This window comes from Pogoniulus pusillus, chromosome 5, assembly GCF_015220805.1.
Source record: "Pogoniulus pusillus isolate bPogPus1 chromosome 5, bPogPus1.pri, whole genome shotgun sequence".
NCBI classification, from domain to species: domain Eukaryota; kingdom Metazoa; phylum Chordata; class Aves; order Piciformes; family Lybiidae; genus Pogoniulus; species Pogoniulus pusillus.
The window spans coordinates 45,460,502-45,748,859 of NC_087268.1; the positions used below are offsets into that span (position 1 = coordinate 45,460,502).

A 288,358-nucleotide genomic window follows, 5' to 3' on the forward strand; every position below is an offset into this window, starting at 1 on the left:
TCCTTCTCACTGTGAAGAGGGTCAGGCATTTTCAATGGGCCTCAGAATCATCGAATCAACTAAGGGAGTGTATGCAGCCTTCAATTTGCTGCTCCTCCCAATGAGCACCCTGCCATCTTTCCAGCTGATACTCTCATTGTCCAGGAAAGCTGTGATCACAGAAGCATAGAATCAGCCAGGTTGGAAGAGACCTCCAAGCTCAGCCAGTCCAACCTAGCACCCAGCCCCAGCCAGTCATCTAGACCATGGCACTAAGTGCCTCACCCAGCCTTTGCTCAAACACCTCCAGGGACAGTGACTCCACCACCTCCCTGGGAAGCCCATTCCAATGCCAATCACTCTCTCTGCCAACAACTTCCTCCTAACATCCAGCCTAGACCTCCCCAAGCACAATTTGAGACTCTGTCCCCTTCTTCCGTCACGAGTTGCCTGGCAGAAGAGACCAAACCCACCTGGCTACAACCTCCCTTTAGGTAGTTGTAGACAGCAATGAGGTCACCCCTGAGCCTCCTCTTCTCCAGGCCAAACAAACCCAGCTCCCTCAGCCTCTACTCATAGGCCTCGTGTTCCAGGACTCTCACCAGTATCATCGTCCTTCTCTGGACACCTTCCAGCACCTCAACATCTCTCTTGAATTGAGGAGCCCAGAACTGGACACAGCACTCAAGGTGTGGCCTGACCAGTGCTGAGTACAGGGGAAGAATAACCTCCTTTGTCCTACTGGCCACACTGCTCCTGATACAGGCCAAGATGCCACTGGCTCTCTTGGGCACACTGCTGGCTTCCGTTCAACATCATTGTTTGCAAGTTCCGGGTAAGTTCTTAGAAGTGCAAAATAAGGTTTAAGTGGAATGTGCATAACTGTATCTATCATTGTGATTTAAATGCCTGGTTCAGCTCCTGTCCATTAGCACAGCATTTATTAATATAACACTAGTGTCCCTGGAGCTAAAGAAAAGTCACACTCTGAAACCTCAGATAAGTATGCTGTCAGCAGTATCTTGGCATAAACATAAGTGGGCTTCTGCAACCTTGTCATCCCATCCAGGAAAGTCATTATTGTAACAATTGTCAAAGCATTCCTAGAACTGGAGTAAATATTTTAGTCCATCAAAATGCAGTGTACTTGTTTTCTTTCATACACAGCTGGGCTCAGTCTCCTCTTTTATAACTGACTAATAGAAGAAATATTTGCCAGGCAAACTGCTGCTTTTCATGACCAAAGGCATTCTAAGCTCTAATTTCCAATAAATTATTTGGTAGCTAAACAATTGTGAAGCTTGAGGAATAAAGCTTTTAGAGTAACAAGACCTACACAAGGAGAACACAAGTCCAATGGCTACTAAACAATATGGGAAACACAATCTTTGTTTTTCAGGTACAATTCCCTGAGCTAGAGGATGCTGAAGGTATGAGAATTTTCTGCTTTCTAATTCTACATTTTGCCCTCTAAAATATTAAATTAATAAACTATTTTAAACTGGGAATTCTCAGGTACAGAAATTAGGGAGTAATGCTTTTCCTTCTTCCCTGTCTGAACTAATGAACCTGAAACAATTAGCAACAGAGCATTAAAAACTCCAAGGAAGGAACTTTTCCTATGTCCTGTAGCTGGAATAGCATCTCAGTTAAGACAATCTCTGGAAAGATTGGAGAATTCAGTTTCTAGCCCCTGACATTTTCTTTGGGAAATGAACTTTCATCCCTAATTTGCTAAGTACAGAGAAATGATGCAAAGCATTAACCTACTGTACAAAATTAAGCAGGTAATGATTTTTCCATAGTATTTGAATATTATTGTTGCTAAGGTTGCAGGTAGATGCCTAAGCGATGGCCTAAGTTCATAGAATCAACTAGGTTGGAAGAGACCTCCAAGATCATCCAGTCCAACCTAGTAACCAGCCCTATCCAGTCAACCTGACCACAGCACCAAGTGCCTCATCCAGGGTTTGCTTGAACACCTCCAAGGATGGTGTCTCCACCACCTCCCTGGGCAGCCCATTTCAATGCCAATCACTCTCTGGGAAGCACTTCCTCCTAACATCCAGCCTATACTTCCCTTGGCACAACTTGAGACTGTGTCCCCTTGTTCTGTTGCTGGGTGCCTGGCAGAAGAGACCAACACCCACCTGGCTACAGCCTCCCTTCAGGTAGTTGTAGACAGCAATGAGGTCACCCCAAGCCTCCTCTTGTCCAGGCTGCACACCCTCAGTGCACTCAGCCTCTCCTCATAGGGTTTGTGCTCCAGGCCTTTCACCAGCCTCGTGGCCCTTCTCTGGACACCTTCCAGTTGTGCCTAGCAGAAGAGATGCTGACAAACTGCAGAAAAATATCCAGTAAGAGAAGCACTTCTGTTCCCTTTCTAGGTTTATTTTCTTCATAAACATAACAAAAAATACCTAACAGATATCCTACTTTGTTAAATATTAATCAATACTTGTTCATGTTTTTGGCACTTGAACTTCTTATCATTTCATGTTCTCTTTTATTCAATTTTGCTTACAGTTACAAATTGTTTTTCCTCCCTGAATATTTTTGGGTTTGTCTTCCCCTTATTTTAGGAGTTTTGTAGGTTTGTTTTTGCTTTGATTTTGTTTCAGCTTCTTTTATTGTTTATCAAAGTATATACTAAATACTTAAGGAGATAGAACATCTGTTTTTTGCTAGATAATTAAATTTAGTGTCTGTCAGCCTCAGCAGTATGGCTTAGAAATGTTATACCAGCACATTTTTCACCCAACTTGAACAGGGTAGATCAAAGAAAGAGAATAACTGAGAATTGCAGTTTCCTAATTTTTGACTATTTTACCCCAATGCAAAATAAGGAGACTGGTTGCAAGTTCTAACTCATTCCTCAGAGAGCATTACACTGCAGTGTTCTAATCTTCCTTTATGCTGTCTATCAAGATGTTCAAGTCTCATCTGTAGTGTTTCACTGGAGCAAAAGATAACACATTAGGCAGGAAATGAGGGAGTGAATTCAAAACATCTTTTCTTAAAACACTGCATCCAGTTCTGGAGCCTATGTTACAAGAGGGATGCAGACATACTCCAGCAACACGAAGGGCCACAAGGATGCTCAGAGGGCTGGAGCACCTCTGCTATGAGGACAGACTGAAGGAGTTGGGGCTGTTTAGTCTGGAGAAGAGGAGGCTCCCAGGTGACCTTCTTGTGGCCTTGCAGTATCTGAAGGGGGCTACAAAAAGGCTGAGGAGGGACTTTTTAAGCTCTCAGGGAGTGACAGGACTGGGGGGAATGGAGCAAACCGGAGCTGGGGAGGTTCAGGGTGGACAGGAGGAGGAAGTTGTTGAGCATGAGAGTGGTGAGAGCCTGGAATGGGTTGCCCCAGGGACATAGTTGAGGCCCCATGACTGGAGGTGTTCAAGGCCAGGCTGGATGAGGCTGCGGCCAGCCTGATCTAGGGTAGAGTGTCCCTGGCCATGTGAGGGGGGTTGGAACTGGATGATCCTTGTGGTCTCTTCCAACCCTGACTGATTCTATGATTCTGTGATATTATGTGTTGCAATAAATACTTCACATCAGGACAAAGATGTACATTTGTTAGTGTATTTTACATTTGCATGTAAGTATAAACAGAAAGATATGAGATAGTAATTTTAATATTTTTATTAAGAAAAAAAAAATTTCCTAAATTAAGGTGGTCTGGAAAGGGAAATTATAATAAAGAAAAAGAACAAAACCAAAAAAACCCAATCAGTGTTTGATTAGAAATCAGATGACTAAATAACATAGGAGGAAAATAGTGTTCTTAAATTATTTGTCATAAGGAAAAAAAAGCAACATGAAAATTGCATAACACTAAAATCTTGGACAACTATGGCTATGAAATCAAATTAATTTACTGATGTCACAAGACAGTGTTTCACCAAATGGGTCTATATGCACATACACTCTTTTAAATGGAAAAAAAAAAAAGAGAGTCAATATCAAGGAAGAAAGAAGCTTTTGCTTATGTAAGACACAATGAAAGAAATCATAGAATCATGTAATTAACCAGGTTGGAAGAGACCTCCAAGATCATCCAGTCCAGTCTAGCACCCAGCCCTATTCAGTCATCTAGACCATGGCACTAAATGCCTCAGCCAGGCTTTGCTTCAACATCTCTAGGGATGGTGACTCCACCACCTCCCTGGCAGCCCATTCCAATGCCAATCACAAAAATGTTCACCACTAGAGTCAAAGAAACACTGTATCAATATATATCAGAGAATAGTCCATAGAATAATAGAATCAATTAGGTTGGAACAGACATCCAAGACCAGCCAGTCCAACCTAACACCCAGCCCTAGCCAATCAACTAGACCATGGCACTAAGTACCTCAGCCAGGCTTTGCTTGAACACCCTCAGAGATGGTGACTCCACCACCTCCCTGGGCAGCCCATTCCAATGCCAATCACTCTCTCTGACAACAACTTCCTCCTAACATCCAGTGTAGACCTCCTCTGGCACAACTTGAGACTGTGTCCCCTTGTTCAGTTGCTGCTTGCCTGGGAGAAGAGTCCAAACCTCACCTGGCTACAGCCTCCCTCCAGGTAGTTGCAGACAGCAGTGAGGTCTGCCCTGAGCCTCCTCTTCTCCAGGCTGCACACCTCCAGCTCCCTCAGCCTCTCCCCATGGGGCCTGTGTTCCAGGCCTCTCACCAGCTTCATCTGGAAATATGAAGTTAGAAATATGATGGTGTTTTCACAGAAGTCAGTATTAGAAAGAGAATAATAGACTAGCAGATGTTTTTGTACAGCATGAAGGTGTTACAAATATACTGGTGTCACATCTGGATAGTTCAGAGAGTATAGGAATATCTCCTAGTTAAAACATTGTGTAATTTTCAATCATTATCATAAGGCTAATCTTTAATACATCTATCTCCACAAACAGTAAAAAGGACTGGAGATGTTCCCTCTGTTCTCACTAAAGCAACCTTCTTCTTTCCTTTCCCCTGCCTTGAAGGCTTCTTAATTGCTTCAATTTCTTAAGTAGCTATATCTTTTTGTTAAGTCTCTGCATGATGGATGAGTTTTCTTTGCTGTCTCAGAAACAATCACCTCCTCCTTCTCTTGCTTCAATGTGACTCTAAAAGGGGCTTTTAGTTGCCCTAGGCTTAGGTGAATTGAACCCAGATGTCTTTTGTCTGTAGAGTTGTTGAATACTCTGAAGTAAATATGTCCCTTGTGCAACAACTGAGTGGAAGAAAATGTTTTACTTCTGAGTTGATACCTTTCAGGGCCCTTTACACGTGTGCTGCAAAGGAAACCTTATTTAGCTATGGAAACATTTTTCCATATTACAAACAAAACCAACCAAACAAAAAAAAAAAAAAAAAAAAAAAAGACAAAACCTGGACCCCCCCAGAAGTCATAAAAACATCAGGATAAAAGCTTAAAATATTCTGTGTTTTAGGGCACTTCAATCTTAGAAGACCAAAATAGACCTAACTTAAAAAGGGTTTGTCAGTGATCCCACACATGCTGTCAAGCAATAAAAGCCTGGAAACAACCACCTGGCTACACTCAGCTGTCTAAGATCCAGAGGACTGGATTGCAATACTGAATAACAGAGGCAAATCTATGTGCTGCTTTTTGACAGGGTGACTGTATATGCCTAACAGCTTTTGCGCATCCTAGTCTTTTCTCTTGCCTACAGAAGGTCTGCATCCTTCAGCCTGACACTTTTGCCACCACAGCCTTGCTTTTGGCCATCCATGTAGGTTTCACTTGTGGAAATAACACTGTATACAACTAATTTAGGGTCCCGCATCCTATTCCTAACCACAATGGCAGACTTCTTTTGTCCATTTATCTGTCCCTGGAAAGATCCGAGTGCTTCGGAGCTAAACTATAATCTTACTTTAAGTGCAAAATCATGATGCCCTTGCTCATTACTCATTCCATTTGAAGGTCTGCCTAGCTTTTAAATGTCATCAGTTCTTATTAATGCAGAGGAAGATTTTAAACAATCCCTTTCATCTGGAAAGTCTTGATAGATATAATATGAATGATTAGGTCTATTTCTGTGATGCACACTAACAGATAAAAGCTTTTCATTGTGGGTTACCTAACATCTTAATTTTACCTTACATCCCTGTTATTTGTTGTGTCATTATAAAGAGAAGGGTATGTGGTCATTTAGGGAAAAAAAAAACAACCAGCAATAAACCCCCCCCAACAAAACAACATAGAATCATAGAATTAACCAGGTTGGAAGAACCCTCCAAGATCATCCAGGCCAGCCTAGCACCCAGCCCTAGCCAGTCAACCAGACCATGGCATTAAGTGACTCAGCCAGGCCTTGCTTGAACACCTCCAGGGACAGCAACTCCACCACCTCCCTGGGCAGCCCATTCCAATGCCAATCACTCTCTCTGACAACAACTACCTCCTAACATCCAGCCTAGACCTCCCTGGAACAACTTGAGACTGTGTCCCCTCATTCTGTTGCTGGTTGCCTGGCAGAAGAGGCCAACCCCCACCTGGCTACATCCTCCCTTCAGATACCTGTAGACAGCAATGAGGTCATCAAAGCAAACCAAACCTAACAAACAAATGCAAAAATAAAAGCAAAACAAGAAGCAACAGAGTCAGAACTATCCAAACATCTCTTTTTGCAGATGATTTTCTAGTAAGCAGTGACTATAATCACATAGATAATTCATTGTTTTTAGCTCCAATTTCAGCTAATAGAATCTGACAACCTTTTGCACAGTCTCTTGTTCTTAATTGTGCTACAGCTATGCATCTACTTTTATTATATTAGACATGATACTGATTTATTTTAAACTGCCTAGTAATTACAGTAATGCCTTAGGCTAATGCTAATTTCGACTTCAGCTTTCATCTGACTTCACTTGAGCCTATGTGTGCATGTAAAAAATAAAAACAAATGGAGTTTCCAACAGTTTTGTCAGTTGAAAACTGTTTCTAAATAATAATTCACTAAATAATCCTTAGAGTAGCCTAGTATCTCCAAGCTGACCAATAGTGAAGCACTACTTGATCATTATTGTTTTTCAATAGAGAAGTCAAAGTGAGTGATAATAGTTACTCAGTCATTCACATGCTTGCCTTTTTTTTCCGGGCAATAATAATCAATTCTCAATGGGGTAGAAATATTTTGTAGATAGCAAACTGTACTTTGGTAAGGCAAATCCTTCTTATAATGGAGCCACCAGCACAACTTGAAACTCTGTCCCCTTGTTCTGTTGCTGGTTGTCTGGGAGAAGAGACCAACCCCCACCTGGCTACAACCTCCCTTCAGGTAGTTGTAGACAGCAATGAGGTCTGCCCTGAGCCTCCTCTTCTCCAATACATCACATGTATTGATATCAGGACAAGAATATTAGAGTACATAATTAAATTCTATCTTTATTAATTTCTTTAGCTAGGTAAGACTACATTAATAGAGGTAGCATTTGTTCTGTTACTGATACTGGGAGACATCAACCTTTCACTAATATTTATATTTAATATTAATAATAACTGTAATGTCACGTCCAGACATGTCTACATTTTCCTGTGTCAAAGCCACTTCTGGAACTATTATATTCAGGAACTAGATAAATCATTGACAGGAGATGTGGTCAATAGAGCAATAATCAGAATGGTTGATTGAGGCAGATTTTTACTATATAATATTGAATTTATTTGAAAAGAGACACTTTTTCTGCTTGGGTTGCTGTGAATTATGTTGTCTGTGTATTGTGAGTGCACAAGGCAGTATTTTGCCTATCTTAGACAGCTATGTGGCAGAAATACACAGACTTTCTACTTCCTTTATGCTGTTTTGAAGATAGTTAGATATAAAACTTGAACAATGGCGATTTTTAAATCCCAAAGGAGTTTTATTTCAGTGAGAATTTTGCCTGTGTCTTAGGTGAAGAACTTGCCCAGCACTTTTATAATATTCTTTGTCATAACTAATACTCGTTTAAATAAGGTTCTACATCTCCTGATATTGTGGGGAGATTTTCCTCAATCACAGGATGTTAGGGGTTGGAAGGGACCCAAGGAGATCATTGAGTCCAACGCCCCTGCCAGAGCAGGACCACACAATCTAGCACAGATCACAGAGGAACACATCCAGAGAGACCTTAAAAGTCTCCAGGGAAGGAGACTCCACAACTTCCCTGGGGAGCCTATTCCAGTGCTCTGTGAACCTTACAGTAAAGAAGATCCCCCTTGTGTTGAGGTGGAACCTCTTATACTGCAACTTACACCCATTGCTCCTTGTCCTATCACAGGGAGCAGTGAGAAGAGCCTGTCCCCCCACTTCTGATCATCCCTCAGATGTTTATATACATTTATTAAATCCTCTCTCAGTCTTCTCTTCTCTAAACTAAACAGCCCCAGGTCCCTCAGGCTCTCCTCATCAGTCATGCCTTCCAGTCCCCTCATCATTCTCATAACCCTCTGCTGGACCCTCTCCAGCAGATCCCTGTCCCTCTTCAACTGGGGAGCCCAAAACTGAACACAGTATTCAAGATGAGATCTCAGCAGGGCTGAGTAGAGGGGCAGGAGAACCTCCCTTGATCTGCTGGATACACCCTTCTTAATGCAACCCAAGATCCCATTTGCCTTCTTGGCCACAAGGGCACATTGCTGTGTCATGGTTGACTTGTTATCCACCAGGACTCCCAGGTCCCTCTCCACAGAGTTGCTCTCCAGAAGATCACCTTCCAGCCTGTACTGGGAGTTAATGAAACTCTGCTGAGAAGTTTCAGTCTTCTCTATGAATGTAAATTGTTATGGCAGGAGGTATTAAGGATGCAAGATGGTATTTTTTCCAAAATTAATATTATTCATTAATTTTGATATTCAGGACTCTCACCACCTGCCCAGTAATTTTTAATAACAATTGCTTCTGTGCAGATGTCATGAAAACACTATACATAGGAAAACAGAATCTAGAACACTTAAGAAATGACTAGCAAGAATACAACAAGCATTAAACTCAACTGAACTGGAAAGAGGCTCTTATGGTCAATTGCACCACTTGTCTGCTAGAGGGACTCAAGAAGCTCCTTTCTGCCAAAGGCAGAAGCTTGGATTCCATTAGAGAATTATAGAGTTTTGCTAAAGATAATTTTGAGTATTTACTCACAAAATATTAATATCTCCAGACTCCTGGGACAAATTACACTTTCCAGACAGTACCCAAACACTTGCAGGGAGTTCTGCTGGTGTCTTGCCAACCATTGAAGCTTCTGATCTCCCCAGGCTCTTCACAGGGATGCTGGGAGAAAGACAGACAATTTCTCACCTGATCCTGGTTTCTCTTGGCTCCAGACTTGACATGGAAGCTGGCAGAAGTCTTGCAGATGTGCAGTCTCAGCACAATATCATGCTGGCTAAATAAACCTATCACATGAAAGCATCTAATGCCAGTGTTATGGTAAACTGAGACTATTTCCAGGTATAGAAACCCAAAGTAGCAGGGCTTATTCTTATGCAGCAGGACCAGCTTATAGCTTAGCAGACATAACACCGCAGAGCACATTAAGGCAAAAATAATGACAGAAGCAGCCCTGGTTTTACTGCTCATCTCTTTTTATCAATACAGCCTAATGGGCCTTTGGCCACAGATCAGCCAAACAGAATGGCACTTTCCCAAGCTTAACCATATTAGGTGAAGTCAGGGTTTAGTTTTACCTTTTTAGGGCAGAACACAAACAAGTGTATAAACACGAGTGGGCACCCTGTAAACAAGTTTGGACAGACATGGTGGCACCAGGGGGCTTTGTATTCCTTTCCCACAGTTGCTTGTTCCATCATCTGAGGAAGGAGAGCAAAAAACATGTCTCGGCAAGCCAGGACATGTTTAGGACTAGTTTGGTCTTCCATGACAAAATGAATAGTAGATATGCTGTCTGGATCTGTCACAACTGCAAGACTGCAAACACTGCTGTGAACAAGAAACCACTTTAACAAGCTAGAGTTATTAACTTCAGTATTTCGAATCTTCAAAGCTTTTTCTCTTTCTCTTTTTTTTTTTAACTTCCCCTCCCCCTCCCCCCCCCCCCCCCCCCCCCCCCCCAATTCTACAGCTACAGCTCTTGATCTGGAGTCAAAAGCAAGTGATACAATTTCCCTGGCCTCAAGCATGACAAATTACTAACGGTATTGTGTTCCTACTATGGAATGCAGTATGTGTGTGTGTCTGTGTACGGATGTAAGCTGACCCAAAAAAGGAGATCAAACAAGGGAAGAGTTACTGCAGATATATTTTTCCTATGGCTTAAAGGGTGTCTGTCAAAATGTGATTTTCTTAAGCTTTTAATTAAGTATTAATATACAGAGGAAGAAAAGTATCTCACTTAGTTGCTTCCCTCAAGCACCAAATACACAGCACGAATGTGTATGCACAAATGATAATATTTTCAATGAATAGGGTTCTATAACATGATCTTTTTTAACATGTTCATCTTAAATGTGAGCAAATGGAAACAGATGTAGTAGCATTTTTTCTACATCTCATTAGGCTGCACAGTGCTTTGAAGGTTACAGACAAACTTAATCTTGAGCATCCGTTCCTCAACACGCACATCAATTAAAATCCTTTTCTTTCCAAAAGCAGCTTTCAGACACACACACACAAAAAGAGTTCAATATGTTAGTCTGTGGGTGCCCAAGTCAGAGCTGCAAGAGTGTTAAAACATATGACATGCGCTAGTGCTGCTGCATGCAAGTTTGCCTCAGTGCCTTTCTACTTCAGAGAGGATGTACAAAGTACACTTGAACTGCTGAAACTCTCAACTTATGTATGAAAATATTTCATTTGCAATTTTCAATTAACTTTGAAAAAGACTCCTAGAATCAACCAGGTTGGAAGAGAACTCCAACATCATCCAGGCCAACCTAGCACCCATCCCTGGCCAATCAGCTAGACCATGGCACTAAGTGCCTCAGCCAGGCTTTGCTTGAGCACCTTCAGGGATGGTGACTCCACCACCTCCCTGGGCAGCCCATTCCAATGCCAATCACTCTCTCTGGCAACAACTTCCTCCTAACATCCAGCCTAGACCTCTGCTCGCACAACTTGAGACTGTGTCTCCTTGCTCTCTTGCTGGTTGTCTGGCAGAAGAGACCAACTCAACCTGGCTACAACCTCCCTTCAGGTAGTTTTAGACAGCAATGAGGTCACCCCTGAGCCTCCTCTTCTCCAGGCTGCACATCCCCAACTCCCTCAGCCTCTACTCACAGGGCTGTGCTCCAGGCCTCTCACCAGCTTTGTCACTCTTCTCTGGACACCTTCCAGCACCTCAACACACCTCTTGAATTGAGGGGCCCAGAACTGGACACAGCACTCAAGGTGTGGCCGGACCAGTGCTGAGTACAGGGGAAGAATAACCTCCCTTGTCCTACTGACCACACTGCTCCTGATCCAGGCCAGGATGCCATTGGCTTTCTTGGCCACCTGGGCACAGTGCATAAATAAGTTAAATGTGTAGACATATTTAAAAAACAACAACAACAAGCAACAAAGAACTGTGTGATATTATTTGGCTAAATAGAATCATATAATCAGTCAGGGTTGGAAGGGAAATCTCATGACATCTTACAATGGTATATAAATAGTTGAGGGAAAAGTGTAAAGAGTAGAGAGCCAAGCTCCTTCCAGTGATGCCCAGTGAAAAGATTAGAGACAATAGACAAGGTAAAACAGAAGTGTCCATCTGAGCATCAGGAAATAATTTTTACTGTGATGATGACTGAATACTGGAAAAAGTTGCACAAGGAACTTGTGGAATCTATGTTCTTGAAGTTATTCACAGAATCATAGAATCTGACATGGTTGGAAGGGACCAGAAGGATCATCTACTTCTAACCCTCCTGCCGTGGGCAGAGACACCCTAGCCTAGATCAGGCTGGCCACAGCCTCACCCAGCCTGGCTTTAAACACCATCAGATAGATAAAATAAGAGCATTATTACCACTTTCAAAAGACTCATCAACAAACATTACCTCAAGCTAAATGCAAAGACACACAGATTGATTCCTATGTTACATAAATTCAGAACTGACTTTGACAAGCTTCCAGCTGAGCCTTATTGGCCACAGAACAGTCTCAAGGCTGCACAGGATTATGCATGCAAGATGTCTCACTGAAACAAGCAGTACTTAATGCGAGTGAATGCCCAGATTTGCATCAAATGTTTGTAGAAGGCAGCTCCTCATTCAGTTGCTACACAAGATAAGAATGCATTGACTCCATCCAGAAAATCCATTCATACAGTGAGGCCTCTGCAGGTTTATGTTCTGCATACTGTTTGACAAGCAGCTAAGCGACCCAGTATTACTTACATCACATTTGAAGCCTTTCAAACTTTAAGGCAATTTTTAGGGGAAAAAAAAAACCAACAAAACAACCCAACAAAGAAGGCATGAGGTGGGGATTGGTGGAGGGATGGTTAAAGAAGGGGAGGGAGAATGGGTCTGGGATATTCAGTAGCACAGAATCCCAATAGCCTAGGTTTTAATTCTCAGTTTCTCTCACATCCTATACTGAAAACTATAGACATTACCCTTGTTTTCTTCACACAGCCTGGAATCTAATCCTTCTCACCAAAACATTCTGGCTAGGCTCAAACTAGCACACACAGAATGCCAGTGCCCCAGGATTCAATTCTCAGCTTCTCTCCCATCCACACTGGAAAGCCGTGGAGGCAGCTGCTCCATGTCACATGGTGTTTGGCTGATATTCAGCCATGACCTCTGTGTGAGTCAGGGGTGGTGCTGATGAGAACCAAACTGAGAATCTCCTCTCAGCCCTCAACAGCTATAAAGATGGAAAGAGGCTCCCTGGCAGTCTGAGATGTGAGAGATCCAATCCCACAGACCAAACATTATGTTTATGCCATGGTTGCAAATATTTACTGTGTTATCATGAGTCTGGGTCTCCTAGAATGAGGCGATGGTTGCTTCTCAATTACTCTCCTGGCCCTTCTTTGGACACTTGCCAGACAGACCTCTTTGCAGATTTCTGTGCCAGCCAGAAACACTGCCCAGGTCTTCAAAGGGTGAAGCCCAACTCACTGCCTGCAGCCTCAAGTGCCAATCAGAGGCTCGTGGAGGACAAGCCAGAGTCCTGATCTGCAGCACAGCTCTTCCTTCCTTAAGGGGCTGGTGGAATAAAACCCTGGACACAGCTGCAGAGTGTAGGATTCTGTAGTATGGCTCAGCAGGCACAGCAAGAGATCTCCTCAGCCTGTCTCAGAGCTGTGGGCTCAGGCTACCACTGCAATTCTTAACTTGGACCTGCAGCAAATTCCTCTGCTCCTTGTGGGCTCTTTCTTGTAACCAGGCACTTTGGTTAGCCAGGGGACACAAACAGAGCCTCAAGCTGCAATCCTTTTAACATCCTCTCCTTTCAGGCCTTGTTTTTGTTATCCACTAGGGGACCATAAACTAACTCTGCCAAGGCTGGGGCTGAGCCATGTCCCTCAGCACCACATCTCTGTCTCTTAGAAACACCTCCAAGGACAGGGATTCAACCACCTCCCTGGGAAGCCTATTCCAGTGTTGGAGAACCTTTTCAGTGTAGAAGTTTCTTCTAGCAGCCAGCCTAAACCTTTCCTGGTGCAACCTCAGACCATTTCTTCTTGTTCTGCCACTTGTAACTAGTGAGAAAAGACCAACTCCCACCTGGCACCAAACCTCCTTCCAGGGAGTTGCAGAGAGCAATGAGGTGTTCCCCACAATCTCCTTTCCCCCAGGCTGAACACCTCCAGTTCCCTCAGCTGCTCTCCAGACCCTGTACCAGCTTCATTGTCCTTCTCTAGACCTGCTCTAATGCCTCAAAATCTTTCACATAGGGAAGGGCTCAAAACTTCAGCTCCAGTTCTGCCACCCCAAGTGGTGAGCATATGGAGAAAATTCCTTACCTGGCCCTGCTGGTCACTCCAACTGCATCACATCTGCTGCTCTCCCAGCCCATGCTGCACCTCCCCCTTTTATCCCCCAAGCCCAGAGTGCCTGAGTTGGAGTCTCCTCCCACCCTAGGTGTGACCACTTTGCCCACTTCCCTATTTAATCGGCCCCAGGCTCACCAGAGGCTCCAAGTTTGCCCATCTGGGCAGAGGGATCCTCCTCCTGTGACCACAGGTGAGTGCCCATGGTGTGCACTGGGTGTCTGGGAGTGGGCATCCAAAGGCCGGGGGGCCTGGTGTGGCCCCCCGGTTGCTAGGGCTAGGCTTGATGACCTCTGTAACACCACCCACGGGTGCTGGCTGAGCTTCCCTCTGCTTGTCTGCTTCTGTCTGCTCACTTATCAAACCCTACAGAACACAGGAATGAATCTGTGGAGCATTTTGAGGATCACTGCAGCAGCCTGGAGGAGATGTCTGAGGATGCTGAAGAAGGAAGATGGAAAACTCAAGTCTCATGAACTCACTTTAATGTCAGAGTGCCTAAAACTCTCTTGTGCTTTGTAGGTAAGCTAGACCCAGCTTGATTCAGTGCCAGGTGAAATCCTGTCTGTGTTAGGACAGGTCAGGGCAGCAGATGACAATCACAGAACTTCCAGCTACAAAGCACCCATTTCTGGTTCTACAGAGAAGGTAAAAGTAGGTTCAAGCCTATGAAAATTCAACTTTCATTTAGCATATTTTGTGTGAGAAGTAGAGAAAGAATAAAAGTCTCCACTCCTTTTGCAAAGGCACTCCTTGTTCTTACAGTATGCACTTAAATATATCTTCCAATCTATTATGAATTTGAAAGAAGTATCTTCTCCTGCTTTTACTTCATGCAAAAGGTTAAATTGGTTTTCCCCTCTCTTTCCCTTTCTCTGCATTTCTTCATTTCATGAACTTAAGAGTTATCTGCAGACTGGGGCTCATTTTCTTTAATGTCCTTGTCAATGATCTGGATGAGGGAACTGAATACACCCTTAATAAGTTTGTAATCATCACCAAAATGGGTCAGTGTTGATCCGCTCGAAGGTAGGAAGGCTTTGCAGAGACTTTTGGGCAGGCTGAATTAATGGCCTAAGGTCAATTGTATAAGGTTTAAGAAGGCCAAGTGCAGGGTCCTGCATTTAGGTCAGGCCAACTCCTTACGACTATGCAGGCTTGAAGCAGTGGCTGGAAAGCATCCCAGAAACCAAAGACCATAAGGTGTTGATTTGCAGCCAGTTGAATATTAGCCAGCAGCTTGCTCAAGTGGCCAAGAAGGCTAACAGCATCCTGGCCTCCAACCAGCAGGAGTAGGGGGGTGATTGTGCCCTGCACTTGACACTGGTAAGGCTGCATCTGAAATACTGTGTTCAGTTTCAGGCCTCTCACTACAAGAAGGACTTTGTGGTGCCAAAGCAGGTCTAGATAATGGCAAAGAAGCTGAGTGGGTGAGAGAAGTAGGGTTGTTTAGTCTGCAGAGAAAAAAGGCTGAGTGGGCACTGCATCAGTCCCTGTAACTACCTGAACTTAGGTTGTAGTAAGGTGGAGGTCAGCCTCTTCTATCTAGTACCAAGTGATAGGATGACAGGGAATGGCCTCAAGTTGCACTAGGAGAGGTTTAGGTTGGCTATGAAAAGAAGATTCTTCCCTGAATTGTTCCTCAAAGAGTGGAATAGGCTCAAGGATGGTAGAATAGCCATCCTTGGACTTGTTTAAAAGACATAAATGTGGCATGATTTAGCAGCAGACTTGGTGGAGCTAGATAATGGTTGGACTAAATGATCTTAAAAGTCATTTCCAACCAGAACAGTTTTGAAATTCAGCTCATGAATCCTCATTATTCCACATGGCTGCTCGGGAGAAGAGACCAACCCCCACCTGGCTACAGCCTCCCTTCCGACAGCCTGTTATGTGCATTCATCTCATCTGCTAAATCTCTGCAATTCCTGCTGAAACACACCTGTTGCATCCTGAGGTCCTTACACTCCTAATCACACAGACACACAGCAGTAGTCTGTGGCTTCTTGCCAGTCCAGATGGAGCATCTTTTCCTTCCAATAAAAATTAGAGCTTGACTGCTGCATGCTTAAGTCTCACTCTGGCTGAAAGTCATTGAACCATAGTGAATCTTGAGGTTGGGCTGAAGATTGCTTCAAGCTATTCTGGTCTAGGCATGATCATTAGCATAAGGAAAAAGTGCATGCCTCAGCTGTCTGTTTTGTGAAATATTTGCAGACAAGGATAGCACTAGACAGGCATCCTTAGAAATTCACAACATAAGTATTTTGAACTAGGGACTCCATTTTAATCCCCTGTGTTTACAGAAGTGCCAAGAGAATAAATTAACTATTCCCTGCTTGACTGTCACATGAGTGAAGAAAAAAAGCATTAGATGTGCATACAGAAGTAGAGAGGACTGCACCCAGAGCCTTGTATACCTGAAAGCTGAGTTTGAGTACAGAACTACAGCCTCTGCTTGTATTTTAGTGGCTGAGGAGAATAAACCTTTCTTTCATGCATCAAGTGGGGCTGAGGGAGCTGGGGTTGTTTAGCCTGAAAAATAGGAGATTCAGGCATGACCTCATTGCTGTCTACAACTACCTGAAGGGAGGATGTAGCCAGGTGGGGGTTGGTCTCTTGTGCCAGGCAAGCAGCAATAGAACAAGGGGATACAGTCTCAAGTTGTGCTGGGGAAGGAATAGACTAGATGTTAGGAGGAAGTTGTTGCCAGAGAGAGTGATTGGCATTGGAATGGGCTGCCCAGGGAGGTGGTGGAGTTGCTGTCCCTGGAGGTGTTCAAGCTAAGCCTGGCTGAGGCACTTAGTGCCATGGTCTAGCTGATTGGTTAGGGCTGGGTGCTAGGTTGGAGTGGATGATCTTGGAGTTCTCTTCCAACCTGGTTGATTCTATGAACTATTCCCTGATATATATTGGTATGATGTTTCTTTGACCACTGTAGTGGTCAACTTTTTTTGTGATGCAAAGAACAATTTCTTTCACTGTATCTAAAGAAGTTAGGAGGAAGAAAAAAGGTTGACATCTCTGTATCTTCAAAACCCAAGCAATATTGAAATGAGCAGCATATTACAAAAATGGTGAAAGAAAAACAGCACTGTGAATTGAAATCAAGTCTGAGAACCTGAGGTGTTTTTAGCATCAAAACAAAGCTGTTATTTAAGCTAAAAGATGTTAAGGTTGACACTGTCCCTCTAAGCAAGCAGCGTCCTCAATCTACAGCATTTAATCTCACCCATCAAAACACAGTACTTGAAAATATCTGTATGGAAGAATTATTTATCTTTTGTGTTTTGTTTTGTTTTTTTCCTCTGGACTGATGAAAGGGTTTTGTTGTTTTTCAAACAGTACCCACGCAGCCTTGCTCAAGTTGTTAAAGATGCAAGTAGTGTTTAAAGCTTAAAGCACAATGAAAGAAACGTCTTTTTTGGAAACGGGGAGAAAGTGTCTATCTCAGTATATTAAGCAGGCAAATATATGACCTTAAGAAGTCTAGTTCCTAAAGTAAGTGCTTTCTTACTGCTTTTTTTTCCATAGAATCAACCAGGTTGGAAGAGACCTCCAAGATTATTCAGGCCAACCTGTTGCCCTGCCCGATCAACTAGACCATGGCACTAAGTGCCTCATCCAGGCTTTTCTTGAACACCTCCAGGGATGGTGACTCCACCTCCCTGGGCAGCCCATTCCAATGGCCTCCTTAAGCCAGACTAAGCACACACAGATGATCAGATCTTCAATTTCATTCCTAATATTGTGGGAGTCAGTATCACTGTGGAATACAATAATTCCTTTTGTATACCTAATTTTAGGTCTAAGTAATTGTTAAGGTTTTATTTCATTGTTAATCACAGCATAAAAAGAAAGAAGTGGGGAAGAAAAAGTAAAAACCTGTATGTTTTATGATTTTCTTGTGAAGGATGATGCAAAATCAATAATCTGTATCAATTTTGATATCTAGATGATTATTGTTAGTAACAATGAAAACCTGTGGGAATGCCAAGTGAAGAAGGATAATAACAGGTGGATGCTGACTTTGGTTCCCACCAGCTGCTGGCTACCTTATCTCAGAAAGGATAGATAACAGACACCTCGTTAATGAGAAAAACAAGGCATGGTTTATGCTGATGGAGTGGGTTGTCCTTGACTAATTATGCTAATGCATAGGCATGTGCCTTTATGCCCTGAAGGATATATCGAGAGATGAAATGATCAATAAAGGTCTCTGGCTTAATTCACATTGAATTGTCTGGAGTCCATGTGTCATTGCCTTTGATCACATTGATCTGTGGGGCCTTGGCCATGTTCCTGCAGCAAGCTAATCAGACTTCTGCAGCAAAAACTGTTTATCAACATTAAAACTCACCAGAAAACTTATTCACAAGGTTGAAAATGCACAGGTTGGAAATTCATACATGTAGAGCACAGGCAAAACGAGAGCACATTTTTCTTTAAGTAACAAATGCAAATATTATACTGGAAGAGGCTTTTAAGTATTTAGTCACAAAATTATTACCCAACTTGTGGGGGCTAGCCACAGACAATACCCAAATGGTTTCAGGGAAGCCTGTTTTGTTGGCTGCTGAGACTTGTTTCTTCCCAGGCTTCTGGAGAAAGGAGGCAATCTCTCACTTTGTCTTCTGGCTGATCTGTGTATCTCCAGGATTTTCAGGTGCAGGCAGGATGTCTTGCATAATGTCTCAGCATAATGTCATGCTGGGGGCTATAAAAGCTGACTGTGCACAGGCATTTGGAGCCTCCTCCTGATAAGCTCTCCAGGCAAATTCAGGATGTAAAATGAGGCAGCAGCAGCCTGTGCTACCTGCTTATCCCTTTTGTCAATATCCAGCCAGTGACTAGTGGGGCATTGGACAGGTTAGCCAGTTGGAATGGCACTTTGCCAGGCCTCACCATATTAGGTGATGGCAGGGCTTTCACCATCCCCTCCCATGGTTGCCTCCCCCAGCACAGGAGGAACAGGGGAACATGTCTGGGCAAGCCAACATGGACAAGCCCAGGTTTGTGCCATCAAGCCTAGCACCACAATTCTTTCAAATAAAAAATATATATATATTGCAGTGACTTCTGCTCTTAGCTACTCTTTTCAGAATGATCTATAGGTGAAACCCAAAATCTAATACTCTAATGCTTCAGCAGCCTGCTCAAGTTTCTATGCATCCCCAGTGTAATACACTTGTTTTATATGATTATACTGAGGAGCAAACCACTAAATGGGTGATAAGTTGGACTGGATGATCTTGGAGATCTCTTCCAACCTGGTTGATTCTATGATACCATGTTTGCCTGTCCATTCTTTAGTCCTGACCCATCAAGCCTCTCTCGGCTCTCTTTCCACACCTAGGCAGAACTCCACATGCTCTGTTTACTATCTCACATACAGTAGGCAACTCATTCTCCTTGTATTCCAATTCTATCTTTCCTAAAGAGCCTGTATCCCATTTTTGCAACATTCCAGTTATTAGAGCCATCCCACTAGTTTTGTGTAGAATCATAGAATCAACCAGGTTGGAAGACACCTCCAAGATCATCCAGTCCAACCCATCCCCCAGCCCTATCCAGTCAACTAGACCAAGAAGGTCATAGCTCTGTAACTACAAAGAGTCAAAGGCCAACCAAATTATCTTGCCTTGTTTCAGTGTGATCAAAACACAATTTAAGTTTGTAGATGTCACAATAATGAAAGTGGGATGTGGAAGTATAGAACAGAACATGCTCTTACAAATCAGCAGTTAGTGGTTTGTGATGTAGCTACAACAACATTCTGGATTAAAGCAGTGTAATTCCTGATAATAACACATTTTATTCAATTTAAGGCTGCAGTTTTACACCCATTTCACAGGAGCCAGTATTTTTTATCATTCCACTGACACACTTGGGAAGAAAGGAAACAGACATTTCTTCAACTGTTCTCCAGGTCTGAAAATAAAGAACAAAACTTGATACTATATAAAAGCTGGGAACGGTTGCTATGGAATTCAGTTCATTATGTTAACTGACAGGTTAGCAAGGAAAGAAGTAAAAGATAAGGCTGGTAGATAAAAGATGTCATTTCATGATGTAGTTTTTTCAGGAACAGTTTCTGAGTTCCCCATCTTGTCCCTGTTTGTGTTCCTCCACAAATGTGGTTCAGTGAAATTGTAGTGGTCAAAAAGGTGTCTTATTTCTAGTGCAGGTGGTATCAGTGACCCATTTTACAGCTGCCACTCAAGGCATTGTGTGGGTGATCTTTGATCAAAGGGAGCTAATGACATGGCTATGCCAAGCTGGCTTTGAAAGAAAAGCCATTGTCTCATGAAGATATGTCCTGGAGAGGAAGAGAGAAAGTGAGAGATGTAACTGATTCTTGTGGAACAATGAGTGCTAGTAAATGAGGGTGAAAAATTCACAACAGACCATAAAACAATTCCACACAGGAGTCTTTTAACTGAGGAAGGCAGATTTGAAAGTGGAATTTTTTTGCTTCAGAAGCCCTATGAGGAGAGGCTGAAGGAGCTGTGATTGTTTAGCCTGGAGAAGAGGAGGCTCAGGGGTGACCTCATTGCTGTCTACAACTACCTGAAGGAAGGCTGTAGCCAGGTGGGGTTGGTCTCTTCTGCCAGGCAAGCAGCAACAGAACAAGGGGACACAGTCTCAAGTTGTGCCAGATGGGGGTTGGGCTCTTCTCCCAGGCTGGAGAGGTGGGCACAAACCAACCTCATGAGGTTCAACAAGAGCAAGTGCAAGGTCTTGCATCTCGGTTGAGGCAATGCCAAGCACAACTCCAGGCTGGGCAGTGAGTGGCTGGAGAGCAGCCCTGAGGAGAGGGACTTGGGGGTGCTGCTGGATGAGAAGCTCAACATAAGTGAGCAGTGTGCACTTGCAGCCCGGAAAGGCAAGCAGAGCCTGGGCTGCATGAGGAGAAGTGTGGTCAGCAGGGCCAGGGAGGTGATTCTCCCACTCTACTGCACTCTGGTGAGACCCCACCTGGAGTACTGCATCCAGTTCTGGAGGCCCTGTTACAAGAGGGATGTGGAGATGCTGGAGCATGTCCAGAGAAGGACCGCGAGGATGCTCAGAGGGCTGCAGCAGCTCTGCTATGAGGACAGACTGAAAGAGTTGAGGCTGTGCAGTCTGCACAAGAGAAGGCTCCCAGGTGACCTTCTTGTGCCCTTCCAGGATCTGAAGGGGGCCTACAAAAAGGCTGGGAAGGGACTTTTTAGGGTGTCAGGGAGTGACAGGACTAGGGGGAATGGAGCAAAGCTGGAGGTGGGGAGATGCAGACTGGAGGTGAGGAGGGAGTTGTTCAGCATGAGAGTGGTGAGAGCCTGGAATGGGTTTCTCAGGTAGGTGGTTGAGGCCCCATGGCTGGAGATGATTAAGGCCAGGCTGGATGAGGCTGTGGGCAGTAAGGTCTAGGGTAGGCTGTCCATGCCCATGGCAGAGGGGTTGCAACTGCATGATCCTTGTGGTCCCTTCCAACCATGACTTATTCTGTGATTCTGTGATTCTGTGGTTCTGTGAACTGGACATAACCATTAAAACAAGAAGTGTTTTGGTGTGAGTTGCAGTTCATCTTATGTAAATCAGTGCAATTAATGAAGTCAGTAGATGTGAAAACGCAGGTATGTCTGCCTTTAACAAATGTATACTTTTGATTAGGGAGAGTGATAACTTTGTTAACTTGTGTCTCTTACAGTTAGTATGTTTTGTAATCCAAAATCTGCAGTTGCTACTAATGAGTTTGCTAAATGGAGAAAAGGCTGGGATAATCATCACTAGTGTAGTCTAAAAGCATATCAGACTTGAATATAACTGAGAAACCCAATCCAGTGTCTAAAACTGTTCCAAGGTTCTGTTTAGCATACAAATATATACGTAGCCCCAGGGATTTTGGCCACTTTTGTGAGTAAACAAGGCTTCAGTCTACGTGCTAAAAGATACAGCTTTAACACATTTTTATGAGCAGAGTTTGATGTATTCACATTTTTCTTACTGCAGACCTTGAAAATAATTAGTCATACTTTTGGCCTGGACAGCCTGCCACCATTACAATTATACAGATGGTTGCCTTTGTTTCATTATGGTACCTGTGTTCTTTTATGAACTGACCTTTTTCAGCCTGAAAACCAAACAGCCTGCATTCAGGGAAAAGACCATATGCAATGAATAAATATTTATTCATGGAGAATGTAATGTTTAAATTGGAATGAAAAGGTCTCCCAAAACTAAACATTATTCAATTATAAAAGGGCAAAACAAATGCCCAAATTAGTCTCAGACATAGCAGGCTTTCCACGTCAAACTGGAAGATATCATCTTAGAGCAATAGTCAAAGGAAGGTAAAATGTTTGCTTTCTTATTTGTTCCTGCTGACTAAATTCTCCTCATGCTTCCCTCAACTAAAATCAAGTTTATGTCATTGATACTGGAGCAATTGTTTGTTTCCCTCACCAGTAACAACCTCTTGAAGGAATTTCACAAGCATAGGACCAGTGTCTAGAAAAGAAGATTCTTTTCTGTTTCACTCTTACATGGTTTGTCTGAGTACTGTTGAGTGCTGTGTCCAGTTCTGGGCTCCTCAATTCAAGAGAGATGTTGAGGTGCTGGAAGGTGTCCAGAGAAGGGTGACAAAGTTGGTGAGGGGCCTGGAGCACAGCCCTGTGAGGAGAGGCTGAGGGAGCTGGGGGTGTGCAGCCTGCAGGAGAGGAGGCTCAGGGCAGAGCTCATTGCTGTCTACAACTACCTGAAGGGAGGCTGTAGCCAGGTGGGGTTGGTCTCTTCTGCCAGGCAACCAGCAATAGAACAAGGGGACAAAGTCTCAAGTTGTGCCAAGGGGGAAGTATAGGCTGGATGTTGTCAGGAAGTTGTTGTCAGAGAGAGTGATTGGCATTGGAATGGGCTGCCCAGAGAGCTGGTGGAGTTTCCGTCCCTGGAGGTGTTGAAGCAAAGCCTGTCTGAGGCACTTAGTGCCATGGTCTGGTTGCTTGGACAGGGCTGGGTGCTAGGTTGGTGTGGCTGATCTTGGAAGTCTCTTCCAACCTGGTTGATCCTATGATTCTATGAAAGTAAGTGTACTTGATGGAGAGCAGTTGACTACCATATATTAAGACATCTACTGTAAAGTGTAACTGATAGTGAAGAAATGTTGATCCAGTCTCACAGGATCATAGGCTGTCAGGGGTTGGAAGGCACCCAAAGAGATCATCCAGTCCAACTCCTCTGCCAGAGCAAGACCATACAATCTAGCTCAGGTCACAGAGGAATGCATCCAGATGTGTCTTGGAAGTCTCCAGAGGAGGAGACTCCACTGCCTCTCTGGGGATCATGTTCCAGTGGAGACTGGAGGACACTAGCTTTTATCTTCCTTTCCTGTGGTTGCTCTCTCCATTAGTAGAAGGAGGGAGAGTAGAAACCATGTCTGGACAAGCCAGGACATGTTTTAGGCCAATTCTGGCCTTCCATGACACAGCTGAACCAGACTGTGCATTTTGTTAGACCAGACTATGAATTTCTTCACCATAGCAGTCAGCTCTTGGTAATCTGTAGAAATGCCCCATCCAGTGGAGTGCAGCATATTCAAATATGACACTTTAATTTAGGATACGTGTGAAATTTGTTTCTTTTCCTCTGAATAAAATCATATGGCAAGCATTTTCATCATATAACAGTACACACAGAGCATTCTGCTTGGCTGATTTCATCTCAGGTTCTATCAGTTTACTCCACAGACCACAAAGAATTTAATTCTATCAGATAAACTCCAACATTAACTTGTTGAGTTTCCTTATTAGCATTGTTATGTACCTACCAGTAATTGTCTCCCAGGTGTGCTAATTTGAGCCTAGCTGGGATATTTTGGTGAGAAGAATTAGATTATAGGCTGGGTGATAGAATCACAGAATCATAGAATCAACCAGGTTGGAAGAGACCTCCAAGATCAGCCAGTCCAACCTAGCATCCAGCCCTGTCCAATCAACCAGACCATGTCACTAAGTGCCTCAGCCAGGCTTTGCTTCAGCACCTCCAGGAATGGCAGCCCCACCTCCCTGGGCAGCCCATTCCAATGCCAATTACTCTCTCTGCCAACAACTTTCTCTTAACATCCAGCCTAGACCTCCCCCAGAACAACTTGAGACTCTGTCCCCTTGTTCTCTTGCTGGTTACCTGACAGAAGAGATGAACTCCCACCTGGCTACAACTTCCCTTCAGGTAGTTGTAGACAGCAATGAGGTCACCTCTGAGCCTCCTCTTCTCCAAGCTGCACATCCCCAGCTCCCTCAGCCTCTCATCATAGGGTTTGTGTTCCAGGCCCCTCACCAGCTTTGTTGCCCTTCTCTGGACACCTTCCAGTATCTTAACATCTCTCTTGAATTGAAGAGCCCAGAACTGGACACAGCACTCAAGGTGTGGCCTGAGCAGTGTTGAGTACAGGGGAAGAATAACCTCCCTTGTCCTACTGGCCACACTGTTCCTGATCCAGGCCAGGTTGCCATTGACTCTCTTGGCCACCTGGGCACACTGCTGGCTCATCTTCAGGTACTATCTACCAGTAGATAGTAGAATGAAAATATTCCAGACTTTTTGACTTAGTAATAGTATTCCAGTTAACAAAGTCCTGGCTGAGGCTTCACAATGCCACTGAAGCTGTTCTTTCTAGCTCCTGTCCAACCAACCATTTGAAAGTTGTTTGCAGATGTCAAGATACCTCATAACAATGATTCCACATAGAAGAAATGTTGACATTTCTCATGGTATACCAGACTTACGTACACATTTTTTTATCAATTTATCATCAGCATTGAAAGCCCAACACAAAATGTAACAAAGTTAAAAATGTAACTTGCAACGGGAGAAAATAATTCTGTGGCATGTTCATGTAGACAGCAGCAGAAGCAACTCTCTGCTGGTCTGTGACGTACATGCTCTTATTGTTATGCATAGCAGTGTAGGATCTCTTGTCTTAAATTATTCAAGTTTTAATTGGGGTCAAAATCTATTGTAATACTCAAAAATAAAAAGGCAAAAGAATTATTTAAGTACAATGTCCCTTTTATACCCCAATAATTGCTGTCTGTCATTTAAAAGAGATGCAATTTGTAGTCTGGATCACCTTGGCTTGTTTTTTTGTTGCTAGTACTTGGGGTCATCTGAGAACAAGATTTTCTGTCCTTTGAAACCTTCACTTTAAGATTACTTTTCCTTTCTGGAAGGCTTTCAAGAGTCAAACAAGTCCCTGAGTTCAAGAACTGTGAATGAAATTTAGTTGCCTAAGATGTACAGGTGGTCTCATGAGGTTAGGATTCTGTGACCTTTAAATACCCAAGTCTTGTCTGTTAAGTACAAGGATTACAGTCGCGCCCTGCTGCAGAAAAGAGACATGAAAAACAGTTATGAAAGGATCACTTTCTTATTTTCTTTGGATACAGCAAAGCCTTCCTACATCTCAGTGGATAGTTTCAACTTCTTTTACATTCAATGGAGAGAACTGAAAACTCTTTATTCCACTAATTATACAGAGAGGCTTGCGAGTTGTCCCAGAAACAGACTCCATTCGATCACACAGAATTTCCCCCTTTCCACATAGTGATTTCCAGGTTTAGTCAGTGGTTACACAATCATAACACACACAAAAATTATCATTCAAATACCATGTAAATTAGATATACAACAGTTGATTATTTGTTTTAAACCCAGCTGTCATTGAAACTTACCACCACTGGTGCAAGAACTGTAGCTATCACAGACCAACTAGGTACACACTAAGGAGACATAGGGACTCCTTATACTAACTGCAGTTACCTTCTGAATTAACTAAAGTGATCTTAAAATACAACCCTGTCATATCTATCACTTCTGTCTTGATGTATGGGGCACAAAAATACACATAAGCTTCTCTGTTCATAGAATCACAGAATCACAGAATTTCTTAGTTTGGAAAAGACCTTCAAAAACATCAAGTCCAATCATTAGTTTCACACTGACAAGTCCTTGACTAAACCAAATCCCTCAGCACAACATAGAATCATAGAATCAACCAGGTTGGAAGAGACCTCCAAGATCATCCAACCCAACCCATCACCCAGCCCTATCCAGACAACCTGACCACGGCACCAAGTGCCTCATCCAGTCTTTTCATGGTGACACTCTCTGTGAAGAACTTCCTCCTAACATCTAATCACTAGGAATCACTATGGTTGGAAAGGACCACCAGCATCATATACTCCAACCTTCATCCCAGCATCCTTCATCACTAGACCTCAAGCACCATCAGGATAATCCAGTCTAACCTTTATCCCAGCATCCTTCATCACTAGACCTCCAGCACCATCAGGATAATCCGGTCTAACCTTTATCCCAGCATCCTTCATCACTAGACCTCCAGCACCACCAGGATAATCCAGTCTAACCTTCATCCCAGCATCCTTCATCACTAGACCTCAAGCACCACATCCACTTTCCTTTTAAACACCTAGAAGGCTGCTATAAAGGTCTCCCTGGAGCCTTGTTTTCTCCAGGCTGAACAACCCAACTGTCTCAGCCTTTTCTTACAGCAGAGGACTTCCAGCTCTTCCTCTGGACCCCTCCAACAAGTCTGTGTCTTTACTGAACTGAGGACTCTAGTCTGAGCCAGAGCTGATGTGGGATCCCACCAGATCAGAGCAGAGGAAAAGAATCTCTTGGCAAATAATAGTAAATAGTTCTGTTTAACTGAAAATTCTTTAAACCAGAAAAGCTTCAATTTAAAGTTATTTGTATAAGAAGCAATCTGGAATGCTGTGGATCATGCCTTGTGTGATGAGTTTCACAAACTCAGATTTGCTGAGAACGGAAATATGGCATACTATGTACCTTCTTGAAAGTAGGGATGGAGGGGATTTACACCTTAAAATGTAATGTCTTCAAATGTCTTTAAAAAAGAGTGACAAATAATCAATAACTTTAATTTAGCATATTTTTGAAGTTAAACTTAACATGTTTACAGCACAGAAATGTTTTTAGAGGTTCAGAACTCTCTCTGGCTTCAAAGTCACATTAGATGCAATTTTATTCCTGTCTGACTAACTGTAGATGGTTTTAGAATCATCTGTAATATATTTGTGGGTGGAGAAATTCGTTGTGTTGGTGGACAGCCAGCTGAACATGAGCCAGGTGCCCAGGTGGACAAGAAGGCCAAGAAGGACACAGCATCCTGGCCTGTATCAGCAATGGTGTGACCAGCAGGAGTAGGGAGGTGATCATGCCCCTGTACTACTCAGCACTCATGAGGCCACACCTCAAGTGCTGTGTCCAGTTTTGGTCACCACAGGGTAGGAGGGACATTGAGGTGCTGAAGCAGGTGCAGAGAAGGGGAAGGAGGATGGGGAGAGGTCTGGAAAACATGACCTGAGGAGCAGCTGAGGGAAGTGAGGGTGTTTACTCTGGAGAAGAGGAGGCTGAGAGGTGACCGTATTGCCCTCCACAACTTCCTAAAAGGAGGTTGTAGTGAGGCTGGAGCTGGTCTCTTCTTCCCAGTTACTAATGACAGGACAAGAGGAAGTGGCCTCAAGTTGCATCAGGGGAGGTTTAGGTTGGATATTGTAGGAAGTTCTTTCCTGAGCAGGTGGTCAGGCACTGGAACAGGCTGCCCATGGAGGTGGTCGAGTCACCAAGTCACCATCCCTGGAAGTACTTAAAAAAAGAGTAGATGTGGCTCTTGAGGCTGTGGTCTGGTGATGAAGGATGCTGGGATGAAGGTTGAACAGGATGATCCTGGTGGTCCTTTCCAACCATAGTGATTCATAGTGATTGGATATTGTGCTGAGGGATTTGGTTTAGTCAAGGACTTGTCAGTGTGAAACTGATGATTGGACTCAATGATCTTGAAGAACTTTTCCAATCTGAGAAATCCTCTGATTCTGTGATTCATTTTCATGAGATCTAAGTCATAGAGGTTTTATAATTTTTCCTTAATATAATTTCATTGAATCAGGGAAATAAATGTGTTCATTCTGAGGATCAGTGCTTCGAAGAGTTCTTATGATAAAGATAGCAACAGAACATCAAATTAAAATCACCAATATAATGATTTATTTAGCAACAATATCAGTGGTTAAAGTGATACTTGCAATAGATGTTCACAAATGTAAGATTTGCCAGGATGAGTCTGAATTGCTTAACACAGACTCAGGTATAAGGAGTACTTTTTCTTTCCCATTGGAAATCTAGATAGATGAGGAATTTGGATGTGTGTGGCAAGCCTCAGTAAGAAAACTTGTGTTTTTCATGTAGTAGATCAGTGTTATTTCTTCAGGTAGGTTCAGGAACAGATTCTGCCTTTGCTGTCCTTGTCTCTTCATTTGATATTGTAAAGAGCAGGCAAAGAGTCAAATGTGTGCTACGGCTTTAATATAAGGACCATGAGTACATTTTGCCTTCATTGAGAAGGTGAAACTAAAAGCTTTGATTTGATTCCCTGTAATTAACCTTGCCAAACAGACCATGAAGAAGAGTAAATGGACCATCTGCAGTTACCCTTCTATGATGGATTTATGAAAAGAACAATTAGCCCAGAGTGAGTCTTGTTCAAGTTCAGTAAGCAACTAGAAGTGTAGAATGCAAAAGCTCAGTGATTTCTCACACTTCTGACATGATGGCTGTGCTAGTTTGAGGCTAACTGGAATATTTTGTCGAGAAGAATTAGATGCTAGGCTGTGAAAAGGAAACAATGGTGATGTCTGTGGCACTCACAGGCTTGCTGAGATGGATAAAACCAAGAACACAAAACATAGATAAGGTAGAGCAGCACAGTCAGTGTGTGTGGTTCTCTGTCACAGCTGGTGTCTGTGGTTTCTCCCTTGGCTGCCTCTTCTGTGTAACTAATCCTTCTGCTTTCTAACCTCCCTGGCTGATTCTCCAAACTCATCTTGAACATAAGGCAAATTTGGGATGAGGTAGAAGGCTGGAAAGGAGGTGGAAGGGTGATTGGGAGCCCCTCCTGGGGACTCTGGTTTCTGGGAGGGCTGTTGTGTTTCTGCATGACTTTTTACCTTGTATATTTCTGTCTATAGCTGTGTATGTGTTGTAAATATCTGCTTGTATATTGAGCTAGCTGTAAATATAAAGCTCCCTTCTTAATTTTCAGCTTGGCTGAGTCTAGTCTGGGTGATTAAGTGTGCGTGAGGGGGAGGGTAACACCCAAACCATCACAGTGACTCACAATAACCAGTTAAACACATGACATTGTGACTTTAGCTAATACAATCTCTCTACATATATCTACTGCCGAGCAAAACTTCAGTGTCCAGACACCAGCTACACCTGATATAGATTTTAATTTATATGTTTTTTTAAACTGTACTAAATCTTGTGGAGTGTTGTGCAGTAGAGGGACAGGAAATCGATTAAGATTTGTTTTCTCTTGTGATCCAAGGCAAAAATTGAGTTAAGCTACACTAGCTGACATAGTAGGATTTAGACTTAGAGAAAATACCGTTACTAAAAGTGATGTGTAGTCTTAAAGAAAACCTTTAGGCATTATCACTCAAATTAGTGCAACAGCAGAAATCTAAACCTCTGGTTTTAAGAGCTAACATCAGTATGCTTCAAAACTAAGGCAATGAAGAGGGATCTTAAAAGAGATGTCTGGAACATTAGGACATACACTGTTCGAAATCTCCCTTGATTTGGGCTTCAGCATCAACCTCAAGACCAGCGATAGAGAGAGATGCAATCTGAATGGCTTTAGTCATTAGATCACTTGGAGAGCTGGAGGCTTTGTATAAGATTTTCCTTACCCTCAGGGTATTGCCTCTTTTCCCACTCCCAGAGGTTGCCCTCTATAGCGTGCTATAGACTAGGCATGGTTGGAAAGAAGAAGAAACACACATTCATTGTTCTCCTTGCTGAAACTGGACAGCCCTCAAAAGAATGCAAGGCTTCCAGACTCCTTGTTTATTCTCTCTGACGCTGCAGGCCAACAAGGAAAGGATCTGTGCTGACAAAAGAAAAGGAGCCTCCATCAGATGCAGTAAACTGTCGTCAAGGAGACAGAACATCTGGCACAGATTATATAGGCAGAACATCAGCATCACTGACTCCTGTGTAAAAGTATTCCTTAAAGCCTATCAATATTTAAGAGTCTCTTATCTACTTTGTAGAGAAAAAGAATTGCTACCTCATCCTGAGAAAGCACTCCACAAGGAAATGACCTTTTTGGGGGACATTAGTTCTGCTAGTAGGACAATACTCTGCTTCTGCTTGGAGAAAATTGGAGTGACATCATTCCAGACTGTCAGTTTGTAATTCTGTCTTCTTTGCATTGCAAAATCTTTGAGCGATATCAGCTCTCACAGAAGCTAGAAATAGTTCTTCAAAAGGATCTGACTAAAATAGTTCCTTTGTAGAAGTGACTAATTACATGACCTCAGTGGAGAAAAGCTTGAAATAGTTTCAGCCAGGATCAATGTACTACCTAGGAATGACAGACTGGAAAAACAGCTTGGAGAACTCGAAGAAAAGTGAGATTAAAGACAAAATAATTAGAGACTGTTTTGTAAAATGAAGCTTAATGAGAAAACAGAAAGTCTTGAGAGAATCAAACCAGAACCACTGCAAGTGGGGAGAAAGCTACATAGAGAATCATAGAATCAACCAGGTTGGAAGAGACCTCCAAGATCATCCAGTCCAACCTATCATCCAGCCCTGGCCAATCAACCAGACCATGGCACTAAGTGCCTCAAACAGGCTTTTCTTGAACACCTCCAGGGATGGCAACTCCACCACCTCCCTGGACAGCCCATTCCAACGCCAATCACTCCTCCAGCAAGAGCTTCCTCCTAACATCCAGCCTAGACCGCCCCTGCCACAACTTGAGACTCTGTCTCCTTGTTCTGTTGCTGGTTGCCTGGCAGAAGAGATGAAGTCCCACCTGGCTGCAGCCTCCCTTCAGGTAGTTGTAGACAGCAATGAGGTCTCCCCTGAGCCTCCTCTTCTGCAGGCTGCACACCCCCAGCTCCCTCAGCCTCTCCTCATACAGTTTGTGCTCCAGGCCCCTCACCAGGATTGTCGCCCTTCTCTGGACACCTTCCAGCACCTCAACATCTCTCTTGAATTGAGGAGCCCAGAACTGGACGCAGCACTCAAGGTGTGACCTGACCAGTGCTGAGCGCAGAGGAAGAATAACCTCCCTTGTCCTACTGGCCACGCTTCCTGATCCAGGCCAGGATGCCATTGCCTCTCTTGGCTACCTGGGCAAACTGCTGGCTCATCTTCAACTACTCTCTAGCAATACCCCCAGGTCCCTTTCTTCCTGGCTACTCTCAGCCACTCTGTCCCCAGCCTGTAGCACTGCTTGGGGTTGCTGTGGCCAAAGCGTAGAACGCTACACTTGGCCTGGTTGTTATGAAGACTATGATAAGAGGTACAGCTATGGAAAGTTGCTTTATTAAAAAGAAAAAAAAAAAAAAAGAAAGAAAGAACAAAGATTATAGTTTCAGAGAGACTCTTTCAATTGTTATATTCCTGAAAAGTGGCTAAACACATCATCTTAGGTTGCCATGTGTTGTACGTATAATTCTTCTTTTTTTAGTGCAATAACAAAATCTTTTATCACCAAGCAGCAGCCTTGCAAACTCACCATGAGGTCTAGGAATTATAGTCAGCATCTTTGGTTTTATGTGTCATTAACAGTTTTGCAGCATGAATTTAGCTGAGAATTATTTGTGTATGCAGCCTAGAAATGTCAATTATGTTGAGTCATAGGTATATAATAGCATGATTTTGTGAGAGAAGTGTACACAAATGGTCAAGTTTAGTCAAAGATGTGGTGTTCTCATGGATTGGTGGTTATTTTTTGTGGGGGAGAGGGGTTTTGTGGTTTGGGTTTGTTTTTTTGTTTTGTTTGTTTTGCTTTGTTTTATTTTGTTTTGCTTTGCTTTTTTTCCCTAAGTTTTTAATCAAAATAAAATTTCACTACCTGAAGGGAGGCTGTAGCCAGGTGGGGGTTGGTCTCTTCTGCCAGGCAACCAGCAATAGAACAAGGGGACACAGTCTCAAGTTGTGCTGGGGGAGATATAGGCTGAATGTTAGGAGGAAGTTGTTGGCAGAGAGAGTGATTGGCATTGGAATGGGCTGCCCAGGGAGGTGGTGGAGTCACCATCCCTGAAGGTGTTTAAAAGGAGGTGGGATGAGGCACTTAGTGCCATGGTTTATTTAATTAGAAGGTTTTAGATGGCAGGTTGGACCAGATGATGTTGAAGGTCTTTTCCAACCTGGTTAATTCTGTGATTCTGTAATCAGATGTTAGGGAATTTTTCTGGGCAAAGGCAGCCATACAGTTCTCATCAGAGCTTTCAAAGAAGACTACACAATTTATACATCCCCCTGCCCCCTTCTCATTTGTAAACCTGACTCTGCATGAACTCTTTGTTTAAATCTGCATTTCAGTAGTGCCAAAAGCTGAAACACAGCATGGGAGGCTGATCATGCAAAAAGCAACTGAAAGAGATATCTTGTCACACTGCAGTAACACAAAAAATAAAGTCTATGCATCGAAACATCCTTTCATGCAGAGTAGAGAGGAGTTTTTTTGTTTGGCTGGGTTTTGTTTGGGTTTGGGTTTTTTTTTGGCAGGGATGTAGGGGGCAACTTACTGTTTGTATTCAAAAGTTAAAGGCAAACCAAAATCAGAGTTCAGCAAAGTAGGACATTTTCCTCAGCTCACTATGTTAACATCAGTGCTTGACAATAGTTATTTACTTCTCCTCATGTCATTACCAGTTATGAATCACAGCTGTCTGACAGAAGAGATATTAAAAGGAGGAAGACAGATGTAATGAGGAGCAGCTCTCTTATGAGGAAAGGCTAAGAGACCTGAGGCCATTCAGGCCAGAGAAAAGAAGGCCAAGAGGAGATCCGGTTGTGGTGGTACACACACACACATATGTTTGCTTGATGGGGCAAACATGGGCTTATCCATGCCCAGACATGTTCCCCTACCCCTGCTTCTTCTGTGCTGGGGGAAGCAACCATGGGAGGGGAGAGTGAAAGCTCTGGCTTTGCCTAATATGGTGGAGCCTGGCAATGTGCCCTTCTAATTGGCTAATCAATGTCCAGTGCCCCATTAGTCTTGGGCCAGATATTGATAAAAGGGATAAGCAGGTAGCACGGGATGCTGCTGCTGCCTCATTTTGCATCCTGAATTTACTTGGAGAGCTTACCAGGAACAGGCTCTAAATGTCTGCACATGATTGGCCTGCATAGCCAGCGTGATATTGTGCTGAGGCTGCACATCACGAGACATCCTATCTGCACCTGAAAGTCTCCTGCTAAGATTAGAAGTCCTGGAGATACACAGATCATACAGAGGAGCCAGGAAACAAGGTCAGAGACCTCCTTTCCCCAGAAAGCTTATGTTTACAGCTTAGCTCAATATACAAGCAGATATTTACAGTATCTACAGATATATACAGAAATATGCGAGGTAAAAGGTAATACAGAAACACAACAGCCCTCCCAGAAACCTGAGTCCCCAGGAGGGGCTCCCAACCACCCTTCCACCTTCTCCCACTCCTCTCAACCTTACCCCAGTCCCAAGGAAGAACAGAGGTTTGGCCAGGGGGTTCAGAAGCAAAGTGCATAAATCAGAGAGATGGCAGAGAAGCTAAGAGGGAGAAGTGCAGCTCAGTCAATGCCCCAAGAAGAAGTGTGACTCCCTTATCTATGTTTGTGTTCTTGCTCTTATACATCTCAGCAAGCCTATGAGTGAAGTAGATATCACCCCTGTTTGTCTTTCACAGCCTGCAATCTAGTTCTTCTCACCAAAACATTCTAGCTAGCTTCAAACCAGCACACAAGAAAGCCAGAGAAGGATTTTTTCAAGGGGCTTGCAGTGATAGGATGAAAGGAAATGGCTTCAAGCTAGTGTTATAATTTACATTTAACATCTTTTCCCAATAATAGCATAGAGTTAGAAAAATCTTCACATTTGATTTTTCATTTTTTTATTCTTATTCTCCCTTTCTTTAACAGCTCATTATCTCTGAGTTACTTTATAATTTTGATGGATTCCAGAAGACAGACATTTGTAAAACTGATTTATTGTGACATGCTGAAGCAATTCATGTTGTAAAATATTATGTGTGCTAAAAATGTTTTTTTTCATTAATCACTGTTAATGCTTCTGACATTTTTAAGGACCAGTTTTATGTGGAAATTATCCAATCCTTTGAGTAAAATGATTTGTTTTTTTAAAACCACTTTACATAGAGTGGTGCTACTACTTGATTTTGTTGCAGGAAAGAATTATGGGTTTGGTCGAATTATATCATTCTGAAGAATTCAGGAGAGAACAATCAGCACATCTACAGGAAGTAGATGGGCCAGGAGGATGCTCAGAGGGCTGCAGCACCTCTGCTATGAGGACAGATTGAAAGAGTTGGGGCTGTTCAGTCTGCACAAGAGGAGGCTCCCAGGTGACCTCCTTGCAGACTTCCACTACCTGAAGGAGGCCTACAAAAAAGCTGGGGAGGTACTTTTGAGGCTCTCAGGGAGTGCCAGGACTGGGGGGAATGGAGCAAAGTTGGAGGTGGGGAGAGTCAGCCTGGACATGAGGAGGAAATTGTTCAACATGAGAGTGGTGAGAGACTGGAATGGATTGCCCAGGAAGGTGATTGAGGCTCCATGCCTGGAGATGTTTAAAGCCAGGATGGATGTGGCTGTGGCCAGCCTGCTCTAGGGCAGGGTGTCCCTGCCCATGGCAGGGAGCTGGAACTGGCTGATCCTTGTGGTCCCTTCCAACACTGACTGATTCTCTGATTCTATGAAAAGAAACAACGATGATGTCTACTTCACTTATGGGCTTGCTGAGATGTATAAAAACAAGAATATAAACATAGATAACACAGTTGCTGTGTGCCTCTGGATGCCTGCACTTTTTTTCCCGTCTTGCTTTCTGTGTAACTAATCCTTCTACTTTCTAACCTTCCTGGTCAGTTCTCCAAACTCACCTTGCGCGTCAGGGAAAGTCTGGGATAAGGTAGAGGGGTGGAAAGAAGGTGGAAGGGCAGTTAGGAGCCCCTCCTGGGGACTCTGGGAGGAGTGTTGTGTTTCTGTATTTCTTTTACCTTGTGTATTTCTCTATATAACTCTAAATATTTGTGTGTATCTGCTATATTTGTGTATATCTGCTAGTATATTGTGCTAGGCTGTAAATATAGCTTCACTCTTTAACTTCCAGCTTGGCTGAGTCTAGTCTGGGTGATTTCATATGAGTAGGGGGTAGGTAACACCCAAACAATCACAATTAACAACAGTGGGATGCAAGTCACTCAACGTGTCTAGAGTGTGGTTTACTTTTGAACTGTAGCATCTTTGTGTTGATGTAAGAAAAGATGGTCCAAATGCTGCAACACCTCTGAGGTGGATAGGCTGAGGAAGCTGTAGATGTTCAGCCTAGAGAAGAGAAGACTCTGGGGGGACCTTATAGATGCCTTCCAATACCTGAAAGGATCCTACAGGAAGGCTGGAGATGAATTTTTCAGAAGGATGTCTAACAATAAGACAAGAGGGGATGGTTTCAAGCTGAGAGAGAGTAGTTTTAGAATGGATATTAGGAAGAACTATATGGTGGGACTCTCATGGAATAGGGTGCCCAGGGAGGTTGTGGATGCTTGCTCCCTGGGATTGTTTAAGGCTAGGTCTATTGGAAAGGCATCCTGACAACAGTGGGTAGATTGGAGTAAATGATCTCAAAGGACCCTTCCAAACTAAACAAAAATAATATAAATCTTAAACTGGCTTTACATGTCCAGTTCTATGCATGCAGCCTGTTACAACAAAATACACCTTGCCAAACAAAATATTCTGGTTTGACCTTATTGGCACATTTCCTATTTCCTTACATGCAGTTATATGTCATTATATTTAAGATATTTCTCCTCACTGTTTCAAGTTCTGTGAAACAGAATTTGTAAGAAAAAGTCTTAACATTGACAATGTTCTCCCTCTTTTTTTTTTTCCCTTTAGAATTTATGTTTCATCTTCTCTTTTTTTGCTGGACAGATTTTGTTTGTTTCATAGAAGACACTAATAGGTTTAAAATAAAGACAGAGACAGGGAGGAAGAGGTGGAGAAATATATTATTTATAGATCTGCTTCAAAATTATCTGGCTGCTACACAGTAGCTGGCAAATAAAAAGGCACCTACCTTTTTGCCAAAATGTGTATGCCATATGGTTGCTAAAGGCAAACCATCTGCAGCAGATGTCCGTTGAGTAGGTAATATCTTGTTTCCTGAATGAGCAATTTTACTGTGCCCAGAGTAAAAAAAGTACTGAGGAAATAAGTAGTACATTAAAATAAAGGAAGAGCAGCTTCCCACCTTTGAAAGCTGAAAGTATACACATAGAAAAAAAACCCCATATTCACTAAAAAAAGCAAACCTCCAAGCTCACAAGTCAAAAAACTCCAAATCCTAAACATTCAACTAATATTTTTTCTAAAACCAAATTCAAACTCTAATATTTATTTCTAGTAAAGTATTTTGACAGTAATTACCTTAGATTATTTAGGCTATTAGCTTCTCTACTGGAAAGTGTTCTTAGTGCCATTACAGATAGTACACAGTACCTACATATTGGTTTGTATTTTTATAGTATCATAGAAGCATAAAATGGTTTGGGTTGGAAAGGATCTTCAAAGATCATCCAGGGAGGTGGTGGAGTCACCATCCCTGGAGGTGTTCAAGAAAAGCCTGGATGAGGCACTTAGTGCCATGGTCTAGTTGATTGGCTAGGGCTGGGTGCTAGGTTGGACTGGATGAGCTTGAAGGTCTCTTCCAACCTGGTTGATTCTATGATTCTATGACCCCTTTGTCATGGGCAAGGACCTCTTCCACTGGATCAGACTGCTTCAAGCTTCATCCAAATGGCACTGAATGCTTCCAGGGACGGGGCATCCACGGACTCTCTGGGCAACCTGTTTATGTGTCCCACCACCCTTATTATAAAGATTTTTTTCCTTATATCCTATCTAAATCTAACCCTACTCTCCTTCAGTTTAAAACCATTATCTTTATCACTGAATGCACTGATTAAAATGTCTGTCTTACCTACCTTCTTTCTGTATTCAACCAGCTTGGAAGAGACCTCCAAGATCATCCAGTCCAACCTAGCACCCAGCCCTGGCCAATCAACCAGACCATGGCACTAAATGCTTCATCCAGGCTTTTCTTGAACACCTCCAGGGATGGTGACTCCACCAGCTCCCTGGGCAGCCCATTCCAATGCCAATCACTCTCTCTGACAACAACTTCCTCCTAACATCCAGCCCAGACCTGCCCTGGCACAACTTGAGACTGTGTCCCCTTGTTCTATTGCTGGTTGCCTGGGACAAGAGACCAACCCCACCTGGCTCCATTCTCCCTTTAGGTAGTTGTAGACAGCAATGAGGTCTGCCCTGGGCCTCCTCTTCTCCAGGCTGCACATCCCCATCTCTCTCAGCCTCTCCTCACAGGGCTGTGTTTCAGGCCCCTCACCAGCCTTGCTGCCCTTGTCTGGCACATATCCTGTCGCCACCCCTCCCCTCAAAAAAAAACCCAATTGAAACAAAACAACACCAAAAAACAACAGCAAGCAACAGAATTTAAAACCTCCCAGACTTTAGAGATTAAATACTCATGAAGAAGCACATGTTTTTATAACTGCAAAGTTTGTTTCCAATAACACAGTACAGTGGTTCCCACAGATGTCACAGATTAATTTATGCTAAAGAATGGGAAAAGAGCCCCTTAGGAGTTATTATACAATTAAAAAGAAGAGAAAAGAAGGAGAGGAGAGGAGAGGAGAGGAGAGGAGAGGAGAGGAGAGGAGAGGAGAGGAGAGGAGAGGAGAGGAGAGGAGAGGAGAGGAGAGGAGAGGAGAGGAGAGGAGAGGAGAGGAGAGGAGAGGAGAGGAGAGGAGAGGAGAGGAGAGGAATTAAAGAAGCTCCTCCTGACACCCACTTTTAAAATATTTTTAAGTGTTAATAAGATGCTCCCTCAGTCATCAGGCCCTTTGTCCTCACAAGAGTTTACCAATATCACAAGAGCAAGTGTCTCTATCACAAAGGAAATAAATGATTGCCTAGGCTACCTTAGAAAAAGCATTTCCAGCAGGTTGGGTGATCCTTATCTGAAAGGACATCCAGACTTTGCTGACCATGTCCAGACTTCAAACAAGAAAGACCTGAACATACTGGAGATTGTTCAGTGAGGGGTCACGAAGATGATTAGGAACTGGAGTATCTGATATATGAAGAGATGTTCAAAGAATCAAGAATGTTGAGCTAGAAGATCCCTAGATGCTCCTTCCATCTTCAATCATTCTCTGATTTTGTGAAAAGTTACATAATGAAATGCAGTTGTGATGGTTTGGGTGTTCTCTGGCCCCCCCCCCCCCCCCCCCCCCCCCCCACTTTGGAAATCACCCAGACTAGACTCAGCTGGCTCTGGAAATTGAATGAAGCTTATATTTACAGCTGGCACAATATACAAGCAGATATTTACAGTATATACAGTTATAGACAGAAATAGGCAAGTTAAAAAGTAATACAGAAACACAACAGAAACCTGAGTCCCCAGGAGGGGCCCTCAATGACCCTTCCACCTTGCTCCTACTCCTCTATCTTACCCTACATCTTGCCTTATGTTTAAGTTAGTTTTGAGGGTTGGCCAGGGGGGTTAGGAAGAAGATGGATTAGTCACACAGGTGGCAGGTTATGTTAGAGAGAGAAGTTCAGCCCAAAGCTCAGACGGTGGCTCTGTTATCTGTATTTATGTTCTTGTTCTTATCCATCTCAGCAAGCCTATGAGTGCAGCAGACATCACCATTGTTTCCTTTTCTCAGCCTAGCATCTAATTCTTCTCAACAAAACATTCCAGCTAGGCTCAAACTAGCACAGCAGCAAAGAATTTGAGATTTTCCACACAGGGGGAGAATAAGAAAAGATTATAGAACAAGGGGACACAGTTTCAAGTTGTGCCAGGGCAGGTCTAGGCTGAATGTTAGGAGGAAGTTGTTGTCAGAGAGAGTGATTGGCATTGGAATGGGCTGCCCAGGGAGGTGGTGGAGTCGCCATCCCTGGAGGTGTTCAAGCAAAGCCTGGATGAGGCACTTAGTGCCAAGGTCTGGTTGATTGGCTAGGGCTGGGTGCTAGGTTGGACTGGATGATCTTGGAGGCCTCTTCCAACCTGGTTGATTCTATGATTCTATGACACTGATGAAGACATATAGCTGAATAGTGAGGAAGGGAGGAAGGAAGGGACACTCATCATGACACCTTTACATATATATGCAGGTTTATATTCACTATGCAATTTTCATAATGTTATAATTTTTTAACATTTAAAAATTAAGCTACTTTAATAATTGTTTATATAAGTTAATAAAATATTAAACACACACATTCTACTTAGGATAAAAGTCACATTGTTAGGAGCTTCTGCCGCAACAGATAAAGCATTTTCTTGTTGTGATCTTTAAAAGTACCTCATTTCATTACCCAAAAGCAGTTCAAAGTAGAAGAACTGCTCACAGATGATTGAGCAATCAGTACAAGAAAATGTACTTTAATATCTGTGTCAAAACACAGATGTTTCCACATACAATTAAATCTTTTCACAGTTAAAATGAATCTCTTTAGGCTTGACTTCAGAGTTATTTACATAGGTGATTTTTAAGCATCATTCAAAGTTTAGCTAAAAAGTACTTTAAAGTAAATTAAACAAGGTGATTTAACTTTTATACCACAGCAAGGCATTTGTGTATGTTAGGCAAAGAGAATGCATTTTGAAGCTGGAACAAATGTATCTCTAGTGCTTACACCTACATTCAGCTTATTTTCTAACAGCAGCACTAACCACTATTAAAAAGACAGAAAATCATAGAATCAACCAGGTTGGAAGAGACCTCCAAGATCATCCAGTCCAACCTAGCACCCAGCCCTGTCCAATCAACTAGACGACTAGTGGGGGTTGGTTTCTTCTGCCAGGCAACCAGCAATAGAATAAGGGGACAGAGTCTCAAGCTGTGGTAAGGGAGGTCTAGGCTGGATGTTAGGAGGAAGTTGTTGGCAGAGAGAGTGATTGGCATTGGAATGGGCTGCCCAGGGAGGTGGTGGAGTCTTTGTCTGTGGAGGTGTTAAAGAGAAGCCTGGATGAGGCACTTAGTGCCATGGTCTGGTTGATTGGACAGGGCTGGGTGTTAGGTTGGCCTGTCTGATCTTGGAGGTCTCTTCCAACCTACTTGATTCTATGATTAACAAGATGATCCTTGTAGTCCCTTCCAACCCTGACCAATTCTATGATCCTAAATATAATCATGGGGTTAATTATTACACTCAGTGTAGTTCTGTTGAAGTTCATAGAATCATAGAATCAAGCAGGTTGGAAGAGACCTCCAAGATCATCCAGTCCAACCTAGCACCCAGCCCTAGCCAGTCAACTAGATCATGGCACTAAGTGCCTCAAACAGGCCTTTCTTCAACACCTTCAGGAATGGTGACTCCACCACCTCCCTGGGCAGCCCATTCCAATGCCAATCACTCTCACTGCCAACAACTTCCTCCTAACATCCAGACTGTACTTCCCCCAGCACAACTTGACACTGTGTCCCCTTGTTCTATTGCTGCTTGCCTGGGAGAAGAGACCAACCCCCAGCTGGCTACAGCCTCCCTTCAGGTAGTTCATAAATACATGAATGTCTGTACACTAACACCTCTGAACTGTTGTAGGGAGGATCAAGATATGATTGCATGGTTGGCATAATGAAACACTCGGCCATAAAATGAGTTCCATTGCAGTCTGCTTCAACATGTGTTTTTGATTTTCTAATGAGGCCTTTGTTTGGATGGCAAAATGCATACCTCTAGCATGGAAATTTTTACTTCTATTAGCTAATCCTCTGAAGTCATTTCAAGGCATATGCATTTAAACAGTTTTATTTCCTTTCCTTTGAACATTTTTCAGAATGTTGGACTTTATAGCTATATTTAGAATCACCAAGACTGATTCAGAACAGAAATACCCTTTTCATTAATAAATGTCAATGTTTCATTACATGTCATAGGTGACATTATTCTGAGTAGCATTTGTTTTCTGATGTGGTAGTTAAACTATTTTTACTTTCAGAATTTACAAGGTAGGAGATTTTAATCTCACAATGGTATGAAAGTGGAGACACAGTTACTGTTTCAAGCCAGGGGGCTGTTCTCTGAACTGTAGGCAAGGACACAATAGGTCTTTTCATAGTCTTCTTTGGAATTTTATAACTGTTCTTTCAAAATCTACAACACCACCTGTTTTCCAGGTGACACTTGGATACCATGCACCACCATTTCCTAGTTGATAGCAAAGGTTATCAACTAGGATGTTTGCCTTCTGTACACTTGAATAGTGAACTGGGAATTTGTTCAAAATATCAACAAGTGTATCCATTGTTTGATCATTTTATCACTCCATAGTTTGAAACAAAAGTTCAGTTTATATAATGGAAGAAATCCATGAAAGAAAGAGATTGCCCTGATTTTTCTAACTGAAATCCTCATTAAGTTTGCAGATGACACCAAGCTAGGAGCAGGTGTGGAGCTGTTGGAGGGTAGGAGAGCCCTGCAGATGGACCTGGCCAGGCTGGATGGGTGGGCAGAGGCCAATGGGATGAGACTGAACAAGGCCAAGTGCAGGGTTCTGCATTATGGCCACAACAACCCCAAGCAGCACTACAGGCTGGGAACAGAGTGGCTGAGAGCAGCCAGGAAGAAAGGGACCTGGGGGTGCTGGTAGATAGTTGCTGAAGATGAGCCAGCAGTGTGCCCAGGTGGCCAAGAGAGCCAATGGCATCCTGGCCTGCATCAGGAGCAGTGTGGCCAGCAGGATAAGGGAGGTTCTTCTTCCCCTGTCCTCAACACTGGTCAGGTCACACCTTGAGTGCTGTGTCCAGTTCTGGGCTCCTCAATTCAAGAGAGATGTTGAGGTGCTGGAAGGTGTCCAGAGAAGGGCAGCAAAGCTGGTGAGGGGCCTGGAACACAAACCCTGTGAGGAGAGGCTGAGGGAGCTGGGGGTGTTTAGCCTGGAAAAGAGGAGGCTCAGGGGTGACCTCATTGCTGTCTACAACTACCTGAAGGGAGGTTGTAGCCAGGTGGGATTTGTCTCTCCTCCAGGTAAGGAGCAACAGAACAAGGGGACACAGTCTCAAGCTGTGCCAGGGGAGGTCTAGGCTGGATGTTGTTAGGAAGTTGTTGTCAGAGAGAGTGATTGGCATTGGAATGGGCTGACCAGGGCAGGTGGAGTCCCTGGAGGTGTTCAAGAGAAGCCTGGCTGAGGCACTTAGTGCCATGGTCTAGTTGATTGTCTAGGGCTGGGTGCTAGGTTGGAGTGGATGATCTTGGAGGTCTCTTCCAATCTGGTTGATTCTATGATTCTGTGATATCACAGTATAAAATCCTACTCAAGTCTTGTAATCACAAACACTGCATAGAAAAGATCAAAAGGTAAATGTTTTGGGGTTTAATCTTTTGACATATTTTAACAGCTGTCTTATTTATTCTTCATTCCTGTTGCTTTTTCTTGAATAGACAAAGATGCTATGGTGAAATCCTTACTTCTGGCAAAAAAACCCCAAACCTTCAAGACAGAGCCACTGTCCAAAGTAACAGCAACAAACACCAGAACAGCTGAGAACCTTTAACCTCAGGGGCAACTTCATTAAAAAAGTCCAAATCATAGCTGGGATTTGGATTTGGATCCATAAGTTGGAAGAAAATTCAGAGAAATAATCATGTGTAAATCATTTGAAAGCAAAGTAGCATTTGGTTGAAAGGAATAAAGTCATCAGAAATAAAATATTTGAGATGCATCTCAGAAATAAAATGTTTGAGATGTGCCTCAGAAATAAAATGTTTGAGATGTGTCTCAGAAATAAAATATTTGAGATGTGTCTCAGATATAGATATTAAAAAATAAGAAAAAGAGATTTACTTTTAAGATGTAGAAAAATAGGCATAAAAATCCACATTTATTTTTGTTTCAATGATTTTGTCTTTCCTTTGGCTTCTGCAGTATCCCCTACAGGGATTTAGCAAACAATGAGAAATGACCTTCCAGGGCTTGTCACATTCTGAACATCCTAAAAAAAGAAGCATTCACATTAACCCAAATTTCCATGGGAAATAAAATCAGACTCTTAATATTCAACCACAAAACAACTGAAGGTTTGAGGAACATAAATTTTATTCCCACCAGAATAAAAGTTACCTTCAGTAGCTGAATTCTCATGAAGCCTAATTTGAATTCATCTGCATCAAATCTCACCTCAGTGGCCCTGTAGAACATATAGCACAGGTCTGTTTTCAGAGCCATCTACTCCAAAAAAATTGCTTTGAAACTCCTCTGTCTTGACCAGAGAATGCCAAAATCTTCTTTTCAAAGTTGGGAAACAGAAAGTGAATGCTAACAAACCTGCAAAACATGTCATATTAACAGTAAGCAGTGCAACCTGCAGAACTAGGGATGAAAAGCTAACAGAAATGTAAATCTCCTGATAAGATTCAAAGATAGTACCAAGCTGAATAAATTAACTGGTCAGGTTTCAGATGAAACTTTGAAATGTTATTTCAGGTATTCTTTAAAGTCTAAACCTGAGTTCTGGTGGACAGAATCATAAGGCTCTTGTGTGAGAAGTTGACTGTGCCAGTGGCATCCTGGCTGGATCAGGAACTGTGTGGCCAGTAGGACAAGGGAGGTTTTTCTTTCCCTGTACTCAACACTGGTCAGGCCACACCTTGAGTGCTGTGTCCAGTTCTGGGCTCCTCAATTCAAGAGAGATGTTTAGGTGCTGGAACATGTCTAGAGAAGGGCAAAAAAGGTGGTGAGAGCCCTGTGAGGAGAGGCTGAGGGAGCTGGGGATGTGCAGCCTGCAGAAGAGGAGGCTCCGGGCAGAGCTCATTGCTGTCTGCAGCTACCTGAAGGGAGGCTGCAGCCAGGTGGGGTTGGGCTCTTCTGCCAGGCACCCAGCAATAGAACAAGGGGACACAGTCTCAAGTTGTGCTGGGAGAGGTCTAGGCTGGATGTTAGGAGGAAGTTGTTGGCAGAGAGAGTGATTGGCATTGGAATGGGCTGCCCAGGGAGGTGGTGGAGTCTTCGTCCCTGGAGGTGTTTGAGCAAAGCCTGGCTGAGGCACTTGGTGCCATGGTCTGATTGACTGGCTAGGGCTGGGTGCTAGGTTGGACTGGCTGATCTTGGAGGTCTCTTCCAACCTGGTTGATTCTATGATATTCTGTGAGTACAGCCCTATAACAGGTCAGTAATTCATCTGCTCAGACATGCATAACATAACAATCTAAACATTTTTACTTAAAATAATTTGAAGCACTTAGGGCATTCATTTCATGTGTAGAAAATAGCTGTTTCTTTTGAAGTTCCTGAGTTCTTTTACATTTGAATTTTGAGGCTTTTTTCATCTTCAGCACTGAAAAAGAATAATAGGCTGATAATTTGTGATTAATTCTGGTGACATATGGTCTTGCATGGCTGATAACACCCCAGAAAGCTAAGGGAACAGAGCCAAAATATGTTTTCTTCAGTGGCCTTTTACGAATGCAAACAGATTAATGATATTTTATCTTTGTCACTTATTCTTTAGTGTTAAATGAACAAACCACATACATTTGTTTGTATCTAAAATAATTCATGCAAGGCATTCAAAATTTTAAGCAGATGTCTGTACTACAAAATAAGTGTGTAATTCAGCATGGTTAAACACAAAGCATATACAATTCCTTTCTTCTTTTCATGTATCTCATTGCTAGAGTAAAGTACCAACATTTTTTTCTCTGCCATCTGCACAGATACAGGTGACAGACATAGCCATCTGGGTGGTCAGTTTGCTTTGGTGTTTGTGTGCTGGGCATTTTTTCCCCCTCATGCCATACTTTCAAATGAACACTAATTAAATCCCTGCAAACAGGAAAACTTAACCTTTCCAAAGGGTTTAATGTATTTATTCTGTTCTGTAAATAGGAAGTTGTATATTCTGTACTTTTGAAGAAAAGAAAAATCATGGAGTTACAGAATCATAGAATCAACCAGTTTGGAAGAGACCTCCAAGATCATCCAGGCCAACCTAGCATCCAGTCAGGTCTAATTGATTAGATCATCGCACTAAGTGCCTCATCCAGGCTTTTCTTGAATGCCTGCAGGGACAGTGAGTCCACCACCTCCCTGGGCAGCCCATTCCAATGCCAATCACTCTCTCTGACAACAATTTCATCCTGTCATCCAGCCTATACTTTCCCCTGGCACAACTTGAGACTGTGTCCCCTTGTTCTGTTGCTGGTTGCCTGGCAGAAGAGACCAACCCCACCTGGCTACAATGTGCCTTCAGGTAGTTGTAGACAGCAATGAGCTCTGCCCTGAGCCTCCTCTTCTGCAGGCTGCACACCCCCAGCTCCCTCAGCCTCTCCTCTCTCCTCATAGGGCTGTGCTCCAGGCCTTTCAACAGCTTTGTCGCCCTTCTCTAGACACTTTCCAGTCTGAATTACTGTATTCAGAGAGAAAATGAATCACTGAAAACCAAGATGTGGCCTTTCATCTCCATACAATACAGAGCTGTCATTGATGGCAATCTGCTGCAGAGTGAAGATGCCTGCTTCAAAGGGTTTTTCAGGGCATCATGAGATTGGTAGCTGAACACAGATTTAAATACTAAAGTAGCTGCTGCCAGATCAAACCCAGTTAATATCATCAGGAATTCATGGATTCAGTTTTGTAATAAGTGAACTGCAACTATACTTATGCTGGTCCTCACCTCTCATGAACTGATAGACAATGTCTATTTAGCCTCCACTGCTAAACTAGGCTGAAGGAGAAACTCAATATTGCTAGCTCTGATAAGAAGTAATGCCCAATTTTGTTACATTTTGGAATTCATACACATGAAGAGATTGCATACTCTCATATCCAAACAAGTGAGAAACATTGTTTGGTTAAAATGCACAATGCCATTTTATTTCCTGCTTTTCCACAGTATTCATCAGTGACCACATTGCTCCTACAACTACCTGAAGGGAGGCTGTAGCCAGGTGGGGGTTGGTTTCTTCTGCCAGGCAACCAGCAATAGAACAAGGGGACACAGTCTTAAGTTGTGCTGGAGGAAGTATAGGCTGGGTGTTAGGAGGAAGTTGTTGGCAGAGAAAGTGATTGGCATTGGAATGGGCTGCCCAGGGAGGTGGTGGAGTCACCATCCCTGGAGGTGTTGAAGAAAAGCCTGGCTGAGGCACTTAGTGCCATGGTCTGGTTGATTGGCTAGGGCTGGGTGCTAGGTTGGACTGGATGAGCTTGGAGGTCTTTTCCAACCTGCTTGATTTTATGATTCTGTGTTTCACTACAGAATCAGATACCAGAGAAAGTGCCTGTAAATGCTCTTTCTCCACTGTTGTTGAGCTTGTGCTAACAGGAATAGGAAAAAGTTACTGCACAGTGTAGCTAGAAATACACATGCCACTGTGACAAGAATGCTGTGGCATGGAGAACTGAGACATTCCTCTTGTCAGTAGTGAGACAACAGGGGAATTGAGACCAAAGATTGTGGTATGATGAGCTCACTGTGACCATAATTTAGACTTTTCTTTCATGCATGCACAAAAGAGAAGACTTATGACTGCAAAAATACTTTGGGAGAGAGGGAAAATAATTTCTCAATAAGGTAGCTCACGCAAGGTCTATTCTTACTACTGTAATCAATCTCAAAACCATGAAGTTAAACACTAATGTAGGCTAAGTGACATCAGCATTATGTAGTGACTGTGGAAAGGTAGAACCCCCAGCTGGTCATTTGACAGAAAATTAGCTACACTTTGATACAGGTAAGGCATTTGGCATTCACTTTTACAGTAAGTATATTTGTGTATTAAAATTTCCAGACTATAAAAGTGACTTTTTTCCACGTGTGCTAGTTTGAAATTAGCTGGAATATTTTGGTGAGAAGAATTAGATGCTAGGCTGTGAAAAGGAAACGATGGTGATGGCTGCTGCACTCATAGGCTTGCTGAGATGGATATGAACAAGAGCACAAATATAGATAGCAGAGTCTCTGTCTCTGAGGCTGCATGAACTTCTCTCTCTAACCTAACTTGCTGCTTGACTAATCCATCTGCTCCCTAACCCCCTTGGCTGCCCCTCCAACTCACCTTGAGCATAAGGCAAAGTCTGGAGTAAGGTAGAGGGGTGAGGAGAAGGTGGAAGAGTGGTTGGAAGCCCCTGCTGGGGACTCAGGTTTCTGGGAGGACTGTTGTGTTTCTGTATTACTTTTCAGCTTGCATATTTCTGTCTATAGCTGTATAGATATTGTAAATACCTGCTTGGATATTATGCTAAGGTATATGTATAAAGCTTCATTCAATTTTCATACTGACTGAGCCTAGTCTGGGTGATTTTCTGAAGTGTGGGGGGTGGGGAACACCCAAACCATCACATCAGGTAAGCCAAACCACAAAATAAGTTCACATAAATCAATTTTCTTCAAGTATATCCATTTTTTTAAAATATTGTTTTGTTTTGGTTTGGTTTGGGGTTTTTTTGAGTGGTGGTGGTGGAAACCAAATAACAAAGTAAATCCCTCATGTCACAGTCCAGTACTTGGTTTGAAGTGCTGCTGCTTTCTTTTGATTTTACGTCTTCATTCTCATTACCAGTCATCAGCTGTTTATTTTTATTTTTCATTGAACTTGTAGATTTTACAACATAATTATGTAAATCTTTCCTCACCCTCCAAAGCAGCAGCCAAACAGCACTGCAGAGCTCTGAGACAAGATTCAAGTGTTTGATATATGACCTTCAAGTGAATGTATTTTAACCAGGAAATCCGATTAGCATGCATAGGGCCACTAGAGACTGTTCCTCCTATTCTTGATTGCAAAAGACATGGAATCATAGAGTCAAGCAGGTTGGAAGAGACCTCCAAGCTCATCCAGTCCAACCTAGCACCCAGCCCTAGACAGTCAACCAGACCATGGCACTAAGTGCCTCAGCCAGGCTTTGCTCCAACACCTCCAGGGATGGTGCCTCCACCACCTCCCTGGGCAGCCCATTCTTTTCAGGTAAATGATAGCAGCTCTAACACATGGCTTTCTCAGCAGTATCATTATGATCATGCTAGAATCAGGTAGAATATCCAAAGGACAAGCTTTAAAAACAAATCTTCCTTTGATTCAGAACTGTAGGTGGTGATAGCTGTAACAGCAGGAGCAGAGGGTAGGCAGTTTCACAAATTAATGCATTCTTGTGAGCATTTCTAATACAGTGAGAGTGAGGGGAGTAGAGAATGGGATGGAAAAAAAACAGAATCAATCAAAATTGGTTAGGGCAGAGTAGTAAAGGGACAACAGAAACACCAGGAATTTGAGGAGAGGAATCAGAATTACAGACATAAGTGTGAACAGAGATCTGACTGACAAATGATTTCTGCAAGCCACTGCTTGATATGCTATGTATTTATTTCTCTATCCCATTGTCTCATTGTAGAGTCTGTTTTCAGTGTTGTTTGCCAAGTGTTTTATCATGCCTTTTTATAGCTCTAGAGGTCTTTCTTCAAATGATCCCGAGTTTGTAAGACAATATTTTTATTTATTTCCAGAGGAACTTGGGTAAGACCACCAAAGGCTACAAGATAACTCCAAACCAGAGATAACATCTTCTTACTCTAAACCACATATAATATCTTCTTAACTCCTATGCTCAAAATCAAACTTATAATCCACTTTTTTGCCTGCCTTCACTTGCTCAAGGGAGGGAGAAAACATCCATCAGCTCTTGACACGTTGTAAACACGTTAGGTCTTTGCCTGGTGATCTGGAAGTTCTCCAGTTCTTTCATACCTATCTAGGTGAAGTTGTCTGTCTCTCAGCTGAGCCATAAATCACCCAGAAAGTAGAAAAATTATTGCATGAGTCTGTTGTGAAACCTGATTTGAGATATACACTATGTGTGCTTCACATACACATATCCAATACACAACTGGATTATGTATTGACTAAAATGTGCTCTTAAAATACTCAGATACATCCTCCTCAAAATGAGGTAACTGGAAGGAAATTAATTATTGTTTACTTTAACTTACAGTTTATAGCTATGTTACCAAAGATAATGAACTTAAATTCTATGCCTTTTCCAAAACATAGAGATTAACAAGGCCAAGTGCAGGGCTCTGCACTTTGGACACAACAAACCCAAGCAGTGCTACAGGCTGGGGACAGAGTGGCTGGAGAGCAGCCAGGAAGAATGAAGGGTCAGCCAGGGGGATTAGGAAGCAAGTGGATTAATCAGAGAGAGAGAGGGTGAGGGTAGAGTGAAATGCAGCTCAAAGCGCAGGCCATGCCCCAAAACCTTATTTATGTTTACACTCTTGTTCTTCTACATCTCAGCAAGCCTGTGAGGGAAGTAGACATCACCTTTGTTTTCCTTTCACAGCCTGTAATCTAGTCTTTCTCACCAAAACATTCTAGCTAGCTTCAAACTAGCACAGATATCATTAACTAAAGACTATTAAAAATAATCTTTTAAAATAATAATAATTAAAATAATCTTTAACATTAAAGGAAGAGGTGAAAATCTGAACAATGTTATGACCTGCAAAATGAATCCCAAAACTCATGCAGAACTATCAAGTAGGTATATTTTCTTACAGCACTGGGTGCAGGCAGGATGGCTCCATCAATCCTGCATGCCCCACGCTGGCACAAGCCACAGTTTATGTTCCAGGAGCATGCATATTCATATTAAGAGGTAGGGTTATTACAATTAGTTATTGGAGTTCATTAACATAGATGTTGTTACATTCTCCACCCTATTTGCGACTCACCCTGGTGGTCTGGAATGGTTACCTGCGATGAACACCCCACACAATCTTCCTCGCAGGGTCTTTTCATCTCTGGTCAGTAGACCTCTCTTTATCGCTGATGTCAGCATATCTCTGCTTCTCCTTTATCTTCTTCCTGCTTTCCTGGGCCTTTACAAGATTGCATATCACAAATCTCCAACAAGTAACTGCAGACACTTCTACAGTAGCCACTGTTTAGGTTTGCAGATTATCAACTGATTACTACAAACAAACATTGCTACAAAGTTTGGTATTTTATGATTTGCCACAGACACCCTCACAATGTGCATCTGGTCTGTAAGGCTCTTTACCAGAACTGCTTTATTTTTCTTACATCAGTAATGTTCTTGGTTCTGATACAATAAAAACACAGAAATGCAAATATTCTTTCTTTTAGAAACTGCTACTGACTTATCTTCTCCTCAAAAGAACTTCTCTTTGATAATCACAATTCTAACTGTATCCTTTGCTCATCCAGTACTGATAAATCATACATTATGCACACAGGGGAACAGAGATCTGCCTCCTGACCTGGACTCCAATGTCAACATGACTATCAGGGAAATATCCAACAGCTTTCTGCAGAGTCAAACAACTTAGCTTGACTTGAGCAGTGTAGAAGGAAGAGTAGCAAACTAAAAGTTAATGAACAACGAAACTAAAGAAGCTACCTGATTTCCAGTAGGTTGCTGACACACATTAGACTCTTGCTAATGTCTGGGGTTATCACCCACCCACGTTCCTCAGCTGCTTGGCAAGGCAAGTTGTAGCCTGTCCCAGGCTGACTGACAGCAGCACCAGCACATTTGGTTGCTGCTTCTCAGAACGAGGTTCAGTAGTAACAGCCTTTAATATGACAGGGCACAGATTTTGATCTCTACTGTCTGGTCAACTGCCAACATTCCCAATTCTGTTGGGAAATGCCATATCTGGAAAAGTGTACTCTTCTGTCAGCTTTTGCTAATGACCCATCAGATTGTGGAATTACTGATGTGAGACGGATAGACAGCTGAAAAAGCATAGCATTCACATAAGTCAAGCTTCTGCAGAAACACAGGCTAATGTAAAGTATAAAAGTCAAATCAAATCAAATAAAATCTAAGCCCAGTCAAATGAGAGCAACAGAAATAATATGAAAGAAGAAAGTTTGATATAAAATAGAAATAAAATAGACAAAAACAAAAGGAGGGGGGGAAGTGAAGGTGAGCTACACATGGAGCAAAGCTGCAGGTGGGGAGATACAGGTTGGACGTGAGAAGGAAGTTGTTGAGCATGAGAGTGGTGAGAGCCTGGACTGGGTTGCCCAGGGAGGTGGTTGAGGCCCCATGGCTGGAGGTGTTTAAGGCCAGGCTGGATGAGGCTGTGGCCAGCCAGACCTAGAGTAGGGTGTCCCTGCCCATGGCAAAGGGGTTAGAATTATATGATGCTGTGGTCCCTTCCAATCCTGACTGACTCTATGACTCTATGTTTCTACATTAAGAATTAAATACAGAAAAATAACAAATAATGTTCAGAATGAAATGAAAGCAAAGATAAGGCAAAGATGACAGCTAAATTTGAGAAAGGTGGTTCATTTTACTCATGTAACACTATTTTACTACTGTCAAGATCAGGCTTTTCAGCAAAACTTGCTATTGTCACTGTGCTCAGCTTCTCTGGGCGTATTTTCTGCTTCACTCTATTCATAAGATGAATTTTTGGTTTACTCACTGATCACTCTTATGTCTTCCCTTTTCTATTACAGTAGCAATTGTGAGCTATAATGTTCAAGATGTTATAAAATTGCATCAAATCATAAAATTGCTTCACTCTAGTTTCTATTTAATCAACCTAAATTTGAAATTTAATGAGTTCAGTGGATTTAGTACTTTAAAAGTTCTGTAGATGTTTCACATGTCCTTCAGTAGGCCCAAAGTTCTGAAATAAAGCATATTAATATTTAAGAGTTTTGTGAATCACAATTTTGTTCCAACAGTTTGCACATTTTGGTCAAAACACACTAATAAAGTAACCATAGAATCATAGGATCAACCAGGTTGGAAGAGACCTCCAAGTTCAGCCAGTCCAACCTAGCACACAGCCCCAGCCAATCAACCAGACCATGGCACTAAGTGCCTCAGCCAGGCTTTGCTTGAACACCTCCAGAGACAGAGACTCCACCACCTCCCTGGGCAGCCCATTCCAATCACTCTTCTTCTCTCTAGCAAGAACTTCCTCCTAACATCCAGCCTTGACCTCCCCCAGCACAACTTGAGACTGTGTCCCCTTGTTCTGTTGCTGGTTGCCTGGCAGCTGACCCCAACCCCACCTGGCTACAACCTCCCTTCAGGTAGCTGCAGACAGCAATGAGCTCTGCCCTGAGCCTCCTCTTCTGCAGGCTACATAGCCCCAGCTCCCTCAGCCTCTCCTCATAGGGTTTGTGTTCCAGGCCCCTCACCATCTTTGTCACCCTTCTCTGGACACATTCCAGTATCTCAACATCTCTCTTGAATTGAGGAGCCCAGAACTGGACACAGCACTCAAGGTGTGGCCTGACCAGTACTGAGTACAAGAGAAGAAGAACCTCCCTCATCCTACTGGCCACACTGTTCCTGAGCCAGGCCAGGATGCCATTGGCTCTCTTGGCCACCTGGGCACACTGCTGGCTCACCTTCAGCTACTATCTACCAGTACCCCCAGCTCCCTTTCTGCCTGGCTGCTCTCCAACAACTCCATCCCCAGCCTGTAGTGCTGCTTGGGTTTGTTGTGTCCAAAGTGCAGAACCCTGCACTTGGCCTTGTTCAGTCATCCCACTGACCTCTGCCTACCCATCCAGCCTAGGGTCTGACCTAGGGTCTCATCTGGAGGTCACTGATACCCAATTTTAGTGGCTCACTTTCTTTAATTTAGTAATTTGATAGACCATACTTGATTATATACTTTTTGATTAAAATTCATGTTCTCCTGATTTTGAAACTGAATCTGTAAGTTTTGTCATTCCATCCTCCCAATCATAATGTCACCTTCCAGTTCTAGAGGTATTAAATTTTTGTTACAGTGAAGTACAGAAGGAGAAAGAGAGGATTCATTTTCCTCTACTTTCTCTTCTTTACAATATTTAGAAACTAATATTTTTAGTGATGATGAGTAAGCATTCTGCTAATTGCAATTTTGGTAATTGCAATCAGTGCTAAATTAGCACAGAAATTATTAATCATAGCTGCTATAATGTTTAAATTGTTTTAATACATTAATTATTTGAAATACATATTACTATTTTATTTATTAGTTAAGAATTCTGCATTCTCAATCGAGAATCTCAAGAACCTGAGGTAAACAAACAGCCAGGTGAGCCATACTGAACACCTCAAGGTGTGGCTTCAGCCGCGCTTAAGTATCTGGACACACTTTTAGTGCTGTGTCCAGCTCTGGGCTCCTCAACTCAAGAGAGTGGTTAAAATACTGGAATGTGTCCAGAGAAGGGCAACAATGCTCGTGAGAGGCCTGGAACACAAAGCCTATGAGGAGAGGCTGAGGGAGCTGGGGGTGTGCAGCCTGCAGAAGAGGAGGCTCAGGGCAGAGCTCATTGCTGACTACAACTACCTGAAGGCAGCTTGTAGGCAGGTGGGGTTGGTCTCTTCTGTCAGGCAAGCAGCAACAGAACAAGGGGGCACAGTCCCAAGTTGTGCTAGGGAAGGTCTAGGCTGGATGTTAGGAGGAAGTTGTTGTCAGAGAGAGTGATTGACATTGGAATGGGCTGCCCAGGGAGGTGGTGGAGTTGCCATCCCTGGAGGTTCTCAAGACAAGCCTGGAAGAGACACTTAATGCCATGGTCTAGTTGATTGGACTGGGCTGAGTGACAGGCTGGACTGGCTGATCTTGGAGGTCTCTTCCAACCTGGTTGATTCTATGATTCTATGGTATGCTCACCTACTTTGTCTGGGGAAGTTTCTAACATGAATAGAAACAGGACTCTTATATGTGGGATGTCTCTGTACTAACTTTAGGTACATCTGTTGTAAACTCTCATGTTTCAGGTGCCTTACACAGTCACATTTTAGAGTTAATGAAGAGAAAAAAGTTGCTTCATGTACTGTGATTCATCCCATACTAGGGTATCTAACCTTTCTGTTACATCTCTGCTAAAGAAGTTCAAGGCCTGCTGGTTCTTGTGGGTACAGTGGAGAGAAACAGAAGAGGATGATTGTGTCTTTGTAACTCATTTACTAGGGCACTGGATAGCAGTCCTTCTTCCAAGGACTGCTTTATATATGATTCATCCTATGCTAGGGTATCTGTCTAAAATAGGTCAATCCCACCCTGAATATCTGTAGTCCTTTCTTTTCTCTGTACTGCAGCTATCTGAAGCAAGGCCAAATATCATACTTTAAGCACTTTCCAAACTTCCAAATCAAATGAACTGGTAACTTTCTTTAAAGACTTCAGGTGCCCTAAGGCTTAAAGCTGCAGGGACATTTGGGTCACAGTTTGGATAATGACATAAACTAAATCCTGCTACAAGTTTCACAGATTGGAGCCAGTTTGTATCGGTATGAGGGACAGTTTCTGTCATGGTAGGAGGGAATTAGCATGGCTAAATCAGGAATTATAAAACCAGCATTATTTTATTTTCCTGGAATCCCATCCTCAAACTATATACAAAAAAGAGTTTCTTTTATTGACAGATTCAGTTCAATAGAGAATTTCTTCCAAAAAAAAAAAAAAGGATATTAAAGATAAATGTAGATATTTAGGAAGTCAGGAAATGGAAAAGGCTAAGCTATAAACACAGCTTTACCCCACTATCAATCAGGCTAAGGGAACATGTGCTAGTTTCACCAAAACATTCTAGCTTGCTTCAAACTAGCACAGAACAACAGGTCTTAATCACAGAGGTGAGATAGGCATTTGGCAATGATTTCTTGCTCAGTTCCTCTGCAGAAACAGCCTTCTGACACTGCAGGCAATATCCAATAACAGAGATCCATGCAGCAGAAGCCTGAGGTGAGTGGTAGAGCTGCCGAACTCAGACATGTCTCAAGCACTTCTTCCACTAATGGAATAATTGTGGAATGATGCTGCCCTCATAGTGGCAAGGGGGAGCCAAAACTGCTAGAGTCCCCCAGTCTGGGAGGCAGCCAGGAATTTGGCTGCTGATATGGCCCAAGAGGGGCTGGTCCAGATGTCATCAGTGTCTCTCTCTCTCAAAGGACCCCAGGTCTTGCCAAGCCTGCAGGTTTGCACAGAAGGGTGCAAAAGTGGGGAGAACCATCCAGAAGCAGGGATGGGGTAAAACCAAGAGCAGTACAAAAAGATAGGAGCCACCCAAGAGTGGGGACGGTCCAGTCACAGCAGGAATGTGTCCTCTTGGGCACTCTCTCAGGAGCTCTTTTTCAAGGTGAGGAACTCTCAAGATGAGAACTCTCAAGGTGGGAGCACTTTCCCATTCTCTCTTGTTCTATTTATCCTTTTCCAGACAAAGTGTCCATTTATCATTTATACTGGGAGCGAAAAACCAGCCAACCACCAGCCCAGTTCCAGCAAGGGCTTCCACATAGGTCAGCCTGCATGCAGAAAGACACCTTTTGCTGTTCCCCCTTCAAGCCCACAGGGTGGAGTGGGGGGAAATCAATTTTCACACCTTCTTCTCCCATTCAAACCTGCAGAGGCTGGGGGAGAAGAAATGTCTTGGGGTACCCCAAGACAGTTGCACAGTTATTTTAAACCACTGCTAGTTTGTCCTTTGCTCTCACTGCAAGTGGGAAAATATTTTGTAGGCTAAATTACGTCTGATTTTTAATCATACAAAAATATAGAAAAAATAATTAAACCATTTCAGAATGCAATGTTTACTGCATATGATAGAAAGATTTGGAATGATCAGCACCACTCAAAAGATGTGCCCATTCCAATCTCTTGTCAGGAGAAAATTTGTCCAACAACAAGCTGGGGTTGTTTAGCCTAGAGAAGAGGAGGCTCAGGGGGGACCTCGTTGCTGGCTACTGCTACCTGAAGGGAGGCTGTAGCCAGGTGGGGGGTGGCCTCTTCTCCCAGGCAACCACCAACAGAACAATGGGACACAGTCTCAAGTTGTGCTGGGGGAGGTCTAGGCTGGATGTTAGGAGAAAGTTGTTGGCAGAGAGAGTGATTGGCACTGGAATGGGCTGCCCAGGGAGGTGGTGGAGTCACCCTCTCTGGAGGTGTTGAAGAAAAGACTGACTGAGGCACTTAGTGCCATGGTCTGGTTGATTGGATAGGGCTGGGTGCTAGGTTGGACTGGCTGATCTTGGAGGTCTCTTCCAACCTGCTTGGTTCTATGATTCTATGATTCTAAAATTTATTCCTTCCATCCTTTACAAGAGTTAGAAAGATGGTAGTAAAGTTCAAGGGAAAAAAAAAGAAAGACATTTTAATAATAACTTTATGGAGAACTTAATGTCACAACAAATAGTACACTAAAAAGGCAATTCCCAAACTAACACACTGAATCCAGTGATGTAATATTAGTTGTTTTCCTCCTCCTGTGCTTTCATGCTTAAAGCTCAGGTTATCTGCTCTCCTGTTAATGTTTACGGTTCAGGTCTTTCATAACAGAGGTAGGCTGAATGAAATAATCGATTTGAACAAGCACTGACTTTTTCTTTTCATTCCACAGATTGGATGAATCTGAAAAAAGGCTCTTTATGCTGCTTTGAGGTAGTTCTAAGGTACTACAGGCTGATCTGCATGAAGCTGGAAAGAAACAGAAATGCTGGCAAATGCCTACCTGGGTTTTGCACTTTTAATGACGTTAAGTAAAGCATTAGTTTAGAATTTGCATTACAGCAGCTTTAGCCTTAAAATTTAATTCTCTAGAGGTGTAATTACAAGTCACAATGTGGAAATTAGCCAGTCTAGCATTTTGTTATATGCTGGTATAGCATAAATTTTATACCTGATGTGGGACTATTTCATTTAAAATCCTCTTTCCCCTTGTCCCCAAGATAAGGCTGTTAAACAGGATAACCTTTAAGCCAAAATGTGTAATCTGTTTTCACTGACTCTTCATAAATCCTTCAGCAAGAGGTGTGGAGCTTAGTTTGCTGAGGAAAGCTCAGCTAGTGCATCATCCCTATGCAATGCCAAGGCTGTTTAGGCTGAATGAACCACAACAAGGTAGAACTTTGGAAGAAGATTTGACAGAGCACTGCCAATGTCAAACGTAGAATGACAGAATGGTTTAGGTTGGACAAAGACCATCTAGTTCCAATCCCCCACCACAGGCAGGGACACCTCCCAGTAGAACAGGTCACACAAGGCCTCATCCAACCTATCCTTGAAGACCTCCATGGTGGGAGCAAATACTTCACTAAAAACTTCAGAGGACCTTTGCTTCTCCTTAGTTCTGCATGAACAGTGGTAGAATTATTCTCTAGGTTTATTCTCTCCAGTCTTCTCAATAGGAAGTTTCTGCTTCAATATTTGTGTAGCCTTGTAATTCAGATCACAGAATCACAGAATCATAGAACTTGGAAAGAAGGAAAGAAGGAAGGAAGGAAGGAAGGAAGGAAGGAAGGAAGGAAGGAAGGAAGGAAGGAAGGAAGGAAGGAAGGAAGGAAGGAAGGAAGGAAGGAAGGAAGGGAAAGAAAGAAAGAAAGAAAGAAAGAAAGAAAGAAAGAAAGAAAGAAAGAAAGAAAGAAAGAAAGAAAGAAAGAAAGAAAGAATGGATGGATGGATGGATGAACTTAGTTTATCCTCAAATTTCCTCAAATTCTAAAGAGCATTCTTTCACATTTCAGGGAACTAAAACAAAAACTTTGAAAACCAAACAGAAAAATGCATAGAAATATTTTGATGTACAGCTGCAAACGTTAGGCTGGCTGCTGACTTTAAATGGATTGTCTGAGCTATGCTTCCTTCTTCTGTTCACTAGTTCCTTTAGTCACCTTGTTCTTAATGCTGTTCTCGCTTGCCTGCATTTTGATCTTTGCTTTCCGTCTCTCTCCCCTGCTGTGCTTATCAACAGTGTTCTGGATTTTGTTTGATGAGCAGTGAAAACTGCAAGATTCTTGACCTCTAAAGAACACACAGACCTCCAGAAATCATGGATCTTGCAAATTGTACTCGGCTGCTGGAATGCAGAATACTATTAAACATCAAGGACAACTAATCTTAATGCAAAGAAATAAAAGGTGATATAAAAGGCTGCATTATTGTGCATGGAATAACTTCAGAATCTGGCATTCATTAGGTTATGCATTCCTGGCACATCCTGTTTGTCTTTAATTTTGCAGAACAAAAGTTAAAGGCTGAAGTAATCTTTTCCCCCGATTACAAAACTTCTGGAAGTAATAATTTCTCATTTACAGTATCTGAATTATTACTACTTCCATTTTTCCTTTCCCCATTTGGACACTAAAAGTGGAACATTTCGCACAACAGATGGTAGTGGTCTCATGATTAACAGGCATCATCCCTGCAATTTGAACAATGTAAAGATTCCATTCTTCTAAAAGCCTGACAAGCACATCAGAGTATACAACATCCAATGTTTGGCACATAGGAATTATGGTATATGTGGTATTCTAGGAAATGCACTACTCAGATCAGACAGGCTTGTTAATTAATTTAACATATATGTGTGCAAAATAATTCAGGAAACAGTAGGCAAAAGGTAGCATGAACATAGGCACAGAAAAGCAGTAAATACTTTGGAGACCCCACTTACTAATAGATGATCACTTTCAGGTATAGGCACACTATAGCAGTGCTACAGGCTGGGGACAGAGTGGCTGGAGAGCAGCCAGGCAGTGAGGAACCTGGGGGTACTGGTAGACAGTAGCTGAGCATGAGCCAGCAGTGTGCCCAGGTGGCCAAGAGAGCCAATGGCATCCTGGCCTGGCTCAGGAGCAGTGTGGCCAGCAGGACAAGGAAGGTTGTTCTGCCCCTGTACTCAACACTGGTCAGGCCACACCTTGAGTGCTGTGTCCACTTCTGGAGAGATGTTGAGATACTGGAACATGTCCAGAGAAGAGCAACAAAGCTGATGAGAGGCCTGGAACACAGCACTGTGAGGAGTGGCTGAGGGATTCTATTAGCAAGCTCAGAAGTCAAATACTACATAGAAGCTCCTAGCATATGTTATTTATTTTTATTCTCATGCAGTCACTGCAAGTTGGAGAGTGAAGCTTTCACTGCTAGACAAATCTTCACAAAGAACTTGTTTTTTTTTCCAATAGTCTGACTTTCAGGGCTGCCAGTGTACCAATAGGCCTTAGATTCTTCTAAGTAATTGTCCTGGTAGGGCATAAATTCTGCCAAGGCAGTTTAATCCTTGCTCTCCTCCTTCTGTTTTGAGGTCTGATAGTGGAGTCAGATGAGCAAACAATAAGGGTTTGGTCCCAGCAAAGCCTTCAGCAAAGCCTTGAGGGCTAGGGGGCTTAGCACCACATGCCAGGTGTCTTGTGCTGCCCTCACTGTGCCTGAGTGGTCAAATGAGGCACAAAGTTTTGAATTCATTGGCCAGAGCATTGTTCTAGTGCCTATTGGCCAGTTTGATTTTCAAACTGAAGTATTTAAAGAGGGGTGAATTAGGGAACTGCACCTTTCTGCATCCTGCCTTTCTGCATGGAGCCTTCCTGCCTCTCATCCTTTGCAGCTCGTTAAAGGCAGCCATGTCTTGCAGCTAACACTAGTGGCTTAGCAGCAACTCCTTTCCCTCTGCCTGGAATATTTTGTAGTTTACCCTGGCATCATTATAACGAGTTTGAAAGTGTCTTTGATACAGGAGACTTACTCAGGGACATATGCTAGAGTTAATGCCGAGACTCCACTAGCATAGTTAACATTTTCCCTGGTTTTGCATTACTATTTTCCAAGTTCTGATTGTTTAAACTGTTTGATTCTGTGCAATTACTTCCTGTCAACTGAAAATCCAAAGAATATCAGGGATTTTTCCTGATTTTTTTAATAGCAATTAAAAAATAGTGTTCCTACTGAAATTCTCAATTCATAACTACTATTAATTTGCAATACAGTAATGAAAAGCTCTAACAAACTCTCATCAGAACCTTATCTTCTTCAAACTGCACAGCCTCATCTCTCACCCTGTCTTCATGGAGGAGATTTCCATTCCTCTAATAAGTTTTATGGCCCTCCTTTGGATCTGCTCCAACAGGTTCGTGTCTTTCCTGTGCTGAGGATTCCAGAACTGAGCACAGGACTCTGGGCACTGTCTCACCAGACTGAAGTAGAGGGGGAGAATTTCTCCTTTGACCTTTTGTCAACACTTTCTTTGATGCATCCTGGGATATGATTAGCCATCTGGGCTGTGAGCACACATTGTCACCTCACGTTTGGCTTTTCATCCATCAGCACCTCCAATTCCTGCTCTGCAGGACTGCTCTCAATACCTTTATCCCTCAGACAGTATTCATACCAGGGAGTGCCCTGGCCCTTGTGCAGAATGTGTCACTTGGCCTTGTGGAACCTCATGATTTCACTTAGCACCTATCTGTGAGCACAGAACAGCCCAAAATACATAGGAAAATGCAAAGAGTGTGCTTTGTCAAGAGTTCAAGCAAGCTGGCTTTTTATTAGGTATGTTTGCATCCGTGGAGTTCTTTGCTGAGGGAGACACAATTCCATTAGCATACAGGAAGCTGGTAATCTTCTCCAGCCTTTTATGTGTTGCAGAAATAGTAGGTGCTAGCTGTGAAGTCAAGACTTTCAAAAAGGAGAATGCTCTTCAGCTGAGAGCAGAACAAGTGCCCAGTGTTAAGTGTCACATCATTCATTGTTCATGGTCTTGTGGCAAGAGAAAATTGCTCAGCTCTTTACAAAGGCAGATTTGCACCAGGCTCCTGTTAGCAATTTATTTCCACTCCTGTAACTGTCATCTCTTAACAGTAACCATTTCTTTTCTCTCTCTGGACTTTTAATGTGAGCATTTATCTAATGGAGTTTCAGATGAGATAAATATCCTTGCTATGACCTACTGTTTGGAAATTCAGATACCATTCTGCATTCAAGACACTTTTCTGCAGGTTTTAACATACCTACTTCTAGTTAGATGAGATGGTTTGGGAGTTACCTGTCCCCCCAGCTCTTATGAAGTCACCCAGATTAGAGTCAGCTGGCTGAAAGTTAAGGAATGAAGCTTTAAATTCACAGATTAGCACAATATACAAGCAAGTATTTACAGTATTGTCCCAGGTTGGGAGTTACAGGGTTAAAAAATCTTCTGGGGACTGGAAGATTGTTCTTCAATTCCATCATTCTGCTATCTCTTTCTAAACTCACAACAAGGTCAGCTCATCCTCCTTTCCTCCTCCTCCTGCCCTGTGTCTGATGGGAGCCACTTTATTGGGAAGAACATGTAAGCAGTAGGCCTGTTCTGGGGTATCCAGAGACTTTTTTAGGCCTCTTGGATGGCAGAGGCATTGGGGCAGAGGGAGGGTTGGAGCACTGGAGAGCATTAGATTTAGTTTTTGGGATGGGGGAAAATTCAAAGGAGTTTGCCAGGGTGCAGTAATTGCTCTGCAATGTCTGTCTCTGTATTTCTCTCTAAATATAGTTCTATATTCTTTCTCCAACTTCATTTGAGAGCTTAATTTCTGTTGGTTATCTTTAAAAACCACTTCTCTGAGCCTTTCCTCATATGGCAAGTCTTTCAGTCCTCTGGTCATGCTTGTGGCCCTTCTCTGGGTGCTTGTCCACACATGTTTTATACAATGAGGATCAAAACTGCATGCAGTACTCCAGGTGTGGCCTGACAAGTACTGAGTAGAGTGTGACAATGACTTTGCAGGTGATGCCCTTGTTGACGCAACTGAGCATCATGTTAGCTTCCTCTGATGCTGCAGCACACTCTTCACTTACACTGAGATTGTTATCCACCAAGACTCCCAGGTCCCTTTCCACAGGGCTGTTCTCAAGGCAAATGGTTACAAGTCATAGAATCACAGAATCATAGAATCAGTCAGGGTTGGAAGGGACCACAGGGATCATCTCGTTCCTACCCCATGGCCATGGGCAGGGACACCCTACCCTAGATCAGCCTGACCACAGCCTCAGCCAGCCTGGCCTTTAACACCTCCAGGGAGGAGGCCTCAACCATCTCCCTGTATAACCCATTCCAGTCTCTCACCACTCTCATATGAGACCCCACTTGTCACTGGTCTCCTCTTGGACATGGACTCGTTGACAGCCACTATTTGGATGCAGCCATCCAGCCAATTCTTTATCCATTTTGTGGTCCACCCATCAAGTCAGAGCTGCGCTCCTTGGTTATGTATTCCCAGGTGCAAGACCTTATATTTGTTCCCCTTTGAACTTCATAAGATTGTTGCCAGACCACTCATTCAGGTCATCCAAGCCTCTGCATTTTTTAGACAAATGGACTGCCCTTGCATAGTTTCCAGGAGGTTCTGCTCCATGATCTTACAGATGACACTACTGCCCTGTAGTTCCCTGGGTCTTCTTTTTTTCCCATTTTTTCAAAAAAGGAGAGTTAAAATGGCCCCAAAATCATTCAACTATTAAAAAAAATCAGCCTGAGCTCTCAATTACAAATCCCATCCACTCTTGTAGCAAAAAAACCCGTCAGGATACTGTGCTAATTTGAAGCAAGCTGGAATGTTTTGGTAAAAGAACTAGATAACGGGCAGTGAAATGAAAACAATTGATGCCAACTTCTCTCACAGTCTCGCTGAGAGCTCTGGGAAGAAGAAGAAAACATTCTCCATTTTATCTTTTCTTCTGCCTTTGCCTTCAGACCTGGTCACATCTCATTAACCTTGCTCCTACTAACCTTGCTTCCTAACCTCTTGGCCGCACCTCTCTTCTTCCTGAGAACTGGGGTAAGGTTAGAGAGGGCAAGGGGAGGTGTTGGGGTGGTTTGAGAGCCCCTCCTGGGGACTCAGGTTTCTGGGAGGGGAGTTGTGCTTCTGTATTGTTTATCCTTTGTATATTTCTGTATATAATTGTATATAACTGTAGATATTGTAAATAGCTGCTTGTAAATTCTGCTAGCTGTAAATAAATTGCTTCATCTATATTCCCAGGGTCCGTCTGAGTTAGCTGGGACAAATACAAAGTGTGGGGGGGCGGGTAAGAGCCCAAACCATCACAGACACTTTTAGGAAACACTGGAGGTTTTCACTTTATAGCACCTTTGAGGGTACTACAAGTAGTGGAAATGCAGTACAAGTGTCCCTACAGCCACCTTCAAGCACGCCAACAGCTAAGTCATGTGGGAGTATTATTATCCTGGCCTGGAGGCTACCCTAGGCATTTCTCTAGGTGGTTTGTGCTAAACCTCCTCAGAAGCAGTGAATTCTTGATGCAGATTGTTAAATGTTGGATCTGATTTAAATCTACCAGTAACAGAACTGTCATTTGGGCTAAAGGCTGCATGTCAAATAATTCTCCCTGTGTGTTTACTTTAGGTACACATTTGAAATTGACAGGGACATTATGGTTTCAATATTTATGCATTCCTCTAAGATTTCCTTGAATGAGAAAGGGATTTCTAAATCACTATGGAATGTGATATATTCACACAGTTAGAACAAGAACAGAAGGTGAGAGGGGAGAACTCCAAGTATGCTAAATATGCATCCAGTGAGTAATATTCTTCCAAAGCACTTACCTACAGCTTTAGATCATTTACATAATGGAGGCAAGACATTCACAGGGATTGTGCTAGTTTGAAGCCAGGTAGAATGTTTTGGTGAGAAGGACTAGATTACAGGCTGGGAAAGGAAAAAAATGATGTCTGCTTCACTCATAGGCTTACTTGGAGATACAAGAAGAAGAATCAAAACATAGTAAGGCACTTAGCTTCTCCTGCTGGGGAGCTCCGAGCTGCACCTCTCTCCCTAGCCTCTCTGACTAATCCACTTTGCTTCCTAAGACCCTGACTGAACCTCCATTCTTTCTTGAGACTGGGGTAAGATTGAGAGGGGCAGAGGGAAGGTGAAGAGGTGGTTGGGAGCCCCTCCTGGGGACTCAGGTTTCTGGGAGGGCTGTTGTGTTTCTGTATTACTTTTACCTTGTCTGTTTCTCTCTATAACTGTATATACTGTAAATATCTGCTTGTATATTGTGCTAACTGTAAATATAAGCTTCATTCAATTTCCAGAGCCATCTGAGTCTAGTCTGGGTGATTTCCAATGTGGGGGGGGGGAGGGGGGGGCAGGGAACAACCAAACTATCACAAAAACATAGCATTAGAAAGATGCTTTGAGGAAAACTAACAGCAGCTCAGCCCAAAATGAATACATACGTGAATGTGGTGTTATTACTGCACCTGAAGTTTGCTAGACTGAGCAGAGAGCTACATCAGATGACCCCTGGAGGTTCGATCTAACCTAAATTATTGCATAATTTCATAACTCTATGATTTCTAGATGCAAATTTGACAGTTTTGCATTATGATGACTTTAAGAATCTATATAACTTCTCCTATTCATAGCCACTATTTTAACAAAAACAAATTACATTTCTTCTTGTGCTTAAAGGACAGTTGAGTACTTAACATGAAACACAGTTTTGTAATCACAGTAGTAGAAGTGCAATCAAGTTAATATTATGATTTAGCAGAAGACATGGTCTAGATGATCTCCAGTCCTTTCCAAACTGTACCATTCTGTGAGTCTGTGACTTGGCAACAGTCAGGCAATTACTTTCACCTTAAGAGCTGTTACATATATGACTTTTCATGAACTTCTTAAGTATTTTGAAATGCACATAACATAAAAGTAAAGCAAATTATGTTGTAATTTAAAGACAAATGAAATCTGAAGAGAAATCTTCTTCTTGTACCTGGCACAACTTGTCTGAGCCAAGGTCTTTGTGGGATTTTGCTCAAGTAGTTGTATTGCCCAATCCCATTTAAAAGTCATACATTATTATGGTTAATGATCACACCAGGCTTGCACAGTAGCAGAACAGATGACTCAATCACCACCACTGTGCTGTAGAAACTTGTTTCTACCCTATACAATATTTTCAGTACTCATAATATGGAGTCTCATTAAACATTTAGTCTAAACCATTTTAGTGCTCATTAGGTAACTCTATAATTTACTCTCATACGTGCCTTAGGACAGTTTGGGAGCATTAAAATGCAAGACTATGAAGTATATAGATGCTGCTCTATTTAATATTGATTAAAAAAAGAAGAAAAAATCAAAGCATCTAAACTTCAGGACAGGAAAGCTGGGGAGGGACTATTTACAAGGTCTTGTAATGACAGGACAAGGGGTAATGGGTTTAAACTGGCAGAGGGGAGATTTAGACTAGATGCTAAGAAGAAGTTCTTTACAGTGAGGGTGGTGAGACACTGGCACAGGTTGCCCAGGGAGGTTGTGAATGCTCCCTCCCTGGAGGTGTGCAAGGCTAGGCTCGATGAGGCTTTGAGCGACCTGTTCTAGTGGGAGGTGTCCCTGCCTATGGTGCAGGATTGGAACTAGATGATGTTTGAGGTCCCTTCCAACTTAAAGCATTGTATGTTTCTGTGATTTGTGATATTACCTCCCTAATTATTGGTTCTGATATTTAATTTATTTACTATCTCTTATTCAGTGGTTCTAAAACATTTGTTATGATCAAAAGGTTTGCTTTTGTTATTGAAAGCATGACTTAAGTATTAGTCTCACTACTCATCCAGAGGAGGAAGTAGTGCTGCTGCTTGGTGAAACTCAGGCAACACTGATCATTCTGACCATCTCTTTCTGACATATAGCAGTCGCTACTATGTGTTTGCTAAGGAATGCTTTTTCAGGCTGATTACTTGAAGCTGGTGAAAGTAAAAACATTTGTGCTAGTCTGAGCCTAGCTACAATGTTTTGGTGAGAAGAACTGGATTACAGGCTGTGGAAGGAAAACAAGGCTGATGTCTACCTCACTCATAGGCTTGCTGAGATGTATACAAACAAGAATCAAAACATAGATAAGTCACTTCTGCTGGGGAACTGGCTGAACTGCATTTCTAACCTCACCTCTCTCTGCAGTTTCTTTGACTAATCCACTTTGCTTCCTAACCCCCTGGCTGAACCTCCATTCTTCCTTGGGACTGAGGTAAGGTTGAGAGGGGTAGGGGGAAGGTGAAGGGGCAGTTGGGAGTCCCTTCTGGGGACTCAGGTTTCTGGGAGGGCTGTTGTGTTTCTGTATTACCTTTTATCTGGTATATTTCTGTCCATAGATGTATAGATATTGTAAATATGTAAACAACCTGGGGTTGTTTATCCTGGAGAAGAGGAGGCTCAGGGGTGACCTCATTGCTGTCTACAACTACCTGAAGGGAGGTTGTAGCCACGTGGGGGTGGATCTCTTCTGCCAGGCAACCAGCAATAGAATAAGGGGACACAGTCTCAAGTTGTGCCAGAGGAAGTATAGGCTGGATGTTAGGAGGAAGTTCTTCACAGAGAGGGTGGTTGGCATTGGAATGGGCTGCCCAGGGATGTGATGGAGTCACTGTCCCTGCAAGTGTTCAAGCAAAGCCTGGATGAGGCACTTGGTGCCATGGTCTAGTTGATTGGATAGGGCTGGGTGCTAGGTTGGACTGGATGATCTTGGAGGTCTCTTCCAACCTGCTTGATTCTATGACTCTATTCTATGATTCTACATGTATACATACTCATGTAATAAGCCTATATGGCACCCTGAGAATGGAGTCACTTAGCATTTTGATTAGGAGAATAATACTTCCACAATGACAAAGATGTAGATACAGAAGAAAATCATACAATTTACTGGAATTGAGAAAGCAGCTGGGACCTTTGGCAAATGCTGCTGTTCTTGCTCGCAATTGAGTGTTTGTTCTGAAAGCATCTGTGGCACTGCAGGCAATAATTTTTTTCAGAGTGAAGAACCTTGTGTGGAAAGTGTTAATTAGCTCACATTTCCCTCACAAACAGCATGAAAACCTTACTGATTTCGATTTTTTTTCCCTCTGTTGTCTTGTGAATGAGGCAGGAGAAAAATATAACAAATATGCTACATGCTTTTGATATTTGTAGAAATACAAAGTTTTTATTACATCAATAACAACTTAGGAACTCCCACGATGATGTACTGGTAGACAGTAGAGTGAAAATGAGCCAGTAGTGTACCCAGGTGGCCAAGAGAGCCAATGGCATCCTGGCCTGCATCAGGAATAGTATGGCCAGTAGGAGGCACTTAGTGTCATGGTATGGTTGATTGGATAGGGCTGGGTGCTAGGTTGGCCTGGACAGTCATGGAGGTCTCTTCCAACCTGGTTGATTCTATGATTCTATGTCCATGTATATAAATTAGTTAGTCTGCAGCTATTTTTTTCCTTTGTGTCCTGTTTCATTTTCATCTTTGTTATGAATAGTTAAATGAAATACGACACACCCTAGAATAAGAAGCACAATTTCTTCTCAGTTTAACTGTGTACTGCTGCAATGGCATGGCAGGGTTTATTTATTTAAAAATTAATGTCCTTTATTAATTTTGATAGGCCACAAACCTTAATTTTTAATAGGTTCTTCGTATGGTCACAAAAAATCTTACAGAGAGGGCAAACCAGGGAATTTATAACACTTAAGAAATACAGTAGTTGAACCAATTGAAATTAGAAAGAGAATCTTGCAGTTGACATACTGCCCCTCTAGAGCAACTCGAGGGGCTCCTTTCTGCTTAAGGCAAAAGGCACTTAAAATTAGTTACAGAGAGGCCTTAAGTATTTACTCACAAAACAACATCTCCAGGTTCCCAGGACTAAACTATAGTTTCCAGACAGTACTCAAACACTTGAAGGTGTTCTGCAGGTGTTTTGTAGGTGTTTTGTTAGCTGTTGAGGCTTCTGGATCTTCCCAGGTGCTAACAGGGCGCTGGGAGGGAGGCAAAAGATCTCTGACCTGGTTCCTCTTGGACTCCAAATTTGGCATGGACATTTTCAGAGGTGCAGGCAGGATGTCTTGCAGATGTGCAGTCTTGGCACCATGACTTGCAGATGTGCAGATGGGTACAAAGTCACACTGGCTAAAGGAGCCTATTGCATGAGAGCACTTAATGCTTATTCCCAGTAAACGGAAACAAGGCAGTCTCCTGGTGTACAAGCCCAAGCATATTATGCAGCAAAGCTGACTTGGCACTTAGTAGACACAATGCTTTAAAGTGAATAAGGCAAAAGCATGGCAGAGCATGGCAGGATACAACAGCAGAGAGGACATATGCAACGACGGAGAGCAATGAGGCAGAGCATGCTGTATTTACCTGCTCATCTCTTTTATCAGTTCATCTTGAGACCAACGGCTCTTTGCCACAGATTAGCCAATCAGAATGGCAGTTGGCCAACCTTTGCCTTATTAGGTGAGCTAGGGCTTGCTTCTACCTTTTTAGGGCAGAACACAAACGAGTGTATAAACATGTGTGAGGAGACTTAATGGCACCAGCCTTTGTTCTCCTCTTCTGTGGTGGCTTTGCCCATCAGTAGGAGAGAGGGGGAAGAGGGGAACATCTCTGGAGAAGCCAGGACATGTTTAGGCCTATTTTGGCCTTCCATGACAATTGCCAATACATTTGCTGACTATTTTTTATTCCTAGATTCTTGTTATTCATGGAAGCATAAACACCTTGTGAAAAAGAAAAAGGAGAAAGTAATTTTGGGAGGTGTTTTAAGTAGGAAAAAACTGCAACATTTACTTGACCAAGATGCTTCCTTACAGAAAGCTTTGGAAAGTAGAATAGGTTAAATTGAAGAGACAAGATAAATCTAGGGCAGACTGATACTGTTTCTCTCTGTCTTCCTGGATGGATTGTTGATGTGTCTATGGAACATTTCCAACTAGGCTTATTGGCTTGTATCCCTTTCACATCATGTTCTTGAGGACTTGAAGCAAACACCTTGAACCAAAATTTCCAAAGATAATTTTTGAACGAAGCTGAAATTATACTCCTGTTTCTGTTCTGTGTTTTTTTACCTTTTGCTACTCATTTCCTTGAATAGCAAAAAGAACATTCTTGTGTCTTCACTGATAACTTCATTAGAGGCTGCTCCATTTTCCAGTCTTGAAGTGTTTAGGTTATTCAGCATATCTGATGGCTGTGGTACACATCTGGGGGAAGTATACACCATGTTCTCTGATCTTTTAGTAGAAACATTCTGTTACAGCAAAACCACACTTTGCATGTTTGTTCTCAGTCCCTCTCCCCCACACTGCTGCTCTTCCAGAAAATGGCTTCAGAAAGAATTTCATTCCAGTGACTCAAGCAGTATGGCATCCAAGTTCTGTTTCTCTTCTGGAACTGTCAGGGGTTAAGTTGAACATTGGCTGATGTTATTCAAAACCATCCTGCCTCCTGCTAGCTTCAAAATGAAAGTGCTGTCTGGAGCAAACTATATGGAGCTCCTCATAGGGTTTGTGTTCCAGGCCCCTCACCAGCTTTGCTGCCCTTCTCTGGACACATTCCAGCACCTCAACATCTCTCTTGAATTGAAGGGCCCAGAACTGGACACAGTCCTCAAGGTGTGGCCTGCCCACTGTTGACTACAAGAGAAGAATAACCTCCCTCATCCTACTAGCCACACTACTTCTGCTATAGGCCAGGATGCCATTGGCTCTCTTGGCCACCTGGGCACACTGCTGCCTCATGTCTTGTTTATTTACTAAAAAAAAAAAACAAACCCAGAACATTAACAAATTAAAAATCCTGATAGCTGTACAAATCAGACTGGGAACTGTGACTCTAATCTAAAATACCCTGGAGACAGTCATGCCACTGGTATTTGCCAGGTAATAGCCTTTATTTCTTCCTCAAATGTCATATCCTCTAAACAATATCTCAGCCTTGGGAAGTGGTGGGGTTTTTTTGTTTGTTTGTGTTTTGTGTTTTGGTTGTTTGGGGGGTTTTTGGCACTACAAATCTTTTAAAAAGAGAGAATATTTGAGAGCTTTCTTAATTTAAGCATGAAGAGACTACCATCATGGTTGGAGCCCACCCTATCTGGCAACAAAGCACCACACAGCTACTCACTTATTTGTACCCACTCCAGCAGGATGGGAAGGAGAAAACACAACAGAACGCTTGAGATTCAAGGCAAAGGACAGGGGGGGCTCACTCAGCAGTTATGATCACAGGCAGAAGACAGACTAGACCAGAGAAACAAAACCAATTTAACTTAAAAATTACCACACTAATTAACTAATTGCTGTAGAAGTTCTCTCCCTCTATTCTCAGAAACCATACTATGGCTGTCTACTCATATTTTTCCTTCAAATCAAAGAATATGAAACAATATCATTTACAGTTGTGCTTGCCTCAAGCATCTGCAATCAAGGAGATGCATGTTTTGTATGCTTTGAATGCTTTGGGCTTAATCAGCTACTATCTGAAAAGATTTTTCAGTTGATTCTATTATTCTATGATTCTCACACTTATGAAAATCACTCAGACTAGACTCAGCCAAGCTGGAAATTGAATGAAGATTTGTATTTACAGCTTAGTACAAAATACAAGCAGTTATTTGCAGTATGTGCAGCTATAGACAGAAATAGAAAGGTTAAAGAGTAATACAAAAGCACAACAGCCCTCCCAGAAACCAGAGTCCCCAGGAGGGGCTCCCAACCACCCTTCCACCTTCTTCCCACCCCTCTACCTTACCCCAGACTTTGCCTTATGTTCAAGGTGGGTTTGGAGAATCGGCCAGGAAGATTAGGAAGCAGAAGGACTAGTCACGGCCAGGAGGTTAGAGAGAAGTGCAGCCTGAAGCCAGAAAGCAACTCTGTTAGAGAGCAACTCTGTTATCTATGTTTGTGTTCTTGTTTTTAGCCATCTCAGTAAACCTATGAGTACAGCAGATGTCACCATCGTTTCCTTTTCACAGCCTAGCATCTAATTCTTCTCACCAAAATATCTCAGTTAGGCTCAAACTAACTCATGCAATCTCTAAAAGAAAGAAAGAAAGAAAGAAAGAAAGAAAGAAAGAAACAAACAAAGAAACAAAGAAAGAAAGAAAGAAAGAAAGAAAGAAAGATTGATTCTACTGAATTTCTTTCTATCAGAAAGAAAGATAAATTCTACTGTTTTGTTGAACAGTAACTGTCTTGCTTTTTTTCTAGTCTTTTTTTTTTCTAAGTTTATTTTTTTCCTTATCAAATCTAAGCAACAATTTCATCACTTTGCTTGCAGGAGCTGCCAGTAAAATACTAATATTTGTGGTGGAGGCACCATCCCTAGAGGTCTTCAAGAAAAGACTAGATGAGGCACTTAGTGCCATGGTCTAGTTGAGTGGATAGGTCTGGGTGCTAGGTTGGACTGGATGATCTTGGAGGTCTCTTCCAACCTGGTTGATTCTATGATTCTATGAAAAATTATCCCTTAGTAACTACACAAAAAAGCATGATTTACCAGGTAGCATTGCATATTTGCCCATAATTTTTACCATGTAGCATTGCATATTTACCCATAATTTTCCCCAGGTAGCACTGTATATTTGCCCATAATTTGTTTCAATTTCTAGTAATCACTATCACAGTTGTAATTAATGCAGAATTTGAACACAGCATGTAGAAAGTACTATCAAAAGATACACACATCAAAAGATGCCACAGTATAATGTGACATATATGTTACATCAATAAGCTAAAAACACGATTAAATCAAACCCATCCATCTCTGTTATTTATAAAACACTACTCAATGAGGGTAGCATTTTCTTATTTCAACAGTTGGTACCCAGATTGTCAGTGAGCATCTGCTCAATGACAGGATGTAAATAGTTTTCACATTGAAGAGCATGTATCTTCTGCATTCCCACTCCCAAGTAGCTAAATGATTTCCTTAAAGAGATTGTGAGTTAAATCTTCGGCAAGAAAAGGAAAGATTGAAGAAAATGCATGAGTGAAAGTAGCAGCCACTTATATTTCTCAAGAAAGTGCCTTTTTTTTTTTCTGATATAATTTTGAGAGCACTTTAAGTGTATGAAATCTGGTATTGCTTTTTTGTTTGCTTGTTCTTTCCTTCTGACTGTGTTTCTATTTTCCTTATGCATAATTCACGGGCCCATATAAATTTTCTTGTTCTCATCTGTGCTCCAGATACCACTTTCATGCTCATCTTCAGTTCAGGAGGGCTTGGGGCATTTAATTTTTTTCCAGTAGGTTCAAGAAGCATTGCACTGTCCCTTGATGTTCTTTAATTTGCAGTTACTTCATTTGAAATGTTTTGAAGGCTCACAGTTCTTTTAAATTTAATTGAATGCCAAGTCATCTCTTGATCTTTGGAAACGCTCTGTGTCTTAAAATCAGACTTCAAACAACAGGATGAAAAAGAATAAAAGGAATGAGATTCACCTAAATATTATTTTAGCAGAATTTTCAGAGAGAAGAAGAAGTTTGACAGCTTTTTAACCAAATTAAGTAATTTTCTTATGAACACATGCGCATACTGTTATGAAGGGGGCTAGTGAAATCTGAGTTTGGGGTGAAATACAATGAGGCTGATTCAAAAGTTATTAAATAATTTATTAATATATACAAAGAGAATTTCCCCAAACCTATTTACAACTCTCCACACAAGTTCTTGGATGTGGTTAGCAGAACTGTTTTACAGAATGTCTCTATACAATGGGATTTTGAAAGGTTTTAGAAAGGTCTTTGATAGAGAGTCTGGAGGCTTCATTCATCGCTTGTGAGGTTAACTGAATTCCTTTAGCAACTTGAATAAAGAATTCAGAATACTCACTAGTCCTCAGTCCTAATGTCTGTGGCCCAAAATGTACGCAGGAAAATATTCAGTAGAAGTCCTGTGGTGAATTCCACCTGGGCTGCGATGTGGAATCGGCTGCTGGCTGAGGTGGCAGGCGAGAGGCGAGTGGTGGGAGAGCGAGGAACGAACAAGCATGCAAGCTCCTTATTCACCTGTTTACCTCCTTTTATAGGACAAGGGCCAAGGTTAATGGTCTCATTGGCCACACTATCACCCAATCACCTTTGGCAGTCACTCAAATATACCCTAAAAAGGAAGAACCCGTAGGCTGTTCCCCTCCAAAAATGGAAGGGGGGGGGGGGGGGGGGGGGGGCGCATACACGTTGCATGTGATAGGGGCGTGGGTCTTATGAAACCCCTCTTATACAACCAGACTAAACCAGATCAGGTTGTCTGGGTTTCTTTTGTCCTGTTTTCCCACCTCTGGCTGCAATGCAGACAGGCAGGTAAACATGTCTGGACAAGACAGGACGTGCTCAAGCCCATTTTGTGACCTTTGGGACTCTCCACCACAATACAAATATGATTAGGTTTATCCTGATCATCTTCAGAAACTTTGCAAAATAAAATTAGTATTTAAACAAATCAGTTCTGATCTAACATTTTAATTAGATTAAATTTAAGCTTGGCATATTCACTTATTTTATCTTTTTTTTTTCTTTTTGTCAGCTTTATAAATCTTCTTAGTATACTCCATTATTTACTTAACATGAGACTAGAAGTCTTCCTATGGAGCTGAAGTAGTCACAGCAAGTAATGATAGATAAATGTAGATAGCATTCACCTATATTTGTGTGTTTCTCACTTCCATGCAGGCGTGGAGTACGTCCAGCTCGCGAAAAAGGAATGTCTACAATAAAGGCTATAAGCTTTGCTTGAGAACATTATTGTAACTAGAGTTTGACATCAATATAAACACAGGAAGTCCATTGGAACAGGAGGAAAATCTTACTTTGAGGGTGACAAAACACAAGAACAGGCTGCTCAGAGCGGTTGTGGAGTCTCTTTCCCTAGAGATATTAAAAATCTGGATGCATTCCTCTGCAACCTGAACTAGGCAAACCTGATTTAGCAGGAGGATTAGATGACCTTCAGAGGTCTCTTCTGTCAAGGTTTGAAGAACAGAGATTAAGAATATGTCTGTCCAGAGGAGCATTGATTTTTGTGTTGTGAAATTAAGGAGCAAGACCATATATCACCACAAAACTATTTATTAAAGGATAAAGTTGAACAAAACATAGGGAGAGGGAGAAGGGGGGACAGAGGGAGAGGGAACAATGGAGAAAAAGAGAAGGGCAGGGAAGGAGAAGAGCAGGGATTATATTACCATCAGCTGAAGATGGGAGATGGGGAGAGAGAAACGTGCGCCAGTGTTCTGGTAGGGCATAAATCCTGCCAGGATGGCTCTCCTCCTCCTGTGGCGGGTCTGGGAAGTTGAGTCAGATGAGCAAACAATAAGGGTTTAGCCCCAGCAAAGCCTTGATGGCTAGGGAGCTTAGCACCTTGTGTCAGGTGTCTTGTGCTGCTCACGGCGCTGGAGCAGGGATTTGGAGCTGGTCCCTTGGCTCCTCTGCGGCACTGTCTGGCACTGCCAACTGTAATCCAGCAGCGGATCAGCGCAGCACAGGATCCAATGCGAGCGAACCCGCCAAAATCCAAGCTGACTCTGCACGGCTTCCACAGGCACAGACCGTGAGGCAACGCCGGGCAATCCAATGCGAGCGAACCCGCCAAAGCCCAAGGTGACTCTGCACAGGCACAGACCGTGAGGCAGCACAGGGCAATCCAATGCGAGCGAACCCGACAAAGCCCAAGGTAACTCTGCACAGGCACAGACCGTGAGGCAGCACAGGGCAATCCAATGCGAGCGAACCCGCCAAAGCCCAAGGTGACTCTGCACAGGCACAGACCGTGAGGCAGCGCAGCACAGGATCCAATGCGAGCGAACCCGCCAAAGCCCAAAATGACCCTACACGGCTTCCACAGGCACAGACCGTGAGGCAACACAGGGCAAAGCCAGGCTGCCAGCAGTGTTCATGCGAACGGCGGCGGTTTATGGCAGGGAAAGGCCTCTGCAACAGGCAGTCAGGGTGCAGCTGTCCAAAAGTGGGAACCGTGTGCGTTCTCCTCACCCCCCTTCCAGACACTCCTCAAGATCCCTGTCAAGATCTGACTCAATGCCCAACTTAAGGTCTGACTGTACAGTGTGTCCAGGTGACATATATATATGCTCTTCTCGGTTCAAGCCCGCAGGGGTGGAGGTTTGAACTTTGGATCTACTTCTTTCCACATTCCAAACCCCTGGGGCCAGAGGTGGAGGGGAAGGAAAGCAGTTTGTGCCTCATTCAAACCTCCAGTGGGTCAGGGACTTGGGTGTGCCCTGCCACAGTTACCTGATCAGATATGTTAAAAAAACAACCACAAACCCAAACAAAACAACGCACCAAAACCCCAACAAAATACCTAAAAGCCCAACAACTGACAGCTATCAGAAGTTTGTGAGGAAGGTTAGAAAACTAAACTTTGTGCAGTTCATACTAGACTTAACTCCATCGTTATTTCAAGCCATTATTTGGAACAGCCTAGTTTGAAAGTGTTGAGGTCAGATCTCACTTTATCATCTTGTTCAGTGTGTTACCATGAAGTAAACTCCATAGTCTGTTACACAAATTAACTAAAGCAAAACTCTCACTGTTAACAAATTCCCAAATTCCCAGTGTGATTTTTTTTTTTTATTCAGCTGAAATGTCATATTTGCAAGAAATTCTGTAACAGAAATATTTCTGTGGTTTGCAGTATGTTTACCTGCCTTGAAGAAGTGAAGATAAAGCATCGCTCAGACATGGCTCCCTCATTATTTCCAAAGAGTTTAATTTGCAATTGACCTTTTCACTGATTCGTAGTGAGGCATTTAGAAATGTTTTAGTCTTGCAACAAAAAAAAAAGGGAAATGAACCTGTGTGTGGACTAATGATAATGTTCAGAGGAAACATCAGATAATGCTTGAAAACTGGAGGTGACCTGCAGGGAATAATATACAAAAGGCCTGATGAACTCATGTTACATTTGCATAACCATATCTGCCTGATTTTACTGCATTTGCCATTGACAGGCATTTATCATCATCATAGAATCAACCAGGTTGGAAGAGACCTCCAATATCAGCCAGTCCAACCTAGCATCCAGCCCTATCCAATCAACTAGACCAGGGCACTAAGTGCCTCATCCAGTCTTTTCTTCAACACCTCCAGGGATGGTGACTCCACCACCTCCCTGGGCAGCCCATTCCAATGCCAATCACTCTCTCTGCCAACAACTTCCTCCTAACAGCCAGCCTAGACCTGCCCTGGCACAACTTGAGACTGTGTCCCCTTGTTCTGTTGGTGGTTGCCTGTCAGAAGAGACCAACCCCCACCTGGCTACAATCTACCTTCAGGCAGTTGTAGACAGCTGGGAAGAGTCATATGTCCATTCCTTATTTCCTTAGATAAACTTGAATTTCACATCTGCAGTATTTTGTGGGTTTGAATGGATTATGACAGGCGCAGTTCAGAAAGCTGTGAGAAAATGTCATAAGGAAATATTTCTATTATTAAACATGCTGGGGGGTTTGGTGCTTTTCTTTTGGGTTTTTTTTGTTTGCTTTTTTTTAGAACTTGTAAAATATAAAAAGATTTTACACCTCTGATACCAGAAAAGGTAGAAATATGTCAGTCTCTTCAACATAAGTAAAACTTCAGTAATCATAGAATCATGGAATCGTAGCATCAAGGTTGAAAGGGACCAAAAGGATCATCTAGTTCCAACCCTATGGCCATGGGCAGGGACACCCTACCCTAGAGCAGGCTGGCCACAGCCTCAGCCAGCCTGGCCTGAAACACCTCCAGCCATGGGGCCTCAACCCCCTCCCTGGGCAACTCATTCCAGGCTCTAACCACTCTCATGCTGAAGAACTTCCTCCTCACATCCAGTCTGAACCTATCCACCTGTGTCTCCTTCAGCTTTGCTCCATAGGAATGTATTTATTAGTACTATTTTGCTTTCCAAATTGTAAGTAGAGAAAATATGGTCCAAAGTCAAACAGACCTTGACTGTTTGTATTTTCTGTGGCTTTCTTGAAAATTATTCACCTAAATCTGCAATTTTCTCTACAAAATTTGGTGTCTCTTTTACTTCTGTTTATTCTAACTGAAGTGAGCTATGTTTAAACATGCTAATTTTCTCTATGAATCAACTATTCAGGTCATGTAGATTTTACAAGCCTACTTCACAGAAAATTAAATTAAAAGTAAATTAAATTGCAGCAGACTAATATTTATAGGGGGAAATAACTACTTCACACTTTTCTTAGCAGTCTTCCAGTTGCCATCTATTCTGATTGCACTTTCCATATATCAAGTGATATAAGCCAAGGTCTAGTTGATTGGACAGGGCTGGGTGATAGGTTGGACTGGATGATCTTGAAGGTCTCAAGTTGTGCCAAGGAAGGTATAGGCTGGATGTTAGGAGGAAGTTCTTGCCAGAGACAGCACTTCCATGTCCCTCCTATACTGTGGTGGCCAAAACTGGACACAGCACTCGAGGTGTGGTCTCACAAATGGTGAGTACAAGTGCATGACCATCTCCCTACTCCTGCTGGTTGCACCATTTCTGTTACAGGCCAGGATGCTGCTGGCCTGGACACACTGCTGGCTCATGTTCAGCCAGCTGTTTACCAACAGGTCTTTTTCCATCAGGCAGATCTCCAGCCACTCCTCCCCCAGCCTGTAGGGCTGCTGGGGGTTGTTGTGGCCAAAGTGCATGGCCTGACACTTGGCCTTTTACTAGATACACTTTAGTAAAAAGAAAGAAAATGAGGAGAACACTTCACAGTTGAAAATTCATATCTATATGGAAACTTCTAGCAGGAAAACACTAGAGAATGGTGGCTTTGAAGGCATTAGGGCCTAAGACTTTTTTGATGTCATTACAAATGGTTCTCACTAATCTGCACAAATATTTTCAAAGAGATACAAAGTAAAATTTAGAATTTTGAAAGTCACCAATTTTGTCTTTTGTACCATGAGAAACTACAGGACAAATATCTTCCTACAGATTAATCTTTCTTTTTTCAGTTCTATAACAACTTCCTTCTGGGTAAATTAAACATTTACCTTAGCCTTTTGGAGTAATTATCTTCTCTGCTTCTTTTTTAACATAGCTAAGGAAGAGATTATTTAGTGCCAGGGCATGCAATTATTAACTTGGACCCTGCAATTCCCCTGGCTTCCCCAACACAGACACACTTATCCCTCAAAATCCTGCTTAGCAATCCGCTGGTGTGACACAGGAATAACTGAATGCTGTTCTCCTTTTTAACCATTATTTAACACAAAGCTACACCTTTAGCATCTGCAGACCTCAAAAGTGAAAAATGGGCAGATTGCACTAGATGTCTCCTTCAGATCTCTAAAATTAAAGTGACTTAACCATATTCTTCAACTCCCTATTTGGAACAAGGAATCAGAAGAAATGTACAAAAGAAAGAGGAAAATGAAAAAAAATGTAAGAAAAAAGGGTTTTGTTGCCATGAAATGCTGTAAAAGATAACATTCAATTCTTTTTGGACAGAATAAGTGGCATTCCCCTTAAGATCACACCTGTCAGCCTCCTCATTAAGAAATCTGACAGAAAGAAGAAAAATCAAAGGACAGGCTAAGAAGTCTTTAGAAATCATCAGGTGTACAAAACAAGAGAGATGGAGAATGTAAGCCTGGGAGTAAAGAATATCATTGTGATGGCTTGAGTGTTCCCCACCCCCCCTCAAATTAGAAAATCACCCAGACTAAACTCAGTGGCTCTGGAAATTGAATGAAGCTTTATATTTACAGCTTAGCACAATATACAAGCAGGTATTTACAATATATACAATATATATTTACAATATAAAATATATATACAGTATATATATTTATAATCTATACTTTATATTTACAGCTCAGCACAATGCACAAGCAGATATTTACAATATATATAATATATTTTCATTTGCAATATTAGATATATATACAGTATATATATATTTACAATCTATACTTTATATTTACATCTTAGCATAATATACAAGCAGATATGTACAATATATACAATATATTTATATTTACAATGTAAATTATATACACAATATATATTTTTACAATATATACAATATATATTTACCATATAAAATATACACAGAATATATATATATACAATCTATACTTTGCAGCTTAGCACAATACACAAGCAGATATTTACAATATATACAATATATATTTACAATATAAAATATACACAGTATATATATTTCAATCTATACTTTACAGCTTAGCACAATATACAAGCAGATATTTACAATATATATAATATATTTACATTTGCAATATTAGATATATATACAGTATATATATTTACAATCTATACTTTATATTTACAGCTTAGCACAATATACAAGCAGATATTTACAATATATACAATATATATTTACAATATAAAATATACACAGTATATATATTTACAATCTATACTTTACAGCTCAGCACAATATACAAGCAGATATTTACAATATTTACAATATAAAATATACACAGTATATATATTTACAATCTATACTTTACAGCTTAGCACAATATACAAGCAGCTTAGCACAATATACAAGTATATATATTTGCAATCTATACAATATGCTTAGATTAACTATATAAAATATATATAGTATATATATTTATAGTCTATACAATATATTTACAGCTTAGCACAATGTACAAGCAGGTATTTACAATCCATACAATGTATTTATATTTACAGTATAAAGTATATACAGTATATATATTTACAATATGTACTTTATATTTACAGCTTAGCACAATATCCAAGCAGGTATTTACTATATATACAGCTATAGACAGAAATAGACAGGTTAAAAAGTAATACAGAAGCACAACAGCCCTCCCAGAAACCTGAGTCCCCAGGAGGGGCTCCCAACCACCCTTCCACATTCTCCCCACCCCTCTACCTTACCTCAGTTCTTGCCTTATGTTTAAGGTAGTTTGGAGGGTTAGCCATGGGATTAGGAAGCAGATGGATTAGTCACACAGACAGCGGGTTAGGTTAGAGAGAGAAGTTCAGCCCAAAGCCCAGAGAGAGACTCTCTTATCTATATTTATGTTCTTGTTGTTATCCATCTCAGCAAGCCTATGAGTGCAGCAGACATCACCATTGTTTCCTTTTCACAGCCTAGCATCTAATTCTTCTCACAAAAACATTCTAGCTAGGCTCAAACTAGCACAATCATTTAGGCTGGAAGAACCCTCTGGAGGTCAGGTAGTTCAATAACAGAGAAAAAGGAAATGGCTTATCAGTTCTTCACAACAATCTGAAAGTGAATGCAATGTGAATATGGTATTAAGCAGAAGGGGTGAAGTTGCACAAAAATGTCTCTCCTGCAGGAGCATCAGTGATAATGGTGGGGAATAGCTGACAGATTGAATCTTGGCAAGTATGGCTCACAGGTGGATTTAAATGAAAATTAGCACAAGGAAAGGGAGGAAACCAGAAAGTTTCACTCTCCAAGACATTCTAAGTGTCTAAAGTTGTGTTAATACACATTTTTAGTATTTTTTTTTGGCTGCTCCTTGGGAAAAAAGAAGCCAGCAGCAAGACCTCCACTAATTTAAATATTAATGAGTAACAAGTCACAGAGTTCTGTAACTAAGAGCCCTGAGCACAAGATGCAACAGGAGGTGCTACTGCCAGGACCTTCACAAAGAGCAGGAAAGGTTGTGAGCACTGAAGATGGGCTGCCCAGGAAGTGGTGGAGTCACCATCCCTGGAGGTGATCAAGCAAAGCCTGGCTGAGGCACTTAGTGCCATGGTCTGGTTGACTGGGTCGGGCTGGGTGCTAGGTTGGCCTGGCTGATCTTGGAGATCTCTTCCAACCTGGTTGGTTCTATGATTCTATGATGAGAGGAAGATGTATGGAGAAACATATATAGAAAGGCCTTGGGCCAACTGGGCTGTACCCATCACGGGGACCCTGTTCATCCTGCCTGGGATTGCAAAGTGTTGGCCTTTATTGCAACACAGGCCACCCCAGGTTGAGGGAGATGGATGCAGTCAGCCAGAGAGCCTCAAAGACATGGGCAGGGACACTTAAAACTAGAAGACAGTGGTTGGTGTCAGTCACATCTCTTGCGTAACCCTTGCAAAGTTCTCATTAAGTAAGGTTTTCTGTATTCCTTTGGAGTATAATTTTTTATATTCTTTGTAACTAAGAAATTATCATTGTTATATTTTGATGTGGACCTTCAATTTAAATATTAATATATATTTTTATATGGACCTCTATGTAAAGGAGCTGATGACTTTTTTACAGAGCAGAACATAGTATTGGGAAAATTAACAACATTCTTGAAATTGAATTCTCTGCACTGAAAAAAAAACCCAAAAATACCTAAAAAAGAAGTGAAGTACTTTATGTAGACCATTATAGCCTTCTGGTTTTGTTGTATTTTAGAAGTTCAGCATAAGGAGGGGATGAGAAAAAAAAGACAGGGAAAAAAGGACACATTAATCTAACTGAACAGCTGCTTTTTTTATTTGGGTGAAAATGAGGGTAAAAGAAAAGAAGCATGAAAAGAAGTATTAAGGCTTTTGGATAAGACAGCCTGGCAAGCTTGCATTTCTGCTTATTAACTTGCTTTCCCATGAGCCAAGATCAACAGCCTTCTTAGCCTTTGAAGGTTGCAGATAGCTTTTAACAGAACTGGGTATTGACAGAAGATCTTTATAGTCCCTTTGACTAATAAAATGGGATAGATAAACAACCAAAATGGAGAATGAATAGTATAAAAAAACCCCAAAACAAATAGTTTTGCAGAATTTCAGAAGGTTGAAGCTGAATGTAACATCTGAGGTGGTCAAACTAAGCAAAAACAACATACTTGAGAAGCAAAAGTATTTCGCAATGCTGCCAGGGGAGGTCTAGGCTGGATGTTAGGAGGAAGTTCTTCCCAGAGAGAGTGATTGGCATTGGAATGGGCCCCCAGGGATGTGGTGGAGTTGCTGTCCCTGGAAGTGTTTAAGAAAAGCCTGTCTGAGGCTCTTAGTGCCATGGTCTGGTTGATTGGAGAGGGCTGGGTGCTAGGTTGGACTGGATGATCTTGGAGGTCTCTTCCAACCTGCTTGATTCTATGATATTTGAAAACTGTTTCATATTTCATTAATTCTGTTATCAAATGCACATTTTTGAGTAAGAGAAAGGCTGTCTTTGGGAAGAAATTATGTACACAGACAAACTAAAAAATTTTCTCTACTATTGCACTTCGGTACCATGCAATGAAAGATGAAAATGTTATTTTATTTTACTATCTCATTTAGAATAAATGAAGGATAAAGAAAAACCAAAGAAAAACCCAACAACCAAACAAAACCACCTCATCTTAGAATGATAGAATCAGTCAGGGTTGGAAGGGACCACAAAGATCATCTACTTCCAACCCCCCTGCCATGGGCAGGGACACCCTACCCTAGATCAGATCTTCTACAGCTTTTAAAAATTCTGATTATTCCCCTGACTGAACATATGCAAATTTGCAAACTAACCAACCCAAAAAGCTATAGAAAAGAATCCTTTAAAGTCATGCCTAAACATTTGTCACTCTTATTTTGCCAAGAAACAAAATTCAGCTGATTGGTTGTCAGTAAGTGTTTGATTTCTTAGTCTTCAATCAGTATTTAGGTGTAATTTCTAATGCTACAGCTCTGAAGAAAATCCAAGGTCACCTGTATAACATTAGCACACTTTTGTGGATTCTTAGCTCAGTGTTACAGTTGAATGGAGAGACCTGCCAATCTCCTGGGATCTTAGAAGAGGATTTTGTAGAATTCTGTGAGAGAATCGTTTAATTCTGTCAAACAGGCACTAAAAATTACTGTGTCTTCTGTGACTAGAGCTGTGAAAAATAATTCTTATTCAGAAACCTTGAATGCTCTCAAAGAAGCTGTGTCAGAAGTCACATGTTCATCACAAGGAAGTTCTTCCCATGCTTTTGAGTGACTTCAGAAAACTAATTAGTTATTTTAAATATATAGGTTGGGTTGTTGGTTTTTTTTTTTTTTTCCTGATCAAATTAACCTTGGAAAAACACTGGTTAGATCCAAATTACATATTCAGTAGAGGCACTCTCATACACAGAAGGACTCAGACAATAGAAACCATGATCATTTTCAAGGTTTCTCGTCAAGGAACTTTAGCGCCTTGTGTCAGATGGATTAGTTGGGGTTGTTTAGCCTGGGGAAGAGGAGGCTCAGAGGTGACCCCATTGCTACCTACAACTACCTGAATTGAGGCTGCAGCCAGGTGGAGTTGGTCTCTTCTGCCAGGAAACCAGCAACAGAACAAGGGGACACAGTCTCAAGTTGTGCCAAGGGGGAGCTATAGGCTGGATGTTAGAAGGAAGTTGTTCACAGAGAGAGTGATTGGCATTGGAATAGGCTGCCCAGGGAGGCAAAGGAGTTACCATCTCTGGAGGTGTTCAAGCAAAGCCTGGAGGAGGCACTTAGTGCCATGGTCTAGTTGACTGGACAGGCCTGGGTGCTAGGTTGGACTGGCTGATCTTGGAGGTCTCTTCCAACCTGGTTGATTGTATGATTCTATGGCATTATGTTTTCAATATTTCCTTGAATGAGAAAGGGATTTCTAAAACACTGACTACTTCACACTTTTCTCAGCAGTCTTCCAGTTACTATCTATTCTGATTGCATTTTCCATATATTAACTGGTATGTGCCATGGTCTGGTTGACAGGACAGGGCTGGGTGCTAGGTTGGACTGGCTGATCTTGGAGGTCTCTTCCAACCTGGTTGATTCTATGATTCTAGTAATGACCAATTAGTAACTGGGGAGCGAGGGTGAGTTCCTAACCTACTACATTTAATTTTAGCACTCCAATCACGGGGCTAGCTCAATTGCTTTATTATTAGGCAATTTCAGAAGGTAAGCTGAAGCTGTTCTGGGTTATCTGGCATTTGATTTATCCAGCAATATTATGGCTATCTTATAAATGGATGGTTTCAACTATGGATGAGAAATTTTGCTGATATGTAATATAAATGATATAGAAAGGAGTGTAATTCATCTAAATTGGTCTGGTAAATCTAAGTTGGGGGGGAGGGCAACTAGACTATGGCACTAGTCTTTTCTTCAACACCTCCAGGGATGGTGACTCCACCATCTCCCTGGGCAGCCCATTCCAATGCCAATCACTCTCTCTGGCAACAACTTCCTCATAATATCCAGCCTAGACCTTCCCTGGCAGAACTTGAGACTGTGTCCCCTTGTTCTGTTGCTGGTTGCCTGGCAGAAGAGATGAAGTTCCACCTGGCTACATCCTCCCTTCAGGTAGTTGTAGACAGCAATGAGGTCACCCTTGAGCCTCCTCTTTTACAGGCTAAACACCTCCAGCTCCCTCAGCCTTTCCTCAAGTGACTCTATATAAAAGAATGAAAGAAGTGACTTTCAGAGAGACTGAAGAGCCTTTAGAGAGTTCATAAGCACTGTAACCATTTAATGCATAGAGCATTGTGTCTTGTCCAGACTTAGAAACAGTTTCTTATATATTCCTGTCAATAACAGTTGTTAAGAGAAAGAAGTTGAAAATTAAGAAGGGTGATTGAATTCTTTTAACATGTATCTGTAATAATAGCAGAAATACAGTAACAGTGAGGAAAAGCTTGAATTAAAAAAGGGATTTTCATTTGAATTACAAAGTGTGTCAGCCCTTAGTACAAACAGGATTAGAAAGGGTGACATGCATGAGAATATTAAAAGGACAAAGTGAAAAAAGGATTTGCACTATATCCACTTAGCTGCTACAGAATGTTTGAACTCATATGGAAAGAAAATGATTGCTACAGTGGAGAGCAGGAACTTAAAGAACAAACAAACAATGAAACAGAATCATAGAATCAACCAGGTTGGAAGAGACCTCCAAGATCAGCCAGTCCAACCTAGCACCCAGCCCTGTCCAATCAACCAGACCATGGCACTAAGTGCCTCAGACAGGCTTTTCTTGGACATCTTCAGGGATGGTGACTGCACCACCTCCCTGGGCAGCCCATTCCAATGCCAATCACTCCCTCTGGGAAGAACTTCCTCCTAACATCCAGCCTGTGCTTTTCCTGACACAACTTGAGACTGTGTCCCCTTGTTCTATTGGTGGTTGCCTGGCAGAAGAGACCAATACCCATCTGGCTACATTCTCCCTTCAGGTAGTTGTAGACAGTAATGAGGTCACCCCTGAGCCTCCTCTTCTGCAGGCTGCACACCCCCAGCTCCCTCAGCCTCTCCTCATAGGGTTTGTGCTCCAGGCCTCTCACCAGCTTCATTGCCCTTCTCTGGATACCTTCCAGCACCTCAACATCTCTCTTGAATTGAGGAGCCCAGAACTGGACACAGTACTCAAGGTGTGGCCTGACCAGTGTTGAGTACAGGGGAAGAATAACCTCCCTTGTCCTACTGGCCACACTGTTCCTGATGCAGGCCAGGATGCCATTGGCTCTCTTGGCCACCTGGGCACACTGCTGGCTCATCTTCAGCCTACTATCTATCAGTACCCCCAGGTCCCTTTCTTTCTGGCTGCTCTCAGTCACTCTGCCCTCAGCCTGATCATCCTGCGCAAGAGCTACTGGGACTCCTCCTGTGCCGATGATGTAACAGAGCATCGCATGGGGTTCAACTTGCTGTAGGCACAGACGGTGTCTGATAGTGAGCATGGGTGGATCCCTGTCAACAAGGAACAACAACTATGAAGAGTCAAGAAATCTATAGAATATTAATAATAAAAACCTATACTAATGCAAAATAGAATTTAACTAATATAAGAACTGAGATAAAAAAAATACTTAACCACAGCTGTGATTCAGCATATTAAGTATCTATCTTCTTTTCAAAGACTTTTTGATGGGAGGGTCAGAAAAGAGCATTTCCATATCCCATGTACCCTCAGCAGGAATATTTCAGTAGTTGCATATATCCTAGAGACAAAAATAAATATTTAAAGTGCGATAATATATACATTAAAAACATTTTTTTGAGGCAAGTTTTCAGACTGCTAGCAAATGGAACATTTTGGAGCAGCCATGTCACACAAAGTTACTGGGAAGGGCCTTTTGTGACACTGCAAAGTATAATTATACCGACAGGATTACATTTCCAATTCCTGAACATCACAAAGCAGGCAGGTTTGTGCCTGTGTTGGAAGTAACCGTAGCAAAAGTGAAGAGAACAAACCGAGTAACTCAGCAGCTAATTTGACCTCTGCTGAAGGTAAATATGGACAAAATGACTACACCAATACTGACATTTCCAGTGCCTCTGTAAGCAAAATCTCTTTTACATCAATAGCTCAGCCCAGGTTCCCAAAGAAAACCTGAGGCACTTATTTCTGGGGTACAATTCTGTTGTAAGTGACATTACAGACAGGATTTTCATTGCTTTAATGAGACCAAGATCAGCTCCCTTTTTTCCATGCAATTCTTCACATAGAATTTTTACTTTTCTTTACTAAAAGAAAGGTCCAGGAAGGTTGAAACTACTTCAGGAAAGAACTCCTGAAGGAACAGGAGCAGCTGTGCCATTGTACCAGAAGATGAGCCAAGGAGGGAGGCAGCCAGACTAGATGGGAAAGGAGCTGTACCTCAACATCTCTCTTGAACTGAGGAGCCCAGAACTGGACAAATCCATTCAGTTTTCTCCTTAGCAAAAAGTTTTACAGAAAGATTATAATAATTGTGACAGGAATCAAGTGCGTGTGCCTCTGTCTGCATCACTGAGTATAAGGTGCTCGTTTTGGTCCTTTTAACAGTCTGCATTCCTACAAAAGTATTGGCTATTTTAAAATTTCAGATCAAGTTGTTGATTTTATGGGCTTTGCTTTGGGGTTTTTCTTTAGGGTTTTTGTTTGATTGTTGTTGTTTGTGGGGGTTTGGGGGTTTTGGTTTTTTTTGTTTGTTTGTTTGTTACAAGATTTAGTAAAGTCATAGAATCAGTCAGAGTTGGAAGGGACCACAGGGATTGTCTAGTTCCAACCCCCTGCCATGGGCAGGGACACCCTAGCCTAGAGCAGGCTGTCCACAGCCTCAGCCAGCCTGGCCTGAAACACCTGCAGCCATGGAGCCTCAACCACCTCCCTGGGCAACCCAGTCCAGGCTCTCACCACTCTCATGCTCAGCAACTTCCTCCTCACATCCAGTCTGAATCTCCTCACCTCCAGCTTTGCTCCATTCCCCCCAGTCCTGTCACTCTCTGATAGCCTAAAAAGTCCCTCCCCAGTTTTTTTTGTAGCCCACTTCAAATACTGCAAGGCTACAAGAAGGTCACCTGGGAGCCTCCTCTTCAGCCTGCACAGCCCCAACTCTTTCAGTCTGTCCTCATAGTATAACAAGTTCTTTGGCATTAGCATGTAAAGACAGAAGAGAAGTTAATGTTTAGTCATTCTTTCCTGTAGAGAAAGTAAATTGAGAGCAAGTGTCAAATCAGATTACAGTTTGTTTCCAATTTGTTTGTTCTTTGTGCAGTAGAAACCCACCTGGAAGTCTTTAGTTGCACAGAAAGCAGGTTGGTTGCCAATCATTGCAGGCAATGATTATTCTTTTTTAACTTTCTTTTAAGATTTTATCTGAGCTCTGTACATAAAGCAAAAATTGAGCATTCTGCTGCTACTCCCAAAGGAAGGAGCTGCCAGAAGTGAGGATGTCAGGAGCCAAGCAGACATACAATAATCCACAGTCAAGAACTTACTCAGCAGACATGTACTCAACCTTCAATCTTGTTAATCAGAGTTATAAGGAATTGTTCTGTTTCAACTCCTGCAATACAGTCCCATATTGAAATGGACAGTTAAGTCTTTCATTTGGAAAAGGTAATAAAGACTGTAAAGTCTTGAGGCTTTTGAGCAGGTAAAGCTATTGAATTATATAATTATGTATTATGTAAGATGTTATACACTAAATATGAAAAGGAAGAATCCTAAATTCAAATACTGAATCATAGAATCAACCAGGTTGGAAGAGATCTCCAAGATCAGCCAGTCCAACCTAGCACCCAGCCCTATCCAGTCAACCAGACCATGGCACTAAGTGCCTCAGCCAGGCTTTGATTGAACACCTCCAGGGACAGTGTCTCCACCACCTCCCTGGGCAGCCCATTCCAATGGCAAATCACTCCCTCTGTGAAGAACAATCTCAGAACACACAGAAATGCTGAACAAGCTCTTTCTCTTATGGAGTTGTGAAATCAGGATAATTTTTTACACTACAACAGCTCATTTCCAATTATATAAACAGTCAGAATAAAATTGTTGATGGTAATGCAAAGATCTGGGCTCCTCAATTCAAGAGAGATGTTGAGGTGCTGGACAGTGTCCAGAGAAGGGTGACAAAGCTGGTGAGGGGCCTGGAGCACAGCCCTGTGAGGAGAGGCTGAGGGAACTGGGGTTGTGCAGCCTGCAGAAGAGGAGGCTCAGGGCAGAGCTCATTGCTGTCTACAACTACCTGAAGGGAGGCTGTAGCCAGGTGGGGTTGGGCTCTTCTGCCAGGCAACCAGAGACAGAATAAGGGGACACAGTCTCAAGTTGTGCCAGGGGAGGTCTAGGCTGGATGTTAGGAGGAAGTTGTTGTCAGGGAAAGTGATTGGCATTGGAATGGGCTGCCCAGGGAGGTGGTGGAGTCTTTGTCTGTGGAGGTGTTGAAGAGAAGCCTGGGTGAGGCACTTAGTGCCATGATCTGATTGATGGACAGAACTGGGTGCTAGGTTGGCCTGGATGATCTTGGAGGTCCCTTCCAGCCTGGTTGATTCCTGTCTTGAAAGCTGGTTGGGTTATTTTGATTTTTTTTGTTTAGAATATATTTGCAGTTCCAGGTTTAGTCAATATCTGTAATTTCATTCATATGAATGCAGTTAAATTTAACCCATAAATTCACTGGAGTTATTTCATGTGAAACTAAACATCTGAAAGTCTGCAGTCCTAAGATGAAAAGGCACCAAATATCACAGTATCACAGTATCATCAGGGTTGGAAGAGACCTCACAGATCATCAAGTCCAACCCTTTACCACAGAGCTCAAGGCTATTTAAAACTATAAAATTTAAATGATCCACATAGAAGTTTTGAAATAGAAGAATCATAGACTCATAGAATCAGTCAGGGTTGGAAGGGACCACAAGGATCATCTAGATCCAACCCCTCTGCCATAGGCAGGGACACCCTACCCTAGATCAGGCTGGCCAGAGTCTCATCCAGCCTTGCCTTAAACACCTCCAGGGATGGGGCCTCAGCCACCTCCCTGGGCAACCCAGTCCAGCCTCTCACCACTCTCATACTCAACAACTTCCTCCTCACCTCCAGGCTGAAGTAATACCATCACAATTGTGTATTTCTGTGGCCAGAAATTCTGTCAAAATTGATTTTCTCCCAAGATATTTAATTTCTGTAGTTACTGTAACTCCAGCATTCCTTTGATTTTCAAAGTATTTCAGATTTCTGCCCAATTTTGTCAAAATTCCAGATTGATTCAATTTTTTTTTTTTGGTAATCCAAACCACTTTTTTTCAACCTTAAATATTAAGGATTGAAATGAATAATCAGCTAGTCATTTTAAAGAACACAAAAAGGAGGAACAGATTGCCCACTGTTCTTTGCCTCTGAGAACATTGCATGTCATGCAATCTTGCTAGCATCTGCTTAAAAATATGAGCATGGGTATAATGGATTGAACTCCACTTGAATCAATCCCTTTCACTGAGTAAATGAAGACCAAAGTTGTCTTGAAAGAGATGCAGTCTTATTTAAAACATTACTTCTTGTCATATCATTACCAGTTGCAGTTTAGAAAGGATTCTTTAATCTAGGAAATTGAACTCATCCTCAAACTTTTTCTTTTGAAGCTTGAAGCATCATTTCATTCTTTTTTAAAAGCAAAATAGGACACCCTAGCCTAGAGCAGGCTGCCCACAGCCTCAGCCAGCCTGGCCTGAAACACCCTCAGGGATGAGGCCTCAATCGCCTCCCTGGGCAACCCATTCCAGCCTCTCACCACTCTCATGCTCAACAAATTCCTCCTCATGTCCACTCTGAACCTCCCCACCTCCAGTTTTGCTCCATTCCCCTCAGTCCTGTCACTCCCTGACAGCCTAAAAAGTCCCTGCCCAGCTTTTTTTTTAGCCCCCTTCAGATCCTGGAAGGCCACAAGAAGGTCACCTGGGAGCCTCCTCTGCTCCAGACTCAACAGCCCCAACTTTTTCAGTCTATGCTCACAGCAGAGCTGCTGTGATCATCCTTCTGGCCCTTCTCTGGACATGGTTCAGCATCTCCACATTCCTCTTGTAGTATGGGATCTAGAACTGGATGCAGTACTCCAGGTAGAGTCTCACCAGAGCAGAGTAGAGGGGGAGAATCATCTTCCTTGACCTGCTGGCCACACTTCTCCTGATGCAGCCCAGGCTCTGCTTGGCTTTCTGGGCTGCAAGTGCACACTGCTGGCTCCTGCTGAGCTTCTCCTCTAGCAGCACCCCCAGTTCCCTCTCCTCAGGGCTGCTCTCCAGCCACTCACTGCCCAGCCTGGATTTGTGCTTGGCATTGCCTTGACCCACTTGTCACTGGCCTCTGCTTGGACATGGACCCATTGACAGCCACTCTAGCTAAACAATATATGATATATTTTTTAACCAGGGCTGGATATGTAAAACTATTACTGTTGAAGACATTCCATCTCTTTTTTTATAGGAACCAAATTAATGTAGAAAAAGGCTTTTCAAATAGATATCAGACTCAGTTTATTCTATAACCAAATTGTAGAACATTAGTTATGTGATTTAATTGCAAACCTTAGTTTCTATAATCTGGATATGATTTTGGTTTTGATAGAATGCTTTAAAATTGTCTCTGGAACTATCATCTGGCCTTTATTATAGTTATTTGTTTCTTACTCCTTTCAGAAATGTCTTTTCCCTTGAATAAAAAATAAATCAACTGCATATGTGTTTTCTGTTTTTCTAGTGTTTCCAGCTCTTAAAATGGAATTGAGTCTGATTGATGGGTTGCTTTATTGATTATTTTTACACATGATTAGCCCTTTAATTTTTTTTGTTTTCTGTGATCATGTTGGTTTCCATTCCTTACATAGGCTAGAGCAAATTACATAAAAATAAGATCTAAATCAAAACAAATCATCTGTGAAAGTCATTATTACTGTGGCAACATGCTCATTGATAGGTTAGCTTTCTATATTTCAATGAAATGAGGTTAAATATCTTTAGTTTTCATTCACTTTTCAGGTAAAATTCAACTGAGTTACTTCACCAGAAGAAAGAATATCTTAAGACATGCAGGGACAGTGATCAAATCTGATCTTGAAGTCTTGATTTTTTCAGACTTCAAGAGAAGGCAGATTTTTCCTAAGGCATGCATCTATGGCTTTGCTAAACAATTTTTCACAGGCTTCTTTTTTAAGTTACACATTTCTTAGAATCATAGAATCAACCAGGTTGGAAGTGACCTCCAAGATCATCCAGGCCAACCTAGCACCCAGCCCTAGCCAGTCAACCAGATCATGGCACTAAGTGCCTCAGCCAGGCTTCTCTTGAACACCTCCAGGGATGGAGACTCCACCACCTCCCTGGGCAGCCCATGAATGAAAAGAGACACAAGAAAAGAATATGAAGCTTTTAATTGCTAGTACTTTAAATACTCTCTTTTAGCAGTTGTATCTCTAAAGTAGGATTTCAAAGCTTTAAGGTAGTCATGCAATTTACTTTTGCAATCAGAGATTTGATGATATGCAGAAGGAGCTGAACTTCACACATAGCTCTTTTCTTGTCTTTCTTCTTTTCATTGATTTGGTAGATTGATTAAGTTGTTGTTTCTGCATATTTTCTAAGTGGATTCTCCAAAGTCTGCTCTAAGACTTAAATTATACCAGAATGGAACAAAGATCCTCAAGAAAACAAAAAAATCAGTGCAGTTAACAGTGACTATAATAGTGGAGAAGAACAAAATGAGTTAAATTTTAGTGAGTTTACTCATAGAATCAAAGAACCAGAGAATCAACCAGGTTGGAAGAGATCTTCAAGATTATCCAGTCCCCTCTTGAACACCTCCAGGGAAGGCGACTCCACCACCTCTCTGGGCAGCCCATTCCAATGCCAATGACTCTCTCTAGCAACAACTTCCTCCTAACATCCAGCCTAGACCTCCCCTGGTACAACTTGAGACTGTGTCCCCTTGTTCTATTACTGCTTGCCTGAGGAAGAGACCAACCCCACCTGGCTACAGCCTCCCTTCAGATAGTTGTAGATAGCAATGAGGTCATCCCTGAGCCTCCTCTTCTCCAGGCTAAACAACCTCAGCTCCTCATGCCGAACAACTTCCTCCTCATGTCTAGTTTGAACCTATGCATCTCCAGATTTGCTCCAGGCTCTTAATTATAAACAAACTAATGACATATTTCTGTCTGCAGTTATTCTGTGACTGGGAAGCACAACAAGCAGATAATAGCATTTTCTATGGGAAAAAAAGTATTTTGACAGGTTGTTCTATGGAAAAGGGAATAAAAAATCCAGTCCTCTAACAGGACATTTTAAGAGGAGATTTTGATATCAGTTTGGATGAAATTCCACCTATGTAAAATTTATTTACATTTACATTAAATACCTGAGCCTTACAGTTATGAGTAGCTTACTTCTGGACATGTTCTTAATCACTTTTGGCCTGAACTCCAGTATGAAAGGTCCTTCCTCTCTCAGTCCCACCAACAGATTTTGTTCTAGAGAGTCTGTTCAACTCCATTCCCATTCTTTTTAAATGCAATTATACCTATTAACATGAATTCTATACTTTTAAGCATCGTTTAAGCATTAAGGATCTAAACAGATGGAGTCATGTAATTTGAGGAGAGTAGCAAGCCCTCAGGCCCTGTCCCTTTTATGCTCAGAAATGAACAAAGCTTAAATAATGTCTGTAAAAGGATAGGAAAAACATAGTCTGCAGTACTAAAGAACAATAAATCACCAGTGTAATTGAAATGCAACTTCCCTTGCACCTCCCCCCACACTGTTTACTCCCAAGTCAGCTGCGTTGCCATCAGATGGAAGCTGTCATACAGCAATGAAAGTGTTGGGCACACAGATGGCTGTGTCTTCTTGTAGGCACAGGCAGCTGTACCCATCCTTGGCAATCATATCAGCACTTTCCACTAATTATCTTTTCAAATTACTCTGATTATCCTCAGTTCTTCCCAGCAGAAAGCCATGGAGGTTTATTTTTTTCCTCACTCTGTAGAATTAATGTTATTTTCAGAGTTTGATTGTGCGTGCACATAGACCACATAGGGCATGTGAATGTGCATCATCACAGCACAAGGTTGCCACTGAACACAGTGGATTTGTAAAACCTCTATATTTTCTTTTGATTTTGTTTTCCCCTAGCAAGTGCTGAAATGATTTGCATCATTCTGAAATTGACCTGAAGGGAAGTTGTAGCCAGGTGGGGGTTGGTCTCTGCTGCCAGGCAAGCAGCAAGAGAACAAGGGGACACAGTCTCAAGTTGTGCTGGGGGAAGTATAGGCTGGATGTTAGGAGGAAGTTGTTGGCAGAGAGAGTGATTGGCATTGGAATGGGCTGCCCAGGGAGGTGGTGGAGTTGCCATTCCTGGGGGTGTTCAAGCAAAGCCTGGCTGAGGCACTTAGTGCCATGGTCTGGTTGACTGGGTAGGGCTGGGTGATAGATTTAGACTGGCTGATCTTGGAGGTCTCTTCCAAGCTGGTTGATTCTATGTCTGGATATTAGACATTTTAATAGATTTGTTAGACTGGCTCCATCACTAACTGAGTATCACTCATAGCACTTTGTCAAAAAAAAATCACCACAAAGTTATCCAGAGCTGTCTGGCTGATCCTCTGGAGGATCACATATGCAACTCTTCCTGTTGTGCACTATTCCAGCTGTCCAGGTACCAATCTACACTGTTGCTGAATCAACCTGGCCCAGATTCTGAGGCTGTCTTTGGATATAAGTTCCTGAATCAGGTGTGTTAGATTAATATATATTCTTGTTCCTCTTTCAGAGGCTGGCTAACTGTGATCTAATTGATTGGACAGGGCTGGGTGATAGGTTGGACTGGATGATCTTGAAGGTCTCTTCCAATCTGATTAATTCTATCATTCTAGGATTCTATTAAATATAACAGCTAATTGTTAATAACAATTATTTTATAGCAGCAACAATAACACAAAGAGCAGGAAAAGAAATGAAATATGTTTTCAGTTTAAAAAAAAAAAGGAAGAAAGAAAGAAAAGGAAAATAATATTTTCTCCAAAAAATAAAAGCTTACAACCAATGTACTTCACAAGAACACAGCTGTTTTATTAAACCGAGTTACTGAACACTAACTGCTTCTTAAAAGAAGGGAAAATAATTGTTTAGATGAATAGGAATCAAGTAGGATTTCTGTTATTTGCAATAGTCACTTTAATGGTGTTTATTGGTATTTTAAATACATATGCTTCAGTTAATTATCATGTGCTTGAAAACAGTGGTATGTTACCTGCAACAGCCTGAGTCAGCATTTTTAGCTAGTCAGTGCTAAGAAAATACCCCTCATTGTTGTAAAAGCTGGTGTATTTAAACTGAGGAGAAGAGGTTAAACTTAGATCATAGAATCATAGAATGAACCAGGTTGGAAGAGACCTCCAAGATCAACCAGTCCAACCTAGCACCCAGCCCTAGCCAGTCAACTAGACCATGGCACTAAGTGCCTCAGCCAGGCTTTGCTTGAAGACCTCCAGGGAGGGTGACTCCACCACCTCCCTGGGCAGCCCATTCCAATGCCAATCACTCTCTCTGTGAAGAACTTCCTCCTAACATCCAGCCTATACCTACCCTGGCACAGCTTGAGACTGTGTCCCCTTGTTCTATTGCTGGTTGCCTGGGAGAAGAGACCAACCCCCACCTGGCTACAATGTCCCTTCAGGTAGTTGTAGACAGCAATGAGCTCTGCCCTGAGCCTCCTCTTCTGCAGGCTAAACACCCCCAGCTCCCTCAGCCTCTCCTCATAGGATTTGTGTTCCAGGCCCCTCACCAGCTTTGTCGCCCTTCTCTAGATACCTTCCAGCATCTCAACATCTCTCTTGAATTGAGGAGTCCAGAACTGGACACAGCACTCAAGATGTGGCCTGACCAGTGTTGAGTACAGGGGCAGAATAACCTCCCTTGTCCTGCTGGCCACAGTGTTCCTGAGCCATGCCAGGATGCCATTGGCTCTCTTGGCCACCTGGGCACACTGCTGCCTCATCTTCAGCTACTGTCTACCAGTACTCCCAGGTCCCTTTCTTCCTGGCTGCTCTGCAGCCACTCTGTCCCCAGCCTGTAGTGCTGCTTGGGGTTGTTGTGCCCAAAGTGTACAACCCTGCACTTGGCCTTGTTCAGTCTCATCCCATTGGCCTCTGCCCACCCATCCAGCCTGGCCAGGTCCCTCTGCAGGGCTCTCCTACCCTCCAACAGCTCCACACCTGCTCCCAGCTTGGTGCCATCTGCAAACTCACTGATGCTGGACTCAATCCCCTGGTTCAGATCATCATTAAACATATTGGACAGGACTGGGCCCAGCACTGATCCTTAGGGAACACCACTACTGCCTGCCTGCCAAATGGATGTAGCAGTCATGATGGGAACAATTTCATATCTGAAGAATTAATGAAAACAATTAATACAATTAATCTCACACAGACATTAATATGAGAAAATATTTTGTGTTAAGTTCATCCTTCTTATGGTTGAACTGGCTCCTTTCTTTTTTGCATCTGGATTGATATGTCATGGTTATGCTGCTAATGAAGCAATACAGATTGCTGTGTTTATACTAATGTGGTTACCAAGATTCATTATGAAGATTTCAGTATTTGTCAAGAGGACAGCTGATATTTCAACAAGTCTATTATCACAGCTGAGTACTGTGATAATGTAATCATATTCTCCAAACAAAAAATATTATCAGAGTTCAAGTTTTGGGGTCTTCTAGTAGTACAGTAAGTGAAAAAAATTGTTTTTCTTTTCCTTTTGTTTCTTTGTCAGATAGAAGATTCTTTTTGAGTAAGTCATGTTGTCTTTTTTACTGCACTGTAACCATTAAGAACTTTGATAGTCCTAACTTAATTAACACTTTTGTTAATAGAGTTTGAGCAAGACTATAATGAACCCAAATCTGCAATGGTTTTATTGCTTATGATACTCATAGAAGAAATTAAGTTTAACACTACCTTTGGTGTGCAATCTAATGTCTCCTGCACTCAATTCCAAAGAGAGAAAGAATAGTAATTTTAAAATATTTTCAGTTCTGGATAATATTACTTAAAAATACACCTGGGCAGAGGCCAATGAAATGAGAGTAAACAAGGCCAAGGGCAAGGTTCTACACTTTGGACACAACAACCCCAAGTAGCACTACAGGCTGGGAACAGAGTGGCTGAGAGCAGCCAGGCAGAGAGGGACCTGGGAGTACTGGTAGAGAGTAGCTGAAGACGAGCCAGCAGTGTGCCCAGGTGGCCAAGAGAGCCAATGGCATCCTTGCATGGCTCAGGAGCAGTGTGGGCAGCAGGACAAGGGAGGTTATTCTGCCCCTGTACTCAGCACTGGTCAGGCCACACCTTGAGTGCTGTGTCCAGTTCTGGACTCCTCAATTCAAGAGAGATGTTGAGGTACTGGAAGGTGTCCAGAGAAGGGCAACAAAGCTGGGGAGGGGCCTGGAGCACAAACCCTATGAGGAGAGGCTGAGGGAGCTGGGGGTGTGCAGCCTGGGGAAGAGGAGGCTCAGGAGTGATCTCATTGCTGTCTACAACTACCTGAAGGGAGGTTGTAGGCAGGTGGGGTTGGTCTCTTCTGCCAGGCAACCAGCAACAGAAGAAGGGGACACAGTCTCAAGTTGTAGTGGGGGAGGTCTGGGCTGGATGTTAGGAGGAAGTTCTTCCCAGAGAGAAGCCTGACTGATTCTGTGGTTTTATACACTCAGGTCCTCATCTGCTCAGGAAGAACTGAGTGTGTTTTTAATGTCTGTGGTACAGGCACTTCATGTGCATACAGCCTTACACATGTGTACATGGCCATGCAAAGAGATAACTGACAATCTTCTGTATGCAGTACCCATAGCTTCACACTGCTCCACTCTATGGCTCAGCAGGATGTAGGTCAACTACTGAGTATATACTACTATTCATATGTACAAGATGGATCCCTCCAGCAGCTAAACTGGCAGTCTGAGCAGTAGCTAGCTCTGAATCCCAATTGCTGAAGTTGCTAATACTTGGCTTTATGATTACTCAAGATTGGAGCCTCTTGATGGTACAGGCTGTTTTACTAACATAAACACTCTTAGCAGGTAAAGACTCTCATGATCCCAGCAATCTGTACTTCCCATGCTCTCATTCTTAGAAGCTCACAAGTTCTTTCACAGCTGAAGCTGGCCCTTAAAGATTAAATTCCTCCCCAGCTCCAAGGCTTTCTCACCAGATTATCCTTGTTTGATCTCTCTCCAGTAGTAATCACAGATTCACTTGCAGCCCTACTTTCACTCCAGTTGCTGGCAGCACAGACCTTCATGAACCCACATGCAGAATGTAAAGAGTCCCTTAGCAGAAAATAGACAAAGGTGAAGTTTAATAAGAAGACACGATTTATTGCAGCAATCAAGCACAGGGCTTGGCTTCATGAGCATGCTGCATGTGCCTGTTACATTATTTAGCTAAGTGATCATACTAATTACAGCCTTTTATTCCCTTATCCTTCTCCCAAATCATGTAAAATCCCAGCTTTGGTGCCTCTTTTAAGCATCCCATAATAAATTCTGTACAATCTCAAAATGCTTTTGTCTACATCCCATAATACGTCTCTCACCTCTAGGTAATGACCTTTCTTGTTTGGAAGGGCACTTTGGAGAGCTGTTTCTGATGACTCATCTCTATGGGTTTTGTGTGTTTCCAATAGGGCTCTGCTGGGACAGCTTTGAGAGGGGCTTGGGCAAAGCATTAGTTCCTTGGGAGTCTGCTATTTGGATTGTTACTTCTGCTGTGTCCTTGTGCTCATCTGGGTGTGTGGAAAGGGGTCTCTGATGGGATAGTAACTGTCTTGTGGTGGGCTTGGGAGCAGCACGACAGGCTGTTAATCAAACCACTATGCCTGCCATTTTTCCTCTGTGCATTCTTTTTTTGTGTGCAGTTGAGCTTCTTATCACTTAACCTAATGCAATTTCTCTATAAAAGCTTCTTGTTGCTGTAGATGTTAATTAGTGATGGACAAAATAACAGTGCCAGAAGAATATGTGAACCTATCTGAAGCCAAAGCTGTTTATGACTATATCAGCAGTCTTTTTATATGCCATTTGTTGGGAACTGGCTGAACAAGAGGGGGCACAAGCCTCTAGAAGATTGTACAATCATGCCTGGGATGTGAGGTCTGAGCATTGGAACTGCAGTAAACCACAGCACTGTGTGTGAGGAAACTCAGAGGAATTTGTCCTTGAGCCTTCTGATAAACAGCTTCTGTGGGACGGTGTCCAGAGTAGGAGGGAAATAGGAGGAATATGCAGATCCTAATATCTAGGTGCACTAAATACTCTTGCAGTAACCACAAGTAGGGAGGATCATGCAGATGCAAATATTTAGATGCACCAAATGCTGGTGAACAGTACCACAATGCATGCTGCATGTGCTCACTTTACTCACCCTAACTGCAAAGTATGTGCTTTGTAGCTTGAAGTCTGATGCTCTCAATAAAGAACTGGATCACTTGGACAGCTAACTCACACTGAGTCGTCTCCTTGCTTTCCCTTTCCCTTCAGCGGCCATTCTACAGGTGGTGGTAACTCTATCAGTTATGGAATACAGTGATTGGGTAAAATGTTGCTTTTAACCTTCTTATTGGATAACAGTGAGGTGTTTGCTGTCTTGGCACAGACTACTTTCAGTTCTTTGTTCTAAGTTTGCTGTGCTTCTGTACAAATGCTACACAAGGCTAGCATACTAGTTCACTATGTTTCCAACCTTAATCTTGCATCGAGGGTACACAGGGATGTGCTCCAGAGAGAGATCACTTATCACATTTAGCTGACTCCCTTCTTCTATTCCCATAGCTTCTGCTCTTAGACCTGTGCTGAAACACTTCACTCAAATGTTCTGTATTGTTTGCTGACAGGGTGTTTTGGGGCCTGTCAGAGGATGTTATGCAATCTTGATGTATTGTTTAAGATGCTTATCAGTGAATCTTTTGCATAACTAAAATATTCTAATGAGCAGCCTTGGACTCTTCCTAATGTAAAAATGTTTCCAACTTGACAGAAGGAAGGACAGGGATAAAGCTGTAAAAACTGTTCAGAAAAATCAAAGTCTTGCAAGTGCACTACTGTAACAGTTGTAAATGCAGATTGCAGCAGATTGAGAGCTGATGCTATATTTTGATTCTAAATTATAAATAAGAGATGGGAACTTTCTGGACATTCTTTTGAATATAGATTAAATGAGTAGGGCATTGGCTGTAAAAAGAATAATAATGCTAAAATCTATATCATTCATAAAGTCTAAATCTACATCATTGGCTGGAGAGCAGTCCTAAGGAAAAGGACCTGGGGGTCTTGGTTGATGAAAAGCTGAACATGAGCCGGCAATGTGCGTGCACAGCCCAGACAGCCAACCGTGTCCTGGGCTGCATCAAGGGAAGTGTTGCCAGCAGGGCATGGGAGGTGATTCTCCCCTTTTACTCTGCTCCTGTGAGACCCCATCTGGAGTACAAGAAGGACATCAAAGTATTGAAGCAAGTTCAGAGGAGAGCTACAAAGATGCTCAGAGGGCTGGAGCAGCTCTCCCATGAGGACAGGCTACAAGAGCTAGGGCTCTTCGACCTAGAGAAGAAGGCTTCAAGAAGACCTTGTAGTAGCCTTCCAGTATCTGAAAGGGGGCTTACAGGAGGGCTGGGGAGGAACTCTTTACAAGGTCTTATAATGACAGGACAAGGCGTTGTGGGTTTAAACTGGAAGAGGGGAGGTTTAAACTGGATGTTAGGAAGAAGTTCTTTTGAGGGTGGTGAAACGCTGGAATGGGTTGCCCAAGGAGGTTGTGAATGCTGCCTCCCTGCAGGTGTTCAAGACTAGGTTGGATGTGTGACCTGTCTGTGGTGGGGGATTGGAACGAGATGATCTTTGAGGTCCCTTCCAGCTTAAACTATTTTATGATTCTATGATTTGTTGGTTTGCTAAGAGGGATAAAAGGGCAATGTACAGACTTGCTATTTTTGAGGTTGTGAATATTTTCTTTTATTAAAAATTAATTATATACTACTTTGATATCACTTAGAAATTCCTTGATCTGTCTGATTTTAAACAATCTAAATTCTATTACCTTCTGAAGGAACCACTAATGAATTTATTTGGTTTCTGATGGGATCTCTCCTACTGATTACCAAGCAACACTAATATATTTCAAATTGAACCCAATCTTTTTGCTTCACTCTTTGTTCATTCTTTTGTTCTTTATTTTGCCCTGCCAATTCACATCTGTTCTCATTTAGAGGTTTCTTTTTTTTTTTTGTTCTTAGAGATCACCACATTTATTGCATTTAATTTATTTTTGCTTATGCTTTTTCAATTAGACATGATTACTTTTTTTCCATTCATGTTATGGTTTGCATTCAAACCCTTACAGTAAGCAAACAAACATCTGAAAACATCTTTCAGAATTCTACACACTGAAAAATAACATTTCAGCCTCATAAGACTCATTAGTATTTATAATCAGGCATCACATCTGCTTGAGAAAATAGACAGTAGCTGCAGAGATATTTCACTGTGCTTGTTTGGATCATACTCTCTTAATTGAGCACTAAAGGGGCTTGAAAGGCTTAAAATACAATGCTATTCTGTGTGCTTCCTTTCCAAAATGAGCTTTTTAGGATAAATGAACTGACATAGCACTAGAAGTTTCACATAGCAAATTCTGCCTTTTACTTCTTCTATCTGTCTGTTAAAGGTTTGTGCACATATAGACCAAATAAAAAGCATTGCTTAAAACATTTATGCCTTCTTGTACTGTGATTGCTGATGTGATATGAAAAAATCAATTAGTGTTTTAATTACCATTATTATAGACATAAAAAGAACCACGGGGATATATCTGCTAAGATGTCAATGGTTCAAACCATAGAATCATAGAATCATAGAATTGACCAGGTTGGAAGAGACCTCCAAGATCATCCAGTCCAACCTAGCACCCAGCTCTGTCCAGTCAACCAGACCAAGCACTAAGTGCCTCAAACAGGCTTTGCTTGAACACCTCCAGCGATGATGACTCCACCACCTCCCTGGGCAGCCCATTCCAATGCCAATCACTCTCTCTGACAACAACTTCCTCCTAACATCCAGCCTAGACCTCCCCCAACACAACTTGAGACTGTGTCTCCTTATTCTGTTGCTGCTTGCCTGGCAGAAGAGACCAACCCCACCTGGCTACAGCCTCCCTTCAGGTAGTTGTAGACAGCAATGAGCTCTGCCCTGAGCCTCCTCTTCTCCAGGCTAAACAATCCCAACTCCCCCAGCTTCTCCTCACAGGCCTCTCATCAGCTTTGTTGTCCTTCTCTGAGCGCCTGCTAACAACAGGTATTGCCTTTTAGTAAGAGTAAGGTCACTAGTTGTCACATTTAAATATAGAGAAGAGAATGCTGCAGTTTTAAATATATATGCACATAGATATGTCTCCCTGTGATAGTTTGAAGCAGGCTACAATGTTTTGGTGAGAACTAGATCATAGGCTGTGAAATCAAAACAAGAGTGATGTCTACTTTGCTCATAGGCTTGCTGAGATGTATAAAAACATAAGTCAAAACATAGATAACACGCTCAGCATCACTTCCACTCGGGATGCTGGCTGAGCTGCATCCCTCTAGTCTCACCCTCCATTCTTCCTTGGGACTGGGGTAAGGTTGAGAGGGGTAGGGGGAAGGTGCAGGGGTGTTTGGGAGTCCCTCTGGGGACTCAGGTTTCTGGGAGGGCTGTTGTGTTTCTGTATTCCCTTTTACCTTGTCTACTTCTGCCTATAACTGTATAAACTGTAAATATCTGCTTGTATATTGTGCTAGCTGTAAATATAAGCTTCATTCATATTTCCATAGCCAGCTGAGTGCAGTCTGGGTGATTTCCAGAGTGTGTGTGTGTGGGGGGGACACCCAAACCATCACACTCCCAAACACCACATTCTCCCAGATAACTTGCAACAGAACAACATGGATGTATGAATGACAATGGACTAAAAAGTCTATGCTGCTATCAAAATAACAGAAGTATAATGTAAACAGCTACAGGCAACAACTGTATCTATTTATATACAGGAAAAATGAACAAATACTTCACTTGAAGACATTTTCTATGCTTCATAAAGCTTTGGCAAAACATAGCTTAGCGACACACATTTGTGATGTTTGAGTTCTTTAACACAACAGCAGCCACACTTCTGAAAGACATATTGTTTAAGTTAGATTTAAATGACTGACTTAAAGGAAAGTAAATGGAACAAGTTCAATTTAAGGTCAAATCAATTTATTTTGCTGCTCACATTTTTATCTTGAAAGTTGTATAATGTGTATGTCCATTAAAGATAACTCTTTTCTGCTTCCTCTATCAGTCAAGCTCCACATTAAGCTAGGATTATAGCTTTTGCATATCAACACTTTTTTACCTGCAGGGAGGCTATAGCCAGGTGGGGTTGGTCTCTTCTCCCAGGCAAGCAGCAACAGAACAAGGGGACACAGCCTCAGGTTGTGCCAGGGGAGGTCTAGGCTGGATGTTAGGAGGAAGTTGTTGACAGAGAGAGTGATTGGCATTGGAATGGGCTGCCCAGGGAGGTGGTGGTGTTGCCATCCCTGGAGGTGTTGAAGCCAAGCCTGGATGAGGCACTTAGTGACTGGCTAGGGCTGGGTGCTAGATTGGACTGGATGATCTTGGAGGTCTCTTCCAACCTGATTGATTCAATGATTCTATTCTAAGATAAGAACCATCATTTAAACAATTGAAATATCCAACTCATTTAGAATTCTTTAACTAAAAATTTGCATTGCTCTTAAATTCAGTGACCTATTTTATATTTCTTAAGGTTTTCAGCAGAACAGGAAACATTTTTTGATGCCATCTATGATAATTTTAGCTTTTCTTTAATTAAATGTGCTTCTACAGAGACACCTTGTTTTCAGGATTTTCTGGGGTTTGGTGGTCTTTTTTTTCATACAAATTGAATAACCCTTTCACAGTTGACTCATTCTGAGCCAAAGGCATAGCAAGCAAACTGAAAACAGTTCACTTTGATACTGCTTCCAGAAACATGACCTACAAACCACAGAATTGTTCACAATAGCTGCCTGGCACCAACTTCAGAGCCTTTTTTCTTTCCTGGAGCTTTGATATATCCTGAGAAAGTACATGTACTTCTTGTCTCATATCAAAGTGGGTTAGAAGCCAAGGAATTATCATTGCAGTATTTAGCATATTTATATCTGGAAATGTGATATTTATTCTATAAACAGACACATTTCAGTGAAAAGTTGAAGACAGGTTGAGACAGTTAGTAGAGGAGTTGAGAAAGAAAACACTTGCAGAGAACAAGCATCATGCAATTGTGATTGAAGGCATGATTTCATTAATCCAGAAACTGTACATATGTAATATACAGCTACTAGTTGGCAGAAGATCACAGAATCAACCAGGTTGGAAGAGACCTCCAAGATCAGCCAGTCCAACCTAGCACCCAGCCCTAGCCAGTCAACCAGATCATGGCACTAAGTGCCTCAGCCAGGCTTTGCTTGAACACCCCCAGGAACAGTGCCTCCACCACCTCCCTGGGCAGCTCATTCCAATGCCAATCACTCTCTCTGACAACAACTTCCTAACAACATCCAGCCTAGACCTCCCTTGGCACAACTTGAGACTGTGTCCCCTTGTTCTGTTGCTGGTTGCCTGGCAGAAGAGACCAACCCCACCTGGCTACAATCTCCCATCAGTTGTCATCTGATGATTGTGCCAACTGAGATGACTCTTCCAAGAAAAGGTTTCAGGTTTCAGTCCTTGCAATATAAACTGAACTTTGCACTGATCAGCAGCCTTCCCATGAGATCTCTTGCTCTTTCCTCAGGTTCTGCTGTGACTATAACACCCTTTAAAATGTCCCATAGAAATGGACTGGCTGATGTTTTCTGCAGTATGTTATAATCGTGATACCTGAATCACTGAGAACACCTGCAGTTGTTCAAGGCTAGGTTGGATGAGGCCTTGAAAAACCTATTCTAGTGGGAGTTGTCCCTGCCTGTGGTAGGGGGTTGGAACTGGATGATCTTTGATGTCCCTTCCAACCAAAACCATTTTGTGATTCTATGAATTTGGACTGGAATTTAAAGTCCTTATTGCTGAATCCAGTTACAATCAGGTAGACACACAAAAGAAATCCAGTTTTCCATTAAGCAGCACTCCTTTCCCATCAATAGGAGCTTAAAATATCAACCAAGCAAAAAACATTCATAAATACCTGTGGGATTTCACATTGTATGCACACAATGGAAGAGTCCTTCAAAGTACAGAAATACTGTGATTGCTGAGAAAATGGAACATAGCAGTGGGTATGGTTTGACTACATACAGCTAAAGTAAGGATATTGTGATTCTATTAAGATATAAATTCATTTGATATGTGTTTTGCTGTTCTTTACAGAAAAAAATGCTTAAATATTCATGTAATATTCTTCAAGAATACTGCATTAAAAAATGTATATTTTGTTCTTTATTTTGTTCTAGATAAGAAGTTTTACCATTAACTGCTAAAATTAAAGTGCTATTACCTGATAATGTGCCAGTTTTCAGATGTAATGCATTCTATTTCTTTTCTTTATCATGCAAGTTAAAAGATAAAATTTATATATATATATATATATATTTATCACATGAATACACCTTAATCAAAGATGACAGTCAACATTTAAACTCAATTCTGTTGTTAGCTGCTCTAGTAAACATCGTATCATGTGTCAGTATCAATACCTGGCATTGACAGAGTAATAGCTTCTCTAAACATATCTCCCTGTAAAGCTACACTCACGATTATAAAGTGTTACTTTGTCAAATATTGGCTTTGTTTAGGAGATTTTTGATGTGCTGAATCTGAACATGTATCCCTTCTACAGCTATCTGAAGGGAGGCTGTAGCCAGGTGGGGTTGGTCTCTTCTGCCAGACAACAAGCAACAGAACAAGGGGACACAGTCACAAGTTGTGCCAGGGGAGGTCGAGGCTGGATGTTGTTAGGAAGTTGTTGTCAGAGAGAGTGATTGGCATTGGAATGGGCTGCCCAGGGAGGTGGTGGAGTCACCATCCCTGGAGGTGTTCAAGCAAAGCCTGGCTGAGGCACTAAGTGCCATGGTCTGATTGACTGGCTAGGGCTGAGTGCTAGGTTGGACTGGCTGATCTTGGAGGTCTCTTCCAATCTGGTTCATTCTATGATTTAATAATTGAATTTAGGATTCTTCTTTTTCATGTTTAGTGTATAACATCTTACCTAATACATAATTGTATAGTATAATAGAGATAAGAAGACATCACTCTTAACAATAATTGCTGTGTCTAGGCACTTAGTGCCATGGTCTAGCTGATTGGGCAGGGTGATAGGTAGGGCTGGGTGATGTTGGAGGTCTCTTCCAACCTGTTGATTCTATGATTCTAAACCATACTGACTTGCCTTCCATGAGATCAGACTTTAAATGACTTCAGGTTTGAGGGTTTGTGGTTTTCTTCAATCATATATAGTTTTTAATGACTACATTAACTGCTATGTTTAACTCAGCCTTTTAAAAACCTATTTCCTTCCTTTACAGAAGGAATGTTGAGTTGTATAATTAAAACCACTTGTTTCAAGCTCAGTGGTGACTTTCTTTTTGTGTGTGTTTAGTTTGGGTATATTAATTTGGGGGTTTGTGTGGTTTTTGTTGGTTGGTTAGTTTTGGTTGGGTTTTTTTTTCTATCTCTGAACATAGATACATAGAAAAGACTATCATAGTAGGTACCTTAAGTCTAGAAAAGACAGTGTCCTAGGTACAATCCTACTGCAGACATTGGGAATTGATCCCTTAGGCCTCTTTGCTCAAACTCATTCTATTTTTCCCTTCGCTTGGCACTGAAAATAAATGAACTGGATATTAGACTCGAGTCTTCAGGGGATGAAGTCAAAGCTCAAAACTTTACATTTTGGGTTTTCTGGTAGTTCTCCTCTGTGTATTCATTTTTCAAAGTATTATGCATCAAGACATTCTCATATCAAGAAATAAAAACAAATAAATGATTGGTTAAGACAGCAGATTCCCTCAGGGTCTCTGTCAGGCCTGGGTATGTTGACCTGAATTTCTGTCCTAGAATTTTAATCTGGTATCAAAGTAAAAACTCTGTTTTCTTGTATAGATTGGATAGCCTCAGTCTTTATAAATTCTATATTACTGTATTGGCCACCATGAAATTTGCTTTCTAAATAATAAACTTTCAAGTCATCATTACTTTCTGTCCAATACATTTTTTGTCCTGTATCTTATGGTACTAGAAAGCAATAATCGTTATGAATGATGACTCTTAATTTATGCATGAATATTAATTTAATTATTAATATTAAAATCAGGAAAATTAACCTGAGGTTCTTTGGATGTTTGGTTGACAGGAAGCAACTGCACAGAATTAAACAGTTTAAACAATCAGAACTTGGAAAATAGGAATGCAAGGACAGGAAGAATTCTAACTATGCCTATGGACTCTTGACATTCACTCCAGCAGATGTACTCATGACTCTTTTGGTCCCTGAGTAAATCTCCTGTATCAAAGACACTTTCAAACACATGATGATGTTCCCAGGATGAAACACAAATATTCCAGGCAGAGAGGAGAGCTGCTGCTAAGCCACTAGTGTGAGCTACATACACGTGGCCACCTTTAACAAGCTGAAAACAAGAGGCAGGAAGGCTGATGTAGACAGGCTAATGTAGAAAGGCACAGTTCTCTAAATCACCCCCCTTTATATACTTCAGTCTGAAAATCCAACTGGTCAATAGGCACCAGCACCACTGTCCTGGCCAATGAATTCAAAGCTTTGTCTCTCCTTTGACCACGCAGTCACAGTGAGGGCAGCACAAGACACCTGACACATGGTGCTAAGCCCTCTAGCCCTCAAGGCTTTGCTGGGGCCAAACCTTCATTGTTTGCTCATCTGACTCACTCCTGGACCCCAGTACAACAACAGGAGGAGAGCCAGGGTTAAACCTGCGTGGCAGGATTTATGCCCTACCAGGACATTTATCATACTGGAAACATGCAATAAATAACATATATTAGAATCATAGAATCATAGAACCATAGAATCAACCAGGTTGAAAGAGACCTCCAAGATCAGCCAGTCCAACCTAGCACCCAGCCCTATCCAGTCAACTAGACCATGGCACTGAGTGCTTCAGCCAGGCTTTGCTTGAACACCTCCAGGGACAGTGACTCCAGCACCTCCCTGGGCAGCCCATTCCAATGCAAATCACTCTCTCTGCCAACAACTTCCTCCTAACATCCAGCCTAGACCTCCCCCACCACAACTTGAGACTGTATCCCCTTGTTCTGTTGCTGCTTGCCTGGCAGCAGAGACCAACCCCACCTGGCTACAGCCTCCCTTCAGGTAGTTGTAGACAGCAATGAGGTCTGCCCTGAGCCTCCTCTTCTACAGGCTGCACACCCCCAGCTCCCTCAGCTTCTCCTCATAGGGTCTGGGTTCCAGGCCCCTCACCAGCCTTGTTGCCCTTCTCTGGACATGTTCCAGCATCTCAACATCTCTCTTGAATTGAGGAGCCCAGAACTGGACACAGGGTCCTACACTTTGGCCACAACAACACTGAGCAATGCTACAGGCTGGAGAGCAGCCAGGCAGAAAGGGACCTGGAGATACTGATAGGTAGTAGTCTGAGCAGTAGAGGAGGTATAGGCTGGATTTCAAGAGGAAGCTCTTCTCAGAGAGAGTGATTGGCATTGGAATGGGCTGCCCAGGGAGGTGGTGGAGTTGCTGTCCCTGGAGGTGTTCAAGAAAAGCCTTGCACTTAGTACCATGTTCTAATTGACTGGACAGGGCTGGGTGCTAGGTTGGACTGGCTGATCTTGGAGGTCTCTTCCAACCTGGCTGATTCTATGATTCTTAAACCTAACTATGAAAATCTATGCACTCTTTAAAAGCTTAAAATATAGTAGACTAAATCAGGCCTCAGAGTCTCAGATGAAAAATAATTTGCTAGGAGAATTTTTCAATGATCATACACAATATTTTATCTTTAGAGAGTTTATTGAGAGGAAAACAGAAAGGAAGGGAATGATGGTAGGAAAGAAACCCTCAGAGTTTGAAAGTGTATCTATATTGTCTGCTTATTTTAGGTTGTTTAGCTTTTTCCTATTTTAACAGCCAAAGAAGGTTTAAAAATAGCATAAAATTCCCATAAAAGTCAGACAAAATGACACTTAATAAGTAAGATTTTAGCAAGTGACAGAGATTAAATAGCCTCCCTGAAAATCACCAAAACTTAGTATTCTATGATATATTTAATGAAAAGTTTCATCTTGACTATTTTCCACATTTCAGTAAGCAAAAGGAATGCAACTTCTTTCTCTTGCACTTTCTAATCTATTTGACTGACACTTTTTAATCTCTGTTATTGAGGAGATTTTTTTTGTAAGTCCTAGTGTCTTTGATGAATTCAGCTGCAAAACCAGCAAATCAGTAATAAATTATGGACCTGTTTAATAACAAGAAAGGTCTGTGTAGTTTCACAATATGAATGGGAAGGACACTTCAAACAGAATCATTTTCTGTCTGTGCTTGGCACCATTTCTGGTTCTGAAGTAACTTCTGGTTATACATTTGTGATGGCTTGGGTGTTACTGTGATGGTTTGGGTGTTCCCTGCTCTCCCACACTTTGGAAATCACCCAGACTAGACTCAGCCAGCTCTGGAAATTGAATGAAGATGACAAAGTTGATGAGGGGCCTGGAAAACAAACCCTACAAGGAGAGGCTAGGGGAGCTGGGGTTGTTTAGCCCAAGTTATGCTGGGGGAGGTCTAGGCTGGATGTTAAGAGGAAGTTGTTGGCAGAAAGAGTGATTGGCATTGGAATGGGCTGCCCAGGGAGGTGGTGGAGTCACCGTGCCTGGAAGTGTTCAAGCCAAGCCTGACTGAGGCACTTAGTGCCATGGTGTGGTTGACTGGCTAGGGCTGGGTGCTAGGTTGGACTGGCTGAGCTTGGAGGTCTCTTCCAACCTGGTTGATTCTATGATTCTATGAACCTATGACTCGAAAAAACAACTTGATCATAACAAGACAATTATAATTGCAAGAAAAAGCAGCTGCATCCATAGGAATTGAGTAACTCAATAATGAGAGCTTTCTCCTGTATCACATGAAACTAAATGTCATTCATAAAATAACCATTCAACTGGAAAATGTACACAGATGAGCATTTGCTGCAGTGCTGTCATAATGTCCAATATGCCCTTAAATTGTTTCTGTTCAACACTTTGATGACTTCATCCTACAGAGTTTCCTATACTCATACATCCTAACTATGTACCCTATGGTGGAAATACAAGCTAAAGAGCCATGTGCCTGCAGTCTTACTGCAAACTGAGCAGGTTTTGGATTGGCTCTAGCAGGTTTAGAGAAATGACCATTTCAGACAGGACACAGTCAAGCAGAAAATGGGCAGATGCTGTAAGTTGCATAATCAGTACAAAGAAAACTCATCTGCCATTTATAGTATAAGAGATTAACTGATGGGATACCAACTGATTCAGGCTAATTTAATGACAACCTTTAACCATCTGGCTAGAAAGTTGCATTTTACAAAGGCCTAATGCTGACCCACATAAGGTAGTCTAAAAAACATTTGGTGAGTTTAATAATGGATTATGCATCAAAGTAAGAACTCATTACTGTTACAAGTGATGAAATATTTAGTTTTAATCTGGCAGCTCTACTACTGCTAAACAGTAAGAGATTACACTGTGAAGCAGTATATATAATAAATGACTGATTTCTGCTGTGCTAGTAAATGCAAAGCTCTTTGAGGCTGATGCTTTCACTTGCTGACAGTGTTAAACTTTGGGAAATAGAGCTTCTCTTTTCTTCAGTGTCTTCTCCAGCACCAGATCTTCCTTTCCTCTCTGGATTTAACTGAGAATCTTGCAGCAATATCCATCTGGCTAGGGCTGGGTGCTAAGTTGGACTGGATGATCTTGGAGGTCTCTTCCAACCTGGTTGATTCTGTGATTCTAACTGATGAATTTGATTGACTTGATAGTTTCATTACCTTCAGGTTGATTTCGTAGTCACTATCATGGAACCCAAGTTATATCCACAATGATTTTGTCCAAAAAGTTTTTGTGGAGTGCCATTTAAGAAGGAAATTGGATGGAAGGTTTAAAAAAAAAAAAAAAAAAAAAAAAAAAAAAAAAAAAGAAGAAAAAGAAAAAAATTACAAGAAAAATAAATAAAAGAAAAAAGAAGGCAAAATTCAGAGCACAATTTGGCTGACAAGATCCAATTTACTGATCATAGAATGATAGAATGGTTTAGATTGGAAGGTACCTCAAAGATCATCCAGCTCCAACCCCTTGCCACAGGCAGGGACACTCCCACTAGAGCAGGCTGCTCAAGGTCTCATCCAGCCTGGTCTTGAACACCTCCAAGGAGGGAGCAGCCACAACCTCCTTAGGCAACCTGTGCCAGTGTCTCACCACCCTCACTGCAAAGAACCCTCCCCAGCTTTTTTGCAGCCCCCTTCAGATCCTGGAAGGCCACAAGAAGTTCACCTGGGAGCCTCCTCTGCTCCAGCCTGCACAGCCCCAACTCTTTCAGTCTGTGCTCAGAGCAGAGCTGCTGCAGCCCTCTCAGCATCCTCCTGGCCCTGCTCTGGACACTCTCCAGCATCTCCACATCCCTCTTGTAATGGGGGCTCCAGAACTGGATGCAGGACTCCAGGTGGGGTCTCAGCAGAGCACAGCAGAGGAGGAGAATCACCTCCCTCCACCTGCTGGCCACACTTCTCCTGCTGCAGCCCAGCATCTGCTTGGCTTTCTGGGCTGCAAGTGCACACTGCTGGCTCCTGTTGAGCTTCTCCTCCAGCAGCAGCCCCAAGTCCCTCTCCTCAGGGCTGCTCTCCAGCCACTCACTGCCCAGCCTGGATTTGTGCTTGGCATTGCCTCAACCCAGATGCAGGACCTGACCTTGAAAAGGAAAGAAAACAATGCAGTAGGCAAAAAATTACTTACTGGATGTGAGACAGGGTTTTATTTAAAACTTTTTGGAATCCATATCAGTTTTAGAATTTTATATCTCTGTCAAAAAAAAATCATATTTTTCTTTTCAACTTATCTACTTCTTCACACTGCTAATCAAGTCATTACATCTGACATATATGAACATTTATCAAAACTTCCCTGGATTTAAAGGACAAAAAAAAAGAGATTATTTAGATTTTTTTTTTTTTTAAGTTTGAAGTCAAAAGCCTCATATTCTAGGAAGAAACTTTAATTAATATATGCTTTAAATTATGTACTATATTTTACTAGGCATGTAGCACATAGTCAGTTACTTTCTTCAGTTAGTAGGTGTGCTAGTTTGAGCCTAGCTGGGATATTTTAGTGAGAGGAATTAGATTATAGGCTGTGAAAAGGAAACAGTGGTGATGTCTACTGCACTCATAGGCTTGCTGAGATGGATAAAACCAAGAACACAAACATAGATAACAGAGTGTTGTGGAGGCAGGAATTAATGTGCTGCCAAGTTGGGAATTTTATACAAAAATAGAGTTGTTTTATTTTCCCAAAATTCCACCCCCAAAACTATATATACAAAGATTAATTTAGTTTAATTAGCAGATTGAGTTGCTTGAGAATTATCTGCAGGGATACCATCAATAATCTGGCTACAAGGGAGGTTATTCTTCCCCTGTACTCAGCACTGGTCAGGCCACACTTTGAGTGCTGTGTCCAATTTTGGGCCCCTCAATTCAAGAAAAATGTTGAGGTGCTGGAACATGTCCAGAGAAGGGCAACAAAGCTGGTGAGGGGCCTGGAGCACAAATCCTATGAGGAGAGGTTGAAGGAGCTGGGCCTGTTTAGCCTGGAGAAGAGGAGGCTCAGGGGTGATCTTATTACTGTCTACAACTACCTGAAGGGGCATTGTAGCCAGGTGGGGGGTGGCCTCTTCTCCCAGGCAACCAGCAATAGAACAAGGGGACACAGTCTCAAGTTGTGCCAGGGTAGGTATAGGCTGGATGTTAGGAAGAAGTTCTTCACAGAGATAGTGATTGGCATTGGAATGGGCTGCCCAGGGAGGTGGTGGAGGCACCGTCCCTGGGGGTGTTCAAGAAAAGCCTGGCTGAGGCACTTAGTGCCATGGTCTGGTTGACTGGATAGGGCTGGGTGCTAGGTTGGACTGGATGATCTTGGAGGTCTCTTCCAACCTGGCTGATTCTATGATTCTATTTTGGAAGTCAGAAGTTGGAAAAGGCTTTAGCTATTAAATTATAGTGGTTTTCTTACTAATAAAGCAGAGCTGAGCCAAAATAACTCACGATCAGGCTGATTTTGTCGTGGCCTGTCCCTCTGGTTCTCCTTCAGATGCTACTGAAGAGTCATTAAGAGGTATTCAGCTCTTACAAAAGGTGTCAATGGGTGAAGCAATCCTTTCAGAGCAGAGCACCAGGCAAGGTGGGGGGGAGAAGTCTCAGGCAGGCACGAACGTCCAGGCAGGGACGACCTCCAAGGCAGGAACCCCCAAAGGTGGGAAGCTCCCCAGTTTATACCCTCTCTAGACAAAGGGCAGAGTTACCACAGCTTGGGCGCGAAAGGCACAGCCAATCCCAGTCCAATTCCAGCGCGGGCACTGCACGGGGCACTGCTTGTGCAGACAGGACCCCTTTGCTCACCCCCTTCACTCCCGCAGGGCAGGCGAGGGGTGGGGAACCAGGCAGCTTTCCTCCTCCCATTCAAGCCACATCAGGAGAGGAATTTAGGGGTATACAGGACTCCAGGACACAGAGTTGCTCTCTGTCTTTGGATTCCTCCCTTCTCTCCCTAACCTGCTGTCTGTGTAACTAAAGCCTCTGCTTCCTAACCCCCCTGGCTGATTCTCCAAACTCACCTTGAACATAAGGCAAAGTCTGAGATAAGGTAGAAGAGTGGAAGGGAAGTGGAAGGGTGGTTGGGAGCCCCTCCTGGGCACTCTGGTTTCTGGCAGGGCTGTTGTATGTCTGTATTACTTTTTACCTTGTCTATGTCTGTCTCTAGCTGTATAGATATTGTCAATACCTGCTTGGATCTTGTGCTGAGCTGTAAATATAAAGCTCCATTCTTTAATTTCCAGCTGCTAAGTCTAGTCTGGGTGATTTTTCTTAAGTGTGGGTGAGCAAACCATCACAGTAAGAAAGAACCATGAAGAAAGGTTCCTAAGAACCATGAAAGAAAAAAGAACAGGTACCATACTATGCTTTAAAAGTGCAGTGAAAGACTTAATTTTAAGAATTCTCATACAAAGCCAGAAGTTTGGTCCAAAAAAAGTCAGTTCCATCCTAAAGGATGCAGCTTAGTTATGCAAAAAGGATAAAAATATATACATATTGAAGAGAAGAAGCCCTGTGTGAGATTTCTCTAATACTGAGAGATGTAGAGAACCTGAGGAATGAGTGAAAAAGTAGACTTTTATTTTCAAATATTGAGAGTTGTTTACTTCCTCTTCAGATAAAGAGTCTGTGGCAAGGGACTTGGCCTGCTTCTGCAGAAAATGCTCCCTAAAAGACTTTAAATGGAATTAATTCCAGTGTGTAAGCTCTGGAAGCTGAGTTTCTACTTGTGCCCAAACGAGTCCTACAACTGAAGGAAAAATAGCTCGTGATGCACCTGCCTGCAATGCTGCTCTCTAGTGCTATCTGAGATACACCTAGGGCCATTTAATGGCTTTCAGTTGCTGGTCCAGAAGAGCAACAAGTCTCTTGAAGGTCAGGTCTTGTTTTATAACTGTCAGGTCCGGATGATGATTATAGCCACAAGAGAGCTGGGTTTGATTTCAGTTGCCCATACATGGAGATATAATAGAATTTCCTATGCTTCATCATTTTGACATTCAGATGGCACTGGCAAATATAACATAGTGCAATGGGAGATATGAAATCTTCTCAACTCACAGCTTTTTGAAGCAGAATACCTTAAGATATGCTGGATGTTTATCTTTAGAGAACTGAATTCTGCCCTAGGGCCTCTCAGATTTCATTAACATTGTGCATAAAGCAGCTGAATAAAAATAATGGAGTCTACAGGGACAGTCAGCTTACTAAAGGAAGAGTTGTTTTTCTGTTGTTGTCCAACCCAGAAACTTCTTCAGGAAACACTGGTTCTCATTGTCCATATGGTGCTTAATATAATGTGATTCACAAGCATTCTAAGCTAAATTAATGCCTAAAAATAAAATTAGAAACCTGCACAAAATTTAAGGTTTTCTCTCAAACTCAGAAAGCAATCAAGAAAAAAAAAAATAAAAGCTCTATTGGAAAATTTTGATGACATAATTAATAATGCTGGAAGGTGTCCAGAGAAGGGTAACAAAGCTGGTGAGGGGCCTGGAACACAAATCCTGTGAGGAGAGGCTGAGGGAGCTGGGGGTGTGCAGCCCGCAGAAGAGGAGGCTCAGGGCAGACCTCATTGCTGTCTGCAGCTACCTGAAGGGAGGCTGTAGCCAGGTGCGGTTGGTCTCTTCTCTCAGGCAACCAGCAATAGAACAAGGGGACACAGTCTCAAGTTATGCCAGGGGAGGTCTAGGCTGGATGTTAGGAGGAAGTTGTTGGCAGAGAGAGTGATTGGCATTGGAATGGGCTGCCCAGGGAGGTGGTGGAGTCACTATCCCTGGAGGTGTTCAAGACAAGAGTGGATAAGGCTCTTAGTGCCATGGTCTGGTTGACTGGCTAGGGCTGGGTGCTAGGTTGGACTGGCTGATCTTGGAGGTCTCTTCCAACCTGGTTGATTCTATGATTCAAAATATAGAATAAAGTGAAATGACCTATATATCTTTCACAGTTCAGAAGACCAGCTGAGATAGAAACCTAGGAGAAGACTGGAGTGTAGAAAACCTGATCTAAAAGAACCAGTGTTACCAGCAGGTTTGGATTAGATGATCTTTGGAGATCCCTTCCAAACCCTACCACTCTGCAACTTAGTGAAACATACGAAAAGAGAGAAGTGGTTTATGAACACTGGATATAATTTCAAACACAGAAAAAAAATCCATGTGTGAAGTATCTAGAAATAACTAGAACCATGCAACCGCATGTGCTCACTCAAATACATCTGCACAATTCAGTTAAATGTCATGGAATTCATAGAGGATGAACATAGGAATGTTCAGCTGGCATGTTGTGATGTTTTGGGTGTTATCCCCCCCCCATATACTTAAGAAAATCATCCAGACTAGACTCAGCTGAGCACAAGATCCAAGCAGAGATTTACAATATCTGTACAGCTAGAGACAGACATAGACAAGGTAAAAAGTAATGCAGGAACACAACAGCCCTGCCAGAAACCAGAGTGCCCAGGAGGGGCTCCCAACCACCCTTCCACCTTCTTCCCACCCTCTGCCTTACCCCAGAATTTGCCTTATGTTCAAGGTGAGTTTGGAGGGTTGGCCAGAGGGGTTAGTTTGAAGCCAGCTAGAATGTTTGGTGAGGACTAGATTACAGGCTGGGAAAGGAAAACAGAATGATGTCTACTTCACTCATAGGCTTACTGGGAGATACAAGAAGAAGACTCAAAACACACATAACACAGTTCTGCTGCTGGGGAGCTGGCTGAGCTGCATCTCTCTCTAGCCTCTTTGACTAATCCACTTTGCTTCCTAACCCCCCTGGCTGAACCTCCATTCTTCCTTGGGACTGGGGTAAGGTTAGAGAGGGTAGGGGGAAGGTGAAGGGGTAGTTGGGAGCCCCTCCTGGGGACTCAGGTTTCTGGGAGGGCTGTTGTGTTTCTGTATTACCTTTTATCTTGTCTGTTTCTGTCTATAACTGTATATACTGTAAATATCTGCTTGTGTATTCTGTTAAGCTGTAAATATAAGCTTCATTCAATTTCCAGAGCCAGCTGAGTGCAGTCTGGGTGATTTCCAAAGCATAGAGGGGCAGGGAACACCCAAACCATCACACCAAGGGCTGTTAGGAAGCAGACACATTTGTCACACAGATGGCAGGTAAGAGAGAGAGAAAAGTGCAGCCCAAAAGCCAGAGAGAGACTCTGTTATCTATATTTGTGTTCTTTTCTTCCAAACTGGTTGATTCTATGATTCTATGATTTCAGCAAGCCTATGAGTGCAGCAGACTTCACCATTGTTTCCTTTTCACAGCCTAGCATCTAATTCTTCTCACCAAAATATCCCAGCTAGGCTCAAACTGTCACACATGTACACTCAATCTGAGACACTAGACATGTCTATATATTTTATAGTGTATTATTCTAGTGTAACATAAGTGCTCATACACTCAAGGTTGCTCATCCACTTGCTTCTTGTGATGTTTGCATATGGGACAGACATGGAAGCAAGAAGATTCCATTAATAAATTTAATGACCTCACAAGAACATACAAAGTCTGCTCAAAATAATCTATATCTCCAAAGAGATCTACCTGAACTCTTTGGCAAAGTGTCCAGCCTCCTCTCTGTAATACACTGAGGAATACTTCTGTCTCACTCTGTAAATGAACAGGTAAGATTAGATTTCCCTCCTCAAAAGAGACAAGGCATCTTAATATAAACACATCTTTCTGCCTGTCATTTGATAGGCAGGTAGCAACCTGGATCAAAACCCAGCTACTTTTCATTTGGACTAATAATGAGCTGTGAAATCCCACACAAATGGACATGGTATGAAGCCTCTTACATTCTTCCGAGTCCTATTGTCCTCCAACTTACCCTCAGAGACAAAATTTTAAAGGATAAGATTTTCCCAAGACATTTTGAAATACATTAAGTGAAGCACTCAACTCCTTGCAGGCTACATCTCTTTAGTCTGTAGAAATAAAAGAATTCCAAGCCTATCTTTTTGTTTCTCTCTGGGAAAGTTATCAAATGTGGTCTGCTGGGATGTCAGCCTTTCATTTAACCAGTTTGAGACTAGGTAGCATTTTCAAATGAGAAAATGATACTCTTCAGGACATCTTTTTACTTATTTAAGGGGATGTTTTCAAGCCTGGCCAAACACTTCTCTTTATCAAATGTTCAAAAGCAAAAAAAAAGGGGGGAAGATAAAAGCATGTGAGGGATGTTGTTCAATTAAACTCTGACCTCAACAATTAATCCAGAATCTATTTTGCAATGCAGACCTTCATTCATACACTTTCTTCTCATACAGAAAAATGGCTTCTTATGCCATCCCTCACTGTTTCCATGAAACTATTTTCTGATTGTTATTAGGGAATTCCTACATTTTGGAATTAGCACCTGCCACTTGCTAAATTGATATATACCAAGAATTTTCCATGACAAGACAGAAGCCTGGATGAGGCACTTGGTGCCATGGTCTAATTGACTAGATAGGGCTGGGTGCTAGGTTGGACTGGATGAGCTTGGAGGTCTCTTCCAATCTGGTTGATTCCCCCTGACCACCAATTTTAATAATATTCAGGTTCTTGCATAGTCATGGATACATTCTCCAGACAATAAGGAGATCTGGTAATAACCAGCAAAATATGTAAACATTAATTGAACTGGAAGAGAAGATTCCTGCGGCCAAATGCGGCTTGTGGTCAATGTACCTCTTGCCACTGGATGGACTCAAGGAGCTCTTTCTGCTTACAACAGAAGGCAAAGGAGACTACCTTAAGGGAGGTTGTAGCCAGGTGGGGGTTGATCTCTTCTCCCAGACAACCAGCAACAGAAGAAGGGGACACAGTCTCAAGTTGTGCTGGTGGAAGTACAGGCTGGACGTTAGGAGGAAGTTGTTGCCAGAGAGAGTGATTGCATTGGAATGGGCTGCCCAGGGAGGTGGTGGAGTTACTGTCCCTGGAGGTGTTCAAGAGCAGCCTGGGTGAGGCACTTAGTGCCATGGTCTGGTTGATTGGGTAGGGCTGGGTGCTAAGTTGGCCTGGATGATCTTGGAGGTCTCTTCCAACCTGATTCCATAATTCTATGATTCTATGACTTTTGGCTGCTTTGTTTTCTTATTTTCCTTTTGTCTTCATATTGTCATAGCTTCCACTTTCTACTATTTAAAGCATGTCGTCAACATATCTGATTGGAGCAGAATTTCATTAGGGAGTATGATTTACTTGAACCACTTTTTGTAATTCTATTTTTATTTACATAGTACTTTATGTAAATAACAAATCAAGGAAGTCATGCTTTGCAATCAACTAACATAAATGTTTAGCTTGAGAAAAACAACATCACAACTGTTCATTGCAAGTGCTGTTTGTGGACCAAAGGAATATTCACATAATTTGTTACGGAGTTTATCTAAAAAATTTCAATTTCTTATCACCCATGAAATACTGCTGCTATCTATTTCCCTGAACATGGATTCAGTTAGAGTTCAACAACTTAAATAAACTTTTCATAGAATCATCATAGAATCAGCCAGGTTGGAAGAGACCTCCAAGATCAGCCAGTCCAACCTAGCACCCAGCCCTAGCCAGTCAACCAGACCATGGCACTAAGTGCCCCATCCAGGGACAGTGACTCCACCACCCCCCTGGGCAGCCCATTCCAATGCCAGTCACTCTCTCTGCCAACAACCTCCTCTTAACATCCAGCCTATACTTTCCCCGGCACAACTTGAGGCTGTGTCTCCTTGTTCTGTTGCTGGCATTGGAATGGGCTGCCCAGGGAGGTGGTGGAGTCACTGTCACTGGAGGTGTTCAAGAAAAGCCTGGATGAGGCACTTAGTGCCATGGTCTGGTTGATTGGGGAGGGCTGGGTGCTAGGTTGGACTGGCTGATCTTGGAGGTCTCTTCCAACCTGGTTGATTCTATGGTTCTATGATTCTATGGCTGCCTGGGAGAAGACAACCATCAGAAGAAAGCAGAAAAGTCTTACTATAAGGCTCTTTTGGTTTGCTATCATACTTGGGTTTTTTCATTGGTTTTGATTTTTTCTCCTTCTAGAATTCTCATGATAAACCTTCTATGGAATTACTTTTTTCATAGTATTAGTTCCAATTTTCATAGTATTAGTTCCAATTAAGTTACCTAACAGGAATAATTAGTGTTACTCTCTAGAAACATCCACAAAATTGGAGTTTTCCTTTGCTGCCCTATGTGAGTTCACTATTTTGGATTTGTACTATCTGTGGAACCCAAGAATCATACTCATTTTCAAGGGTTAAAAAGATCCTAAGTTGCTTGCTTAGAAAGTAGAACAGACATCACTATCTCTCTTGTATGAAAGCAACCAAGGATGTCAGAAAATTCCCTAGGGGGATTCTCTAGCTACACAAAGCCTATAAGCAAAAAGACAGTTGTTTTCTTGAGTAAAAGTATATTCTGTTCTACAGTGGGTGCTGCTGAAGTTGTAACAATTTGTAGGAAACAATTTAATATCCCTTGTAGAAGGAAGAGTAAATGAAATACATAATCCCACAGACATGTGTCTTGGGTGCTCCCTCAGAGGTGGCTTCTGTGCTTCACGCCATGGAACTTTAATGCAAAATACATTCGCAACCCTTGGGGCAGAGACTAGAATCCAGATCAACTGCTATGAGAATTGCTTCCTGGAACACACAGTGCACTGCTTCTTCTTGTACCTGTCTTCTTTTTGTTGTTGTTATGTTTGGTTTTGTTGGGTTTTGTGGTTTTTTTTTTTTTTAACTAATATCAATTTTTATTTTAAGGAATAAAAGAGAAATTAAATAGGAGAGGAAATCAGTGTTCTTGCCTCAACTAAAAACAATACATGCAACCCTGAGCTCTATCAATTGATGGGGGTTGGGCTCTTCTGTCACGCAACCAGCAATAGAACAAGGGGACACAGTCTCAAGCTGTGCCAGGGCAGGTCTAGGCTGGATGTTAGCAGGAAGTTGTTGCCAGACAGAGTGATTGGCATTGGAACGGGCTGCCCAGGGAGGTGGTGGAGTCACCGTCCCTGGAGGTGTTCATAAAAAAGCCTGGATGAGGCATTTAGTGCCATGGTCTGGTTGACTGGACAGGGTTGGGGGATAGCTTGGACTGGATGATCTTGGAGGTCTCTTCCTACCTGGTTGATTCTATGATTAAATAATTGAATTTAGGATTCTTCCTTTTCATGTGCAGTGTATAACATCTTACATGATACATAATTATATAGTATAATAGAGATAAGAAGACATCACTCTTAACAATAATTGCTGTGTCTAGGCACCTAGTGGCATGGTCTAGCTGATTGGACAGGGCTGGGTGATAGATTGGGCTGGATGATATTGGAGGTCTCTTCCAACCTGGTTGATTCTATGATTGTATGAAAGCAAAGAAAAACTTAATAGAATACATGAACTGGAAGTACACTTAAGTATAGTTCTGACAAGCCAACCAAATATTCCTATATTTTAAAACCAGACTTTCCTTGGGAAAATCTATTTAATAAAATTGACACAGCATTGACTTAAAAAATTGTAAACTTGACACTGATCTCAAATATTAGAAATGTTGTTTTCTTCAGGGTATTCAGGACTTTGTTAGACGATGTTGAATATCTATGAGCTCATTTAAATCAAGTGTAGCGTAGGAGAGAGTTTAGAAGAGCAACAAGGGAATATTTCAAGTGAATCTGGAAACTTCTGATGTAAATGAAAACAGACTGCTCAAAACGACTCATTAAAAGTTCTCTGTAGAGGCATCCCATGAGGCATTCTGTGAGGCATGAGTTAAAGATCATGATTCTGTTGATTATTAGGCTATACAGCCTTATAGTTGGGTTAAGATATACCACTGACAGCTCTCTCTTTAAGCATTTTCATTTGTCTTTGTTAATACTTTTGAGTAGAACAATTTCTTAAGTAATATTTTTAGAATTGCTTCTTAGTCTGTCACCTTTGGCACACCCTGGAGCTATGCACATGAATGGTCAAAGATGAAATCCTACTTAAATCACATTTTGTTTGTTCTTTCTCCTGCCTTATGAGAAACAAAAATCTATCAATCAAAACAGTACTTTCCTTTTTCTTCTTTAATCCCAACACTGTTTAGTCTTTCCCTTTTATCAGTCAAAGTGATACAACACAGAGGGTTAATTCATAGAATCAACCAGGTTGGAAGAGACCTCCAAAATCATCCAGTCCAACCTAGCACCCAGCCCTAGCCAGTCAACTAGACCATGGCACTAAGTGCCTCAGCCAGGCTTTGCTTGAACACCTCCAGGAATGGTGACTCCACCACCTCCCTGGGCAGCCCATTCCAATGTCCCCTGAGGAACACCACTAGTGACCAGTCATCAACTCAATTTTACTCTATTGACTAACCCTCTCTGGGCCCTCCTGTCCAGCCAGTGCTTTATCATCCAGGAGACAGTGTGCTCATCCAAGCCATGAGTAGCCAATTTGCCTACAAGAATTTTGTGGGGAACAGGCTTTTTGAAAGTCTGGGAATACAACATAAATAATTCTGCTGCTTCTGCCTCAGAACACTTTCTCCTTTCAGTTCCCTTTCGCTCCACCTTAATCTCTCCACTAACAATTGGTGGAGGCACCCTCCCTGGAGGTGTTCAAGAAAAGCCTGGATGAGGCACTTAGTGCCATGGTCTGGTTGACTGGCTAGGGCTGGGTGCTAGGTTGGACTGACTGATCTTGGAGGTCTTTTCCAACCTGATTGATTTTATGACTCTATGATTCAAGTAAGCTTTGAGGAGTGTCTGGGAAAGAAAGGGAGGCAGGGAGAGAGAGGCTTCAAGCCCCTTCTGGGAAGTTTCTTTGCCTGGGAGGGAATTTGGATTTCTGTATTGTTTCTGATTTGTATGTAATTGTAGATACTTGTAGATATATTGTGTGTGTATGCTTGTAAATTCTGCTTTGCAGTAAATATAGCTTTATCTTACTTCCAAACCAGCTGAGCTGGTCTGGTAAATTTCAACAGTGGAGGGGAAGTTCCTAACCCACCACAGGCAACTATCTGTAGCTCTGCTGAAGAAAAACATCTGCATGGCTCATGCAGTAAGTATGGATCACTACTTTAAGAGATCATACAGTCTCTTTAATACTATTAATTTTAGCTGCAGCAGCAAAGATATTTATTTCAGTGGCAAACAGACCATTCTTAAAAGCTTTTAACAAAACAAATTCCTTTTTAACAAAAGGAATATTAGGCAGGCAAGCTGCAACAGAACAAGGGGAAACAATCTCAAGTTGTGCTGGGGGAGGTCTAGGCTGGATGTCAGGAGGAAGTTGTTGGCAGAGAGAGTGATTGGCATTGGAATGGGCTGCTCAAGTAGGTGGTGGAGTCACCGTGCCTGGAGGTGTTGAAGCAAAGCCTGGCTGAGGCACTTAGTGCCATGGTCTGGTTGATTGGACAGGGCTGGGTGCTAGGTTGGCCTGGGTGAACTTGGGGGTCTCTTCCAACCTGGTTGATTCTATGATTAGACATTTAGCTGTTGCTACTACAAATGCTATAATAGTCAACATTTTGAAAGCATGCAAATGTGAGTATCTTATTCTCTGTTGATGGCATTTCTGTGGTAAATCTTTGACAGCCTTCAAGATAAAACATTCTCTGACACTGGCAGTCTTGTTTCCTTATTACTCTTGAAAGGCTTTTTTGCCACTTTCATTAAAAAAAAAAAAAAACCCAACAAAAATAAACACAAAAAACCCACACAAAAAAAGGAAAACATGAAACAAGCAAACAAAAAAACCCAATAAATATCAAAATTATAGCACTAAAAGTATCTCCTGCCTTCTGAGAAAAAGGGTTCTTACATTACCTTTGTCTATCACACTCAAGTACATTTCTACTATATATGTATACTCAATATACAACTAGAAACAGAACAAGGGGACACAGTCTCAAGTTGTGCTGGGGGAGGTCTAAGCTGGATGTTAGAAGGAAATTCTTCACAGAGAGAGTGATTGGCATTGGAATGGGCTGCCCAGGGAGGTGGTGCAGTTGCCATCCCTGGAGGTGTTCAAGCAAAGCCAGGCTGAGGCACTTAGTGCCATGGTCTGGTTGAATGGCTAGGGCTGGGTGCTAGGTTGGACTGGCTGATCTTGGAGGTCTTCTCCAACCTGATTCATTCTATGAATATAAGATTTGCTTTGTAGTAATGCTTCTGAAAACAGGAGTAGCTAATGCCCAGATGAAGTGCTCTGATATCAGCTTGCACCTTAGGACCTGAACTCAAGATGCTCAGTTTAACTTAATGTTTAATGTTTCCCCTGAGAGAACCATATCTTTAGTTCTCTTCTGGTCTTCACACAGAGGAAATGAGGCTCTGAAAGTCTGGAAGAACAGTACTCACTGTTAGAAATTGTTCTTTTTCTCTACCATGCCACAAAGTTTTTAATCCACAAAATAGAAAAGCACTGAAATAGCAAAGTACTTCCTGTAATCTTGTGCTTTTCTTAGAGAGAATGTGGTATAATCTATCTACGCTCATGGATAAAAAGCATTAATCATCCTATGAATGGTAATCATTGTGCAATAGCTCTAAAACCAGTTTACACATGCTTAATTTCAGCTTCCAATAAAATCACTTTGATGTCATCTATATAGTTCACAGACCTAAAGCTATATTAAGCACTCAGGAAATAATTCCTTTGGGGAGTCAAACTTTATTGCCAAACATCTACAAAGGCAGGCCATTGGAGTGCCATGTGATGGAGCACAAAACAGGATGAAAAGAGACATCAGGGAGTGCTTTGTAGCACTGCATTTAGAAATGTGGTTGCAGATGTGGCAAGGTTTAAGTTATTAGTGAGTCATAAATCTCAAAAATGCTTGCTCTTCAGCTACAGTTGTGGTGTAGTTGGGTATCAGGGCTATGGTTTTATGTATAGTGATAGATGCTTAAGGCATTAATCCTTTGGATGGTTGTGGTGGTTTGGGTGTTCCTCCAAGATCATCCAGTCCAACTTACCACCCAGCCCTATCCAGTCAACCAGACCATGGCACTAAATGCCTCATCCAGTCTTTTCTTGAGCACCTCCAGGGATGGTGACTCCACCATATAGAAGCAAAAGGATAAAAAGGGGATTGTATTATAACAATAACCATCACAATTCAAAGTAAGACATAGTCCTCATTAGAATAGAAAGCATTATTAATTATATTCTACTTATTTTGCTCTTTCATTTATTCTTGTGATAATGTGTGCTGAAAAGGTCAGTTTTCATGGAGAGCTACCTTGAAAGATTCTGGGGTATTTGTTGATCACTGGAGATGCTAATGTGAGTAACCCTAAAGTTTAGAAGGGGAAAATTGCTGAATAGAAGAAAAAGTCTTCTGAGAAATTGCCTGTTGTCCTGGGAGCTGTGAAGCTAGAAATTGGCCCTGGGAACCAGAAACATCCTTGCAAAGTACAGCTGGCATCTTTGCAGCACAGCTAACTACCTAGAAACAGGACACATCCTGAGACACCATGAATAAGCAGTTCTAGGCTGGATGTTAGGAGGAAGTTGTTCCCAGAGAGAGTGATTTGGCATTGGAATGGGCTGCCCAGGGAGGTGGTGGAGTTGCCATCCCTGGAGGTGTTCAAGAAAAGCCTGGATGAGGCACTTAGTGCTATGGTCTGGTTGACTGGCCAGGGCTGGGTGCTAGGTTGGACTGGCTGATCTTGGAGGTCTCTTCCAACTTGGCTGCTTCTATGATTCTGTGATTCTATGAACTTGCTTATTGATGAATACAAGTACAAAATTTGAAAAACTCTTTCTCACCATCAAGTTCCAGAACAACGACTGCAAAATCAAAGGAAGAGTGAAAAAGCTTTACCTGTGTTTTAAATGGATTTCCATGAGTTTGTAGAAATGTTATGTAGCTTAAAGGAGTTTGAGAATTTTCTCCCAAACCACTGCAAAAGTCCCATGAAAGAGGTGGAATATCAACAACCAAATTAAAAAATATGCAGTCCTTTGCACAGATAATTTTTATCTCCCATTATATATTCATCCCTGGACTGGCTGAGTCACTTAGTGCCATGGTCTGGTTGACTGGACAGGGCTGGGTGCTAGGTTGGACTGGATGAGCTTGGAGGTCTCTTCCAATCTGGTTGATTCTATGATTAAATAATTGAATTTAGGATTCTTCCTTTTCATGTTTACTGTATAACCTCTTACATGATACATAATTATATAGTATAATAGATAGAAGAAGACATCACTCTTATCTATAATTGCTGTGTTTAGGCACTTAGTGCCATGGTCTAGTTGATTGGACAGGGATGGGTGATAGGTAGGGCTGGGTGATGTTGGAGGTCTCTTCCAACCTGGTTGATTCTGTGATTCTATGTATTCTATGATCTCCCATTAAAAATAAAGTTAGTATAATTGGTGTATGAATGCAGAAGAGAAAAAAAAGAGATGGCCTTACATAGGAGGGAATAAAGATGGACTTGCAAGGGAGATAATTTTTTCCAGACTATTTCATAGAATCATAGAATCAGTCAGGGTTGGAAGGGACCACAAGGATCTTCTAGTTCTAAACCCCTTGCCATGGGCAGGGACACCCTGCCCTAGAGCAGGCTGGCCAGAGCCTATTTGAAAATCACAGGAACATCATTGTAGGACAAAAGTCTCAGAATACAAACTTAGTTTGTAAATTGGAATACTGTCCACTCAGAGAAAACTTAGTGTCTCACTGAGGAAATATTTCACAGTGATAGTTTTAGGTGATACAGAAGTTGTACACAGGGGAGATTGGCTAAGAGAAAAGGCTAAAATTAACAGCATAGTTACCCCCAGCTCCTCTACATTTTATCTGAAATCTGAGCTGCATTTATTGCACCCCAGGAAGCAGGGAAAAAAAACATATCAATGTATAATACAGCTCAGTAGCTCAATATCTGAAACTGTGCCAATGCTTTCCTATCTGCTAACACATCAGGAAACCTGTGGAAGTACACCAGTGAAACATTTTCTGTATTCACACATGAAACACAGATTTGGTTTCTTGTAATTGATCTTTCCACATTGTGTTTCCAAAGGTGTTTGGAAGGAAAACCTAGTGTCATGGTTTTAACTCAGCTAGCAGCTGAATTCCAGCAGTCCAGTTACAACAGGGAGGTTTCTCTCCTCCCCAACAATCCGCACCCCTTGGATGGACAAGGAGGAAAGCAGATGGAGAAAAAAAACACATCTAAAATGTCAGTTGAGATAAGGGCAGTTTGCTACTCTATTGCATGATATCAGATTACACAGAGGGAAGCAGAAGGGAAAAAAAGGGGGGGAGGAGGGGAGGAGGAGACAGAGAGAGAAAAGATACACAGCAGATGAAATCAGGACTGCTCACAAATTGAAACCAGAACAAAAACCCCAAACAACTGAAAACCCAGAACAGGAAACTTTATAAACTGTAGAATATGCCACAGGTAGAGGTTATTCTTCTCCTGTGCTCCACACTGGTCAGGCCACACCTTGAGTGCTTTGTCCACTTCTGGGCTCCTCAATTTGAGAGAGATGTTGAGGTTCTGGAAGGTGTCCAGAGAAGGGCAACAAAGCTGGTGAGGAGCCTGGAGCACAGCCCTGTGAGGAGAGGCTGAGGGAGCTGGGAGTGTGCAGCCTGCAGCAGAGGAGGCTCAGGGCAGACCTCATTGCTGTCTGCAGCTACCTGAGGGGAGGCTGTAGCCAGGTGGGGTTGGGCTCTTCTGCCAGGCAACCAGCAACAGAACAAGGGGACACAGTCTCAAGCTGTGCCAGGGGAGGTCTAAGATGGATGTTAGGAGGAAGTTCTTCACAGAGAGAGTGATACAGAACACAGAAACACAATTCCCCTCCCAGAAACAATCAATGTCCCCAGGAAGGCTCTTAACCCAACTCCCCTTCCCCCTCCCTCTCTCCCTCCCTTCAGAAATGACCAGATGAACCCACGTACATCTCATGTGATAAACCTGGAGATCTGAGGTGAGATGTCAAAACGAAATGACAAGGAGGTTAGAGGGAAAAGGAGTTAGGTAGATTAGAGAGTTAAAGCTAGAGTCAACCACAGAGACCAGACCTCCAGAAAGCAAGCACAGGCAGGAGTGAGAGCTGAGCAGTGTGTGTGAAGTGCCCTTCTTAGCTATATTTTGACTAGATGCATTTCTGAGCTGAAGAATGAGTGATACAAGGCACATGTTTATTTTTTCTTTCTTCTCACAGCTAAGGATCTAATTTATCTCAGTAAAATATTTCAGTGAGTCTCAAACCAGCACAGATGGCTAGAAAGATACTAAGGGCAATTGCCTTTTGTTTCATGTAAATCCTTTCTCCATTCTAAAAGATAAAGGTTGAAGCATTTCATTTGGTTTAGTAATCTGGAATGAAAGTGTGGGAGCTGTTAAATATTCTAGACACTTTGTCAGATGTTTTTTACTCTTTTTTGTGGGTTTGGTTTTTGGGTTTTGTTTGGGTTTTTTTTTTGGGGGGGGGGAGGTGGTTTTGTTTGTCTGTTTTTCTTTCTATATAATAAGAAAAAGTAGGTAAATGTCCTCCAAACTTTCTTCATAGAAGAAATATTTTCTGGAAGGTATGTGGTGAGAGGACAAGGGGGAATGGAGCAAAGCTGGAGGTGGGTAGGTTCAGAGTGGACATGAGGAGGAAGTTGTTGAGCATGAGAGTGGTGAGAGGCTGGACTGGGTTGCCCAGGGAGGTGCTTGAGGCCCCATGGCTGGAGGTGTTTAAGGCCAGGCTGGCTGAGGCTGTGTGCAGCCTGCTCTAGGGTAGGGTGTCCCTGGGCATGGCAGGGGGTTGGAACTGGCTGCTCCTTGTGGTCCCTTCCAATCCCTGACTGATTCTATGATTCTATGATTCTAAGAATTAGTGATCAGAGGCCTCTAACATTCACTGTCTCTCTTTTTCTTAAGACAAACAGGAATCTCAAGAAAGAAACTTACCTAATATTGGAAATGAACTGCTAAGTGGAAAACACTTTTAAGGCTACAGAGATTGCTATCTTGTAAGGACCTGCCTCAGTCAATTTACATCTGTAGAAAAAAATAGCATAGAATAGACTAAAACAAAATGAAGCAAGAGAGAGAAAGAAACAGAGAGAAAGAAAGAGGAAGGAAGAGAGGAAGGAAGGGAGGGAGGGAGGAAAGGAAAGGGAGGGGAGAGAGGAAGGGAGAGAGGGAGGAAAGAGAAGGGAGGGAGGAAATAAAAGGGAGGGAGGAAAGAAAAGGGTGGGACAAAAGGAGGGAGGAAGAGAGGAAAGGAAAGGGAGAGAGGACTGGAAGGAGGGAGGAAAGAAAAGGAAGGGAGGGAGGAAATAAAAGGGAGGGAGGAAAGAAAAGGGTGGGACAAAAGGAGGGAGGAAGAGAGGAAAGGAAAGGGAGAGAGGACTGGAAGGAGGGAGGAAAGAAAAGGAAGGGAGGGAGGAAAGGAGGGAGGAAAGGAAAGGAAAGGAAAGGAAAGGAAAGGAAAGGAAAGGAAAGGAAAGGAAAGGAAAGGAAAGGAAAGGAAAGGAAAGGAAAGGAAAGGAAAGGAAAGGAAAGGAAAGGAAAGGAAAGGAAAGGAAAGGAAAGGAAAGGAAAGGAAAGGAAAGGAAAGGAAAGGAAAGGAAAGGAAAGGAAAGGAAAGGAAAGGAAAGGAAAGGAAAGGAAAGGAAAGGAAAGGAAAGGAAAGGAAAGGAAAGGAAAGGAAAGGAAAGGAAAGGAAAGGAAAGGAAAGGAAAGGAAAGGAAAGGAAAGGAAAGGAAAGGAAAGGAAAGGAAAGGAAAGGAAAGGAAAGGAAAGGAAAGGAAAGGAAAGGAAAGGAAAGGAAAGGAAAGGAAAGGAAAGGAAAGGAAAGGAGAGGAGAGGAGAGGAGAGGAGAGGAAAGGAGAGGAGAGGAGAGGAGAGGAGAGGAGAGGAGAGGAGAGGAGAGGAGAGGAGAGGAGAGGAGAGGAGAGGAGAGGAGAGGAGAGGAGAGGAGAGGAGAGGAGAGGAGAGGAGAGGAGAGGAGAGGAGAGGAGAGGAGAGGAGAGGAGAGGAGAGGAGAGGAGAGGAGAGGAGAGGAGAGGAGAGGAGAGGAGAGGAGAGGAGAGGAGAGGAGAGGAGAGGAGAGGAGAGGAGAGGAGAGGAGAGGAGAGGAGAGGAGAGGAGAGGAGAGGAGAGGAGAGGAGAGGAGAGGAGAGGAGAGGAGAGGAAAGGAAAGGAAAGGAAAGGAAAGGAAAGGAAAGGAAAGGAAAGGAAAGGAAAGGAAAGGAAAGGAAAGGAAAGGAAAGGAAAGGAAAGGAAAGGAAAGGAAAGGAAAGGAAAGGAAAGGAAAGGAAAGGAAAGGAGAAGGGAGGGAGGGAGGGAGGAAAAAAAGCAGAAAAGTACAGAACTTGGGTTGTTTTTAAAGAAAGTTTCCACAGCCAGTTGTCTGAAGAACATTTTTTTCTGATGACAAGTAGCATGAGCAAGAGAAATTTCCCTGAGCACTCCTATCATTGCATTCCTTTGTAGACTTCAGCTTAGTATCTTCCAAACTTCTGTTCACACTATCATGTGGCAGCGGTGGTAGCTTGTGGAAGTTCACATCAGCTGTACTGCTACACTCTTTTCAAACTCTTTGCAAATATAGTTTTTATGACTTGAAAATAATCAACAAGTAATAGCCAATTCAAATACAATTTCACTCTCTATACTCTTTTATGTTTTCATGTTTGGAGGAATTTTTAAATGCAAAAATTATGTTCTTTCCAAAACATATTTAATTGTTTTCTCGATTGCAAGAGGAATTAGTTTGGAGTTTATTTGATAATGCACAGATATTTTAGATTAGTAAAATGTGTTACTTTAAGCATAGGCAAAGCTTTAACAACAGCTTTATTTTTTAGTGTTGTGCTCTTAAAGTTTGTTGTTATGAACAGTTGGTCTATTCCAACAATCCTGGATAATAATTTGTTGTGCTTTGTATTTATGCACTCCAGTGTAAGTAGTCAGTAATATCCAGGGAACAATTCATGACATTCTGGTTGTCTGTAATATGTCTGTTAGACAACTTCACAGACATTATATTTGGTCTTAGAAGTACAGAAAGTGGAATAAAAAGATTCCTTTCTTAAATATATGTGCACATTGGGTGAGTGAAATCCTTTTTATTTCAGATGTCACTGAGCTTTCCATGTTTACAGGCAAATTTTAGAATCATAGAATCACAGAGTCAGTCAGGGTTGGAAGGGACCACAAGATCAGCCAGTTCCAACACACCTGCCATGGGCAGGGACACCCTACCCTAGATCAGGCCAGCCACAGCCTCATCCAGCCTGGCCTGAAACACCTCCAGCCATGGGGCCTCAACCACCTCCCTGGGCAACCCATTCCAGCCTCTCACCACTCTCATGCTCAACAACTTCCTCCTCACCTCCAGTCTGAACCTACCCTTCCAGCTTTGCTCCATTCTCCCCCAGTCCTTTCACTCCCTGAGAGCCTAAAAGTCCCTCCCCAGCTTTTTTGGAGGCCCCCTTCATATCCTGGAAGGCCACAAGAAGGTCACCTGGGAGCCTCCACTTCTTGCATAAGAAGATAAGAGAAACCCCAGCGATCGGGTGCGGGGCTGTCAGACAAGAGCGCTGCTCACAGCTTGTTTACATCCAGATAGCACTTTCCATTCTCCACCCTGACCTCTCCATTTGCCATGCCTGTACTTCTGTGAACTACTTTGATCCCTCACTTTGTTCAGCTTTTGCTCCTCTCAAGAAACACATCCTTAAATGCCTTCCCCCCCCCCCCCCCCAAATTTGTCCCAGTTCAGCTACATCCATATCCAAATTTGACTTTTCTGGTAGTCCTTTTGTGCTCAAGCTTTGCAGGAAGCCTTCATTATCCGGTAGCAGGCAGGATTCCAGCCAGTTTCACTACTGCACGTTGTAGCTAAAAGAGAAAATGAAAGTACTGGGTGGACTTTGAACATATTCTTGTCATCTTCACCACTAGAACTCTGAACCTCTGAAATTCAGCCACCTTGCATCCAGCTTTCCTTTGACCTTTCTGGAAAGACCACATTTCTTTCTGCTTTACTGACTTTACTAATTCAGAAGTTGTAACTACTAGAAGGAAAATGTACATTAATTGCAAAAGTGTACTTCTTGAGTTTCAGCCAGGCTGTCTAGAAATCCCATTTCTGTGGACAGGGTTTGTACTCACCCAGCAGTCACAGCATCATAGAATCAGCCAGGTTGGAAGAAACCTCCAACATTATCCAGTCCAACCTAGCACGCAGCCCTGGCCAATCAACCAGACCATGGCACTAAGTGCCTCAGCCAGGCTTCTCTTGAACACCTCCAGAGACATCAATTCCACCACCTCCCTGGGCAGCCCATTCCAATGCCAATCACTCTCTCTGACAACAACTTCCTCCTAACACCCAGCCTATACTTCCCCCAGCAAAACTTGAGACTGTGTCCCTTTGTTCTATTGCTGGCAGAAGAGACCAACCCCACCTGGCTACAGCCTCCCTTCAAGTATTGTAGACAGCAATGAGGTCACCCCTGAGCCTCCTCTTCTCCAGGGTAAACAACCCCAGCTCCCTCAGCCTCTCCTCATAGGGTTTGTGTTCCAGGCCCCTCCCCAGCTTTGTTGCCCTTCTCTGGGCATGTTCCAGCACCTCAACATCTCTCTTGAATTGAGGGGCCCAGAAGTGGACACAGGTGTGTTCCTTGTTGTTGAGACAATTTGCCAGGAATCCAGGAAGCAGTTTGAAATTAAGGGTACTCTTAACACAGGAATATTTGTTTCTAGCAGTGACATTAACTTAGACTTTTTGCATTTCATATCTGTGTTTTCCTAAATATTAAAAAAAAAGCATCAGTAAAAAGAGAAGCTCCAATATGACATTGGCTTAATACACATGACAGCACCCAGCCTTTCATGGTTTAATATACAATTAATTGATTTATGGATGTGTTCATATGTGGGTTGCTTAGAATTTCAAGGCTTGTGCTATAGGAAGAATTTACTCTAACTGTAGTATGAAAACACACAAGATATTCCTGCTCTTTGTTGCACAGTGCTCCTGCTCTAATTAGATACTCATGCTGCGTAGATGAACTCTTTTGTTACTCTGATTCTTTATCATAAGAAATACAATTGGTTATTCAGAATTCCTAAAAGTAGGTGAGACACCACAGACTTCAATCAGTTTGTCCTGCAGACTCACATAGAGATGGGGCTATAGGAAATGAAAGGCAGCAGAGTGATATTATCTGTATTGTAACCTTGTTCAGCTTTCAGTCTGACTGCAGGTTAAGCTGTAGTCAATGGAAAGACTAGTTCTAAAGCACAGCATCACTTTGTGAAGCTTATGATCATATTCTTTATATGAACCACCTGAAAAAAAATACTGCTTCTAGGTTGAATTTGCAGTTCTTTGACTCTATTTAGGGATACCTGTCACATAAATAAGTTCCTATGAGAGTTAAAAGTGTTGTGATATAAAATAGGACATATATGGTTACTGCGCACAAAACCGGTTTGATCTCTGCAATTTCTACCCTCTCACAGAATCATAGAATCAACCAGATTGGAAGAGACCTCCAAGATCAGCCAGGCCAACCTAGCACCCAGCCCTGTCCAATCAACCAGACCATGGCACTAAGTGCCTCAGCCAGGCTTTGCTTGAACACCTCCAGGGACGGTGACTCCACCACCTCCCTGGGCAGCCCATTCCAATGCCAATCACTCTCTCTGCCAACAACTTCCTCCTAACATCCAGCCTAGACCTCCCCTGGCACAGCTTGAGACTGTGTCCCCTTCTTCTGTTGCTGGTTGCCTGGCAGAAGAGACCAACCCCGACCTGGCTACAACCTCCCTTCAGGTAGTTGCAGACAGTAATGAGCTCTGCCCTGAGCCTCCTCTTCTCCAGGCTGCACACCCTCAGCTCCCTCAGCCTCTCCTCCCAGGGCTGTGTTTCAGCCCCCTCACCTCAAAGCAATTAGTAGTTCAAGAATGTTGCTCAAATGATATCAATATTTGGACTTAAACTTTGTGTTTAAAATAGAAGGAAAGTAGAGAGTCAATTGTATATGCAGGAATACTATATGCAGTGTCTAAAGTTCATGTCACATTTTTCCATGTCTTTCTTGATGTCTACATTTTTTTCCTTCAGAAGAAGTGGAAAATCACAGCAGACAAACCTTTAGTATCTCTAATTGACTGAGGTTCACCTTTGCAGCCAGAAATGTTATTATAACATAATTTCTTTGTTAACAAATCACTTCTTTCCGTAAGTTTTCTCAATGTTAGCAAATGGGCAGGTATCTGCCTTCCAGAGCACTGAGTTACACAAATCCTTCACTTTAACCAAACATACCCAAAGTATTCTCTAAGACACAGATGACCTGAAAGATGATGATAGGTTGTGGCCTTGTCGTATCTGATGGGGGACCTACAAAAAAGATGGGGAGGGACTTTCCAGGCTATCAGGGAGTGACAGGACCAGGGGGAATGGAGCAAAGCTGGAGGTGGATAAATTCAGAGTGGCCATGAGGAGGAAGTTGTTCAGAATGAGAGTTGTGAGAGCCTGGAACAGGTTGCCCAGGGAGGTGGTTGAGGCCCCATGGCTGGAGGTGTTTAAGGCCAGGCTGGACAAGGCTGTGGCCAGCCTGATCTGGGGTAGGGTGTCCCTTCCCATGGCAGAGGAGTTGAAACTAGATGCTCCTTGTGGTCCCTTCCAACCCTGACTGACTCTATGATTCTAAAAGGGAAAAAGATACTTGATAAATGAGAAAAGCAAACTCAGAAGAGTATGAATGCCTTCAAAGTTTATCTTGAGCCAAATATAAACATCTCTTTTTGATATTTGAAGGTATGAGGATTACCACTTCTTTCCTTACATAGTAAAGAAGTAAAAGGTTTAGGACAATAAAAGTTTGTGATAATTTTTATACTAGGAAAATGAGCCAAAGGATTCTTTGTCACTAATCTTTTCCAAATGAATCAACAACTTCATCAAATGCCCTATTGAAATATTCATGTGACCTAACATCATGCATTTAAGTGCAGCAAGAGAGTCTTTGAAGACTAAAGTGTAATTCAGCCTTTCACGATGTTGCATTGTTACTCCTGCTTTGAGCAGGCAGTTGAATAGGTGAGTCCAGATTCCTCTTTAAACATAAATGATTTTGATTTTACCTTTTGAAATCTAGGGTAGGCACAATGAAACAGCATGGAATTCATACAGTATTTCTGTAACACCATAAGTGAATCCTTCTAATCACTTATAGCTATGAAAGCAAAAGGCAAAAGTGTAGGGGGCATTTTTTGGTTGTTTTTTTTTTCCTCCCTGACTTTTATAAAGGATGAAAATTGTTTAATATATATCAAAAGCTTTTAAGAAGTTAAACACTTACATCTTCCTATCAAAGTTATATTTCATAATAAGGAAGATGTAATAAAAAAAATTATTCTGAAAATATAAAAGTATTCTAATCCTACATTGAAAAAACAACCTATAGCTACCATTTAGTATCTCTTTTAAACAATAGATGTCTTCTTTTCTGGAATGGTTCTCACAAGAGAGCTACATACATTGTTCATTTGTCATATAAAAAGTATGTGTTCCATTTTCTCAGTCTTAATGATCTTGAATGATTCCTGTGGTTCTATGCTCCTATGGTTCTACGATTCTGTTCCTATGCTCCTATCATAGAACCATCCAGGCTGGAAGAGACCTCCAAGATCATCCAGTCCAACCTAGCACCCAGCCCTGTCCAGTCAACCAGACCATGGCACTAAGTGCCTCATCCAGGCTTTGCTTGAACACCTCCAGGGATGGTGCCTCCACCACCTCCCTGGGCAGCCCATTCCAATGCCAATCACTCTCTCTGCCAACAACTTCCTCCTAACATCCAGCCTAGACCTCCCCCAGCACAACTTGAGACTGTGTCCTCTTGTTCTGTTGCTGCTTGCCTGGGAGAAGAGACCAACCCCCACCTGGCTGGAACCTGCCTTCAGGTAGTTGTAGACAGCAATGAGGTCCCCCCTGAGCCTCCTCTTCCCCAGGCTAAACAACCCCAGCTCCCTCAGCCTCTCCTCATAGGGTTTATGCTCCAGGCCCCTCACCAACTTCTTCGCCCTTCTCTGGACACCTTCCAGCACCTCAACATCTCTCTTGAATTGAGGAGCCCAGAACTGGACACAGGACTCAAGTGTGGCCTGAGCAGTGCTGAGTACAGGGGCAGAAGAACCTCCCTTGACCTGCTGGCCACAATGTTCCTGATACAGGCCAGGATGCCATTGGCTCTCTTGGCCACCTGGGCACACTGCTGGCTCATCTTCAGCTACTATCTACCAGTACCCCCAGGTCCCTTTCCTCCTGGCTGCTCTGCAGCCACTCTGTCCCCAGCCTGTAGCACTGCTTGGGGTTGTTGTGGCTTACCCAAGAACTATGTTCTCCTCCAATGACATAATGAAGTATATTCATGTTTTCAGTTATATCTACAGATTTCCACACATAAAATGAGTTTATTAAGCAGTATTTTAGATTAAATCTTTCTCATTTTACTGAGATGGAGACTGAATGATAGAGCACAGAGGGTTGTGATTAACAGTGGTGAGTCTAGTTGGAGATCTGTGGCTACGAGTGTCTCCCAGGGATCAGTACTAGGTACAGTCTTGTTCAACATCTCCATCACGTCACAAAACTATCACGGGGCTGGAACATCTCTGCTATAAAACTAGGCTGAGGGAGATGAGTTGTTCAGACTGGAGAAGAGAAGGCTCCAGGGAGGCCTAATAACCTTCCAGTATCTGAAGGAGAACTAAAAGAAGGCTAGAGAGAGACTGTTTACAAAGACATCTGGTGATAGAATGAGGGGCAACGGCTTCAAACTAGAGAAAAGTAGATACAGACTGGATGCTAGGAACAAGCTCTTTACCATGAGGGTAGTGGAACACTGGAATGGGTTGCCCAGGGAGGTGGTTGAGGCCCCATGGCTGGAAGTGTTTAAGGCCAGGCTGGATGAGGCTGTGAGCAGCCTAATCTAGGGTAGGGTGTACCTGCCCTTGGCAGAGAGGTTGGAGCTAGATGATCCTTGTGGTCCCTTCCAACCCTGACTGATTCTGTGATTCTGTGATATTCTCATCATTTACTGTCTTTCAAGATGCAGCATTTCTGTCTCTCTAGTCATTTCAGAGTTAATTTCCTCTCACTTTCCTTCCTGTTTTCTCTGTAATTGATTTATCCTAGAGTGCATGCCCAATATACATTTATGTTGGTGTCAGTAAAATTCAGCAGACATTTGTTTTCCAGACCTCAGACAAGTTGCCACTTACCAAACAAACTTTCAAGCAACATTTTTTTTTCTGATCAGAATTGGGTTATCCCAGGGTAACCTTTCTTTGACTGCTTCATCTACTGTAAAATAGATCTAGTCCTTAATGTCTTTAAGTTTGACTGGGAATAAACAAAGTGTCAGGTATAATTTGCAATGCTGGACTGATATGAAGCATGACCATACACATTCTTCTGCAAAGAAAGCAGATATTCTGGGTAAAACTGAATCACAGTCATGGGCAAAGCTATAATGCTTCCAGTGCACAAGAAAACTCATCAAATGTCTAACAAAGTGGACAAACATTTGAATCACAGACCTTTTTGTGTTTCTCACCTATTGATTTTAAGAAGATTTCTGTATTTGTTCACATGGTTAAAAATAATTCTAAGCATTTTTCAAAGTGAAAATGTCAAGGAAATTAATAAAGAGCTTTAATTAAGAGAATGCTGTTCAGATAGAACACTTCTTAAATGGAATTCAAGTAACGTTGGTTCAGACAACAGATGGAAGGGAATATCATGGAATCATAGAATCAACCAGGTTGGAAGAGACCTCCAAGATCATCCAGTCCAACCTAGCACCCAGCCCTGTCCAATCAACCAGACCATGGCACTAAGTGCCTCAGCCAGGCTTTGCTTGAACACATCCAGGGACGGTGACGGGAGAGGGGAAGGAATTCAGAAGTGATTTGGAGGGAATTTGGAAGGAAGGAATTTCAAAGAAGCAGGCAGAAGAAGGGAGGGAGGGAGGGAGGGAGGGAGGGAGGGAGGGAGGGAAGGAAGGAAGGAAGGAAGGAAGGAAGGAAGGAAGGAAGGAAGGAAGGAAGGAAGGAAGGAAGGAAGGAAGGAAGGAAGGGAGGGAGGAAGGAAGGGAGGGAGGGAGGAAAGAAAGGAGGGAGGAAGGGAGGGAGGGAGAGAGGGAGGGAGGGTGAAAGGGAAAGAGGGAGGAGGGGAGGAAGGGAGGAAGGAAGGGAGGAAAGAAAGGAGGGAGGGAGGGAGGGAGAAAGGGAAGGAAGAGAGGAAGGGAGGAAGGGAGGAAGGGAGGAAGGGAAGAAGGGAGGAAGGAAGGAAGGAAGGAAGGAAGGAAGGAAGGAAGGAAGGAAGGAAGGAAGGAAGGAAGGAAGGAAGGAAGGAAGGAAGGAAGGAAGGAAGGAAGGAAGGAAGGGAGGGAGGGAAGGAGAGAGGCTTATCAGGCCTGCCATGGCATCCTTTGTCACAATATCATATGGTAAGGGCTTTAATACATTACAGGAAAGATTTTTTATATTATCCTATTTGATAATTTGTTTTTTAGCTCCAAAATTTCAGGCAAGTTATCACACACTGTCAAAGGCATTAAGTACTTTAGTGCTTGTTATATATCTGTGGTCAGAAACTGACTCTGTGTGATACTGCAGTAAAGAAAAGGTACTTTAACAGAAAGCTGCTGGTTTGTTACAGTTCCTGTAGAATGAGGGAATAATACCTGATTTCAGAATCCATTTGCCTTTTCTTATGACAGATGTGAAAATGCTGTTAGCTAAAAAAGTAAGGAAAACATCACTGCAATGTCAAAGGAGGAGCAGGCACTCCTCAATGTCACCCCTTTTCCATCTCATGAAATTCAACAAATCAGTTGAGACAAAGTGCTTGACCATTCCCAAAGGGCAGCACTACATCACTGCTGTATTTTTACCAGGCATAGAAAGTAAAAACATTAGAGGCAAAATTATGTGTATGTAATATGTTATAGTATATAAAATTGACACACCTTCTGCATGCCTGCCAGCTGCTTGTGAATAGCAAATTTAGCAAGTAATACAGACGAAAATGTATAGCTAATGAAAACATTCATAGAATCATAGAATCAAGCAGGTTGGAAGAGACCTCCAAGATCAGCCAGTTCAACCTAGCACCCAGCCCTAGCCAGTCAACCAGACCATGGCACTAAGTGCCCCAGCCAGGCTTTGCTTCAGCACCTCCAGGAATGGCAACTCCACCACCTCCCTGGGCAGCCCATTCCAATGCCAATCACTCTCTCTGACAACAACTTCCTCCTAACATCCAGCCTAGACCTCCCCCAGCACAACTTGAGACTGTGTCCCCTAGTTCTCTTGCTGGTTATCTGGCAGAAGAGACCAACCCCACCTGGGTACATCCTCCCTTCAGGTAGCTGCAGACAGCAATGAGGTCTGCCCTTGAGCCTCCTCTTCTGCAGGCTGCACACCCCCAGCTCCCTCAGCCTCTCCTCACAGGGCTGTGCTCCAGGTCCCTCACCATCTTTGTCACCCTTCTCTGGACACCTTCCAGCACCTCAACATCTCTCTTGAATTGAGGAGCCCAGAATTGGGCACAGGACTCAAGGTGTGGCCTGACCAGTGTTGAGTACAGTGGAAGAATAACCTCCCTTGTCCTGCTGGCCAACCAGCTCCTGAGCTGCATCAGGAGAAGTGTGGCCAACAGGTGGAGGGAGGTGATTCTCCCCCTCTTCTGCACTCTGGTGAGACCCCACCTGGAGTACTGCAGCCAGTTCTGCAGCCTCTATTACAAGAAGGTGCATTTGTTACAACTGTCCTTTGAGATTATCACTGAACTAAAAAATTAAGAAGTATTGCTTTTGCATGATACACAGCAATCCACGCATCTTTCAATCAACTCTCTTTGCTTCTTTCACTGTGTAATATAATGAACTCCCTGAAAAGTCCAGTCTCACAAAGAAAAAAAAATGCAGTTATTCCCTTGTGTGCAATAAAAGCCAAATGAATATGCCAGCAGGGCAAATCTAAGAGATAACTTTTTTATCAGTAGCATCAAACAAATGTTTCCTTCTTTTCAAGTCAGATATAATCTGTGTTCCCACAGTGAGAATAAGGCTAATCAAGAAATATTTCCTAAGCTCATTTCATGCAACAAACAATACTGTGCTAAACATTTAATAAGACAAAACACAGAACTCTTTGAATTTTACCAAGCTGCCTGTAATTTTTATTGTAAGATTCTAAAATGTGTGACCCGGCCACAACACACCCCCCCCCCCCCCCAACTACCCAAAATCTCTGTGGGAATGCCAAACTGAGCACAGGAGTGTTAAACAAAAAGTGCTATTGTAATACCATCAGGGTTCTACAGAACATTGATTGTGTTCACAGTAGTCAACATGCAGTGTTTCTCAGAGATGTTGAATTTAGTCCAAACCATCACTTATCCTGTAATGAGCTATGGAAAATTATCTCAGATCTTTTTGTGATAGATCTTCTTGAGCCAAAAAAAAAGAAGCAATTTGTGATATTCTGACAATTGAATGGGTACTTATAATGATGTTGCATAATGACAAATCCTGTCCCTATTCTTACTGTCCAAGAAGACAAATGTCAAAACAACCTAAACTGATTTACTCTTGGTGGAGTAATGTAAACTGAACAAACTCAGACTGCTGAGATTCCTCCTACAGAGTTTGCAGACCTAGTCTGAGAAGTTTTCAGGCCCATAGAAGAGAAAAATGTGGTTTGACTCATTGTTTTGTCCTCATATTTAATTACCTCATCTGATTACCTTATAACACTATCTTGCCTTGCTTGCACATCTGTGAGGTGTTAATGATTTGTAAATCACAGAAACTTTCATTTCATTCATGATTTTTAAATCACAGAAACTTTTATCTCATTCATGGTTTTTAAATCACAGAAACTTTTATTTCATTCATGTTTTGCTTAAAAAAACTAATTTTCAGTCCCTTTTTGTTTCCTGTCTCCTCTATCATTTTCTCCCAGCAATCCAAACCAGTGTTTCCTACAAACAGCAACATTTTTTTCATATAGAAATTATTGATCTTAGGCTTGCAAAGCTCATTTAATCAATATGATTACTCTGGAGAACACAGTAGTGCACAACAACGTTGAATGAGTTCAGGGGGAGGAAAACACCCAAAACCACAAAGGCAACTGCTGCAGTTTATTTTGTGCTTGAAGAATTTCATGTAATTGCAAGGCAAATGCCAAACTTTTATAAGGTTTGTAAGGCTGGCATTTGAGCACTGTTTATGTGGCCATTTGGTCTCCTCAGACTTTTCATTTTTAGGCTTGATGCGGCTGTTTGAGCTCGATTTCTAGCTGTTCTTAGCCCAGTGGGGCCATGACTGGAGGATCTTGGAGGTCTCTTCCAATCTGATTGATTCTATTATTCTATGACTCCTCAGGACATCAAGGTAGAGATGCTATGTACCAGTGGGCACAGGATAGAACCATCCACATATCCATGGATGCTATAATGCAAGTTATGTGTGACTGTGATATTTGTGCTGCTGTTAAGCCATTGCTATCCATTTGACATTATACTAACCATACAATCCTACTGCTGAATTATACTAAACTATTTGATCACATAGATGAATCACAGGGAGAAATCTCTCAACTTTTAGTTCAATTTTCTATGAATCATCCAAAGGTAAAGAAAGAAAAAGTAAATGATTTTTTTAAAAATCACTTCCATCTAAAATTCCTTATCAGCAAAATTCCATATCAGCAAACTTCCTCAGGCAAAGGGAAAGAAATAGTGGGCTGTGTCTGGAAACAGTAGTTTTGTTCAATCATCATTTCTACTCTTTGACTGTCTTTTCAAAAAGTCTTTGGTTTTATGTGAAAAGCTCTACATACTGAATTTATTGAGCTAGTCAAAATCACTGAGTCTAGAAAACTCTGAGATCAGTAGCAGTGGGTTCCAACGTGAGCCAGCAGTGTGCACTTGCAGCCCAGAGGGCCAAACGGATGCTGGGCTGCAGCAGAAGTGTGGCCAGCAGGGCCAGGGAGGGGATACTCCCCTTCTACTGTGCTCTGCTGAGACCCCACCTGGAGTACTGCATCCAGTTCTGCAGCCTCTATTACAAGAGGGATGTGGAGATGCTGGAGAGTGTTCAGAGAAGGGCCAGGAGGATGCTCAGAGGGCTGCAGCAGCTCTGCAGTAAGCACAGACTGAAAGAGTTGGGGCTGTGCAGGCTGGAGCAGAGGAGGCTCCCAGGTGACCTTATTGTGGCCTGCCAGGATCTGAAGAGGGCCTCCAAAAAAACTGGGGAGGGACTTTTTAGGATAACAGATAGTGACAGGACTGGGGGGAATGGAGTAAAGCTGGAGGTGGGAAGAGTCAGCCTGGTGGTGAGGAGGAAATTATTCAGCATGAGAGTGGTGAGAGGCTGGAATGGGCTGCCCAGGGAGGTGGTTGAGGCCCCATGGCTGGAGGTGTTTGAGGCCAGGCTGGCTGAGGCTGTGGGCAGCCTGCTCTAGGGTAGGGTGTCCCTGCCCATGGCAGGTGTGTTGGAACTGGCTGACCCTTGTGGTCCCTTCTAATCCTGACTGATTCTATGACTCTATGATTCTAAGTGCCGCTATTCATTCATCTTGATGCATTCTATGCCAGCCAATAATATAATCACATCGAAGCAGTTTCCCTTTCAGAGCTATTTCTTATGACATTCACTTTTTGCCCTTTTTCCTTTTGACGCCTTTCTTTTTAATTTTCCTTTGAATGTAAAGGTCAGTCCAGAGTATGAACCCAAAACAATGGTCAGAAATAAAGGACATCAGTGGAGCAACTTTACTCGGTGGTAAACAGCTGTTTTCTTTCCAGGGAGGTGGTGGAGGCACCGTCCCTGGGGGTCTTCAAGAAAAGACTGGCTGAGGCACTTAGTGCCATGGTCTGGTTGATTGGTTAGGGCTGGGCGCTAGGTTGGACTGGATGATCTTGGAGTTCTCTTCCAACCTGCTTGATTCTATGATTCTATGATTCTATGATTCTATGATTCTAAGATGAGCAATAAAAATGTCATTAAATATTCCTATGTGAGTGTGGTTTTAGAGTGGTATTCTGCATCTTTCAAAGTACCAGCAAATGATGTAAAGAATGTCATGAGGGTAAACCACTGAATTCTTTAGAGCCATAGAATCAGTCAGGGTTGGGAGGGACCCCCAAGGATCATCTAGTTGCAACCCCCCTGCCATGGGCAGGGACACAAGCCCATATCATTCAAAAATTCCACACAAAATGAAACAGTTGAATATCAGTTATAGTGGTACCTTAAGAAGTCTCATTTGTGTTGGTTGGTATGTTTTTTTTTTCCCTATTTATCTTTAAAAGCAAAAGTTTGGTTGTTTTTTTTTTTTTCAAATAATGCTATTTGTGAACTTGAATCTTGACACATTGAACAAAACTCAACATTCTGACAAGTGGAACCTCCACCTCTAACATCAATTGGTTATACTTCAAATACAAATTGTTAGAATGAGAACAATTTATGCAGTTTATAGTCCTTCTCCACCCCCCCTCCCCAGCCTGGACAATTGCTGAAGACACAACACTGAAATTACCTAAATACTAGATATTATTAATATGAAAAATAATCCATCAGTAAATAAGTGGGGGGAAAAAAGCAAAGAAACAAAAAGTTTCTGAATATTCACCTCTGTGCCTGGTAAGATCACGGAGCAGATCCTCCTGGAGGCACTGCTGAGACAGACAGGAGAACAGTGATGAGGTGATTGGCTACAATCTGCATGGCTTCACCAAGGGCAAATCCTGCCTGACAAACCTGGTGGCCTTCTATGAACAGGTCACAGCATTCATGGAAGAGGGGTGGGCAACTGATGGCATTTACCTGGGCCTGAGGAAAGCCTTTGGTACTGTCCTGCACCACATCCTGGTCTTCAAGCTGGTGACACATGGGTTTGATGGGTGGAGCACTGGATGGATAAGGAACTGGCTTGATGGCTGCACCCAGAGAGTGGCTGCCAATGGGTCCATGTCCAAGTAGAGGCCAGTGACAAGCAGAGTCACTCAGGGATCAGTCCTAGGAGCAGTCTTGTTCAACATCTTTGTGGGAGCCATGCACAGAGGCACTGAGTGCAGCCTCAGCAAGTTTGCTGATGACACCAAGCTGTGTGGTGCAGCAGACAACCTGGAGGGCAGGGATCCATTGAGAGGGACCTGGACAGGCTGGAGAGGTGGGCACAAGCCAACTTCAGGAGGTTCAACAAAAACAAGTGCAAGGTCCTGTGTCTGGGTCAGGGCCATCCCTGCTCTAGGGTAGGGTGTCCCTGCTCATGGCAGGGGGGCTGGAACTAGATGACCCTTGTGTTCCCTTCCAACCCTGACTGATTCTATGATTCTATTCTATGCTTCTTTTTGTTTCTTATATATAAACAAATCTAAATATACCTCCTGCTTGTTGATTCATAGTAGAGCTGCAACTCCATTTGATACATGCAAACACTTATTTCCTTACACACAGTGTTTTATTAAACACCCATACAATTTTTTTGATGTCTCTACTCATAATGATTTGTTTAACATTGTTTAACCAAAACTATTTTTACCTAACCAAATAGAATTAACATTTTGCTAGCAGTTGCATTCAAACAAAAATCTGCAGCCCATCTGTGATGGGAGACCACAGCACACATTCAGACAATCTTTGGTCTCAGCAAAACACTACCCCACTTGACTTTTAAATGACTGCCTTCCAGGGCAAAGGAACTGGGAGGTCTGGCATGCTCTTTTTCCTAGAGACAAGGTTGCATGCTTGTTTTAATTACCTACCATAAAAAAATAACAAGGGGCTTATTTTGTTGGGAGCATTGTTGATTTTCACTTGTTTGATTTCAATTGTAATTATAAATTGAATTATAAATATTTCAGTTTTGTTTGTTCTGGTCTGGGAAAAAAATTGTGTTGGTTGGGCTTTTATTTTTTCACAGCCCCAGAAACTTCTCGTTCACAAACTACCACATCAAAATTAACTTTGAACAACTACACAAGAATCTACCAGGAATCCATGCAGAGTTATAAAGAAAAGCTTAGAAGCATAGAATCAGTCAGGGTTGGAAGGGACCACAAGGATCACCTAGTTCCAACACACCTGCCATGCCCAGGGACACCCTACCCTAGAGCAGGATGCCCACAGCCTCAGCCAGCCTGGCCTGAAACACCTCCAGCCATGGGGCCTCAACCACCTCCCTGGGCAACCCATTCCAGCCTCTCACCACTCTCATGCTCAACAACTTCCTCTTCACCTCCAGTCTCAATCTCCCCACCTCCAGCTTTGCTCCATTTCCCCCAGTCCTGTCACTCCCTGATAGCCTGAAAAGTCCCTCCCCAGCTTTTTTGTAAGCCCAAATGTGTCTTAAATCCGTTTCCACAGCAAGACAGCAAATGCTGCAGATCTCCAGAACTTTAAAGCCACAAAGGACTGAAGAATTTATACAAACACTCATAAGAAGCAGGAGCAAAAGCAGCTATTTTTCAACTCAGCTGCAGCAGAAATGTGGAAGCTAACAGGTCAGTTAAAACTGAGCACAGCACAGATCTGCAGGCATGCAGCATTTAGAGCAGTTCCTTTGCTTCCTGAGGCAGAGGTCTCTTGGGGCAGTACTTCAGCAGGAAGCAGATAGAGGGAGCCCTGCAGAGGCAGAAGCAGCGGACGCTGCTCACTTGGCTCACCAAGCCTAGGCTCAGGCACTTATTTCCATAGATTTTCTTTCACCTGGACATATAAAACCAAACCAACCAACCAACCAAAACTCTAAACCCAACAACAAACAAATCACAGTATCACAGTATCATCAGGGTTGGAAGAGACCTCACAGATCATCAAGTCCAACCCTTTAGCACAGAGCTCAAGGCCAGACCATGGCACCAAGTGCCACGTCCAATCCTGCCTTGAACTGCCCCAGGGACGGCGACTCCACCACCTCCCCGGGCAGCCCATTCCAGTGCCCAATGACTCTCTCAGGGAACAACTTTCTCCTCACCTCCAGCCTAAATTTCCCCTGGCACAGCCTGAGGCTGTGTCCTCTTGTTCTGGTGCTGGCCACCTGAGAGAAGAGAGCAACCTCCTCCTGGCCACAACCACCCTTCAGGTAGTTGTATGCAGCAATAAGATCTCCCTTGAGCCTCCTCTTCTCCAGGCTAACCAATCCCAGCTCCCTCAGCCTCTCCTCGTAGGGCTGTGCTCAAGGCCTCTCCCCAGCCTCGTCGCCCTTCTCTGGACACACTCAAGCATCTCAATGTCCCTTCTAAGCTGGGGGGCCCAGAACTGAACACAGTACTCAAGGTGTGGTCCAACCAGTGCAGAGCACAGGGGCAGAACAACCTCCCTGTTCTTGCTGACCACACCATACCAAAACATGCAAACTCAAAAAAACCCAAACCCAACCCAAATCCCCACAACAACACCACATTATTGAAAGCATAAAGAGTGTTCAAGCTGTTGTAAATCAAGGAACAATGAGAATTACATAAGAATTTCAGACAATATCCAATATAAATATGTCAACACTTATGTCCTGTTTTCTCTTTGTTCATCCTATTCTTAACCTAAATGAAGTTTTGGTAAATGTGATGGATTTTCTAGAAACAAAAATTTCCAAAGGAATATTTGTTTGCTACTTACAGAAATATCACACAAACTTATATCCTTACCACTTATGGTCTTCAGAGACACGGAATTTAATGGCAATTAAATTGTGCTTGTAATTCAGGTCATATGACAGCTTCTGAGTGAGTTACAAATTGTTGGCATTAATTATGTATTAACTTTGGATTGATCTTGTCTTTTAATAGAAAATCAATTTCCTGATGGCTGTGGATTTTACATACTCGTCTTTTGGCGTGTGAAACTGTTTGTTTACTCCATGCAAATGTGCTGAAATAATGAATTCCTGATGAGATCTGGTGCAAATGAATGTTCTGTTTCACTTCAAAGCTGACTGACTTTTGGACCTCTGACAGAATTCATTTGAGACTCATATATTTATAGAAGACATAGTAATAGGCAGATGTAGACCTAAAATATAGCAGGTCCCAAACCTCCACTTATCATTTTCTCATTAAACCTTTTTCCTTTTTATATTTTTTTAATTTCATTTTTCTTTATGATATCTAAATAAATATTTTGCATCCATAAAAAAAAAAATCATGCATTAAAATATAAATATATATATATATTTTAATATATATATACTTAATTTTTACACACAGATGTGAGGCTCAATATAGAATACAGTAGTTTGCTGAAGACAAGATGAGGCCAAACAGATATGCACACAGTCTATGCCAGGCTACTGTTGTGGAGGCAGGGAATTAATGTGGCTGAGTCAGGAATTATCAACAAATAGAATTGTTTTATTTTCCTGGAACCCCACCCCCAAAACTGTATACAAAAATTAATTTAGTTTATTAACAGAGTCAGTTTGATTGGGAATATCTTTTAAAAAAAGATATTTTAGATAAATGCAGATATGTAGGAAGTCAGGAAATGGAAAAGGCTGAGCTATAAACACAGCTTTACCCCACTATCAATCAGGCTGAGCAGAAGATTAAAGGGAAAAGCTTACTCACGGAGGTGAGATAGGCATTTGGCAATGATTCCTTGCTGGGTTCCTCTGCAGGAGCAGCCTTCTGATGTTGCAGGCAATGTCCAATAATAGAGATCCACACAGCAGAAGTCCAAGGTGAGTCGGTGAGCAGCCAAACTCAGAAATGCCTTGAGCACTTCTTCCCAAGTGGGATGGTCATGGAATGATGCTGCCTTCAGAGTGGCAGTGGAGAGCCAGGAAGTTGACTACTATTAGGGTCTGAGAGAGGGTGGTGAGATGATACTGGCTCTTTCTCAAAGGACTCCAGGTCTTGCCAAGACTGATGGCTTGCACAAAAGGGGGCAAAAGTGGGGAGAACCATCCAAAAGCAGGGACTGGATAAAACCAAGAACCATCCAAAAGGTAGGAGCCATGCAAAAACAGGGACAGTCCAGTCATGGCAGAAACCTGTCCTGCCAGGCACTCTGTTAAGGCAGAAGCTCTTTCAAGATGGGAACTCTCAAGGTGGGAACCCCCAAGGCAGAAATCCTTGCTCTATTTATCCTTTTTCTAGACAAAGTGTCCATTTACCATTTATACTGGGTGAAAGAATACAGCAAACCACCATCCCAAATCCAGTGCAGGCTTCCACATGGGTCAGCCCACGTGTAGTAAGGCATCTTTTGCTGCCCCTCTTCAAGCCTGCAGGGCAAGGGGAGGGAAGCAGGTTTTTGTGCATTTATTCTCCTATTCAAATCCACAGAGAGGGAGAAGAGAGGAATTTGGGGTACCCCTGGACAGTTATATGGGCTTTCACACTTTTTTTCCTGGAATTTCTGGCAAGGAGGTGACCATATCTTATGAAATGGCCTTTTTTTGTGTTTGGTGTCCAAAAACCCATCCAGAGCATTTGGCAAGATATTTAAATGTACATTGCTCATATTCACAGAATTTAAGAGATCTTGGGATCTGTGAAAAGCTTGCCATTCCTAAGGCTGAAAGGCTTCTATTAGACATTCTGCCATACATCAGAAACAACTATGCACAGGCAGTTGACAGGTTTTTCCATTAAATAGTAGCCCCATTCTATCAGTTAATGGCTTTATTTACGCCTCTCTCTTTCACAGAACCCCTGTATCACAGTGACTATCAGTTGATTTGGCTCAAAGAAATGAAATGACACTTTTTATTTCTGGAGTTTGACAATTTTTATTTGAAATTTGTATAATGGCCTCATGGATGGCCAGCAGACAAGTAATGTTGACTTTGTGGGGGGCTGGTATGGCATTGTTTTGCACAAATAATCCTGTAGCAATTTATATAGCTTTATGATGAAGCTGGTGAGAGGCCTGGAACACAACCCTGTGAGGGGAGGCTGAGAGAGCTGGGGGTGTGCAGCCTGCAGAAGAGGAGGCTCAGGGGTGACCTCATTGCTGTCTGCAACTACCTTAAGGGAGGCTGTAGCCAGGTGAGAGTTGGTCTCTGCTGCCAGGCAACCAGCAACAGAACAAGGGGACACAGTCTCAAGTTGTGCTGGGGGAGGTCTAGGCTGGATGTTAGGAGTAAGTTGTTGTCAGAGAGAGTGATTGGCATTGGAATGGGCTGCCCAGGGAGGTGGTGGTTTGTGCTCCAGGCCCCTCTCCAGCTTTGTTGCCCTTCTCTGTACACCTTCCAGCACCTCAACATAGAGTAGAAAAACAGACTGAAAACGTAGACTGCAGTGTATCAACTGATATTTGCCCATCTAACGAAGCATGCAGCCTCAGGTTGGCTGCTTTTGCAAACAGGAGGATGTTTTGGCAGAGAAGCCAATTGCTGAAATGGATTTCAGGCTGTCCTATCTTTGCACAGGGCTAATGTCCTGTAAATAGTAGTCTTGTATCTTCTGGACAGGCAAGTTGCCATCCTAACAGACGGATATGAATATAACCATGCAAATAACTATTATGCACTTCATACTTGAGTTTTACAGGCTCTAACCCAGGAACACTGTCACAGAAAGTTGTGGGAAGTGTTTTTTTCTCTTCTTCTTCTTTTTTTTTTTTTTTAAGTGCATTGTAGTATTAGTCAGATGGGGGTTGGTCTCTTCTGCCAGGCAACCAGCAATAGAACAAGGGGACAGAGTCTCAAGTTGTGCCAGGGGAGGTCTAGGCTGGATGTTAGGAAGAAGTTGTTGGCAGAGAGAATGATTGGCATTGGAATGAGCTGCCCAGGGAGGTGGTGGAGTCATCATCGCTGGAGGTGTTGAAGCAAAGCCTGGCTGATGCTCTTAGTGCCATGGTCTGGTTGACTGGATAGGGCTGGGTGCTAGGTTGGCCTGGCTGAGCTTAGAGGTCTCTTCCAACCTGCTTGATTCTATGATTCTGTGATAATAATCCCATAGGTCTTAGCTCTCCCATCAGTTTTAACTATTCCTGAAGCTTGATAATGAGCTTTACAGATTAAGAAATATTCTAAGAAATAAACATCTATTATAAGGATTTTAAATCTCAAGATGTTTCAAAGACAATGGAAGCCAACACAAGTTATCCTGATTTATTCTGCTTTGGGTCAGACCAAATGCTAATAGTAAATTAATCAAATTTTCTGGATTAGTTATGCTACAATAAGAAATAAGAGCATTCATAACCAGCTATAATGTCCTCATTAAGAAAATGAAGACTTGAAAAGGAAAAGCTTCCTCTTCTCATGTTACAATTAAATATATAATACTCAATAATTTTATAGAAGAAGGGAAATAAGAATAAGTTAACAGCTAAAAAAACCTTATTCATTCAATTAAAACTACAGCATATTCTTGCAACTGACACCAAGATTTCAACACAGACAATGCCTGCACATGTATTATATTCAGAGTAATGTTGAACTTTATATGCAACCAGTAGTTTTCTACATGAAGTTTTATTTCTGTGAAACGACCTCATCTTGAATATTGTGTTCAGTTTTGGGCTCTCCAGTTGAAGAGGGACAGGGATCTGCTGGAAAGGGGCCAGTGGAGGGCTAGGAGGATGATGAGGGGACTGGAGGGCATGGCTTATGAGGAGAGGCTGAGGGACCTGGGGCTGTTTAGTCTGGAGAAGAGAAGACTGAGAGGGGATTTGATAAATGTTTATAAGTATCTGAAGGCTGCCAGGAGAGGGGGGGAAAGGATCTGCTCACTGGTCCCTGGGATAGGACAAGGAACAATGGGTGTAAGTTGCAGCACAGGAGGTTCCACCTCTACACAAGGGGAAACTTCTTTACTGTTAGGGTCCTCGAGCCCTGGACCAGGCTCCCCAGAGAGGTTGTGGAGTCTCCTTCCCTGGAGACTCTCAAAGCCTGTCTGGATGCATTCCTGTGTGACCTGTGTTCGATTGTGTGGTCCTGCCTTGGCAGGGAGTTTAGACTTGATAATCTCCTTGGATTCTTTCCAACTCCTAATATCCTGTGAGCCTGTGAGCTTTAATACTGAAATATGTACATATGTATACACACATAAAGAGAAAAGCATGGAAGGATAATATATATATATTCATACACATATGTATGTATAGCAAATAGTCTTTATTGCTCCATTAAGCAGGGGACTAATATCAATCTTAAAAATTGAAGCCTTTCCCTTGCACTTTCCTTATTTAGCTGATCACCAAAGATCCTAAAGCTCAAACACAACTAATTGCACTGGGGGAAAAAAAAAGTATTAACACATATGAAATTAGAAGGAAAAAGAAGTGAAGTGGCTCATAAAAAGAAAAAGCCACACACATGTCCAATCTTTGTTTTCAGCTTGTATTTTTAATTTTTTTTTCCAGAAATAGATGAATTAAATAAGGTTATGGTATGGTTCAGATCATGTAGGTCACTTCTTCATGAGACTAATGCATAGTGACATTATGCCACCTGAAATATTCAGCCAACAAAGACCCTTGTCTCTCAGCCTCAGTGTCATTTTTTTTTCACTTGATGTTAGAACCCAGAAGATTGGAAATGTTCCTGTAGTAAAAACTGAAACAAAAAAGCAACTTTCTATATTTAGTGGTCAATAAAGATGAACTAAGGTTTTACGTGGTACAATTAGAGTTTTAATCATAGAATCAGTCAGGGTTGGAAGGGACCTCAAGGATCATCTAGTTCCAACCCCCTGCCATGCCCAGGGACACCCTACCCTAGAGCAGGCTGCACACAGCCTCAGCCAGCCTGGCCTCAAACACCTCCAGCCATGGGGCCTCAACCACCTCCCTGGGCAACCCATTCCAGCCTCTCACCACTCTCATGCTCAACAACTTCCTCCTCACCACCAGATTGAATCTCCCCATCTCCACCAGATTTGCCCCATTCCCCCCAGTCCTGTCACTCCCTGTTATCCTAAAAAGTCCCTCCCCAGCATTTTTGTAGTCCCCCTTCAGATCCTGGCAGGCCACAAGAAGGTCACCTGGGAGCCTCCTCTGCTCCACACTCAACAGCCCCAACTCTTTCAGTCTGTGCTCACAGCAGAGCTGCTGCAGCCCTCTCAGCATCCTCCTGGCCCTTCTCTGGACACTCTCCAGCATCTCCACATCCCTCTTGTAATGGGGGCTCCAGAACTGGATGCAGTACTCCAGGTGGGGTCTCAGCAGAGCACAGTAGAGGAGGAGAATCACCTCCCTCCACCTGCTGGCCACACTTCTCCTGCCACAGCCCAGGCTCTGCTTGGCTTTCTGGGCTGCAAGTGCACACTGCTGGCTCCTGCTGAGCTTCTCATCCAGCAGCAGCCTCAAGTCCCTCTCCTCAGGGCTGCTCTCCAGCCACTCACTGCCCAGCTTTTGATGATGCAGTCTTGTGATTATTTTTTATGTGTGTCTGTTTTTCTTTCTCAGAGACTTGTGGAATGGAGTATGCCATGAGGTCACCTGAGGATCTTGTTGTTTCTAATTGTGTAAGGAGACTTGATTATAAACCTGATCATAATGTATCAACGAGACATAATATATTTGGTATAGGAAACTACCTCTGGATATCAATTTTGTCCAGCCAACAACTGAGCTGCTATAAGGGGAGGATTTTCCATCTCAAAAACCTTGCTCAGAGCTAAGTGAGATGTGAGAAAAATGAAACAGTGTTTGAAGTCTAATTAGATAAAATCTCTCCAAACTCCACCATAAACTATCCTAGTAACTAAGAACAGTAAACTATTACTAGAGTAAAATGCTGTTCCCTAGAGCTTTAGTTTCAAAGACTTCATGCACATGCTTCATTACTACTAACACGAGGTGAAGAGACAATAACATGTTACAATCAAATACTTTTGATCACACTTCATTTCAGATAATCCAACTATGGCACTCATTTACTCTGCAGCATTGTAATGAAGATGGAAAGATGTGAGAGAGCGATGGGTGATGTGTGTCAGCACCTACACAAAGAATGATATGGATTCAATAAAGCAAGCACAGTGAAAATGTGAGGTTTTGCATATCTCCAGAGTGCAAGAGTCCACAACTCCCTAGGCAGCCTGTTCCAGTGTTCTGTTACCCTCACAGGGAGAAAATTCCTCTTCATGTTTAAGTGAAACTTCCTATGCCTCAGCTTCCATCCATTGCCACTTGTCCTGTCACTGGGTATCATGGAGAAGAGCCTGGCTCCAGCCTCCTGGCATTCATCCTTTACATGTTTATAAACATTAGTGAGGTCACCTCTCAGTCTCCTTTTCTCCAAGCTAAAGAGCCCCAGCTCTCTCAGTCTCTCTTCGTAAGAGATATATTCCATTCCATTTATTTGTGGCTCTGCTCTGGGCTCTCTCAAGCACTTCTATGTCCCTCTTGAACTGAGGGTACCCAGGACTGGACATGGTACTCCAGATGTGGCCTCACCAGGGCAGAGTAGAGGGACAGGAGAACCTCTCCTGACCTACTAGCCACAGCCACCCCAGAATGTCATTGACCCTCCTGGCCACAAGAGAACATTGCTGGCTCATGGTTGACCTCCCATCCACCAGGACTCCTATGTCTCTGTCCCCATATTGGACTTCAGATAGATAACCTAATAATTTCATAATTTCTGTGTTTTCTGGATGTCCTTTTCTCTCCACACATCTTATTTCCATGTCTCTCAATTATTTCCATTTCTTAATTTTAGACCATAACTCTCAACTTCTGCCACCATTTTCCCTGTCTTGTAATTTTATGAGTTCAGGCAAATGAACTACTTGCAGGTTTGATTAGAAATCCAGATTTAGCAACATAGGAGAATCTATGCTGAGTATTGACTAGCAAAGCAATACTTACTATCTATTCTGATTGGATTGCATATTAGATAGCTTCATACCTTTACCATATCCTTTTAATTACAAAAGCCTATTACATGCCCAGTTCTGTCTAATAAGTCTTAGTTCCTTCATATCACTTGCCAGAGACCTGAAAGTTGACTGGATAGGGCTGGGTGACAGGCTGGACTGGATGGTCTTGGAGGTCTCTTCCAACCTGGTTGATTCTATGATTCTATAGGTTGGACTGGATGATCTTGGAGGTCCCTTCCAAGCTGGTTGATTCTATGATCCTATGTGATCTGGTAACATTAATACACATATTGCTCATTTGCTACTGAAAACTTCTCACTTAGCTATCCCTGTTTGCAGAAGGAAAATTACACAAGATGGAACATAATAACACTCCCACACAACTGAGAAATATCAAAGAAAGGCCACATAGCCAGCATGAAGCCACTGAAGTTTAGAAAATGTCACAGAAAACAAGGAACAGATGATCAGCCCAGAGAAGCCAACCTCCCTTAAAACAAAACCATTAGTACTGATGCTGATCTCAATTAAATGCCATTTTAGCATAGCAGAATATTGTGTTATAGAATCATAGAACCACAGAATCAACCAGGTAGGAAGAGACCTCCAAGATCATCCAGTCCAACCTAGCACCCAGCCCTAGCCAGTCATCTAGACCATGGCACTAAGTGCCTCATCCAGGCTCCTCTTGAACACCTCCAGAGATGGTGACTCCACCACCTCCCTGGGCAGCCCATTCCAATGCCAATCACTCTCTCTGACAACAACTTCCTCCTAACATCCAGTCTAGGCGTCCCCTGGCACAACTTGAGACTGTGTCCCCTTGTTCTGTTGCTGGGTGCCTGGGAGAAGAGACCAACCTCCACTTGCCTACAACCTCCCTTCAGGCAGTTGTAGACAGCAATGAGTTCACCCCTGAGCCTCCTCTTCTGCAGGCTAAACAATATGATTTATGTTCAATCCATAATTACAATACTTAAACAATGTTCCCTTCTTAATTCAACCTATCCTTTGGCAGCCAGTTTTACCTTTTGGTCTTATTCAGAGACTGCTTATGCTGACATGGAACACATGATGAGGTTGCTAAAGCCTTCTCTATTCTGTTCCAGAAGTCCTGGCAGTCTGGTGAAGTCCCCACTGACTGGAAAAGGAGCAACATAACTCCCATTTTCAAAAAGGGTAGGAAGGAGGAGCCAGGGCACTCCAGGCCAGTCAGTGTCACCTCTGTGCCCAGTAAGATCATGGAGCAGATCCTCCTGGAGGCACTACTGAGACAAGAGAATAGTGATGGGGTCATTAGTTGCAATTACTTTCAGGCCCCTTACCAGCTTCATCGCCTTTCTCTGGACATGTTCCAGCACCTCAACATCTCTCTTGAACTGAGGAGCCCAGAACTGGACACAGCACTCAAGGTGTGACCTGGCCAGTGTTGAGTACAGGGTCAATATAACCTCTCTTGTCCTACTGCCCACATCTGATGCCATTCCTGATGCAGACCAGGATGCCATTGGCTCTCTTGGCCACCTGGGCGCATTGTTGGCTCATCTTTAGCTACTATCTACCAGCAGTTGAAGTACTGAAAAGGATTTTACTTATAGAACAAGGGGACACAGTCTCAAGTTATGCCAGGGGAGGTCTAGGCTGGATGTTAAGAGGAAGTTGTTGGCAGAGAGAGTGATTGGCATTGGAATGGACTGCCCAGGGAGGTGGTGGAGTCACCGTCCCTGGAGGTGTTCAAGAAAAGCCTGGCTGGGGCATTTAGTGCCATGGTCTGGTTGCTTGGCCAGGGCTGTGTGCTAGGTTGGACTGGATGATCTTGGAGGTCTCTTCCAACCTGGTTGATTCTGTGAATGAGGCCTTCTATGAAAGACTGGGTTGTAGGGTTTCGAGTAGAGTTTGACAAAGAAAGGATGCTAAATTGAAGGAGAAACTTCAAAAAGGACTGTAAAGATTGTCCTCTCAGAAAGCCAAAAGACCTAAGTCCCAGAATGAAAAGCTAAAGGTTTCAATAATCCAGTCTTGAAAACTGTATGGAAAGTCTGAAGTATTATTTATACTTCTTATTCCATTCTATTCCCCAAAAGTAATGTATTCTTATGTCTGTTCAGTGTCCCTTGAAACAGAACATGCATGTTTATTTCCGTCCTTCAGTATTATACTGGCAGGACTGCAGGAAGATGTTTTCCTTTTCCTTAAAAAAGCAGTGTTTCTCAGCATAATTCATTTCCCCCCCTATCTTTCAATTGTTTGTATATTCCCATATGTACTATAAGCAAGAATTTATACACAGGCTTAAGAGAAATGACAGCCTGTTATGGTCCATGTGAACATACAGCTCACTACAACATTCAGAATACCCTAAGGGAAAGAAGAATCAAAGCAAACCACATTAATTTAGTGTTCAAAATACAAATAGCCTGAGAAACACAATGTCACTTATATTTTATTATTGCACCCTCAAAATAGAATGAAATAAAATGTTGGGTTAGATTTTGTTATGGATAGCTGTCTGTGGATAGAGTTTTCATTTAAATGGTAGGACAAACAATATCTCTTTTAAAGATTTAGCCACATGTAGAGGCTTGAAGGAAGATACTTTACTTATCTAACACCGATAAGATTTTATATCTCATTAATGTCTCTCACAAATCTTCAAGAGCTATTTCATACAAGTATATTGTGCATTATATCATAGAATCAGTCAGGGTTGGAAGGGACCACAAGGATCAGCCAGTTCCAACCCCCTGCCATGGCCAGGGGACACCCTACCCTAGATCAGGCTGCACACAGCCTCATCCAGCCTGGCCTCAAACACCTTCAGCCATGGGGCCTCAACCACCTCCCTGGGCAACCCAGTCCAACCTCTCACCACTCTCCTGCTCAACAACTCCCTCCTCACTACCAGGATGAATCTCCCCACCTCCAGCTTTGCTCCATTCCCCCCAGTCCTCTCACTACCTGACAGCCTAAAAAGTCCCTCCCCAGCTTTTTTGTAGCCCCCTTCAGATCCTGGAAAGCCACAAGAAGGTCACCTGGGAGCCTCCTCTGCTCCAGCCTGCACAGCCCCAACTCTTTCAGTCTGTGCTCACAGCAGAGCTGCTGCAGCCCTCTGAGCATCCTCATGGCCCTTCTCTGGACACACTCCAGCATCTCCACATCCCTCTTGTAATGGGGGCTCCAGAACTGGATGCAGGACTCCAGGTGGGGTCTCAGCAGAGTGCAGCAGAGGAGGAGAGTCACCTCCCTGGCCCTGCTGGCCACACTTCTCCTGATGCATCCCAGGCTCTGCTTGGCTTTCTGGGCTGCAAGTGCACACTGCTGGCTCCTGTTGAGCTTCTCCTCCAGCAGCACCCCCAAGTCCCTCTCCTCAGGGCTGCTCTCCAGCCACTCACTGCCCAGGCTCTATTTGTGCCTGGCATTGCCTTGACTCAGATGATCTCCATCATACATATTATAAATTAGTAATATTTTTTTGTAATGTGTTTCTTTTTTTCTAAATTGAGCTACTGATTTACTTATTACTTAAAAAGTATGGCCATAAGAGCTCTTGAACTCTTTTAAGTGTGTTGTATGTTTCCAAATTACTGTTTAATTCAATTTTTGCTCGAACACTAATTAGTTCCTTTGAAAAGCCAAGTGATTTTTTTTTACCACAGAAGTCTTGAATCTGTTAATGCAGAAAAATGCAGCCAAAATTTTCCTCTTTCAAGTTTCCAGGCCAGCTGAATGTATTACATTTTCACTGGACAAACAATGTCTGCTGTCACACTATAAGCACATCTTTCATGACACCCAAAGCTTTTCCAAAAGGAATTTCCTTCAGATGTCTCCCACCCATACCCATACTTCTTCTGTTGCAGGCCTTTCAAAGAACGCTTGGAAAGATGGAGGAGGAAGTGAAATGTAGTTGCAATACATGAAGTACAAATACTGGACACCATAACCATCTGTAGGCTAAGCTTTGAAGTCTCTGGAAAAATGGAAGCTTCTTATCCTTCTTTCCCCAAAGGCTCTGGAGAACACCACTGTTTTCAAGCCAGTCCTGGCAGCAAAACCATTTTGTCCAAACCAATGATTTAATATGTGCCAGGAAGAACTTGGAAAGGGCAAACATGGCTTTAACAAATTTTGTAGTGATGCAGTGAGGGAGCACTTCTGAAAAGATCTTTCAGGTACATTATTTATATACTTTATATTGTTATTTATTATCTTCATTTTAGTTTTATTATCTTTCTGTTATTTTCTACAGTGTTGTGCTAGTATGAGCACAATCATGTGGCAAATAATATAAAGGTAATAAAAATAACATAGCTAGAATGTTTTGGTGAGAAAATAACATAGCTAGAATGTTTTGGTGAGAAAATAACGTAGCTAGAATGTTTGGGTGAGAAAATAACATAGCTAGAATGTTTTGGTGAGAAAATAACGTAGCTAGAATGTTTTGGTGAGAAAATAACATAGCTAGAATGTTTGGGTGAGAAAATAACATAGCTAGAATGTTTTGGTGAGAAAATAAAATAGCTAGAATGTTTTGGTGAGAAGGACTAGATTTCAGGCTGTGAAAGAAAAACAATGGGGATGTCTGCTTCACTCATAGGCTTGCTGAGAGATACAAGAAGAATCAAAACATAGATAAGGGAGTCTCACTTCTGCTGAGGAACTGGCTGAGCTGCATCTCTAACCTCACCCCTCTCTGCCATTTCTCTGACTAATCCACTTTGCTTCCTAACCCCCTGGCTGAGCCTCCATTCTTCCTTGGGACTGGGGTAAGGTTGAGAGGGGCAGGGGGAAGGTGCAGGGGTGGTTGGGAGCCCCTCCTGGGGACTCAGGTTTCTGGGAGGGTTGTTGTGTTTCTGTATTACCTTTTATCTTGTCTATTTCTGTCTATAACTGTATACACTGTAAATATCTGCTTGGATATTGTGCCAGCTGTAAATATAAGCTTCATTCAAATTTCCAGAGCCACTGAGTATAGTCTGGGTGATTTCTAAAGTGTGGGGGGGCAGGGAACACCCAAACCATCACAAATATCTAGAGAAACCCCAAACTCAAATGTACATAGAAACCTACAGATTAATTTCATTCATATTCTCCTGTATGCACTGAGATGAGCTGCCCGGGGAGGTTGGACACTGGAATGGGCTGGAATGGGCTGCCCGGGGAGGTGGTGGAGTCGCCGTCCCTGAAGCTGTTCAAGGCAGGATTGGACGTGGCACTTGGTGCCATGGTCTGGCCTTGAGCTCTGTGCTAAAGGGTTGGACTTGATGATCTGTGAGGTCTCTTCCAACCCTGATGATACTATGATACTATGATACTATGAGATTCAGAAGTGCTTTCCACTGATTTCAGTAAACCTTAAAGTATGATTCTTAGCAACTTTATTGTGTTTTGTTTCAAGTGCTTGAAATTGTGCCTTAATTATTTGCAAACTGAAGCCTAAGCTTTTATAATCAGAACTCCACAACTTATAGTGGGAAAGTTTGAGATTTTTATTACTGCTAATTCAACTCAAAATTCTGTTTCCTATGTAATTATCATTTTTCAGTTCAGAAGGCATCTACAGAATTGTCTTTTTTATCTGCTCAAATTAATCTATTTACAGTCTCAAGTTGTGCTGGGGGAGGTCTAGGCTGGATATTAGGAGGAAGTTGTTGACAGAGAGAGTGATTGGCATTGGAATGGGCTGCCCAGGGAGGTGGTGGAGTCACCATCCCTGGAGGTGCTGAAGCAAAGCCTGGCTGAGGCACTTAGTGCCATGGTCTAGTTGACTGGGTAAGGCTGGGTGCTAGGTTGGGCTGGATGATCTTGGAGGTCTCTTCCAACCTGATTGATTCTATGATTCTATGAATATACTTTTATACACCTTGAGCACTCTTTTGCAGTGCCAACTTGAAGTAAATTCCAAAGAAGTTATCACAAATGTTTCAAATAAACTGGTAGCATGAACTACTACTTGCAGATCACCCTAGAAGCCATCCTGTGGCTTTCTCACCATCTTGTTGCATATTTTATAGACTTGTTTTGGTCAAGGTCTGCTATTGGGAGTGGGGGAGGGAAGTGCCATCATTTAAAAAAAAAGCAGTTAATTTGAAGATTCTTGTCTTCTATCCAAATATACATTCAGATTAAAGCAACCCTTCTATAAAAATAGCTTTTTATTTATGGTAATTAAAACATTCCCATACAATTCTGTGCTATGAATTCATATAGAAAAAAAAATAAATGGTGGCAACAGAGATAAGAATCATCTGGTTTCAGTTTATAGTGTTGAGAGAGTAAGTCATATTAACAATGAGAACATGTTTAGAATTAGCTACATCTAAATTGTTTATCATTCCTCTAGGCAAGCTTGAATTAGAATAGAATCATAGAATCAGTCAGGGGTGGAAGGGACTACAAGGATTATCTAGTTCCAACCCTCCTGCCATGTCCAAGGACACCCTACCCTAGAGCAGGCTGCACACAGCCTCAGCCAGCCTGGCCTCAAACACCTCCAGCCATGGGACCTCAACCACCTCCCTGGGCAACCCAGTCCAGCCTCTCACCACTCTCATGCTCAACAACTCCCTCCTCACCTCCAGCCTGAACCTACCCAGTTCTGGCTTTGCTCCATTCCCCCCAGTCCTCTCACTCTCTGATAGCCTAAAAAGTCCCTCCCCAGCTTTTTTGGAGTCCCCTTCCGGTGCTGGAAGGCCACAAGAAGGTCATCTGAGAGCCTCCTCTGCTCCACACTCAACAGCCCCAACTCTTTCAGTCTGTGCTCACAGCAGAGCTGCTGCAGCCATCTGAGCATCCTCCTGGCCCTTCTCTGGACACACTCCAGCATCTCCCCATCCCTCTTGTAATGGGGGCTCCAGAATTGGATGCAGTACTCCAGGTGGGGTCTCAGCAGAGTGGAGTAAAGGGGAAGAGTCACCTCCCTGGACGTGCTGGCCACACTTCTCTTGCTGCAGCCCAGCATCTGCTTGGCTCTCTGGGCTGCAAGTGCACACTGTTGGCTCCTGTTGAGCTTCTCCTTCAGCAGTACCCCCAAGTCCCTCTCCTCAGGGCTGCTCTCCAGCCACTCACTGCCCAGCCTGGATTTGTGCTTGGCATTGCCCCGACCCAGATGAGGACCTTGCAGTTGCTCTTGCTGAACCTCATGAGGTTGACTTGTGCCCACTTCTCCAGCCTGTCCAGGGCCCTCTGTATGCCATCCCTTCCCTCCAGCCTGTCTGATGCACCACACAGCTTGGTGTTGTCAGCAAACTTGCTGAGGCTGCATTCAGTGCCTCTGTCCATGGCAGTAACAAAGATGTTGAACAAGACTGGTCCCAGGACTGATCCCTGAGGGACTCCACTTATGACTGGCCTCTACTTGGGCATGGAATACTGTAACATGAATATGTGGAATTACTACATAGTCACTTCAGTGTTTCAGTTCTATATAAATCAAAGTATAGTAGCAAGAGACTAACAAAGCAGTTTTGGTGCTTTAAACTTAGAGAGTTTAAGTTGCACCTTGAAGTCAGACATTTATTCAGTATTTTATCTTTATTTTGGTGACACTTCATCTTGTTTTACACATGAAAATAATAAAGACAAAATGAAATGCTTAGGGTCACAGGATGCTTATTAACAAAGATGATAATTGAAGTTTCTAAGTCTCATTTCAATGCTATATTATTAAAGTGTGACACCTCACGGGAATAGAAACAGAAAATCAGTTACCAACTCTCATCATGAAAAAAAAAGCATTGTCCAAATATATATATATATATAAAACATTTCCAGAAATAGCAATGCTTCCCACATGAAGTATGTAGAGATTGTCAGACTGAATCACAATTTGTTCCTTTCTCAGGCTTCCTGATTCTCAAAATGGCAAAACACTGAAAGGAAGGAATATAATTAGAAAACTTTAAAATCTTTTTTTCCCCTAAACATCTCTAAAGCATGGGTAAAGGTCATGATTATGATGGATATAAGAAATGCTGCCCATTCTGTATAGTCTTGAGAGACAGCAGTGAGAAAGGTGGAATAAAGAAAGACATATCAAGGGTGCTCATTTGTGGCAACATGGAGCTGTCAGTCCCTGCTGTGATGGTCAATGCCTTCTCTTTTGATGGCAAAGGGTTCAAAGGTGGCTTTAAGAGAATTAACAGCTGCATTTGCTGCTGCTAATGCCAACAGTTCTTCCCTGTAGGGCAGGAAAGGGGTGGGTTGACCTTTTTTCCTCTGGTCATAATTCTTGTTGATTTTCAACTTACAAATGAGTGCAAAACATCTCTACAGAGATCTGTCAAGAAAGCAAATTATAATAGCAGGCAACAGAAGAAAACAAAACAAAATAAAATCAAAACAAAGTGGAGAAAGGAGAAGGTGGTAACAGGTCAATGTAGACATGAGGAATAACAGATGAAGACTGAGCAGACCTAAGAGCAATCTACCTAGTGATGAGAAAAGAAAAAGGTCTTTGTGCTAGTTTGAGGCAAGCTGGAACATTTTAGTGAGAGAAATTAGATGCTAGGCTGTGAAAAGCAAACAATGGTGATGGCTGCTGCACTCATAGGCTTGCTGAGATGGATAAAAACAAGAACACAAACATAGATAACACAGTTTGCTCTTTGGCTTTGGGCTGTACTTCTCTCTCAAGTTGTGCCGGGGGAGGTTCAGGCTGGATGTCAGGAGGAAGTTGTTGGCAGAGAGAGTGATTGGCATTGGAATGGGCTGCCCAGGGAGATGGTGGAGTCACCATCCCTGGAGGTGTTCAAGCAAACCAGGTTGGAAGAGACCTCCAAGCTCATCCAGTCCAACCTAGCACCCAACCCTATCCAGTCAAGCAGACCATGGCACTAAGTGCCTCAGCCAGTTTCCAGTTCCATGATTTTTGTTCACAACATCTCATTTTCTTCTCTTATCCAGGGATCTTTTTCCAATCTTGCCTAAGTACACAAATTCTTTAACATTGTTTTTCTTTCCTCCACAGCTTTCCTTCCATTTTAGTGCCTTAAGCTTTGTCTATATTAGTAACTGAAATGAACCAGGGACCACTTACTGCTCCTGCGGCAAATTGCAGAGTAGTTGGTGCCAACGTTACTAAGCTTCTATTTTCTTTCACCCCATACCTCTGAAAAAATATATATGTGTTGCCAAACTGGAAATGTTCTTGATTGATGATGGAAGAACAGTGGAATAACAGATGACACATGTCAAAAACAAGCCTGGGAATCTCCTGACAATTAAGCCTGGCTGAATAATAGCAGGACTGTGCTTGTGCTCAGCTGAATAACTTAGATGAGTTTTTGCCTTGCTCTCTTGATTTTTCCAGGATAGACCTACACAAGGATTTCAGATAGAGTCTCTGACCTGATTCCTCTTGATTCCTAATTCAGCAAAAAACTTTCAGAGAGACAGTCAGGATGCAATGTGATGTGCAGTCTTGGCAAAATGTCACGCTGGCTATGCAGGCTGATAGCACGCAGGCATTTAGATCCTGCTCCTGGTAAACTGGAGGCAGTGGAGTTTCCAGGGCTGCCTAGGGAGGTGGTGGAGTCACCATCCCTGGAGGTGTTCAAGAAGAGACTGGATGGGGCATTTAGTGCCATGGTCTACTTGACAGGATAGGTCTGCGTGATAGGTTGGACTGGATGATCTTGGAGGTCTCTTCCAACATGGTTGATTCCAACCTGGTTGATTCTATTCTATACTCTGTATGGGTACTAGTTCTTATAATTTTATTTACCAATAAGTCAGTGAAGTCTCCCTGAAAGCAGAGACAATCCTTTTGAAGCTTAGTAACAGGACTGATATGCTAAGTAGATGTTTAGAGCGTTGGCATTCGTTGGGCAATATGTCATTTCAGTTAGCCTTCAAAATTGTTTCCTAGTTATTATTTAAGACCACAACAGCAGCTGTAACAGAATCTTTCTGAAACAATTTTGTACAGTGATGTAATAGCCCAGAGAGCAAAGCATGAAAGCTGATTTAAAACTGGTGAACCTGTAAAGAACAAATTAATAAGGTTTAACTAAGAGTATAGTGCAACTTGTTAAGCAAAGAAAAAAATGTTCCAGTATTCCAGAGATGAGTCTACTCTGTTTACCAGTTACAATGCTTTGAGATCTGTCACAATGTTGCTATTAACTAATTAACAGTACTATTAAAAAAGATTTGTGAGATAGTAGTCTAATAAATGCTAATATTCAAACTAATTTGTTCTCTATGAAATTGATGTCATTAAGGTGTTTATCTGGAGCTAAACATTCTTCCTTTACTATGTGCAAAGAACTGGCTGGAGGGCAGGGCCCAGAGAGTGGTGGTGAATGGTGCCACACCCAGCTGGCAGCTGACACTAGTAGTGTGCCCCAGGGATCAGTGCTGGGCACAGTCCTGTTCAATATATTTATTGATGATCTGGATGAGGGGAATTGAGTCCAGCATCAGCAAGTTTGCTGATGACACAAAGCTAGGAGCAGAATTGGATCTGTTGGAGGGTAGGAGAGCCCTGCAGAGGGAGCTAGACAGGCTGGATGGGTGGGCAGAGGCCAAGGGAATGAGATTGAACAAGGCCAAGTGCAGGATTCTGCACTTTGGCCACAACAACCCCAAGCAGCACTACAGACTGGGGACAGAGTGGCTGAGAGCAGTCAGGCAGAAAGGGACCTGGGGGTACTGGTAGAGAGTAGCTGAAGATGAGCCAGCAGTGTGCCCAGGTGGCCAGGAGAGCCAATGGCATCCTAGCCTGCATCAGGAACAGTGTGGCCAGTAGGATAAAGGATTCTATGATTCTATGATTTATTCTTCCCCTGTATTCAACACTGGTCAGGCCACACCTTGGAGGTGTTCAAGAAAAGCCTGGCTGAGGCACTTAGTGCCATGGTCTAGCTGATTGGACAGGGCTGGGTGCTAGGTTGGCCTGGCTGATCTTGGAGGTCTCTTCCAACCTGGTTGGTTCCATGATTCTATGAACAGTAGGATATTTGTTTGGCACTGAGTGAAAGATATTTTTCATTGTTGTTCTTAAACAATAATTTAATAGAATCGCATAAAAGGCTGAGTGAAATGGATTCAGAAAGAAAAAAAAACAACAACCAACCCAAGCAAAACAGAAAAACAAAAAAAAGAAAACTCCAGCCAAACAAAACACAAGCCTAGCCAAAACCAAATGAGGTAGATCTGAAATAAGTTAGGTGAAGCCCTATGAGGAGAGGCTGAGGGAGCTGGGATTGGTTAGCCTGGAGAAGAGGAGGCTCAGGGGAGACCTTATTGCTGTCTACAACTACCTGAGGGGTGGTTGTGGCCAGGAGGAGGTTGCTCTCTTCTCTCAGGTGGCCAGCACCAGAACGAGAGGACACAGCCTCAGGCTGCACCAGGGGAGATTTAGGATGGAGGTGAGGAGAAAGTTCTTCCCTGAGAGAGTCATTGGACACTGGAATGGGCTGCCCGGGGAGGTGGTGGAGTCGCCGTCCCTGGGGCAGTTCAAGGCAGGACTGGACGTGGCACTTGGTGCCATGGTCTGGCCTTGAGCTCTGTGCTAAAGGGTTGGACTTGATGATCTGTGAGGTCTCTTCCAACCCTGATGATACTGTGATACTGTGATACTGTGATGTCAGGCAAGGAATATATAATGAGACTTTATTCTTTGTTCAGGTGAAATCTTTATCAGTTCATTTTCATTCCATCAGTCCAGTATCTGAACAGCATCCTGTGAAGCAATTAAACATCCTCTGACATTGAGATGTCTATCTTTTGGAACAGTAATAAATTATGTTTGTCTATTTCTCTCACTTTCTTTTATTGAAAGGGGCACTTTCTGTCTTATTAATGTCAGACAGAGATGCTGTAATTCCAAAAGTTATGATAGAAAAAATATTCTGCAGCTGCTGATCGAAATAGATAGAAAGGGAGACAATTTAGAAATAAAAATTGTAACTTACAAGAAAAAAAAAAGATAGAAGAATACAATTTTTAAATTAAAATAATGACATGTCCTTGTAATAGCATCATAGAATCATAGAATCAACCAGATTGGAAGAGAGCTCAAAGATCATCCAGGTCAACCTAGCACCCAGCCCTGGCCAAGCAACCAGACCATGGCACTAAGTGCCTCAGCCAGGCTTGGCTTCAACACCTCCAGGGACAGTGATTCCACCACCTCCCTGGGCAGCCCATTCCAATGCCAATCACTCTCTCTGGCAACAACTTCCTCCTAACATCCAGCCTAGACCTCCTCCACCACAACATGAGATTGTGTCACCTTGTTCTGTTGGTGGTTGCCTGGCAGAAAAGACCAACCCCACCTGGCTACAGCCTTCCTTCAGGTACTTGTAGACAGCAATGAGCTCTGCCCTAAGCCTCCTCTTCTGCAGGCTGCACACCCCCAGCTCCCTCAGCCTCTCCTCACAGGGCTGTGCTGCAGGCCCCTCACCAGCTTTGTCGCCCTTCTCTGGACACCTTCCAGCACCTCAACATCTCTCTTGAACTGAGGAGCCCAGAACTGGACGCAGCACTCAAGGTGTGGCCTGACCAGTGTTGAATGCAGGGGTAGAATAACCTCCCTTGTCCTACTGGCCACACTGTTCCTGATGCAGGCCAGGATGCCATTGGCTCTCTTGGCCACCTGGGCACACTGCTGGCTCATCTTCAGTGTACTACCTACAAATAGTCTTAGGTCTCTTTCTTCCTGGTTGCTCTCCAGCCAATCTGTGCCCAGCCTGTAGCACTGCTTTGTTTCTGTTCAAACTAAATAAACAACTTTAAATTCGGGAGGTTTTAAAGAATTTTTTAGGAATTCTTTTATGAAGAAAATTAAATGTATTTTATAGAAAGAAGCAGGGCAATTTAAGATTATATTAAATGTCTGTGTGCCCACTTGACTGTCACTATTTATATGTAAGTTTCCTATATTTTATTCATGAAGCTTCTGGTTCCTACTCCTTTACATGTTAATTCTGCTTCACTCTGACAGCCCAGACAACCTGTTTCAGACTCAGGGTAATTTGTAAGTCAGAGGGAAAACTAAGAAGCAAATACTAGGGAAAAAGTACTGATTCCAGTTTTGCAGTTTTGTCAGTGTCAGTTTAAATGGGCAAGAGTTTGAGGTTTTAACATTAATTAGCATTTTGCATACTTAGGGGAAGTTCCCCAAGTTCCCCACTGAAGATGAGCTAAAGTTTGCAATGTTCACGAGGTTATTATGGTCCACACAAATATATTGTAGATAAAATAAATTGTCAAGTGCTTCGAGCTGCAGCAGTGGATGTAGCTCAGGAATACATTCACCTAATTAAGGCATTTCAAATTAAATTAAGCTTTGCATATTACTTCCTGTATTTTCCATCTCACAGACACTGCTGGAAGCTTAAAAAGAATAGAGGAATCCAGAGCAAAGGAGAAGGAATTGCAAAGATAATGGTCAATGACACTTTTCTCATATTTCTTTATGACACCAAGCTAGGAGCAGCTGTGGAGCTGTTGGAGGGTAGGAGAGCCCTGCAGAGGGACCTGGCCAGGCTGGATGGGTGGGCAGAGGCCAATGGGATGAGATTGAACAAGGCCAAGTGCAGGGTTCTACACTTTGGTCACAACAACCCCAAGCAGCACTACAGGCTGGGGACAGAGTGGCTGAGAGCAGCCAGGAAGAAAGGGCCCTGGGGGTGCTGGGAGAGAGTAGATGAAGATGAGGCAGCAGTGTGCCCAGGTGGCCAGAAGAGCCAATGGCATCCTGGGCTGGCTCAGGAACAGTGTGGCCAGTAGGACAAGGGAAGTTATTCTGCCCCTGTACTCAACACTGGTCAGGCCACACCTTGAGTGCTGTGTCCAGTTTTCTCAATTCAAGAGAGATGTTGAGATACAGGAAGGTGTCCAGAGAAGGGCAGCAAGGCTGGTGAGGGGCCTGGAGCAGAGCCCTGTGAGGAGAGGCTGAGGGAGCTGGGGGTGTGCAGCCTGCAGCAGAGGAGGCTCAGGGCAGACCTCATTGCTGTCTACAACTACCTGAAGGGAGGCTGTAGCCAGGTGGGGGTTGGTCTTTTCTGCCAGGCAACTGGGATCCTATGATTTGATTCTATGATTCCAGGATTCTATGATTTTTGTATCACTTTTTCTTGTCCTAAAACTATTAAAAAAAACAAACCAACAAACAAACAAAAAACCAACCCCAAAATAAACAACCAAATACCGAACAAGAAAAAACAACAAAGCAAAAGCAATCAAGCAACAAACCAACAGACAAAATAGCAAATTAAAAGGGGATTAGGAGGAAATTAAACCAACATGAAAAGAAGCATTCTTTTTAAAATTAAGAACAGAAATAGGTAACAACCCCCAAAAACCAACCAACCAAAACTCACAACAAATCCAACCAAACCAACCAACCAAACCAAAACCACCACACCCAAAAGGACCTGACTCTGTTTAAAAGCTGTCTGATAACCGCAGAGAGCATTTTGCTGTATTTCATTGTGGAATATATTTTGGAGGAACCTTTCCTTCCATAGGAAGAAAAAAACAACTCCACAATTTCACTAACTTGGGTGCACACAAGCAGAATGTAGCTAAATAAATAGGTTGACAACTACTTTGGGGAGCTTTCTCTTGATTTTTGTAACATATGTGCCACTTGTGCATGGCATTTGTATATATAAGGCTTTGACTATTTTAACCTTACCCTTCACTGATTTCCTTCATGTCTTTCCTTGGGTCATGTGCTTTTTCCTTTCAAAGACCTGTTTATTCCAAACCATTCTTATCTCTTCAAATCTTTGCTTCATATACAGTGTATCCCATTTCTTAGTCTTTCTACTGTGTGGACCTATGTGCCAGATGTTATAAGGCCACCTTTCCATTGTCCCTATTGATGTATTCTGTGTATTCATTTCAACTGGCAGCTGATGCCTAGGAGTGTACATTATATACAAGAATCATTAAACCTATCTTCTTACTCACAGATTCAGCAGAGCATTTGAGTATTTGATGCAGTAATTAAGCATTGAAAACAATAAATGCACTTAGAATTTCCCAATGGCAAGTTATACCATTTAACCAAGCTTCAGAAGAAATTGTTTTCCTTATGCTCATTCAATAGAATTTACATCTTTTCTCTTTTTCCTTGAGCTACAGGTTGAAATAAAAAGCTGTCTACACACATTGCTCAGGTTCACAGGGTTTATTGTAAATAAAGAATGCTCTAAGACATTCATATGTCATGGCAATATTGTAGGAATTTAGATGCTTAATTATGTATATATAATTTTATCTATCTGTCTCTATATAAAAAACTAATATATCTAATTATATATATATATAACATTTATATATATATATATATATATATATATATAACATTTATATATATATATATATATATGAGATTTTTGTCATAGTTAATGAGTGTCATCCCTGTTGGGTGAGGAAGCTGGCGAGAGCCCTGGAACACCAGCCCTATGAGGGGAGGTTGAGGAAGAGGAGATTGCTTAGCCCGGAGATGAGGAGGCTCCGGGGTGACCTCATTGCTGTCTACAACTACCTAAAGAGAGAGTATAGCCAGGTGGGGGCCAGTCTCTTCTCCCAGTCAGTCAGCAATAGAACAAGGAGACACAATCTCAAGTTGTGCTGGGAGAAGTATAGGCTGGATGTTAAGAAGAAGTTGTTGGCAGAGAGAGTAACTGGCATTGGAATGGGCTGCCCAGGGAGGTGGTGGAGTCACCATCCCTGGAGATGTTCAAGAGAAGCCTGGATGAGGCACTTAGTGCCATGGTTTAGTTGACTGGCTAGGGCTGGATGCTAGGTTGGCCTGGATGATCTTGGAGGTCTCTTCCAACCTGGTTGATTTTATGATTCTGTAATCCACACTGCAGCATGTGGAGTACTCCATGCTGAAGGAGGATGAATATATCCTGAAGGAAGCTGCAGCCCATGAAGAGAGGATGCTGAAGCAAGCAGGATTTGTCATTGGTGGAAAGGAGACCATACAAGAGCAAGTTTCCCTGGCGGACCTGTGAACCCATTGGAAACTCATGATGGAGCAAGCCATTCCTTATAAACTTCATCAGATGAAAAACACCCATGCTGGAGCAGTTCTTGAAGACCCATAGTCTGTGGGAAGAATCCATACTAGAGAAGTGCATAAAGTTCTGTCTCATGTGGGAGCTATCCCATGCTAGAGCATGAAAAGAGTCTGAGGAGGATGAAGCAGCAGATATTAAGTGTTATGAACTGACCACAACACCTTGTTCCCCACAACAGGTGGAAGGGAAGAGGTGAAAAAATCAGGCACAAAGTTGGAAAAGGGAAGGGTGGGAGGAAGCTGTTTGCTGGTTTTTGTTTGTTTGTTTGTTTGTCTTTCTTACCATCCTATCCTTTTTTAATGGGCAATAAATTAATTTTGTTCAAGTGGAGCCTACATTTTCCTGTGGTTATATTCAGTGGCTGCTCTCCCTGCTTTTGTTATGACTCACAATCATTTCCAACTTACTTTCTGATCCTGTCTGGTTGAGGAGGGTAAGTTAGGGAATGGCAGCGTAGAAAGCTTGGCAGTAACCTAAGGTCAAACACTCCACAGGGTATTACACCTTTCATAATTCTTCTGTCCTCATTCTTTAAAAGAGTTCTAATTTATCAAAGGAAAAGAAAACCCTTTATATACTGCAGATCATATGCCCCATTTCAGACTAGTTTTTTCAACATCAATATTGGCAGAATATTCAGACTAACTTGGCACAAAGTAGGACAAAATACACGTTGTAATTATGAGTAATCCTATTTTCTTAATTTCAGTTTTATGAGTTGGAGCAGGAAAAAGAGGTCGTCTAAGGAGCTTAAATGCATTGCCAGTGCATTACTTATTATGGCAGTATAAGTTAGGAGGAAGTTCTTCCCAGAGAGAGGGATTGGCATTGGAATGGGCTGCCCAGGGAGGTGGTGGAGTCACCATCCCCGGAGGCATTCAAGAAAATCCTGGCTGAGGCACTTAGTGCCATGGTCTGGTTGACTGGCTAGGGCTGGGTGCTAGGTTAGACTGGCTGATCTTGAAAGTCTCTTCCAACTTGGTTGATTCCATGACTCTAAGTGAAACAGGGTTGCTGCAAAAATAGTGTGTAAGTCAGGTTGACACCATACAGTGAAATTAGGCAAAGAACACTTCTTTTGGTCATGGAGATACAGAAAAACCACAGGGCTTAAATGAGTCATACTCTGCTTCAATTGAACTGTGTCCCACTAAAACTTAACCCCTACTTCCCAGGTAGTAGCAACTACTGAGTTCACAATTAACTGTATAAAATCATAGAATCAACCAAGTTGGAAGAGATCTCCAACATCATCCAGTCCAAACTAGCACCCAGCCCTAGCCAATCAACCAGACCATGGCACTAAGTGCCTCAGCCAGGCTTTTCTTGAACACCTCCAGGGATGGTGACTCCACCACCTCCCTGGGCAGCCTGGTATGTTCTGGAACCTAATACTGATAATGAAACAGTGACCACTGACAAACACTGTGGGTCTTATTTGATCCAAATGTACTGAATGAAAGTGTATTCTTCATACAGATGTTTGCTCACTTAGTTTTGTTGGGATTGAATTGAGTTAGTCAAGAAAACAGAACCAAATCCTTATTTGAAGGGGATTGTACTGTGCAGAATTGACATTTTTTCTGTCATAGTTTAAATCCAAGGAACTGAAAAACTGAATATTGTTTTGGGGTACCTTTATACCTATTTTCCCTGTGAGACTGAAATTTCAATAGACACTTCTGTCTGCTTTTACCAGATAAGGAGTGTCTTATATACCCAATTCCTTCCATTGTGTTAAACTTTCCCTTAGTTATGCTTCCATGCTTCATCTTCAGTCCCAAAAGTATACTGAATTGTTTCCTAAAGGTATACATTTATAATAACTATGAACACAAATTGTTAATTGTGCAGAGGTAGTTTTAAAATTATGGTTTGGTTTGGGTTGTTTTTTTTTTTTCTTTTGTGGTACAAATTTAAATGTAAATCACAGTGCTTCTCTATTTGTTTCCCTTAGATATTCATACACAAACTTTAAATCTGCACTAGTTCTCTATTACATAAACCTAAGAAAAACAAATCTTTCTGATGCTGCTGTAGGTTTATAAATAGAATCATAGAATCATAGAATCAACTGGGTTGGAAGAGACCTCCAAGATCACCCAGGCTAACCTAGTACCCAGCCCTAGCCAGTCAACCAGACCATGGCACTAAGTGCCTCAGCCAGGCTTTGCTTGAACACCTCCAGGGATGGTGACTCAACCACCTCCCTGGGCAGCCCATTCCAATGCCAATCACTCTCTCTGACAACAACTTCCTCCTGACATCCAGCCTAGACCTGCCCTGGCACAACTTGAGGCTATGTCCCCTTGTTCTGTTGCTGGTTGCCTGGCAGAAGAGACCAACCCCCACCTGGCTACAGCCTCCCTTCAGGTAGTTGTAGACAGCACAGTGCCATTTTGCAAACTACCCTTCCTTGCCCTTTGTAATTTGATTAAGTATTCCTGAAAACAAACAAACAAATAAACAAGCCTAAACTCAAAAACCTATTAGTGGAACTTTAAGAACAGCAAAAGAAACACAACAGCTGTTGTGGAATGGGCTGCCCAAGTAGGTGGTGGAGTTGCTGTCCCTGGAGGTGTTCAAGACAAGACTGGATGAAGCATTTAGTGCCATGATCTAGTTGATTGGACAGGGCTGGGTGCTAGGTTGGACTGGATGATCTTGGAGGTCTCTTCCAACCTGGCTGATTCTATGATTCTATGACTGGGTGAGGCACTTAGTGCCATGATCTAATTGATTGGCTAGGGCTGGGTGCTAGGTTGGCCTGTATGATCTTGGATGTCTCTTCCAATCTGGCTGGTTCTATGATTCTAATGAACACTGTAACACACTCTAGTTTTATTTCATGCACCTATTGTTTTCAATTTAGATTGGCAAAGCATACTGTTCCTTTAAACACCATCCAACAAGGGTCTACTAAGAAAATTGCTCAGAAGCCAACCAGAAAATATACTGTTCCATGAAGTCTTAAATGGTTGGACTTTTTTTTTCCTAAATGAGAGCCATTAAAACAGAAAAGTTTATCTAGTATATTGCTTATTCCCATTATTGTCTAAGCTTTTTTTGGCAAGCATTAGAAAAGCAACAGCTGAATGGATACTTACCATTTTAACAGGTACAACTTCTGAGTGAAAATATCTCATTATCTGAAATGAAATCAAATTTAAATACAAATAAGGTGTGAGAGGCAGCACCATATCAGTTATAACACTTCTAAAAATGGCTTTAGAAAATATGAAGACATTTAGCACTGCTATTATTTCATTTTACAGAGTGATCAAGAAAATTAGTCTAGAATTCAAATAAGAATTCAAATAAGAAATCCATTTGTTTAATACATCTAAGAATGTTGACTTGCTCTTTCTCTCCCTATACATAAACATGCATGAAGTAAGATCAGGTCTTTGTAATGTGCCTTGAGTAAGAAATAAATGCAGTTGAGAAAGAAAATGATGCAATTTTAAGCATAAAGTGTAGGTTCTCACAATTCCTGTTTAACATCTGTACCACCTTGAATACTCCTATGCATCCAGTGCTAAAATTACCTGTGCTATTTAATTTCTTTTGTGGTACACTTTACTACTGACCAATGTAGTGAGAGGTCTGGAAACATGACCTATGAGGAGTGGCTGAGGGAATTGGGCTTGTTTAGTCTGGAGAAGAGGAGGCTGAGAGGGGACCTTATTGCCCTCTACAACTACCTAAAAGGAGGTTGTAGTGAGGCTGGAGCTGGTCTCTTCTCCCACATTACTAATGATAGGACAAGAGGAAATGGCCTCAAGTTGTGTCAGGAGAGGCTTAGGTTGGCTGTTGGGAGGAAGCTCTTTACTGGGTAGGTGGTCAGGCACTGGCACAGGCTGCCCAGGGAGGTGGTGGAGTTGCCATCCCTGGAGGTGTGTAAAAGGAGAGTGGATGTGGTGCTAGAGGCTATGGTCTGGTGATGAAGGATGCTGGAATGAAGGTTGGACTGGATGATCCTGGTGGTCCTTCCCAGCCGTAGCAATTCACAGTGATTCGGTGTGCTGAGGGATTTGGTTTAGTCAAGGGCTCATCAGTATGAAACTAATGGTTGGACTTGATGAGCTTGAAGCTCTTTTCCAACCTAAATTACGTAATTCTGAATACTCTCCATCAACTTCTCCACTTGCTTAAAAATCATTAGCAAAAAAAACACCACAAAACCAAGCAAAACCCCCAAAAAGCTAGAAAATGTTATATTGAGGTGCTGCTTTTTGTTGCAGTAAACATTGAAAAGGGGCATGAATTGAATGTATGTTCTGTAATTGCACTACAGAAAAATTAGTCTAGAATTCAAGTGCTTATGTATCTGCTTTTTTTTTTTTTGCAATGTATTTCTTATTCATCCTAAACATTTTTTTTTCACCTAAATAAAAATATACATGAATAAAATGTGAAAAGTTGTATAGATTTTGTATTCTGCTATCTCCATGACACAATAGACTTTTTTTTTTTAAGAAATACTCTCAATCAACTTCTCTACTTGCTTAAAAATCATTAGCAAAAAATACAAAACCAAGCAAAAAAAAACCCACAAAGAGCTAAAAGAAGTTATATTGAGGTGCTGCTGAAAATGGGCATGAATTGAATATATATTCTGTAATTGCACAACAGAAAAATACAGAGGTCAAAAGTTTTGACTGTCCAAATGTTATGAAGAGGCATAACTTCTGCAGTCATAATAGTAGTAAAGATCTCAGCAAAACCAGAGCATATAAGCTGTTTTCTATGTTTATATTGGTCTTTTTTGCTAGCATCATAGAATCAACCAGGTTGGAAAAGACCTCCAAGATCATCCAGTCCAACCTAACACCCAGCCCTATCCAGTCAACTAGATCATGGCACTAAGTGCCTCAGCCAGGCTTTGCTTCAACACCTCCAGGGACAGCAACTCCACCACCTCCCTGGGCAGCCCATTCCAATGCCAATCACTCTCTCTGCCAACAACTTCCACCTAACATCCAGCCTAGACCTCCCCCGGCACAACTTGAGACTGTGTCCCCTTGTTCTGTTGCTGGTTTTTTGAATGAAGCAATATAACACAACTTTATTTTTTACCAAATGCAGAGTAATAAGTGTTTTAAAAAGTTACTAGCACCACTTGTGGAATTCATAAGAATTATGATAATATTTAATATGTCATTATACATTCCTCTGTGTGAATAAATGCAAGTGTAAATTCCCTGTATTATTTCCTATATTCTACGAGGTTCTGTAGAATTACTGATTTTCCATTTTGACAGATAAACTTAATTAGACATTAGTTGTATTTTATTATTTTTCTTTCTCTGAAAACCTTTTATTAAATACTACTAGGAGAGAGTTATTTCATACATTACCACCACCTATCTATCTCTGTCACTTCATTTTATTAAGGCTTTTGAGTCTGAGACAGTTTTATGTCACTGAGGAATGATTCCACAATAATAATAAAAAGTCCTTCAAAATTTATACTATTTTTTCCCTGTATTCTGAAACTTACCTTTTTCCAAATAAATTACAAAATAGTTTGGATAGAATTTAAAATCAAAGAATCAAGCAGGTTGGAAGAGACCTCCAAGATCATCCAGGCCAATCTAACACCCAGCCCTGTCCAATTAACCAGACCATGGCACTAAGTGCCTCATCCAGGCTTTTCTTCAACACTGCCAGGGATGTTTTTTCTTCAACACCTCCAGAGATCGCAACTCCACCCTACTATAGCCTTCTATAGGTTATACAGAAGGGTTTATACCCTTTATTTAGCCTAGAGAAGAGGAGGCTCAGGGGTGACCTCATTGCTGTCTACAACTCCCTGAAGGGAGGCTGTAGACAGATGGGGTTGGTCTCTCCTTCCAGGCAACCACCAATACAGCAAGGGCACACAGTCTCAAGTTGTGCCAGGGGAGATCTAGGATGGATGTTAGGAGGGAGTTCTTCCAAGAGAGAGTGATTGGCATTGGAATGGGCTGCCCAGGGAGGTGGTGGAGTTGCCATCCCTGGGGGTGTTCAAGCAAAGCCTGTCGAGGCACTTAGTGCCATGGTCTGGTTGATTGGACAAGGCTTGGTGCTAAGTTGGACTGGATGATCTTGGAGGTCTCTTCCAACCTGGTTGATTCTATGATTCTATGATTCTATGATTCTATACTCTACTACACACCTCTATAGGGTGTATAGATTCTATGATTGTATGACCAACTAAACTATTACAAATAAATCTATCTCATGGAAAATAAAATAGACACAATTAGAGTATTTTTAATACCCTAAATTCTTTTAACTCTGAAGATTTCAGGGAGTCATAATCATTAGACAGAGATTGGTCCTCTGAAAGACTAATAAGCTTTGGTATTACAATTATAGCAACAAATAGAGGAAATTAAATGTATTCCATTTGAAAAAGGGAGATTCGTTGTATAAAAACAATTCCACAGAATCAGAGCTTTTACATTTATTGTGCTACTGGAAAACAGCATTGAAAAATATTCAGAAAGTCAAAGTCCATTTCTTGCATGTAGTATTATTTTGCTTTGGTTTTCAATTACATCAGTTTCCAAGATACATAAACATAGAATCATCGAATCCAGCAGGTTGGAAGAGACTTCCAAGATCATCCAGTCCAACCTAGCACCCAGCCCTGTCCGGTCAACTAGACTATGGCACTATGTGCCTCATCCAAGCTTTGCCTGAACATCTCCAGGGATGGCAACTCCACCACCTCCCTGGGCAGCCCATTCCAATGCCAATCACTCTCTCTGACAACAGCTTCCTCCTAACATCCAGTCTAGACCTCCCCGGGCACAACTTGAGACTGTGTCCCCTTGTTGTGTTTCTGGTTGCCTGGCAGAAGAGCCCAACCCCACCTGGCTACAGCCTCCCTTCAGGTAGTTGAGACAGCAATGAGTCATTTCAATGTCTAATAAAAACTCCAACCAAACAAAAAAACACCCCAAAACCCAAACAAAACAGACAAAAAAAGCAAACCCATGACACTATAAACAACAACATCCAGATTGCTGGATAAATATGCACCATCTGAAGATTAATTTCTATGATTATTTTGTTTGCTTTGTTTTCACACATATATGCAAATTTTCATGTCCAGGGTGGGTGCAAGAAACAAACCCCAATAGGTTTATAATCACTGGAGATTTTGATTGGACATTGTGAAAAGTGCAATTGATTGCCTGGAGGACACTATGATTTCAAAGGATAGTCTTTGACAGGCATGAAATAGGTTAAGTCTGATTGTGCTATGAAGCAGAAGTGGACTGTCCACAGTTCCTTTCCAGCTGGGCTGCATAATGCTGTGTCTTTTACCTTTGATCATCTCTCTGCTAGTCTGGGAATGTCAGCTTCATGGGACAGCTGCAAATCAGCACAGGAGAAATAATGTGTTTCTTTTTTTTTTTTTTACTTGCTATTTAATTACAGCTTTCCCCCCTTTTTTCTTCTCTTGGAATAAAATCAAATTTTAGAAAGCTTCCCATGAAGTTCAAACCCTATTATTGAGTTAGATTCGATGCAGAGCTTATGCCTTACACCTTTTAGGGCAGTAGCATTCCACAGACTTACTACTGCTAGGCTCTGGATGAGAAATCTTCCCAAGCCACAAAAGCCTTGACATTATTTTCTCAGCAGATATGCAGCAAACAGAGCTCTTGTTTCTATTTAAAGTCTTCAGGGTCAGCGTGACAGGAAATGGAGAAATTTATGGTTAGCAAAGGGTCATCTTAACCACAAAAACAGACAAATGGTTTGGGTGTTGCTCACCCCCCACACACTTTGGAACATCAACCAGACTAGATTCAGCCACTGGAAATTGAATGAATGAAGTTATATTTACAATATCTACTGAAATATTCAAGTTAAAAAGGTAATACAGGAACACAACAGCCCTCCCAGAAACCAGAGTCTTCAGGAACAGCTCCCAACCACTCTTCCACCTCCTTTCCAACCCTCTACCTTACCCCAGAATTTACCTTATGTTCAAGGTGAGATTGGAGAATTGGCCAGCGGGGAGTTAGGAATCATAGAATCATAGACTTAACCAGGTTGGAAGAGACCTCCAAGATCATACAGCCCAACCTAGCACCCAGCCTTGTCCAATCATCTAGACCATGGCACTAAGTGCCTCATCCAGTCTTTTCCTGAATACCTTCAGGGATGGTGACTCCGCCACCTCCCTGGGCAGCCCATTCCAATGCCAATCACTCTCTCTGCCAACAACTTCCTCCTAACATCCAGCCTAGCATCCATCCCCAGCACAACTTGACACTGCATCCCCTTGTTCTACTGCTGCTTACCTTGTTGGAGCCTAAAACTGGAGACGTTATTCCAGGTGTGGTGTCACCAGGGCATAATATATAGAGAGAAGAACATCCCTAGATATGCTGGACACACTTTTCTTCATGTATCCCAGGACACCATTGGCCTTCCTGGCCACAAGGGAACATTGCTATTCTATGAATAAGTTGCTGTCCACTAGGACTCCAGGGTCTTTCTCCATGGAACTCTCCAAAAGAAACTTCTGTTGGTTTTCTGATTTTTCTCAAAGAGTCTCTTGACAGCTAAACATGAAGTAGATGAAGAGTGTTACTACTTTGCATTTGGTGATTATCTTAGCTGACATATCTTGCCTTCTCAGGCATAGCCAGGACTCAAAGAGAACAAAGGTCAAACACATTTTTTTCTCCCTAGGCTAATCCTTGTCTGTGCTGGGTTTAGAGTTTATTAATTCATTGTGTTAGGGACTTTGGCACAAAATTAATATCTCAAGAGAAAATACCCTATTGCAAGAGTTGGAGGATAAAACAATGTTGAGTGGTTACTTGAAAATATGAAGAGCTGAATCTTAAAATGACCTGCTTACAAATAATGTCAACCACATATCAGCTACCATTACCTTGATTTCTCTGACTCTGTGAAAGATGTCAGGCAGACTGAATAAAGTGGCTGGAACCCAAAAGAAAGTCAACTTTGCCAGAACCATCCCCGTGCACTGGCTGATGAAATGAGTCCATCTGCCTGCTGCAGGACCCTAAGGATTCTGCCAACAGATAGGAACACAAAGACAAATCTTACAGTACAGAAAAGTAAATGCATGTTTGGAAGTTCAGGAGCTGTATGTGGTATTATGAAGTGAAGCAATGTTACCTGGCAGCATACATCTGTTGAAAGAGGCTATAAACAAGCATGTAAATGTGACAAATAGTTTAAAAGAAATTGAGGCAAACTGCCCAAAGCAGTGTTCAGTAGAAGAAAACGTTTGTAAGGCTGATTTCAGCCTGTTGCAACAGAGCTAATTTATGTGACATCGTTTGTAGCACAGGTCTGTTGTGTCCATAGTACTTCTTTTTGTAACTTTGTTGTTGTGTTATTGCTTGCTACTGAATGAATTAGACTTTAGATGACAAGTAACTACAGAGAACAGATTATCATGCAGAGATAATTTTAAGTTTGTTAAATTGGAAAGATACCATCTGTGAGGTCATATTTTCACAAAACTCTTCATAGAATCACAGAATCAAGCAGGTTGGAAGAGACTTCCAAGATCAGCCAGGCCAACCTAGCACCCAGCCCTGTCCAGTCAACCAGACCATGGCACTAAATGCTTCAGACAGGCTTTGCTTGAACACCTCTAGGGATGGTGACTCCACCACCTCCCTGGGCAGCCCATTCCAATGCCAATCACTCTCTCTGGCAACAACTTCTTCCTAACATCCAGCCTAGACCTCCCCTGCCACAACTTGAGACTGTGTGCCCTTGTTCTGTTGCTGCTTGTCTGGGAGTAGAGACCAACCCCACCTGGCTACAACCTCCCTTCAGGTAGTTGTAGACAGCAATGAGGTCACCCCTGAGCCTCCTCTTCTGCAGGCTTGTATGTAGGGACGTGGTTTAGCAGCAGACTTGGTAGTGTTAGGTTAATTGCTGGACTTGATGATCTTAAAGGTCCTTTCCAGTTTAAATGATTCTATAATTCTATGCTTCAGGCATATCTCACCACATTACAGTCATGTTTAGGTAGAGTTTCTGAGATATCTCTTCTCTGTTAGCACTGATGATGCACAACTTTCAGGAAATTTTTTAGATTGTACATAAGCTTAGCCTGGGCCTCTCCTGCTGTGTAGCTTGTGAACTTGTAGACCATATGTCGCTAAATTACGCATTCTTACTTTTGGAGCAAACTTGTCATGATGTCTAAAGCATGCAGATGCTGCAGTGAAAAGGAGTGTAATAAAAAGTGCAAGGAAAATAGCCAGTTTCTAAGAAATGTCAGAATTCCAAGCTAATGCTAACTCTTCACCAGTGTGCATACCAAAGATGGGAAAGAACATTGCTAACCTATAGTACTTGAAGTACCCATAGCACATGAAGAGAAGTAGATACAGCTATGCTACTCCTATTTAAGCTTCTTATTGAATACAGTATCATAGAATGCTTTAGGTTGGAAGTCATCTCAAAGATCATCCATTTCCAACTCCCTGCCGTTGGCAGTGGCACCTCCCACTAGAAAAGATTGCTCAGGGTCTCATCTGACCTAACCTTGAATACATCCAGGAAGGCAGCATTCACAGCCTCCCTGGGCAACCCCTTCCAGTGTCTCAACACCCTCACTGTAAAGAACTTCTTCCTAACATCTGGTTTAAATCTCCCTTCTGCCAGTTTAAACCCATTACCCCTCCTCCTGTCATTACAAGACCTTGTAAATAGTCTCTTCCCAGCCTTCCTATAGGCCCCCTCTAGATATTGGAATGCTACTATGAGGTCTCCTCAAAGAGGAAAGCTCTTCTCCAGGCTCAAGATCCCCAATGCTTGTATCTTGTCCTCATAGCACAGGTGCTCCAGCCCTCTGATCATCTTCGTGTCTCTCACTCCTACAGTTCCATGTCCTTCCTTTGTTGGGGGCTCCAGAACTGCACACAGTACTCCAGGTGGGGTCTGACAAGAGCAGAGTAAAGGGGGAGAATGACCTGATCTTTGGGAACCCTTTTCTCAGTCTGTACTCCAATCTCAGGGTCAGATAGGGTATAAAGGCCCAGGAATGCTTGGATCATATAGCTACCAGCCTTAAGATGTGCTTAACACTGTAATTCTATTTGGAGATCTGTAGCACATCAGCCAAGTCTGCCTGTCATTGTGCATCCACATCTTCTGCAATCTCCTTGTATCTTTTCAAGTGCTTTCTTACAGCCTTATGAGTATCATAGATCAAAAGCTAGATTGACACTTGGCTTTAATTCAGACCAGACACTTGCCTTTTAGCAGCTTCAGAAGGAGATTTATGCCCCCAAAGCTTCCCACATTTATATTTTAGGGATTGTGTTTGTTTGGGTTTTTTTGTTTGTTTGCTTGTTTGATTTTTTGTTTTCTTTTTTTTTTTTTGTACTGTGTAACCATCACCCCCTACCTGTAAACATCTTGCAATTTATGTGTAATATGTATTTGGTAACATTTGCATTGAAAAAACATTCCTCTTTTATCTATGTTCCTTATTTTTATAACAGATCATAGGATCAATCATAGAACCATAGAATCAACCAGGTTGGAAGAGACCTCCAATATCATCCAAGTCAACCTGACACCCAGCCCTGTCCAATCAACCAGACCATGGCACTATGTGCCTCAGACAATCTTTTTTTTTGAACACCTCTAGGGACTCCAAGTCCAGCTGCTCAGTGAAGCACAGTTTTTTCAAGACACCCTTTTCACCACACTCTCTTAAAAATCTTCCTTCCATCCAAATGGACCAAGGACTTTATTCTTATATACTGAAACTGCAAAATGCTAACATAGACTAATATAGATGTCTATAGAATTACTAACAAAATGGATACAGACTGTTAAAAATACACATTGGACTTCCTCCTACAGCAGTAGCTTGTAACAAGATCAGTTCTGCAGCAAATAAAGATTTGTCAGTGTAGGTCACATGTGGAGCTGGGGGGGACATCTCACTGCTGTCTACAACTATCTGAAGGGAGGTTGTAGCCAGGTGGGGGTTGGTCTATTCTTCCAGGCAACCAGCAACAGAGCAAGGGGACACAGTCTCAAGTTGTGTTGGGGGAGGTCTAGGCTGGATGTTAGGAGGAAGTTACTGGCAGAAAGAGTGATTGGCATTGGAATGAGCTGCCCAGGGAGGTGGTGGAGTCACCATCCATGGAGGTGTTCAAGCAAAGTCTGGATAAAGCATTTAGTGCCATGGTCTGGTTGACTGGATAGGGCTGGGTGCTAGGTTGGCCTGGATGATCTTGGAGGTCTCTTCCAACCTGCTTGATTCTATGATTGTTGCCATTCTATGGCCTATCTTTAGAATGTTCACCTCTCCACTCAGAGCTTCTACTTCTAAATTTCCCTCTTCTGAGTATTTTTATGTCTGAGCTAGAAATCCAGCTCAAACAGCCACAACAGGATATTGAGCAGCTGGATAATCACAAAAGAAGGAAGCTCAGGAGTACACCACACGCTATGTGATGGAATTGGTTTTAAGTTTGTGATTCTAGTCAAACCCTCATGCTTGTGCACACATCAAGTTTAATGTGCATGTGTGCATGAACAGGTCTTCTGCAGTGCATTTTTAACAATACAGATTGCTTCCCCAGTGAAGAACATCTGTGCCGCTGGAGGAGAAAAGGGAAATAAGGAAGTATGCCATGTCTAGTATTTGTTCTTTTGCTTTGAAATGTTAAGGTATTCTTACCTCAGAGAAAAATATGGTATTCAAGAGTCCCTGAACTCTCCAAAATATCCCAAGAATAACCATTTCACTTTCTGGCATGATCCAGTAAGAGATATTGCAATTTCTGTGCTGTAAATCATGACAAATCTATACTGTTGCTCTGACTGAAGACTTAAAAGAGTAAATTAACTTTTCTGTAGTTATGAATTCAGAACTCCCCTTAAATACCACAGTAAATCCTTATACTTCAATTTTCTTCTAAGTTTCACATTTAGAAAATCTTAGTGAGATGTTTGGTTTGGGGTTTTGGGGTTTTTTTTGGTGTGCTGTCCTAAAGAGACAGGGAATGGAATGAATATTCTGTCAGTTTAGAGATCAGCATATAACTATTCAGAGGAATTTGAACTTGCCCTTCAGATATTGTGTTGTTTAACATATCAGCAAAATAATGCCACGGGGAAGCCTCTCTTTCCAAAGCTATTTAAATGTTTATTCATGCTTCAGTGACACTACAAATCTATTTTAATGTAGTAATGAAATGCTAGAAGGCATGGCTATTGGCATTAAACCTGCAACAAATAACAGCAGTGAAATTTTGACCACTTGGCTTCCATCTAAGATTTCTTCTAAACCTCCAGCTTCCATTTTATACCTACTTAAACCATCTATCATAGAATCATAGAATCAACCAGGTTGGAAGAGACTTCCAAGATCATCCAGTCCAAACTAGCACCCAGCCTTGTCCAATGAACCAAACCATGGCATTAAGTGCCTCAGCCAGGCTTGGCTTGAACACCTCCAGGGATGGTGACTCCACCACCTCCCTGGGCAGCCCATTCCAATGCCAATCACTCTCTCTGACAACAACTTCCTCCTAACATCCAGCCTAGACCTCCCCTGGCACAACTTCAGACTGTGTCCCCAGGCTGGTTGCCTGGTAGAAGAGACCAACCCCACCTGGCTACACCCTCCCTTTAGGTAGTTGTAGACAGCAATGAGGTCACCTCTGAGCTTCTCTTCTCTGACTAAACAACCCCAGCTCCCTCAGCCTCTTCTCATAGGGTTTGTGTTCCAGGCATCTCACCAGCCTTGTTGCCCTTCTCTGGACATGTTACAACACTTCAACATCTCTCTTGAATTGAGGGGCCCATAACTGGACACAGGACTCAATCATATAGGGCATAAGCATTTATTTGTTATTATGTGAAGCAAAGCCTGGCTGAGGCACTTAGTGCCATGGTTTAGTTGACTGAATAAGGCTGGGTATTAGGTTGGACTGGGTGATCTTGGAGGTCTCTTCCAACCTGTTTGACTCCATGATTCCATGATGTATTTATGCACATTGACATAAATGCACATATTTCATAATCCCTTGTTAGTGATTTTTTTTAATATGAAAAGAAAAAACACTCTCACATACTCTTCATGTAAAATTCCTTAACAAATAATTTACTTGGTGACAGTAAACTGCCTCCAAATTAGTAAATGTTCTTTTTCCTTAAGGCTTATTTCTGCATAGTGAACTCAAATCAGGAAATTAGAGCAGTTTCTAATGTAAATCACTCATAAAATCTTCAAACAAGAAGAAGACAGGGTTAAATTCCTGAGCACTCATGAAGGACATTTTCTGATCTTGTCTTTCTTATAAACAAATAAATTCTCCTGTTGCCACATAATGAACTCTTACAAGTGTCAGTGACCAGAGCATTAATTACATTAACTCTTGTAGACATTCAAACTCTGAGCTTTATTCCCTTGTCTGAAACTGTCAGGAAGAATATTAGAGTCAGTTTGTTAAACGTTTCATTTAGATCTGTCTCTGCCATCTTCTCTCTACTCAGCCACTTCTGATTTAACTAGCAATCTTACTGACTTGGAGACAGGCCAATGAAGACATTATTCATCACCATCTTTTAATGTACCAGTGGAACTGCAGTGCAAGGACAGAGCATGATTTCGTATTTCATGGGTGAAGTGACCAAGAATTTTATTTCCTTGTTCCCAATATGAAGGTTCAAACCAAATATTAAGAGGGAATAATTTGTCATGAAATAATGCATGTTAATGCAGAGACTGTAGATAAGAAGATAAGCATGGGGAAAGAGATTATTAGAGCCCAGTAGAAAACTTGAGAAGCAAAGGCAGAAAAGGAAGATAAAAGAAAAGATGTCAAAAATGATGCACATGATGAGAAAAACAGAACTTTGTTGTCAGTGATGCAAAATAGGCAAAGAAAGTTTAAACAGGTGAGAATCATAGAAACAACCAGGTTGGAAGAGACCTCCAAGATCATCCAGTCCAACCTATTCCCCAGCCCTAGACCATGGCACTAAGTGCCTCATTCAGTCTTTTCTTGAACACCTCCAGGGATGGTGACTCCACCACCTCCCTGGGCAGCCCATTCCAATGCCAATCACTCTCTCTGACAACAACTTCCTCCTCGCATCCAGCCTAGACTTCCCCTGGCACAACTTGAGATTGTGTCCCCTTGTTCTGTTGCTGTTGTCTGGGAGAAGAGACCAACCCTCACCTGGCTACAGCCTCCCTTCAGGTAGTTGTAGACAGCAATGAGGTCAGCCCTGAGCCTCCTCTATCTTGAAAAAGAATTTAGATGAAGATTTCCTGAAATGAAAGAATGTAACTCAGTACATGCAGTCTGGAATACTGTGCTTTTATTCCTAGCTAAGACAGCCAAGCACTGACTTCTTGTTTGAGATCAACTGCTTCCAACTGACTCACATGCATGCTGCTTATGGCTAGTCTACATTATATCAGACCTTTCTCAGAGATGGATTTTTGGGCAGATTCAAAATGGGGCCCAGTTAAGAAGTATGAAAATTAAGTCTGCAGTGTCCAGCCAGCCTGCCCAAAAATAGTAATAGGAAAATAAAACTTGCTACAGGAAAAATAAATGATGAAGAAAGCAAGCAGAAGCAACATACCAGAAAGACAAATCAACAGCAATAAAGGCCAAAGGAAGCAGATGAAGGCTTTCTAAAGTAACTTAGAAGTACACTGGGAAGGTTGCTGGCATATGGTGAAACATGTTGTATGTTTGTTCTGACATCTGAATGGTAAAGGATAAAGTAGATTTTCAGCCAGCTCATATTATCATACTAGGATCTCTCCACAATATGTGACTATGGGCTGGCATAGCTGTACTCTGTTGGCTTGTCACCTTTTATCACGCAGGGAGCTGAGGAAGAATGAGACATTCTCATTTCTTTTGTACATGTGGCTCCCCCTAATGTGCTTGCTTCAGAAAGTCCACTTAGCCCATACAGCTCCATCTGTATCTGTAATCTGTAATGGATGACTGAACAGATGAAGGCAACGCACCTGAACATCAGCATTTACACAAACCCAGAAAAGCTAAGCCAAGCTGTGCCATGCTAACAAGTATGTGTCACGGAAGGTAGTTTGGGAGGATTAGGGGAAATATGCCAAGGCTCACTTGTGGATTTTCAAGTGATTTATTGCTCAAACACGGAGATCCCCTCCCGAACTAAATTCCCCACCTGAGTTCTTTTAGGTTTGAAGTCGTAGAATAACAGTTCAGAAAATAGCAGATAAAGGAGAGTCTGTGATTTCTTTAGAGTTCTTTTGAGTCTTTAAAGTTGCTCAGTCTTTAGGTGAGGAGTTCTTTCTTTGGTTTACTCACGATTCAGCGGTTCAGATTAGCAGGGTTCGAGGTTTGGGCGGTGTCCCTTTGTTTGTCAGGATCGGGCCCAAGCAGGTTTCAGGTCTCTGCGAGTCCCTTGTCGGGCAGGGCCGATCAGGAGCGAGAGGTCACCGCGGCAGGAGCCAGGCAGGCAGGCAGGCGAGTGAGCGAGCAGGTAGGAGCAGGTAGGAGCAAGCAAGCAAGCGAGCTCCCGATCCATGCCGGCACACCATTTATAATGTTCAAAAGAGGTGTAACCCTCCAGCCCAGGCTATTTTACATTATTCTTACAGACTGGCACAAAGTTATCATCAATCCATACAATTGGAGAATTCTTACCAAAACTATTTCTAAGACCACCCCAAGCTCAGCCCACACCAGGTGTGGAGTGGGCATGAGAACTGCCATTCCCCCTAGCCAAAACAGTGGCCATTGCTTACCTTTTATCTCGACTAGGGAGAGACTTTCTCATGGGACTGAAGGATTGTTTTGGTTTTGCAATGCTCTTGGCATTAATGTGAGACACTACAACCTTCACAACAGGGAGGCCTGCTGAGGGCTTCTGCTATTCTCCATGACAGTATGAGGCATGATGTATCACAGTATCACAGTATCACAGTATCATCAGGGTTGGAAGAGACCTCACAGATCATCAAGTCCAACCCTTTACCACAGAGCTCAAGGCTAGACCATGGCACCAAGTGCCACGTCCAATCCTGCCTTGAAGTGCCCCAGGGACGGCGACTCCACCACCTCCCCGGGCAGCCCATTCCAGTGTCCAAAGGGCAAGATAGGCTGACATCAATAAAACTCACTGAAGAAGTAAGCAACAAACCTCATGGTCTTTTTCTTAACTTTCACTTGAACAGTTTAGAAGTGTAAATATTAGTCAGTTACAGCCTTTTTTTGTTCTTTTTTTTTAAATTAATTGAGGCCTTCTAGTGGCTATTTGTTAAAATTTGAACACTTTCTTCAAGTGCTTGAATAACCTGATAAGAATATTGAACTCTTTATAGAGTAAGACTCTTGCAGAGAATGTTGTGGAAGGCCTGGATAAGCCAAAATAGGCTTATACATGTTCTGGCTTGGCCAGACATGTTTTTCTGCTCTCCTTCCTTCTACTATTTGGAGAAGCAACCACAGGAAAGAGGACAAAGAACATGCAGCTTAAAGACTCTGGCTTGTCCAGACATGTTCCTCTTCTCCCCCTCTTTCTGCCCTGGGGAAAACAATTGTGGGAAACAAAAATGAAAGCCCTGGATTCACCCAATATGGCCTAGCTTGGGAAAAGTGTCATTCTGATTGGCTATGTCCAAAGACTCATTAGTCCTGGGCTTGCCAAAGGCCTTGCCATGCAGGACTCCAGATGATTCAATGTGAATTATGCCAGAGACCTTTATTGAACTTACAGCCCAAATATATATAACTCAGCCAGTAGAGCACAAGCCTACACATTAGCATAATTAGTCAAGGACAGCCCACTCCATCAGCATAAACCACACCTTATTTTCCTCATTAACGAGGTGTCCATTATCTATCCCTTCTGAGATAAGGTAGCCAGCAGCTGGCGGGAGCCAAGGTCAGGATCCATCTGTTGTTATTCATCACTCTGCTCTCACATCCTTCACTTTGCATTCCCACGCCTGGATATCAAAATTAATATCAATTGTTAATTTTGCATAATTCTGTAGCAGAGAATCACCCTGATTCTGAGCAAATCTTTACTTCATGACACTGCTGAACAAGAACAGAGTAAGAGCTGTACAAGAAGCAGCTAGAGTGTAGCTGACTGCTGTCACTGTTTTGGATATACAGGCTGCTGCTTCTCCTGAAGGCAAAGCTACTGTCTCCTCTTCCCTTTCTGCTGTAGGTAGATACTCAAAAGAAGCAGATGGGCCAAAATTGTGGCATTGTCGCAGGAGCAGTTCCCAGTTTCTGGGCGGTGGCAGGGAGCGGTGCTGTGCCGCATGGTCCTCTCTAGGTCAGTGCAAAGTAGGGCTGTACCAAGGGGCTTGTCTCAGGGATGCAAGCAAAAAAGAAGCTCTGGGCCCATGCAGAGTAGGCAGTGCAGAACAGTGGTGGCAAGGAGCAGGGCTGTCACATGTGGCTGCCTGCTGCAGAGCCCCCTAGGCATGCATGCAGCAGGGGGAAGAGAGATGTAGCACCTCCAATGCCTCAAGCCTGGGCCAAGTGCACTCCCACCCCTCAGTGGCACTGTTTGAGCCAACGAAAACAACTTGGGGCCTCACACCATTTTAGACAGATATCTACAGCTGTATGCAGTATGAAAAGAAAACTGAGTTATAACAAAAAAAAAAACCTCACCCCAAAAAAAAAAGTACAAGAAGAAAATCTTTTTGATCTCCTATCAACTCTTCAAAGTAACTTTAGTAACTTTATAACTTCCTTGCAGACCATGAAGTACAGAGCTGTCTGTGTCAGTTCTTAAGGATTCCTCTGATAGCCTGTACAGTGCTTGACCCAAGCCCTGTTCCCACTCGGGTTTTGTTAAAACTAAAATCACCTGTGAGACAGACTCTTTTTATGTCTTTGAAAGGTCTGGATCAGGAATTACATGGCAGATAAAGAAAGTAAAACAATTCGACAGCCTACAGTATAAAAGCAGTGCAACACAAAAAGTTGTTCTAAATGAAAAAAAAAATAGATGGCAAGCTAAAGAAATAACAACATTTTGGCTTTAAGTGGCAATGTTTTGGTAGAGGAGGAGCTGCAGGGGTTGCTCATGTTAGAAGAAATCAAAGGCTGACCCTGTGTCTGACAAAATCAGTTCCAGTTGGCTCCAAGACTGGCCTACCATAAGCCAAATCTGAGCCTATCAATTCTGGGCTCCTCAATTCAAGAGAGATGTTGAGGTGCTGGAAGGTGTCCAGAGAAGGGCAACAAAGCTGGTGAGGGGCCTGGAGCACAGCCCTGTGAGGAGAGGCTGAGGGAGCTGGGGGTGTGCAGCCTGCAGAAGAGGAGGCTCAGGGCAGAGCTCATTGCTGTCTACAAGTACCTGAAGGAAGGCTGTAGGCAGGTGGGGGTTGGTTTCTTCTGCAAGGAACCAGCAACAGAACAAGGGGACACAGTCTCAAGTTGTGCTGAGGGAAGTATAGGCTGGATGTTAGGAGGAAGTTGTTGTCAGAGAGAGTGATTGGCATTGGAATGGGCTGCCCAGGGAGGTGGTGGAGTCACCATCCCTGGAGGTGTTCAAGCAAAGCCTGCATGAGGCTTCCTCCTAACATCCAGCCTAGACCTCCCCTGACACAACTTGAGACTGTGTCCCCTTCTTCTGTGGCTCAGAATTTGTTCCATACCTGCTATTTGCTTGATTCAATTCTCACAAAACTCTTCTGGAAGATGACTTTTTGCTTTGGCTATAATTAGTGCAGATATTGTTTATTTTGTTCAATCCTCCACCAGTCTTGAGTAAAATCACCTTGAGTAAGCTCACCATGTGGCTTCAGCAGTCTTCACAGAAAAACCATCTCCAAGTCTCAAGTAAAACCTGACCCTATGCATTCTTCCATTCCTTTGGAATCCATATTCCACCAGGAGTTCAGTTTTCAGGAAGGCTCTTTTTCTTATTCTTTATATTTTTAGAGAAGATTGAATACTAAGGCTCAGAAACTGGAGGCTTTGATAGTTCAGTATAATACAAACATCTTTTGTGACTTTAATAAAGCTGCCATCATTTCCAGCTCCATAGGTGTGTATGCCTTAGATCTATTCCTTTTCTGTGCTCAAACAGAGCCATGTAAACTTGTTCTTTAACTGCCATGGGCAGAAAGAAAATAATATTTTTATGGCACTAGAATTCTTATTTTTCTTCAGTATTTGCCTTCAGTTTCATCTAATTCACATTTATTTCAGGGGCAAAAATAGTTTGCAGGATTGGTATAATGATCTGAAGACATCCACTGATCAGTGACGTATTAGTCAGACCCCTATCAGTCAATGTCAGCAGCAAATAATTCATGTAGAAATCAAATGTCAGCCCATTCTTGTGAAGGTCATTACACTGCACAGAGTTATAACCATGCAGTAGGTGTGTTCATATATCAGCCCATGGTAAGCTATTTGAAAGGAAAGCTTCCTTCTCATTCTGGCACTAACATACCCATCACTGCCAGTAGCACAATGACAATAGATAACCTTCTACATTCAGCACCAGTCTGTCAACCTTCATTTAAACCTGTCAGACTAGTCTATTTGACATCTGAGCCTTCTTTATGTCTTCTTTTTCTGGAGGTTTAGGTTCTTTTCTCATGCAAAAAGAATGCTCATCTGCTGTAAAGGCCATCCACTTTGTTGTGTTTGAAATGAAGACAATAAAAACACCTTTCCAGGTAAGGCAATCAGTGCACACTGTGGGGCTGCTCAGAGGATACTTTGCTAGGCTCTGAGGTGTGAGCATGTGGGAAGGCAAAGTGAAGAAGGATGTGGGAACAGAGTGGAGAAGAATAATAACAGATGGATGCTGACCTTGGTTCCCACCAGCTGCTGGCTACCTTATCTCAGAAGGGATAGATAATGGACACCTCGTTAATGAGGAAAATAAGGCATGGTTTATGCTGATGGAGTGGGCTGTCCTTGACTAATAATGCTGATGTATAGGCCTGTGCCTTGTGGTCCTGAGGGATATGTTGAGGGGCAAAATGATCAATAAAGGTCTCTGGCATATTGCACATTGAATTGTCTGTTTAGCCTGGAGAAGAGGATGCTCAGGGGTGAACTCATTGCTGTCTACAACTCCCTGAAGGGAGGCTGTAGCCAGGTGGGGTTGGTCTCTTCTGCCAGGCAGTCAGCAACAGAACAAGGGGACAGAGCCTCAAGTTGTGCTGGGGGAGGTCTAAGCTGGATGTTAGGAGGAAGTTGTTGTCAGAGAGAGTGATTGGCATTGGAATGGGCTGCCCAGGGAGGTGGTGGAGTCACCGTCCCTGGAGGTGTTCAAGCAAAGCCTGGATGAGGCATTTAGTGCCATGGTCTGGTTGATTGGATAGGGCTGGGTGCTAGGTTGGGCTGGATGATCTTGGAGGTCTCTTCCAATCTGCTTGATTCTATGATTCTTTATATTGAAAAGCTGGTGTACAGATCTGAAAGGCTATCTGAAGAAATAATATCATTTAAGATAAGCCTGCATATGAGAAAGTATTAGTTACTCTGCCTTATGATGTACTCATCTTCTGATCTTTCATATGTAGTAGAAAGAATCATAGAATCAGAGGTTTAAAATATGCTGCCATATAATCTTAATGTTAACATTTGCAATTCATTTGCCTGTGCATTTACTCCCATACATTTACTCTAACATTTGCCATTTAAAAACTGTTTGAAAAGCTTAAATTCTTACTTTTGAAACAGATTTTTCTTCCAATCTGATTAATTTTAAAGTTGTCCATTTCATAGTCCATCCAAAAAAAATTGGTATCTCAGTCACAAGCAAATAGCAATTGCCTTCTGTATCCAGTTATTTGCTGTCATTGTCCTTTGGGTCAGACAAATGCTGGCAGAATGCTGATCTGTTTAGTATCACAAGCCTTGAGGGGCATTTCAACCTAGACTTCTAATTTTATACTTAGGCAGCTGATGAATTCCCCATTTAAAATGCTCTAATCATATTTCTGTTCCTCCATACCAAACACAGATTTGTGACATTAATCATTACATGAAAATTGAAATCTTCAGATTATGAGTTAGAAAATTGTCTGTCTCTGTATATTGTACTGATTTGTGTTGATCCTGACACCAGTCTGTCTGATGAGTGGTTAGAATAGGATCACAGAATCAACCAGGTTGGAAGGAACCTCCAAGGTCATCCAGTCCAACCTAGCACCCAGCCCTGGCCAATCAACTAGACCATGGCACTAAGTGCCTCAGCCAGGCTTGAGACTGTGTCCCCCACCTGGCTACAACCTCCCTTCAGGTAGTAGGATGCCATTGGCTCTCTTGGCCACCTGGGCACACTGCTGGCGCATCTTCAGCCTCCTATCCACCAGTACCCCCAGGTCCTTTTCTTCCTGGCTGCTCTCAGCCACTCTGTCCCCAGCCTGTAGTGCTGCTTGGGGTTGTTGTGGCCAAAGTGCAGAACCCTGCACTTGGCCTTGTTAAATCTCATTCCCTTGGCCTCTGCCCACCCATCCAGCCTGTCCAGGTCTCTCTGCAGGGCTCTCCTACCCTCCAACAGATCAACCCCTGCTCCCAGCTTGGTGTCATCTGCAAATTTACTGATGCTGGACTCAATCCCCTCATCCAGATCACCAATAAAGATATTGAACAGGACTGGGCCCAGCACTGATCCTTGGGGAACACCATTAGTGTCAGCTGCCGACTGGATGTGGATCACTTCTTGGCCTTTTGTCTAAAATCAAGTGTAGTGTAGTGTATTTTCTCAAGCTTTTCTTTCATTTGCTCTAAGAGAATTGAAATATTTCTCTTTATTGTCAGTTCTCAGATTAAATGTAGTGTAGGATAAAAAAAAATGCAACTTACCCAAAGATTTCAATGCAGTATCAAATGTACACTCTTCGTATATTCTTTACAACTTAAGTCTCAGACAAAAAAGTGTAGGAAGAAAGAGCAATATTTTTTGGTGCCTTCAAATCTTCCCAGAACTCATGAGCTCATAGAACTCATGCATGAGAAGGTTAACTTCACTGATCCTGGTAAACTTCTGACACAACATATAAGTTGTCAAAATGCATTAAATGGCAAATCTGCCATTGTATCCTAGTGGCTAAGACCTGAGAACAAAGGCTCCTCTCTTCATAGGTCTGCCCCAACTATGCTTTTGCTATGCATTTACTGTGTATATTTTGGTTTTATTGACTTATATTTGCTCTTACGTTCCTGTTTCCTTGGGAAACAGTCAGTAGGAGATATGGAGGAAGAGCTTCCATCCAGAGCAGAACACATGGCAAGTAAGTATGTAAGCCTTTTAGTAGGGTTTATGATTTGGGGCATTTTGCCATCCTGTGTAGTTCTTTTGAGGCTTGAAGTCATCACGTTATGGTTGTCCATCCTGGACTGGATTTTACTGCATGACTCCTCATTGTGCTAACTTGTACAGGCATTGGGAGGATTGGGGGTCCATAATGAGTTCCAGAGTGTCCAGCTCCGAGAAGTAAAGCACTGCACTCCTTTTGACCCACTCAATTAAAAAGTGAACAAACTAACAAACCCTCTCTCCCCTGCTTTTTTTTATTCTTTGCATGTTTTTCTTTGTGGTTTGGCTTTTGTGGTGTGTGGGGTTTCTTTTCATTTTTTTTCCTTTTCTTTTCTTTTCTTTTCTTTTCTTTTCTTTTCTTTTCTTTTCTTTTCTTTTCTTTTCTTTTCTTTTCTTTTCTTCTCTTCTCTTCTCTTCTCTTCTCTTCTCTTCTCTTCTCTTCTCTTCTCTTCTCTTCTCTTTTCTTCTCTTTTCTTCTCTTTTCTTCTCTTTTCTTCTCTTTTCTTCTCTTTTCTCTTTTCTCTTATTTTCTTTTCTCTTCTCTTTCCTCTTTTCCTTTTCTTCTTTTCTTCTCTTTTCTTCTCCTTTCTTTTCTCTTTTCTCTTATTTTCTTTTCTCTTCTCTTTCCTCTTTTCCTTTTCTTCTTTTCTTCTCTTTTCTTCTCTTTTCTCCTCTTTTCTCCTCTTCTCTTCTCTTCCCTTCTCTTCCCTTCTCTTCTCTTCTCTTCTCTTCTCTTCTCTTCTCTTCTCTCCTCTTCTCTTCTCTTCTCTTCTCTTCTCTTCTCTTCTCTTCTCTTCTCTTTTCTCTTCTTTCATTTCTTCTCCTTTCTCTTCTTTTCCTTTTATTTTCTCTTTTCTTCTCTCTTCTCTTTTCTCTGTTTTTTTTTATCTCTTTTCCTTTCTTTTCTTTTCTTTTCTCATTTGTTTTTTCTTTTCTTTTCTCTTTTCTTCTCTTTTTCCTTTTTTTCTCTTCTCTTTTCTCTTTTCTCTTTTCTCTTTTCTTCTTTTTTTCCTTTCCTTTCCTTTCCTTTCCTTTCCTTTCCTTTCCTTTCCTTTCCTTTCCTTTCCTTTCCTTTCCTTTCCTTTCCTTTCCTTTCCTTTCCTTTCCTTTCCTTTCCTTTCCTTTCCTTTCCTTTCCTTTCCTTTCCTTTCCTTTCCTTTCCTTTCCTTTCCTTTCCTTTCCTTTCCTTTCCTTTCCCTTTCCCTTTCCCTTTCCCTTTCCCTTTCCCTTTCCCTTTCCCTTTCCCTATTTTATTAGAATTTTTATCTATTCTGCCAGCACTAGCAAAGTTATACTTCCTTAAATGTATCTCCACACATTAACCTTTAGCATAGATTTGAACACCTGCTTGAACAAAAGAAGAATAAAGGTCATTAAAAGGACATTAAAAAGAATTCATTTCTGCATGGAAGAGTGATTCTTATTACTTTGCAAAGAGGTCATGTTCTCAAAATATAGCCATAAGTTACTTCTTTTTTTTCCTGAGGCTTCATGTGGCAGGAGAACACTATGTAACAATTAGGCTAAGGACCCAGCAAGGACTCAATTCTACATAGCAGTGAAATGATTATTTTATAAAGGTAAGTGATTTTTGGTCTCTCATGATTTCCTTCCTCTTTCACAGACAGCAAAAGAAGTAAAGACAAAAGATCCAGCAAGTGCTTTTATAGAATCATGGAACTGTTTCAGTTGGAAAAGATGTTTAATATCATTGAGTCCATCCATTATTTAACTACCAAGTCTGGTCCTAAATCACATCCCTTAGCAACACATATATGTCTCTTTTTAAACAACTCCAGAGATGGAGATTCAACCATCTTCCTGGAAGACTATTCCAGTGTTTGAGAACACTTTCAGTGAGAGCAGCCTGGAAAAAAGGGACCTGGGGGTACTGGTATATAGTAGCTGAAGATGAGCCAGCAGTGTGCCCAGGTGGCCAGAAGAGCCAATGGCATCCTGGTCTGCATCAGGAACAGTGTGGCCTGTAGGATCAGGGAGGTTATTCTGCCCCTGTACTCAGCACTACTGGTCAGGCCACACCTTGAGTACTGTGTCCAGTTCTGGGCTCCTCAATTCAAGAGAGATGTTGAGGTGCTGGAAGGTGTCCAGAGAAGGGTGGCAAAGCTGGTGAGGGGCCTGGAACATAAACCCTATGAGGAGAGGTTGAGGGAGCTGGGGGTGTTTAGGCTGAAGAAGAGGAGGCTCAGGGGTGACCTCATTGCTGTCTACAACTACCTGAAGGGAGGCTGTACCCAGGTGGGGTTGATCTCTTCTACCAGGCAAACAGCAACAGAACAAGGGCACACAGTCTCAAGTTAGGAGGAAGTTGTTGGCAGAGAGAGTGATTGGCATTGGAATGGGCTGCCCAGGGAGGTGGTGGAGTCTTTGTCCCTGGAGATGTTCAAGCAAAGCCTGGCTGAGGCACTTAGTGCCATGGTCTAGTTGACTGGACAGGGCTGGGTGCTAGGTTGGCCTGGATGATCTTGGAGGTCTCTTCCAACCTGGTTGATTGTATGATTATGATTCTATGATTCTATAAGCCATCAGTACAGAAGCATTATAGTACACCTAAGGAAAACTATGAACTATGAGAAATCTGATATACCTGTATAAACAGCCCATTAAATTGCAGCAACAGCACTGTTACTTTGACAGCTTCTGTGATTTTCTATTTAATCTGCTCATCGTTTACAGCAGTTGTGATTTTATGTAGACAGCGAAGATAAAGTGACAGAAATAATAAAGCCAGTGCAGTTTCTGCACCTCATTTTACAGTAACAGATGTGTCCATTTGAGAATGTTTAAAGAAATGTCCAAAATTAGAAGGATGAAGCATTCAAGGTAACTGCAAGGCTACTTGGCCTAGAGCTCCACCTAGTGAAACATTAATGAACAAATAACAGCCTCAAATTGCAGTCTACAACTGGACTTCTCTGGAGTTGCTGTTGGCCATAAATAATTGGCTATAGGAGCTTAAGATGCTATAAAGTGACAGTTTATTCGCATCTTCAAATTAATTTGTTTTAATACATTCAATGTAGAACTTTCTTTCACTTCTTCCTTGCAGTGATTCAGGAAAAGTGAATAGCCCTGCTTTGTATGTCTGTGATGGTTTGGGTGTTCCCTGCCCCCCCACACTTTGGAAATCACACAGACTAGACTTAGCTGGCTCTGGAAATATGAATGAAGCTTATATTTACAGCTAGCACAGTATACAAGCAGATATTTACAGTATATACAGTTATAGACTGAAATAGACAAGGGAAAAGGTGATACAGAAACACAACAGCCCTCCCAGAACCTGAGTCCCCAGGAGGGGCTCCCAACCACCCCTTCACCTTCCCCCTACCCCTCTCAACCTTACCCCAGTCCCAAGGAAGAATACAGGTTCAGCCAGGGGGTCAGGAAGCAAAGTGGATTAGTCCAAAGTGGAGGGTGAGGTTAGAGAGATGCAACTCAGCCAGCAGCCCAAGCGAGAGTGATGCTGAGTGTCTTATCTATGTTTTGACTTATGTTTTTATACATCTCAGCAAGCCTATGAGGGAATTAGACATCACTCTTGTTTTGATTTCACAGCCTATGATCTAGTCCTCCTCACCGAAATATTCCAGCTAGCTTCAAACTAGCACAATTTTGAGATTGCTAAATAATATGGTCTAATTGACTGGCCAGGGCTGGGTGATCTTGGAGGTCTCTTCCAACCTGCTTGATTCTATGATTCTATGATTCTATAAATGTAAGCATTAAATAAATAATCCTTAAAAAAAAAAAACAACAAAAACCCCCTCAAAAATATGAAAACTGCCTTTCATTATCCTCATCTTTAACACTATTTAATGATATTTTAGATAGTTTTAATTTATAGTTATATTAGAAGTTATTGTGAGGGGTTCTACACTTTGGCCACAACAACTGCAAGCTGCGCTATGGGCTGGGGAGTGATTGGCATTGGAATGGGCTGCCCAGGGAGGTGGTGGAGTTGCCATCTCTGGAGGTGTTCAAGAAAAGTCTGGCTGAGGCACTTAGTGCCATGGTCTAGTTGATTGGACAGGGCTGAATGATAGGTTGGAATCATCCAGGGTGGGAGAGACCTCCAACATTATCCAGTCCAATCTAGCACCCAGACCTATCCACTCAACCAGACCATGGCACTAAGTGCCTCAACCAGTCTTTTCTTGAACACCTCCAGAGATGGTGTCTCCACCACCTCCCTGGGCAGCCCATTCCAAAGGCAAATCACTCTCTCTGTAAATAGCTTCTTCCTAACATTCAGCCTAGACCTCCCCCAGCACAACTTGAGACTGTGTCCCCTTGTTCTGTTGCTGGTTGTCTGAGAGAAGAGGACAACTTCTCCCAGCTACAGCCTCTCTTCAGGTATTTGTAGACTACCTGAAATATTTGTCTGCCTTTACATTCTCCAATAGTTTTATGGACTACTTTCTTATATTTCAAGTGGATTCAATCCATGCATTATCCCTTTTGTTTCCACTCTCCTTTTCGACACAATGGGGTTTTGTTTGTTTTCTGCAGGAACCTTATTTTCTTGTGTTTGTATTCAATTAACTTTGATGTGCTTCTCAACTGCAGCATTTTCCAAACTGCATGCATATATTATTCATGCCATCTCACCAATGCTTTTGAGATGTCCTCTTAAAAAAAGCAAACAGTAGTTAATGTAAGCTAATTGGGTTGGAAGGATCAGTTAGAAGGAAATTAACAACTGATCTCCAGCTCAGCTAGCATAAGTAACTTCAAGTGAAGATGTGAAGATGCAGGCTTTTAGTCAAGGACAGAATTGCTAGCACCACTTAAACAATAGTTGTGATGTTTTCTTGGATGCTGGCAGCCATTTGGCTTGCCAAGATTAATTATTCTTGAGGTCAATATGCAAAGTGTGGTCTTTGTACTTACTGACACCCACTGAAGAGAGTCACAGAATCAGAGAATTAACCTAGTTGAAAATGACCTCTAGGATCATTGAGTCCAACCTTCTAACTAACCCTTCTAATGAACTAGACCATGGCACTAAGTGCCTCATCCAGTCTCCTTTGAAACACCTCCAGAGATGGTGAATCCACCATGTCATGGTAGGCTTGGATGGGCCCAAATAGGCTTATAAATGTCCTGGCTTGCCTAGATGTGTGTTTTTCTGCTCTCCCTCCTTCTGATACGGGGAGAAGAAACCACCAGTGATTAGTAAATAATCAGCCAGAGGAATAAAAAAAAAGCTCTTCTTAAGTACTGCAGGACTATGTTTCTAAATTTTCATTGTGGCCAGTTATTTGTGGGGGGTAGAATATTAAATAATTATTTTAATGAAGATTTTAATAGATTTACTTTTGAGATATATGGGCAAAACTTTTCCTTATGGGAATTTGAGTTGCATATATAATACCTTCTTTCCCCCCCTGCATTTTATGGACAAAACATTAGGTTTACATTGCTTCTGCTTCTGTTGCAAATACCAAACCTTATATTGATGATCTGAGTTCAGTCTTTAGTGATGAACTTGGGTTAAAGCACATCAAATAAATTAAAAACTCAGGGCAAATAAAGTTCTCTAAGTAGGCAAAAATATTACATATCAACCTCTCTCAGAGACAGTTGCTGCTTCACTATTCTTCCTTGTAGAATTTTTAAGTACCTTTCTGAAAAACGAACAAGCAAGCAAACAAAAGATGTAAATTTCATCTTCCTTGTATGTTTAAATCATAGTTTACTTGCCATCTCCTTCACATGCCATCTACTCATAGACTGGATGTTAGGAGGAAATTCTTTACAGAGAGATTGACTTGCCATTGGAATGGGCTGTTCAGGGAGGTGGTGGCGTCGCCATGCCTGGAGGTGTTCAGGAAAAGACTGGATGAGGCACTTAGTGCCATGGTCTAGTTGGCTGGTCAGGGCTGGGTGATAGGTTGGACTGGATGATCTTGGATGCCTGTTCCAACCTGGTTGATTCTATGATTCTATGGTACTCCCTAGTCGTGAGTAGATATGTTTACATTGCAAGAATAGAAGAGTCTCAAAATTAGAATTAAATTTATTTGCATACTATTGACATCTACTAAATACAATGACCTTTTAAAGCCTCTGGCACAAGAACAACTGACCAAGTAAGAGCACAGATCTCTTTCTAGTACTATGCATCATCTTTTGAAGGATGAGAGGGCAGAAAACCTATCATTAGGCATAAAAAAAAAATACAAGATCATTGCATCTGTAGAAACATTTGATATTCCTCTTACTTTTGGGCTTTATGTTTCTAATTATATATTTTCCTTTGTCCAGGTTTTTCTCAGTACTGCTTACATTCTCAGAGAGTTGTGATTCATCAGGGAAGAATGAAATAAAAGCTATTATTTTTTCAGTGCAGTCAGTGAAGGAAAGGCCTACATATGACCTGTACATGCACTTTGGACACTGTAGAGGAGACTTCTTAATGACCCAGTTTTGTTAGCCTCTGGTAGAGGAAAAGCCATTTTAACAGGCTGATGTGCAAGGAATGCACATAGAATCATAGAATCAACCAGGTTGGAAGAGACCTCCAAGATCATCCAGTCCAACCTAGCTCCCAGCCCTAGCCAGTCAACTAGACCATGGTACTAAGTGCCTCAGCCAGGCTTGGCTTGAACACCTGCAGGGATGGTGACTCCACCACCTCCCTGGGCAACCCATTCCAATGCCAATCACTCTCTCTGACAACAACTTCCTCCTAACATCCAGCCTAGACCTCCCCCAGCACAACTTGAGACTGTGTCTGCTTGTTCTGTTGCTGGTTGCCTGGCAGAAGAGACCAACTCCCACCTGGCTACAGCCTCCCTTCAGGTAGTTGCAGACAGCAATGAATATCACTTAACAGACATCACTGCAGGAAAGCACAAGATATCTTTTAGATCTATGGCAAGAATTCATCTCTCCCATCACCTTTCACTGTTTTATTACCATTTCCTGAAGCAAAGGGCGAATCAAGGACAAACTGATAGAAATCAGTGCTCTGGCCTGGTCCCAGAGCAAATTTATAGCTTTACAATAAATGCATATTTTCACCCTGCAGGGTTCACATAGCTAAGGAATTTGTTGAGAGATGACAGAAAAACCTATAAAAATCCTGAAACATAGTTCTATGTCTATAGATTTTCTATGCCAGGAAAACCAACCATAGTAAGCATATTTAGTATATTTTTGGTGGTTTTTTTTTCCTTCTCATTAAAATACTAAAATGATGATCTCAGTAAACTGAAAAAAAATGAAAGGGGATTTAGAACAGGTATAAATCTCCCTTAATATCTGTTATTGGAATGGGCTGCCCAAGGAGGTGATGGAGTCACCATCCCTGGAAGTGTTCAAGAAAAGACTGGATGAGGCACTTAGTGCCATGGTCTAGTTGATTGGATAGGGCTGGGTGCTAGGTTGGACTGGATGAGCTTGGAGGTCTCTTCCAGCCTGGTTGATTCTCTGATTCTACTCCATGATCCTATGATTTATGTGAGGTGATTTATCATCCTGACTAAATGATTTCCAGACAAATGTCTTCTCAGAAACATCAGTCTGGTTAGTCAGAATTTAGTTTCCAATGAATCTCTTAAAAAGTCTTAATATGCCAATTTTATGCTCATGCACTCCTCTTTAAGAGCCTCATAATAATGATCTAAAAGAAGTTTTATGACAAGTGTAAATATTCCAGATAAGAATTCCCTGAAGACATCCCCTCTCCCTATAATTCAAATTGGGTTGAGGCACCTGAGCAAAGGAAGTATTTACAGCAGGACTCAAATTGCAGCCATCTGAGAGAAGTGTCAAGGTGATCAAGTCTGAGATAAGTCAGACATGATCAGATCTGGAACTCTCTCAACAACTAGGAAACTTCCAGTTCATAAGAGATAGATGTAGGAAATCTTTGGCCACAACAACCCCAAGCAGCACTACAGGCTGGGGACTGAGTGGCTGGAGAGCAGCCAGGAGGAAAGGGAGCTGGGGGTACTGATAGATAGTAGCTGAAGATGAGGCAGCAGTGTGCCCAGGTGGCCAAGAGAGCCAGTGGCATCCTGGCCTGCATCAGGAGCAGTGTGGCCAGTAGGACAAGGGAGGTTATTCTTCCCCTGTACTCAGCACTGGTCAGGCCACACCTTGAGTGCTGTGTCCAGTTCTGGGCCCCTCAATTCAAGAAAGATGTTGAGATACTTGAACATGTCCAGAGAAGGGCAACAAAGCTGGTGAGATGCCTGGAACACAAATCCTATGAGGAGAGGTTGAGGGAGCTGGGCCTGTTTAGCCTGCAGAAGAGGAGGCTCAGGGGTGATCTTATTACTGTCTACAACTACCTGAAGGAAGGTTGTAGCCAGGTGGGGGGTGGCCTCTTCTCCCAGGCAATCAGCAATAGAACAAGGGGACACAGTCTCAAGTTGTGCCAGGGTAGGTATAGGCTGGATGTTAGGAGGAAGTTCTTCACAGAGAGAGTGATTGGCAATGGAATGGGCTGCCCAGGGAGGTGGTGGAGGCACCGTCCCTGGGGGTCTTCAAGAAAAGCCTGGATGAGGCACTTAGTGCCATGGTCTGGTTGATTGGATAGGGCTGGGTGCTAGAATCATAGAATCATAGAATCATAGAATCAACCAGGTTGGAAGAGACCTCAAAGATCATCCAGTCCAACCTATCACCCAGCCCTAGCCAGTCAACTAGACCATGGCACTGAGTGCCTCATCCAGTCTTTAGGTTGGACTGGATGATCTTGGAGGTCTCTTCCAGTCTTTAGGTTGGACTGGATGATCTTGGAGGTCTCTTCCAACCTGGTTGATTCTATGATTCTATGATTCTATAATTCTAAGAATTTCCAGGCTTAGCTGACAGCTACCCATGGGACTTTTCTGTTTGTTTGTTCAGAATTCTGTTATCAGTATGTATGGTTGTGAGGCAATGATATTTTAATTGTCTGCACTCAGTTTCTCTGTGCTCTTCATAAGGCAATGACATTCTTTTTCCCAAGATTATTCAAACCAATGTTGTAAAAAAAATCTGTTGGGAAACAACACTATTAATTAATTAGATGAATTTATAAAGTAATTCTATAGTACACTACAGAGGCTATAAGAATAAAATAAAAAATGAATTAGAAGGAAATCAGAATTGGTGCTATATATGAATTGAGTGATTGTTTGCTTGCTTGCTACTGCAATAGAACTAACAAAATCAACTAAGCTTCAGCATACACAATATTCAAAGGACCTTTTCTGCTCAGTCACAGAAAAAATATCAGGAACAGAAATTAACTATTCATTACCTCTGAGAGAAATGATAACTTTAATTGCAGCTCTGAGTGCTACTTTGAAGCTAGCAGGAATATTTTGGTGAGAAGAACTAGATGCTAGGCTGCAAAAAGGAAATAAAGGTGATGGATGCTGCACTCATAGGCTTGATGAGACAGAATCATAGAATCATAGAATCAAAACAGGTTGGAAGAGACTTCCAAGATCATCCAGTCCAGCCTAGCTCCCAGCCCTATCCAGTCAACCAGACCATGGCGCTAAATGCCTCATCCAGTCTTTGCTTGAACACCTCCAGGGATGGTGACTCCACCACCTCCCTGGGCAGCCCATTCCAATGCCAATCACTCTCTCTGACAACAACTTCCTCCTAACATCCAGCCTAGACCTCCCCCAGAACAACTTGAGACTGTGTCCCCTTGTTCTGTTGCTGGTTGCCTGGCAGAAGAGACCAACCCCACCTGGCTACGACCTCCCTTCAGGTAGTTGCAGATAACAATGAGGTCACCTCTGAGCCTCCTCTTCTCTAGGCTAAACATCCCCAGCTCCCTCAGCCTCTCCTCACAGGGCTCTGCTCCAGGCCCCTCACCAGCTTTGTCACCTTTCTCTGGACACCTTCCAGCACCTCAATATCTCTCTTGAATTGAGGAGCCCAGAACTGGACACAGCACTCAAGGTGTGGCCTGACCAGTGCTGAGTACAGGGCAAGAATAACCTCCCTCATCCTACTGGCCACACTGTTCCTGATGCAGGCCAGGATGCCATTGGCTCTCTTGGCCACCTGGGCACACTGCTGGCTCATCTTCAGCTACTATCTACCAGTACCCCCAGGTCCCTTTCTTCCCGATTGCTCTCCAGCCACTCTGTCCCCAGCCTGTAGTGCTGGTTGAGCCTGCACAGTAGGACTTATTTTCTTCTATTTCTGCATATCTGTTAGAGTAGGTTTATGTCCAAAGGCAATATCAAAATATGTTAAACCCTTGCAATTTTACTTCTACAAAGCTGCACAGCTCCAATGTATTTGCACCTATGTATGATGTTTGCTTTTTTTTTTTCACTCTCTTTTAATCATTAGAGAAAAAGACGTTAATTAAATGAATACTTTTGGGTGAGCATTTGAAACATTACCTAAACAGTTCTATCATTTTCTTAATGAAATGTATGACAGTTAACTAACTTGTTCTTCCCAGAACAACTGCAGTGCGTGTAGAAAAAGCTCGGTCATTCAGCGAATATTTGCTGCCATCTGGAGGTACAATGCAATAAATGATTTTCTTGGCTGGGGGAGAGGGTTGACAAACGTTTAGGAGTTTTGTTTCTTTCTTGCTTTTCTTTTGTTGGGTTTTTTTGTTGTTTGGTTGGTTGGTTGGTTTTCTTTCCTCAAGAAAAAACTTGGAGTTTGTGTTTAAATACACAACAGGGACCTGGACAGGCTGGAGAGGTGGGCACAAGCCAACCTCATGAGGTTCAGCAAGACCAAGTGCAAGGTCCTGTATGCAGGTCGGGGCAATGCCAAACACAAATGCAAGCTGGGCAGTGAGTGGCTGGAGAGCAGTCCTGAGGAGAGGGACTTGGGGGTGATACAGGACAAGAAGCTCATCAGGAGCCAGCAGTGGGCACTTGCAGCCTGCAGGGCCAACCAGAGCCTGGGCTGCAGCAGAAGTGTGGCTAGCAGGGCCAGGGAAGGGGATTCTCCCCTTCTGCTGTGCTCTGCTGAGACCCCACCTGGAGTACTGCATCCAGCTCTGGAGCCCCCATTACAAGAGGGATGTGGAGGTGCTGGAGTGTGTCCAGAGAAGGGCCAGGAGGATGCTGAGAGGGCTGCAGCAGCTCTGCTGTGAGCACAGACTGAAAGAGTTGGGGCTGTGCAGGCTGCAGAAGCTCCCCAGCTCCCTCAGCCTGTCCTCATAGGATTTGTGTTCCAGACACCTTCCAGCACCTCAACATCTCTCTTGAATTGAGGAGCCCAGAACTGGACACAGCACTCAAGGTGTGGCCTGACCAGTGCTGAGTACAGGGGAAGAATAACCTCCCTTGTCCTACAGGCCACACTGCTCCTGATGCAGGCCAGGATGCCATTGGCTCTCTTGGCCACCTGGGCACACTGCTGGCTCATCTTCAGCTACTCTCTACCAGCAGCCCCAGGTCCCTTTCTTCCTGGCTGCTCTCCAGCCACTCTGTCCCCAGCCTGTAGCACTGCTTGGGGTTGTTGTGAGCAAAGTGCAGAACCCTGCACTTGGCCTTGTTCAATCTCACCCCATTGGCCTCTGCCCACCCATCCAGCCTGTCTAGGTCTCTCTTCAGGGCTCTCCTACCTTCCAACAGCTCCACACCTGCTCCTAGCTTGGAAGAAGTATATTAAAAAAAAAAATCAATTAACTAAGCAAACAAACAAATAAAAGAAAGAAACAACTACAATTCAAGTCCAATTCACTGTATCAATTGAATTTTCAGTAATTCAGCTCTAGATATTATCTTAAATGATGACAAGGCTATATGATAAAGACAATCAGCCAACTAATTCATCCATAATACAGGTTTTATCAATGTCAAACTTTAGAATGTGGCACAGTTTATATAAACATTAGATGGTCCTCAAAGTGGGTCATTCAACTTTCAGATGTAAGTAGAAATCTCTGTCAATTTAACCAGGGCAATTAAATGTGTATTATTAAGCTCTTTTAATCACTGCACAGTTTACATGTCAGTTTCTTTAATGTGCAGCTGGAATCCATGAACACAGAGCACTTGAGGGACTGAGCATCATTTTCATTAGCTCTAATTGCTTTGAAGTAAAATTTTCAGTCTTATTGCAGTATAATTTCATGTTTATTTGAATCACTTCTGCTGTGCCTGCAATGAGTTCTGGAGCACTTGGCTGTAGCTGTGAGTTACAGACAGGACAGATTTTAGAGACACAAACCAGGTGTAACCATCATAGAAGAGAATTTTATTTGTTTTAAATTTTAGCTTGCTTTTTGAAAAATTGCTGTTAGCTTCAGCACTGGGAGGAAAAAGATTACATTTTCTCCTAGATTAGAGCTCCACATGGTGGTTAACTGAACTATGCCTGAAAATGAGGATGTGTGATAGGATACACTGCTGTTTAGAACAAGAAATCATAGAATCATAGAATCAACCAGGTTGGAAGAGAATTCCAAGATCATGCAGGCCAACTTGTCACTCAGTCCTGTCCAATCAACCAGACCATGGCACTAAGTGCCTCAGCCAGGCTTTGCTTCAACACCTCCAGGGACAGCAACTCCGCCACCTGCCTGGGCAGCCCATTCCAATGCCAATCACTCACTCTGACAACAACTTCCTCCTAACATCCAGCTCAGACTTGCCCTGGCACAACTTGAGACTGTGTCCCCTTGTTCTCTTGCTGCTTGCCTGGCAGAGGAGACCAACCCCACCTGGCTACTGCCTCCCTTCAGGTAGTTGTAGACTGCAATGAGGTCACCCCTGAGCCTCCTCTTCTGCAGGCTGCACACCCCCAGCTCCCTCAGCCTCTCCTCATAGGATTTGTGTTCCAGGCCTCTTTGTCATCTTTCTCTGGACATGTTCCAGTATCTCAACATCTCTCTTGAATTGAGGAGCCCAGAACTGGATGCAGGACTCAAGGTGTGGCCTGGCCAGTGTTGAGTATCTGAACTATTCAATGCATGCATAAAGAGTATTTACTTTATAAGACTATATTTTTTTGTAATACTTTCACTTAGTAATGCATGTGAATTTATTCCATTAATAGATGTCTCTTAAACCCAACTTTTGAAGACCTTTGTCAATATAAGTGAAAACAAAACCAATCCAGCAAACCACAAGTTCCTCCTCTAACACCCAGCCTGTATCTCCCCCTACACACCTTGAGACTGTGTCAAGGAACTTCTTTGTTGTAAGGGTCATGGAACACTGGAACAGGATCCTCAGAGAGGTTGTGGAGTCTGCTTCTCTGGAGACTTTCAAGACCCATCTGGATGTGTTCCCGTGTAACCTGCACTGAATTAACTTCCTGGTCTGGCAGGTGGATTGGACTTGAAGATCTCTGGAGGTCCCCTCTGATTCCTAACAACCTTTGATGCTGTGATCCTGGAGTGACTGATTAATTCTGAGGGAAAGAAGAAGTGCTGTAGAAGCCTTGTATGATTTTATTTTACTTTGTCTTATTTGATTTGAATTTTTTTTCTCAGCTATTCCTATGGAAGATTTTTGTCTAGATTGTGGGTTGGGTTTTTTTTTGTCTTGAACAGAGGTAATTATGCCAAAAATAAATTAAATCAGAATAGGTAGAAAAGTAAGTGCACCTTCAGGTTTTCAAATGGCTTTGAAAGAGAATGAAAGATAAGATTCTAAGTGGGAATTGCATTAGAAAAACAAGCAAACAAACAAACACCAAAACCCCAAGTGCACATGAAATATAATCATTCTGAAAAAAAAAACCAACAACAACACAGAAATCCTGCTTCAGGTAAAAAAAAAAAAATCATTGTAACAGGCAAACATAATTTCAAAGCTATTTAGCTAAGTAATACTTTCAATCTGAAGGGTATCACCCTTGTCTTTCTCAGCTGGTACAGCTGCATTTTTGAGGCAGCTGCAAAATCCATCAAAGGGGCTGTCATTCGTTCGTTCCTCTGCTACCTCTAGTAAGGGAAATGCGCTTTCTGCTGCCAGACTTGCTGCGGTTGAGCACAAACACACAGTGAGTGATGCTCGTCTGCCTTCTTTCCCCTGGGTGGCAGTGCTATATAACACTTTTCCCAGCAGACAGGCAGAATGTAACAGTGAGAAGTGACATTGCTCTTCTGGGGAGAGAGGACACCACTAGCAGTACATGGAAAGAAAATATCCTGTTGAACTAAAGATGGGAGACAACTCCAGGTGCCTAGAGATGTCATTGTGTAGAACCAGCAGGAATAAATGGATAGAAATGTGGCTTCAATGCACTGCAAAAAGAGGAGGATCCAAATAGAATGCAACAATAATGATAAAAACACAACTGGTTAAAGTGTTCTATTTGTTTTGTCTGGATTTGAGTTCGTTTTCTTGACAGCAGCTGCTATGGTGCTATGTTTAGGATTTCTGGTTAATTCATTATTGATTGCACGTCCATGTTTTACCTGTTGCTGAGCAGTGCTTACGCAATATCAAGAGCTTTTTTGATCCTTATGCTGCCCCAACAGTAAGTAGGCTGAGTCCAACTGTGTGGGAATTGTGTCCTGAACATGAAATCTCCTTGTGAACATGACGATTACATCAAGAACATGAGAAATGTCTTGATAAAGATCATTGTGAACAACCCATCTGATGTGTCAGGTCTGCCCACTGAGATAGTCCACAGGGTGTGCTGAACGGCAAGGAAAGGTAGAGGTCGCCCTGTATCAGTCCCTCTATGCCCATTGAGAGGCACCTCAATTGTGGTGGAGGGGATTTATCTGTTCCTCCTCCCTGCTAGGGGGAGGTGAGAAATTAATTTGAGGTGGCATTAATTTTTTATAAAATTATTTATTAAAATTAATATTTACAAATTTGTACCACCCCCAACCACTATGAAATCAGGTTCGTTATGTGCAAAGTTATGAAAACAGCCTGGGATAAATTTACAGGGATTGATTATTAAATGGAAATATCAAATTACCAACAACTATAGACAGAGAGAAAGATTCCCTTAGGCTTAATGCCTCTTAACAACTATACTGTCTGCCCAGTAGGGGCTGAAATTGTGTGTGCTCTTAAGATAGAGGTAACTTATATTACAAAGGAATTAAAGCTTGCTTAAATGTGTTCCTCTTAAGTATTAATCATTAATCACCCTCCCAGGATTCTGTCACAGCATGTGCCCAGTATTTGGGTCTTGGTGATGCTGGAGTCTGTCCCAGCTTGCAGGAGAATAAGTGTTCCCAGTCTCTGGGGTAAACAAGATTTCTCTAACCTTCTCTCCTGGAGTGAAGTGGTCTCTGCCTTGGTGCTACTGCTTCTTCTGGATGCCGTGTCCAGGGATGATCAGCTGGCAGGATTTCCAGGTGCAGGAGAAGGATTTGTTTGTGCAGTTTTTAACACGGTCCCACAGCTAGCAGGCTGTGTTTGTAGGTTGTGTTTGTAGGTTAGCAGACTATCTGAAGGTCTGCTGGTTCTGGATCTTTCCAGACTTACAGGACAGCTGGCAAGTAGGTTCTATGCCGGGCTGCAGGGAGACTTGAGCTCCGTAGATAAATCAAGATAGCTCTAGGCTTAAGCTGGGGGCTGTCAGCTCCCCATATATGTATGAAATGCAGGCATGCATGTGCTCTGCTTCTCAAAGGGTTCGCAGACAGCTTAACTGTGCCTTGAGGTTAATGCTAGAGGTCTGAGCCTCATAAGTATGCAAGAGAGTAAGGCCTGATCCTGTGTCTAGGCCATGCAAGCAGGTCTGTGCTGCTATGTGGATCAGAGAGCTGAGCTTGGTCCTCTGAGTCTGGACGCTCTGAATGCTCTGAAAGCTCTGAACTTCTGAACACATGGTGCACCTTTGCACCCCTCTTTATAGACTCTGAGCCGAGATTCGTGGATTATTTGGACATCTAAAGTGACCAATCAGGCTGGCAGTAAGCCAAACCTTACCTTAATAGGCAGTAGCTGTTTGCCTGGACCCTCCCAATAGGGGATCACCTGGGCGGACCCCAGGGGTACACGGACTAGGCGTGTGTGTGTCACACAACCTGTTTACTGCCATAGGTCCCTGGCAGAAAAACATGTCCAGGCATGTAGAGGCATAGAGAGGCCTCAGTTTTGGGGCTGCTGCCCCTCCACCACACACATATACATTGCAATATGACAAGGGCATGGGTCAGGTGAGGCTGTGATGAATGAACCACGAGTACATACAAATTTTGAGTTATGCCAGTTTAAAATAAGAGAAACATCACTGGGAACATCACAAGATGCAGGAACATCACTCAGGATGTCACAAGCTGGAGAGACATCAACCATAGTGACAGCAAACACCATCTACAGCATCCCAGGAATGTCTCTCTCCCATTCCCACCGAAGAAGGAACCCAGGGTGGTAACTATCTCTCCTTTTCCATTCTCTCTCTCTTTCTCTATCTCCTTTCTTTTACTTCTCTCTGTTTTGTTTGTAAGTAATAAACAGTCTCATTTTGATATATGACTTCAATTGTGTCTTAATTTCACTCATGGGACCCACGTCTCTTTCCTGATTTCCAGATTGAGACAAACTGACCAAAGGAATATCCCATAGCATATGATGTTGTGCTCAGCAATAAATCTGGGGGAAGGAGTAAGGGAGGACACTTTGAGTGATGACATTTGTCTTCCCAAGTGACCATTAGACGTGACAGAGCCCTGCTTTTCTGGAAATGGCTGAACATTTGTGTGCTGATGGCCAGTGGTGAATTGACTCTTTGTTTTTCCTTGCTTGCCTGTGCAGCTTTTGCTTTACCTGTTAAACTGCATGAATCTGCTCACTTTTACTGTTTCATCTCTTCCCCATGTGCCCATGGGGGAGTTAGTGAAAGGCTGTGTGATGCCCAACTGCCTACTGGAGTTAAACTACCAAAAATACTTGATGTAATCTCTCTGTTTCTTTTGACACATCTGCCTGAGGAGAAATCAGACTGAATGGGGGAGATGTTGAGGTGCTGGGTCACATATTAGACTGTGAAGACTAAAACATTTGTTTTGAATTACAAATTGACAATTCCCAATTATGATGGATTTCATTTCTCACTGCAATGTGAATATATTGTGCAGCCTGAGTGTAATTATTAATGAAATCAAATTGTGCTCAGTAATTACATGCATACTTTATTTGATTAAGTAGTTTATTCAATAATTAATCACCATCTTGTTGTGGTAGGTCTGATGGGCCAGAAATAGGCTTATGCATGTACTGGCTTGCCCAGGCATGTTTTTCTCCTGTGGTAAACAAGGCAATCATGCTTAGCTTGCGTCTGCCTTGTGCAGGGCCAAAGTTGGGTAAAGCAAGCCTATGGCTTTGCCTAATATGATCAGGCTTGGCTAATTACCACTTACTCAAGTAAATGTTTCAAAGCTAAAATAAATATCTGTATATACATGCTTTTAATAGCTCTACATTTTGATACCAGCTATTTTGCAAACTCAGAAATAACAGATACTAATATCACAGTATCACCAAGGTTGGAAGAGACCTCACAGATCATCAAGTCCAACCCTTTACCACAGAGCTCGAGGCCAGACCATGGCACCAAGTGCCACGTCCAATCCTGCCTTGAACAGCTCCAGGGATGGCAACTCCACCACCTCCCCGGGCAGCCCATTCCAGTGTCCAATGACTCTCTCAGGGAAGAACTTTCTCCTCACCTCCAGCCTAAATCTCCCCTGGCACAGCCTGAGGCTGTGTCCTCTTGTTCTGGTGCTGGCCACCTGAGAGAAGAGAGCAACCTCCTCCTGGCCACAACCTCCCCTCAGGTAGTTGTATGCAGCAATAAGGTCACCCCTGAGCCTCCTCTTCTCCAGGCTAACCAATCCCAGCTCCCTCAGCCTCTCCTCGTAGGGCTGTGCTCAAGGCCTCTCCCCAGCCTCGTCGCCCTTCTCTGGACACGCTCAAGCATCTCAATGTCCCTCCTAAACTGGGGGGCCCAGAACTGGACACAGTACTCAAGGTGTGGTCTAACCAGTGCAGAGTCCAGAGGCAGAATGACCTCCCTGCTCCTGCTGACCACACCATTCCTGATGCAGGCCAGGATGCCACTGGCTCTCTTGGCCACCTGGGCACACTGCTGGCTCATGTTCAGGCGGGTATCAATCAGCATCCCCAGATCCCTTTAACATCTACATGTTAAACCTATAAAAGTCCCTCGGTATAAAATGAAAGCTTATCAATATAATATTCAGAATTTAGGATTTTAATTCCCTTTGATTTTTTTTTTCTTGTAATTTGCTTATTATTGTCATGATGAGAAAGTGGGTAAGGATTAATCCAATCTCAATTCATTTTGGCCTGAAAGTTTTAGAGTCAGGACTCTGCACTGAAAATGGCATCGGGGATTTTAATGTCTTTGAATGATTTCTACAATAATGAAATTCCAGAAAACCTATTTTTATGTGCTATGAAGGTGTTGTGGAGACAAAGAATTAATGTGGCTGAGTCAGGAATATGTAGAAAAGTAATGTTATTTTATTTTCCCAAAAACCCACCCCTAAAACTAGATACAGAAATTAATTTAGTTTTTAATTAGCAGATTCAGTTAGATTGAGAAGATCTATAAGGATACTATAGGTAAATTTGACTATTTTGGAAGTCAGAAGTTGGAAAAGGCTAAACTACTAAGCATAGCATCCCCCACTATTAATCAGGCTAAGCCAAAAATTTACTCACAGGTGAGTCAGGCTGGCTGCAAGGAAGGGCGGTCCAGATGCTTGTCCCCTCACTCTCTTCCAGAAGCTGTCCAAGGATCCTTAAGGACTATCAAGCCTGCATAAAGGATGCTAATGGTGTAAGCTGTCCAAAGCAGGGATGGTCCTGTCCCTCAGGAGCTTGTCCTTCGGAACACCAGTGGACTCTTTCTGCAGGAACTATCCAGGCAGGGGAGAACTCAAAGGCAGGAACCCCAAGGCAGGAAGTACCCCAATATTTATACCCTTCCTAGACAAAGAGCAGAGTTACCACTGCCTAGACACAATGACCACAGCCAATCCCCAGCCCATTTCCAGCATGGGCATCTGCACAGGCACCCCTTGTGTGGGAAGGGCCCTTTGCTCCCCTCCTTCATGCCTGCAGGTCTGGGAGGGAAACAGGTCTTTTCGTGCCTTTTCCTCTCCCATTCAAACCACAGAAGGAGAGGAATTTAGGGATATACAGGACTCCGGGACAGAAGGAAAAGACTGAGATGAGGAGTAAAGATTAAGTCTTTAGGTTAGGAAGCAAAGGACTGGAAAGTAGACAACGGCGGAACCTCTGGAGGGAAGGAACTCGATCTCTGTCTCACTCCCTCCAGCTCTCACCTCAGATTTACGCACTCAGTTATGAAGTGATGAAGTGTAGAGTATGTTCCACAGTGAAGAAACACAAACGAATGCTTTATCTGAGTGCAGTATTTTTAATGTCTTTGAAATGAATGCACACTGTTCCTTTAATGTTCTGTTGCAGATTAAATACAAAACTGATACATTCCCACTGGTTAGCAGTATTCACTCTGCATTTAAGATGATGGTGCATACGAGAGGAATTTAGTCTTGCTGAGAAAGAGATGGAAATATTCCATTAAAAGACTGGAGGCTGATGAAAACAGAACAGGAACTGTAAAGTAAAATAACACATTTGAAGGCAGCAGTAATATCAGGAGTAATACATCCTTTGAATAACCAATGAGTCTTGCATCTTAGGTCCATGTTCTGTTCTTTTTTTTCCAGCATCATTATATTTGTATTTAGATAGCAGCCTTTAGTTATTCAAAGCTGAGAGACAACTGTATTTCACTAGTAGTACTACACAGTGAGGAAGAGAATCCCTTCAGTAATAGCTGGCAAAAGTGAATGCAAAAGGGAATGAGGTCCATTCTAAGGTAAAGATAAAAAAATAAAGACTTGACTTCCATATTATTCCATTTCCTTATCTCTTTCCATTCCACTTGAGCTTTTTACACTGTTTAGACTTTTTTTTTTCCCATAAATAAAGTCTAGAGTGAACAAAACACACAAATTCAAAGCGTTGTTGACCTAAATACTTAAAAGTTATCAAGGCTTCTATGGCACAAATAAATACTCATTGTTGAGACACTGCTTAGGGAAAGAATCATTTTATTTATAAGGTTCACAGTCAGAGAGTTCATAATCAGGGAGCCTTCTCTTCTGAGGACATATACACTCAAGGCAAATGCAACTGCAAAAGAAAGCTATCTACTATAAACTGAACATGCTGATATAATCTCAGTGGAACTGACAAGAATTATCTGCTGCCTCACAATTGGCTTCCCTTTGCCTCTCAACAGAATAAATCCTTTCTTCAAAATGAAGCAGAAAGGAAAAGATAAAACAAAACAAAACTAAGAAAAACCCCAAAACACACCAAAAAAAAAAAAACCAAAAAAACTTTTGTACATTTTGAAAAGAAATTTGACAACATAGAAGTAAAAATTCATTTGCTGTTACTGGTTTCTAGTAACCTGAAGACAGCCTCACAATCCGTAAGCACACTACACAATTTTGAGGTCTTTACTGTTTTGCACTGAGATGTATCCACAGATTCACAGATGGCATTGGCTTGGAAGGGACCCTCAAAGGTCATCTTTTCCAACCCACCCTACACTTCCAACTATATCAGGCTGCCCAGTGCCACAAGCAGTCAATCAAGTATACCTTGACTTTCAGTATCTGATGGGGGCCTACAAAAAAACTGGGGAGGGACTTTTCAGGATATCAGGGAGTGAGAGGACTGGGGGGAATGGAGCAAAGCTGGAGATGAGTAGATTCAGACTGAATGTGCTAGGGAAGTTGTTCAGTATGAGAGTGGTGAGAGGCTGGACTGGGTTGCCCTGGGAGATGGTTGAGATCCCATTGCTGGAGGTGTTTAAGGTCAGGCTGGATGAGGCTGTGGGCAGCCTGCTCTAGGCTATGACATCCCTGGGCATGGCTGGGGGTGGGGGGGAGGAGGTTGGAACTGGATGGTCCCTGTGGTCCCTTCCAACCCTGACTGATTCTATGATTCTAATTTCACAATTTAACACTAACTTATTTTTTAAAATTAATTTAAACATTACTGTCATGGAATCATAGAATCATAGAATATAGAATCAACCAGGTTGGAAGAGACCTCCAAGATCATCCAGTGCAACCTAGCACCCAGACCTATCCAGTCAACCAGACCATGGCACTAAGTGCCTCAGCCAGGCTTTGCTTCAACACCTCCAGGGATGGTGACTCCACCACCTCCCTGGGCAGCCCATTCCAATGCCAATCACTCTCTCTGACAACAACTTCCTCCTAACATCCACCCTAGACCTCCCCCAGCACAACTTGAGACTGTGTCCCCTTGTTCTGTTGCTGGTTGCCTGGCAGAAGAGACCAACCCCACCTGGCTACAACCTCCCTTCAGGTAGTTGTAGACAGTAATAAAGTCACCCCTGAGCCTCCTCTTCTCCAGGCTAAACAACCCCAGCTCCCTCAGCCTCTCCTCACAGGGTTTATGCTCCAGGCCCTTCGCCAGCTTTGTCACCCTTCTCTGGACATGTTCCAGCACCTCAACATCTCTCTTGAATTGAGGAGCCCAGAACTGGACACAGCACTCAAGGTGTGGCCTGACCAGTGCTGAGTACAGGGGAAGAAGAACCTCCCTTGTCCTACTGGCCACACTGTTCCTGATGCAGGCCAGGATGCCATTGGCTCACTTGGCCACCTGGGCACACTGCTGCCTCATCTTCAGCTTACTGTCTATCAGTACCCCCAGGTCCCTTTCCTCCTGGCTGCTCTCCAGACACTCAGTCCCCAGCCTGTAGTGCTGCTTTGGGTTGTTGTGGCCAAAGTGTAGAACCCTGCACTTGGCCTTTTTCAATCTCATCCCATTGGCCTCTGCCCACCCATCCAGCCTGTCCAGGTCCCTCTGCAGGGCTCTCCTACCTTCCAACAGATCAACACCTGCTCCTAGCTTGGTGTCATCTGCAAACTTACTGATGCTGGACTCAATCCCCTTGTCCAGGTCATCAATAGAGTCATAGAGTCATACATCCAGTCCAACCTATCACTCAGCCCTGTCCAGTCAACTAGACCATGGCACGAAGTGCCTCATTCAGGCTTTATTTGAATACCTCCTCTTTTAACACAGAGGATATTTTGTCAGTCACTGCATTGCCCCCTTCAGCAGATAAATTAAATGATGTGCTTTAACCAGCATTATTTGTTCAAATGCATATCTTCATTGTGCTTTTTGATCTGGGCATAATGTAATCACCTTTGATTACAGATATTGCTATCATCTGTTATGCCTGTAGCTAATTAATCACCATTTAATTCATTTCCTATGGTAACCCATCAGCTGTGCTGCCACCAGGTGATGCTGTTTGCTATTAGCTGGCTACTGGAGTCTCCTCCCACCCCAGGTGTGGCCACTTTGCCCTCCCTGCTCACTGCCCTTTATATTCTGCCCCAGGGGAGCTGCAGCTCCAAGTTCGGCCCATTGTGGGCCAAGGGATCCTCCGCCTGGCGTCCCTGGTGAGTGCCCATGGTGTGCACTGGGTGAATTGGTGGAGGATTTCAAAGGCCGGGGGGCCTGGTGGTGGCCCCCCGGCTGTTAGGGCTAGGCTCAATAACCATTGCAATGTACAACGTCCTGCACGGGTGCTGGGTGTGTGTCCTTGCTGGAGCTGCTTTCTTTTGCAGGGTATTTTAGCTGTTTGAGGCTCTTGCCTTGGGCTCTGAGATGACTGCAAAAACGGTGGTGGAGAAGAATTGCTCTTCAGGCAGAGTGAGAGGTAAGCAGGTAAGGGCATGGGGGAGCAGATAAAGCAGATAAAGATATTGAACAGGACTGGGCCCAGCACTGATCCTTGGGGAACACCACTGGTGACTGGCTGCCAACTGGATCTTCTCAGTAAGTATCTAAGATCTGGGTTATTTAATTTCTCCAGTTACAGAAGTCTCTTTTTGGTTCTATGCATTAACCTAGACCAGTTTAGAACTATGCAAATCCATGTGCCTTGAGGTAAAAGCTTTTAAAGATGGAGGCTGTACATACTCTTATATCAGCTGGTGTTTTATTCTAAATCCAAGTTGAAAAAGTAGGCTTTCACAGAAGGCTGTGGGTATTTTGCTGTTTTAAAAGAGATGTTATAAATTTCTTTAGACATGGATTGTTTAAACTAATACAAAAATATCTACTTTTAAAGACAGCTAAAACAAAATGGGTTCAGCAATTAAGACTGAAAATTCATCAAAGGTTACCTAATTATCGACTGAAATTTTCTGCCCAGGAAATAGACAGAAATCCCTGAGAACACTCAGTATTTATGCTGGTAAAACTCTCATGTCTTCAATTTTATCAAAAGCATATCTAAAGGCAGATAATGACATAAATAAATGAGAAAAAAACAACTGGAAAAGAAAAATAACAGGATTAGCATTATAGCCTTTATAATGAACATGCTGAGCAATTACATACTTCATTTCACTTATTACTATACCTCCTACTACTTTCATGACTCATTTTCCCTAAAAATTCCATAGCTGAGGCATAGAAAAGACCTGATACGTACATCAAAAAGCATCACCTTCTCCCTCTCACAGAGTACTCTAGTATGGTGTCATGGTTTTAGTTGGGCCAAAACTCCATGGGACAGAATGTGGGTCTCTTCCCCCTCTCCCTTCCCGTTTCCCCTGTAGAGAAAAGATAAGCAGGGGATGGTAAGGGGCAAACAAAATGACTTGTTGTGCTAGTTTGAAGCAAGCTAGAATGTTTTGGTAAAAAGAACTAGATAACAGGCTGTGAAAAGGAAAACAATTGTGATGTCAACTTCTCTCATAGTCACGCTGAGAACTCTAGGAAGAAGAAGTAAACATTTGATAACATTCTCCATTTTTGTCTCTCATTCTGCCTTTGCCTTCAGACCTAGTCACATCTCCTTAACCCCACTGCCACTAACCTTCCTTCTTAACCTCTTGGCTGCACCTCTATTCTTCCTGGGAACTGGGGTAAGGTTGAGAGGGGCTGGGGAAGGTGTTGGGGTGGTTTGAGAGCCCCTCCTGGGGACTCAGGTTTCTGGGAGGGGAGTTGTGCTTCTGTATTGTTTATCCTTTGTATATGTCTGTATATAACTGTATATATTGTAAATAGCTGCTTGTATATTTGCTGCTGTAAAATAAATAGCTTCATTTATATTCCTGGAGTCTCTTCTGAGTTAGCTGGGGCAAATTCAAAAGTGTGGGAGGGAGGGAGGGTTAATGCCCAAACCATCACACTTGCACAGAATTGGAAACTAAAGCTAATTTCAACAACCATAAAACAAGCAAACACATAAACCCCATTATTTAAGGAAAAGAGATGAACATAGCTATTGTATAAAGGGATAAATACAGATCACAGATAGAAATGGATGAGACTCAGTTGCTTGGCAAACAGCTCCCAGCCAGCAAAGAGCTCCCCACCAAAGGAAAGAGAGTGAGCTGGAAGTTCCTACCCCTTAAATAGAAAGTAGGCAGGAAAGGGAAGGGAGTAACTTGGTCTGGTACCTCTCCCTGGGGGTGGGTGACACCCATCTGGATCAAGTTCCAGATACCATAGGGTACATCAGTACCTGGGAAGATTTGAGAGGTCAGCATCCTTGTTTTGGCTGTATGTGCATTAGCTCTGTTGCATGTGCATTTGTTTCCTGCAACATGAACAAAACACATTAACTGCCTTTGAGAATGAAGTCATCAGAACTTTGAAATCCCTTGTAATGCATGGAGGGTCATGAACATACATCAAGTATAATATTCTGTGTCCAATGAAGAGATAAAACACTACCTAAAACAGCAACCTAAGGCACTCAAGAGACATTCAGAGCAGTTAGCATTACTCCTTGAACCAACAGAACCTTTATCCAGAAGGGTAATTCTTCCCTGTGCAGATGACAATGGTAAAACCCCCTGTTAGGGCTGAAAAAGCTGCCAGAAACCTAAGCAAATACAAATAATACTCTTGGAATCCTTTCACAAACATAACCATTTTACACAAGTGGAAAACTCTACACACAGAAAAAAAAATACACTGCAGACTTGCACAGTTCCTTTCATAGAAGTACATCTTGATTTTATTATATATACTACTTAATGCACAACTTGGAAAGTGTTCAGCCAATGCAATGGTGAGACAGATTGTAAAAAAAGTTCTGGTTTTAGGAAAAAAAGTCTTGAATAATTCTAAATTATTAGATAGTATCTTATACTTTCACAGAATCATAGAATCAAGCAGGTGGGAAGAGACCTCCAAGATCATCCAGTCCAACCTAGGACCCAGTCAACTAGACCATGGCACTGAGTGCCTCAGCCAGGCTTTGCTTGAACATCTCCAGGGATGGTGACTCCACCACCTCCCTGGGCAGCCCATTCCAATGCCAATCACTCTCTCTGCAACAACTTCCTCCTAACATCCAGCCTAGACCTCCCCCAGCACAACTCGAGACTGTGTCCCCTTGTTCTGTTGCTGGTTGCCTGGCAGAAGAGACCAACCCCCACCTGGCTACAGCCTCCCTTCAGGTAGTTGTAGACAGCAATGAGGTCACCCCTGAGCCTCCTCTCCTCCAGGCTAAACTCCCTCAGCCTCTCCTCATAGGGTTTGTGCTCCAGGCCCCTCACCAGCTTCACTGCCCTTCTCTGCACACATTCCAGCACCTCAACATCTCTCTTGAATCCAGAGACCCAGAACTGGACGCAGGACTTGAGGTGTCCTGAGGCTTTGCCAGCAGCATATTGTTAATGGTGATGTGTTCTTCTCCCCTTATCTTCGGATTCTCTGTTCTGCACTTTATCTTTGAAGTTAGTTTTACATGGTCCACACAGGTAGATACGCTCCTGCATTGATCAACTTTTGACCACTGTGATTGCTTTCACAAGCTGGTGCCTCTGGTGTCATCCTATCTCTATACTTTTTCCAGACAACATTTAGAACTGGTGTCACCAGCAGTTCCCCTCGTGCAGAACAGCTCTCTCCTGCTGCAATAAGTTTTCAAACAAATGTAGACAATAACTACCTGATTCTTAGACAATTGCTATCAGAGGGGAAACAAGCAGTCGAGGACAAGGCAAGTTCAAGCGAGTCCTGAGACATGTTATCAGGCCAACTCAAAGCCTAAGGCTTTTTACAAGTAATAACAAAACATCATATTTCCTGGGCTACAGAAAGCCTACCCTTTGGCAATCCTGCTGTGTTGTGCTGTGATCCGTGCATGAAATTGGATTCCAGGGCAATCAGAAAAATTGGCCTCACTGACCTTTGTTGCCCTTGCTTCCTTCTACAGCTAAAAGAGTTACCAGCCTTTAGGGTAGCACAGCCCAATTACATGATCTAATTCTTCACAGTATTTTATCAGTAACTTTAAAAGCTTTTGCAGTATTTTCAAATAAAGAGGATAATAGGTAAAAATGATTATTCAAATATTACTTGTGCAGACACAGTCAAGTACCAGAGAGATGTTTGGTTTTAAAACATGTAGAAATATCAACACAAAGCATGTGAAAATGGATAATTTCAGTTAAGCATCAGCCAGAAAAGACATGAAAACCCAACCTTGATGATACTGTGATACTGTGTGAAAAAACATTGTCAATGTTTATCATCTGCAAAAGACATTTCAGACCTTCTGAAGTAAGGCAGCATTTATTGGACAAACAGAATCAACATGACATCTTTGCTTTTTGACTTTGTCATAAGACAATCGACAGAAAGAAAGAGGAGATACATGTTTTAAAAATATATGCAGAGTTAATTATATTGTAACGAAGCACTAGCTTCAGAATCATAGAATCAATCAGGTTGCAAGAGAACTCTAAGATCATCCAGTTTAACCTATCACTCAGCCCTGTCCAATCAACTGGACCATGGCACTAAGTGCCTCAGCCAGTCTTTTCTTGAACACCTCCAGGGACAAAGACTCCACCACCTCCCTGGGCAGCCCATTCCAATGCCAATCACTCTCTCTGTGAAGAGCTTCCTCCTAACATCTATCCTATGCCTCCCCCAGCACAACTTGAGACTGAGTGCCTTTCTTCTGTTTCTGCTTGCCTGAGAGAAGAGGGCAATCCCCACCTGGCTACAGCCTCCCTTCATGTAGTTGTAGACAGCAATGAGCTCTGCCTTGAGCCTCCTCTTCTCCAGGCTAAACATCCCCATCTCCCTCAGCCTCTCCTCACAGGGCTGTGTTCCAGGACTCTCACCATGTGTCTCCCTTCTCTGGACACGTTCCAATATCTCAACATCTCTCTTGAATTGAGGAGCCGACATATGGACACAGAGCACTCATGGGACACAGTCTCAGTTTGTGCTGGGGCAAGTCTAGGCTGGATGTTAGGAGGAAGTTCTTCACAGAGAGAGTGCTTGACATTGGAATGGGCTGCCCAGGGAGGTGGTGGAGTCACCATCCCTGGAGATGCTCAAGTAAAGACTGGATGAGGCACTTGGTGCCACAGTCTAGTTGACTGGATAGGGCTGGGTGCTAGGTTGGACTGGATGATCTTGGAGTTCTCTTCCAACCTGGTTGATTCTATGATCTAGCCTCCATAGTTTTTTGGCTATTTCCACACTTGAACATTTTACTTCAATGTTCAACTGAATCCAATAATGTCTGAAAGTAATTGTTAGCATCTACATAACTCTCATAATTTGCTATGCAAACAGGTTATTGAACAAAAAAGATCAGTTCATCTTGCTCTAAATTGTATATGCAGAATTATTCTAGAAATAAAGCTAAGCATGGTTTAATAAGCTGTGTTTAGAATCATAGAATCAAGCAGGTTGGAAGAGACCTCCAAGATCAGCCAGGCCAACCTAGCACCCAGCCCTAGCCAGTCAACTAGACCATGGCACTAAGTGCCAGGCTTTGCTTGAACATCTCCAGGGACAAAGACTTCACCACCTCCCTGGGCAGCCCATTCCAATGCCAATCACTCTCTCTGACAACAACTTCCTCCTAACATCCAGCCTATACTTTCCTCAGCACAACTTGAGACTGTGTCCCCTTGTTCTATTGGCAGTTGCCTGGGAGAAGAGGCCACCCCCCACCTGGCTACAATGTCTCTTCAGGTAGTTGTAGACAGCAATGAGGTCACCCCTGAGCCTTCTCTTCTCCAGGATAAACATCCCCAGCTCCCTCAGCCTCTCCTTATAGGGTTTGTGTTCCAGGCCTTTCACCAGCTTTGTTGCCCTTCTCTGGACACCTTCCAGCACCTCAACATCTCTCTGGAATTAAAATGCAACCTGCATTCCAGCTGTGTTTGTATGCATGTATATCATGATGCTTGAAAAGCTCAACACGAGCCAGCAGTGTGTGCATACAGCCCAGATAGCCCACGATGTGCTGGGCTGCATCAAGAGAAGCATGGCCAGTAGGGCAAGGGAGGTGATTCTCCCCATTTACTCTGCTCTCATCAGACCCCAGCTGGAGTACTGTGTATTGGAACATGGGACATAAGGACACTGAACTGTTGGAGCAAGTCCAGAGGACAGCCATGAAGATGATTGAAGATCTGGGGCACCTCTGCTCTAAGGACAGGATATGAGAGTTAGGGATCCTCTGTCTGGAGGAGAGAAGGCTTCGAGGAGGTGTAGCCTTCCAGTACCTGAATGGGGCTACAGGAAGGCTGGGGAGGGACTATTTATAAGATCTTACAATGCCAGGACAAGGGGTCATGGGTTTAAACTGGAAGAGGCAGGATTTAAACTAGATGTTAGGAAGAAGTTCTTTATAGTGAAGGTGGTGAGACACTGGAACACCACCAGGGTTGCCCAGGGAGGTTGTGGATGCTGCCTTTCTGGAGATGAAGGCCAGGTTGGATGAGGCCTTGAACAACCTGTTCTATTGGGAGGTGTCTCTGCCTATGGTGGGGGGTTGGAACTAGATGATCTTTGAGGTTCCTTCTAATCTAAATTGTACAATGATTCTATGATCTGCTAATGTATAAACTACTTTTCTTTTTTTTCTGCAAAGCAAACAGGGATGGTTTGAAAACAGATGTGAGACCTGGGAATGTGTGCATTCTGATGTCATTTTCTGCTTAGAACTAGAGGTGGAATACATTATTCAGAACAGACTTATCAGTTTTGAAAAGATGATTCTACAAAGATGTTTCTACAAAATATCTGCTTAAGCAGATTAGCTCACTGGAATCCATTTTCCAGCAGAGAGCATTATCATCATATTCAGCACTTAAGGTACAATTTTTCTTAAAGGATTATTGCCATGTATTAAGTATTTCCATCTTTAAATTTGAACCTGCACAGACTAGTTTAGAATCCCGAGTTACTTCAGTATGCAGTTTTCCAGTATTAAAAAAACACATTTAAATAATTCAAGTTGCCTTGGAATGCAGTTGACATACTTTGTGTTTGTGCTAGTTTGAGGCTAGCTGGAATATTCTAGCGAAAGAAATTAGTTTATAGGCTGTGAATGGGAAACAATGGTGATGTCTGTTGCACTCATAGGCTTGCTGAGATGTATAAAAACAAGAACACAAACATAGATAAGACAGACATCGGTATGGGTCTCTGGGTGCCTGTGTTTTGCTCACTTGACCACCTGGGCACACTGCTGGCTCATCTTCAGCTACTGTCTACCAGTATCCCCAGGTCCCTTTCTTCCTGGCTGCTCTCAGCCACTCTGTCCCCAGCCTGTAGTGCTGCTTGGGGTTGTTGTGGCCAAAGTGCAGAACCCTGCACTTGGCCTTGTTCAATCTCATCCTGTTGTCCTCTGCCCACCCATCCAGCCTGTCTCTGCAGCCTTCTTCTACGTTTTACTTTCAATACTTGAATCATATCTAAATCTAAAAACAAATTAAAAAATAACCAAACCAAAAAGCTCACAACACCCTTACTTTAGGTTCTGTATCTGAACTGCATATCATTGAAAACAGCTGCAGAGCCCTACTCTATCTCCTGCTAATGAATCCTGTAAATCCAACAAAGATGCAGATGCATAGCGGTAAATTTCACATCTGTGCTGCAAATGCAAACGTGTGGGGCAAGGTCCAAATGATGCCTGGAACACACATCCATCCCATGTCCTAAACACCTGCCCAAATACCCACTGTGGTCCCCACCTTCCCGCTTCTTCTTCCTGGGTAGAAGAAGCAGGAAAGCAGACAAAAGCTTTGGCACCCCTCAGTCTGTCACAGACGCCCTATCTGGCCTTGTTTTGCAGCCTGCTTTGTTTTGTGATGAACACAGGTCACATCCTAGGCCTGTGCAGCTGCCTTTCTTGGAGCAGTAACTCAGGACTGGTCCTAGGGCTGCTTTTACCTGTTGCTATTGGTCAAAGACGCTGCCCAAAATCACACACAGTATCACAGTATCACCAAGGTCAGAAGAGACCTCACAGATCAGCAAGTCCAACCCTTTACCACAGAGCTCAAGGCCAGACCATGGCACCAAGTGCCACGTCCAATCCTGCCTTGAACAGCTCCAGGGACGGCGACTCCACCACCTCCCCGGGCAGCCCATTCCAGTGTCCAATGACTCTCTCAGGGAAGAACTTTCTCCTCACCTCCAGCCTAAATCTCCCCTGGCGCAGCCTGAGGCTGTGTCCTCTTGTTCTGGTGCTGGCCACCTGAGAGAAGAGAGCAACCTGCCCCTGGCCACAACCACCCTTCAGGTAGTTGTATGCAGCAATAAGGTCACCCCTGAGCCTTCTCTTCTCCAGGCTATTTTCCTGCCTTTGGAGCTCAAATATTCAGACTTTTGACCAGTGAGTAACCTAACTCTCTTTTCTTGAGTTTTATGCTTAACCTCTCAGCGACAGTTTGTGCTGCAAGGCTCTCTGCTTAGAGATGTTTCTAAAGCCTTTTCCTGAATCATTTAATTTGACTCCAGATAGCTACTCTCTGCAAAACAGTTTTACCAAACACATCATAGAATCTGTCTCTGTTAATTGTAACTAAGTTTGGGGAAGATTTCTTTGTATAATTAATAAACTATTTAATCATTTTTACATCAGCCTCATTACAATTCACTTCTAACCCAGATTCAAAACCCCTCTTTAACAAAAAGAAGAAAAAGTGTGGTTTCTTTTTTTCCAAATGCTAGATTGAGTTTGCTGATCTTTTGTTTTTAGATATAAACAAACTGCAAGAAGCACAGAATCATAGAATCAACCAGGTTGGAAGAGATCTTCAGGATCATCCAGTCCAACCTAGCAGCCAGCTCTATCGAGTCAACCAGACCATGGCACTAAGTGCCTCAGCCAGGCTTTCCTTCAACACCTCCAGGGATGGTGACTCCACCACCTCCCTGGGCAGCCCATTCCAATGCCAATCACTCTCTCTGACAACAACTTCCTCCTAACATCCAGCCTAGACCTCCCCCAGCACAACTTGATACTGTCCCCTTGTTCTATTGCTGGTTGCCTGGGAGAAGAGACCAACCCCACTATGGCTACAAGTGGCTAAAAAAAAATCCACCACAAAATCTTAAAGATTAAGGTCAAACAGAATCATGGAATCATCAATCCTGGCCTTTTTTCAATTACAAATCTCTAAAGTTTGCCCATTTTTCCTCTTCAGAGCTCAGTAACTTTGAGTAGACAGTAACTTGTGTTTGGCTGAAGCATATTTCTCAGAAAGGCAATCATTCTTTATTTAAAGGTTTCCACAGACAGAGAAATCTACTTCATCCCTTGGTAGGTTGTTTAGGTGATTAATTGCCCTTCCTGTTAAAAGATGTGCCTAAATTCTAATTGGAATTTATCTGGCTTCAGCTAACAGCATAGGTTTCTGATTGGCCTTTTTCTGCCAGATTCAAGTCCTTTAGCAATGGGCATTTTGCCCTTCTGTAGGTACTTGTGGGTGCAATTAAATCACCTAATCTTTTGATCAGCCAAACAGGCTGTGCTCTCTGCCTTCCATGAGTCATTTTGCTCAGCTCTCGGATGTGTTTCTTTTCTTTTCTTCTGCAATTTTGGTGGAGGTGTCATTAGCATCAGTAAATTTGCAGATGGCACCAAACTAGGAACAGGTATTGATCTGTTGGAAAGTAGGAGAGCCCTGCAGAGGGACCTAGACAGGCTGGATGGGTGGGCAGAGGCCAATGGGGTGAGACTGAACAAGGCCAAGTGCAGAGTTCTGCATTTTGGCCACAACAACCCCAAGCAGCACTACAGGCTGGGGACAGAGTGGCTGAGAGCAGCCAGGAAGAAAGGAATCTGGGGGTACTGGTAGAGAGTAGCTGAAGATGAGCCAGCAGTGTGCCCAGGTGGCCAAGAGAGCCAATGGCATCCTGGCCTGGATCAGGAACAGTGTAGCCAGTAGGACAAGGGAGGTTATTCTGCCCCTGTACTCAACACTGGTGAGGCCACACCTTGAGTGCTGTGTCCAGTTCTGGGCTCCTCAATTCAGGAGAGATGTTGAGGTGCTGGAAGGTGTCCAGAGAAGGGTAGCAAAGTTGATGAGGGGTCTGGAGCACAAACTCTATGAGGAGAGGCTGAGGGAGCTGAGGGTGTTTATCCTGGAGGAGAGGAGGCTCAGGGGTGACCTCCTTGCTGCCTGCAGCTACCTGAAGGGAGGTTGTAGCCAGGTAGGGGTTGGTCTCTTTTGCCAGGTAACCAGCAACAGCACAAGGGGACAGAGTCTCAAGTTGTGCTGGGGGAGGTCTAGGCTGGATGTTAGGAGGAAGTTGTTGGCAGAGAGAGTGATTGGCATTGGAATGGGCTGCCCAGGGAGGTGGTGGAGTCACCATGCCTGGAGGTGTTGAAGCAAAGCTTGGCTGAGGCACTTAGTGCCATGGTCTGGTTGATTGGGTAGGGCTGGGTGCGAGGTTGGGCTGGATGATCTTGGAGGTCTCTTCCAACCTGCTTGATTCTATGATTGTATTCTTAAAAAAAAACAAAAAACAACAACAACAAAAAAAAAAAACCACAAAAAACAACTGGCCAAAAAATCCCCAACACCCACCCTCATTACTGTTGCATGTTAGCCTCAATGTACTGAGTAGAGGTAGTATCCCTCCTGTTTCTCTTACTACTCTCGTGTTCATATCTGTCAGTATTTTCTGTAACAGATAATCATAGCTAATGGCAAATTTGCCTGTTCCTAATTGTGCTGGCTTTGCACCAGAGAGAACATAGGATTTACTCCGAAGGAGTAAGATAACAACACTTGCACAGAATTTGGAAATTACATGGAAATCATTTTACAGGAGTAGAATAAATACAAAAGTTATAAACATATATATATGTAAGCCAGCAATGGCCCAATCTTGCCTGGATCAAGCCCAAAGGCTGTGTAGCACAGCTGAAATTATCTGTCCCTGCCATTTTCTCAGTAATAATTGGAAGAAATAAGCTCTTGGAGTCTCTGGAGGTTATCACTAGAGGGAGCCATGTTCATATGCAGTCCGTTATATACCCCTGCAAAGCTTTCACACATCTCAAAGGATGAACGAGAGGATTTGCTTTCTACCTATTCTTCACCTATGAAAAGAGCATAACAGGGAAAACACCAAACTCTTTCCTAGCCAATTGAGGGATCACAATAACAACAACGCTAAAGGTACTGCTGCAACCTGAGGTTTGCTCCGTTCTGTAGTGCTGTGTACTAGATGCACCGAGGCATTTAAACACTTAAAATTGACCTTGTTCTTTTAGTGCTCAGATTCAAAACCACAAGGAGGGAAAAAAAAGTGCTGTAGTGTTGTTTAACCCTGTCAGTAACTTGGCAGCTGGCTTTATGCTTCCTGTCAAAGTTTCTATGTACTTAGGTATTTATAACTGCCTAAATCTGAATGTCGTAGGGATTGCCTTCTTAGTAATGAGTGGCTGATATTTTTTCCCTGACAGTATAACTAGAGGACTTGTAAGTGTTCTTTCTGATGAAAAAAGACTTCACAGTGAAATGCAATTGGAGACATTTTCTCTGAAAACACAGCTGGAGCTCTCTCGTGGAGATAATGGAAGCAAGTTCACACTGAGAGGAGTGCTACAATAGGTGTTTGAAATCTCATCCAATGGGTAAAGAAAGTGGAAGGGAACACAGTAGGTATAGTACATAAAATAATAAATATAATTTTTACATAAACCCTTCTTTTTTTGACACAGGAGCAAGCCACTATTCACAAACTATTACAGTGTAAAAGGGCTAAGCCCACTACCAAGACCCCCCAGCATGCCCCTATGCTGTGAGGCATACTCTAAGAACTACAGTGCAGATGCTATAAACAAACTAAGATGCAAATTAAATGCTGAGTTGCTATTCAAAAGTGCAAATAAAGAAATGTGGGGGTAAAAAAAAAAAGTGCTGCAATTATAAGATCTGATGATGCTTGTCAGTCACACAGGTGCTTGTGGAAAGTTCAATGAACTTTAGGAGCTAGCAGAATGAGTGACTTATTTATAAGTTTTCACAACCATAACTTTGTTACTAGTGAATTACAGAGAATTTGTATTTTAACAATGTATTTATTCATTTATTCATATTTTTACCTGTGGGAAGTATTTCTCAACACTAAATATTTACACAACACTGGTAAGGCCACACCTTGAGTACTGTGTCCAGTTCTGGGTCCCTCAATTCAAGAGTGATGTTGAGGTGCTGGAAGGTGTCCAGAGAAGGGCAACAAAGCTGGTGAGGGGCCTGGAGCACAGCCCTGTGAGGAGAGGCTGAGGGAGCTGGGGGTGTGCAGCCTGGAGAAGAGAAGGCTCAGGGGTGACCTCTTTGCTGTCTATGACTACGTGAAGGGAGGCTGTAGCCAGGTGGGGTTGATCTCTTCCGCCAGGCAACCAGCAACAGAACAAGGGGACACAGCTTCAAGTTGTGCCAGGGCACGTCTAGGCTGGATGTTAGGAGGAAGTTGTTACCAGAGAGAGTGATTGGCATTGGAATGGGCTGCCCAGGGAGATGGTGGAGTCCCTGTCCCTGGAGGTGTTGAAGCAAAGCCTGGCTGAGGCACTTAGTGCCGTGGTCTGGTTGATTGGGTAGGGCTGGGTGCTAGGCTGGCCTGGCTGATCTTGGAGGTCTCTTCCAACCTGCTTGATTCTGTGATTTTATGATTCTGTGGATCCAGATGAGTTACTTTCTAAAGTGTTTTTCTGCAAATGAGAAAATAAAACCCATGTTTCTCTTGTGATTAAAAATCAATCTTATGTATTATGTGTGGATTTGAAGAGGATTCATAAAAGGCAGAAAATTTCCTCTGGCTCATGATGTTACTGTTGGAGTGGACATTGCTTCTCTAGCACAGATTTTGCAAGTGATTATCATAGAACCATAGCATCAGTCAGGGTTGGAAAGGACCACAAGGATCATCTAGTTCCAGCCCTCCTGCCAAGGGCAGGGACACCCTACCCTAGATCAGCATGGCCACAGCCTCATCCATCCTGGCCTTAAACACCTCAGCTGCTTCCCTGGGCAACCCGTTCCAGGCTCTCACCACTCTCATGGTGAAGAACTTCCTCCTCATGTCCAGTCTGAACCTACCCACCTGCAGCTTCGTTCCATTTTCCCTAGTCCTGTCATTATCTGTTTTAGGTCACTGGGTCCAAGATAAACTATAAAGTTTAAGTGAATGAATTTCTTGCAGAAACTGGCTGCTGAGTTTTATAGTATGAGCTGCAACTGATGAGAATGTTCTCAAATTAGCGTATAACCTCTTGCAGGAAATAATATGCTTGTGTGCTTTCCAGACTCCATAACACTAGAAATTCAGTCTTGCTAGGAGCCTTGCATTAACCTTCCTTAAAAGTTATTTGCCAACTCACTAATAGAGTCGTACATCACATTTTCATTTTAATAAAGCATTTGAAAGGTACAACCCTCTTCCTATCTGTGATGCAACTGTGAGGTGGATGACTGCAAACAACATCATTTTCTCAGACTAGGTTGAACTGGAATACTTTGATTATAGACACATTTTATCTCAGACTAGGAGAGAATCTTTTCAGTTTGAATTCTAGGACTCAAGCAGATGGCAGAGATGTATTTAAAATAATGATACTTGACATATAATTTCTATATATAGCTACACAACTGCAAGGTGTTAGTTGTAATTTTTCTCTCTTAGGAAGAAAATAGAAATTCTCTGTCACTTCATTATCATTGCTCTTGAAATTCATCACAAATGGATACATTTTGCAAATTTTTAACTGAAGACAAAAAGGTAGATATGAAAGCAGATGGTCTTTCACATGTTTACTGGATTCCCAAATGTCTTCATGGCCTAGTCATAAAATCAGTTTCTGAGGGATATTTTGAACACATATATAGAAATAAGTTGATAGAAAAAATGATGAAAGATGCATTTTCTGCAGTTCCATAAAGCAGTTACCAGATTTTCCTGTGATGATGCAGGGATGGCACAAATGGGACAAAATAAATTGTTTTTTCTACCCAAGAAAGACCATATATATGATTGTGATGGTTTGGCTGTTACCCACCCCCTCCACACTTAAGAAAATCACCCAGACTAGACTCAGCCGATCTGGAAATTGAATGAAGCTTATATTTACAGCTTAGCACAATATACAAGCAGGTATTTACAGCATATACAGCTATAGACAGAAATAGGCAAGGTAAAAGGGAATACAGAAACACAACAGCCCTCTCAGAAACCTGAGTCCCCAGGAGGGGCTTTCAACTGCCCTTCCACCTTCCTCCCACCTCTCTACCTTATCCAAGACTTTGCCTTACACTCAAGGTAGTTTGGAGGGTTGGCCGGGGAGGTTAGGAAGCAGATGGATTAGTCACACAGACAGCTGGTTAGGTTAGAGAGAGAGATTCATCCCAAAGCTCAGGCAGCAACTCTGTTATCTATATTTATGTTCTTGCTCTTACACATCTCAGCAAGCCTATGAGTGAAGCAGACACCACCATTGTTTCCTTTTCACAGCCTGCAATCTAATTCTTCTCACCAAAGCATTCTAGCTAGGCTCAAACTAGCACAATGATAAGATATGTAACACATCTGACTTAGAATGAATTTGTGTGTTAATTTTTGTCTTCCCCTCACAATCAGTTATGCTGATACTGAAATGGCAGCTGCGGAGGGAAGAGTGTTAGCTGCAAATCTTCCTTCAGGAATGCGGTGCAGGTCATCACTTGTTAGCAAGGAATACCACATGGACTCCACACAATTCAAGGTGAATCCCACTGGAGAACTTTATTGTTTGTTTTGACTCCATTTATATAGACTTGAGCACAGAGCACACACCTACACATTAGCATAACCTAGGCAAGCACAACCCAGGCTTTTACATACACCACGCCTTGTTCTTCTCATTATCCAGGTGTCCTGCTATCTCTCCTCTCCTGTGGGAGGCATGCTGAAGCTGTGAGATCCAAGGCTGAATGGTCACAGACTGGCCATTATTATTCCTTTTCACATTGAATTCCCACAGAAGAGTACTGCCCAATATGCCAAAAATGATTTTTTGTTTTTATGCCCCTGATGAATGCTCTTTACAGAATCACAGACTCACAGAATTTCTTAGATTGGAAATGACCTTCAAGCTCATCAAGTCCAATCATTAGTTTCACACTGACAAGTCCTTGACTAAACCAAATCCCTCAGCACAACAGCTAAGCACTGTGAATCTCTAAGATTGGAAAGGACCACCAGGAATTTTAGGGGAACAGTTAGCTGTTGACTGAGGCAGAACAGAAATAAAACTCAATTTTAGACATCCTAACAAAGCTTACAGTGATATATAAAAAAAAAAATCTAATGCTTGAGAGTCTTAAGCCAATTTCCATACATTGTTTTCTGTTCCACTATTGGCATTGTCATGTTTTCACTCAAAGCTAAGGAAAACAAAGCCCTCAGAAAGTCAGGGGCAACCAATATAGGAAGTCTTGCTGAAAGCAATTGTGGATAAAAAGACTAGGAATTTAAATAGGTATTAAAGGCCAGGCTGGATGAGGCTCTGGCCAACCTGCTCTAGGGTAGGGTGTCTGTATCCATGGCAGGGGGGCTGGAACTAGGTGATCCTTGTGGTCCCTTCCAACCCTGACTGATTCTGTGATTCTGTGAAATGTGCTTTTAAAGTTTTGGCAGGGTGATATATACTTTTTATTTCATTTGTTCCTCATCCTTTCTAGTTCTAGCAATCAGGTAATTCTTCCTTTGCTGTGAAAAACACTGTTGTTGCCAATTTTGTCAACTAAGCTTCATTTTTATAGTTTTGGTAGCATCAGTTTGTTAACATAAAAGTAAAAACATGCTGAATTCAATCAAGTTTTCTCAGCCTCGTCTCTGGAGGCTGCATTAAAAGGTTTGGATAGCCTTTGCTGTTCAATACTAAGGATGTTTTTGCCTTCTGCTAAGTGCTCTCTAGTGATTTCTATGAAAACTTTTTAACACATTGCAATATGTCTGTCTGATTGTTGGGTCAGGGAGATTAATTGATGTGAGATTATATTTTTCCAGAATTACTATTGTTGATTAATGTTGCTAGTCAGAACTCTCACCACCCCCCACCACTAATTTTAATAATATTTAGGTTCTTACATGATCATGGAAACATTCTATGGATAATATCTAGATCTAGTAATGATCAGCACAATATATAAGCATTAATTGAGCTGGAAGAGAAGATTCCAGTCAAATGCTGCTTGCAGTCAGTATGGCACTTGCCCACTAGATGGGCTCAAGGAGCTCTTCCTGCTCATGGCAGAAGGCAATGGAGAATTACAAAGAGGCATTTAAGCATTTACTCACAGGTCATTATTACCCACTTGCAGGGCTTAGCCACAGTCCAGCCAGTGCCCAAATGCTTTCAGGGGACGCTGTCTTGTTGGACATTGAGATTGAATCTTCCTGGCTTCCAGAATGTCCAGAATTTCCCAACTTTAATCCAATCATTTTTACTTTTCATGATTAGGTTTTATACCTGTAGCACGAGTTTTGTTGCTGAGTTTAAAACAATCAGGTGACCACAGGGCAAATAACATGTCAATATACCAGAAGTTATTTCAGTATGTGATTTCCATAGTGGGTATTTATCTACTCTTCAATGCAGAAATACCACAGCTAAACTTAAATGACTTAACACAAATTCTGAACAATTTAATTATGTCAGTGCATAGGTCCACATAGTCTACCATACCTTACTCAGAAGTGAATACATTTCAACACTTCTTTATGACATTGAAAAGTGATAAACATATTGGATTAGTATATACTTTTAGTCTGGAGAAGAGGAGGATCAGGGCTGACCTCATTGCTGTCTACAATTACCTGAAGGGAGGCTGCAGCCAGGTGGGGTTGGTCTCTTCTGCCAGGCAACCAGCAACAGAACGAGGGGACAGAGTCTCAAGTTGTGCTGGAGGAGGTACAGGCTGCATGTTAGGAGGAAATTGTTGCCTGAGAGAGTGATTGGCATTGGAATGGGCTGCCCAGGGAGGTGGTGGAGTTGCCATCCCTGGAGGTATTCAAGAAAAGACTGGATGAGGCACTTCATGCCATGGTCTAGGGCTGTGTGCTAGGTTGCCCTGGATGATCTTGGAGGTCTCTTCCAACCTGGTTGATGCTATGATTCTGTAAGTATCTTGGAAGTACATTTAGTTAATTTTACCAATAGTAGATTCCTCTGCTTTGAAGTAATCCAGTGAAGTCAATGAGAATCAATCACAATTAAGTGTATGTATAAATCATTCAAGGATCAGCATTTCAGTTTTATCATTGGAATGATTTCACGTGACTCTGAATACATTGGGGAAAGTGACATATAGTATAAAACAGTGGAAAGTGGTGGAGTTGCCATTCCTGGAGGTGTTCAATCAAAGCCTGGATGGGGCACTTAGTGCCATGGTCTGGTTGACTGGACAGGGCTGGGTGCTGGACTGGATGAGCTTGGAGGTCTTTTCCAACCCGGTTGATTCTATGATTCTATACACTTTTTTTTACGTTATACTGAGATTTGCTGCAAATCATTTGTCAAAAGAACGTTTCTTCAAGAGTTTTAGGAAAATCAAGGATAAATAAAACTCAGCACTGCTCCAAGTACTTATCAGTGTAGCTGATTGATACCCACCTGAACATGAGCCAGCAGTGTGCCCAGGTGGCCAAGAGAGCCAGTGGCATCCTGGCCTGCATCAGGAATGGTGTGGTCAGCAGGAGCAGGGAGGTCATTCTGCCCCTGTACTCTGCACTGGTTAGACCACACCTTGAGTACTGTGTTCAGTTCTGGGCCCCCCAGTTTAGGAAGGACATTGAGATGCTTGAGTGTGTCCAGAGAAGGGCGACGAGGCTGGGGAGAGGCCTTGAGCACAGCCCTACGAGGAGAGGCTGAGGGAGCTGGGATTGGTTAGCCTGGAGAAGAGGAGGCTCAGGGGAGACCTTATTGCTGTCTACAGCTACCTGAGGGGAGGCTGTGGCCAGGGGCAGGTTGCTCTCTTCTCTCAGGTGGCCAGCACCAGAACAAGAGGACACAGCCTCAGGCTACGCCAGGGGAGATTTAGGCTGGAGGTGAGGAGAAAGTTCTTCCCTGAGAGAGTCATTGGGCACTGGAATGGGCTGCCCGGGGAGGTGGTGGAGTCGCCGTCCCTGGAGCTGTTCAAGGCAGGATTGGATGTGGCACTTGGTGCCATGGTCTGGCCTTGAGCTCTGTGGTAAAGGGTTGGACTTGATGATCTGTGAGGTCTCTTCCAACCTTGGTAATACTGTGATAATGTGATACTGTGATATTTATATATATATATATATATATATATATATATATATGTATACACCACAGTGTTCTAAACAATGCAGGCTGAATGATGTGACCCTCACGGGATTATATGGAGTTAGTTTTTGCGAGGTGGGAGCTGGGCTCTCTCTCTTTCTGGTTTCGTTTTTCATGCAGTGCAATTTCCTGTACAAATTTCAGTCTGGTATTTCCCTTTTCTTTTTTTTTCCCTTCCCCTCCATCCTTTGTGCCTTTTGGTGCAATCTGATATCTCTGCAATAGAGTAGTAAGTTCTTTCATGCAACTCAACTAAAATTTTCCACTTTCCTTCTTTTTATCTTCCTCAAGTGGAGGGCGGGGGAGGGAGTGGAGCAGGCAAGTTAACCTCATCATTAAATGTGATTTTCTGAACATCTCAGTATTTCTCCATGATACAGAATGGATTGAGACAAATACTACCTGTGCATCTGATCCTTGGAGCATCTACCTCAGTGCCTGGATGTACCTTTTGGTTGTTTCTGGTCTTTTCTCCTTGATGTCATTGTTGCCAATCTGCATGCAGTATTCAGAGGGCATTAGCAGACCTGGGAATTTCCTTTTAACATCTCTGGTGCTGAATGTCTTACCTTTGCAGCTATTGGAGAGGGTTTTCATCTCTGTCATTGTTTGTCTGCCCCTCAAAGTCCAGAGCCCTGTTTATTTAGGTACAGTGTATGGGAGTGTGTGGGAGGCTGTGAGGGAGGTGCCTGCTGTGTTGATATGAGACTTGTTTCTGTTCAGACTCGTTGTGGGCTCTAACTGATGGTTCAGTCTGATTTTGGGAAAGCAGAGTGTGACTCCACCAGTCTATCTCTGACTCACACTCCCTGATGCTTCTTAGCCTGCTCATCTGCTTGGAGCCTGCTTGGAGCCCAAGGGGAGAAGCTCCTCCACCTGGGCACATCTAATGCAGATGATCTCTGTGCTGCCCTCATACACTAATGCCGCAGCTGAGTACACTCTGCAGTTTGATGTTTGAGTTGTTGCATGCCTCTCTTGAAGCTCTGAGTAGCTGCATCAGTGGTGGTGGGGGGGGAGGGCAGCACTTGAGGAGGCCATTTTCTTCTGCTGAATGGAGACCATTGTGTCTGCACTGGGACTGGCCTCCTCAATGAGACAATCTTCCCTTGCCACTTGTCCTGCCTGAGCAAACTGCTGTGCCACACCTTTCCTGATGCACCATATCCTGTTTGCCTGCCCCATTCACCAATGCTTTGGGTTGCTGTGCTCCCCCATCTGGCTACAGTTTCCCTTCAGGTAGCTGTAGACAGCAATGAGATCAGCCCTGAGCCTCCTCTTCCACAGGCTGCACACCCCCAGCTCCCTCAGCCTCTCCTCATAGGGTTTGTGTTCCAGGCCCCTCACCAGCGTTGTTGCCCTTCTCTGGACACCTTCCAGCACCTCAACATCTCTCTTGAATTGAAGAGCCCAGAACTGGACACAGCACTCACGGTGTGGCCTGACCAGTGCTGAGTACAGGGGAAGAATAACCTCCCTTGCCCTACTGGCCACACAGTTCCTGATGCAGGCCAGGATGCCATTGGCTCTCTTGGCCACCTGGGCACACTGCTGGCTCATCTTGTTTGTTTTGTTTCATTTTTTCCCTTTTTTTTTTCCTTTGGTTTTTTGTTTGGTTTTTTTTTGTTTGTTTGTTTGAATTCTGTCTTTGTGACAGTGATGCATTGTTTATCTTTCTTTGACCTCTAGTACAGAGCACCCAGTCTCAAAAAAATATTTCTTTGAAACTAGTACACCTTGCAAAGTGCTGAGCCTTTACTGGAAAAAAAACAAGGAGAAATAAATCAGGAAGAGGGTAAAGAAATGTCATCATGACAGAGAAAAATAGGAAAAGACAACTGACACTGCAGATTAATTCATAACTTCACAGAATCAATCACTAAGATGTGAAAAGTACCTTAGACAGGCTAGACAGAGCCACAAATAGCTTAACACTTCTCTTGATTGTTGAATTTAGTTTTTTCAATAAAACAACATGTGGGATAGTGTTAAAAAAATCTTACCTTACTTAATATCTCAGCTCCTCCATATTCATAATTCCATTTTATAGACATGTGTGTGATTCTATTTATATTCTGTATTTTTTAAAGAAGTTATCATTGAGGCCTTTTCTAGGGTAGTTCAGTTTCCTCCAACTCTATATATTCAGCCTGGGTAGCTGGTGCAGGAGAAAAGCAAAGTAATTTGGTTTCATAGAAACATAGAATCAACCAGGTTGGAAGAGACCTCCAGGGTCATCCAGTCCAACCTAGCACCCAGCCCTAGCCAATCAACCAGACCATGGCACTAAGTGCCTCAGCCAGGCTTTGCTTGAACACCTCCAGGGAAAGCAACTCCACCACCTCCCTGGGCAGCCCATTCCAATGCCAATCACTCTCTCTGCCAACAACTTCCTCCTAACATCCAGCCTAGGCTTCCCCCGGCACAACTTGAGACTGTGTCCCCTTGTTCTACTGCTGCTTGCCTGGCAGAAGAGACCAACCTCACCTGCCTACAACCTTCCTTCAGGTAGCTGCAGACAGCAATGAGGTCTGCCCTGATCCCACTTCTGCAGGCTGCACACCCCCAGCTCCCTCAGCCTCTCCTCACAGAGCTGTGCTCCAGGCCCCTCACCACCTTTGTAACCCTAAAAAAAAATCAAAAATGAAAACCAAACCAAATCAAAAAAACTGACCTAACCAATCAAATAAAACCAAAGCCCTAACAACAACAGCAAAACAAAACATGTTTAGGCTGTAAATCTTCAGTGGAGTTAAATCTCCTTTTTTTTCCTCCAAGGTGCATGGAGGCAAGCTGTTCTGTCACTATCAGGCTTTTTCATGTATGTTTTATGGAGCATGTTGTCTTGAAGTGCATTCACAGAGAGAGTGATTGGCATTGGAATGGGCTGCCCAGGGAGGTGGCGGAGTCATCATCCCTGGAGATGTTCAAGCAAAGCCTGGATGAGGCACTTAGTGCCATGGTCTGGTTGATTGGCATGGGCTGGGTGCTAGGTTGGCCTGGATGATCTTGGAGGTCTCTTCCAACCTGCTTGATTCTATCATTCTATGATTTGCAATTTTTAATCAGAATTAGACTTTGACTTTCTTCTATTTCCTTAGACTTTAAAGTATTTTAAAATAAACCAGTATAATTTGTGTTTATTGATGTAAAATGCATCAGGAGTTGTAAGTGTTAGCCCTACTGTCAGTGAAAGGAAACTTTTCTAACTTTACAGGTGTGTTTCTTTCATTCCACATTTGGAATGACACTGATTAGGAACTGTACTTGGAAAAGTTTGTCTCAGTCGTAGAACTTGTTTGCCACATTTTGTATTTTAAACGACTCCTTAACCTCAAAAATGACTGAGTTGAATGCCACTCATAAGCACATTTAAATGTCATAACCTATTCATCAGTAGGAGGAATAGAAAGGGAGAAAAATATCCAGAGAAAGCCTAAGTGAAGACTGATTTTGTATGCACTTGCTCACACGTATCTTAGAGTTACAATGCTATAGTTAAGAGTAATTACTGGGAGGAAAGAAAAGGACAGAGAGCTGAGCTGAACTCTGTGAAGTTCAACTGTGTAAAAGCTCTCAGCTTCAGAAGTGAAGTGACATTCTGACTTGGGTGGATATTTGCATAATGTGGGAAAGCTTATTTCTTATCTTCACTTAGTTGTACTTGCCCTGGAATGATCAATTTTCAAGGAGCATTTAAAAAGATATGCAAAAAGAAATGGGCTGCTCTTGAACCTCTGTAATCTCATATCCACTTGGAATGCTCATCAGGGGATTGTTAAACCTCTGCTTTGCCTCTAACCCTGCTTGTGTGTGAACAACTGGCTTCTTAGAAGGCTACTGCAGATAAATAACTAAACACAAATTTAGAAGAAACAGAAATCATTAGAGGAATCATCTTAATCTTTGAGGGCAAATCATGTTTTCATGCAAGTCCTACTGTACAACTGTGCATTTCCAAAACCACTTCTATTTCAGAAGGCAAAACTGTGAATCAGTCAAACAGTGTTGTTTTAACTGTGATTTTCTGTGATTTTCTAATACATGTTTCTTTTTATCTTTGCATATGGAGTCTGCAAAGAACCATATACAGAACACTGCTTATGTGTGAACAATTTACAGTCTCAAGTTGTGCTGGGGGAGGTCTAGGCTGGATGTTAGAAGGAAGTTCTTCAAAGAGAGAGTGATTGGCATTGGAATGGGCTGCCCAGGGAGGTGGTGGAGGCACCATCCCTGGAGATGTTCAAGCAAAGCCTGGCTGGGGCACTTAGTGCCATGGTCTGGTTGACTGGCTAGGGCTGGGTGCTAGGTTGGACTGGATGACCCTGGAGGTCTCTTCCAACCTGGTTGATTCTGTGATTCTATAGCCAAAAAAAATTATATATATATATATATATTTCCCTGAGCATTTTCAGCTACAGAATTTGGCAGAAAGCTTTAACTCTGAAGATACTCATGAAATGTAACAGACAATAAAGGCATAGGTTGAGTGTTTTTTTACCCTTTCTTTGTACAATAGTCCTTGGCAAGATGAAATAAATGAAATAAATCATGTGCTGTCACCATTATTGAGCAAGTCCTGATGGCTTTAGCTTGAGGTTAAGGTTAGAAAATCTCTGAATATCACAACTTGCCCCCTCTCTCCATATCTCAAGCTGAAATATACTCTTTTAAAAATCTGTTTGTCCCCCCAAATCGATGCAATCAGATTGTACTGAAAAGGCAAAAAAAAATATTCTCTTCGACCTCTGTTTGTTTCTCTGAGAACAAATATAAATTCTTGACATTTTCTGGAACTCTTGAGGTAAAATTCCATATTGTTTATCTGGGGGCTCTGTCTTGGTGTTTGAGAGTAGTCTGTCTGATCATTTCCCTTGTGGCAGACTTTATTGATTAATATTACTGTACTGCTATCATACTACTTCTTTATTTTTGCATACAGTTTCAGTTTTGCATGCACAGAGAAATATTCTGGGATATATATGTATATATACTTCCAAAAGTATGTGTGTGTATGTGTAGATATATATATGTACTTCCAAAAGTATGACTGGACCAGCTTGATACATTCCACAGAAGTTCAAAGTGTTTCTGGTATAGTAATACTGAGATCAAATGAGGAGAGGCTGAGGAAGCTGGGCTTGTTTAACCTGGAGAGCAGGAGGCTCAGGGGTGACCTCATTGCTGTCTACAACTACCTGAAGGGAGGCTATAGTCAGGTGGGGTTGGTCTCTTCTGCCAGGCAAGCAGCAACAGAATGAGGGGACACAGTCTCAAGTTGTGGTGGGAGAGGTCTAGGCTGGATGTTAGGAGGAAGTTGTTGCCAGAGAGAGTGATTGGCATTGGAATGGGCTGCCCAGGGAGGTGGTGGAGGCACCGTCCCTGGAGGTGTTCAAGCAAAGCCTGGCTGAGGCACTTAGTGCCATGGTCTGGTTGATTGGGTAGGGCTGGGTGCTAGGTTGGACTGGATGATCTTGAAGTCTCTTCCAACCTGATTGATTCTATTCTATTCTTTATTCTTAACTGATATGTCTGCATTAAGAAGCCACAGTGAGTTAAGGAGACACTGATCTGATTCCCACTTAAACTCATCTGATGCAGAATTCTTTTGCACTTACCTCAGTTTCACTTAAAATTAAACCAAACATTTTTAAGTATACTTCACACTGTGAAATGATGCAAATGAAAATTAAGGCTTGACTTTTCACCACCACATGTTTTGGCTGAGTCCTGACCAAAGCTTTGTTTACAGACATACAGAAGCTACTGAATTTCTACCCAGTGAACCTAAGAGGTGAATTCAACTCACTATTTCAAAATTTATCTTAAGATTTCTGTTTAGTTAATGCTTCATAGGCTAAAACATAGAATCACAGAATAAATCAGGTTGGAAGAGACCTCCAAGATCATCCAGTCCAACCTAGCACCCAGCCCTAGCCAGTCAACTAGACCATGGCACCAAGTGCCTCATCCAGTCTTTTCTTGAACACCTCCAGGGATGGTGACTAAAAATACTGCAATATCCATAAAGATGACAAGATCTCATCCTAAATTTCAGTAAAACTCCCATATGACAGGAGACATACAAACAACGTTTAGTTTTATACTCCAAAGAAATAAAAGGCAGCAGTCATTAATTTATGCCTTCTTCTACAGCATATAAGTGATATGAAAAATGACAGATTTCCAGCCTGGATAAAGGTATCAGTCTGAATGTATACATAACACTCACTGTGCTCCTTGTTACTCTTTGGAAAGCCTCAGCGATACATTAGATACACAATAAGGGTTGCTAAGAAACTAGGAACCAACTCTTTAACAATAATAGAAGCTTACTTGTAACCACTGAAAAAGGAATGCTTTAGGATTCCGAAATGAGTAAGGGAAGGCAAAGAAAACTTATGGCAATTTTTTTCCCTTCTCCTTAGAAAAATATACTTATAATTAAGAACTAAATCAAAGATGGGAAATCTTTCATGTTTGCCCTATCAAAACTGTAAATAAGAAGTAGTAGGCTGAAGATGAGGCAGCAGTGTGCCCAGGTATCCAAGTGAGCCAACGGCATCCTGGCCTGGCTCAGGAGCAGTGTGGCCAGTAAGACGAGGGAGGTTATGCTGCCCCTGTACTCAGCACTGGTCAGGCCACACCTTGAGTGCTGTGTCCAGTTCTGGGCTCCTCAATTCAGGAGAGATGTTGATGTGCTGGAAGGTGTCCAGAGAAGGGCGACAAAGTTGGTGAGAGGTCTGGAACACAAACCCTATGAGGAGAGGCTGAAGGAGCTGAGGGTGTGCAGCATGCAGAAGAGGAGCCTCAGAAGGGACCTCATTGCTGTCTACATCTACCTGAAGGGAAACTGTAGCCAGGTGGGATTGGGCTCTTCTGCCAGACAACCAGCAAGAGAACAAGGGGACACAGTCTCAAGTTGTTCTGGGGGAAATCTAGGCTGGATGTTAGGAGGAAGTCAGAGAGAGTGATTGGCATTGGAATGGGCTGCCCAGGGAGGTGGTGGAGTTGCTGTCCCTGGAGGTGTTGATGCAAAGCCTGGCTGAGGCACTTAGTGCTTGGGGCTTGTTATGAAAACAGGGGTATTCTGCTAAGTTTTCTACTTTTTCATCTCAGACAATGTACCCTAATGGCCTTCATCATATATTGTGGTCTATCTTTTCTGCCTCTTTTGGGATCTTGCTCTTCTCTTGGAGGATCATCACAGTATCACAGTATCACAGTATCACCAAGGTTGGAAGAGACCTCACAGATCATAGAATGGTTTGGGCTGGAAAGGTCCTTAAAGATCATTTAATTCCAATTGCCCTGCCATGGACAGGCTGGAGTCATCATCCCTGGAGGTGTTAAAGACAAGACTGGATGAAACACTTAGTGCCTTGGTCTAGATGACTGGCAAGGGCTGGATGCTAGGTTGGCCTGGATGATCTTGGAGGTCTCTTCCAGCCTGGTTGATTCTATGATTCTATGATAAGTATCACAAAAATATACCAATAATCAAGAACTAAATCAAAGATGGTAACTCTTTCATGTTTGTCCGATCAAAACTGTAAATAAGAAGTATCACTTGTAATTATTGATATCAACATTTCAGGTTTTGATGTTGTAAAGGTATCTTTCAAATTCAAAATTTATAAATGCATTAATTTTTTTTAGGAGGAAAGTGTGGATGTGCACTTTAAAAAAATCTTTTTATGCCTAGAAATCATTAAATATTTTACCCTCTAGGATCTGATCTTCAAAGCATTTCTCATCTGAAAAATTCTTGCTATCGATATAATTGCATTCACTTTTGAAGCCACTGGCTGCATGAGTAAAATATATATGCTTGACCTTTTCTGTAGTGCCTACTTTACAAGTAGGAGCAAGAACCTGAGAGCCCAAGGCTGCATCATGTCAATTGGGATTTTGCCATTGACTCAGTAGAAGGTAAGGAGAGCCTCAAAGATGTCAAAAGAACATTAACTCTAATCTATATTACTGACTCATATCAAATTTTGCCACCCCCCAACAGGTCTAAAAGTTTGCTGTGCTAGTTTGAAGCTAGCTAGAATGTTTTGGTGAGAAGAACTAGATTACAAGCTGTGAAAGAGAAACAAGGGTGATGTCTACTTCACTCGTAGGCTTGCTGAGATGTATAAGAGCAAGATTCCAAACATAGATAAGACATTTGGTCACTGTCTTGGCTTTGAGCTGCATTTCTCTCACTCTCTAACCTAATCTGATTAAGCCACCTGCTTCCTAACCCCCCTGGGCAACCCTCCATTCTTCCTTGGGCACAAGGCAACATCTGGCATAAGGTATAGAGGGGTGGGAGAAGGTGCAGGGGTGGTTGGGAGCCCCTCCTGGGGACTCAGGTTTCTGGGAGGGCTGTTGTGTTTCTGTATTACCTTTTCCCTTGTCTATTTCTATCTATAACTGTATATACTGTAAATATCTGCTTGTATATTGTGCTAGCTGTAAATATAAGCTTCATTCAATTTCCAGAGCTGGCTGGGTCTAGTCTGGATGATTTCCAAAGTGTGGAGGAGCAGGTAACATCCAAACCATCACATTTGCCTCTTGGAAGTACACCAATTTGATCTTTATTGAACACGATAAACTTTGCTGTCACATCTCACCTGGAAGAGACGAACTTTTACTGTTCAGAGTCAGAGTTCATCACGTTAAGTACAAACCTTATTTCAGTCTGTTGAGCAAAAATCTAACATTGATTGTGCTTTGCTAAATTTCACAATATGAATAAAGAGTATTCTCAGAGCTCTGGAAAAGACAGCTAGAGCTGCTCGTGTGCAGAATTCTCATTCTTTTCAGCAGCTGTTGATCCTCTCTACATTTCTACACTTAAGAACATATAGCTGACAGAGTGGATTTTCATGATATGTGACAGAAAAATTAAAGATATCATCTGGATTTGACTGGCAGGAATTTGAGGCACTACACTGCATCTAACTTTTTGTGTTTTTTTAACTGTACCAGTTTTAATAGATAATGTCTGTCCTGGTAGGGCATAAAACTACCTGAAGGGGCATTGTAGCCAGATGGGGGGTGGCCTCTTCTCCCAGGCAACCAGCAATAGAACAAGGGGACACAGTCTCAAGTTGTGCCAGGGTAGGTATAGGCTGGATATTAGGAAGAAGTTCTTCACAGAGAGAGTGATTGGCATTGGAATGGGCTGCCCAGGGAGGTGGTGGAGGCACCGTCCCTGGGGGTCTTCAAGAAAAGACTGGATGAGGCACTTAGTGCCATGGTCTAGTTGATTGGTTAGGGCTGGGTGATAGGTTGGACTGGATGATCTTGAAGGTCTCTTCCAACCTGGTTGATTCTATGATTCTATGATTCTATGAAAACCTGCCAGGCTGGTTTAACCCTTGCTCTCCTCCTCCTCTTGTGGGTCTGGTAGTGGAGTCAGATGAGCAAACAGTAAGGGTTTGGCCCCAGCAAAGCCTTGAGGACTAGGGGGCTTAGCACCATGTGTCAGATGTCTTGTGCTGCCCTCAACGTACCTGAATGGTCAAACAAGACACAAAGCTTTGAATTCATTGGTCAGAACAATGGTGCTGTGCCTATCGGCCAGTTTGATTTTCAAACTGAAGTATTTAAAGGGGGTTGACTTAGAAAACTGCACCTTTCTGCAGTCAGCCTTTCTCTGCAGTCAGCCTTTCTGCATGGAGCCTTCCTGCTTCCCATCATTTGTGGCTCACTAAAGGCAGCCATGTGTATGCAGCTCCCACCTGCCAGCTTAGCAGCAGCTCTCCTTCCCTCTGCTTGGATTAGTTTGTATTTTACCCCAGGAACATTATCATGAGTTTGAAAGTGTCTTTGATACAGGAGATTTACTCAGGGACCAAAAGTGTTGTGAGTACATCTGGTGGAGTTAATGCTAAGACTCCATGAGCATCGTTAGATGTTTTCCTGTTTTTTCTTTACTATTTTCCAAGTTCTGATTGTTTAAACTGTTTAATTCTGTGCAATGACTTCCTGTCTGCCAAAAATCCAAAGAATCTCAGGGAATTGTCACGAATTTTAAATATGAATAATGAAAGTAATATTTGTACATAAATTAATATTTGTATGTAATAACGATTGTTAATTTCCAATCCAATGTCAGAAAGGAAATGTCATCCAGTTTAAGCATTTTAATCTGTAATGCTGAGAATACCATTTAGCCTTCTAAATCTTGGAGTTCCATGATAACCATTATTAAGGCCTAGATGGGCTCCTCAATTCAAGAGAGATGTTGAGGTGCTGGAGGGTGTCCAGAGAAGGGCAACAAAGCTGGTGAGGGGCCTGGAACACAAACCCTATGAGGAGAGGCTGAGGGAGCTGGGGGTGTGCAGCCTGGATAAGAGGAGACTCAGGGGTGAACTCATTGCTGTCTACAACTACCTGAAGGGAGGCTGTAGCCAGGTGGGGTTGGGCTCTTCTGCCAGACAACCAGCAACAGAACAAGGGGACACAGTCTCAAGTTGTGGTGGGGGAGGTCTAGGCTGGATGTTAGGAGGAAGTTGTTGGCAGAGAGAGTGATTGGCATTGGAATGGGCTGCCCAGGGAGGTGGTGGAGTCATCATCCCTGGAGGGGTGTTCAAGAGGGGACTGGCTGAGGCACTTAGTGCCATGGTCTGGTTGACTGGATAGGGCTGGGTGCTAGGTTGGACTGGATGAGCTTGGAGGTCTCTTCCAACCTGCTTGATTCTATGATTCTATAAACTGTAATTTTCCCTTCTAGGTAAGCTAGGAAAAGTGAATATTGGTTTCCTTATCAGTATTCTATTTTCCTTCACAGCAAAGAATTCATGAGTTATATTCTGGTAAGAACAGAATTCCTACTCTGCACAAAACAGAACTTTTGAATTATGTAATTTAGAAGATGGCCAAGAGTGCTTTGCTTGATACCATCTAGAGAGAGGAGTCCATATATTATTTATTGTAGAAGAAGAAAGAATTCATTCTTCTTCTAAAATTCCTTCTTCAATAATGTTCCAATATTATACTCACCAGATTATGCTGAAGGTTGCAGAAACTACACATCACTTTATTGACTTCCCTATAATAACCTTCTGAAGAATACATTTTTCCCCTGATGTTTTTGTCCAGTTTCTCATTATTAACATGTTTATGCTCACAGAATTTTAGTTACAAATAAAACATATTCTCAAGTATTTCTGAATTTAAGGCTCAAGACAATCTAGAATATTCCTTAGTTAATTGTATTGTAAAACAACCAAAGCCCAGGAGACTGTTCTGTGTTCATATTCTGTTTGGTTGGTTGCTAAACTCTGCTGCTAAGAGAATGCTCTGCTTTTCCCCTGCAGAGGGGACACCTGTTCAGCTGGTGAATAGGACTGCAGTGCCTAACAAACAGAGGGATTTGACAGGGATTTCATTGTTTATGGGGCACTTTACTTGCCAGTGGGTGCACAGGGGATACAGAAGCTCTTCTCAAAACGTTTGAGTCTGTGCAGTAGTGTTAGAGTCCTCAGTAGAGTCACCACTTGGCCTTTCCTGGAGGAACCACCCTGGCATGTTTGAGACTGTGGGTCAGAGTGTCAGAGGGAGGATGATGCTTCCCAGGGCTCATGTCTATTGCTTCACCTAGGGCATGGTAGAGTGAGAGTGGTGATGGCCTCACCTGTGAAGGTGGGCAACCAGACTGTTGGCTTCAAGAAACCTGAACAGGAGGTTTGTGCAGTTTTCATGGAGATTGCAGATGCAAGTGGGCTGAACTAGAGAATGCAAAGGAGGGACGGTTAAATGAATGTGAATGGATGTTCCCAAGACAGGGATGGAGGAGAACCCTGGCTACAACAGAAAGATGCCTTGGCCTGTGTATCTGAATTTACAGACTTGGTGCCTTGCACTAAAAGTCAAGGAACGGGAACAGACTCTATTGAAGTAGACTTGAGAGCCAGCTGGTCCTGAATCAAGCTTTAGTGCCAAGAGAAATATCAGGCAACAGTATTTTGAAACTGTTCCTCAGGAGATGAATGGACCCACTTGCCAACCAGAACTGACACCTTAGGTTTGCTCTCTGCTGGGGCCCAGAATGTTGGATCAAGGCTGACAAGGCTCATGTGGCCTTCAGACTTTTTGTTCATACATGTGTGCATCATTAATACTTCCAAGGGAAACATGGAGCAAGAACAATTGAGAACAGGAGGATGAGGGTAAAGGTGGTTTTCTCCTTTGTCCTATGGATGATGGGAAAGGCACATGCAGGAGTGGATGCATGCTGAGATACAGCAAGTGGGTGTGTGGCTGTTGTCACAAGCAGCACTTTTACCACAGGGGTTTCTGAGATTTATTTGATAAAGTGTGGTATAAGCATTCTTGCCAACTGGACTTGCCAGGCTGGTGATGAAGACTTTAAACTATTCATAGAAGCAGATGGTGCTGAAAGCTTGCAGTTAAGTGAGAGAAGGCAAGACAAGGATGCATGGGTCAGAGTGATTGGTATAAATGATGTCTTGTGAAGGATAAAGAAGGTTAGAAAGTGACTCATCTGAAATGCAAATACACAAATCCACACAGCCTGGAAAGTTAACAGAAGATGCTTAAGTTCTGTGGGTGGATGAAGAACAGTAAAGGCCTTGAAGGTTTTCAAGACTCAGCTACATAAAGTGCTAAGCAACTTGGTCTGAATTAAGTGTTGACCTTCCTCTGAGTGGTATTTGGGTTAGAAATCTCCTTAGAGATCTCTTTAGTTTTCTTCTTCTGATAATACACAATAGTCTTACTACTGAAATGCAAACACCTTTGGTAAACAGAATGTTCTGTATCATACCTTCACATTCTGTCCATACAATATAGATATACACAATATACAGTAGTCTTACTGCTGAAATGGAAACATCTTGGGTAAATAAAATATTCTGTATGATACCTTCACATTCTATATGTACAATATAGATATATACAATAATTTCACTACTGAAATGGAAACACCTTTGGTAAACAGAATGTTCTGTATCATACCTTCACATTCTATACATACAATATAGATATATACAATATACAGTAGTCTTACTACTGAAATGGGAACATCTTGGGTAAATAGAATATTCTGTATGATACCTTCACATTCTATACATACAATATAGATATACACAATATACAATACTTTTACTACTGAAATGGAAACACCTTTGGTAAACAGGATGTTCTGTATCACACCTTCACATTCTATATGTACAATATAGATATATACAATATACAGTAGTCTACTGAAATGCAAACACCTTTGGTAAATAGAATGTTCTGTATGATACCTTCACATTCTGTACATACAATATGGATATATACAATATACAGTAGTCTAACTACTGAAATGCAAACACCCTTGGTAAATAGAATGTTCTGTATGATACCTTCACATTCTGTACATACAATATAGATATATACAATATACAGTAGTCTAACTACTTAAATGGAAGCACCTTTGGTAAATAGAATATTCTGTATGATACCTTCACATTCTATACATACAATATAGATATATACAATACTCTTACTACTGAAATGGAAACATCTTTGGTAAATAGAATATTCTGTATGATACCTTCACATTCTATACATACAATATAGATATATACAATACTCTTACTACTGAAATGGAAACATCTTTGGTAAATAGAATATTCTGTATGATACCTTCACATTCTATACATACAATATAGATATATACAATACTCTTACTACTGAAATGGAAACATCTTTGGTAAATGCAATATTCTGTATGATACCTTCACATTCTATACATACAATATAGATATATATAATACTCTTACTACTGAAATGGAAACATCTTTGGTAAATACAATATTCTGTATGATACCTTCACATTCTTCAGCTCAGTTCAGTGAAAAATGGCAATACTAAGCAAAAGCATGCAAGCTATCTGCAGAAAGTCAGACAAGGTTGTCATTGAATACTTTGCTTCAACATAAACATTCTTGTGCATAACTTCTTGGGTTTGAGATTAAACTTTTAGTCCAATCCAGGAATTAAGTCTATAGCACAGATGAATGGAAACACCTCCTCATCAGAACTGTGTGTTATACAAGATTATTTAGAACTGCAATAAATGCCTTACACCACTAACTACCTTCCTTCAAGTGAAGTAACATTGTTTAAAATTAAGGTAAGAGTTATTCTTGTATGAACTCTACAATAACAGCTCAAGTGACTGGCTGCTTCATGGTATTATCACTAGCAAAGGTGATGTAAAATATTGCTATGCAGTTTGTCTCATTTCAGCTTTCAATAGTAGTTGAAACTCCAATACTGGCTTGGATGGCAACACTCTGTGCTGGGTTAGGAACTGGCTGGAGGGCCGGACCCAGAGAGTGGTGGTGAATGGTGCCACATCCAGCTGGCGGCCAGTCACTAGTGGTGTCCCTCAGGGATCAGTGCTGGGCCCCATCCTCTTTAACATCTTCATAGATGATCTGGATGAGGGCATCGAGTCAGTCATCAGCAAGTTTGCAGATGACACTAAGCTGGGGGCAGATGTGACTGAGCTGGAGGGCAGAAGGGCTCTGCAGCGGGACCTTGACCGCCTGGACAGATGGGCAGAGGCCAATGGGATGGGGTTCAATAGCTCAAAGTGCAGGGTGCTGCACTTTGGCCACAGCAACCCCATGCAGAGATACAGGCTGGGGTCGGAGTGGCTGGAGAGCAGCCAGACAGAGAGGGATCTGGGGGTACTGATTGATACCCGCCTGAACATGAGCCAGCAGTGTGTCCAGGTGGCCAAGAGAGCCAGTGGCATCCTGGCCTGCATCAGGAGTGGTGTGGTCAGCAGGAGCAGGGAGGTCATTCTGCCCCTGTACTCTGCACTGGTCAGACCACACCTCGAGTACTGTGTTCAGTTCTGGGCCCCCCAGTTTAGGAAGGACACTGAGATGCTTGAGCGTGTCCAGAGAAGGGCGACGAGGCTGGGGAGAGGCCTCGAGCACAAGCCCTGTGAGGAGAGGCTTAGGGAGCTGGGGTTGTTTAGCCTGGAGAAGAGGAGGCTCAGGGGTGACCTTATTGCTGTCTACAACTACCTGAGGGGTGGTTGTGGCCAGGAGGAGGTTGCTGTCTTCTCTCAGGTGGCCAGCTCCAGAACAAGAGGACACAGCCTCAGGCTGCGCCAGGGAAAATTTCGGCTCGAGGTGAGGAGAAAGTTCTTCCCTGAGAGAGTCATTGGACACTGGAATGGGCTGCCTGGGGAGGTGGTGGAGTCGTCGTCCCTGGGGCAGTTCAAGGCAAGGTTGGATGTGGCACTTGGTGCCATGGTCTAGCCTTGGGCACTGTGGTAAAGGGTTGGACTTGATGATCTGTGAGGTCTCTTCCAACCTTGGTGATACTGTGATACTGTAAATACTGTGAATATTATTTCTTTGTCAGGCAGTGCTTGTGCCACATTAATTACCTCTCAGTTCAATTTAAAGTTTCACATTCAGGACAGACACTCCTGGCTTTCTGGAGATATGTAGGAATTGTGTTAGTACACATCACTGATGATGCTCAACTATTCGAAGCAATAAAAAGTCCTGCCAATGACTTTGAGTGACCTGAAATAAACTGGGCTTTGTGAAAGTGGGGAAATAGCTGAGAAAACTTTGATCAGGATTAGACAAGTTTACCACTACTAAATCTAAAACATCTGTTTTAATCTAAGTTAAAATTGACCTGTATAAAATCAATCACTTTTGTTATAATAACCTTGAATAGGCATAGTTTCTGTCTAGATGCTACATTTGAAAATGCCTAATGATATCCATGTGAGCTGTCCCAGATGCTACGGTGCAAATATTCACATCATGACAACAGAAAAGATATTTAAGTGCTTACAGAGTGCAGCAGGAGGCTGGTATAAATGTGATATACCTGTCTGAAATAAAAGTAGTTAATTTCCTCAGTGTTATGGTAGGCCAGAATGGCCCAAAATAGGCTTGTACATGTCCTGCCTTGCCTAGGCATGCTTTTCTGCTCCACCAGAGAGGCAAGCGTGGGGAACAGACACAAAACCTGGAGCCACTAAGTCTAGCCTGCCCAGGGCACACTTAGCCTGCGCCTTCCAGATTAGGGAAAAGTGAGCCTGTGACTTTGCCTAGTATGGTAAGGTTTGGCTAACTGCCATCCTGAGTGACTATTCTGTGTCCAAAGGGCAATTAATCTTGGTCCACATTGATAAAAGCAGATAGGCAGGTGACCAACATGCTTTTGCTTCCCTGCTTTGCTTCCCTGCTCTTTGCCTGCTCTCTCTGCTGTGCCCAGCCCTGCTGCCATTGCACACTGCCTTATTGCTTGCCTGGTGAACTCCACTGCTGTGAGGCACCAGGAACAGCCCCTGGATGCCTGCACACGATCAGCCTGTGTGGCCAGCGTGACATCGTACTGAGACTGCACCACATCTGCCTCTGCACCTGAAGGTCCTGCCTAGAATTCCTGGACACATGCACAGATCATCCAGAAGAAGCCAGGAGACAAGGGCAGAGATTGTCTGCATCCTGGCACCAGAACCTGGGAAGATTCAAGTCACAACATCCAACAAGACAGAGTCCCCTGAAAGCATTTGGGCACTGTCTGGATTGTTGCTAGCCCCTGTAAGGGTATTAATAATAATCTGTGAGTAAATGCTTTAATGTCTCTTTGTAATTCTCTACTGCCTTCTGCCATAGAGCAGAAAGCTTGAGTCCAGCTCCTGGCAAGCGGCGTATTGACCGCAAGCGGCATTGACCATGGGAACCTTCTCTTCCAGTTCAATTGATGTTTATATATTTTGCTGGTTATTACTTGTGCTGGTTATTATTTGTTCTGTTATGTAAGTTACATACTGCAACCTGGATTAACAGTTAATTTTAAGGATCAGCTTATGAAAAAAAAAACTAGTAGTGTTCAATGATTGAGGCAGTGAAAAGAAAAAACCTAAACCACAAAAATATGATAGTTGAAATAAAGTCCTCTTTGTTCCTTGCTTGAGGACCATGCTTTTGGAATGATTGAAATAGCTTATGCATTGAAATGCATTTTGGAGCAAAAACTATTGTTTCTTTGCGCAACTACATTCTGCATTCTCCTTGCATCACTGCAATCATTCTGATTGCTTCAGCAGTCATTCTCATTTGCTTCAGCTTTTGAAAGGCTCTGAAACAGGTTGTTTTTTTTTTCAGAGTTTTCTTTATATTTGTATTTCGTGGTCATAGAATCATAGAATCATAGAATAGAATCAGTCAGGGTTGGAAGGGACCACAAGGATCATCTAATTCCAACCCCTGTAACATGCCCGAGGATGCCCTAGCCTAGATCAGCCTGGCCACAGCCTCAGCCAGCCTGGCCTTAAACACCTCCAGCCATGGGGCCTCAACCACCTCCCTGCACAACCCATTCCAGCCTCTCACCACTCTCATGCTCAACAACTTCCTCCTCATGTCCAGCCTGAACCTACCCATCCTCAGCTTTGCTCCATTCCCCCTAGTCCTGTCACTCCCTGTTATCCTGAAAAGTCACTCCCCAGCTTTTTTGGAGGCCCCCTTCAGATACTGGAAGGCCACAAGAAGGTCACCTGGGAGCCTCCTCTTTTCCAGAAGAACTTGCACAACAAAGACACAGAATTTTTGTTATGTCCTAAGAATGGATTTATTATCTCATCGAATTTTGACTTTAAAAAGAGAGTTAAAAATGAGATTGATTAACAAGCTGTAGCCTATGAGACACACATATTAATGATAATACTGATTTTCCTTGCCACTCAAAATAGAAATAAATTTGCTCAAATCTCTTGTGTTGAAAAAAAAAATGAACTGTACACTAAAACAGCCAGGGAAGCTTGCTATGTTTCATTAAGTCCCTGTATTTCTTCAAGTCACTCTATTTCATGTTTCCAACCAGATGTCATTAACTCTGTGTCAAACTCATGCCTTCAGAACAATCTCCTTCCCCACTTCTTTCATGTCAAAATGCAGGGGAGGATTATAAAACTGAAGTGCACTGTTAATATTTAACTTAATTCTTTTTCATAGCTGAGAGAAATTTAGTCCAAGTACTCTAGGATTTGTAGGTAAAGTGGAAGCCTCCTGCACTGCTAAATTAGCAATGCACCAAAAATCTAAGCGGAAGCTTCTTGTGATCCCCAGGATGAGCCTGGCAATATAGTAGAACTCAAGAAGTATTTTACAGCTGGTGGCTCCATAAGGAATTGGATCACGATTTGTAAGGAAAGAACACTCAGGTGGACAGGAGAGCCAATGGCATCCTGGCCTGCATCAGGAACAGGGTGGCTAGTAGGGCAAGGGAGGTTATTCTGTCCCTGTACTCAACACTGGTCAGGCCACACCTTGAGTGCTGTGTCCAGTTCTGGGCTCCTCAATTCAGGAGAGATGTTGAGGTGCTGGAAGGTGTCCAGAGAAAGGTGACAAAGCTGGTGAGGGGCCTGGAACACAAACTGTATGAGGAGAAGCTGAGGGAGCTGGGGGTGTGCAGCCTGCAGAAGAGGAGGCTCAGGGCAGAGCTCATTGCTGTCTACAACTACCTGAAGGGAGGCTGTAGCCAGGTGGGGTTGGTCTCTTCTGCCAGGTAACCAGCAAGAGAACAAGGGGACATAGTCTCAAGTTGTGTGTCAGAGGAGGTCTAGGCTGGATGTTAGGAGGAAGTTGTTGGCAGAGAGAGTGATTGGCATTGGAATGGGCTGCCCAGGGAGGTGGTGGAGTTGCTGTCCCTGGAGGTCTTGATGCAAAGCCTGGCTGGGGCACTTAGTGCCATGGTCTGGTTGATTGGCTCAGTCTGGGTGCTAGGTTGGACTGGATGATCTTGGAGGTCTCTTCCAACCTGGTTGATTCTATGATTCTTATGTCTTCTTATTCAGTCAGGTGTACTGATAGGGATTTTCATCAAACTGATCTTCTTATAAACCCTAGTGAAGTTATAAAAACACAAGAAGGAAAGAATAATAAATTAATAATAATTAATAATTATTAATAAATTATTAATAAATGCAAACATTTTAAATATTCTTTAATATATAAACAATTTTCTGTTGATAAAATGGTGGTTTTTTCTGTATTTAAGTGATCAATGGAAGCATCTCTATCATCACCTCCTCACCTCCTTTATGACTAAACTCCTCTGAATGCAGTAGTGTTATTTTTTATGAAAACATATTTTAAAATATATTTTAACTGTAAACGATGGCAAAATAAATAATTCTGTGGATATCATGCTTTAAATAAGCAATTAAGATTTAACTTCTTAGCAGGCTGCAAGACCAAAGCAAATTTTTGCATCTCAGGATTTGATGCAAGATGATTCTGAATTGCAGATCAATGCTAATATAATACTGCTTATTTTCTCTTCACACAACTAAACATAGCCAGAAGCTTTTCATGACATTTCATGCTGATTTCATAAATTATCAAAGGAAATTTACAATAGTAATTAAACATTAGGTTAAATGAGCTTATATCTTGCTACTACTGATTACATTTCTCGTTACCTGTAAATCCTGTACAAGATTAACTTCTAGATTTGAAGTTTCTAAGGTTTTGATACAAAACAGTTTTCAAATGGTACTCATACTCTGTACTTAATTGCACTCATCTTATTATTGGTGTTACAGGATACACTGTGATCTATTAAATCTAGTCTTACAGAGACTTTGGCTTTCAAAAGACTAATGCAATAGAGTCATAGAATCAGGGTTGGAAGGGGCCACAGGGATCATTTAGTTCCAACCCCCCCTGCCAGACTGAGGTATGAATAGACTGAGAGAAGTTTTACAAGGAAGGACTAGAGGATGCTGGTGGAAGAAAAATTTGACATGAGCTGGCAATCTGTGCTTGCAAGCATTGCAAGATGCCATTGGCTCTCTTGGCCACCTGGGCACACTGCTGGCTCATCTTCAGCCTACAATCTACCAGTACCCCCAGATCCCTCTCTGCCTAGCTGCTGTCAGGCCACTCTGTCCCCAGCCTGCAGCGCTGCTTGGGGTTGTTGTGGCCAAAGTGTAGAACTCTGCACTTGACCTTGTTCAGTCTCATCCCCTTGGCCTCTGCCCACCCATCCAGCCTGTCTAGGTCCCTCTGCAGGGCTCTCCTTCCCTCCAACAGATTGACATCTGATATGATATGATATAATATGAGGTAGTATACTTATTTCAAGGAGGTGCATGAGCCAAAGTCTATTCTCCTACCTTAACAATTTAAATTCAGGGGGTTTCTATTTTTTCAAATGCCTTAGATGCAATTGTTTCTTTCATAAAATGCCTCTGCACCCCAGTAAACTGGAAATTTACCCCTGGAATAAATTTGCCACACTACTACAGAATATTGGAAGTTAAATTAAAATTTTATTTACAAAAATGGACTAAATATAAAAGTGTAACAGGTAATAAACATATACAAGTCAAAATGACATATATTTACAGTTCAATAAACAACACAATACTCCCTTGTATGATATTTCAACTCTCTGTTCCCCCTCTGGACACAGAGGTCCAGAGGCTGTGCACAGCCAGCTCACTCTTCCCCCATCCTTGTACCTTTCACCAGCAAAAAAAAAGGCAGCAAACAAAGTCAGAAGCAGCAAAAAATAAGAAGAAACAGAACAATCTGTTGAACACCATATCAAAATTTGCAGAACTCATGAAATGAAATAAATTTATCTCTGTTATTTTTGTTTGGCCTCTTAGAAAAATATCATCCATCCTCTTAACTAAATTCCATGGGAAGATCTAATTCTTACTTACAATTAAGCATAACCTCAGAACTGTACCAGAGACAATCTATAAAGAGCTTACTCAGCACTCTCTTAAGTATTCTGGGGGGATGTTTGTTGGATTAGCTCCATCTATAAATTTAGATAGGGGGATTCTGGTCTAAGTAAGTTATGAGCAAAGAACAACTTATGCATTCTGGGAGTGTCTTGAACATTCATCTCTAACAGGCTGGTTTAATTCTCTTAACATGTGTGTCTAGCCTTTTAAAATTCATAAGGTGTCCATCTGGCTTTCAGACGCCAGTCCAGGAAGCACAATTTTCTTGGCTGTCTTCAGACATGTCTTGTCTCATTCTGCAGATGTCTCAGATTCTTCAAGGTGTTTCAAATGGTAGTGAAAATTAAAGTTAAAGCAAGTGAATAAACTCCAGAGGTCTGTGAAACACTGAACCTCAGTTAAAACTCTCCAAGCTGAGGAACAGCTGGTGGTAGAATTGCAGAATTTCGTATTTTTGTGTAGGCATTTGTATGAGTTCCAGGGTACTCCAAATTCCTTTCTTCTCTCCCCACCCTTGCAGGTTTGAATGGGAGAAATAAGTGCAAAACCTGCTTTCCCCCACCCCACCCTGCAGGCTTGAGGGAGGAACAGCAAAAGGCACTTTCCTGCACATGGGCTGACCTGTGTGGAAGCCCACACTGGAATAGGGCTGGTGCTTGGCTGGGTGTTCGTGCCCAGTATAAACAGTAAAGGGACACTTTGTCTAGAAAAGCATAAATAGAGCAAGGGAGAACAGGAAAAGGTTCCTGACTTGAGAGTTCCCCACCTTGAGAGTTCCCTTCCTTGAAAGAGCTCTCGCCTTGACAGAGTGCCTGACAAGACAGGTTCCTGCTGTCTCGGAATTGCTGTTTTGGTCTGTCCTCGCTTTTGGACAGCTCCTACTTTTTTGTATGGCTTCCAGTTTTACCCCATCCCTGCTTTTGGATGGTTCTCCCCAGTTTTGCACCCTTCTATGCAAACTTGCAGGCTTGGCAAGCCCTGGGGTTCTTAGAGAGAGCTGCCAGCAGCACTCGGACTGGCTACTCTTGGACCATATCAGCAGCCAGCTTCCTGTCTGCGCAGTTTGGGCTCTTCCCTGCCGCTGTGAAGGCAGCATCATTCCACAATCATTCCACTTATGAAAGAAGCACTCAAGACATTTCTGAGTTTGGCAGCTCTGCCATTCACCTTGGGCATCTGCTGCTTGGTTCTATGCAATTGGATACTGCCTGCAGCATCAAAAGGCTGCTCCTGCAGAGGAATCCAGCAGGGAATCACTGTCAAATACCTATCTCACCTCCGTGAGTAAGACTCACTGTTCCCTTCATTCTCTACTTCAGCCTGACTGATAGTGGGGTAAAGCTATGTTTATATCTTAGCCTTTTCCATTTTCTGACTTTCTAAAGCTTTACATTTATCTATACCATCCTTTTTTGAAGAAATTCCTGATCAAATTGAACCTGTAAATAAACCAAACAAATTTTATGTCTAGTGTGGGGGCAGGGTTCCAGGAAAATAAAATGTTTCTGGTTTTGTAATTCCTGACTTGAGCACAATAATTGTGCCTCTATGACAGCATGTTCTAAGTTATTATTGTCCATCTCTGACAGTACAAGTGCTAGACAGACAAGGGTTGGCCACTAGACTAATGATAGATGTGGGAATGCAAAGTGAAGAAGGATAATAACAGGTGGATGCTGACCTTGGTTCCCACCAGCTGCTGGCTGCCTTATCTCAGAAAGGATAGATAGTGGACATCTTGTTAATGAGGAAAACAAGGCACGGTTTATGCTGATGGAGTTGTCCTTGACTAATTATGCTAATGTGTAGGTATGTGCTTTATGCCCTCAGGGTATATATTGAGAGCCAAAATGACCAATAAAGGTCTCTGGCATAATTCACATTGAATCGTCTGGAGCCCATGTGGCTTTGCTTTGATCACATTGGTGTGTGGGGCCTTGACCACGTTTCCCACGTCAAGCTAAACAGATTCCTGCAACAGATAGGCATTCTCTATTAACCCCTCTCTCTTCCTAAAGGGAGAGTGAAAGAAAATAAGGGAGAGAAACTTACTAAGTGAAAACTGCTTTAACAAAAAATAACAATAAAATTAAGTATGCATAAATATACACAAAATCAATACTGAACCCAGATTCCAATGACTTTCACCATCACCACTGATGCTATGAGCAGGCACTGCTGAAGTCCCAGACTGGATTCAGAGGCAGATGGGAACCAGATTCCAGAAATGATTTAAAGAATGGGATTCTTGAATGAAGAGCAAAAGAGAGTCCTCCTCAGACACTAACCATTTGAAGAAGAGATCTTAATTCTCATGGCCCTTCTGTTTTATATTGAGCATGGCATATGTGGGACAGAATACCTTTCTAGTCAGTTTAGCATCACCTGTTCTGCTCACAGGTGTGGCTTCTTACTGCACCCCAAACACATTACATAAAACCTAGCAGTGACTTTGGTCTCTGTAGGACCAAGTATAAGCAAGAGCCTTTCTGCATACCAAACCTTGGTAGTAGTACAAACAGTAAGCACTATCACTTCTAGTATCATAGAACCAACCAGGTTGGAAGAGACCTCTAAGATCATCCAGTCCAACCTAGCACCCGGCCCTGTCCAATCAACTAGATCATGACATTCAGTGCCTCATCAAGGCTTTTCTGGAACACCTTCAGGGATGGTGACTCCACCACCTCCCTGGGCATCCCATTCCAATGCCAATCACTCTCTCTGTGAAGAACTTCCTCCTAACATCCAGCCTATACCATTAATTTCAGAAAGTGAAGTGACTTATAAAAGGCTGAGCTAAAAAGTAAAATCACTGAGCAGAATTAGCTCTATTCTAGCTGAAACCAGGAGAGGGGCAGAAGATGAGCCCTTGATGTCTCTCCTGATTTGTCTTCTGCTGTCTGGTTCTGCATTTGTCCAGAATAACCACCAGAGGAAAAGTAATGACTTTGCACCTGTAATGTTTACCCAGATGTCAAGTGGCAGCTTAGACATTTCTTATAGCTGTAGGAGGCTTTAGAATGCTTATTGAAACTTAAGGAGGTTTTATGACTTAACCTCTAGCAAGTTTCTCCTAAGAATATGCAAACTGCAGTGTTTCTTAAGCTTATAACTAGGTCAAACAAGGACAGACTTTCACAAGAATGGCAAAAAAGAAATCCATTATGCAAGAGTCAGTTCTCTGCCAATTTTTACTTCCTCACCCTACAATTTGGTGCTATAATAATATTCCAAGAAACAGATTGCCAGAATTCCTATTAGCATTCTTCTTCCCCCCCCCCCCCCCCCTTAGATTCATGCAATACCTGAAGTATTTTTGCTAGAAGTTAGAAATATCCTCAAGTATTGCCAAAATTTAATCTCCAGGTAAATATTAATTGAATTGGTTAGCATAAATCATCTGACTAAATCATAAGCATCTGAAATATCCAGTCCTGAAGTCAAACTTGTAGGGAACCTTGATAAAATAATGTTTAATTGACCTGCCTATAACAAAACAGAAAACAAAAGACAAGACAGCTTTTTTTTTTTCAAGGCAAGCCTCTTCAAACTGATACACTTTGATTAGAAGTCAATGGAACAAGGGGACACAGTCTCAAGTTGTGGCAGGGGAGGTCTAGGCTGCATATTAGGAAGAAGTTCTTCACAGAGAGAGTGATTGGCATTGGAATGGGATGCCCAGGGAGGTGGTGGAGTCACCGTCCCTGGAGGTGTTCAGTAAGAGACTGGCTGGGGCACTTAGTGCCATGGTCTAGTTGATTGGACAGGGCTGGGTACTAGGTTGGACTGGATGAGCTTGGAGGTCTCTTCCAACCTGGTTGATTCTATGATTCTATGATTCTATGATTAAAATAGACATGGAGTTGTATTTATGTCAGTGATAGGTTGGACTGGATGATCTTGGAGGTCTCTTCCAACCTGCTTGATTCTATGATTCTATGATCCCCTTAAACATGTGTTAGCAAATGTAAATTATATAGGTTAATAGGTACTTTATAGAATGATAGAATCAGTCAGGGTTGGAAGGGACCACAAGGATCATCTAGTTCCAAGTCCTCTGCCATGGGCAGAGACACCCTAGCCTAGATCAGGCTGCCCAGAGTCTCACCCAGCCTGGCCTTAAACACCTCCAGCCATGAGGCCTCAACCACAACCCTGGGCAGCCCATTCCAGGCTCTCAACACTCTCATGCCATTGGAATGAGCTGCCCAGGGAGATGGTGGAGTCACCATCCCTGGAGGTATTCAAGCAAAGCCTGGCTGAGACACTTAGTGCCATGGTCTGGTTGATTGGCTAAGGCTGGGTGCTAGGTTGGACTGGCTGATCTTGGAGGTCTCTTCCAACCTGCTTGATTCTATGATTCTAGGGTTTGTTGGGTTTTGTTGTGTTTTTTTCCTGTTCATAAATATTTGTATTTGTTTATAGCTGAGCACTAAATCAATCACAGGTGTGACTGACTGATGTAAACATTAGTTGACTTCAACATTGCTATGCAGTTGGTGAATGACATTTGATCTAACGTCAGCCACCTGCTTTGCACATGGTGTTCTTGGCAGTATTCTTGCAGTCATTCCTTGTGAGCAGGATCCAAACGCTACATTTCATTAAATGGAGTTAAAAGCCATGACTGGGAGGTTGTTCATTTATTCTTTTGTTGCATTTTATGTTTGGTTGGGTCTCTTTTTAAGATGTTTCAAGAAAGCAGCAATATTTATTGGGGACTGAATAGCCAAAAAAGAACATTCAGTTCCTGAGAAGCTGCTGAAGCAGAAAGTTCTGCAAGAAATTTAACTCACAATCCTTTTGTATTCATGTAAAATAATTGAGACAACCATGTGACCCTGTGATCCTCTGTGCTAGTTTGAGCCTAGCTAAAATGCTTTGGTGAGAAGAATTAGATGATAGGCTGGAAAAGGAAACAATGGTGATGGCTGCTGCACTCATAGGCTTGCTGAGATGGATAAGAACAAGAATAGAAACATAGATTACAGAGTCACTCTTTGTCTCTCTGGGGCTGAACCTCTCTCTCTAACCTAATCTGCCATCTGTGTGACTAATCCATCTGCTTCCTAACCCTGACCCTCCAAACTACCTTGAGCGTAAGGCAAAGTCTTGGGTAAGGTTGAGGGGTGGGAAGAAGGTGGAAGGGTGGTTGGGAGCCCCTCCTGGGGACTGAGGTTTCTGGCAGGGCTGTTGTGTTTCTGTATTACTTTTTAACTTGTCTATTTCTGTATATATTGTAAACACCTGCTTGTATATTGTGCTAAGCTGTAAATACAAAGCTTCATTCATTTCCCAGAGCCATTGAGTCTAGTCTGGGTGATTTTGCTTAGTGGGGAGGGGTGGGTAGCACCCAAACCATCACACTGTGACATACAACATATTAGTACTGTATTTATTTTAAAGTTCTTATTTCAATTAAAATGTCTCTTAAACTATTTTCTGTTCCTTTCCTTATGTGTTGAAGACAAAACATGTAGGCTAATGAGTCCTAACCTCAGAAAGGTAACATGGCCTGCACCATGCAAAGTCACTACAGGAATCCTCAGGAATCAAATTTCAACAGTAGTAGCATTTTTAATAACATGAAGGGACAGTGATAATTTGGGTTGCATTTGACAAAAATGATTTTCAACTAAGTGAAACAAAATTTCAAGCACAACTTAATATAGATCACTTAATGAGAAAAAGAATATTTTAGTAACAAAATAATTAAAATATTCCTGTGATGACTTCCAATGAGCAGTGTGTCTTTAGAAAAAAGAATCAATAAAATAAATTATGTGCCTAAAAATAAAAACATGCTTTAAATTGTGAAATATTTCGCTTGACATTGATCACCCTAGGATTAATATTGCCATTTTTTTCCCTTTGATGTCCAAAGCAAAGCCAAGCAAATCTGTTTAAGCAATATGTTTGGAACATGCAGGAATTCTACAAAGTAAACAACAACAACAAAAAAAAAAACAAACAGTTTTAAACATTTAGAAGCCACATCTAGAAATACAGTATTATGTATCCACTTCAGGAGCCCCCATTACAGGAAGGATGTGGATCTGCTGGAACGTGTCCAGAGAAGGACCACTGGGATCATCAGAGGGCTGCAGCAGCTCTGCTGTGAGCACAGACTGAAAGAGTTGGGGCTGTGCAGGCTGGAGCAGAGGAGGCTCCCAGGTGACCTTCTTGTGGCCTTCCAGTAGCTGAAGGGGGCCTCCAAAAAAGCTGGCGAGTGACTTTTCAGGATAACAGGGAGTGATAGGACTAGGGGGAATGGAGCAAAGCTGGAGATGGGTAGGTTCAGACTGGACATGAGTCTTAAACACCTCCAGTAATGGAGGCTCTCCTATGAGCACAGACTGAAAGAGTTGGGGCTGTTCAGTCTGGAGAAGAGGAGGCTCCCAGGTGACCTTCTTGTGGCCTTCCAGGATCTGAAGGGAGCCTACAAAAAAGCTGAGGAGTGACAGGTCTAGGGGGAATGGAGCAAAGCTGGAGGTGAGGAGATTCAGTCTGGACATGAGGATGAAGGTCTTCACCATGGGAGTGGTGAGGACCTGGCATGGGTTGCCCAGGGAGGTGGTTGAGGCCCCATGGCTGGAAGTGTTTAAGGCCAGGCTGAATCGGGCTGTGGGCAGCCTGATCTAGGCTAAGGTGTCACTGCCCATGGCAGGGGGTTTGGAACTGGATGATCCTTGTGGTCCCTTCAAAGCCAGACTGATTCTGTGATTCTATGATTCCATAATACTGTGCATTGAAGTGCATTAGAAGTATAGTAATGAAATACCCTTTGTTAATCTGCATATTCTGTTCTGAACAAGAAACTGATGTATTCTGTGAAGAGAAAATAAAGCATGATGTTCTTATCAAGGAATATTTTTTCCAGTTGCCTGGAAATTCTTAAACAAATAAATCTTACATAGAAACTGGAATATGTTTGGCTAATCTAGAAATCAAAATAGAAAAGGTGTGGCATAGAATCCAGATTCATAGAATCAGTCAGGGTTGGAAGGGACCAATAAAAGTCCAGGTACAGGAAAGCCTGATAATGAATCCCATTTGGATCACATTCCCAATTACAGCTTGAATGAATGAATTAAAAAGATGAAGTCATCTATTCGATGATCTTTAAAGACTTGCAGTCACATTTCATCTCCCAGCTAATTGAAACCAGAGGTATTTATGGTACAATTATGGGCTGCTGCTCTACTCCTGCTCATCCACTGACTGGGGAGGGCCATGGGGAACATCTCCAGGAACATTCCTATACACCACCTTTGTATGAGGTGAGGGAGAGTGGCCATTAGCCTTTGGCAATACCAGGACGTTGCAGGAAATGCAGATGAGGCTTTGGAGCAATGAACAGCCACACCAGAGACACGCAGACCCTATTTGGATAAAAGCTATGTTGAGGGATGCAAACAGGGAACAGGAGAACAGCAAACATAATGAAAATTAGAAGTGAATCAGTGCTTCTTCTATGATTCTATGATTCTTAGGTAGAATAGGAAGTTCCTCACAGAGAGAGTGATTTGCCATTGGAATGGGCTGCCCAGGGAGGTGGTGGAGTCACCAGGTTGGAAGCGACCTCCAGGGTCATCCAGTCCAAACTATGCCCCAGCCCTATCCAGTCACCTAGACCATAGCACTCAATGCCTCATCCAGGCTTTTCTTGAACAACTCCAGGGATGGTGTCTCCACCACCTCCCTGGGCAGCCCATTCCAATGCCAATCACTCTCTCTGCCAACAACTTCCTCCTAACATCCAGACTATGCTTCCCCTGGCACAACTTGAAACTGTGTCCCCTTGTTCTCTTCCTGGTTACCTGGCAGAAGAGACCAACCCCACCTGGCTACAGCCTCCCTTCAGATACTTGTAGACAGCAATGAGGTCTGCCCTGAGCCTCCCCTTCTGCAGGCTGCACACCCCCAGCTCCCTCAGCCTCTCCTCATACAGTTTGTGTTCCAGGTCCCTCACCAGCTTTGTCACCCTTCTCTGGCCACATTCCAGCACCTCAACATCTCTAAAGGTGACAATTCAGCAGTAAGAAGATGTTTCTTTTTCAAAATGTAAATAGGAACCACTGCAAGCATACTCTCAACAGCAGCGCGCTACATTATCATGCACCACACGAACTCTTCCCTTTCATTTCTGAAACACTCCAAGAAAAGGTAATTTCCATTTTATGTGGTGTGGTGCTGACAGCAGACAACCCAAAGACTTTGTGCAACTTTTAGAACTCTTTTTCCCCATTGAAAGTGTGACAGTGACAAGATTGAGGACCACGTCGATCACTTGTGTCTGTCCCAGTTGCTTATTATTTCTGGTGATAACAATGTGGCATATGCCTTCCAGGCCAGTTTGTGCAAATGCCATACTCTGTTTACTCTTTGACTTTGGCAGTCTATGATTTCCTAGACAGACAATAGGACTGTAAGAGGAAAGTTAGCTATTACTCACAGCCTGCTGTCAGTTTGAGCTTTCACAACTTGTCATCTCTTGTGATAACTGAAGATATAAATCAATCTGTCTCTGCAGCAGCTCAAACAAATGTGTCAGGTGAAATGCAGCCCTTTTATATGCTTGAATTCCTTGAAAAGCTGTATAAAGCTATTAATAAATGTACATTACTGACTCTAATGAATTCTTTTGTACCATTGAGAAAAAACAGGATGGAAAACATCTAAAAAAATTCATTCACCTTAAAGGAGACATTTGAAATGTTTGAAGAAGCTTAATTAAATCCTAGACATTTCTTACAATTGTATGCCTTTCTAAGCCAAAATTATATGCATCTTACCATTCTCAGTCTGTTTTCTAATCCATGCATTCTGCTCATTTCGACTTGAGCATTGCTATATAATTGATTTAGAACCATAGAATCAGTCAGGGTTGGAAGGGACCACAAGGATCAGCTAGATCCAGCCCCCCTGCCATGCCCAGGGACACCCTACCCGAGATCAGCCTGGACACAGCCTTATCCAGCCTGGCCTTAAACACCTCCAGCAATGGAGCCTCTCCTATGAGCACAGACTGAAAGAGTTGGGGCTGTTCAGTCTGGAGAAGAGGAGGCTCCCAGGTGACCTTCTTGTGGCCTTCCAGGATCTGAAGGGAGCCTACAAAAAAGCTGAGGAGTGACAGGTCTAGGGGGAATGGAGCAAAGCTGGAGGTGGGGAGAGTCAGAGTGACTGTGAGGAGGAAGTTGTTGAGCATGAGAGTGGTGAGAGGCTGGAATGGGTTGCCCAGGGAGGTGGTTGAGGCCCCATGGCTGGAGATGACTTAGGCCAGGCTGGTTAAGGCTTTGGGCAGCCTGCTCTAGGGTAGGGTGTCCCTGCCCATGGCAGGGGGTATGGAAGTAGATGATCCTTGTGGTCTCTTCCAACCCTGACTGATTCTATGACTTTCTGATTCTATAACTAGCATTCATCACTGGTTCTCTGCACCTTAACTCTGAACTTTACCTATGGATTTATATCCTTTACCATGATTAGTACCCTTTTTCTTGTTACATGCTTGTTTCATAGCATGAAATAATCATTATGATGGATTGGATTTTACATAAGCCTAGGGAAATGTTTCCTCCTCGTTTGCTTTTCAGCGAATCATAGAATCAGGCAGGTTGGAAGAGACCTCCAAGATCATCCAGGCCAACCTAGTACCCAGCTCTGTATCCAGTCAACCAGACCATGGCACTAAGTGCCTCAGACAGGCTTTGCCTGAGCACCTCCAGGGACAGTGCCTCCACTGCCACCCTGTGGGCAGCCCATTCCAATGCCAATCACTCTCTCTGACAACAACTTCCTCCTAACATCCATCCTAGACTTCCCCCAGCACAATTTGAGGCTGTGTCCCTTTGTTCTGTTGCTGCTTGCCTGGCAGAAGAGACCAACCCCACCTGGCTACAACCTCCGTTCAGGTACTTGTAGACAGCAATGAGCTCTGCCCTGAGCCTCCTCTTCTGCAGGCTGCACACCTCCAGCTCCCTCAGCCTCTCCTCACAGGGTTTGTGTTCCAGGCCCCTCACCAGCTCTGTCACCCTTTTAAGGAATTTAAATTGTAACTTACTGTGATGGTTTGGGGGTTACCCCGCCCCCCCCACACTTTTTGAATTTGCCCCAGCTAGCTCAGACGGACCCTGGGAATATAGATGAAGCAATTTATTTACAGCTAGCAGAATTTACAAGCAGCTATTTACAATATATACAGTTATATACAATTATATACAGAAATATACAAAGGATAAACAATATGAAAGCACAACTCCCCTCCCAGAAACCTGAGTCCCCAGGAGGGGCTCTCAAACCACCCCAACACCTCCCCCCGGCCCTCTCAACCTTACCCCAGTTCTCAGGAAGAAGAGAGGTGCAGCCAAGAGGTTAGGGAGCAAGGTTAGTAGGAGCAGGGTTAATGAGATGTGACCAGGTCTAAGGCAAAAGCAAGAGTGAGAAACAAAATGGAGAATGTTTTCTTCTTCTTCCCAGAGTTCTCAGCGTGACTGTGAGAGAAGTAGACACAATTGTTTTTCATTTCACTGCCCGTTATCTAGTTCTTCTACCAAAACATTCCAGCTTGCTTCAAACTAGCACAATCCACCCCTTGTCTACTTCGCTCAGAGTATCGCTGAGAATTATCCAATCTAATCTAAACCAATATTTACACTAAAACAATATATACAAGTTCAGTTCACACTTCAATCAGATGTAGGTGATTCAAAAGCTCAGAACAGGGACTCCCAGATGATGTTGGGTTCGTGCTCACGTACTGTAGATTCTATCGTAGATTCTCTCAGTGTTGGGCGCCGATGTTACCTAGAACAGAAAACTCCTAACAACTTGAATTTAAACTCTCTCAGCTAAGGTTAGATTTCTTTGTGGAATACACTGGATTTCACCATTCTCCTGCATTACCCAGTATGTATGACCAGGACCTTCAGCAGAAACCACCCCTCGGACAGGTTTCCCTTCACCCGAAGGAGAAAATACCCAAACAGTTTTCCCTAACAGATTCTTCTCACGTACAACAGGAACTTTATCACCGTCTACTGTTTGGACCAAATCTGATTGTGCAGGTCCTGCTCTGTTTACTGAACCTCTACTATTTACCAACCAAGTAGCTTGTGCTAAATGTTTGTCCCAGTTTTTCAGAGTTCCACCCCCCATGGCTTTTAGGGTGGTTTTCAGCAAACCATTGTAGCGTTCAATCTTCCCTGAAGCTGGTGCATAGTAGGGTATGTGATAGATCCATTCAATACCATGCTCTTTGGCCCAGTTTTTCACAAGATTGTTCTTGAAATGAGTACCATTGTCTGACTCAATTCTCTCTGGAGTTCCATGTCTCCACAAGATCTGTCTCTCCAAACCAACAATGGTGTTACGTGCAGTAGCATGTGGAACTGGATAGGTTTCCAACCATCCAGTGCTGGCTTCTACCATCGTTAGCACATACTGCTTGCCAGATCGAGATCGAGGTAAAGTGATGTAGTCAATCTGCCAGGCTTCACCATACTTGTACTTTGACCATCTCTCACCATACCATAAGGGCTTGATTCGCTTAGCCTGCTTAATAGCAGCACAAATGTCACAGTCATAGATGACTTGGGTGATAGCGTCCATGGACAAGTCAATTGACCTATCGCGAGCCCATCGGTATGTTCCATCTCTGCCTTGATGTCCAGATGAGTCATGGGCCCACCGAGCTAAGAACAGCTCACCTCGGTGTTTCCAATCAAGGTCAATGTCAAGTTCAGAGTTGGTATCAGCTTGAGCAATCTTAGCAGCTTGGTCTGCCTTCTGGTTATGTTGATGTTCCTCATTGGCTCTGCTCTTAGGCATGTGTGCGTCTACGTGCCGCACCTTCACTGGAGTTCTCTCCAGCCGTGCATCAATGTCCTGCCATAGATCAGCACACCAAATAGGCTTTCCTTTCCTCTGCCAACCATTCTTCTTCCAGTCCTTCAGCCAACCCCATAGAGCATTGGCTACCATCCACGAGTCGGTGTAGAGGTAAAGGATAGGCCAATTCTCACGTTCAGCCACATCAAGAGCAAGTTGAACAGCTTTTACCTCAGCGAACTGACTGGATTCTCCTTCGCCATCTTTCGTTTCGGTAACTCTCCTGGTTGGACTCCAGACTGCTGACTTCCATATTCGCTTGTTCCCAACAAGACGACAGGAACCATCTGTGAACAAAGCATAGTTCTTTTCCTGATCAGAGAGATCACCATAGGGAGGAGCTTCCTCAGCACGAGTTATTTTCTCCTCTGGAGGTTTGGAACAGTCTGTGCCTTCCGGCCAGTTGGTGATCACCTCCACCAGACCAGGTCGGTCAAGATTACCCATTCGCGCTCGTTGGGTTATCAAAGCCATCCATTTAGACCAGGTTGCATCTGTGGCATGATGTGGTGATGAACCTTTGCCTTTGAACATCCAGTTCAGAACTGGCAGTCTAGGAGCTAAAAGCAATTGTGACTCAGTTCCAATTACTTCAGAAGCTGCTTTCACTCCCTCATAGGCTGCTAGAATCTCTTTCTCAGTTGCAGTGTAATTTGTCTCTGAACCTCTGTAACAGCGTCCCCAGAAACCAAGTGGACGACCACGTGTCTCATTTGGAGCTCTCTGCCAGAGACTCCAAGTTGGACCATTGTCACTGGCAGCCGTGTACAGAATGTTTTTAATGTCCGGACCAGATCTCACAGGACCCAAGCCCACTGCATGGACTACTTCTCGCTTGATCTGATCAAAGGCTGCTTGTTGTTCAGGTCCCCACTCAAAATTGTTTCTCTTACGAGTCACATCATGCAGAGGTTTGACAATCTGACTGAAACCAGGAATGTGTAGTCTCCAAAATCCCACCACACCAAGAAAAGAAAGTGTGTCCTTCTTACTGGTGGGAACTGCCATAGTAGAGACTTTGTCAATCACATCCTGAGGAATGTAACGGCGACCATCCTGCCACCGCACTCCCAGAAACTGAATTTCTCTGGCAGGTCCTTTGACCTTGTCTCTCTTAATGGCAAAACCTGCTTGCAACAGAATGTCAATGATTTTGTTACCTTTCTCGAAGACTTCCTTAGCAGTTTGGCCCCACACAATGATGTCGTCGATGTACTGGATGTGCTCTGGAGCTTTACCTTTCTCCAGTGCATTGTGAATGACTGAGTGACAGATGGTTGAGCTGTGTTTCCACCCCTGAGGCAAACGATTGAACTGGTACTGGATTCCTCTCCAGGTGAATGCAAACTGAGGCCTGCACTCCTTTGCTATAGGAATAGAGAAGAAAGCATTAGCAATGTCTATGGTTGCATACCATTTAGCCTCCTTCGATTCCAGCTCGTACTGGAGTTCCAGCATGTCTGGCACAGCTGCGCTCATGGGTGGCGTCACCTCGTTGAGGGCACGAAAGTCAACTGTCAGTCTCCAGTCGCCCGTAGGTTTACGCACAGGCCAGATGGGACTGTTGAAAGGTGAATGAGCTTTCTCGATGACAGCCTGACTCTCCAATTGACGAATCAGCTGATGAATGGGCAACAAAGAGTCACGGTTAGTTCTGTACTGCCTGTGATGAACAGTTTGAGTTGCAATTGGCACCTCCAGATCCTCTATGTCATGATGTCCCACAACTGCAGATTCATCAGAAAGTTCAGGTCTAATGGACAATTTCAGTTTATCATCCTCAATCTCTACAGATGCTATTCCAAAAGCCCATTTATGACCCTTAGGATCTTTGAAACAACCTTGTCTCAAAAAGTCAATTCCCAAAATGCAAGGCGCATCAGGACCAGTTACAATAGTATGTGTCTTCCACTCTTTACCAGTTAAACTGATCTCAGCCTGTACCTTAGTTAACTCTTGAGATCCACCAGTGATTCCAAAAATAGAAATGGACTCTGTCCCTTTACAATTAGATGGCAATAAAGTACACTGAGCACCTGTGTCAACTAAAGCCCTGTATTTCCGAACTCTTGAACTGCCAGGCCACCTAATGAATACATTCCAATAGATTCGGTTCTCTCCACTATCCCTTTCCTCCTCCTGGCTGGAGGCAGGGCACCCCTAATGCTGAACATGGCATGTAGGGTGTACACAATGATTGGTGGTGTTGTGAGAGGAACTGCAACTGTTGGAACAATTGCAATTGCTCTCAGGAGCTGAAGAAGTGACAGCTACTTTTCTGGCATTACTGCCTCTGTTTCTGCCACTCTGCAGATCCCTGACTCTCTTTGAAAGAGCTGAAGTAGGTTTACCATCCCATTTGTTCATGTTCTCACCGTATGTGTCACGCAGAAGTATCCACAGTGACGCACGTGATTGCTGCTGTCTAGGTGGAATTTGTCTCCTCCTGGGCTGGAATTGCCTTGCAGGAGGTGGGCGTCTGTTCCTGATGGCAGAAACATTCACCCATTCAGATGATGCAGGAACGGTATCCTTTACCAGATTTTCGAGATCCTCCTTCAGTTCTTTCATGCCATTTCTAATGCCATTCTCAATACCTTCCTTAAGCTCTGTAGTCATAGTCTGTATGGCAGAGATTAGACCAGAATGTGACAAGCTGTCCTCTATCTGCCTGAGCTGGTCAGTGAATTCACCAACAGTGAAAGATCTTCCATTATCACTCCTTGCTAGGAACTTACTGGCCAAGATGTTAGCATAGGATGAAGGAGCAAGCTTAATCAGCTTCTTCATGAGACCTGTTCCCAAAGGAATATCGTCAGGCTCATGAGTGCCATGATCTCCATAAAGCACTTCCTTCACAGCAAACTCCTTCAGAAGCTTGATTCCCTGCTCAACGGTGTTCCACTTCTTGGCAGCCCATGGCAGATCATCTCGGGAAGGATATCTCATAGCCACAGCCAATAGAAGGCGTGTCCACAAGCTAACCCTACCAAGAGGACTTGCTAGGTGTTTGTCCACTCCACTCTCCTTAGTGAGTGGTCCCAGCTGCTTGGCAGACTTGTCTCCTACCTGCAGGGCATTAGCACCAATGCCACGGCATCTCACTAGCCAGCTTAAGATTGGCTCACCTGATTCTCTTGTGTATTCCTTCCTAACTTCCCTGACCTCTCTGAGTGGATCGTTGGAACCCTGGATGTCATCTTCCTCCTCCTCTTCCTGTTGTTCTGGTGGTGCCGGGCCTAACACAATCTTCCTCATAGCATTCCTAAACTCATGGGAACCATCCTCTCTCTTGGCAGCTAACCTCACAGCACTCCTCTCACTTGAGTATTGTTGTCTCAGCACATCTACAAGGTCTCGCAGACTAACTGCCTCCTCTTCCTCCTCTTGCTGCTGATCACCAGAGGTCCCATCTCTTACATCCTCCTGCGAACCACTCTTTGTCTTAGCTTTTGCCTTAGCAGGTGCCAGAAGGGCCTGAGCAGCAACAGACTTGGATGTGTCTGCTGGAGGATTTGAATCTTTAGGAGTCTGACTTGGAGGGTTTGAGTCCTTTGGGGTCTGACCTGGAGCTTGTGAGTTCAAATCTGCCTTGCTTTTAACAGGAGGATTTTGGTTCTGGTCTGCTGGCTGGGGGTTCGAATTGGCTGAGCTGGTGTCATTAGGATTTGGACTGACTGGGCTAGCATTACCAGCACTAGTAGTATTATTAGCATTAGTGGGATTGTTTGCCTGTCCTCCTGGGATGCCTGCCAACCCTGACTTGTTTTCATTTTTGCTAGGAACATTCTGATTTTGGGTACCTGTCTGTGCTCCTGAGGCTCCTGCTAAACTCTGACCATTATTTTTGTTTTTGCTATCATTGTTTACGTTATTGGCGGGAACATTGGCCGCGTTCCCAGCACTTGGAGAAGGAGGGGCAGAGGCTGGCAAGGGGGAAGCCGACAACTGTGTTCCTTTGTTTTGCTGTGAAAGAGACTGCTTCTGAGACACAGAATTTTTCCTAGTTCTTATAGAAGCTGGTTTTGAATTTTTCACCAATAATACCAAAATTAATATGAAAATTAAAATCATAAGAGCCATGATAATGTACAGCAACCCCGCCACAATCTCTTTCCTGTAAAAATCCTTGCATGGACTTGGCATTTCAGTTTGGGGCTGGATGACCCTCATGAGAGCAGTAGATAAAGCAGACTCTCGATTGATTGTAACATTATTGACAAAAACTCTTGTAATATCACTAGTAATATTCTCAGTGACACTAAAACCAGCATAACCAAGAATAAAATCACCCCAGCTCCAGAACATGTTTGAAAGCTTAACTTTAGCCTTCTTAAAAACTACATGAAGTAAGAAATAACCAATTTGATCTTTGATCCAGTTGTACACAAAAAACCAGAAAACAGGCCACACAGCAATCCCCACCAAGTACAATAGCTGCTTGATTAGCTTCATCTTAATTCCCAGAGCTGATTTCCACTCACTGAAATATCTAGCCCCACGTTGGGAAAGCCAATTAAAAATGTGATGGTTTGGGGGTTACCCCGCCCCCCCCACACTTTTTGAATTTGCCCCAGCTAGCTCAGATGGACCCTGGGAATATAGATGAAGCAATTTATTTACAGCTAGCAGAATTTACAAGCAGCTATTTACAATATATACAGTTATATACAATTATATACAGAAATATACAAAGGATAAACAATATGAAAGCACAACTCCCCTCCCAGAAACCTGAGTCCCCAGGAGGGGCTCTCAAACCACCCCAACACCTCCCCCCGGCCCTCTCAACCTTACCCCAGTTCTCAGGAAGAAGAGAGGTGCAGCCAAGAGGTTAGGGAGCAAGGTTAGTAGGAGCAGGGTTAATGAGATGTGACCAGGTCTAAGGCAAAAGCAAGAGTGAGAAACAAAATGGAGAATGTTTTCTTCTTCTTCCCAGAGTTCTCAGCGTGACTGTGAGAGAAGTAGACACAATTGTTTTTCATTTCACTGCCCGTTATCTAGTTCTTCTACCAAAACATTCCAGCTTGCTTCAAACTAGCACACTTACCTAGAAAAAAACAATAACAACCAAAAAAAACCACCCCAAACTCTGAAGAAACTCAACCAAAGCAAACCAAAACTGCACAAAGCAGACTGTAATCCTTATGTGTGCCATGACACTCTGAAATGTTATAGTGAATTGTGTAGCTTAAGGACATGAAAATGTAAATGTAAGCAGAACTGGCTCTAAAGGTAAGTGGAACCAGTACAGAATTTGACAGCTGAACAAACTTACCAAAAAATTGTTATTACTGTTAGGAGTTAATTTTTTTAATGAGCTTTCAACACAGAAGTTTAGAAACTAAAGAAGCAGGACTGCGACTTTTACAGTATAAAAGACATTTCTCTTTTTTAAACACATGGTGTTATTTTAGTTCATATCATAGGAAATATGACTGGAACTAAATTTCAGTGGATGAATTAAATAGTTTTAATTAAACCAAATCAATTCTATGCATATATGTCTGTGTGTGTGTGTGTATAGAAAACTAATATATATTATATAACATGTATAAATATATAACTATTTAATTCTCTTTTATAATGTTGAGAATTGCCAAGTCCATTGCAAAAGTGCTTTGCAGACATACGGTGCAGTATGCTTGTACCATTGAATGCCATCTGCTGTCTAGGCTTAATTGGACACTGATTTTACTTTTAATGAACAATGAACATGCAAAAAGAACGTGACCCATGAACTGCAATTTGGCTCAGAGATTGGCAGGTGCACACTAAAGGCATAAAACATATTTAGAATTTTAAGGTGGCTACTTACAAGTAGGTGGGTAAGTAGCTCAGAGTAACAAATACTTATGTGTCAGCCCAGTATGCTCCCAACCCACTGTACTGGGGGAAAAAAGAAACTAGAAAGATGAGTAATAGAATCATAGAACCAGTCAGGGCTAGAAGAGACCACAATGATCAGCTAGTTCCAACCCCCCTGCCATGGGCAGGGACACCCTACCCTAGAGCAGGCTGCCCACAGCCTTAACCAGCCTGGCCTCAAACACCTCCAGCCATGGGGCCTCAACCACCTCCCTGGGCAACCCAGTCCAGCCTCTCACCACTCTCATGCTCAACAACTTCCTCCTCATCTCCCTTCTGAACCTACTCATGTCCAGCTTTGCTCCATTTCCCCCAGTCCTGTCACTACTTGATAGCTTCAAAAGTCCCTCCCCAGCTTTTTTGTAGGCCCTCTTTAGATACTGGAAGGTCACAAGAAGAACAGCCCCAACTCTTTCAATCTGTGCTCACAGCAGAGCTGCTGCAGCCCTCTCAGCATCCTCATGACCCTTCTCTGGACATGCTCCAGCATCTCCACATCCCTCTTGTAATGGGGGCTCCAGAACTGGATGCAGTACTCCAGGTGGGATCTCTGCAGAGCACAGTAGAGAGGGAGAATCACCTCCCTCCATCTGTTGGTCACACTTCTCCTGTTGCAGCCCAGGCCCTGGTTGGATTTCTGGGCTGCAAATGCACACTGCTGGATCCTGTTGAGCTTCTCATCCCCCATCAGCTCTGTCCTCACAGCAGAGGTTTTGATATTACTATTATAATTTACATATGAAAGAAATCGGACAAAGGCTTGAGGGTGAACTAGATCACCTCCCTCCACCTGCTGGCCACACTTCTGCTGCTGCAGCCCAGGCTCTTTTTGACTTTCTGGGCTGCAAGTGCACACTGCTGGCTCCTGTTGAGCTTCTCCTCCAGCAGCACCCCCAAGTCTCTCTCCTAAGTGCTGCTTTCCAGCCAGTCCCTGCTGGGAAGGGAGAAAGTTTTCCCTTACAAAGAACTATTAACAGTTATATAATTTGCAATGGTAAATTTAAATCTAATAAAGCCTTTTAAATCTGTGTTTAACACAAAGGCCTGCAAATAGAGTTAGGAACATAAGGATGTCTGATTAAAGTTGTTAGAACCTACTTCTGTTGTATTTACTCTGGTTCAGGTTTTGACCCCTACCCACAAAAAAAACCCCAAAAGCCAAAACCAAAAAAAAACCCAACACATACACACACAGAGAGAAACAAAAACCCCAAACCAAACCCAAACCCTCAAACCAAACCAAAAAAAAAACCAACCAAAAACCCTCAGCTGATGCAACAAATACAAGAATAATGAAAGATCTGAACTAGGAAAGATTTGAATTATGAAAGATTCCTTAGAAGAATTACATAGAACCACACTGTTGACTTGTGTTCAGATACTTAGTCTTGAATTCACTGAAGACCAGTGACAGATCAGACCTCATGAGTTGCAGCTGAAGGAACTTGGATTGTTTTACTCTGAGCAAATGAGGGTGAGGGGAGACCTTATCCCTCTCTGTACCTACCTGGAAGGAGTTTGTAGTAAGACAGAAGCTGGTCTTCTCTCCCAAATAACAAATGACAGGACAAAAAACAATGGCTTCCAGTTGTTGCAGAAGAAGTTTAAATTGGACATCAGAAAACATTTATCCACAGAAAGGCTTAACAAATACTGGAACAAGCTGCCCAGAGAAGTAGCAGAGCTACCATCCTTGGAGGTATCCAAAGGATATATATAGAGATGGCACCTGGGGACATGGTTTGGTGGAGGATGTGGCAGTGTAAGGTTTGTAACAGTTTAAAAGATCTTTTCCATCTCTGCTGGATGTGGGGGAGGAGTCTGGCATCTTCTTACAGAAGCTATCTTTGCATCCCCTCTGCTACTGAAACCTTACCACCCACATCCAGTGCATCTATATCCCTAGATCAGAGTATCCTAGAACGATCAGGTTGGAAGGGACCTCAGAGACCATCTGCTCCAACCTCCTCACCATGGGCAGGTTGGAAGAGACATCCAAGATCATCCAGTCCAACCTAGCACCCAGCCCTAGCCAGTCAACCAGACCATGGCACTAAGTGTCCCAGCCAGGCTTTGCTTCAACACCTCCAGGCATGGTGACTCCACCACCTCCCTGGGCAGCCCATTCCAATGCCAATCACTCTCTCTGACAACAACTTCCTAACAACATCCAGCCTGGACCTCCCCTGGCACGACTTGAGACTGTGTCCCCTTGTTCTGTTGCTGGTTGCCTGGGAGAAGAGACCAACCCCACCTGGCTACAACTCCAAGCTAAACATCCCCAGCTCCCTCAGCCTCTCCTCACATGGCTGTGTTCCATGCCCCTCACCAGCTTTGTTGCCCTTCTCTGGACACATTCCAGTACCTCAACATAGAATCATAGAATCAAGCAGGTTGGAAGAGACCTCCAAGCTCATCCAGTCCAACCTAGCACCCAGCCCTATCCAATCACATATCACATCCAGGTTTTTCTTGAACACCTCCAGGGACTGTGACTCCACCACCTCCCCAAGCTTCTTAGACTATGTTGGCACTTTGTCTTAGCTTTTACTGCTGGTCTTTCTAGCCAGCAATGAATATTGCAACCAATATGTACACAATGTAGGAGTTCAGGCACTCTTAAGTGCCTCACTTCAGTTACCCTGGTATGTGCTGGAAAGACAACACAGCTAGACATGCATGGTCTAGGAGATTCCTGCAGAGCACTGAAGAGAGTTTTCTGACACAGATAGAGGAGGTAACAGGAAGGTGAATTGTAGCCTGGACCTTGTACTAATAATCAAAGGTCCAGTTGGTTATGAGATGGCTGGGGGCAGCTTTGGGTGCTATGACCATGAGATGTTGGAGTTCAGGAGAAGTTAGAGATTTTGAGGCAAAGGCAGAGCAGTATGATTGAATGCTAGACTTCAGGAAATCTAAATCTGACCTCTCCAGAGACATGCTTGAAAGAATTCCTGCTCTAGAAGGTAGGGACACACAACAAAGCTGATTATTCAAGCACTGCATCATCTGGGATCAAGAACAGTGCATCCCTATGAGTAAGAGGTCAATCAAAAGAGACAGAACACCTGCAGTGATGAGCAAGGAGTTTCTGGAAAAACCTCAAATGGAAGAAGGGAAATTACAGTATGTGGGGAAAAAAAAGAAATATAGGAAGTTTCTCAGAGTATGCAGAGATGAAATGAGGAAGAATAAGACTCACCTGGAATTAAATCTGGCAAAGGAAGTAAAAGACAACAAGAAAGACTTCTTAATGAATGGTAAAAGGAATACCAGGCATAAAGGAATATCTGAATGAGGAGGGTACCCTGGCAATAGAATATGCAGAGAAGGCAGAGTGCATTTTTTGCTTCAGTCTGTACTGCTAAGACTTACTCTCAGGAATCTCAGTCCCTGGAAGTAAGAATGTCTGGAGGAAGGAATATAGTCCCTCACTTGAGGAGGACTGGATAAGAGCTCATCTAGGCAAGTTGAACTCTCATAGATCTGTGGCCCATAAGGGAGCTGGATGATGTTTTTGCTAAGTCACTCATCATCATTTTTGAAAGGTTTTGGAAAATAGGAGAGGTGCCTAAGGACTGGAGTAAATCCAATGTCATTCCATTGTTGAGAAAGGGCAGCGAGGACAAAGGAAATTGCAGATCAGGCAGCTCCAGCTCCATCACAGGATTTGGTAAGTGAACTCTCTGTGTTTACTTGACCCCCAAGCTTTGCAAGATAGTTTTTCACTCTGTCTTGTTGAGGAGAGGGAGTAAGAGAGGCTCAGTGGACAGATGAGAAACAGAAAAGGTCAACCCTTCACAGAATATGATCCTCTGCCTTTATATTTTTTGCAAATAGCAAATTTGTTTGACCTGAGAAGAAGCTCAACTCTAACTTACTATGATACAGACTGATCTGTGAAATCAGATATACATCCCTCCATCTTAACATGCAACATAGCAAGAACTTTCTAATAAGTTCTTTGTTATCAGATAAAAAAATCAAACAGAAGTAGGTTCTCCTTCTTTTCAGGTCTGGAAGAAAGTGGTTAATATTTTCCACCTAGCTTTACAAATTATACACATGCAACATGAGATTAATATCTGAGCTGCACTTAATGCTGTGAGTTATATGATTCCCTTTCTTGTGAGTTAATGAAAAACTCTCTTGTTATAAACAGGATGAAAACAACAGCATTGCTGAAGAACAATGCTGGTAATTTATGATGATAATAATAGTAATAATAATAGTTTACAGCAGTGTAGTTACCTTATTCATGAAGATTGGTCTATTGAAACATAATTACTATCTTAAATTGCAGAGGAGATTTTAATCTACTGTATTTTCTACCACACTAGAAAGTTTACTAGATTTGCATTTTGGTTTTCAGACTGATTTTTTTTCTCTGCTCAAATAAAGGTGTCAGGGTCAGTAGTTCTCCAGACTGGCCCTAACAATGCTTCAGGGGTGTCATTCCTTAGTCTCATCTATGACCAGGACTGGGTCCAGATTCATGGAGAAGTTTTTCTCCTGTGTTAGACCCAGGAGCTGTCTCTAGTCCCAACTCTATGTCATTCTTGACAGTCCTCCCCTTGCATGAATTTCTCCCTGCTTCATCCATTTATTCAGGTGCCCATGGATTCACTATTATCAGTGAAGACAACTTCTGTGCTTGGGTCATCCTCAGATGACCTGCTTTAGTGATAGCTTATTAAGATAATAAGTGATAGCTTAATAGCTTATTAAGTTGCTTGTTACAAGAACTTGAGTTTTCCAATAAAAGTAGAAAATGTAAAAGCAAAATAATCACAGAATCATAGAATCAACCAGGTTGGAAGAGACCTCCAAGATCATCCAGTCCAACCTAGCACCCAGCCCTATCCAGTCAACCAGACCATGGCACTAAGTGCCCCAGCCAGGCTTTGCATCAACACCTCCAGGGATGGTGACTCCACCACCTCCCTGGGCAGCCCATTCCAATGCCAATCACTCTCTCTGACAACAACTTCCTCCTAACATCCAGCCTAGACCTGCCCTGGCACAGCTTGAGACTGTGTCCCCTTGTTCTGTTGCTGCTTGCCTGGCAGAAGAGACCAACCCCACCTGGCTACAGCCTCCCTTCAGGTAGTTGTAGGCAGCAATGAGGTCATTCTAATACTTCAATTTGTAAAAAGGACCACAAATCAGGAAGCTGAAATGAAAAATAAAAGCAAACACATGAAATAAAAGGTCAACTCCCTCCATCAATTAACAAAGAGAGTTAAAAATAAAAATTGGTGCCTCTCTGAATGACCATCTGAATATTAAAAAGGATATTTTTCTTTTTTCAGTCATGAACATTGAACTCAGATTAAAACAGTTAATACGATCAATATAATTTAATATTCCTAATCAGCACTGTAGGTAATCAACAATGACAATATAGAATCAGTCAGGGTTGGAAGGGATCACAAGGAGCATCTAGTTCTGACCACCCTGCTATGGGCAGGAACACCCTACCCTAGAGCAGGCTGCCCACAGCCTCATCCAGCCTGGTCTTAAACACCTCCAGCCATGGGGCCTCAACCACCTCCCTGGGCAACCCAGTCCAGCCTCTCACCACTCTCCTGCTCAACAACTTCCTCCTCATGTCCAGCCTGAACCTATCCACCTCCAGCTTTGCTCCATTCCCCCCAGTCCTGTCACTCCCTCACAGCCTAAGAAGTCCCTCCCCAGCTTTTTTGTAGCCCCTTGAGATCCTGGAAGGCCACAAGAAGGTCACCTGGGAGCCTCCTCTGCTCCAGCCTGCACAGCCCCAACTCTTTCAGTCTGTGCTCACAGCAGAGCTGCTGCAGCTATCTGAGCATCTTCGTGGCCCTTCTCTGGACACACTCCAGCATCTCCACATCCCTCTTGTAATGGGGGCTCCAGAACTGGATGCAGGACTCCAGGTGGGGTCTCAGCAGAGCACAATAAAGTGGGAGAATCTCCTCCCTTCACCTGCTGGCCACACTTCTCCTGAAGCAGCCCAGGCTCTGCTTGGCTTTCTGGGCTGCAAGTGCACACTGCTGGCTCCTGTTGAGCTTCTCCTCCAGCAGCACCCCCAAGTCCCTCTCCTCAGGGCTGCTCTCCAGCCACTCACTGCCCAGCCTGGATTTGTGCTTGGCTTTGCCTCGACTCAGATGCAGGACCTTGCACTTGGTCTTGTTGAACCTCATGAAGTTGGCTTGTGTCTGCCTCTCCAGCCTGTCCAGGTCCCTCTGGGTGGCATCCTTGCCCTCCAGCCTGTCTGCTGCACCACACAGCTTGGTGTCATCAGCAAACTTGCTGAGGCTGCACTCAATGCCTCTGTCCATGACACCCACAAAGATGCTGAACAAGACTGGTCTTACGACTGATCCCTGAGGGACTCCACTTGTCACTGGCCTCTACTTGGACGTGGATCCATTGACAACCACTCTTTGGATGTGGCCATCAAGCCAGTTCTTTATCCATCTAGTGGCACATCAAACCCATATTTCACGAGGTTAGAGACCAGGATGTGGTGCAGGACAGTGCCAAAAGCCTTGCTCAGGTCCAGGTAAATGACATCAGTTGCTCACCCCTCATCTATAAATGTTGTGACCTGTTCATAGACTGCTACCAGTTTGTCAGGCAGGATTTGCCTTACACATATGCTAGTGATGTCAGGCAGGGAGGTCAGATAGATGTTTATGCCTCAGAAGCCCAGGAATTCTAGATTGGAATCTGCACTTAGGAGAACAAGAGAAATGAGGCACTTCCAACAGATTTCTCTTATGAAACATAATCACCTTAGAGTTAGACCCTGTCTTACATTAGTAACTTTGAGATGCTTAAAGATGATCTAAATATTTGTCTAAATAAGTGAAGGTTCCTGAAGACTTTAATTTCTTTTCAGGATAAACTGTAAACCATTCAGTCACTCCTGTGCTTTGAAAAGAGTATGGAGCATTAATTTTACAACCTGTGAAGCATTTCAAAGGAAAAGCCATAGATGCCAGAAAAAAATGTACTTTCTTTAATGGATTATCCTATGGGACTTAAAAACATAAAATCCCTGGACTATTACTTGATTTTCCTTCACAAGATCTCTAATGAGTTTGCAGTAATTGCAGAGCTCATTAATTCCTGTTGAGAAAGTAATAAATTGACAATATATGGGTTTGGTTTTTCCCCTCTACCCACTAAAAAGGTAACAATATAGATTAGGGCCTTCATGCAGCCCTGAAATATAACTCTATTCAGACTTTGAAACTGATGTTTTCATTAAATTTGGACTTTTAATTACCAGCTTGTTAGTTGCTACCTTGAGGCAGATGTCAGCTATTAAGTAGACAGGGAAAGAAACAGAAGTTTATGAGTTATTACTTAACCTGAGCAGTGTTAGTGCTGAAAAGGATGGAAAATAATAACAATGGCCTAAGTGGAATTAATTGGAATATGTTATTTCTCTTGGGCTCATATTAGTACAACCAAACAACTTTTAAGTAAATAAAGAAGGATTCTTGTATTCATAATGCACTTATTTCAGTCATTTATAATACAAATTCATATATCCATACATATGGCAATATGGCAGCACACATAGACTAATAGAATCAAGCAGCTTGGAAGAGACCTCCAAGATCATCCAATCCAACCTTCACCCAGCCCTGGCCAATCAACCAGACCATGGCTCTAAGTGCCTCAGCCAGGCTTTGCATCAACACCTCCAGGGACAGCAACTCCACCACCTCCCTGGGCAGCCCATTCCAATGCCAATCACTCTCTCTGGCAATAACTTCCTCCTAACATCCAGCCTAGACCTCCCCTGGCACAACTTGAGACTGTGTCCCCTTGTTCTCTTGCTGGTTGCCTGGCAGAAGAGACCAACCCCACCTGGCTACAGCCTCCCTTCAGGTAGTTGTAGACTGCAATGAGCTCTGCCCGGAGCCTCCTCTGCTGCAGGCTGCACACCCCCAGCTCCCTCAGCCTCTCCTCCTAGGGTTTGTGTTCCAGGCCCCTCACCAGCTTCATCGCCGTTCTCTGGATACATTCCTGTACCTCAACATCTCTCCTTAATTGAGGGGCCCAGAACTGGACACAGCACTCAAGGTGTGGCCTGAGCAGTGCTGATCACAGGGGCAGAATAACCTCCCTTGTCCTACTGGCCACTGGTTTTTGTTTATATAAACAGTGACAAGTGAAGAGCAAAGAAGTGATTTATGGGAATGTATTGGGATTTGGAGAGATGAGATGTATTCCATTTAGAAATTATGAAACTAAGTACTATTTTTTATTCTTTAAACTTAATTGGGCTCAGTTTGGAAGTAATTCATCTTTCTCAAGTACCTAGAGAAATAGGAGCCAAAGAAATGAAATGATCAGCTGTTTTACCTGTAGAGCCCATCTGTACAACTTGCTGCTGATGCTGAAGACAATCATATGGGAGTGTTTCAATTCCCTTGCAATCAGTTTCAAACATATGGAAGAAAGTCTTCATCTGAGATATTTTCCTTTGTTTACTTAAAGTAAGGATCCTTTGTTGTCATACTGGACTTAAAAAGTAATTAAATTCCTCTTGGGCTGCACCAGGTCACCTGCCTGGAGACAGGATTTTCCACTGGGAGAGTGTTCACAAGTGCAGGAAGGAAAGTTGTAGGAAAATATTGTAAAACAGAGTCAGTGATGCATTGCAACTTACCTTCTTTACATTTGGTCCTCTGAGATTGCTACAGCACTTAGCTTGCAGCCTTCCCTTAACCACACACTTCTGCCAGCGTGTAAAAAGTGCCATGTGAATAAGCCTCAAATACATCCAAACAAGAAGGCAGACCTGGTGAAGTTCCAGGTAAACAACACCCACAGCCTTTCTCTCATCCACTAATGGGGCAATGGCCACAAAACTAAACAGAGGAAATTGTATTTGAACATAAAGAAAAACTTCTGTACTGTTGAGTGTGACACAGCAGTGGCATAGGCTGCCCAGAGAGGTTATGGAGTCTCCTCTAGAGTCTTTCAAAACTTGCCTGGGCAAAATCTGTTGACCATAGCATTTAACTGCAGCTGTGTAAAGCAGGGAGTTAGGGGACATAGTCTCAAGTTGTGCCAGGGGAGGTCTAGGCTGGATGTTAGGAGGAAGTTGTTGTCAGAGAGAGTGATTGGCATTGGAATGGGCTGCCCAGGGAGGTGGTGGAGTCGCTGTCCCTGGAGGTGTTCAAGAAAAGACTGGATGGGGCACTTGGTGCCATGGTCTGGTTGACTGGATAGGGCTGGGTGCTAAGTTGGACTGGATGATCTTGGAGGTCTCTTCCAAGCTGTTTGGTTCTATGATTCTATGATTTTAGGAGAAATACATAAAATATGTAAGAACATTTGATAAATTCAATATGTTTAACTGATGCTGGGGAAAATCAACAAACCAACCAATCAGCCCCCCCCCCCCAAAAAAAATCCAATGAAACCCCCAAATCCCCAAACCAACTAGAGCAACATAGAGCTGTTTAATAGCAACTGAAAAACAACCAAACATATCTTTAATATACTCTGATATGATTAATCAATGTAGGAAAACAGAGTACGAGACCATAATGGTTTCACATGAAGTGGTTCTGCATAGAATCATAGAATCAACCAGGATGGAAGAGACCTCCAAGCTCATCCAGGCCAACCTAGCACCCAGACCTATCCTGTCGACTAGACCATGGCACTAAGTGCCTCAGCCAGGCTTTGCTTCAACACCTCCAGGCACAGTGACTCCACCACCTCCCTGGGCAGCCCATTCCAATACCAATCACTCTCTCTGACAACAACTTCCTCCTAACATCCAGCCTAGACCTCCCCTGGCACAACTTGAGACTGTGTCCCCTTGTTCTATTGGTATTTTCCTGGCAGAAGAGACCAACCTCCCTTCAGGTAGTTGTAGACAGCAATGAGGTCCCAGGCTAAACAACCCCAGCTCCCTCAGCCTCTCCTCATACTGGCAAAGAAATAATTGAATTCCATATGTTGTGCTGTCAGATATTTTGAAGTGCGACCAGTGGTCGATTGGAGATTGTCTGAGGAAAAAGAAATGCTGTACTGTGAAAATCCAGTGTATCTTGGGTCAAAAGATGACTTCCTATAGTGTGCTATGTTAATCATCCACATACTGAGGTTTTCTTTCTGTAGGCTTTACAGTCCTGATGATGCCCATTGGTTTAAAAGATGTAGATATTCCAGTTAATTTCATTACTTACACTTTTATTCAACACTAGATGGCACTCTGAATTTAATCTGTGCCTCATTTTTTTTTCTTTCTTTTCAGGGCACATGTTACCTTTGTTAGATAATTGCAATTCGTCATACAGATTAATCAAATAATTTCCCTCTTTCCCTCTTTCAGTAGTAGGATGTCTCCTAAGGCCTATTACTATGCTATCAAATAATAAAGAACATAAAAGAAAGAATCAGTTAACTTATAATACCCTGAGCTACTCCCCCTGAAATTCCAAAGCTTCTTTAACCTAAAAAAGCAGAACATCTGATACTATTTGTGTGCTCGTTAAAATACACCACGTTGCTTAATGTAGAAATTAAAAGTATTTAGAACTTGAATTTCAATTCCACCAGCAACCTGTGCTGTAAAACACAAGTGAGACATTCATTGCATTCTCAGTGCTGTATACCTGCAGTTCTTACTCAACACACTAAATCATCTGGAGCAACTTGCTTTGAACCAGAGCTACTTTATTATAAATGGTCTTCACATCCATAACTTACATAAAGATAATGAAATATTGATGTAATTTAGTGAAAAAGAGAGAACAGGATCAGCTTTCCTAGTGAAGTTGTAGGTGTCCCATCCCTGGATGTGTTTAAGACCAGATTATAATGGCTTTCTTCACAGACAGAGTGATTGACATTGGAATGGGCTGCCCAGGGAGTTGGTAGAGTCACCATCCCTGAAGGTGTTCAAGCAAAGCCTGGCTGAGGCACTTAGTGCCATGGTCTGGTTGACTGGACAAGGCTGGGTGAGGTTGGACTGGATGAGCTTGGAGGTCTCTTCCAACTTGGTTGATTCTATGATTCTATGAGTAATCTGGCCTAGTGGAATAAGTCATTTAGAACAAGCAAAGAATACCCTAAGAACCCTAAGCTTACTGCATTTTATAAGAGATCATCTCACCCTGTCTTCTTGTCTGCTTTCCCCCCCCTGCATATTCTACTGGAGATCAAAGTTTTACAGTGACTGCTGTGCAAAAGTCTTCTCACCACTCTCTGTGATACCAGGACAAGGGGAAATAGTTTCAAAATTCAAGAGGGTAAGTTCAGATTGGACATAAGGAAGAAATATTTTTTTACAGTGAAAAAGAGAGAACAGGATCAGCTTTCCTAGGGAAGTTGGAGGTGTCCCATCCCTGGAAGTGTTTAAGGCCAGGTTCTAATGGCTGTGAGTAATGTGGCCTGGTGGAACATGTCCTTGCTCATGGCAGGGAGATAAATGATCTTTAAGGATCCCTTCCAACCTAAGATATTCTTTGATCACATAGTCAGACACAGATATTTAAACATTTAGGTAACTTATTGTGACAGTTTGGTTGTTACCTGCCCCCCTACTCTTATGAACTCACCCAGACTAGACATAGAAATAATAATAAGGCAAAAATTTCCACTGTCAGAGAGAGATGGGAATACAGTTTAAAATCCACACACTGTTTTTAGACAGGTTTTTATGTCCCATGGTTACGAGCTTGGGCTAACACTCCATTAACACAACTTCTACTCACAGTTGCTTGTTTTGTTTTTTCAACACTCATCTTAGAACTCAGAACCATAGAATCATAAAATGCATCGAGTTGGAAATGACATCTAGAATTCATCTAATTCAACCTCTCTGAGGTAAGCAGAGATACCCTCAACTAGTTTGGGTTGCTCAGAGCCCCATCAAACCTGACTTTAAATGTCTCCAGTAATGGGGTTTCCACCCCCTCTTTGGACAGGAACCAATAGTACTCCAGTACTATTACTATACTTAGTTTCACCAAGATTACTGATCCTAGCATGACCTGTCAATGCAGTGTTACCTGCTACTGGTTATTAAATTAAGAACTTATTATAGAATCATAGAATCAACCAGGTTAGAAGAGACCTGAGTTCTGAGCTCATCAGCTCAAGAGGGACAGGGAACTGCTGGAGAGAGCCCAGTGGAGGCTACAAAGATGCTGAGGGGACTGGAACATCGAACCTGATGAGGAAAGTCTGAGAGACCTGGGGCTGTTTAGCCTGGAAAAAAGAAGACTGAGAGGGGATCTTATTAAAATTTATAAATATCTGACACAGGAAGTTTCACCTTAACATGAGGAAAATCTTCTTTACTGTGAAGATGATGGAACCCTGGTGCAGGTTGCCCAGTGAGGTTGTGGAGTTTCTTTCTCTAGATACTTTCAAGACCCTTCTGAATGTGTCCTGTGTGACCTGCCCTAGGTCATCCTGCTTTGGCAAGGGAGTTGGACTGGATGATCTTCACAGGTCTCTTCCAATCCCTAACATTCTATGATTCCCTGAATCCATTCTCTAAATCCAAGCTAATTGTCAGACCTCCAAGATATTCCAGTCCGACCCATCACCCAGCCCTGTCCAGTCAACTAGACTATGGCACCCACCAAGTGCCTCAGCCAGGCTTTTCTTGAACACCCCCAGGGATGGTGACTCCACCACCTCCCTGAGCAGCCCATTCCAATGCCAATCACTCTCTCAAATTATCTTGAGTTATCTGTAGAGAAGTATGCTTTATGTCAAAGGGTAACTTTCACAGGATGTTACTATCATTTCACACTGTAATGTGCACGGTTTCACAGTATATATATCAGTTGAAATACCTCAGAAGCCAAATGAAATCTAAGACAATGAGTGACTGATGTGCATTACTTACTCCTTTATTGTATTAGAAGCTTTTCCCCTTAGTCCAAGGAAGATGTCTTTTTGATAAACTGATAAACAACAGTGCTGGATGTTATTGATCATTGATTTTCCTAAAACTCATGAAGAAATGTTCTTTTGATAAATGATTTGCTGCAAATGTTGCTGTTCTCTCTATCATCTTATGCAACCTGTGTAATGCAATGACATTGTATATACTAACCCAATACATCTGTGACTTTTCTAGGTCATAAAGGAATGTTGAAGTGTGTTCATTTCTCATTAAGGTCTGATAGTCTATACAGATCTATACATTAATAGGATTAAATTGCTTCCAGAATCTGAGTTAGGTCATTTAAGTCCTGCTTTGGTATTTCTGCACTGCAAGGTATACAAATCACAGACTGAAATAAGTTCTGTCACATTTGCATGTTACTTGCCCTGTAATCACCTGATTTTTCAAGCTCAGATAGCAACGAAACTCATGGCACAGGTACTAAACCCTAAACATGGAAAGTAACAATGATGTTGGATGAAATTTGGGACATTCTGGTGTGTACTCATTTCACAGAACTAAATATTGGGTTGGATTGATTTGGTTCAGTTTGATTTTATTTGATTTGGGATTGATTCTTTGTTGATTATTTGGGTTAGAGTGGCAGAGAAGAGGTGGCTAGAGACAAGTAGATGCTTACTAAAAGGATTTACTAAAGCTAAGACTAAATTGCATCCAGATTCTGAGTTAGGTCATTTAAGTCCAGCTTTGGTATTTCTGCACTGCAAGGTATAAAAATCACAGACTGAAATAAGTTCTGTCACATTTGCATGTTACTTGCCCTGTAATCACCTGATTTTTCAAGCTCAGATAGCAACGAAACTCATGGTACAGGTACTAAACCCTAAACATGGAAAAAACCAATTTGGGATATTCTAGTGCATGCTCATTTCACAGAACTAAATATTTGGTTGGATTGATTTGGTTCAGTTTGATTTTATTTGATTTGGGATTGTTTCTTTGTTGATTATTTGGGTTAGAGTGGCAGGTAAGGGCTGGCTAGAGACATCTAGACACCTGCTAAAAGGATTTACTCAGGCTAAAGATGAAGTTGATGTATGAAATATGTGGCTTCCTGCTTCCACAGTAATTCATCAACAGAACCACTATGTTCCTATGACTAAATTTACATCTAAGGAAGTACAAAGTGATTCAAAGATAATTGATATTCTAATAAAGTTCATAGACTCATGGAATCATAGATTCAACCAGGTTGGAAAAGACCTCCAAGATCATTCAGGCCAACCTAGCACCCAGTCCTATCCAATCAACCAGACCATGGCACTAAGTGCCTCAGCCAGGCTTTTCTTGAAGACCTCCAGGGACAGAGACTCCACCACCTCCCTGGGCAGCCCATTCCAATGCCAATCACTCTCTCTGACAACAACTTCCTCCTAACATCCAGCCTAGACCTCCCCTGCCACAACTTGAGACTGTGTCCCCTTGTTCTGTTGCTGGTTGCCTGGCAGAAGAGGCCAACCCTCACCTGGCTACAACCTCCCTTCAGGTAGTTGTAGACAGCAATGAGGTCTGCCCTGAGCCTCCTCTTGTCCAAGTTATAAAGAAAGACATAAGATCACTGTTAAGATATTTCACTTACAATAAACCATAAAGAGGTCTGTCAATAGCATCACTGAAAAGACCAGAAAATCAAATCCATTTATGGGTTATGATTGATATTAATTTCACATAGTAGAAATTTCATTTACACCCACAAAACTCTTGAAATATTCATGTTCTAGATGATCTGATTCACATCAGTGATATCTAGCAAGATCTCTTAGTTTTCTAACGATAGGGACCTGCTTTTCATTCAATGCAAAACCCTTCTGCAGATAAGGTAGACATAAAAATGTAATGTGAAATCTACAAACGTGTAGGAAATGGAGTTCACATTCAATAACATCTCAAGAAATCAAGTTTAGAAAAAAGTGACATTATTTCACAAAATATTACCCCTCAGAGTACTTCAAAGCAAACAACAAACTCATTTGTGGAGATTGGAAAGAAAAACATATCAAACTAAATTTTAAACCTCCCCAAATAAATAAGTGTGCTGGTTTGGGGCTAATTTTTACTGAGAGAAATTAAATCCTTAGCTGGGAGAAGAAAGAAAAAAACCTACAACAGTAATCCATGCCCCTCAGTTTTCTGCTGAGAAATGCAACTAGCCAAAATATAGGTAAGAGGGGCACTTAGAATCATAGAATCAGCCAGCAACTCAGCTCTCACTTGGGGCTGTGCCTTCTTTCTGGCGGTCTGCTCTCTGTGGCTGACTCTGCCTTTAAATCTCTCATCCACTTAACCCCTTTTTCCTCTAACTTCCTTATTGTCTCTTTTTGACATCTCACCTCAGATCTCCAGGTTTATCACATGAGATATACATGGGTTGATCTGGTTATTTCTGAAGAGGGGGAAAGAGGCAGGAGGAAGGGGGCTTGGGTTGGGAGCCCTCCTGGGGACTCTGATTGTTTCTGGCAGGGGTGTTGTGTTTCTGTGCTACTTTTAATTTGTATATAACTGTATGTATTTGTGTATATCTGCCTGTATGTTGTGCTAAGCTGTAAATATAGCTTCATTCTCAATTTTCCAGCTCAGCTGAGTCTAGTCTGAGTGATTTCATAAAAGTAGGGGGGCAGGTAACACCCAAACTGTCACAATAAGTTACCTAAAAGTTTAAATATCTGTGTCTGACTATGTGATCAAAGAATATCTTAGGTTGGAAGGGATCTTTAAAGATCATTTATCTCCCTGCCAGGAGCAAGGACATGTTCCACCAGGCCACATTACTCACAGCCATTAGAACCTGGCCTTAAACACTTCCAGGGATGGGACACCTGCAGCTTCCCTAGGAAAGCTGATCCTGTTCTCTCTTTTTCACTGGAAAAACAATATTTTTTCCTTATGTCTAATCTGAACTTACCCTCTTGAATTTTAAAACTATTTCCTCTTGTCCTGGTACCACAGAGAGTGGTGAGAAGACTTTTGCACAGCAGTCACTGTCAATCTTTGATCTCCAGTAGAATATGCAGGGGGACAAAAAGCAGACAAGAAGACAGGGTGAGATGATCTCTTATAAAATGCAGTAAGCTTAGGGTTCTTAGGGTATTCCTTGCTTGTTCTAAATCACTTATTCCACTAGGCCAGATTACTCATAGAATCATAGAATCAACCAAGTTGGAAGAGACCTCCAAGCTCATCCAGTCCAACCTAGCACCCAGCCCTGGCCAGTCAACCAGACCATGGCACTAAGTGCCTCATGCAGGCTTTGCTTGAACACCTCCAGGGATGGTGACTCTAGCATCTCCCTGGGTAGCCCAGGTTTGGCCAGGGGGTTAGGAAGCAAAGTGGATTATTCAAAGAAACAGAGGGTGAGGTTAGGACAGAGAGATGCAACTCAGAGCTCACCAGCAGAAGTGCTTTTATCTATGTTTTGTGTCTTCTTCTTGTATCTTTCAGCAAGCCTATGAGTGAAGTAGACATCATCATTGTTTTCCTTCCACTGATTATAATCCAGTTCTCACCAAAACATTCCAGCTAGCTTTAAACTAGCACACATACAATGGAACAGAAGTCATCAAGGTGTGTGAAATTAGTATGCTGGTCACTCTCTGACAACTGACAAAATGGAATCTCTGAAGGACTGCAGAGTGCCTCATTCCTCTGAGTGAGGGTAACCAGAACCCACAGTCCATTTAAACATTTTAATGACTAAGGACATCACACTTCTTCTATGAAGGAGGAGTGGTGAAGTTATATTTTTTTGTGCCTCTGGATATGTTTTGAGCTGAATATAAAGTTGTCTGAACTGTTTTTAAATCAGGTCTATCATGTCAAGTCTTCCAAGCAAATTATAGAGACTTTTCACACTTCTGTAGATACCCCTGAATCATATTAAAGTGTAGGCAGTATGCATCTAGCTGCAATCCAGCTAAACGTGAACGAGTCCACATGAAGAATTGTTCAGAAAATGAAATCAAAGTGCCAGTTAAATGTGAGTATCTCCAGGACCTGGCAGGCTTTCTTAGTAGGTGGGTTGAATCATGCTCTTAAGTAAATTCCTCCCTACTCCATCTTAGGAACACTAACAGGCAGTCTGAACAAACACAGTGTGTTTAAAGAGTTGCTCTTATTTATGTCAGAATTACCTTAGGAATCATAAATTGACATCATGTAATCTGCTTTAGCAGGTATACTGTTAGGTTGCCTCTCAGCTCAACCTTTGATTAATTCCTGTGGGTAATTAAAGTAAATATAAACATTTTAATTTTGGAGGATGAAAGAGTTAGTTGTATGTAGCATTTTTTCCCATGTTTTCCATGCCCTTAAATGTTATTTTTCCTTAGAATGAATCATAGAATCACAGAATCAATCAGGTTGGAAGAGACCTCCAAG

The 288,358-nt window shown here is 42.7% G+C and overlaps 1 long non-coding RNA gene across 1 annotated transcript; it reads left to right on the top strand.

The window, feature by feature from the left end:
- The first annotated feature begins 14,298 nt into the window (after nt 1–14,298).
- LOC135175731 (uncharacterized) lies at nt 14,299–18,161 on the top strand. The gene is made up of 2 exons (XR_010302462.1): nt 14,299–14,444; nt 17,457–18,161. It is a non-coding gene; the product is annotated as an uncharacterized LOC135175731 (long non-coding RNA).
- The last annotated feature ends 270,197 nt before the right edge of the window (nt 18,162–288,358 follow it).